The sequence below is a fragment of the Brassica rapa genome, chromosome A07 (assembly GCF_000309985.2).
Source record: "Brassica rapa cultivar Chiifu-401-42 chromosome A07, CAAS_Brap_v3.01, whole genome shotgun sequence".
NCBI lineage: Eukaryota > Viridiplantae > Streptophyta > Magnoliopsida > Brassicales > Brassicaceae > Brassica > Brassica rapa.
In genome coordinates, this window is record NC_024801.2 from 26,073,149 (window position 1) to 26,336,228 (window position 263,080).

At 36.4% G+C, this 263,080-nt stretch overlaps 63 protein-coding genes, 1 long non-coding RNA gene, 2 other non-coding genes and 1 pseudogene across 95 annotated transcripts in view; 35 read left to right on the forward strand and 32 right to left on the reverse strand.

Annotated features, from left to right (window-relative positions):
* Positions 1–3,702: 3,702 nt before the first annotated feature.
* Positions 3,703–5,708, reverse strand: LOC103831833 (probable inactive serine/threonine-protein kinase fnkC). The gene is made up of 5 exons (XM_009107768.3): positions 5,274–5,708; positions 4,728–4,897; positions 4,359–4,641; positions 4,127–4,275; positions 3,703–4,037 (listed from the first exon to the last, which is right to left on the reverse strand). The coding sequence occupies exons 1-5, from the start codon at positions 5,663–5,665 to the stop codon at positions 3,883–3,885; spliced, it is 1,149 nt and encodes a 382-aa protein (XP_009106016.1). The 5' UTR covers positions 5,666–5,708; the 3' UTR covers positions 3,703–3,882.
* A 251-nt stretch (positions 5,709–5,959) lies between these two features.
* On the forward strand, positions 5,960–13,121 carry LOC103831835 (GDSL esterase/lipase At1g73610). Its single transcript, XM_009107770.3, has 5 exons — positions 5,960–10,435; positions 10,619–10,749; positions 10,854–11,090; positions 11,177–11,432; positions 11,534–13,121. Exons 1-5 carry the CDS (start codon positions 10,204–10,206, stop codon positions 11,695–11,697), a joined length of 1,020 nt encoding a protein of 339 aa, XP_009106018.1. The 5' UTR covers positions 5,960–10,203; the 3' UTR covers positions 11,698–13,121.
* LOC103831836 (thaumatin-like protein) lies at positions 13,030–14,362 on the forward strand. Of its 2 annotated transcripts, none has more exons than XM_009107772.3 (3): positions 13,030–13,250; positions 13,370–13,694; positions 13,826–14,362. In XM_009107772.3, exons 1-3 carry the CDS (start codon positions 13,130–13,132, stop codon positions 14,172–14,174), a joined length of 795 nt encoding a protein of 264 aa, XP_009106020.1. In that variant the 5' UTR covers positions 13,030–13,129; the 3' UTR covers positions 14,175–14,362. The 2 variants fall into 2 exon arrangements, with proteins under 2 accessions (XP_009106020.1, NP_001288837.1); NM_001301908.1 differs by having other exon boundaries at positions 13,190–13,250; positions 13,367–13,694; positions 13,826–14,174.
* Positions 14,363–15,424: 1,062 nt separating this feature from the next.
* On the forward strand, positions 15,425–16,314 carry LOC103831838 (probable calcium-binding protein CML26). Its single transcript, XM_009107773.3, has one exon. It carries the CDS (start codon positions 15,516–15,518, stop codon positions 15,993–15,995), a length of 480 nt encoding a protein of 159 aa, XP_009106021.1. The 5' UTR covers positions 15,425–15,515; the 3' UTR covers positions 15,996–16,314.
* A 751-nt stretch (positions 16,315–17,065) lies between these two features.
* LOC103831839 lies at positions 17,066–22,881 on the reverse strand. Of its 2 annotated transcripts, XM_009107774.3 has the most exons (9): positions 22,623–22,881; positions 22,475–22,544; positions 22,271–22,338; positions 22,110–22,171; positions 21,945–22,026; positions 21,628–21,861; positions 21,424–21,552; positions 21,157–21,218; positions 20,745–21,069 (listed from the first exon to the last, which is right to left on the reverse strand). In XM_009107774.3, the coding sequence occupies exons 1-9, from the start codon at positions 22,671–22,673 to the stop codon at positions 20,952–20,954; spliced, it is 876 nt and encodes a 291-aa protein (XP_009106022.1). In that variant the 5' UTR covers positions 22,674–22,881; the 3' UTR covers positions 20,745–20,951. The 2 variants fall into 2 exon arrangements, with proteins under 2 accessions (XP_033131429.1, XP_009106022.1); XM_033275538.1 differs by lacking the exons at positions 20,745–21,069; positions 21,157–21,218 and adding an exon at positions 17,066–17,205 and having other exon boundaries at positions 21,347–21,552.
* On the forward strand, positions 17,328–20,798 carry LOC103831840 (ras-related protein RABA6a). Its single transcript, XM_009107775.3, has 2 exons — positions 17,328–18,402; positions 20,196–20,798. The coding sequence occupies exons 1-2, from the start codon at positions 18,182–18,184 to the stop codon at positions 20,671–20,673; spliced, it is 699 nt and encodes a 232-aa protein (XP_009106023.1). The 5' UTR covers positions 17,328–18,181; the 3' UTR covers positions 20,674–20,798.
* Positions 22,882–23,155: 274 nt separating the features above from the next.
* On the reverse strand, positions 23,156–28,166 carry LOC103831842 (probable serine/threonine-protein kinase SIS8). The gene is made up of 13 exons (XM_009107776.3): positions 27,723–28,166; positions 27,078–27,518; positions 26,894–26,997; positions 25,377–26,473; positions 25,245–25,285; positions 25,021–25,089; positions 24,825–24,925; positions 24,612–24,690; positions 24,426–24,524; positions 24,289–24,357; positions 24,143–24,192; positions 23,872–24,048; positions 23,156–23,706 (listed from the first exon to the last, which is right to left on the reverse strand). The coding sequence occupies exons 1-13, from the start codon at positions 28,164–28,166 to the stop codon at positions 23,568–23,570; spliced, it is 2,910 nt and encodes a 969-aa protein (XP_009106024.1). The 3' UTR covers positions 23,156–23,567.
* Positions 28,167–32,080: 3,914 nt separating this feature from the next.
* LOC103831843 (alpha-dioxygenase 2) lies at positions 32,081–35,549 on the reverse strand. The gene is made up of 9 exons (XM_009107777.3): positions 35,194–35,549; positions 34,808–35,068; positions 34,250–34,399; positions 33,985–34,115; positions 33,685–33,898; positions 33,227–33,600; positions 32,932–33,134; positions 32,608–32,851; positions 32,081–32,515 (listed from the first exon to the last, which is right to left on the reverse strand). Exons 1-9 carry the CDS (start codon positions 35,284–35,286, stop codon positions 32,290–32,292), a joined length of 1,896 nt encoding a protein of 631 aa, XP_009106025.1. The 5' UTR covers positions 35,287–35,549; the 3' UTR covers positions 32,081–32,289.
* A 399-nt stretch (positions 35,550–35,948) lies between these two features.
* LOC103831844 (cyclin-dependent kinase D-1) lies at positions 35,949–43,762 on the forward strand. Its single transcript, XM_009107778.3, has 6 exons — positions 35,949–41,889; positions 41,960–42,258; positions 42,538–42,772; positions 42,841–43,076; positions 43,143–43,400; positions 43,521–43,762. Exons 1-6 carry the CDS (start codon positions 41,773–41,775, stop codon positions 43,567–43,569), a joined length of 1,194 nt encoding a protein of 397 aa, XP_009106026.1. The 5' UTR covers positions 35,949–41,772; the 3' UTR covers positions 43,570–43,762.
* Positions 43,763–44,061: 299 nt separating this feature from the next.
* LOC103831846 (protein DETOXIFICATION 17) lies at positions 44,062–47,297 on the reverse strand. The gene is made up of 9 exons (XM_009107780.3): positions 46,895–47,297; positions 46,528–46,785; positions 45,638–46,182; positions 45,479–45,565; positions 45,264–45,320; positions 44,939–45,177; positions 44,739–44,857; positions 44,539–44,625; positions 44,062–44,424 (listed from the first exon to the last, which is right to left on the reverse strand). The coding sequence occupies exons 2-9, from the start codon at positions 46,762–46,764 to the stop codon at positions 44,374–44,376; spliced, it is 1,422 nt and encodes a 473-aa protein (XP_009106028.1). The 5' UTR covers positions 46,765–46,785; positions 46,895–47,297; the 3' UTR covers positions 44,062–44,373.
* A 445-nt stretch (positions 47,298–47,742) lies between these two features.
* LOC103831847 (pentatricopeptide repeat-containing protein At1g73710) lies at positions 47,743–51,155 on the forward strand. Its single transcript, XM_009107781.3, has one exon. It carries the CDS (start codon positions 47,992–47,994, stop codon positions 50,917–50,919), a length of 2,928 nt encoding a protein of 975 aa, XP_009106029.1. The 5' UTR covers positions 47,743–47,991; the 3' UTR covers positions 50,920–51,155.
* Positions 51,156–51,471: 316 nt separating this feature from the next.
* Positions 51,472–55,540, forward strand: LOC103831848 (suppressor of mec-8 and unc-52 protein homolog 1). Its single transcript, XM_009107783.3, has 16 exons — positions 51,472–51,608; positions 51,958–52,168; positions 52,283–52,435; positions 52,551–52,599; positions 52,846–52,929; positions 53,035–53,138; positions 53,247–53,333; positions 53,412–53,465; positions 53,602–53,697; positions 53,896–54,023; positions 54,247–54,373; positions 54,497–54,556; positions 54,663–54,770; positions 54,859–54,959; positions 55,046–55,097; positions 55,201–55,540. Exons 1-16 carry the CDS (start codon positions 51,583–51,585, stop codon positions 55,297–55,299), a joined length of 1,539 nt encoding a protein of 512 aa, XP_009106031.1. The 5' UTR covers positions 51,472–51,582; the 3' UTR covers positions 55,300–55,540.
* A 117-nt stretch (positions 55,541–55,657) lies between these two features.
* LOC103831849 (ETHYLENE INSENSITIVE 3-like 3 protein) lies at positions 55,658–58,771 on the reverse strand. The gene is made up of 3 exons (XM_009107784.3): positions 57,971–58,771; positions 55,969–57,724; positions 55,658–55,885 (listed from the first exon to the last, which is right to left on the reverse strand). The coding sequence occupies exons 1-2, from the start codon at positions 58,009–58,011 to the stop codon at positions 56,002–56,004; spliced, it is 1,764 nt and encodes a 587-aa protein (XP_009106032.1). The 5' UTR covers positions 58,012–58,771; the 3' UTR covers positions 55,658–55,885; positions 55,969–56,001.
* A 728-nt stretch (positions 58,772–59,499) lies between these two features.
* LOC103831850 (UDP-N-acetylglucosamine--N-acetylmuramyl-(pentapeptide) pyrophosphoryl-undecaprenol N-acetylglucosamine transferase) lies at positions 59,500–61,632 on the forward strand. The gene is made up of 4 exons (XM_009107785.3): positions 59,500–60,776; positions 60,894–61,002; positions 61,092–61,227; positions 61,317–61,632. The coding sequence occupies exons 1-4, from the start codon at positions 59,839–59,841 to the stop codon at positions 61,430–61,432; spliced, it is 1,299 nt and encodes a 432-aa protein (XP_009106033.1). The 5' UTR covers positions 59,500–59,838; the 3' UTR covers positions 61,433–61,632.
* A 626-nt stretch (positions 61,633–62,258) lies between these two features.
* Positions 62,259–65,019, forward strand: LOC103831851. 2 transcript variants are annotated; one of them, XM_009107786.3, is made up of 11 exons: positions 62,259–62,714; positions 62,785–62,862; positions 63,029–63,134; positions 63,263–63,352; positions 63,421–63,548; positions 63,645–63,747; positions 63,862–63,962; positions 64,059–64,233; positions 64,311–64,481; positions 64,572–64,672; positions 64,758–65,019. In XM_009107786.3, exons 1-11 carry the CDS (start codon positions 62,475–62,477, stop codon positions 64,815–64,817), a joined length of 1,353 nt encoding a protein of 450 aa, XP_009106034.1. In that variant the 5' UTR covers positions 62,259–62,474; the 3' UTR covers positions 64,818–65,019. The 2 variants fall into 2 exon arrangements, with proteins under 2 accessions (XP_009106034.1, XP_009106035.1); XM_009107787.3 differs by having other exon boundaries at positions 62,290–62,714; positions 63,029–63,122.
* Positions 65,020–70,851: 5,832 nt separating this feature from the next.
* On the reverse strand, positions 70,852–73,268 carry LOC103831852 (E3 ubiquitin-protein ligase MBR1). Its single transcript, XM_009107788.3, has 5 exons — positions 72,471–73,268; positions 71,622–71,774; positions 71,429–71,527; positions 71,222–71,359; positions 70,852–71,114 (listed from the first exon to the last, which is right to left on the reverse strand). The coding sequence occupies exons 1-5, from the start codon at positions 73,014–73,016 to the stop codon at positions 70,977–70,979; spliced, it is 1,074 nt and encodes a 357-aa protein (XP_009106036.1). The 5' UTR covers positions 73,017–73,268; the 3' UTR covers positions 70,852–70,976.
* A 366-nt stretch (positions 73,269–73,634) lies between these two features.
* Positions 73,635–76,935, forward strand: LOC103831853 (non-specific lipid-transfer protein 2). The gene is made up of 2 exons (XM_033275539.1): positions 73,635–76,453; positions 76,618–76,935. Exon 1 carries the CDS (start codon positions 75,120–75,122, stop codon positions 75,411–75,413), a length of 294 nt encoding a protein of 97 aa, XP_033131430.1. The 5' UTR covers positions 73,635–75,119; the 3' UTR covers positions 75,414–76,453; positions 76,618–76,935.
* A 60-nt stretch (positions 76,936–76,995) lies between these two features.
* LOC103831855 (protein SAR DEFICIENT 1) lies at positions 76,996–81,552 on the reverse strand. 2 transcript variants are annotated; one of them, XM_033275537.1, is made up of 6 exons: positions 80,631–81,552; positions 80,319–80,394; positions 78,980–79,526; positions 77,946–78,106; positions 77,553–77,832; positions 76,996–77,461 (listed from the first exon to the last, which is right to left on the reverse strand). In XM_033275537.1, the coding sequence occupies exons 1-6, from the start codon at positions 80,717–80,719 to the stop codon at positions 77,247–77,249; spliced, it is 1,368 nt and encodes a 455-aa protein (XP_033131428.1). In that variant the 5' UTR covers positions 80,720–81,552; the 3' UTR covers positions 76,996–77,246. The 2 variants fall into 2 exon arrangements, with proteins under 2 accessions (XP_033131428.1, XP_009106037.1); XM_009107789.2 differs by having other exon boundaries at positions 80,319–80,400; positions 80,631–81,549.
* Positions 81,553–84,186: 2,634 nt separating this feature from the next.
* LOC103831856 (glycosyltransferase BC10) lies at positions 84,187–89,493 on the reverse strand. Of its 2 annotated transcripts, XM_033275728.1 has the most exons (3): positions 88,693–89,493; positions 87,127–88,579; positions 84,187–86,087 (listed from the first exon to the last, which is right to left on the reverse strand). In XM_033275728.1, exons 2-3 carry the CDS (start codon positions 87,715–87,717, stop codon positions 85,449–85,451), a joined length of 1,230 nt encoding a protein of 409 aa, XP_033131619.1. In that variant the 5' UTR covers positions 87,718–88,579; positions 88,693–89,493; the 3' UTR covers positions 84,187–85,448. The 2 variants fall into 2 exon arrangements, with proteins under 2 accessions (XP_033131619.1, XP_009106038.1); XM_009107790.3 differs by having other exon boundaries at positions 87,127–89,493.
* On the reverse strand, positions 88,464–88,924 carry LOC103831857 (RNA polymerase II subunit A C-terminal domain phosphatase SSU72). Its single transcript, XM_033276046.1, has 3 exons — positions 88,693–88,924; positions 88,610–88,623; positions 88,464–88,514 (listed from the first exon to the last, which is right to left on the reverse strand). Exons 1-3 carry the CDS (start codon positions 88,922–88,924, stop codon positions 88,464–88,466), a joined length of 297 nt encoding a protein of 98 aa, XP_033131937.1.
* A 2,048-nt stretch (positions 89,494–91,541) lies between the features above and the next one.
* Positions 91,542–93,927, forward strand: LOC103831858 (putative receptor-like protein kinase At4g00960). The gene is made up of 5 exons (XM_009107791.3): positions 91,542–92,214; positions 92,301–92,511; positions 92,660–92,897; positions 92,994–93,144; positions 93,377–93,927. Exons 1-5 carry the CDS (start codon positions 92,014–92,016, stop codon positions 93,767–93,769), a joined length of 1,194 nt encoding a protein of 397 aa, XP_009106039.1. The 5' UTR covers positions 91,542–92,013; the 3' UTR covers positions 93,770–93,927.
* A 247-nt stretch (positions 93,928–94,174) lies between these two features.
* On the forward strand, positions 94,175–97,685 carry LOC103831859 (transcription factor BEE 3). 2 transcript variants are annotated; one of them, XM_033275454.1, is made up of 6 exons: positions 94,175–96,560; positions 96,656–96,772; positions 96,892–96,957; positions 97,055–97,123; positions 97,216–97,321; positions 97,414–97,685. In XM_033275454.1, exons 1-5 carry the CDS (start codon positions 96,186–96,188, stop codon positions 97,312–97,314), a joined length of 726 nt encoding a protein of 241 aa, XP_033131345.1. In that variant the 5' UTR covers positions 94,175–96,185; the 3' UTR covers positions 97,315–97,321; positions 97,414–97,685. The 2 variants fall into 2 exon arrangements, with proteins under 2 accessions (XP_033131345.1, XP_009106040.1); XM_009107792.3 differs by having other exon boundaries at positions 97,216–97,293.
* A 4,630-nt stretch (positions 97,686–102,315) lies between these two features.
* On the reverse strand, positions 102,316–104,593 carry LOC103831860 (cleavage stimulating factor 64). 3 transcript variants are annotated; one of them, XR_004449388.1, is made up of 8 exons: positions 104,418–104,593; positions 104,241–104,318; positions 104,104–104,142; positions 103,542–104,030; positions 103,361–103,441; positions 102,857–103,045; positions 102,472–102,752; positions 102,316–102,416 (listed from the first exon to the last, which is right to left on the reverse strand). XR_004449388.1 is itself a non-coding variant. In XM_009107793.3 (7 exons), the coding sequence occupies exons 1-7, from the start codon at positions 104,565–104,567 to the stop codon at positions 102,627–102,629; spliced, it is 1,152 nt and encodes a 383-aa protein (XP_009106041.2). In that variant the 5' UTR covers positions 104,568–104,593; the 3' UTR covers positions 102,327–102,626. The 3 variants fall into 3 exon arrangements, 2 of the variants coding, with proteins under 2 accessions (XP_009106041.2, XP_033131343.1); XM_009107793.3 differs by having other exon boundaries at positions 102,327–102,752; XM_033275452.1 differs by having other exon boundaries at positions 102,327–102,752; positions 104,104–104,136; positions 104,418–104,580.
* Positions 104,594–105,680: 1,087 nt separating this feature from the next.
* LOC103831862 lies at positions 105,681–109,886 on the forward strand. The gene is made up of 6 exons (XM_009107795.3): positions 105,681–106,477; positions 106,647–107,185; positions 107,674–108,000; positions 108,396–108,800; positions 108,902–109,131; positions 109,377–109,886. The coding sequence occupies exons 1-6, from the start codon at positions 106,329–106,331 to the stop codon at positions 109,626–109,628; spliced, it is 1,902 nt and encodes a 633-aa protein (XP_009106043.1). The 5' UTR covers positions 105,681–106,328; the 3' UTR covers positions 109,629–109,886.
* A 153-nt stretch (positions 109,887–110,039) lies between these two features.
* Positions 110,040–115,950, reverse strand: LOC103831861 (kinesin-like protein KIN-14P). 2 transcript variants are annotated; one of them, XM_033275449.1, is made up of 20 exons: positions 115,845–115,950; positions 114,858–115,155; positions 114,636–114,760; positions 114,462–114,545; positions 114,303–114,380; positions 114,128–114,220; positions 114,027–114,056; positions 113,778–113,948; positions 113,167–113,697; positions 113,002–113,083; positions 112,816–112,911; positions 112,538–112,717; positions 112,312–112,418; positions 112,043–112,221; positions 111,794–111,958; positions 111,466–111,719; positions 111,191–111,354; positions 110,626–110,927; positions 110,418–110,542; positions 110,040–110,320 (listed from the first exon to the last, which is right to left on the reverse strand). In XM_033275449.1, the coding sequence occupies exons 2-20, from the start codon at positions 115,096–115,098 to the stop codon at positions 110,262–110,264; spliced, it is 3,066 nt and encodes a 1,021-aa protein (XP_033131340.1). In that variant the 5' UTR covers positions 115,099–115,155; positions 115,845–115,950; the 3' UTR covers positions 110,040–110,261. The 2 variants fall into 2 exon arrangements, with proteins under 2 accessions (XP_033131340.1, XP_018508894.1); XM_018653378.2 differs by lacking the exon at positions 115,845–115,950 and having other exon boundaries at positions 114,858–115,322.
* Positions 115,951–116,472: 522 nt separating this feature from the next.
* On the forward strand, positions 116,473–120,118 carry LOC103831863 (carbon catabolite repressor protein 4 homolog 5). 2 transcript variants are annotated; one of them, XM_009107796.3, is made up of 14 exons: positions 116,473–116,969; positions 117,063–117,226; positions 117,543–117,608; positions 117,683–117,735; positions 117,931–118,012; positions 118,192–118,238; positions 118,341–118,428; positions 118,661–118,753; positions 118,845–118,877; positions 118,958–119,049; positions 119,192–119,306; positions 119,480–119,565; positions 119,681–119,765; positions 119,846–120,118. In XM_009107796.3, the coding sequence occupies exons 1-14, from the start codon at positions 116,726–116,728 to the stop codon at positions 119,900–119,902; spliced, it is 1,305 nt and encodes a 434-aa protein (XP_009106044.1). In that variant the 5' UTR covers positions 116,473–116,725; the 3' UTR covers positions 119,903–120,118. The 2 variants fall into 2 exon arrangements, with proteins under 2 accessions (XP_009106044.1, XP_018508247.2); XM_018652731.2 differs by lacking the exons at positions 116,473–116,969; positions 117,063–117,226 and adding an exon at positions 117,323–117,425.
* LOC117126678 lies at positions 117,010–117,578 on the reverse strand. The gene is made up of 2 exons (XR_004449389.1): positions 117,361–117,578; positions 117,010–117,310 (listed from the first exon to the last, which is right to left on the reverse strand). It is a non-coding gene; the product is annotated as an uncharacterized LOC117126678 (long non-coding RNA).
* A 151-nt stretch (positions 120,119–120,269) lies between the features above and the next one.
* On the reverse strand, positions 120,270–121,929 carry LOC103831864 (protein YLS3). Its single transcript, XM_009107797.3, has 3 exons — positions 120,824–121,929; positions 120,631–120,732; positions 120,270–120,555 (listed from the first exon to the last, which is right to left on the reverse strand). The coding sequence occupies exons 1-3, from the start codon at positions 121,164–121,166 to the stop codon at positions 120,413–120,415; spliced, it is 588 nt and encodes a 195-aa protein (XP_009106045.1). The 5' UTR covers positions 121,167–121,929; the 3' UTR covers positions 120,270–120,412.
* Positions 121,443–121,514, forward strand: TRNAD-GUC. Its single transcript has one exon. It is a non-coding gene; the product is annotated as a tRNA-Asp (tRNA).
* A 665-nt stretch (positions 121,930–122,594) lies between the features above and the next one.
* On the forward strand, positions 122,595–126,376 carry LOC103831866 (lipase 3). Of its 3 annotated transcripts, none has more exons than XM_009107799.3 (10): positions 122,595–122,810; positions 122,885–122,952; positions 123,334–123,507; positions 123,585–123,978; positions 124,197–124,483; positions 124,575–124,643; positions 124,724–124,780; positions 124,913–124,965; positions 125,052–125,127; positions 125,204–126,376. In XM_009107799.3, exons 2-10 carry the CDS (start codon positions 122,912–122,914, stop codon positions 126,153–126,155), a joined length of 2,103 nt encoding a protein of 700 aa, XP_009106047.1. In that variant the 5' UTR covers positions 122,595–122,810; positions 122,885–122,911; the 3' UTR covers positions 126,156–126,376. The 3 variants fall into 3 exon arrangements, with proteins under 3 accessions (XP_009106047.1, XP_009106046.1, XP_033131341.1); XM_033275450.1 differs by having other exon boundaries at positions 122,654–122,810; positions 123,329–123,507; XM_009107798.3 differs by having other exon boundaries at positions 122,651–122,952.
* A 261-nt stretch (positions 126,377–126,637) lies between these two features.
* On the reverse strand, positions 126,638–127,578 carry LOC103831867. The gene is made up of 2 exons (XM_009107800.3): positions 127,247–127,578; positions 126,638–127,091 (listed from the first exon to the last, which is right to left on the reverse strand). The coding sequence occupies exons 1-2, from the start codon at positions 127,490–127,492 to the stop codon at positions 126,858–126,860; spliced, it is 480 nt and encodes a 159-aa protein (XP_009106048.1). The 5' UTR covers positions 127,493–127,578; the 3' UTR covers positions 126,638–126,857.
* Positions 127,579–128,142: 564 nt separating this feature from the next.
* Positions 128,143–128,214, forward strand: TRNAD-GUC. The gene has a single exon. It is a non-coding gene; the product is annotated as a tRNA-Asp (tRNA).
* Positions 128,215–128,592: 378 nt separating this feature from the next.
* Positions 128,593–132,315, reverse strand: LOC103831868. Its single transcript, XM_009107801.3, has 14 exons — positions 131,961–132,315; positions 131,327–131,417; positions 131,122–131,206; positions 130,953–131,037; positions 130,745–130,814; positions 130,546–130,615; positions 130,381–130,426; positions 130,032–130,281; positions 129,760–129,965; positions 129,553–129,627; positions 129,399–129,468; positions 129,203–129,283; positions 129,017–129,096; positions 128,593–128,873 (listed from the first exon to the last, which is right to left on the reverse strand). The coding sequence occupies exons 1-14, from the start codon at positions 132,074–132,076 to the stop codon at positions 128,795–128,797; spliced, it is 1,404 nt and encodes a 467-aa protein (XP_009106049.1). The 5' UTR covers positions 132,077–132,315; the 3' UTR covers positions 128,593–128,794.
* A 1,485-nt stretch (positions 132,316–133,800) lies between these two features.
* On the reverse strand, positions 133,801–142,647 carry LOC103831869 (transcription initiation factor TFIID subunit 2). Of its 2 annotated transcripts, none has more exons than XM_009107804.3 (25): positions 142,464–142,647; positions 141,983–142,319; positions 141,532–141,677; positions 141,361–141,427; positions 140,906–141,105; positions 140,665–140,818; positions 140,253–140,337; positions 140,060–140,151; positions 139,825–139,950; positions 139,628–139,681; positions 139,463–139,531; positions 138,823–138,920; positions 138,376–138,717; positions 138,188–138,275; positions 137,860–137,985; positions 137,719–137,775; positions 137,311–137,390; positions 137,186–137,228; positions 136,824–136,910; positions 136,592–136,681; positions 136,249–136,307; positions 136,085–136,175; positions 135,834–135,999; positions 135,565–135,748; positions 133,801–135,209 (listed from the first exon to the last, which is right to left on the reverse strand). In XM_009107804.3, exons 1-25 carry the CDS (start codon positions 142,589–142,591, stop codon positions 134,045–134,047), a joined length of 4,134 nt encoding a protein of 1,377 aa, XP_009106052.1. In that variant the 5' UTR covers positions 142,592–142,647; the 3' UTR covers positions 133,801–134,044. The 2 variants fall into 2 exon arrangements, with proteins under 2 accessions (XP_009106052.1, XP_009106051.1); XM_009107803.3 differs by having other exon boundaries at positions 137,311–137,393.
* A 64-nt stretch (positions 142,648–142,711) lies between these two features.
* LOC103831870 (CLAVATA3/ESR (CLE)-related protein 13) lies at positions 142,712–144,914 on the forward strand. The gene has a single exon (XM_033275456.1). It carries the CDS (start codon positions 144,377–144,379, stop codon positions 144,692–144,694), a length of 318 nt encoding a protein of 105 aa, XP_033131347.1. The 5' UTR covers positions 142,712–144,376; the 3' UTR covers positions 144,695–144,914.
* Positions 144,915–145,144: 230 nt separating this feature from the next.
* On the forward strand, positions 145,145–149,685 carry LOC103831871. Of its 3 annotated transcripts, XR_001955468.2 has the most exons (7): positions 145,145–146,268; positions 146,354–148,024; positions 148,110–148,257; positions 148,330–148,477; positions 148,545–148,763; positions 148,857–149,282; positions 149,365–149,685. XR_001955468.2 is itself a non-coding variant. In XM_009107806.3 (5 exons), exons 1-5 carry the CDS (start codon positions 146,404–146,406, stop codon positions 149,094–149,096), a joined length of 2,376 nt encoding a protein of 791 aa, XP_009106054.1. In that variant the 5' UTR covers positions 145,145–146,403; the 3' UTR covers positions 149,097–149,332. The 3 variants fall into 3 exon arrangements, 1 of the variants encoding a protein (XP_009106054.1); XR_625918.3 differs by having other exon boundaries at positions 145,145–148,024; XM_009107806.3 differs by lacking the exon at positions 149,365–149,685 and having other exon boundaries at positions 145,145–148,024; positions 148,857–149,332.
* A 449-nt stretch (positions 149,686–150,134) lies between these two features.
* On the forward strand, positions 150,135–151,886 carry LOC103832264 (MATH domain and coiled-coil domain-containing protein At2g42470). Its single transcript, XM_033275455.1, has 3 exons — positions 150,135–150,330; positions 150,463–150,647; positions 150,792–151,886. The coding sequence occupies exons 1-3, from the start codon at positions 150,228–150,230 to the stop codon at positions 151,188–151,190; spliced, it is 687 nt and encodes a 228-aa protein (XP_033131346.1). The 5' UTR covers positions 150,135–150,227; the 3' UTR covers positions 151,191–151,886.
* A 1,152-nt stretch (positions 151,887–153,038) lies between these two features.
* LOC108869028 (MATH domain and coiled-coil domain-containing protein At2g42470) lies at positions 153,039–154,203 on the forward strand. Its single transcript, XM_018652957.1, has 4 exons — positions 153,039–153,136; positions 153,214–153,374; positions 153,512–153,684; positions 153,805–154,203. Exons 1-4 carry the CDS (start codon positions 153,039–153,041, stop codon positions 154,201–154,203), a joined length of 831 nt encoding a protein of 276 aa, XP_018508473.1.
* Positions 154,204–155,752: 1,549 nt separating this feature from the next.
* On the forward strand, positions 155,753–159,609 carry LOC103831872 (serine protease SPPA, chloroplastic). The gene is made up of 13 exons (XM_009107808.3): positions 155,753–156,212; positions 156,303–156,486; positions 156,586–156,723; positions 156,991–157,161; positions 157,246–157,349; positions 157,570–157,637; positions 157,839–158,005; positions 158,085–158,154; positions 158,348–158,502; positions 158,582–158,687; positions 158,836–158,923; positions 158,996–159,139; positions 159,231–159,609. Exons 1-13 carry the CDS (start codon positions 155,832–155,834, stop codon positions 159,462–159,464), a joined length of 2,010 nt encoding a protein of 669 aa, XP_009106056.1. The 5' UTR covers positions 155,753–155,831; the 3' UTR covers positions 159,465–159,609.
* A 1,007-nt stretch (positions 159,610–160,616) lies between these two features.
* LOC103831873 (protein STRICTOSIDINE SYNTHASE-LIKE 12-like) lies at positions 160,617–161,959 on the reverse strand. Its single transcript, XM_009107809.3, has 3 exons — positions 161,618–161,959; positions 161,253–161,522; positions 160,617–161,172 (listed from the first exon to the last, which is right to left on the reverse strand). The coding sequence occupies exons 1-3, from the start codon at positions 161,860–161,862 to the stop codon at positions 160,701–160,703; spliced, it is 987 nt and encodes a 328-aa protein (XP_009106057.1). The 5' UTR covers positions 161,863–161,959; the 3' UTR covers positions 160,617–160,700.
* A 242-nt stretch (positions 161,960–162,201) lies between these two features.
* On the reverse strand, positions 162,202–165,011 carry LOC103831875 (protein STRICTOSIDINE SYNTHASE-LIKE 11). Its single transcript, XM_009107810.3, has 3 exons — positions 164,064–165,011; positions 163,127–163,399; positions 162,202–162,843 (listed from the first exon to the last, which is right to left on the reverse strand). Exons 1-3 carry the CDS (start codon positions 164,426–164,428, stop codon positions 162,366–162,368), a joined length of 1,116 nt encoding a protein of 371 aa, XP_009106058.2. The 5' UTR covers positions 164,429–165,011; the 3' UTR covers positions 162,202–162,365.
* A 240-nt stretch (positions 165,012–165,251) lies between these two features.
* Positions 165,252–167,050, reverse strand: LOC103831876 (protein STRICTOSIDINE SYNTHASE-LIKE 12). Its single transcript, XM_009107811.3, has 3 exons — positions 166,505–167,050; positions 166,099–166,368; positions 165,252–165,835 (listed from the first exon to the last, which is right to left on the reverse strand). Exons 1-3 carry the CDS (start codon positions 166,735–166,737, stop codon positions 165,358–165,360), a joined length of 981 nt encoding a protein of 326 aa, XP_009106059.1. The 5' UTR covers positions 166,738–167,050; the 3' UTR covers positions 165,252–165,357.
* Positions 167,051–168,073: 1,023 nt separating this feature from the next.
* On the reverse strand, positions 168,074–170,790 carry LOC103831877 (enolase 1, chloroplastic). Its single transcript, XM_009107812.2, has 7 exons — positions 170,336–170,790; positions 169,435–169,742; positions 169,206–169,360; positions 168,803–169,120; positions 168,589–168,735; positions 168,467–168,517; positions 168,074–168,374 (listed from the first exon to the last, which is right to left on the reverse strand). Exons 1-7 carry the CDS (start codon positions 170,725–170,727, stop codon positions 168,309–168,311), a joined length of 1,437 nt encoding a protein of 478 aa, XP_009106060.1. The 5' UTR covers positions 170,728–170,790; the 3' UTR covers positions 168,074–168,308.
* A 246-nt stretch (positions 170,791–171,036) lies between these two features.
* On the forward strand, positions 171,037–173,061 carry LOC103831879. Its single transcript, XM_009107814.3, has one exon. It carries the CDS (start codon positions 172,514–172,516, stop codon positions 172,949–172,951), a length of 438 nt encoding a protein of 145 aa, XP_009106062.1. The 5' UTR covers positions 171,037–172,513; the 3' UTR covers positions 172,952–173,061.
* A 44-nt stretch (positions 173,062–173,105) lies between these two features.
* Positions 173,106–174,487, reverse strand: LOC103831880 (60S ribosomal protein L6-2). The gene is made up of 4 exons (XM_009107815.3): positions 174,157–174,487; positions 173,859–173,965; positions 173,576–173,757; positions 173,106–173,447 (listed from the first exon to the last, which is right to left on the reverse strand). Exons 1-4 carry the CDS (start codon positions 174,411–174,413, stop codon positions 173,292–173,294), a joined length of 702 nt encoding a protein of 233 aa, XP_009106063.1. The 5' UTR covers positions 174,414–174,487; the 3' UTR covers positions 173,106–173,291.
* A 244-nt stretch (positions 174,488–174,731) lies between these two features.
* LOC103831881 (transcription factor MYB122) lies at positions 174,732–179,299 on the forward strand. The gene is made up of 3 exons (XM_009107816.2): positions 174,732–176,615; positions 176,734–176,863; positions 177,221–179,299. Exons 1-3 carry the CDS (start codon positions 176,336–176,338, stop codon positions 177,936–177,938), a joined length of 1,128 nt encoding a protein of 375 aa, XP_009106064.1. The 5' UTR covers positions 174,732–176,335; the 3' UTR covers positions 177,939–179,299.
* A 4,842-nt stretch (positions 179,300–184,141) lies between these two features.
* LOC103831882 (cytosolic sulfotransferase 18) lies at positions 184,142–185,455 on the forward strand. The gene has a single exon (XM_009107817.2). It carries the CDS (start codon positions 184,218–184,220, stop codon positions 185,250–185,252), a length of 1,035 nt encoding a protein of 344 aa, XP_009106065.1. The 5' UTR covers positions 184,142–184,217; the 3' UTR covers positions 185,253–185,455.
* Positions 185,210–188,894, reverse strand: LOC103831883 (extensin-3). Its single transcript, XM_009107818.3, has 3 exons — positions 186,943–188,894; positions 186,333–186,866; positions 185,210–186,219 (listed from the first exon to the last, which is right to left on the reverse strand). Exons 1-2 carry the CDS (start codon positions 187,200–187,202, stop codon positions 186,347–186,349), a joined length of 780 nt encoding a protein of 259 aa, XP_009106066.1. The 5' UTR covers positions 187,203–188,894; the 3' UTR covers positions 185,210–186,219; positions 186,333–186,346.
* Positions 188,895–189,272: 378 nt separating this feature from the next.
* On the forward strand, positions 189,273–192,963 carry LOC103831885 (cytosolic sulfotransferase 18). Its single transcript, XM_009107820.3, has one exon. The coding sequence runs from the start codon at positions 191,637–191,639 to the stop codon at positions 192,801–192,803; it is 1,167 nt and encodes a 388-aa protein (XP_009106068.2). The 5' UTR covers positions 189,273–191,636; the 3' UTR covers positions 192,804–192,963.
* On the reverse strand, positions 192,851–194,305 carry LOC103831884 (cytosolic sulfotransferase 16). The gene has a single exon (XM_009107819.3). The coding sequence runs from the start codon at positions 194,091–194,093 to the stop codon at positions 193,077–193,079; it is 1,017 nt and encodes a 338-aa protein (XP_009106067.1). The 5' UTR covers positions 194,094–194,305; the 3' UTR covers positions 192,851–193,076.
* Positions 194,306–198,447: 4,142 nt separating this feature from the next.
* Positions 198,448–202,167, reverse strand: LOC103832266 (cytochrome P450 78A5). The gene is made up of 2 exons (XM_009108240.3): positions 200,453–202,167; positions 198,448–200,312 (listed from the first exon to the last, which is right to left on the reverse strand). Exons 1-2 carry the CDS (start codon positions 201,431–201,433, stop codon positions 199,701–199,703), a joined length of 1,593 nt encoding a protein of 530 aa, XP_009106488.1. The 5' UTR covers positions 201,434–202,167; the 3' UTR covers positions 198,448–199,700.
* Positions 202,168–213,455: 11,288 nt separating this feature from the next.
* LOC103831887 (transcription termination factor MTERF15, mitochondrial) lies at positions 213,456–215,495 on the reverse strand. The gene has a single exon (XM_009107821.3). The coding sequence runs from the start codon at positions 215,153–215,155 to the stop codon at positions 213,860–213,862; it is 1,296 nt and encodes a 431-aa protein (XP_009106069.1). The 5' UTR covers positions 215,156–215,495; the 3' UTR covers positions 213,456–213,859.
* On the forward strand, positions 214,771–219,935 carry LOC103831889 (annotated as a pseudogene).
* Positions 219,936–220,533: 598 nt separating this feature from the next.
* LOC103832268 (rhomboid-like protein 16, chloroplastic) lies at positions 220,534–222,703 on the forward strand. The gene is made up of 8 exons (XM_033276047.1): positions 220,534–220,553; positions 221,292–221,406; positions 221,495–221,614; positions 221,704–221,811; positions 221,928–221,981; positions 222,120–222,221; positions 222,305–222,346; positions 222,431–222,703. The coding sequence occupies exons 1-8, from the start codon at positions 220,534–220,536 to the stop codon at positions 222,533–222,535; spliced, it is 666 nt and encodes a 221-aa protein (XP_033131938.1). The 3' UTR covers positions 222,536–222,703.
* A 242-nt stretch (positions 222,704–222,945) lies between these two features.
* LOC103831888 (rhomboid-like protein 16, chloroplastic) lies at positions 222,946–228,048 on the forward strand. 8 transcript variants are annotated; one of them, XR_004449494.1, is made up of 9 exons: positions 222,946–224,124; positions 224,532–224,646; positions 224,754–224,873; positions 225,351–225,483; positions 225,600–225,647; positions 225,789–225,836; positions 225,961–226,062; positions 226,142–226,183; positions 226,268–226,447. XR_004449494.1 is itself a non-coding variant. In XM_033275593.1 (9 exons), exons 1-9 carry the CDS (start codon positions 223,793–223,795, stop codon positions 226,370–226,372), a joined length of 1,020 nt encoding a protein of 339 aa, XP_033131484.1. In that variant the 5' UTR covers positions 222,946–223,792; the 3' UTR covers positions 226,373–228,048. The 8 variants fall into 8 exon arrangements, 7 of the variants coding, with proteins under 7 accessions (XP_033131484.1, XP_033131481.1, XP_033131482.1 ...); XM_033275593.1 differs by having other exon boundaries at positions 225,376–225,483; positions 226,268–228,048; XM_033275590.1 differs by having other exon boundaries at positions 225,376–225,483; positions 225,600–225,836; positions 226,268–228,048.
* On the forward strand, positions 227,910–231,255 carry LOC103831890 (tip elongation aberrant protein 1). 4 transcript variants are annotated; one of them, XM_009107828.3, is made up of 12 exons: positions 227,910–228,354; positions 228,724–228,873; positions 228,985–229,152; positions 229,269–229,421; positions 229,504–229,656; positions 229,723–229,890; positions 229,961–230,077; positions 230,151–230,340; positions 230,413–230,545; positions 230,621–230,683; positions 230,758–230,893; positions 230,962–231,255. In XM_009107828.3, exons 1-12 carry the CDS (start codon positions 228,174–228,176, stop codon positions 231,018–231,020), a joined length of 1,671 nt encoding a protein of 556 aa, XP_009106076.1. In that variant the 5' UTR covers positions 227,910–228,173; the 3' UTR covers positions 231,021–231,255. The 4 variants fall into 4 exon arrangements, with proteins under 4 accessions (XP_009106076.1, XP_033131479.1, XP_009106075.1 ...); XM_033275588.1 differs by having other exon boundaries at positions 230,416–230,545; XM_033275587.1 differs by having other exon boundaries at positions 227,950–228,047; positions 228,167–228,354; positions 230,413–230,683.
* Positions 231,256–231,483: 228 nt separating this feature from the next.
* Positions 231,484–235,921, reverse strand: LOC103831891 (receptor-like protein 15). Its single transcript, XM_033275601.1, is given in 6 exon segments — positions 231,484–232,284; positions 232,334–233,786; positions 233,841–233,954; positions 234,055–234,129; positions 234,271–234,426; positions 234,776–235,921. Coding segments are annotated over 6 exon segments (2,829 nt in total). The 5' UTR covers positions 235,155–235,921; the 3' UTR covers positions 231,484–231,632.
* On the reverse strand, positions 235,807–239,838 carry LOC103831892 (receptor-like protein 14). Of its 2 annotated transcripts, none has more exons than XM_033275600.1 (5): positions 238,996–239,838; positions 238,709–238,864; positions 238,495–238,563; positions 238,270–238,349; positions 235,807–238,144 (listed from the first exon to the last, which is right to left on the reverse strand). In XM_033275600.1, exons 1-5 carry the CDS (start codon positions 239,450–239,452, stop codon positions 235,952–235,954), a joined length of 2,955 nt encoding a protein of 984 aa, XP_033131491.1. In that variant the 5' UTR covers positions 239,453–239,838; the 3' UTR covers positions 235,807–235,951. The 2 variants fall into 2 exon arrangements, with proteins under 2 accessions (XP_033131491.1, XP_033131489.1); XM_033275598.1 differs by having other exon boundaries at positions 235,807–238,113; positions 238,224–238,349.
* Positions 239,839–240,081: 243 nt separating this feature from the next.
* On the forward strand, positions 240,082–242,807 carry LOC103831895 (glycerophosphodiester phosphodiesterase GDPD5). Its single transcript, XM_009107834.3, has 8 exons — positions 240,082–240,278; positions 240,844–241,028; positions 241,115–241,298; positions 241,458–241,532; positions 241,603–241,712; positions 241,854–242,072; positions 242,154–242,309; positions 242,393–242,807. The coding sequence occupies exons 1-8, from the start codon at positions 240,266–240,268 to the stop codon at positions 242,630–242,632; spliced, it is 1,182 nt and encodes a 393-aa protein (XP_009106082.1). The 5' UTR covers positions 240,082–240,265; the 3' UTR covers positions 242,633–242,807.
* LOC103831893 (uncharacterized protein DDB_G0271670) lies at positions 242,700–244,094 on the reverse strand. Its single transcript, XM_009107833.3, has 3 exons — positions 243,973–244,094; positions 243,141–243,889; positions 242,700–243,049 (listed from the first exon to the last, which is right to left on the reverse strand). Exons 2-3 carry the CDS (start codon positions 243,851–243,853, stop codon positions 242,836–242,838), a joined length of 927 nt encoding a protein of 308 aa, XP_009106081.2. The 5' UTR covers positions 243,854–243,889; positions 243,973–244,094; the 3' UTR covers positions 242,700–242,835.
* A 220-nt stretch (positions 244,095–244,314) lies between these two features.
* LOC103831896 (glycine-rich RNA-binding protein 5, mitochondrial) lies at positions 244,315–246,582 on the forward strand. 3 transcript variants are annotated; one of them, XM_009107835.3, is made up of 5 exons: positions 244,315–244,456; positions 244,979–245,115; positions 245,208–245,276; positions 245,365–245,468; positions 245,797–246,582. In XM_009107835.3, exons 2-5 carry the CDS (start codon positions 244,998–245,000, stop codon positions 246,361–246,363), a joined length of 858 nt encoding a protein of 285 aa, XP_009106083.1. In that variant the 5' UTR covers positions 244,315–244,456; positions 244,979–244,997; the 3' UTR covers positions 246,364–246,582. The 3 variants fall into 3 exon arrangements, with proteins under 3 accessions (XP_009106083.1, XP_009106084.1, XP_033131488.1); XM_009107836.3 differs by having other exon boundaries at positions 244,371–244,452; XM_033275597.1 differs by having other exon boundaries at positions 244,374–244,456; positions 244,986–245,115.
* A 273-nt stretch (positions 246,583–246,855) lies between these two features.
* LOC103831897 (mitochondrial substrate carrier family protein E) lies at positions 246,856–249,351 on the forward strand. Its single transcript, XM_009107837.3, has 9 exons — positions 246,856–247,106; positions 247,290–247,405; positions 247,547–247,604; positions 247,761–247,910; positions 248,202–248,412; positions 248,504–248,549; positions 248,640–248,751; positions 248,837–248,909; positions 248,995–249,351. Exons 1-9 carry the CDS (start codon positions 247,028–247,030, stop codon positions 249,230–249,232), a joined length of 1,083 nt encoding a protein of 360 aa, XP_009106085.1. The 5' UTR covers positions 246,856–247,027; the 3' UTR covers positions 249,233–249,351.
* A 640-nt stretch (positions 249,352–249,991) lies between these two features.
* LOC103831898 (probable phosphoribosylformylglycinamidine synthase, chloroplastic/mitochondrial) lies at positions 249,992–254,956 on the reverse strand. The gene is made up of 5 exons (XM_009107838.3): positions 254,713–254,956; positions 254,160–254,559; positions 253,521–254,089; positions 251,070–253,440; positions 249,992–250,992 (listed from the first exon to the last, which is right to left on the reverse strand). The coding sequence occupies exons 1-5, from the start codon at positions 254,752–254,754 to the stop codon at positions 250,178–250,180; spliced, it is 4,197 nt and encodes a 1,398-aa protein (XP_009106086.2). The 5' UTR covers positions 254,755–254,956; the 3' UTR covers positions 249,992–250,177.
* Positions 254,957–255,531: 575 nt separating this feature from the next.
* On the reverse strand, positions 255,532–256,771 carry LOC103831899 (60S ribosomal protein L35a-1). The gene is made up of 4 exons (XM_009107839.3): positions 256,612–256,771; positions 256,414–256,449; positions 255,842–256,070; positions 255,532–255,751 (listed from the first exon to the last, which is right to left on the reverse strand). Exons 1-4 carry the CDS (start codon positions 256,641–256,643, stop codon positions 255,710–255,712), a joined length of 339 nt encoding a protein of 112 aa, XP_009106087.1. The 5' UTR covers positions 256,644–256,771; the 3' UTR covers positions 255,532–255,709.
* Positions 256,772–256,825: 54 nt separating this feature from the next.
* On the forward strand, positions 256,826–258,321 carry LOC103831901. The gene is made up of 2 exons (XM_009107841.3): positions 256,826–257,307; positions 257,395–258,321. The coding sequence occupies exons 1-2, from the start codon at positions 257,002–257,004 to the stop codon at positions 258,178–258,180; spliced, it is 1,092 nt and encodes a 363-aa protein (XP_009106089.1). The 5' UTR covers positions 256,826–257,001; the 3' UTR covers positions 258,181–258,321.
* On the reverse strand, positions 258,281–262,367 carry LOC103831900 (chaperone protein ClpB1). The gene is made up of 5 exons (XM_009107840.3): positions 262,147–262,367; positions 260,895–262,055; positions 259,688–260,492; positions 258,874–259,351; positions 258,281–258,793 (listed from the first exon to the last, which is right to left on the reverse strand). Exons 2-5 carry the CDS (start codon positions 262,042–262,044, stop codon positions 258,491–258,493), a joined length of 2,736 nt encoding a protein of 911 aa, XP_009106088.1. The 5' UTR covers positions 262,045–262,055; positions 262,147–262,367; the 3' UTR covers positions 258,281–258,490.
* Positions 262,368–262,617: 250 nt separating this feature from the next.
* LOC103831902 (probable choline kinase 2) overlaps positions 262,618–263,080 on the forward strand; it is a 2,072-nt gene continuing 1,609 nt past the window's right edge. The window contains exons 1-2 of one of the 2 annotated variants that reach the window (XM_009107842.3): positions 262,618–262,725; positions 262,918–263,080. The exon at positions 262,918–263,080 is cut by the window's right edge and continues 199 nt beyond it. In XM_009107842.3, coding sequence (XP_009106090.1) covers positions 262,926–263,080 — 155 coding nt within the window. In that variant the 5' untranslated portion in view covers positions 262,618–262,725; positions 262,918–262,925. Of the gene's footprint in view, positions 262,796–262,917 lie in introns of both variants that reach the window. The other variant, XM_009107843.3, reaches the window with a different exon arrangement.

The following is a 263,080-nucleotide window of genomic DNA, read 5'->3' on the forward strand; positions in this document are numbered from 1 at the left end:
GACGTATGCACTTGGTGCATGCGTACGTTCTTGGTCAAGATTCCTCTTCACTGCGTTTGTGGAATCTTACAAGATTCGTTTTGGTATTGTTCATTTCCTTTTTTGTTTCTTCTCAGAATCATTACGTACCACTTAGATGTGGATTGACGATTCTTTTGAAAGTACCTAACTAAAATTTGTTACTAATTGGTGAATGTCCTTTTAAAATTATGGTAAATGCGAGAAGGCGTAATAATTAAAAGAGAAGAAAGAGGCCCTCGATTCATGGCACACCTCACGTAAAAATCAAACATCTATAATCTACTCTGCATGAGACGGCTCTAGCTTCCGCTACAGTTCCTACAGATCTCCAATTAATATCGTTCTATTATTCTTCTTGCATTCAGTGGCGGAGGTAGCATGTTGTGAGGGGTGTCAAATGACCCATGTGGATTTTTGAAAAAAGAAAATTTTACATGTATTTTGAAGTTAATAACTAAGAAAAGATTACAAATTTTAGCTATTGACCCATATGTTATATGCTTATAATGTAATTGACCCCTCTAGAAAGTCTGGCTGGCTCCGCCACTGCTTGCATTAAATGTTTTAAACCTTATACTAAACCCTTTGTTTTTACATTTCTTTTGGGTTAAAAAGCAAACGAAATGGTTGAGAAAAAGAGATAATAAAGACAAAAGAGAAGAAGACTATGCCGTGTCACTTCACTTTTATTACAACTCAACAGAAACGTTTTCAGAAGCTTCCAAATCTGTGTTCATTCTCTGGTCTATATCTCACATTGTATTTACCTTTTGTACATACCAAATCCAATAATAGATAGATATTAGTTGCAATTTGCCTAAATTAAACAGCTGAGATTTATTTTTCAACAAGTGAGTGTGAATGTGAAACTATTACTATTACATGAGAGATTGAAACTTTGAAAGGACCGAGGTTGTCATAAATAAGTTAATCTCGGCACGGAAAAGATTTCTGTTTTTATTTTCAGATTTTAAAATCATTTAATACAGTATATATTTTCAAAAAAGCAAAGTATAAGATGATGACGTGGTAGTGCAAAAGGGTATTAATGTCATTTCGATTAATCATAGTTGCAGATTTTAGTGTGTGCCTGCCACTATGCGATGTTGGGTCGGCCGTCGGCCAGACAACGCTTTGAGAGCTTTTTGTCATTTGTCTTTCTCTCTCTCTTTTTCTGGCTTTTAGTAAACTATTTTAATTTTCTCAAACGCTTTGAGAGCTTTTTGTCATTTGTCTTTCTCTCTCTCTTTTTCTGGCTTTTAGTAAACTATTTTAATTTTCTCAAAAATAATATTAGTAGTTTTGTTTTTTGGTTACTTTCGAGAATTTGGTTTTATTTAATGGCAATTGTCAAAAATAGCACCTTTTGAAGTTTATGTCTCAAAAATAGCACTAGAAGGAGAAAATCACAAAAATGACATGCATTAAAGAGTAATATATCCCTAATACCCTTGGTTTAAAATTAAATAAATAAATAAAAATAAAAAAAAATAAAAATAAAAAAAATATTTTTTTTTATAGTTTCAGATTATATGTTTTCAGATTCGAAATTTTTATAATTTTTTTTTGAACTTTTTTTTTCGAAATTTTTTTTTTTATTTTTTTTCAAATTTTCTTTTTATAATTTAAAAATACTTTTTGAAACTGTTTTTTAAATTTTTATTTTTTATTTTAGTATTTTTTTTTTATAAAATTTTAAACTCTAATTCCAAAACCCCACCCCTTAACTCTAAACCCTAAGGTTTTGATTAATTAATCTAAAGGGTATAAATGTATATTTACCTCTTTAGTGAAACCTATTTTTATGACTTTGAGTCTTGAGTGCTACTTTGGGAACAAAAACTTGGTTTAGTACTATCTTAGTCTTTTTTTCTTTATTTAATGTTCTTTTCGTACGAGAAGATTAGATATGTTAATAGATACGATACGAAGATCAATTAGAAACCCCGACCTCTTTTTTCATGGGAAGCTTTTCAACACAAGATTTGCAAATGAAGTTTGGACCTGGAACTGTAGTCAAACATATTCGGGCTTTTTTTAGTAAGATAGGTATCATTTTTGGAGTAAGAAAAGATAATAAAAGGATTAAAACCTTTATGTGTGCATAGAAATTATCTGCTATATATGTAAACATGCACTAAATATACTGTATAAATATCACCACAATATCCAGATTTTGTATATATGAGTGACTGTCATTCTTTTTGTCGCGCTTAAGAATATAGTATTGTTTGTTGCACGTGAAAACTTACTTCGAGTTACTAACCCCTGTATATAGTTATCTTATCTGTCTCTAAACAATAGAGTAATTCTGATAACCCAACAAATAAAGACAAATGCGGCTTTGAAGTCGAGGAACAGTCACATGTCGCCTACATAGATACCCTACACACATTCCTATATCACTTATAAAAATATTCTAAATTTCTAATCAATATAACAGTAATACGAATTCTCAAGTGGATGTGTTCATGCGATGCTGTTGGTGGTACTTCGTGGATCTTTGTAACTTTTTTGAAGTTAGAAAGATGCTTCGAACATATTTGGGCCTGTTTTGCTTTAAAGTCCAGAGTAATACATCTCTTTATCCCATGCATTAATACATCAGATACGTCAGACGGCTGTTGAAGCCTGGATGGGTGGGCTTTAAACAGTCTGTTCGAAAGAGTTTTTTTTAACGGATAATAGGGATGGCTGGCATATAAAAGTCTATTAGTATTTTACGCTATGAGCGTGTCTTTGGACAAGGTTTTGTGAGCACAGGAGGAAGGGAGGGGGGGGGGGGGGGGGGGGAGACTCGGTTTTCTCTTTTGTATCAACTTTGTATACTCTTTCCTTCTTATATAACATCTATGTTCTTTTGTTGTGACCTTTGAAATAGAGACGACAAAGAAGTTTGTGGATATGCTGGATTTCAAACCGGGTCAAAAAGTACTAGACGTTGGATGTGGAATTGGTGGAGGGGACTTCTACATGGCTGAGAACTTTGACGTGGATGTTGTGGGCATTGATCTATCTGTAAACATCATCTCGTTTGCACTAGAACACTCGATAGGACTCAAATGCTCTGTGGAGTTCGAAGTAGCTGACTGCACCAAGAAAGAGTACTCTGATAACACCTTTGATGTTATTTACAGCAGGGACACCATTCTGAATATTTTAAGTACATAGGCTTCCCTCTCTTTAGTCTTCCCTTTGTGGCTTCATCGTGTAATCGCTGGTTTTGCTTTTCAGGACAAGTGGTTTTGCAAACTACATCAAGCAAAGAGGTTATGATCTTCATGATGTACAAACATACGGTCAGGTATAAATAGAGAGAAAAATTACATCATCTCTTCTAGTTAAATATCACCTAAACTTGGTTCTACAGATATAGCTTATAATTTTTGGTTATTATAAGCTATAATATAGTATCTACTCTACTGCAGAGACTTTGATGCATGTCACGAGGCATACGTTTCACAAACCAGTATAAGTTGTTCGTTGTACCGAACTATTAATTGTAGATATTTTCTCAGTTCCAAATTGACTAAACAAAATTTCAGGGCCTACATTTTGATCCCACATTAACTACGTTTACCTAAGAGAAATTGATTATGGTATTAAAAATAAAACAAAGTGGTATATAAATTTGGTTGTTTATGTTATCAAACCATGTTTACACCTATCATCTCTTCAAGGTTAACATAGGAAAGCTCGAACCCATTATTATTAGACAAACAGTAAACCAGAGTGATGTTAATTCACTAGGCCACCGTGAATTACATAGCGGCGGAGATTAGTCTGCTGGTTTTTCACCAACGTACTATCTCCGGTAAAAACAGGAAAAATCAACACATAAAGAGTGATTGTAGGATCATTTTAGAGAGTGTCGGTTTTAGAGAAGGACAAGATCTCGACTTCAAACTTGATGGCGTCATCAGCAAGGAAACCTTTGGTTGAGTCTTTGAGATCTGCGAAAGATATAAACTTCTCAAATCCCCATCCATTTTCTGTTGCGTTAGGCCATCCATCCACTACAGTAAACAAATCAAAAACTGATTAGAACCATGTTTTCTTCTTCTTACAAATGAGCTTAAGTAGTCTACACTAGTAGATATCAAACCTTGTTTCTCCAAATGGTTGGACCGAATCTGGTCAATAACTCGTAACTTGGCTTTCACGTAACCCTTTTCATTTGAGGCACTTAACAAAAAGAGTGACAACGAATTCCCCGTTGCATGCCCAACTCCATTTGGATACACTTTCAATACCCTACACAGTAGTATACACACCCATCACATATCTAGTCTCTAGAGATACACATAAAGTGCAAGAGAGAGTGAATCACCACTCACCAGTCTCTTCCTCCAGAAGAAAACGAACCAGAAGTGTAAGAGTCAAGATTACATGTAGAGAACTTAGTGAGCTTCCAGTTGAAAAGAGGGTCACGAATGTTTTCTTCGTAAGAGAAAACTTCCCACTTCTCAAAGGGGTTAGCGACGAGGATATCAACACCAAACACACTTTGTCCACCGTCGAAAATGAATCCATGGCCTGGATCTTTGTAGTAACCAATCTCAAGAAAGTTTAGCTGTCCATACTGTTGTTTAAACAAGTGAAATCTCTGCGCATCAGTCTCTGCAAAACCAAACAAAACTAGTTAGTCTGAAGCAACCACAAAAGATTAAGCAAATCTTTCACACTTTCTATAGATTAATTAGTACCCTGAAGAAAATGGTATCTGTCGATAGTGCTTTTATATGTGAGGAATGTGATCTCTGCATACACATCGTGTGGGTTGGCTATGAGGCTTGAGTTATCGATTCTCACGTACATCGAAACGTATCCACCCGAGCCCACTGGCTTGTTCTCGTTAGGGTAGATTAGTAACGTCCTTGTAACATTTCAATAACGTTATGAGACTCAGAGTAAAATATCACAATGATTAGTCAACGCTAATCAGTCAGTCATTTAGCATGTGTAAATGGAAATGTCAAACAAAACTCCTTTTATGAAAGAACATTTTAAAAAGAAATATATATAAATTAGATTTTAAAATTCTAATTATATTTAAAATTTAGAATTTAGAATTTTAAAATAAAAATTAAATGATGGAGCTATCAAATTATAAAATTATATCATTTTCAAAAATACGTTCTTAGTGAAATTTTTTTTTTAATATGGAGGTCCATAAACAATCTGAGTTAGCATTGACGCTAATATATATTAAAAATAAGATATGGGCTTGGCTTCTCAAGATATGTACGTACCAGTTGTATCCACCGACGGAGAAAGGACGTGACTCGTACTTGTCACCATTGTCTTTGACCAGTTTCGCCATAGTTGCAAAGTTCTGGAACTTCACGCAGTACGAAGATGGAGGACGAGCTCTATCCTCTCTTCTTATTAGTCCCGAGAGCTTCTCGTGACTCCTAGCAGAGGCAGAGCGAGATGTCTTGAAGGGACATGGGAGTTTCCCTGAGTTCATCACGTCCACGAATCCTTCTTCTACTACTAGTGCTTCTGTCTCCATTAGGTTCTGAAGGTTGCCGTAATAAGGTTTAGCGAATCTTGCAACTTCCACGATGAGTACGAAGCAGAGGACGCAGTAGGCAAAGATTGAGCCATAGTTTTTGTCTTTCTTCTTTTCCTCTGTATACATTTTTTTTTCCTTTTTTTGAGTATGTTTAACACATATTTTGGTTTTATGTTATATAGACAATGAATTGTACTGACCCAATGTTAAACATCACGAGGGTCACGTTCCATTTACAATTGTACTGGCTCAATTATACTGACCCAGTTGATACCAAACTCGAATGTGGACCGACCTTAGATTTCCTCTCAAAACGACCTTTCCTTATCTTATCTTTTTCTATATCCGAATCCGATCAGTCGCTTTTTATTACAATTTTTTATATCAGTTTCCTTCAGAGAGTGACACGTACGTTTTCTCGAATGTGTCCACACTTTTCAAATTAAATTATTTTGTTTAGCAGTTAATCGTATTTCAACAAATTACTTCAAAAAGAATATGCTGATTTTCTTGAATGTTTATCTCAACCAAAATACAAAATGATTCATGTTCTCATATAATGATTCAAAAGAGGATTACACGGTATAATTTCGTCAAACATAAATTTAAACTCCAATTTGAAGACAATGTTTTAATTAATATTACTATTATATTTTAGTGTAAGATTTTATTAATTAATATTACTATAATATTTTAATATATGTGCTAGTTATTTATAAAAGTTTTATATATTTCTATTTATTATGACAAATATAAAGATTATAGTGTAAATTACACCTAATTTTGAAAGTTAAATTTGAAGTTTTTGAAACTTCAAATATAGAATTTTGCAAAATCTAAAATAGAAAGTTTTTTTGGAGATGCTTTTAGAAAAGAATGAAACTCAACTCCAACAGAATCCAACTTAGAAATTTTAAATATTTATATTTATATTTTTTAAGAATTTTATTCAGGTACTATGGATAATATTGCTCTAACTGATATCTCTTACTGGACAATCTGTGGACATAACATATTAGGATTGATATTTTTACTGATATAAATAAATAAATAAAACAAAGATCTTCTACTCGACGAAGATTAGATCGCTGTGTCACAAGTCAATACTCTTTAAAGGAAAATAGTCAATCTTGTGTTGACCTACATTGAGGAGCAATATAACGTGTCCTGCTCTTTTTTTTGTTTTTTTTTTTTGACTAAATTTGATGCATTAAAATAAAAGTAACCAAGGTTTACAATTGTTCGATAATAACATCTTACAATTGAGAAAATATATATCTGAAACAGATATATGAGAAATTATAGAAGAAGTTACAAAGTAACTTAGTAGTTGGTTAAGATGAGAGTTTTCCAATGCATGCACGGAGCATGATGACAGAAACCTGAGATTTAGAGGCATTTAAAATGGAGGTCTATGATCTCTTTGACCGCCACGACCGCCACGACTGTCAATGGCAGAAGTGTGTATTTTGAGTCAAGGACGATGATAGGAAAATTTCCCAACTGTCAATGGCAGAAAATAACAAATACAGATCATTTGCTTGACTAGAGTCTAGAGAGAATATTATCTTTCTCATTTGTGACACATTCTATACAGAGAAGAGGAACACATACCAAAATCTTCTTCCGTGAGATAAATTTGTCAAAAAAGTTCATGGCTATATACGAGGCAGATACACCAATGGTGGTATTGTTCTGCAGAGAAAAGCCCAAATTGTAGGTAGATTTTTTGACCTAACTCAATAATCACAGACAATTCGCTTGAAAGAGAAGCCATTTTGACAAAAGAAAACTAATCGATACTACAAGTGAAACTCAAGAACACAACTTACTCCAAACATGGTGTGAATAGCTGCTTCCCAAATCCGTAAGTTCATTCAATCCTTGTAAAAGTTTGCCAATGCCATGTTCCACCTTCATATATTCCTCGAGCTTGAGCTTGCCAATTATTTCCATGGGAAAATAAGGATCATATCGAGACATTAACTCAAATTAACCCCAAAACTAAACATCAAGCTCAACATAAATAAAAAAACGTTCTTAAATCAAAATTTTGATGAAAACAGTAAAAAAAGTTCTAAAATAAACAAAGCAAGAACAATTTTTAGCTCCTTGGTTTGTTGTTTTATGCTATTAGTGAGCATATATTTTTAGCTCTTATATTTCAGATTACTAATACTCATCATTTACATTAGATTACTTTGTTCCACCTTATTTTTTCCATGATAAGTATGATCATCTTTTCTACATTTGTTTATCCTATTAAATTGAAATGCATAGATATTTTTTTGTTTTTATGATCCTTTTAAAAGATTTCATATGGACTCTAACGGTTCTAATAATCTGAATCTTTCTTGTTCTAGTGGAAAAATCCTAAAACTTAAAAAAATGACCAAATTTAATTTTAAAAAATAACAATAATCTTTAAAATTTCAAATAGAGACATTTTTAGTTTTCCTTACGAAATCAAATAGTTATTTTATACTTTTTAGTTATTTAACAATTATTCAAATACCATGATAGATGAAGAAGTATTCTCATGTGTCTAATTTAAGTTTTTTTCACTAGAACAAGAAAGATTCATATCATTAGAATCCATATGATATATTTTAAAAGGGTCATGATAAAACAAAAATATCTATTCATTTCAACTTAATAGGATAAAAAAATGTACAAAAGATGATCAGACTTATCATGGAAAAAATATGGTGGAACAATGTAATCTAATGTAAATGATGAGTATTGGTAATCTTAAATTTAAGAAGAAATAAATCATATGCTCACTATTAGCAGGTGGATTACAATTGGGCCTATAATATTCTAGAAAATCAATTAACATGTTAAGAAGTTTACAATATATACTCTCCCTTTTCTATATCGTTTAGTAAGAAGTTTTGGCAATAAATTATATTTTAAATAATATCTAATATATCATTAACTTTTTACACAACATTGGTTTCACTTTGAAATTTATAGATAGAACTTTACGTGTATTATATTTAACTTCAATGCTTGGGGATATTTGAATCTATACCAAAGAGAGCAGTTAAAGTAATAACACTTAGTCAGAGCATTTGCTTCTAACTCGGTGTTTAAGTCAAGAGTAAATCGGTGAATAACATCTGTCCGTCTTCTAGAAGAGTGATTGTTGAAGGATATCTGGTGAATAATCTCGTCATTTGTAATCACATCTACAATTCTATCTTCTTTCTCAAGCAGCAGCTTCGATTGTAATATCGCTTCCTCTTAAATAATATATTATTTAATAAAAATATTTAAATATTTAGTATGATCGTGTTATTTGTTTTCTCATCAGATTTTGTTAGAACTAAAAATAAATTTTATATTATAATTAAAATTGATTTATTATTAATATCTTTACTGATTATAAAAAATATATATATTTGACTTATTAATGTATATAATTAAATATTTCATATTATATAATTAGTTGGTCATGTTATGACTTGTCAACAATAGATAAAAAATATTTATCTAAATTAATAGAATATATAATGTTTCTATTTTAATATAATATGGAATATAATTATAAAATTTGTAAAAAAAGAATATAATTTTTGTGTTATAATAACATTTTATTTAACATTAATTTATAATAATATAATCTTACTAATTAACAAAATAATTAATATATTATTTAATAAAAAATGATCCTATTAGATATTTTCTCAATAGATTTGGTTAGAACTAAAAATAAAAATTTAAGTTATAGTTAAAATTTACTTATTATTAATATATTATTGATTACTAAAATTTTATAGAAATTTTATATATATGACTTATTAATGTAAATAATTAAATATTTCATATTATATAATTAGAAGGTCATATTATGACTTGTCAACAGTAGATAAAACATATGACTCTAAATTAATAGAATAGATATAGAGTGTAGCTATAAAATTTGAAAAAATAGAATATCATCTTTTTTATATAATAACATATTATTTAACATTAATTTATAATAATATAATATTACTAATTACCAAATTAATTAATATATTATTTAATAAAAATATGATCCTAATATATATATTTTCTCAATATATTTTGTTAGAACTAAAAATAAATTTTAAATTATTGTTAAACTTGATTTATTATTAACATCTTTATTTATTATTCAAATTTATAGAAATGTTATATATTTTACTTATTAATGTAAATAATTAAGTATTTTATATTGTAATTAGATGGTCCTATTATGACTAGTCAACAGTAAATAAAAAATAAGACTGTATGTTAATAGAATAGATGTTGTCGTTTTTTTGTTCTGAAGAAGAAATGTATATTTTGAGTTAAAGACGATGATAGATATTTAAATAGTTTATGAAAGTTTTGGAATTGTCAATGGCAAAAAAGAACAGATACAGATCATTTGCTTGACTAGAGATTGTATTATCTTTCTCATTTTGACACATTCTATATACTTTACGTTTATTGTTAGATGATACGCAGAATTCGTTGAATTTGATATTTCTTTCCAAATCTTAATACAGTGATAAAATCATAATTTGTTAAATTATGTGATATCTTTGAAGGAAATCGTGTATAAATATTGACGCTTTTCTCTGTCACTTAAGTTATCTTGTTTACATCTCATTTTCAGTGATTAACCAAACACTTTAAGCTATAATATTTTCGTTATGATGTCCAAAATGTTAGTGGCATTTGTGTTCACTTGTCAATTTTATGTTGGTTCTGCTCAACAATTAACAGTTTCAGCACTTTTCGCTTTTGGAGACTCAATATTAGATACTGGCAACAATAATCTTCTTGCAACTCTTACCAAGGTCAATTTTTTTCCATACGGCAGAGATTTAGGTGGACTACCTACCGGGAGATTTGGAAACGGGAGAGTTGTTTCAGATATGATTGGTATATAATATTGATCTATGCACTTGTTCATTGCTAATATAATTAGTTTGCAACATTAATTAAGGATTTTTTTTTTTGCACGTATGGATCGACATGATTTTAGAATGAAACTTTTGATGACAAAAAATTAAGGATTTTTTATATTTAAAACCTATCTTCTAACATCAATAGTGTCGTGTGCAGCCGAAGGGTTGGGATTGAAGAATCTCTTACCAGCATATCGCAATCCAGCCCTCTCGAGCAACGATCTAGTGACTGGTGTGTGTTTTGCATCTGGTGGATCTGGACTTGATTCTATCACTGCTATGATACAGGTAAATTTCATTATATATGCTGTTCAGAATCATTTATAATCACTTTTCATTTGTTTGAAATTGTAACATATTGTTTGATTTTTTGGTGTTGGTGAATGTATTAGGGGGTTATATCGGTGCAAGATCAAGTGAGAGATTTCCAAAACTACATCACTAGACTAAACGGTGTAGTAGGAAGTCAAGAGAAAACAAATGAAATTATATCAAATGCGGTTTATTTAATCTCAGCGGGGAATAATGATATTGCTATCACATATTTCACTACGGTAACTAGAAGGTTACAATACACTCTTCCAGCATACACTGATCTCCTAGTCACTTGGACTCGTGATCTAATAAAGGTACAAACTAAATAAATTCAAATATAACATCGTCAAAAATGTTATCTAAAATATCGGATTGTTAATTTTCTTTGTGTTATTTGAAGAGTCTATACGATATGGGTGCAAGAAAATTTGCGGTTATGGGAACACTACCGCTAGGTTGCTTACCGGGAGCAAGAAGCTCGATTGCGAACTTATTCAAAGTATGTGAAGTGTTTTCAAATCAAGCAGCTGCTATGTTTAACCAGAAATTATCTGCTGAACTTGACAATCTTGGCGCAGCATTTCCGGGTGCCAAATTCATGTACATAGATATGTACAATCCTCTTATGGGTCTCATCAACAACCCTCAAGCTTCAGGTAATGACGACACAATCTAACAACGCAATCTTATAAATGTTAGATTACAATATATATATTGATAACACGTAACATAAGCTATCATTCGTTGGAAAATGTAGGGTTCATTGATGCAGCTGATGGATGTTGTTGTACACCAATGTCTATAATGCCGTGCTTAGACGCGTCGAGTTATGTGTTTTGGGATATTGCCCATCCGACCCAGAAGTCATACCAAACGATCACACCAAATATTATTCAAGATATTAAAGCAAAGCTCGCATGATCAATTTCTCAAACTTTTTAGTTTGTTTTGAGTAATACTTCATGTTCTGTTATTCTGTTTAACGAAATAATATCTATCAGTTGTCTCAATCTCCATAATTATTTTTCAGCGTAATACACATTTTGAATGTTAATGTTGTGTGTAGTGTTTTATATTAGGGTTCAGATCTCATTTACGGGCCTTGGAGCTTTCTGATAATGCTTGCTAGTATCCTCCTGAAGATATATCAACTAACATAAAACGGTGGATTTAACAAATTTAAAAAAGTTACTTTTGTTATGACTTTTTGAAGTTTGAGCATAACTTTTCCAAAATATTTCATAATTATTAGTAAGATTTATGCTATTGTCATTTTCTCTTCGAGTTAATCGATATGCCTGCTTTGATCAGACGGCCTTCAAAGTTAAACCACCGTATTCAGGGAGCATCTTTCATGTCGATTTTTGATAATACTGACATTTTAGTTATCTTTTTCTTACAGCTTTTGTTATTTTGTAAAAACTCTAGATTTAATTCTCACTGGTCCGTAGCTGGATTCCTTTGCCTGTCACATGAATCCAAAACCTCACGTGAACCTTAGTTTTAAACTAGTCCTAATTTCAATAAATCTAGTGGCGATATTTAAATATTTTTTTTAGTTTTAACGTCTTCTTTTTGTAGATTTGAAGTTTTAACATACCCATAGGCACGCAAATTAAAATCGTAAACTAAATTAAAATTTGAAATTAGTAACTGCGTAAAAGTGTTTACTGTTTACCCTTAAACTTATTGTTCAACGGATAGAAATATGTTTCCTTTAAGGCACTAAGTCTTCTGACAGCCTCGTAAGATGAGAAAAGTTTTGTCATTATTACATTCCCCAAACACATATTCTCTGTTCTTTCGCAATGCAAATGGACCATTTTCTCGGAATTCATGAATCACATTATTGTTAATGAAATTGTAGACTGCATCTCTAAAATTATTTAGAATGTGTACAAAGGTAACAAAACTGTGATTGCAGTCAAATTCTTGAATAAATCCTTTTAAATGGCAATAATATACAATTTGATTTCTGTTTGTAAACTGTTCAGAATAAACTCAAATTAATGAGTACAAGTTTTCACATCGAAATGAGTAAACTAAATAATGTTTTTTTCTATATTATCTAGAATAAACTTTCATTAACAACTTTGTCTTAATAACAACTACGTATATATATGCATATTACTGTGATATAGGAGTAAGATATTGTATTGATCAAAAAAAAGGAGTAAGATATTATAAGCTTAAAAAAACTAATAACATCCATATAAAAGATTATAATCGCTTATTTGAAACTATTATTATATTTCATTTCATAAATTGCCCTCTCCATTTTTGATATTTTTATAAACTATTAAAAAGGACACCATATTTTTCTCTCTTTATAAAGAGAAAGTCCCCAAAGGCAATGAGAAATGAGAAGCTGGTTCACAGTCTTCTAGCCCACTTGAAATCAAAAGAACCACCAATGGCCTCTTCAATATCCCTCTTCCTCCTCCCTCTCATTCTTCTTCTCTCACACGCTTCAGGTATTCTTTCTCTTACTCTTTTTTAATCTCAGACTTTTAGATTAATCATATACCCATATTTAGCTAATCACATCATACTAAACTAGTGACATTTTGGTTTTACTTTATGTGACAAGAAGCTTCAACAGTAATATTCTACAACAAGTGCACATACACAGTCTGGCCTGGTATCCAAGCTAGCTCCGGTCAGCCGCTACTCGCCGGCGGCGGATTCAAACTATCTCCCAAAAGAGCCTACACTCTCCAACTTCCATCGCTTTGGTCTGGTCGGTTCTGGGGCCGCCACGGTTGCTCCTTCGATAGATCTGGTCGTGGTCGTTGCGCCACTGGAGACTGCGGTGGTTCTCTCCTCTGTAACGGAGCCGGCGGTGTACCTCCAGCTACTCTCGCAGAGATCACCCTCGGTCATGAGCAGGACTTTTATGACGTCAGCCTCGTTGATGGGTATGTGTCTAAATATATAAGTAAATACTAAATATATAGTTCATGTATCATTTAGAGTTTAAACTAAAGTTTTTTTTCAGTCTTTTGTTACACTTGCATACTAATATTCTTGTTAATCTATAACATTACAGATATAACTTAGCCATGTCGATAATGCCGGTGAAAGGTACAGGGAAGTGCACCTATGCAGGTTGCGTTAGCGACTTGAACAGAATGTGTCCGGTTGGTCTACAAGTCCGTTCACGTGACGGGAAGCAGGTAGTAGCCTGTAAAAGCGCATGCTCTGCCTTTAACTCACCTCGCTACTGTTGTACCGGCTCGTTCGGTAACCCACAGACGTGCAGGCCCACGGCTTACTCCAAGATCTTCAAAGTAGCTTGCCCCAAGGCCTACTCCTACGCTTACGATGACCCCACTAGCATTGCCACGTGTACCAAAGCTAACTACGTCGTCACTTTTTGCCCCCACCGTGGTCGTTGATTAAGATCTTAGCTTTAATTATAATTAAGAATAAATTTATAAATTTACTCTGTTATTTGGTACGATGTTGCGTTCTAGTTTTAGTTATTAAGACTTTTTTCAGCTTAATGACGTAATTTACTGCTTTGCAATAGTAATGTTCTATCTGTTCTTTTTCGTTGATCTAGAGCTAATCACTTCAGATTTCATCCATTTATTACAAAGAACATGCATTACACGTTTAATAATATTAGGGATGTCAAGTCCGCTGCAACCGCACATACTATCCCCACATAACTTTTATTACTATTTCTAGTAACACATGTATATAATATTGTCTTATATTGATTTTACGTTAACTAACAAACTTTATAGAAATATATTATGCATGAGAGAAGGAACCTTACACTGGTGGTCCATGTGGTTTAGTATTTTGTTTTTCCACATTATATGTTTGGTTTCAAGAAAATGTTCATAAAAATATCAGATGTCAGTCATGTTTCAATAAATATTGTAATATTCGGGACTATTTTCAATTATTAATGTATAATTGTCATATTGAATGGAAAATGTCTCTCTCACGCTTGGTTTCAGATCCTCCATGGAGCCACACATTTACATGTAGTGACGAACATATTCCTTATTTTGATATACTCGTAACCCACTACATATATATGCAGCCGAAGAGTACAGTATTACATTAACTAATACGAGGGTACACTAGAATCGAATAATCAACAAAGGAAACCGTTAGAAGATTGAATGTTATTAAAACATGTTTTTTTGATCAAAAAAAAAAAAACATGTTTTAATAACATTCAATCTTCTAACGGTTTCCTTTGTCGATTATTCGATTCTAGTATACTCTCGTATTAGTTAATGTAGTACTGTACTCTTCGGCTGCATATATATGTAGTGGGTTACGTGTATATCAAAATAAAGAATATGTTCGTCACTACATGTAAATGTGTGGCTCCATGGAGGATAGTCAAAACATGTAGAAACTATTTGGGAATAAAATGTCATTCTTAATCCTCTGTAACCTTTGTTGTTAAGTGTCAATTCATTTGCTTTCAAATTTATGTTTTGCACGAATTAAATCATAATTACTGTAACTCCAACATTGATTATAACCTGTTATTAGTCAAACACTTACGAACCTCTCGAATACACACAAGATTAGTTAAAAATAGATATAAATATATTTAGCTAATTAAAAACTTCGAAGGTAGAAATACAAAAGCATTGAGCATCGTTCATAAAGAAAGACAAAAGAGAGCATCAAGGGAAAGCGAAACTCTATATAAACGTCAAAACTCACAACTAAACGATTCACAAACAAACACAAAACTGCAACGAACAATGGCGAGCGAAAATCCTGAAACCACCAACAAACCATCGTCCACGGACATGGACCTTAAGAAAGTCTTCAACCAGTTCGACGCCAACGGCGATGGTAAGATCTCTGTCTCTGAGCTCGGCAACGTTTTCAAATCCATGGGAACGTCGTACACGGAGGCTGAGCTCAACCAAGTCTTGGACGACATCGACATCGACCGCGACGGTTTCATTAACATGGAGGAGTTCGCCGCCATCTGCCGCTCATCCTCCTCCGCCACAGAGGTCCGCGAAGCATTTGATCTCTACGACCAGAACAAGAACGGGTTGATCTCGTCCTCCGAGATCCACAAGGTTCTCAACCGTCTAGGTATGACGTGCTCCGTCGAAGACTGCGTGAGAATGATCGGGCGTGTTGACACTGACGGCGACGGAAACGTTAACTTCGAGGAGTTCAAGAAGATGATGTCGTCACCTGAGCTACTCAACAAGCAATCCGCCTAGGGTTCCGATTTGCCCTTCTTTTTATATATGGATATTGAGATACATGGTTACATATAATATTGTATGGTACTTGTTTACATTTCTAGGTTAACAAAGAAATAGTTCTCTTCCTATATATGGAATGATGAACGTCTTGCCTATGCAAGTATGATTACTTGCGATATAAGCAATCTATATACATATTAAAACTTCGGGTTTTAGTGTCTTTTCTTTGTGTTTTCTCGGCATTGCATCAGATTAAGTTGGATCTAATATGAAAGGACTGCATTAAATCGAATGCAATTCAAAAGACAAACTAATGGATAATGAAATTGTCATATTTTACAGAATCTTATTTGTTTTTTTGTATGAACGAATCAGATACCATTCGCTTTTTTTTCTGACTCCACTACGACTGTTTTCTACAAGAACTGGTCAATTATAGGTGCTATATGTGTGGACAGCCTTTCCAAAAAGTTTTTTTAAATAGTAAACTATTTATATTGATCGTCCTTGTGGTTGACAAAGTCTGATTCATTTTTGAGTGGCCTAGAAATTTTGGAATATGGATTTTTAAAAGAAAATATGAACACAATTAATAAATGAATGTCAAAACTGAATCAAAGGGCTCAAATCACGCCGAGGATTAGGCCCACACGATTTCTGTGTTGGAGATAGAATCCTTTGGTGGACCAAAGGAACTCATTGTGATTAAGTATTCGAGGCAGCTATCACTTCAACAAATATGGGCATTTAAGGGCTTTAGCGCAAGCAGTATTCCTTAACAGGCTGAGACTTTTTTGTGGTCAACTGAATATGTTCTATGGTGTATGTGTTACTATGTCAGCAAGAACCAGAGACCTTAACTTACTACTGTAAATATGTTGTATCTTCATTATCTACACTACCAAACTCTGCAGGTACGTGTGAGGTGCTAGCACTATTTTCTTATATATTTGCAAACTCTACGAACTAACTAGTTAAGTAATTATGAAGTGAAACCGACTCAAACTTGTATATCTGTACATGAGACGTAAGGCATGGTGTATGTCAATCTATCTTAGCATATACACATATACACAGATAAGATCTGGCAGTGAAACACGTGAAATATCACTTTCATAGTTCAAATAATGGTACAATCAGCTGATGTCTTCATCTCACCACTTAAAATCGGTTGAGAGATTTCATTTTTCCCTTAGTCATGTAACTTGCATTCAACTAAAGGATGCTGCGTATACGTACCATTTATTCACTATCACCATCTTAGCTAACAAATTGATTTCATTCATTGTTTTACTATACCACGTGATTTAGTTCATATTTGCAACTATATATTGGAAAATAAATGTTGTCAGAATGTAATAAATCAAATATTTTCTATCAATCTAAGCATCTAACCTTTGGAATATGCACTACAAAGAAAATTTTGCAGTGACAAAATAACACGCGTCAAGCAAAACTTGGTTTACAAGTTTACAACAACTTTAAAAGCGTGTGAACTTGAGTGAAAAATGTCAACATGCGATAGGAAATAGGTATGATTGATTATTATTGAACAATGAACATCGTGATATATAATCAAATTTTCTAATCAACAAATTAAGTTAAACATTTGTTTCTCAGAAAAGTAAAATAAAATAACGAAGCAAATGCAGTAATACTTTGATGAATGGCGATAGCATGAATTCGTAACTATTTGTTTTCTTTTCCTGTAATCCCAACAAAAAACAATCATAAAAGGAAGACAACATTATCATTATGTTGTAATCCATGATTTCACATGCCAACAGCTGCAGTTATGATTGTGATCCCTCTCTTATTAATTCTTAAAACCTAATCAACAAAACACTTAATTAATACTCGATTCAATTGATTCAATTGCATTATTACAATCTCTTTGACGCCATCCTTATCTGATCCTATATCTTTTTCTAAACCAAATATTTTTTCTCCTTTTTTTTTCTTTTATACAAGAGTACTCTACATAAGTCACTATTTCAAAATTTTGGTGTTCAGACTATAAAATATTATTAAGTCCTATTTTCAACTAAAAGCCATATTCAGCGGAGAAACTTTCCTTTCCTTTTCATTTCTTCCTTTTCTTCATAGTTTACAGATTGTATACTTCACCTTTCTCCTTCCTTGTGGCAACATTATAGTCATCATCAAACCCTAATCATAAGAGGATCTCTGTTATCAGACCAATGGCGGAGGATTCATACGAGGAAGAATGCGATTACCTATTCAAGTCGGTGCTGATCGGAGACTCAGCGGTCGGAAAATCAAACCTCTTATCAAGATTCTCCAAAGACGAGTTCCGGTTAGACTCTAAACCAACCATCGGAGTTGAGTTCGCTTACAGGAACGTTCACGTCGGAGATAAAATCATCAAAGCTCAGATTTGGGACACTGCAGGTCAAGAAAGGTACGTACTACTATAAAAGTATAAAGCCCTGGCTTCAATATTATCTTGCGTTTGCGTTTAAACGCACTAAACTCTAGTGCGCTTTCCGTGTTTAAAATTAAATCTTTGTGAGCAACCAAACTCACGGACCTAGTTTTGCGGTCTCGTGACTTTATCTACACTGTTCCTTGTTTTGTATGTTTCTTCAGATCTTTTATTTCGACTACTCTTTGTAATAAAGTAATAAAAATAAAATAAGAACGGTAAGATTCGTATTAAACAACAATAGCAGTTTGGTCAAAATTGTGGAAATATAATTCAAGGAATATTTAGGTCAAAACGTAAAAAGTCTAAATATATACTATAAATAAAGTTTACCCTACCAAACTCAAATGGTGGAATTATAATTCATAATTCTTTTATTTTAAACTAGGTTATAGGCTGCATGTATGTACGGTATACGGACATAAATTCAATTTGAAGAATACTCTAATTTAAAAGCCGTACTAGATTTTGATCCGCGCTTAGAAAGCGCGGGTTTGTTTGTTTTTCATTTATTAATCGAAAACTGATTTGCAAATTACAATTATTTTTGTTTCGAACCATAACAATTGAGTTTTTAGGGTTTTATCATTTTTTTCTCTTCAAAATATGGTATTTTTTCGAAATATGGTAGTTGTTCTATAATAATGTTTGAGTTTTAAGATTTGTTTTCATATCTGACCTAGATTCATGGTTGGACCTATAGACCCGATACATTGTATATAATCCGGTTCGGATTTAATGAAAAATTCGTTAATTAAAAATCTGATATAACCAGGTAAAAATCCAAAAACTCACTATTAACCTGCAATCTGATACCATTGATCCGATTACAAAATATCTAATAGTAATTTTTTTAAAAAATTGATTAAATTACTCATATATTTATTAATATTACATAAATTAGTGATTCCTTAGAATTTGATAAAATTTTATTATGTTATCCAAATAAAAAATGATAATACAAAAAACTTATTGATATGACAATATTAGTTTATTCGTCATTAATAACCTATTATAAGTTTGTGTTTTTATTTTAGATTTAAAAATTAATTTTAATATAGTTTTTAAAATTTTCTTGAACACTCGTAATTGTCATATCAATATTATGTATAAAATGACATTATAAATGGAAAAATAATATTCAAATATGTATATGATATATGGTGTAGGATATAGGATTTTGGTTTGTATTGAAAAATGTATAATATTCAAATGATCTGTTTTGAATATTGATATGTATATTTAAGAAAATGATATTTTCATGTTTGCTAATTTATTTATAGTTCGTAATATATTTATACATATATTATATTTAAAGTTAGTATATCTTTTAAATATATATAGGCCCATTATTTATAGATCTATTTAAATGTACATGTAGGCCCAAAACCAAAAGACTTAAATGCAATTAATGAATTTTATTCATCCTTTGTAAAAATAAGGGTATTTTTGAGAAACTATAATTTTCATTAAGTGAATGATCCTTTTTTAATGGTATTGATAGACTATTCCTAAAATTTTGTAGTATATAAATATTATATCTTCTGGTTTATGTACAACTACATAAAATAAAATAAATAGTTAATAATATGTGAAGTAAATATAAAAATAAACTTATTATAAAAACAAAAGAATAAAATATTATAAAATAACTAAAATGAATATTAGAAAGTGAAAAGTTGAACTTATCTAAGTTCCGTTTATAATTTGATAATTAGTAATGGTTGATGATGTTTTCTGTTTTCTTATTTCGTGTTTTATGGGTAAAGATTTAGAGCAATTACGAGTTCGTACTACCGTGGAGCATTAGGGGCATTACTTATCTACGACATAACAAGAAGAACAACTTTCGACAACATCAAGAAATGGCTTTTCGAGCTCAGAGAGTTCGCTAATCCAGATACCGTCGTGGTCCTCGTCGGCAACAAATCCGATCTCCGACAATCGAGAGAAGTTGAAGAGGAGGAAGGTAAGAGTCTAGCTGAGTCAGAAGGTCTTTGCTTCTTGGAGACTTCGGCTTTAGAAAACGTTAACGTCGAAGAAGCTTTCCTAGTGATGATCAAACGTATACATGAGGTTGTAACGCAGAGGATAGCTTCGGACAACAAATCTAACGGAGTTGCAACGTCTCATGTTAACGGTAATGGCAACGGTACGGTTGTTCCTGTTGGTAAAGAGATTGTGAATATCCATGAAGTTACTGCGACCCAACCAGTAAGCTCTTCTTCCAAATGTTGTTTCCAGTAAATAATTAATGTAATTTTTGTCTTTTTACTGGTTAACTTGTGAACCGGTTCGGTCACTGATGTTTCCATTTGTTTGCTTTGGATGCTTTATTTACACGCAATCAAGTTCAGTTTCTTACAATCAAATCTTTTCTTACACAATCTCATCTAGAGAGTGTTGTAATAACAGAAACTCGGAATTTAAAAAAAAATCACAAATTAGAGTAATCTTTCAGCTGAGATACTCTCTTGGAGGCTCTTCGTCACACAGACTATAACAAGATACAAAAGAGATGCTTACTAAATATCAGCATCGTCAGAGAGATTTCTGCTGTAAAACGGAAGCTCGAAGAGAAAGACTTCCTTGAACCATCCTGGTAAGTTCCCATACACTCCTCTTGGTAAAAGAATCAGAGGACTAAGCATCAATCAAAGATAGAAACAGATTAGGTATCTTCAAGGGGTTATTAAACGGTATCTACAGCAAATTTCATATAGTTAAAACCTTGTTGTCTTCTTATAGAATCGGTAAGCTCCCAAGTGACCATGCTTTTTGTCAGCCGATGCCTGTTTCAATGTTCAAGAAATCGTTGGGCGGTAACCGGCGCCTTATAGAGGACTATTGTTTAGATGGACGTCTAGACTGAGTTTTCCAACGTCTAAACTGACTTTTTTAAAATTCATTTCATTTAAATCTAATTTGCGCCTAGACCGATTCAACTCAGCCATATGAGATTCATAAAATGGTCTCAAGTAGTGAAAGAGAGAGAACCTCAAGTAATGGTATGCCGCTGACGAATAGAAGTAGCAAAGTGAGAAAGACTGGTCCCATTACGACAAGATACTCAGCACCTTCTAGAACAGGCGATGCAGCCACAAAGATTCCCCACCAAAGTAACATCTGATCACAATATCCCATTTATACATTTAACCCAAAAAAATCAAAATTTCTTTATTATATTATCGAAATACTAACCTCACCAAAGTAGTTTGGATGTCTTGAATACTTCCACAAACCAGCATCACACCATTTACCTCTGTTCTCTGGAGCGTTTTTAAAAGAGAGCTTCTGTTGATCAGCTGCAGCTTCAATCAAGAAACCGAAACCCCACATTGTCCACCCGATAACATCTGCGGGTTTAAGAGATCCTCCACCATCACTAGCGTTAACGACGGTTAGAGGTAAGCTCACGGTCCAAACCCACACGGCCTTTGCCATGGAATAAAACAAAGAATTAAAAGTTTAAACTGGCTGTTAAGTAGAGAGAGCAAAGGTTTTAATAAGGTTTTTACCTGAAAAGTCCAGAAAATTATTAATTTCACCAAGTTTTGACGCATTTCGTCAAAGCGTCGATCTTCTCCCCATTGCAAGATTCTAAACCGACAAAGAGTGTGTGTTTATGGTATAATGATGAGAGAAGTAAAGAAACAGTATATAAAGTGGTCTTGGTAGAGAACCTCATTAGAAGAAATGTTCCCAAGCGAAGACCCCATACCACAACTAGCAGTGTCAGGACTACCTGTTGTGAGGGGAGACAAAGAAATCAAATACTAGTAAACAGAAGAAACTCAAAACATGTAAGAAAAACAGATATCATAGGAGAAGTGATGAGACTCACCTGGCGAAAATGCCACGTGGCGTTAAGAACGAGAGTGAGTACAGCAAGTATAACGAAGTTTGTGCTACCTGAAAACATATAGAGTTAGAAATGAAAAAACTAAATCTTGACTCCCACGTAACAAAAATATTGGAGGAAGCCTCTCTCTATAGAATCAAACAGTGAACAGACGCAGACAGAGCAGTATGGGAATGAAGGTTGTACCTGCAAAGTCAGTGACTTGATCGATCTTGAAAAGAGCTGTGATTACGAAGAATATGAACTGGTAAACCACCTGCACATCATGAAATCAGACTAGAACACATCAGTAAAACACCAAATCGGATATGAATGAAGAGAACAGAGTAATTACGGTAACAATGGCAGTGAGAGCCAGGAAATGCGAATCTAGCACCGTTCCCATTCTATCCAACGAGAAAAAATGTAAAGAAAAAAAAAAGAAGAAAAATGGATAGAAGAGAAGCGATTCGTTATCCTCTTTTAAGAAAAGTCGCCGTTTTTTTTAACATTGTGTGGCTGCGAACAAAACAGCGTGCCGTTTTTTTTTTACTTATCAGCAGTACACCAGAAAAGACTAGCTTTCATTGACCTCTCAGAACATACACTCTGTCCCTTAACATCGCTAATGACTTCTTCTTCTTCTTCTTCTTGTCTTTGCTTCCAAATCTGTCGATAAACACTTGTTATGTTCCATGTATTTGTCTCTTTACTCCAAGCCTTGGAGTAGCTCCACTTCCAACTTGTAATCATAGTGTACGTGACACAGTCCAAAGTCCATACACAAAGAAGCTTAGGTTTGTGATGAATGTACATCAATCAAAATACGTTCGTATGCTTTCCTAAAGATTACATAACCAAAATGCATTGAGGCACATATGAACTATGAAAACTATAAGACAGAGGGAGTTCTCACTTCTCAAACTATTTTTTTTTGTCTACGAGTTTACAATGATATATCATATAATCAAATAACCATTCTTTTGGTTCTCTCCCTTTTTTACAGCTTCAATTTTTGTAAAAAAAAAAAAACAGAGGAAATTTACGCATGAACATAATTCACAGGCAAACACACACACACACCACGCGAGAATGATGTCCTTCACCCTCCCCCTCTTCAATCTTCCATGAATTTGATTTTAATAGCTCTACCCACAAGCTGTGTGAAAAACGCACTGAAGCTGAACCAAAAAACCAGAAAAAAAAAAAAGAAGCAGCAAAAATCTGTAGCTCTTCTCTTCATATTTCCTTTAAACAGTCAAAGAAAAGATTTGCCACTTTGGTCTTTCTTCTTCTGTTATCAATCTTTTTGTTCCTGTTCAGTTGATAATGAAGAAGAACTGGGGACTGGTCTTGGGATGTTGGAACCTGTTGCAGGTCTCTGTAGCTTCTTTAGAGTAACCATAATCTCTGCAAAACTTGGCCTCAACTTTGAATCCCTAATAAACAAAACAAAAAAAGCCACTAGATATATCAGCCAAATCATAAGAGGAAGAAACTATAAGAAGGCGTCAAAGATTCAAGACTATGTTAATTGAGACATGGTCTAGTGAAAGCATGTGTGTTTAAGCATTACTACTTTCAGAATATATATAAATACTCACGTTTGCCAGCATTTACTAATGAGTTCTGCAATTGCTGGATCCACAAAGTCTGGAATGTCAAGACGTCGATGCTGAAACCCAACTGCCCCAACAACTTGCATCGCGTTCATCCTCCCCCATGGTTGCTGTAACGTAAAGAGTTCCCACAGAATCACACCGTAGCTGTATACATCGCACCTGTTTCAGGTATAATTTTCCCCTGACGGTTAAGCCTACTTCTTAAAAAGGGAACTTAGAAGAATTTTGATGAGCAGAGGAAACAAAACCATACTTCTCATCAGCAGGTTCGTTTCTAAGCACTTCTGGAGCCATCCATTCAGCCTGAAAGACCATAGATTCAAGCCTAACTTCGATTAACAAACAGACAATTAAGATAACTGCAACATGGGAGAAGGTAACTTCCTTCTAGAAGCTTACAGTGCCTGCTGTTGACTTTGAAGAGAGGTATGTGCTGTTTTTCATTCTAGACAACCCGAAGTCGCACACCTGATATATAATAATACGTCAGATATAAGATTATCTAATAGATACAAATTTATGAGGACAATGCTAACCTTCACAACCCAGTTTTTGTCAACTAGAAGGTTGGGGGACTTGAGATCACGATGGACAATCATAGGACTACAGCTATGCAAATAGTTCATTCCACGAGCCTGAAAGATAATTGAAAGAATGGATTAGTTATATACATATGACAGAGATTTAAAAGTCTAAGAATGAAAGAGAAAAAGAGTAAATACAGCATCAAGGGCCATCCTCAGACGCCTCCTCTCGTCTAACTGGTTATTAGGCCGATGGATTAACCTATACAAGCTCCCTCTGCACAAGTATGAGACAAATAAGAAAAATCACAACCAGAACAGAAGCTTTAAAGGTGACAAAAAAATAGTTTCTATGAAGAGAATCATTTAGTATCAGATTATTATATACTCCAAAGATCATAGTAGTATTACCTAGGAAGAAACTCTGTGATAATTGAGAGATTCGGTGGACGGGTCACAGCTCCCATGAAGAGAACAATGTTGGGGTGTCTAAGCTTTTTCATGATTTGGACCTTTAATCACATTCAAATGATAAAATGTTCTTATAACATGGGTTTGACATAGAACTGTAAACAAGGAACAGCAGCTAGAAATAAAAGGCTCGTACCTCACTTCTGAACTCCTCCAATGCTTCTCCTGTAAGATCTTGATCAAGGAACTTCTTGGCAGCCACTTCCTACCAAGTCCAAGAGTTTCAACAACATGGAACTCAAACTACGGAATTGCTTTAAGTATTTCTTCATCCACTTCTATTCAGAAACCTTAATATTTATAGCATTCCATAAAATTTAATTCATAGTAATAAACTGAAAATCAAATAATACTACTCACAGTCCCGTGCCAATCTCCTCGATACACTTCTCCATAAGATCCTGTATCAATAGAGGTAAACGATTTAGTTTTTTATTGGTAAAGTTAATTACACCAAAGTAGATAACAACAGATGATAGATAAGTCAGGTACCGAGTCCAATACGTTCTCCCAAAGTAATCTCTTCCCACAAAATCTCACAGTCAGAGACATCATCAAGCGTCCCATCAGACTTTGAACTTTCCTCGCCAGTGGATCTGTCAGATACTCTGTCACCTCCTGAGTTTGGCTCATGAGGAGAGTCCCCACTTCCTTGAGGCTCATGTCCACCGGAACCAGCATCTCCATCGCTGTTCGACCCTAACTCAAGATGCCTGGACACGGCTGCAGCTGTTGCAACAACTGCTGCAGCAGTGGCCGTGGCGGCAGCTGCAGCAGGAAGCTCCAAGGTGGAGGACTCTGTGTTTGCAGTCTTGGCGGCAGCAGCAGCAACCATCGAAGATGCAACCACAGCCGCTGCAGCTACAGCAGCAGGTACGGTTCTGGCGTATTCTGTAGAAGATGCTTCGGAATGTGAAGAATCAGACTGACTAACAACTTTGCCATGATCATGTTGCTGATCATGTGTATCTGCTTTAGAGTGAAGTCTTGGTAATGGAGGCAAAAACCGCACTGGACCAAGATCGTTTTGGTGTCTTCCTTGCTGAGCTGTCTCTTTCTCTTTCTTGGCTTCAGTCAGGTTTTTTATTTCGACGGTTGCATCCAGTTGCTGGGGATAGACTTCGGAGAATAAATTGGGGGGAGCTACAACTCCGCTTTCAAGCAATACATCGTGAAGCTTCTGAGCCAACCGTGGATTCTCTTTGGCAGCGTCAATCATGTACTGTGAAACGTCTTTGACTTTCATCCTCCTCGCAGCTGGGGAGCTCACACCTTCAGTCCAAGAAGGTGATCTCATATGTGTGAAAGAATGAATAGGCCTGCTAGAGAGGTTTTGAACTGGAGGAGCCTTTTCAACTTTCGCCACATCTTCCTTGGAACTTTTGGTACTAGAACTATGTTCCCCTGGGGGAAACTCTATATTCTCTTGAAATGAACTTTCAATCCCATTGGTGGAAGAAGCATCATGAAATGAATCATTGTCCCCAGGACTAGTGGAGCAGACAGGTTCGTCATAGTCTATTTGTAGTCCAGCTGCATCAGCTGGAATAAGCGTACCGGGATCTCCCATAAGATCAACAATGTACTCCCTGAAATCACCAATAGTATTGCATAAACTCAAAATTTTCTTTCATAAAGCCTCAGTACATACCTATCTAATCTATTAAGAGGGGAGTACAAAATTAGATTACCCTTTAGTTTAACCATTTATTTACAATGGCATGCCATTGAAATATTTATTGAACTATGTTTGTTTTTTCCTAATTTAAATTATAGATATCCTTAATCAAATCTTAACAAAAATAGATTTCCATAAACGTTTGAAAATATGGTTAAGGTTAAGAATAATGTAGAAATTTTTTTTAGGTATATAAAAATGAAAGCAAACAATCGCGAGTGCCTATTTAAAACATAGCACATGTACTTGATACTTAATCTATACCACAGTACCAAACCTATACATAAGTGTTGAATCTATACATAATACCTGAAGTTAGTGTGATGATTACCTGCCATCATCGGTCTTAATATAGTTCATTGCGACATCTTCAGAACCTGTATATTGCTGTCCTTTGACTATCCGACAAGGAACACCAACGCTATCACACAAAACCTACAAAATTTCAAACAAAGAAAGAGTGAGATAATGGAATTGGATCACAATCTGAATAGTGATGAGTCTCTTGTTATTACTTTGAATAACAAGGCACGGTGACGAGCCAATCCAATAGTTAGAGAGCCAAGAGGCAACACCATGCTCCCAAGAGTTGCTTTCAAACTGTAACTAAGACTCCTCCAAGCTCTCAACATACTATCCGGATCAACAACAGGCCCACCCATGTAATCACCAACCAAAACAGCAAGCTTCCTCACCAGCTCGCTGTTCACAAAGCTAGACGAAGAAACAGACTCCGTCTTCGCCGCAATATCAATACCCATCTGCTCAACTCTCAACAGATTATAATCCCCACTCCTGTTCACAAGAACAGCTTCCCACGTCACACCGTCAGACACAGGCGTCCCTTGAAGATCAAGCAAAGGAGGAATCTTTTCCGCTGAGGAAGCATTCAACACTCCGTACAAGTCGTAAAAACCATCCAAGATCTTGTCATCATAGCCAAGACAATTGTAATTCTGTAAATGCAAAACAGAGAAAAGCAGAGAACTTTAAGTAGAAAACGAAGAAACAGAGCAAAGCAGAGAACTTTAAGTAGAAAAATGAAGAAACAGAGGAAAGCAGAGAACTTTAAGTAGAAAATGAAGAAACAGAGAGGAAAGTTTAAACCTTTAAGTAAAAAAACGAAGAAAAGGAGTTAAAGTTTTGATTTTGAGACTAACCCAGTAGCGATAAGCGACGAGTTCAGCTGGGGAGTTGTCAGGAGCGCAAGAGCCTAAGCTGAACTGCTTCATAGCTTCGATCTGAGCAGCTTCGGGATCCTCTCTAGCGCTTAGCTCTAAAGCCAACTGTATCTGATACTCTTCTTCAACCTCTGGATCCTCCTTGGAGTCTTGCTGCTGCTCATCATCGCCACCGTTAGTAGCATTGAGTGAGTTAGGTGGGCTTGGGCTTTTTCTGTGGCCAACGGAGCTTAGCCAGTTGGATAAACCGGAAAAGGGTTTGACTTCGGGGCTCTGGTGGTGAGGTGATGATGATACATCGCTTGACTTATTGGTTGGAATCGATGATCCGTCGGCGGCTTCGTCGGGTTGATTGGGAGTGATGTGGAGTTTTTTAAGAAAGCTCTTCATGTTCATCTTCATGCTCCGAACGCTATCGGGCATTTGAAACACCACCACCCGGGAGATCCCGAGTTCGATTCCCCCGATCAACGACTAGTCAAATCCCTATTTTTCTTGAACGAACGGCACAGCACAGAGGTTGGTGGAGAGGAGCTTGTGAGAACCTCAGAAACTCTAAACAAACCCACACACAAAGGAATTGAATTTTCGCAGCCACTCTTTTTCGATAAATCACGATTTTTTTTTTTGTTTTAAAGCACACCAAAACCCACTCAAAGGAATTAAAAGCAACAAAAAAAAAAGAGAAAAAATGAATAATAGTGACAAATTCTCCGTACAATGAACCTCTCTTATTCTCTCCTCTCCTTTCACCAACTTGTATATCTCCTTGTCAAAAGAAGGGAAAAATAACTTGTCTCTCTCGTTTTCACTCCACTTTCTTTTTCTCTCTGTCTATTGAGCTTCACGACAAATAAGTGGAGAGTGGCAAAAATTAATTTTTTTTTAAATGAAAGAGAGATATATACTTACTGTGACATGCAAAAAAAAAAAGAGAGAGAGAGAGAGAAAGAAGAGGCGTATCTTTTTCAAACAGCTGAGTGCGTGAACCTGAAAAGATGAGGAAGAAAAAGATAGAACGGGATGGTACTACTTAAATTGCACAAAGACAGGCTTCACATTAATTGTGGCATATAAAACGGTTGCCTTTTCTTTCTATATAAACACACTACTAGAGAATCTACACCAATTTTTTTTTTCTCATTTCAGTCATTCCTACACGGCTACACCTATATTTTTCATGAAGTTTTTTGAAGTACAAATTGTATGAAATAATAAGGATCCGTTAGACTATTTTGAAGGTATTTCAATGAGTTTTCATCATTACAAAAAGTAAAATAAAAATAAAAATGAAAGAGAAGGAAATGGGTTTCTAGAAAATTTTAAAATGTTTGTTTTGGATCTTCTAGTATTCTTTTGAGCATAAAGGAATAATAACCCATTAATGTCACAGCAAAATTAACGCATATAACTTTCCATATTGAGAATGACTAGAAATTGGCTTTATTGTTTAATAAGCTGTCAATTCCGAGGGAAAAAAAAAACAAAATGAAAAGAGAATTTAACTCTGAATATTCGCATGAAAAGATAACTATGTTATTATGCACGTGAGAAAATATACTATAAAGTCTATAAGGCACTGTCTTGCAGGATATTATTGAATTCGATTAATTAGTGAGTTAAGTATTCGTTGGTTTATTCTATAACAACGCTGCCGTTTGTAAAAGCCCTAACAACTTCTTTTTTTTGTTCAACAAGCCCTAACAACTATTAATTGATATTTAGCATATCGCTCGATCAAAATCTTTATCAGACAATATATATAGTATATTAGTATATATATATATATAGAGAGATAGTGTGTGTGTGTGCCAGCATAGTAGCTTTTCATAGATAATTTTCTTGCTCCATACTCACTTATTTTTGAAGTTGTATAGAATGAACTTTAGTAGTATACTTTAAAGTTTTATTTAAAGTTTAAAACATAAACTACATAAAACTCTGTGCCCGAGATATGCCCACGTCGTCCATTACTTATGTAGTGCTGACAAGTTAATGTATAGTGAACACATCAAATTTGATTAGTCTATTCTATCTAATGGTTACAAGTTACAACAAAAGTAGAGATCTCTGCCGCTATGTATCTGTTGATCATGTCAAAATATGGACGACCACACGTTTGCATGTGTGGTATAAGCAACTAGTCAATCATTGTATCCAACGTGAGCTGTGAGCCAGTAGTCGGCCACACATTTACTTCACATTTTATTATTTCCGGAATTTCTATACAGAATATTTCTAAATTATTTCGGCTCAGCTCATTGTATCCACACGATTGACGATTGTGAGGTTTCAGAAACCAACATTTAAGTCTATGTATAGAGAGTTTGCATTGTTTTGTTTCCACCATATACTCTCTGCTGAAAACTTTAAGATTGTAACTTTTATAACATCTACTTTGCCAAAAATTTAACAAGGATTATGACATACGGACAACATGAACTAGTACAACAACTAAATTACATATCCTGGTCTAAGTTTAGAGACATAAATAATTGAAGAATTTTTTACTAGAATAGATACGATAAAAACACTAGTTTGTAATACCGTGGTTTTATATATATTCATCTCATCCTCAAATGTAAAAATCACCTGATTATAAGTTATCTCCCTTTAAATTTATTTTACAGTTTACACTTTACATTTATTACTTTAATAGAAATTTGTATTTCAATAGAAAAAGGGGGAAATAATTGTATAGTTTAAATGTTGAAGGGTAGTTGGCCAACAATTAAATTTTGGGCGGCTTGAGTTTTGTTCAAAAACTTAAAAAAGTATTTTGATTGACAAAAGATTCGTTTTGCTCGAATAATTCGCCCACTCCTTATATTACACGTCACCACTCAACTCCCTGATTACAAATTCATTGTTTTATTTATTATACAGAAACGCAAGCCAACAACCAAAAGCTTATAAGTGTGAAAATTCGAGTATGTTGGCTTACGTACGTGAGATATGAACAGAGAGTATTACTGAGAAAAGCTACTGAAAGGGAAAATAATAATAAGTGGTTATTTACTAAAATACTAAACGTTGATGTTTAATTTTAGCGAATTAAGATACGTTTACATAGTAGTTAACCTTGCGTGTGATTGTTCAGACTAAAAACGAAGGTAAAACCGTAAAAGAACATTCGTTTTGGAACGGGTTTGACTAATTTTGACTGCAGTGAATAGTAGTGGTATAGTGGTGACTTAAGCCACGTCATAATTATCCAATCTAAAAAAGGCAATCTTTTTTGTTTGCCTAAATAAAGATACTAAAAAAAGTTGGTGCATTCTAATTGGTGATAGCCACACATTTTTTGGGTGCTGGGACCACTTCCTCACCTATCACTTCTCTCCTCTTCCGCTCTCTCTCTCTCTAAACTTTTCTTCCCCCTTGCTAAGAAAGTAGAAAACGTTAAATATCATTGACAACTTATAAACTATGTTTATAAGGTGGTGCCATGGTGGATTAGGAATTTATGATGTCACACCTTTTTTTGTCATCTGATTTTTTTATAGACTAGCTTAAACCATCAATCCAAAATGACAACGATCAGTGTGACATACATGATGTCATACTACATCTACATTCTTTCAAAAAAATGTAACAAAATGCATGAATTATGTAGACAAATTGATAATATTAAAAAGTTTATTAACGCTGTTTGTAGCCTTATTCATTAATAAGAAGTTTTAAGCAGGGTGCATACATGGCAATATAAGGAGCATTTGTCAATTAAGAGCATGATCAATACATTGTGCTGCTACTACTAGCTAGACGTAAACAAAGTCAGAGATAAACCCATTCTATGTCTGATAAACGTAAAAGATAAACATAAGAGCATCTAATACATAGTGCTGCTGCTATACTACTAATGTCATAGATCGTATCCATGATAAAATTAACAACATTATAACCACATAATATAGATCTTGAAAAATACTTCAATCCAATTGAATTTGTAAGCCAAGAAGTCAACTTTTAAACGAATGTGTCTGGGCAGCTCATGATTTTTCTAACAATCGTGTGGTGTGTGACATGCATAAAACTCGGATCACCATTGCCCTTAAATTCATCTAGAAGATCATATTGTTAGCTTATAAATAGCTTCATAAGCAGCGTTTGCTTTCTGTTTTATTTAATTTGTATAATCACCTTCTGTTGACGACCATAAAAAGATCACCGTCTTAAACTAAAGTTTAAGCAAAATACAAACTACGCATATAAATGCAGCAACTCGTTTTCTTGTAAATACGATTCTTCCAATTTATAAACTAGTCTTTTATCATTATATACTCAGCCATGTTCAAACATAGTTATATATGTGTTGTAATATCTGAGGGTGGAAATAAAAAGAGAAAAACTGTTGTAATTATATTAAAGTTCTAGAACCAGAAATTGGGGCGTTTGATTTATTTATGACTAAAACTCTTCTACTCATATGATTTTTATTCATATATACTAACTCCAAATTCCCCAGCAAAAAAATATATATATACCAAAGGAAAGAACCAACCACATGACACTTATACACATGTCTCACGCAGCATCTAACAGCTTATGGCGCGGACCGTAGGTACAAAGGAAGCCATTTGGTTGGGTCAGAATCTGAGCTCCAGACAGAGAAAGCGCTCGTACATCTCATCCACTGGTTGGTTAAGTTCGGGAAGTGTCGGTCTATTACATCCTTTAAAGTCTCTGTTGTATTAACCCATTGCAACCCTTCTTTAGTATACGTCTTCTCATTGAAATTCGTCGTGAAAAACCTATCTGCCTCCAACCTCCTAATTATCATTTACCAAAAGTGAAGTGAGTCTAGTTACTTGTTATGCACGAAAAGCCTTTGTTTTGATAAAAGTAGTATAATTCTATAAACCTGGAGGCTACGAGTAGGAAGATGAAGAAAGCTGTTTCACTAATGGCGAATCCTTTGATCTTCTTCTCAGCATGCAACCCCACGTTTAAGTCAAGCTTCTCTATATCGTCTCCGTACACTTCCCTTAAAGCCTCGATAGCTTCTTTGTCATCTGTCAGATCCTCCCATTTCTTTATCGGACTCATCAGCAGATTCTTTCTGAACTCGTTGTATCGAGGAACTCCTCTCTCTCGATCTCTATAAACTGAGGAAAAAATAAATCAATTGGTCAGAGAATTGGTGACAGAGAAGGAGAAGAAGAAGTTAGAATTTGGTTTAACTTACTCTCCAAGGCAGCCATATCTATTAGGTCAGGTCTATCTTCTCCATCGATGTCTTGCGCCACAAGGCTCCTCATCCAATTAGGGTAATTCCACAATGTCAATGCACCACAAGATTGGTGTCCCATTGAAACTAGTAACTGCTCAAACCCGATTTTCGAACCTTTTTTCCCGCTTTCTTTCCCAATCAGTTCAGTCATCGGTACCCTGTTGAAAACATTCTTTCTAGATTAACAAAAACTGCAGTTGGACCGGACTAAACAGTGTATCAAAACATTCGATGTGTGACTGTGTCTTACTCTCGTTCTATTTTAGGGTTTGCTTTATCTACTTTCTCAGGACTCATGTCTCGGAGGATAAGTGTGTCTGGTAGAAGACAATGCATCCTATAGACACTAACGAACTCTTCGGTCAGAGAATAAGGAACTCCATGCTCTTTCGGTTTCTTCAGACCAACTAATCCGCTAAGTATTGGACCAAATCTTGCACCAATCGTGTCTTTCACTTTCTTCCCTAAAAAGCCATACCAATTGATTCTCATTCCAGCAGTTAGTGTGTCTGTCTTCAAGAGTTCTATTGTCCAATCTATTGTGTGAACCTTAGCGATAACTGCTGATGTCACCAATCTCGCAGTCCGGTAGAGTTTTTCATCATCAAAATCTGGATACTTTTCCTGGAAAAGAGAGTTAAAAATTTAGTGTTGTTCTGTATAAAGAAAGGTTTCTTGCCAGACAAGAAAGACAAGAACCTAACTTACTTTGAGCATTTCACAAACAGAGTTGTGTTCTTTGACAAAGAGGGCTTGCAACAGAGAGAAACCTGACCAGCTGTTTCTTATATCACCGGAGATTGGAACACCTCTTTCATCTCGCTCCAACAAACCATCCCCGGAGATTCTTAGCTTCCCGTCCTTGAAAACTCTTACTCTTCTCATTCCAGCCTCATCATTTCCATATATTACACTCCCGTCCCTATTTCCAAAAGTTTTTCATAAAATTGAACTCATTAAACAACAATTAAGCAGTGATGAAGCATTGATTTGAAAGCAAATACGTACCACCATGGGGTTCTAGTGTTGACAGAACCAGATTTGTGATGATCACCGGATAGTTCTTTCTTGGTTCTGAAGAACTTAAATGACTTCAACGGACATCCACTTGCTACTTCTTCTGGAGCCTTAAGCTCAATCTAGTTGAGGTTTTCAAATGGTAATTAATATATTTAATTTAAGTTTTAGGAAAAAAAAAAAACTAAAGTTGAGGGGGGAGTGGGAGAAAAGTAATGTTGAGTAATCAAGGGATTAGGTTCAAAAGAATAAAAACCTGGTGGGTGTCTTCTAAATGATCAACCCAATCATGGATCATGAACTGAATCCACGAACAAGCTATCACGTTGAATTGGTCCCCGTTGTCTATAAATCTTTTTCTAGCTAGCAACTTTGTAGCCACCACACTTGGATGTGGATCCAAAATCTGTAATAGTCAACCATCATAAGTTACATAAAACAAATTAGTAATGATTAACAAAAAATAATGTAATAATTCATAAAAAAAATAAGAACAGATCAATTTCGTATATGAATTGCTAATCATGCAGGAAAAAAACACTTTCATAACAAACAAAAACTTTATCCCATAAAAAGATACATAAAGTTAAAGCAAAAGAAGATCAGACATCATGACTCTAACCACTAGTGAGTAGAGAGATAAGAAAGTGAAATGCGTCGCAAAGTTTGGTTCTACTGTTTCATCATTCATACAACTATTATCAATTCGATCGGCATATATATTTACAATTTGATCAAAACTACAAATACTTAACTACTGTTTCATTGCATGTTATGTAAATGTAATTGTGGATACGAGGAGAAAAAAACTTACGCCGTACTGAGAAGTACATGGAGGCATATTCCGGCCAATAAAGGTGCCTTGGCTACCGACAGAGTCATCGGAGGGATGGTTACACTTGCCATCAGCCGTGCGATAAGAGAACTCATCCGTGTCATAACGCTGACCGTTGATTCGACCAACATGTATCAGATTGTAACGTTGGTGTAGATGTCTCCGTATTCCCAAGTAAGCCACTCCCAGTAACACTGGAAACCTGTGCCATAATCCTAGCTTGTCCACTAAATGCACAATCTATATATATAAATAATTAAAAGAGCATCAAATTAATTATACAAATATAATTATTGATTTAATAGTTTTCCTAGAAGATGAATATGATTGCTCTTGTAACTAGACAGACAGATCGATGTACTTACATAGAACAAAAAGGAATCAAGGTAAGACATCTTGGAAACAACATGATGAAGCTCAGGATGAAGGAACCAGGAGGAAGGTGGATAGAAACCCATTTTCTGTTTTTTTTTTTTTAGCCTTTCAAATTATTATTATGTTTGTTTTTATGCTTTAGATGATAGTCACACAATTGTAATGCTTGTATTCACACGATTGCTCACAGTGTATTTATATAGACCCACACGCATATTCACATTTACATATATGTATATATGTAAATTGAAGAGTTTTTCTTGGGGTTTTTTTTCGTTAAAGATTTTTTTTTGATAATTTTCATTTTATTAAATAAGTCAAAACCGACTTGTCGTCGAGCATTGTGTTGACTAGGGAATGAATGGTTAAATATCAGATTAATTTATACAAAAACAGAATAGTATCTACAAATAAATGATTTATATTAATACTAATAGTGTAATCATGATCAATTGTTGATATGCATTCCCTATTTGATCAACCTTTCGTATCTTTCACTATTAGAATGGTTTCTACATATAGAAAAGGAGAATTTACTCGCTAATAAGTTAGGAATAAATTATTCATATCGTTATATAGGCTTATAGCACAGTGTGGCCATGGTCATTTCATGCATGCATTATTGTTTAACCACAAACACACACAAAAAGACATGGATTTGTATATTTCATTCTTTGTCAAACCTTCTTTATTTGGCATTATTATAATTGTTGTATAAAAAGCGAATATGATCAAAATTTAATTCGCATTGATATCAATAGTGTTGTGTCATATATTCGTAGTCAGTTCATGCACTATTGATACTAGATATCATCCGGCCATGGGATTTTAAAGATTTGAGAGAATTAATTTATATAAAAAGTTCTAAATATTGATTTGAAATATAGTTTTCCATATATATACGATTTGATATGCCTTTTTTTTTCTTACCACAACAATGATGTACTTATAAAGAATTTGATATATACATTACTAATTTATGAAAATGTAATTTGAAAAACACGTATGTATATATATGTAGATTTACTATGTTGAAACAATGCAATTAAAATTTGTAACGTTTTCTCATCTTTTTCAATAGCTAATATCAAGTTTCAGTGTCTATATGATAACCTTTCTATCACTTGTGTAAAGCTCTCCTAGTTTGACTTATCTTCTAAATCTCAAATATATTTAAATGTGTTTCTAAGTATATAAATATTGTAAATACTAAGATTAGGCAATAGTTAAGTATTAGTCTACTGTATGCATTCTGTAAAAAGCATATGAAAACATTCATAGTAGAAGAGGTCGACGATAAAATCAAAGTTTTGGATAGTTATACAAAGATGTCAACTGTTTTTTTTTCTCGTTTTCTTAATGTATTGAAAAAATTGTTTGCGTTGTAGTGCTGCTCAAAATTCGAGAAATGAATTTAAGTTGGTCGCGTAACGACCACCTGTATCATTAATAAATACTTGTATTTTTAGTCACACGTAACCATTTTATAAAAGATTTGTTTGGTTATTACAGACGAAAAAAAAGAGAAAAGGTCTATATATGATTTTGTTTTCTTTAGTATTAGTTCAATCCTTATCTTAAACTTTAGGGATCAGATGAATCCTGGTTTTGAAATTTCTACTCTGATATTGAAACCTAGATATTTTTGTAGATGGGTTTCCCAATTACACAAGTTTTGTTGTTGTGTTGATGTTTACCATTTCAAAATAATTTATTATGCCCTTGATATTTATAAGTTTGATTTCCAGTTTTTCTACATCTATTTCCCGACTGAAAACATTAAAATACGCTATTCTCTTTCTGGTCTTGTAGTTTCTATACGTATCAAACTATCAGGGTTGGGGACAAAAAAATATATTTTATTTTTATTATTTGAATCAGTTGTGCTGATAACGAAATAAAAGCGTAACATACTACAGAGATCCAAATAAGTGACAACTACTTGCTACCACGTGGCTCTTCTATCCATCTAGGTCGAGAAGCTTGCCACGTATGAATATGGGTAAAGCACCGTCCAATCTATAAGAGCTTTTTGAGCAATTAACCATCGACCAACCTCTTTCTAAGTTATGCAAATAAATACAAGGAATACAAATTTAAAGCAACAACAAATTTGAAATGTTATCGTCTTATCGAACCTTCCAAAACAGTTTACTTCGAGGGGTTGAAAATTTAGCTATATGTACGTTTTTTGTTGTTAAAACACAATTCGTCGAGTTTTTTTTTTTTTTTTTTTGAAATAGCTTTTTTTTTACTATCAGGTTATAATCAGTCATTAACCAAACGAGTTTCACGAAACCAAAGAAAGATATTGAACGCTAGCTGAGAAGTGATTATTTAGTGGTTACGGCCTTACCGGTTAGTATCTTATTCGTATAACATATGCAGTTATTTTCATTTGTGATTTGCCAAAAATCGGGAATTGAGATGCAAGTAGACGATGTTTTTTTGGTGTTATAGAAAATGGTTTTGTCCATGTATGATATATGGATACTTAAATGCCACTATAACACTTGATTAAACCAGCCTTGATTCTTGATACCAAGTTGAAATGATATCAAAACACGACGACAAGTGTACTGATGTGTGATACTGGTGTGTCGTTTCTCGTAAGGGTTGACTTAGAGGAGGAGTAAATGGAGTGAGAGAGAAAGGGTTCATGAACTAATAAATGTGTAGATAAGCTCTAAATAACAATTTGACAGTTATCCGTTTTGTGACTGAATCTTGCGTTTTATATAAAAGAAGTAGCTTTTGATAAAAAAACAAAATATAAAAGAAGTAGATTTGATATAAATATATATGCTACTCTGAATATTTAGCTGGTTTCAATTTTAAATACGTTATTAAATCTAAATACTGAATACTTTCTAATTCTAGGACTTTGTCGGTTTAGTACCACAATCAGACTTTTCAGATGATCGTGATATGACACCAGCACTAACTATTGCACTAATATTGATAACAAAAAGATGCAATTATGTTTACAAAATTACCACGCTAATACGAAACATCTTCACTTTTTCATAAACGGTTTGAACGTAACTTCACTTTTCTTTTTCGGTAAATTAGCTTACTCAACAAGTTAACAAATACGTTGACGACGAGTAATTTTCACCCGGTAGATGATAGATCCTTGGTGATAACTGATAAGTAAGGTATGCGGGAAAAGAAAAAGGTATGTCAGGCCTCAAAACAAGGATTAATTAACTTGACTTTCAGAAAAAAATATTAGAAACATCATATATATGATTAAAGTCTTGGAAGGGTCGCTTTCACTAATGCAAGGGCATGTACAATTATTATCTTTGAAGGAGACTGAAAAGTTCTTAACAATATCGTTAACCTAATCAACAAATAACTTTAGAAGTTCACAGTTAGATTCGATTGATTAAGATTGGAAAAGCAGATTCAATAATAGTGGGCCTTTATATGGGCATTTCGAATGGGTATTTAAACTTGCGTCAGTGGATACTCCGGTATACGAGAAGCTATCATGTCTCGGGAGAAACCATACCGTACATTGCAACAACAAAACTTACCTTATAAAACCTTGAAAAGTAAGATATACATGAGACAATAACAAATTACTTAAATCACCAGTATAACATCTCTTTAACAACGGGTATAATCCGTTTATTATTACTTTCTAGTATGAATGTACGATAAAACTTACAATTCTTAAATTTCAAATTCACTACTTTGTTGTCATCAACTATACTACTACAGTTTCAGATTTTTGTTGGTTCTCAAAATCTTGGAATCTGTGTGTTTTACATTTTATGCTTGAAGTATGTTCATTCAGTGATACAGATTCTACGCACTAAGTGTAATCCGCACTAAACTACATTGTTTCACTTGGTTATAATGGTAAGGACTCGAGTTTAAGATTTTCGGTATGGCTAAAGTTTAAAGAAGATCCGTTGAATATTATAGCTAGCCTGTCGAAATCTAATGCAAATAAGTAAATTTAAATCTTCAAAAAGTAACCATCATACATTTATATTACAGCTAAGAATTAACTTATATTCCTCAAATTTTATTTATTAAAACTTTTTATGATAGTTAAATAAATTTTGCTTTTCTTCTTTTCTATTCATTTAGCTTGTCAACAGTTATTTCTTATACCTGTTTTTTTCCAAAATATCTTTTTGTTACATTTTGATTTATTTTATGATTCTCAAATCTTACATTGTTAATGGTTACGAAACAATATGAGAAATGAATATTTTAAAATAAATTAAGGCCTACTTATGATACCAGATATCTAATCCGATCATTATAGTTGTTTAATACGAGAAGAGGTTTATTCTCGCAATAGTTAGGTACTAAGATTGATGATTAAATCATAAAGAAAGGCATATTGCATTTGTTAACAAAGAACCAAATTTTTAGAAAGTTACACATGGATGATCTTCGCACATATACATAAACCCTAGCTACTTAGGGGCAGACGTGTAATTTTAAACCACAAGACTTAAACAATCACCACAGAAAGACACTATCGGAAAATTAACCAGAGGAACATCCTCTAGAAGAATGCTTGTGAACACAGAAAAGCCTGGAAAACAAGCAATTCAATCATACAAACAATTCAATCATTCTTGTAGATAATTAAATTTAAATGAAGAGAAAGAAGTTGTAGAGCTCCCTTCAATCCAAAGAAGAGTAAAAGCAATTAAAGGGCAAGTTAAAGCTCCTAAGATATGCAAGCCATATAACCAAATCCTTTTTTTTCTCTCTATAAGGATTAGGGCTTATGGGATCCATAGCTTAGCAGCTTTTCTTTACCCTACTAAACTCTCGTTTGAACTTAAAGGAGCTCTACTTTCAATCTTCTTTTTTGTTCTCAAGAAAATTATTTGGAAGACCAAAGATCTATCCAGATAAACATGTTTGTCAAATCAAAAAATCCACCTATGTTGTGGATCTGACCTGAGTAACAACCATGGAGATTAAAGAAACACGAACTAATAAACTATAAAAGTTTTCTGTTCAAAACATAATCTATAGTCTACGTTAGAGATAATAGAAAGAGGCATAGAAATTAAGACCACAAAGTAAAGCGGAAGAGTAGAAAATTAAAGATCGACAACCTAATCAATAAAACCAGCTGAATAAAATGAAACAAACTTCGGTAATAAAGAAAAGCTTTGAAGAAGCTATCTGAAGAACCTAGTTAACCAGATCTAGAGAGAAGGAGAGAGCGAAATAAGAACAATCATGTTTTTGGGAGAAGTGAAATGATAGAGAGTTGTAGTTATAGTAGGTTTAGATATTCGTTACTGAAGGGGAAAGAATGATAATTATAGTCGTAAATAAAAATGAAAATAGGAGAAAATAAACAGGTGGGTGCATCTGTAAAGGCATGGGAATGGTCTGACATTGTTTAGTGTTAGATTCCCTACGCGTCACATGCGTCCTTCTTGGCTTTTGTGTTTTCACCAAACATTATTTTGTAATACTGATAATTATTTTTTTCAACTACTAGCCCACTGTCCACTACATTTTAAGGTCTAACTTTGAAAATGTAGGTGGCCTACCAAATTGTTTATATTATACAAATGTATTTTCGATGTCTAGAAGAAATAATTAACCGTAATAGTGCCAAACTGGATCACGAAATAGTTTGATGTGCGGTCAGGATTAAGTCAGATGATGTGGGCACGAAAATATGGAATTTGTATTTTTTTTTCTCTTTTTTTTTGTCGTCGACGATGGAATTTGTATTCTCTGAAAGAAAATCTATGGTTATATTTATTACAACTAACTTGTCGTATTTACCCCCACAACAAGTCTGGTCTCTTTCATAATTCGGACCGATGAAGAGAAATGATTTACAGACAAATACGTAACCTCGCATAATCCGGAAATTCCTATATTTTTTTCTGGTTCATGAGAACACTCACATGTTCAGCACATAAAAGTATGTTTTATATATATAACCTACTAGTGTTACAAAAAAAAAAATAAACGAATATTATTGAAATCACAATATTCTACTAATTTATAGAGTTGTTAATTTAACAAAATTTTAGATCAAAAACTTAATTTATGATTAGCTTTAAATTAATTTATAGATTAATTATTTATTTAGGTTATACTCTAGTTTAAAAAATATAAGCATATAATGATTTGATAGTGCAAACATTGTCCTATATGATTCTTGGGTCGTTCTAACAAAAGCGATGCTCGGCCGTATTGTCAATCATCAGTCCATTAGTAATGGGTCTTAAAATAGAGTAATATATGGGCCTTATTGTAAGAAAGGCCCATAAATGATCAAATCTCAAATCGAAATGAAACGTCGTCGTTATGTCGACTCTTCAAGCGTTTTATCTCCTTAGAAAAAGGGCGCAAATCCTTATCACAACTTTAGAGCGTCACCTTTCCTTTTTCATATACTTTTGAATATTTTGTTCCCTCAAATGTTGATTTCCTCTCTAAATCCTCCAACGGCTACTTTTTTTTCTTTCTAATATCAAGAGCCGGAGCCTCCAACATACACACAAACCTTCACAATTTCAAGAACAACAGATTAATTATCCGATCATTGTTTTGTAAAAAATATGGTGGATCAATACAGTGAGATGGATAAGCCAAAGAAAGTTGCTGATAGGTATCTGAGGCAAGAAGTTCTTGGCCAAGGCACTTATGGAGTCGTCTTCAAAGCTACTGATACTAAGGTTAGGGTTCATATTCTCTCGGTGGTTCTGAATCTTGGGTCACAAGAAACTGATTTGTTTACACTTGCAGAACGGACAAACTGTAGCGATCAAGAAGATAAGACTTGGTAAAGAGAAAGAAGGTGTGAACATAACAGCTCTAAGAGAAATCAAATTACTCAAAGAGCTTAAACATCCTCATATTATAGAGTTGGTTGATGCCTTTCCTCACAAAGAGAACTTGCACCTTGTGTTTGAGTTCATGGAGACTGACCTAGAAGCAGTTATCCGAGATCCTAATCTCTTTCTCTCCCCAGCTGACGTCAAATCTTACCTCCAAATGACATTGAAAGGTCTTGAGTATTGCCATGACAAATGTGTTTTGCACAGGTACTACCGATTATTACATCTATTACGTGGATTCTAAGATTCCGAGGTTGTAGACGATTTAGTAAAAATTTCAATAACTTTTTTTTTGTTTTTTTAGAAATTTGGAGGTATATGTCTATGTAATTTTTCCCCAAATTTTCTGGAAACCGTAGACCAATGTTTCACTTGTCTATGCTCATAACCGATCCTCCTACAAAAGTTTTATGCTTGGTTTTACACTGGTTTATTATTTTATTCTTTTGCTAAACTGATGGATTATCTTTTGCGTGTGTGTTTCAGAGATATGAAGCCGAACAACTTGTTGATAGGACCCAATGGACAACTAAAACTCGCAGACTTTGGGTTAGCACGTATATTTGGTAGTCCAGGTCGTAAGTTTACACACCAGGTCTTTACTAGATGGTATAGAGCACCTGAGCTTCTGTTTGGTTCCAAACACTATGGTTCTGCTGTTGATGTTTGGGCTGTTGGCTGTATCTTCGCCGAGCTTCTATTACGCAAACCTTTTCTTCAGGTGAGCTTGTGTTCATAAACCAGTTTGTATGTTTAGTCTTTTTGTGTAGCTGACTTATACCATTGCAGGGAAAAAGTGATATTGATCAGTTAAGTAAAATCTTTGCTGCCTTTGGGACTCCTAAAGAAGATCAGTGGCCAGATATGTTATCACTTCCTGATTATGTAGAGTATCAGTTTGTCCCTGGGGCGTCTCTACGTTCTTTATTCCCAATGGTTAGTGAGGATGGTCTAGATTTGTTGTCAAAGATGTTCACTTATGATCCCAAGTCTAGAATATCGATTCAACAGGCTTTAAACCACAGGTAGGTGAAGATTTTTATATGGAGAATGCATTAGAAAGTTGTTATTCTGACATTGCTTTTTTATAGGTACTTCACATCTGCACCTTCTCCTACTGACCCTTTAAAGCTACCAAGACCAGTTCGAAAGCAGGACGCTAAATCATCTGAGAGTAAACTCAAAACTATTACGGTGTTGTCACCAGCACATAAGCTTAGAAGAGTGATGCCTGACCGAGGAAAGAGTACGGATGTCATGAAACAAGCTAGCCATGATGGACAAGCACCTATGTCTTTAGATTTCACCATACTAGCCGAGCGGCCACCAAACCGACTAACCATTACCAGGTAATAAAAAACAATAGGATATAACGTAACAATTAGTTCAATTCTTTTTGCTGATAGTTCTTTTGTTCAGCTTTTAAGGATCAAGGTTTCTGATGATGTTCTTGATTTTTGATTTTGCAGTGCGGATAGATCTAATCTGAAGAGGAAACTCGATCTTGAGTTCATGTAGGATATAACGTAACATATGCTTCTTTCTTATTCATGTCATATTACTACTAGTGATGATGAACATGGAGAATCATTCTTTCTGTTTACTATAAACACACAAAGCAGAAAAACATTAATTGACAGATGATGATGATTAACTAATCATCATGTACACCCATCATTAATAAAAACTATATGCTTTTAGCTTCTGTTTAGATGTGACTTACAAAGAGAGTTTGATCCGAAACTTACATTTTCATCATAGTTTTTGCATTCTCAGTTGCTCATAATTTATAATTGAAACTGGAAATGATCTACTACTCGATGGATGAATTCTTTACAAAAAAACAACTAATACTCCATAAACATTTGCTCAAACCAAAAAAAAACTCTTGTTCATATTACTTTTTCTAAACTCTTGTTCTTTACAAGCTGTAGTTTTACGAGAGCCAGGCTCTCATTCACATACCCATATTCCAAAACAATATTCTAACTGACGCCAAAAGTACGCAGCTAGCACAAGCAACGACGCCAGTGGTATACTACAAGGCACAAGTTCACAAGTGAAAGATAATAGCATATATGGACTAATGTCTCAGAAACACTTGTTCTTTACCAGATGTAGCAGTTTAGGCAAGCTACCCAGCTTCCACAAGCAACGATGCGAGTGGTATATACCACAACTTCAATTCCCATGTGTAATAAGCATATGTGAACTAATGTCTCGGAAATAATTGTAGAAGAATCAACATACTCATTATTGCATTAACGTTTTAAGCTACGCTCATTTGTGCAAATCCAATGCTTTTCCTCATCTTGGAATTGATTATTCGACATAATCATCTTTGTCTCCAACTCTGTTTGTAGCTTTCTTTGCCTATTCGTATCAAAACAAGAAACATGCAGAATCTCATCAGGTTGCACTTTGAATCCCCTTATATACATAAACTTGGACTGATTGGTTAAAAGATTAAAAAAAAAAAAGAGTTACCTCTTTATCCCAGTTTGTGAATATAGTGACCAAGGACAGACACAACACTTGAACAGCTAGTGCTGTCACAATTCCAAGCCAAAGCCCCTATAAAAAGAACATGCAATAACACCACGTACCTTATAATAGTTAGTTTCTAAAAACTAGTCTTGACTTGTATAGAGAGACAAGTACGAGGATTTGAGTTTTCAGATTATTACCCGACCACCAATGTGGAAATGGAAACCAAGCACTAAGCCTAAGGGAACTCCGACAAGATAATATGATCCAAGATTTACACACGCTCCAATTTTCTGCCATCCACATCCTCTAGCAACCCCTACAAACATATATAAGTCAGGAACCTGAACCAATCATTTGTTATATTCCAAAAGCATTGTTGTGTCGAGTGTGCAAGAACCTGAGAGGACGCATTGGAGACCATCAAGGAAGTTTCCACATGCGACAATAGGTATCATCGATGCGGCATATGAGATGATCTTCGGGTCACTGCTAAAAGCTCGACCTAAAACCTTCCGAACCGACAGCAAAACAGTTACTACCAGAATACCCTCGGCGACTGCTATACCTACAATGACGTATACAGCCAGTTTTGCCACTTGTGGGTTCCCTGCTCCTAACTCGTTCGAGACTCTTATACTGCAAGTCAAAGAACAAGAACCAAAGTTTGGTATCATAAGATTCTTTAAATGTTTTATTATATTTATTGTTACCGATGTACTTACCTTGCAGCACCACCAAGACCAACTGAGACTTGCCAAATTGTTAGTGAAGTGTTTAGACTGAAAAATTAAAAGAACTTGTGTTGATCAGATTATAATAAAGAAGTAGGAACCATGAGAAACAAACAAGAAAATAACCGAAACTTTTTTTTTTTGGATAACCCTGGGGTGTCCGGCCGACTAATCCCCTGGGGTCTGACCAATTAACCGAAACTTACCAGATTGAAAGAACAGAAGTTTCTAAAACCGGGTTAGGAAGAAGCCCTGAAGCTAGAACCAAAAGCTCAAAGGACCATAGCTCCAAACTGTTACAAAGACAGAACAGGTTAACTCCAGTTCAGATACACTAGACATGAGCGTATGTTTCAACAGCTTACCAGACCATAACTGCTGAAGGAAAAGCAATTTTAGAAAAGTCATATATCTCATGAAAAGCCTCCTTTGAAAACCCTGTCCAGCTATGCGAGCAGGAAGCCGAGAACTTGACGTAGCAAGATAAGAGAATGACATTAAACCAGTAAGAGATGGAAATCGCGAGAGCAGCTCCTCTGTATCCTAAACTCGTCTTCAGCACAAACAACCAACAAAGCAGCAAGTGAAGACCAGTGGTGATCCCAGAGCAGACAAACACAGGGAACACATTGTTCTGCGCTTGCAAGAATCTGTTGATACACTGAAGAAGTCCGTACGCAAAGAGACTCGGGATCATGTACCTCGCGTACGAGCCAGCAACACTTGAAATGTCTTTGTTTTGGTGAACAAGCACGAGTATATGTTCTGTGTTGAACCAAATGACCGAGAGAGGAATAGAGAGTAGTAGAAGAACAAACATTGCTCTTTGCATCTGAATGCCTAGCTTCCCGTACAGCTTTGCTCCGTACGCTTGGCCACATAGTGTCTCCAAAGCACTCGCTGTACCCAACTGTTGAGACACAACAGATGAACACGACAATAAAGAAGCATATACATTTCTAATAATCATGGCTAATTAGTAAAGATTATATATATATATATATATATATATATATATATATATAATTTAAAAAATAAATTTGGAAGCTTATTTTATATATAGTATTTTCTATAAATTTGGGGTTGGTAGGCTGATGATTCACTTGCATAAACTCAGTACGAGGACATGCGCTAGTAATAATAAACAATCTTGATTCCGACACATGCATAAGTAAATTAAAAAAAACGATTTAAAGTACCCCACACAAAGACAAAACTACTAATTATGAAAGTAACCATGAAGAAAGGAACGTACGAGGAATGTGAAACCGGTGACGGAGGCGAAGGAGGTGGCAATGGAGGCGGCGGAGAGGGGAAGAGAACCGAGATGGCCAACGAACATGACGGAGATGACTTGGAGAGAGTACTGAAGGAGGCTTACACCAATGAGAGGAGCAGAAAGCCATAGCTGTTTCTTCACTTCTCCCTTAACACGCATCATCGTCGTGTTTGTCTCTGTTATCAAAAGCGGAGGAGTTACACCATCTCCCATCTTCTCTCCCTCTCTTTTTTTCTTTTTGAGTCCCGAAAGTAATAAGAAGAACCAAAGTTAAAGCAAAAAAAAAAAAAGTAATAAGAAGAAAATAATGTAACAGAACTTGAGAAACAGAATGTAAACAAACTCTCTCTGTCTTTCTCTCTGTGTTCCTGTTTTCTAGGGTTTCTTGTGGAGCCGTCGTTGATATCTATGCTTTCTCTACGGTTTTTTCTATTTATTTTTAGAGCTGTCCCTCTTTTTCCTAGGGTTTGTGGCTAATGTTGAAATACTTGAGAATATAAATATTAATTCCGTTTTTAAATGAAATTTTGGTATTTAATTCCTATAATTTCTCCGCCCGATTAGAGTATTTTTTAAAAAATAATTCATGTTTTCTACAAGATGTCAAAAAGTATTAATGTTATTTTTACTATATTGCACAATATGATCGGAAATATGCTCACAAATTCCTTACCCAATCTTTTTTTTTTTTTGGTTCCAGACAGTGACGTTAGTGGCTCCTAGTTCTCTTGTCAGTTTGTCACGTTATGCTTACCTCTTCAGTCCTATTGGTACGAAATGATGACAGAGACTAAGAGAAGCACAAATTCGCTCCTAATGAAATCTCCTAATCAAAGAATCCAACACACATACACACTTTAAATTATTCAAAGATGCTAACTAAAAAGAAGATCCATGTATCAAACTTTGTGATCACGTAAAGTCTCCTTACCACCACCAGTCCAATGTCTAACACGAACCCCCAACAAACAAAAAAAACACGAACCCCAACAAAATTGCTGTCCGAATTCCAATAAAATAGTAGGTGCAAAAGTGTCACATATGCTCCTATCTTCTGCCCCCTGACCGTCCAAGAACCACTCCTGAACAATATATACATACACAAACAGCCGCAAAATAAAACAGATTCATGTTAAACGAAATACATTGATTAAAGAGAAGATCAAGAATGGGCACAAGACCATCAAGGAGTTTGGAAATGATGAGGATAGCTATACATATTTGCTTCTACACAGTTTACAACTTCAGCCTCATTTTTTTGCAGCCCAGGCCCATTCCTTTTTTCGGCCCAGACCCAATCGTTTTACGTATTCTTACACAGTTGCCATCGCGTCCTCTGCACGCGCCGATATGTTCTGTAATGGAAGAAGCAGAGGAGGAGGATGGGAGAGAATCTGAATTAAAAACCCTAAGATTTTAGACTAATCTCTGAGCAGAGACATGCTTCACCCAAACTGTTATCGTCACTACACTTCCTCAAGAGACGTACCTTCCTCTTCCTTCTTCCTTACATCTCGCTCTAGGGTCTCACTTCCTTGGAACTTCTCTCCTAAGGTCTCCACTCGCTTCCAACTCCACTGCTCCTCCTCTTCTTCTTCCTCTCCACCAAGATGCTCTAAACCTAATTCTAACTCCCGCCACCACCACCGCCGCTACGGCGGCGTAATCCCATCCATCCTCCGCTCCCTCTCCTCCTCCGCCGACATCGAAACAACTCTAACCTCCCTCTGCCTCAACCTAACCCCCAAAGAACAAACCGTCCTCCTCAAGGAACAAACCCGCTGGGACCTAACCCTCCGCGTCTTCCGCTTCTTCCAACGCCACCACCAAGGAGGCTACTCCCCCAACGTCATCCACTACAACATCGTCCTCCGCGCCCTGGGGAGAGCCGCCAAATGGGACGAGCTCCGCCTCTGCTGGCTCGAGATGTCCCGCAGCGGCGTCCTCCCCACTAACAACACCTACGGGATGCTCGTCGACGTCTACGGCAAAGCGGGTCTCGTAAAGGAAGCTCTTTTATGGATCAAACACATGGAGCAGAGGTCGCACTTCCCTGACGAAGTCACCATGGCTACTGTTGTAAGAGTTTTGAAAAACTCTAACGAGTTTGATAGTGCTGATAGGTTCTTTAAAGGTTGGTGCGAGGGCCGTGTCGATCTTGATTTGGACTCCATTGATAACGATGATCCTATGAACTTGAAGCAGTTCTTGTCCATGGAGCTCTTTAAAGTCGGTGCGAGGGGGCCTGTTGAGAGAACCTCCAACTCTTCTTCTTCTTCTTCTCCGAGGAAGCCGAGGTTGACTTCTACTTTCAACGCGTTGATTGATTTATACGGGAAGGCGGGGAGGTTGGAGGATGCAGCTAGCCTCTTCTCTGAGATGTTAAAGTCTGGAGTTGCTGTTGATACGGTGACGTTTAACACGATGATTCATATATGCGGGACTCACGGGCGTTTGTTAGAGGCTGAAGCCTTGTTAAAGAAGATGGAGGAGAAAGGAGTGAACGCTGATACCAAGACTTACAACATTCTTTTAACTCTTCACGCTGAGGGTGGAGACATCGAGGCTGGGCTTAGATACTATAGGAAGATCAGGAGAGTGGGGCTGTTTCCTGATACCGTGACTCACCGAGCTGTTCTTCATGTATTATGTCAGAGGAAGATGGTTAAGGAGGTTGAAGATGTGTTGGCTGAGATGGAGAGGAATAACATTCGGATCGATGAGCATTCTGTTCCTGTAATTATGGAAATGTATGTTAACGAAGGGATGATAGGGAAAGCGAAAGCTTTGTTCGAGAGGTTTCAGCTGGACTGCGTGCTGTCATCGACCACGCTTGCCGCGGTTATCGATGTCTACGCTGAGAAGGGACTGTGGGTTGAAGCGGAGGGTGTGTTCTACGGGAAGAGGAGGAGCGTGATGAATGATGTTTTGGTGTATAACGTCATGATTAAAGCTTATGGTATGGCGAAGCTTCATGAGAAAGCGCTTTCTTTGTTCAAAGGGATGAAGAACCAAGGGACTTGGCCTGATGAGTGTACTTACAACTCCCTTGTACAGATGCTCTCCGGGTCTGACTTGGTTGATGAAGCTCAGAGGGTCTTGTCCGAGATGGTGGATTCGGGGTGTAAACCGGGGTGCAAGACCTTTTCTTCTTTGATCGCTAGCTACGTCCGGCTTGGACTGTTGTCTGAAGCTGTTGACGTCTACGAGGAGATGAGGAAAGCTGGTGTGAAGCCGAACGAGGTTGTTTACGGTTCGTTGATTAACGGATTTGCTGAGAGTGGGATGGTGGAAGAAGCGATTCAATACTTTAAAACGATGGAAGAGGACGGTGTTAAGTCTAATCAGATTGTTCTAACGTCACTTATCAAAGCTTATAGCAAAGTAGGGTGTCTTGAGGAAGCTAGGAGAGTTTATGACAGGATGAAAAAGGATACAGAAGGTGGTCCTGATGTTGCTGCGTCGAACAGCATGCTGAGCCTCTGCGCGGAGCTCGGCATGGTGTCAGAGGCGGAAACTATTTTCAACGATCTCAGAGAGAAAGGCACGTGCGACGTGATCACCTTTGCCACGATGATGTACTTGTACAAAGGCATGGGGATGCTTGATGAAGCTATAGAAGTGGCTGAGGAGATGAGGGAGTCTGGTTTACTAAACGACTGCGTTTCGTTTAACCAGGTGATGGCTTGCTACGCTGCGGACGGGCAGCTGCGCGAGTGCTGCGAGCTGTTCCGCGAGATGCTGGTCGAGAGAAAGCTCTCCCTGGACTGGGGAACGTTCAAGACGGTGTTCACACTGTTGAAGAAAGGCGGCGTGCCGAGGGAAGCTGTGGAGCAGCTGCAAGCAGCTTACAACGAAGGTAAACCGCTCGCCACGTCGGCGATTACCGCAACGTTGTTCTCAGCCATGGGGTTGTATGCGTACGCGATGGATTCGTGTAAAGAGATCACGAGAGATGAGATTCCTTTGGAGCATTACGCGTACAACGCGGTGATATACGCTTACGGTGCGTCGGGGGAGGTTGATATGGCTTTGAAGACGTATATGAGGATGCAGGAGAAGGGGTTGAAGCCGGATATCGTCACGCAGGCGTACCTTGTTGGGGTGTACGGGAAAGCAGGGATGGTGGAGGGCGTGAAGAGGGTGCATGGTTGGATAACGTTTGGGGAGCTTGAAGCGAACCAGTCGTTGTTTAGAGCGGTGAGGGATGCTTATGTGAGTGCGAATAGGCGGGATTTGGCTGATGTGGTGAAGAAAGAGATGAGCATTGCTTTTGAAGATGGTCAAGAGGAGGAGTTTAGTTCGATCTCTGGAGAAGAAGAAGAAGAAGATGATGATGATGAATCCGAAGAAGACGAGGCGTTTTGAAGTGTAGCCACCACACGTTGATGCGTAGTAAAGATTGTAGAATGTAGGATTTAGTGGGGAATGGATGTATACAGTGTTCTTAGAAGCCATGTGCATACTTTCAGTCTCGAGCTGATAGAAGTGTGAATCTTAAACTGTTGTAGAAAGAGAAAAACGTTTTCAAAATGGCAAATCTATAGAAGCGAGCACTTTGTAATTGAATGAAATAGAAGAATCCACTTTGTCGCTTTTGTTTTATTACAGGAACTGGATTAAGATCTTTCTCCAGTCACAGACTGATTTGCATCAACTGGTTGGTCTTCTCTCTGAAATTGAGAATCTTGTACTTGTTTGCTCCTAATTTTAACTTTACGAAGATTTATGTTAGACTACTACACTAATGGCTCCATACCTAAACTTTCTTGTGTAATAAAAGAATTAATGAAAATCACTTGACCAAATGAGCTTCAACAGCTCAAGAGTGTTTATGTAAGAACTTTAAAGAAGAAAAGGTTTAAGATATTTACAAAGTAGCCCTCAGTGTTTCTGAATATTTTGATTTTGACCCGTGAATTCTTTTTATCGTTAAAGTGGTATAGATTAAAACCCAAAACTCCTTCGCGTCCGTGTTGTCTCTGCTCAACTTCTTGGCGTCTCCGGCGAATACACACTACGACCGAGACTATGGCGCTCGAAATCGAAGCTCGAGAGTAAGCTTTCTCTTTTCTTTTTTATTTTCTTTTTTAGACGCAGTTACTGTGCTCCTAGAATCATCGTCTACGATTGCTCAGATGGATCTCTAGGTTAAACCGTTGGAGAAAACCTTAGTGAATATGCGTCTTCTTATACTAAAGTTATGATTTTGATACTACCCATAAGCATAAAGCTAATGCCTTTTGGTTCTTTCTTCTACATATCTTTGCTTCTCATCTGATTCTTGTGAAAAAGTCACTCTCTTTTCTAGTTAATGATAGTGGATTATTCAGTGACAGCATTGTGATGCGAGATGTTAAGCTGGGTTCCCTAACAGAGAGCTCTGTTGTGTGTTTTATGTCTCAGTGTGATAAAGATTGTGCTTCAGTTCTGCAAAGAGAACTCCTTGAACCAGACGTTCCAGACATTACAAAGCGAGTGTCAGGTTTCGTTGAATACAGTAGACAGCGTCGAGACGTTTGTTTCTGATATTAACAGTGGGAGGTGGGACTCTGTTCTTCCTCAAGTGTCTCAGCTTAAGCTTCCCAGGAATAAACTTGAAGACCTTTATGAACAGGTTTTGCTTTTTATTTCTCTTTGCGGAATTTATAACTAAGTGGTGTATAAAGTGATGAATTTCATTGTAAGTTTTGTCATTCTACCGCTAAATCTCATTGAAATTTGTTTTCAGATTGTATTGGAGATGATAGAACTTCGAGAGTTGGACACTGCTCGAGCTATTTTGAGGCAAACTCAGGTGATGGGTGTCATGAAACAGGAGGAACCAGAAAGATATTTGCGGATGGAGCATCTTCTTGTCAGAAGCTATTTTGATCCCCATGAGGTATGGAGGCTATGTTCATGTTGTATACAGAGAGCGGTTGCTGTCATGTAATGATTTCCTTGCATATTTGAAAATCATATTTTGCTGATATTACAATATGACAACTGTTTCTTAGGCTTATGGAGATTCAACTAAAGAAAGAAAACGTGCACAGATTGCTCAAGGTTGGCCCGTTCTTCTTTATTCTCTAAGAGAACAGTCTTTCTTTTTTTAGTAAGTTATTTTGGGATCTAATCACCTGAAGGAATGTTCTGGAATTTTCTCTCTAGGAAGGCTAAGAGTACTTTATGACATGAAAAACGTTTATGACGAGAATTTATGCTCTGTTTATTGGCTATGAAAATTTTATCTTTCTCTTGACTCAGTTTCTACTCAAGATTTACTAATTGTCTTTTTTTCTCCTCTGTCAGCTGTGGCTGCCGAGGTTACTGTGGTACCTCCTTCACGGTTAATGGCTTTGGTAGGCCAGGCTTTAAAGTGGCAACAGCATCAAGGTGAGCATTTATCAATGCATGCTAGAACGTCAAAGCGATTTAACAATGGGAAAAAGATATCTATACTCATTTCTTAAAAAATACCTATACTTGTGTATGTGTCAGGACTACTCCCTCCAGGAACTCAGTTTGACCTCTTCCGCGGGACGGCAGCTATGAAACAAGATGTGGAAGACACATATCCTACTACTCTTAACCATACAATAAAGGTTCAAATTGATCACATCAACTTTAATAGCCTGTTTACCTCAACGGCCTATTTCTCAGCAGTTACGTTCTTTTCTAATATGCATATCTCGTTCCATGTGATGGTGCAGTTTGGTACAAAGAGTCATGCGGAATGCGCTAGGTTCTCACCAGATGGACAGTTTCTTGTATCGTCTTCTGTTGATGGTTTTATCGAGGTGAGTTGATGTGGAATCTGTTTGTGTGATTATATGTCTTAGAAGTCTTAAGACTTAAGAGTTGAAAAAACATTACAGGTATGGGATTACATTAGTGGGAAGCTGAAGAAAGATTTGCAATATCAAGCTGAAGTAAGCTCTCTTGACCACTTTTCACTTTTAATTTTAATATAAAAATGATTTTCCAATGAAATTCCTATGGAACTAAGTATTTTCCCTTGTGCACAACCTACTGTCCTCGTTACTTATAATGATTAAATTCTGACAGGAAACTTTCATGATGCATGACGAGGCTGTCCTTTGTATAGACTTTAGCAAAGATTCAGAGATGCTTGCATCTGGCTCACAAGATGGAAAGATTAAGGTAAATTCCATCTGTATATATATTCTTACAGTTGAGTTTTGCTTTTTTTCACTATATGGTTTTCTCTCTAGAGAGAGAGAGAGAGAGACTGTTAGCAGCAGCTTGGTAGACATCCTTCTTCCACTTATTAGCCCGATATGAATTCTCATTGTATACAACAAGAGGAAACTAGACTTAGATGCATTTCACTTTTTACAGGTCTGGCGTATAAGGACTGGTCTATGCTTCCGTCGACTTGAGCGTGCACATTCCGAAGGAGTTACAAGTCTAACCTTCTCTCGGGATGGAACTCAATTACTAAGTACCTCCTTTGACCACACTGCAAGGTTTTATTACTTAATATCCTCTTCTTTTTGCATGCAACATAAAATCTCGCCCGAACAAAAGCTTGATTCTCTTTATACTTTTTTCTGTTGTTTCTTCATACATCTGGTTGATAGAGTGTCTGGCTGAGTTTAATATTAAACTCGCATTATATTTTTTTTTTCCTTTTTTGGAACACAACTCACATTATATATGTATATTTATTTTTTGCTTTATATTATGTAGAATCCATGGTTTGAAATCTGGGAAATTGTTGAAAGAGTTCCGCGGTCATACATCTTATGTAAACAATGCAATCTTTACAAGTGATGGAACCCGTGTAATCACTGCCTCCAGTGACTGCACAGTGAAGGTACATTTGTATATATATTAGTATGTTCTTGGGGTCTCTGGCTGCCTACTGTCGGCAGTATCAGTGTTTTCCATATGGACTCTGCCTTCTCCTGTGTAATAGCTGTTTTGTTTCCTTGCACAGGTCTGGGATTCAAAGACAACAGATTGTCTACAAACATTCAAGCCACCACCCTCACTAAGAGTATGTGTTGTCTTACAGATTCATTTACATCTTCTTATACTCTTTTTGATCTCCTGTGGGCTAAGTCAGCTCTTTTGTTTCCAAATCTGTATTTTCTGAAATTTAGGGAAGTGAAGCTTCAGTCAATTCTGTTCATCTGTTTCCCAAAAACACAGAACACATAGTTGTGTGCAACAAGACGTCATCTATATACATCATGACACTCCAAGGACAGGTGAATTTCGAGAAACTGTCTCCTGCTAATCTGTCCTGGCAAATATTAGTCAATTCACATGTTTGCTTACTCTATATCCTTTTTGCAGGTTGTGAAGAGTTTCTCATCCGGTAAGAGGGAAGGAGGAGATTTTGTGGCAGCATGTGTATCTACAAAAGGAGATTGGATATACTGCCTTGGTGAAGACAAGTATTACTACTCTGCCCTCTTATCATGGTTTTATGGTTCCTTTGTTTTGATGCTTGCACCTAACATTGGTCTGCACTAACCTGCAGGAAACTGTACTGCTTCAGCTATCAAACCAGTGGACTTGAGCATTTTATGATGGTAAGTGTATAAGTTGTAATATCACAAAGAAAAACTAATAACATTATTAAACTTCGTTATTATTTTGTCTTAGGTGTCTGAAAAGTTTTTATGGTAATGGCAGGTGCATGAGAAAGATGTGATAGGCTTATCACACCACCCACATAGAAACCTCATTGCTACCTATAGTGCAGATTGCACCATGAAGTTGTGGAAACCCTGAGCTGTGCCTCATCATCAAGCCTTACAAGACTCGTTACAGGATTTCTCCTTGAGTTTATGGATTTTAAGTTGAGTGTATTAAGTCCAATGGGATATATGTTAAACTAAAATTTTTCTTCAGAGTATTATTTCATTATCCTAATAACCAGAGAAACATAGGAATTGTCGTTCTTATTTAGGTACACTGTTATTTGATATTTTTCCTTAAAATGGTTACATCTCTGACTTTGTTTTACTGATGATTGAGAATCTTTGAATGCTACAAAGTGATAATCTCTTAAGATAGATTAAGTGATAGACAAGTCTCTATATGCCATGATTCTGATACTCTTTATTACAAGAAGTTGCAATTGAACAAGCAAAAATAATTATTCTCTTAACTTGATGAATTACTCACATTGTTAGTTTACAAAAGATACACTAACTGCTTTCCCTAGAGAACATTACAACGGGAAAAGCAGTGTCTGGCAAATTATTCAAAAGGAAAATAATTGTCTCATATGGATAAATCTAAGAAAAAAACCAAGAATATAGCAAAGAGAGAATGATAACTGTACTAGCCAGACTATAGCCATGTTCCTTTGAACCTGCGACAAGATAATACAGAAAAAATTATAAACTAATACAAAAAATGTATATATAGATGGAGAAGTGTGTAACACAAACTTACCATGTAACCTCCCAACAAAAAAATGTTAAGAAACTAAGCTCCAAACCATGAGTAGTCATCATCAAACGCACCAAAGGTATCAAACCCAGAGTAAAAGGTGCTACTATCAAACGGCAAGTCATTGAATGGAGATAGGATGTTACTGTCCAAGAGTTTATCTTGGTCACTCTGAAACTGAGGAGGCATATCTCTTCCTGCTACACCCACCTCTTCATTCCCATGGGGTTGAAGTACTCCTCCTTGGGCATCGAACCCGTTGCTGTGAGGCGGTGCTTGTGAGTTTATCTCTATCTGTGTATGGATAAGGTCTTCTTCCTGATTATGCACAAACACTGCAGAAGGATTATAGTAGTTATAACCTGACCCAAACTGCAACTCCTGGTTGGGGTTTGCTCCGTAAAGCATTGGCCTCTCGTCTACAGGCATCATAGCTTGTCCATCAACAGGAGGAAGATAAGTATAGTTGGTATCAAACTCAGGAACCACCAGTTCCAGACCGTTCTCCTCTGGTCCTAAGGAGATGTTTGGCTCTAAAACACCTTCCTCAAGGTGATGAGTAGCACCATTGATGTTATAATCTAGCATAGGAGCCTCAACATGATTCATATCAGGTATAACATTTCTCTCTTCAGCTTCTGGTTGTTGTTCATCTTGTACATTAACAGTTCCTGATCTGATTCTAGGTCTTTTCCTTCTCTTATGTTTCTCAGCTTTATCTTGATCTCTTACTGGTTGTTGTGAAGTTGCTGCTGGAACTTGATTTCTTCTACTGTCTTTAGACGAAACCGAACCTGAAGCCTCCTCAGTCCCATCAACATCATAGTCACTATCACTATTAACCACAGTCTTCCTCCTGTCAGCGTTATTCCCCCTCCGGTGCGTCTCGGTTACATTAGACGTCCCATTATCACTACTCGGCTGCTGAATAAGCGACTCCTCTTGGTTCAAAACCGCCAACCAAATCGCGCTCTCTTTCGCCGTCATCTTATCCTGCAAACACTTAGACTGACGAACATGCCTCTTGATCTTCGCAATATCAGGAGACATATGGTTAATTACAGCCGTCAACACCCCAACTTTCCACATCTTCTTGAGATCATGAGGCTTCCTGTAAGGAGGACTCTGGCTCTGCGGCAAACCGAGCTTCACCCACCACTCTTCCTTCCCCGTCGGCCACCAGGGAGGAGGCGTCCCTTTCTCCAAAGGATACTTCCTCTGCGGAGGATCACAATGCTGCATCAAAGAAGACAACAAAGACCCTAAAGTAGCATCCTGCAAGTCTTGAAGCACAAACTGAGAGTTTCTATTCCCATCTGACTTCCCAAACGCCAAACACTCCTCTTCGTACTTAGCAATCGCTGCAGGACCGTTTTTATCAAACTTCACCTTCTCTTTCCACCAAGCTCTTATATTGTCGGAGGAGCCGCTCACCGGCTTACCTTTTTCGGGTATGATGCCGTAGACAAAGCCGCGGACTTTGCAGACTTCCATGAGCTTCAGCATGTACTTGAGTATACCGTCTTGTGCTCTAGACATCTTCTTCCTCTGCGCTTGGTCAGAGATTTTCTTAGGCGGCCCCTCCTTCGTTGCCTGAGCTCCTTGAGAGTCTCCTTTTTGACGCTCTTTGATTCTTTTGAGCCTGACGCGGTCCTTCCACATACGTCTCTCTAAGTCTTCTGCATCAATCTCTTCATCACTCACATCAATCTCCGCGACGTTGTCGCTTGCCAAGTCATCAGGCTGCTCATTCTCCATCCTATCACAATCCCAATTACGATATTCAGCTAATCAATAAACATAAATAAAGGATCAAAGGCTCCACCTTTGCTGCCAAAAGGAACTCAATTTAGATTGAAAGTTGGAAACTTTTTGTGAATCAAGTCATGAGTTCGAATCCACGTCGATATAAGATATGAGCATAAACCATTAAACCCTAAATTCACAGCATGAGAAAGGAGAAACTCGAAAGCAAATCAATGAAACTGAATCTAATGTTCCTAACCTGATGTCAGCTACGGAGATAGCTAGATCGCCCCCACCCATGTTCGAAAAGGATCGAACTTTTCGGAATCTAAACCGATGAAATTGAAGGTCTTTGAAGAAATTTAGGGTTTTTTTTTGGTTCTTTCTTCTCTTGTTGTTCAAACCTGGCTGCGAATTGGGAAGAGGCAATTAGACGGCGGAGGACCAAACACCCAAAGACCACATTTGTGTTTTGTTTTTTTTCTCTTCGTTCGTGATTAATTTTTGTTTTACTTTTACCTTTTGTCCTTTTCTTTTGTTGCAAAAACCAACTTGTTCTCTCTTCTCTTTTGTTCTGTTTCTTTAATTATGTTTTAATGTAAAAAATTGCTTTTGTGTTATTTATCTGGCGCTTTTTTTAACTTTGATGATAACATTTTTATTTCCCTTTCTATTGCTGATGAATATTCTTTTGTTTTTTTTTCTACCAGAAAAATTTGGTGGTCTTGGCACCAATGAAGAGTAATGATTTTGACTGACAAACATGCGCTGATAAGAATCTGATGTATCTATTTTTCTTTGCTTTTTATTTCACAGTCGAAATGGAAATAAGTGGTGGAAGTGATGACACACCAATCAACCTTAGTTTTTGTAAATGCATTTAACGGAATTGGTGAGTTATTCGCAAACGTCATTCGATGGTCTTGGTATAATAATTGCCTTGTGTGCATTTTTTTTTTCTGAACCACGATTGTTGATTTGTATAAAGGAGAAGCAAAAAGCTTAGTGGGAAGTTGCAGCATCATTGGGACCAGTTTTGCATTTAAAGACCCACAAAAACCTACCCACAGACTCTGATTTTTTCTGTGCGGCGATTTTTCTTATATTTTGGTTTATTAATGGCTTAATACAGCTAATTTGATCATCTATAAATAAAAAAGAATATTTATCTTACCGAGTACTATTGGAGAAGCTGGGAGCGTACCATAAATAAAATGGACCCAAAGGCTATTATTAGTAGTAGAACCTGAGTTTTGGTCGGATTAGCATATGATAATGATATATGTTGACGAAAAAAAATGATAATGATATACCAAACTAAGAAAGGAAGATAATATTATGATTCTGAAACCTCTAAACTGGAAAACCAAACTAGAACTCCTAATAATTTTATACTTTTTCTTTTTTTTTTCATATTAATTGTAGTTGAAAATAATTTATGTTCTAAAATAAATGTCGTTTTAAAATTTTAATCCAAAATTACTAATTTTTTATTCGTATAATTCTTTATATTTTTTTATCTATTTTTATTGGTTGAAATATAGTTAGTTATATAAATAATAATGTTTTTATTTATAAAACATACAAAATAAAATATTTTTTAATTTGCGTTAAAAAAAATTAAAACAAAAATTAAAATGAAAAGTAAAGAGTATTAACTTATAGCTTTTCTAATATTAATTGTAGTTTTAGTCACTATCCATCCCTAGCTTGTTCTTCTGATATTTTCTCAGATCTTGGTTCTGAATATTCTAATCCAAATATAAGGAGAAGCTTCATATGAATACTACGTGGCTTAGAGTAACTAAAACAAACATAATTAAATTAGTACCAATATGTCCCTCGTGGCAAATAAAACAGAACAAAGAAAGTAGTACAAAGAAGTTGACCTTTCTTACTACAAGTCTCCAAACTTTTAATTATACCGACAAGGAGATGATCAAGGATCTCATCCCTCCCTCATTATTGTTCTTCTTTTGATCCGTAAGATCGCCGTCTCCGATCATCCCTCCCTCATTATTGTTCGCTACTGATAATATTCACATTGCGTCTCTCACCTATTCATATTAATTCATATGGTTTATAGTTCGAAGCTTCATCTTCATCTTCGTCTTGTCTTGATCTTCTATGGCGATCCCTTCCTTCCTCCCTCCAACTTTACAATTTTACCCTCCGAGTAGACTCGTTCCTACTCGACTCACTCTCTCCTCCTCCACCGTCTGCTGCCTCTCAGTAGACCGCCGGATCAACCACGCTTCCACCTTAAAGAACGACGAAGCCTCCGCCTTACGAGCTGTGATAACCGCCGGAGGCACCGCCGGACACATCTCCTCGGCGCTAGCCATCGGCGACGAGCTGAAATCCGCCGACCCGCAAGCTCAAATCCTCTTCATCGGGTTCCCAAACAGCATGGAGAGCACGACCGTCCCCTCCGCCGGATTCGACTTCTCGGCGATCCCCACCGTCGGATACTCGTCCTCTCGTCCCTTCCTCTGCTTCGCCTCCTTCCTCCGCTTCCCTCTCCTCCTCATCAAATCCACCTTCGAGTCCTACAAACTCCTCCGCGAGTTCAAACCCCAGATCGTCGTCGGCACCGGAGGCCACGCCTCCTTCCCCGTCTGCTTCGCCGCCGCCATCATGCGCCTCAAGCTCGTGATCCAGGAGCAAGACTCCATCCCCGGAACCACCAACTGGATCCTCTCTTTATTCGCCGACACGATCTGCACTCCTTTCAACTGCACCGTCTCCAACCTCCCCAAACGCGCCGCCGCGAAGTGCGTCGTCTACGGGAACCCGATAAGACAAGCTTTAAGACGGTACGTGTCGAAAAGAGCGGCGCGTGTGAGCTTCTTCGGACAGTGGGCGGGAGCGGTGTCGGACGCGAGAGTGGTGCTTGTGCTTAGCGGGTCTTTGGGAGCGAACGCTATCAACATAGCTTTGCTTAACTGTTACTTGCAGTTGTTGTCTGAACATGAGAACTGGTTCTTTGTCTGGCAAACTGGTGTCGAGGCTTTTGATGAAATGGATAGTCTCGTTAGAAGTCATCCTCGTCTCTTTCTATCTCCGTGAGTTAACAAACTTATAGAATAATTTTTTTTTACTAAAATTAACCTTAAAATGTTATTAGATCTTGTCCTTTAAGTAACTTAGAACTCAAGAATGTGTTTTTTTTTTGGTGTTAGGTTCTTGAGAAATATAAGTGTAGCTTACGCGGCAGCAGATTTGGTTATCTCGAGAGCTGGTGCTATGACTTGCTCAGAGATCATGGCGTTAGGGAAGCCTTCTGTTCTGGTATGTTAAAAAATTTGTAAAGCTGGTAGTTCACTGAGAGATTGGCTATGTGTGAATTTTTTTTCTTTTGGTTTTTCTTTTTGTGTTAGATACCATCACCACATACTGATGAAGGGGATCAAGAAAGGAGTGCTTCTTTGATGGCGGACATTGTTGGCTCAAAGGTAATAACAGAGGAAGAGCTAGATACGATCACACTTCGAGCTGCAATAGAAGAGATTTTAGGTAAGTGGGAACAATCTCTATTTTCAAATTTCATTTCTTTTTCTTCTTCTTCCTCGTCATTGTCTTATTGAGTTGGTTCCAAATGATAGGGAATGAAGAGCTGATGAGAGAGATGAGCGAGCGGGCGTTAAGAGCTGGGAAACCTGACGCTGCATTAGATGTTGCTAAACATATTATTTCTATTGTCAAACCAGAAGATAAGTAAGTTAGATTCTTGTATGAATAAACATTTGTGTGTAGACCACTTGGTCTTTGAGCATGAGTGATTTATCAGTTGTGGACTTGCAAAACTTTGTTTAGTAAGGAGTTTTGCTCAGTTATGAGATTGATCTACCGGTCCAAAATGTAGTAGTAAAAAAACGACTTACGAACATGTTATTCACGTGTAAGAGTTTTGATTCAGTTTCCCGCTGCTCAATCAATAACCTCAGTCCATCTTCTCGAGTAAGCCTAATAAGTATGTAAAATGTGCTGTGTAAAAAAATATCTATATATTGATGAGCACTTAAAGAAGTATTGTTGATTTCTATTGGACTAACTTGGACTTGTGAACCTTGCAATAGAGAAAAAGAGCCAGATGTCTCGTACTAAGTGAAATTGGACCGGACTTATATATTAGATTTTTTTCTTGTTCTCATATCGAATGTGAGATTTGAATTGCAACTTTATGATTATCCTTCTTGCAATGTGCATTTTATGGAGATTTAATCGATAGAAAGATCACCTGGATGATGAGTAATTTCTATCGACTCGGCGCAGACTTACCTAAAAATGATTGGCAAATATCATGCGTATACATGTTGTTTGTTAATGGTTAGATGAGTGAACACATCAAAAGATACATGTTACTCAAAATAGAAGAATGCATACGACTAGAACGTTCCTCTATTTTGTGAGTATTCCTAAACACAATCACACAGCCATGTAAACAGCTGTTTGCTCTTTTTTTCTACAGACAAAAAACTCATCGATTCAGAAAACACCATGTTTGGTTATTTGAAGCTCAACCACCAAACCAAGACAATTGCTTATATGCTTATTACACGCAACCGTTTTCGTGTACAATTAAAACACTAGTTTTGGTCCTTTTTTTTTCAATATTTGTGGCAAATGATTTAAATTAAAAATCCTAACCACAAAAAAATAAAAATCAAGAACAAGAAAGCAACTGAGTGTGAGATCTTTCACCGCTTATATAAACAAACAACCGTTGGTCTGCTCCGGCGACATCATCGGACTCTCTGGTCATGGATGCTCTCCGGGTCCAGCTAAGCTCAGGTTCTCTCACTTCCTCCGTTGCCGCCTCTTCTCTACTCAGTCAACCCCGTACTCCATTTTCCTCGTTGCAGCTCGGCCGTGTCGGCTCATCTCCGGCGGTCGGATCTGTTTCGGCGAATGAAACCTGCACGGCCGACGAGCTCCACTATGTTCCTGTTCCCAACTCTGATTGGCGCGCCGCTCTCTGGAGATATCTTCCTTCCCCAAAGGTACTTAAATATATACGCACAAATGTGTATTTGTATACGTATAGTATCATGTTTTATACACTTACTACAGGCACCGAAGAGGAAACATCCTTTGCTTCTATTGTCTGGGATTGCGTCCAATGCTTTCACCTACGATCTTTCCCCTGAGGTGATCTTGAATATCTTGAAACAACCGGTTTTGATTATAGTGTTAGTTTGACTTGTAGTTATGAAACTGTGTGGTGTAATGAATTCTTGTGACCCAAGTTTATATTTTGGAAGCTAAACAGTTTGTTGTTTTGTTCTGTTTTTCTGTGGATATTTTATGTATGCAGTGTTCCTTTGCAAGGTCCATGTCTGGTTCAGGGTTTGATACATGGATTCTTGAGCTCCGTGGAGCTGGGTTGAGTTCTTTAAATGTTGATACAGGTACTGGTAAAGGTATATGAGAATGTTTCTTATGACATGCTCATGTCTGTATATGTTTTTTTAGCAAAAAAAAATGTCTATATATATATATATATTAATTTACTTTCTGATAAATCATGCTTTGCTGATGAATAAGACAGAATCCAGAAAGGATGAGCAGCAGATAGTTTCAGGCCTATTGGAGAATGTTATAAACGTATCTGAGAGGATGGAAAAGGTTCTTGATGAAGGTTGATTCATTACCCCTCTCTCTGTCTCTATTTGACTTGCTCTGTTGTTACTGAGAAAGAATATGCAGGTTTCAAGTTCCTGGGGCTGCAAGATCGTCTATCCAAGAGAGTGGGAGATTTCAAGCAGAGGCTTGAAGTTTTCCCTCGTTACAATTGGGACTTTGATAACTATCTAGAAGAAGATATTCCTTCTGCGGTGAGGTGACATCTCTTGTTTTGTTATTCTTCTATATAGTTGAAACTTCTCTTTGTTACGGTCCTGCTCACACCATGTCTGATCACATGGTCTCAGATGGAGTATGTGAGGACTCAAACCAAGCCAGAAGATGGGAAATTGTTAGCCATTGGTCACTCAATGGGTGGTATGTTGTTATACGCCATGCTCTCAAGATGTGGTAAGCCTTCTCATATACATCATAAAAGACTAATATTCATTCTCTTATGTGTTGTAAATGTAATTCAAGATGTGTTAAGCCTTCTCATATACACCACTTTTTTTTCTTCACCAGGCTTAAAAGGAATGGATTCGGGGTTGGCTTCTGTCACCACCATCGCATCAACATTAGAGTACTCATCCTCAGGAACACTCCTCAAGTACCTATTACCCATGGCAAGTACTGAAAACCAATCACTGCATTGTTTACATTCTCCAAAGGGAAAAAAACATGAGTGAAAAAGTGATGTAAAATGTCTTTTTGTTATATAGAAAGAACCGGCTCAAGCACTTAACGTGTCTGCCTTACCGATTGATACAATGCTTGAGATGGCTCACCCTCTAATTTGTCGTCCTCCATATGCTTTGTCTTGGTTAACCGCTAATATCTCTGCTCCTCAAATGATGGAACCTGAAGTGATTGAGAAGCTTGTTTTGAACAGCTTATGTAAGCTCAGTGACTTGACATTTTCTCATATTTCTCAACAAATTTCACAATAAAATTTCTTGTGGAGAAAAAAACAGGCCCAGTACCAGCTAAGCTTCTGTATCAGCTAGCAACATCCGTGGACAAAGGTGGGCTGCGTGACAGAACCGGTAGTTTCTATTACAAGGATCATATCAGCACAACCAATGTCCCTATTTTGGCACTTGCAGGGGACTGGGACATAGTCTGCCCTCCTGATGCAGTATATGGTAGTTAACATATTTAAACCGTGAATATAAGATTTTTTTTATCTCTTAATTGATCTAATAAGTAATAATTAGTGTTGATCTGATGAGCAGAGACTGTAAAGCTGATACCAGAACATCTAGCTACTTACAAAGTGTTCGGTTCACCTGGAGGTCCACATTATGGCCACCAGGATATGATCTCTGGTCGAACGGTATGTATGATTAATTCCTCTTCTTAACAATTTATATTGGTTTTTAGTGTTTTGATTATATTCACTCTTTCTTTAATCATTACAGGCCCGGAGCGAAATATATCCATTGATTATTCAATTTCTTCAACGCCATGATCAGAGTTAAGATCAACGAATTTTCAAATGGATTTTGATTATTGTTTTTCTGTAAAAGAAGGTACATATAACATTCCATACATTTATGTATACATATCTTCACACATTTAGCAGGTTTATACTGGGATCTCAAAAGCAGTATTGTAAAAAAAACTATTAAAGTTTTATAAACACTAGAGATTTTTTTCGCGCTTCGCGCGGATTGTGTCTTATAAATTTATTTTATTTATAATATTATTTGTCGGTTTTTTCTTTTACATTAACTTCTTGTTTTTCCAATATTAGTTTTTCTTAATTTAAATTTATATGTTTATAATTTTTCTTGTTGTAGATGAAGAATTATATATTTTATTGATGATTTTTTTGTATGTGACATAAACTTTTTGAAATTTTAAAATAATGTTATATATAGTACGATTAACACATTAAAGAAGAGAAACATATTCAGGCACATTTTACACAGGTTTTATATGCATAATTTTAAACATTATATATGTATATATTATAAGTTTGAAACATGTAAATGCTTTCTAAAGCTAAATACTTGTTCTGAGTTTACATAACTTATCGAAAGTTTTATCTCTTTTTAAATTCAAATCACAGAAAAAAATATCAAAAAGTCAGTATAGATGAGTTTTTTGGGCTTTTAAATCAACACTGAAAAATTACATGAATCAGATAACAACAGTTTTATAAACAACTGGATAAAATTTGACCGAGCCAAAGATTTTCACACAATATGTTCTTTCTTCTTCAAATTGCGAAGAGCCTATAGGCACAAGAAAAAAAATCATAATTTTTGTTTTCACTTATATAACATTTTTTCTCCTTTACACACGGAGTTTATTACACTGTTATAAGCAATGGAGAACTCTATTCATATAAGATTCACATCTATGCATTTTGACAAAGAAGAATTTTAGCCATCTTTAGTTTCAGAATGGACCAACTTCAGTCATATACACTATATTTTCTCTATGATTCAAATCTTATGATTTTAATATATGTGCAGATTTTCATATGAAAAAGCACGCACGCCATCTATCATTCAACCTATTAGTTTTTCCAAAGTAAATACTATAATCCTCGTTTGGTTAGCTCCACAAATTAATTTCTTTGGATCAGTTTACTAAAAAATATAGATACTAATGTTAGAAAAGAATATAAACACTATCAACAACAAATATTGGCACAAGTTTGGATTTGCTGCTGAAGTTTGGATTTCTCCTCGGGCTGATCTACACTCTGTTGCAGCCTGGATCAATCAACCTCGCGTCAACGCAGATACGCATGCTACTCCAGTCATCAAGCTCTATTTTCAGTCAGCCATCTACCTGCTGTGGAAAGAGCGTAATGCTCGTGTGTTCACTGCTGTCTCCTCACCTTCATCAGTCATCCTTGCCTCTCTCGACCGTATGATGCGTGACCGTCTCCTCTCTTACCTGGAAAGTTCTTCTTTCTCCTCTTCTCTACTTCTTTTTATCTTTCTTGTATAACACTTCCTTAAGGCTTTTTTTACTTTGAGTTGTTGTTGATTGTTTTTGTTTCCTTGCTGTAATAAGTTGTTTAAAAACAATAGTGTAACCTTTCAAAAATTGATAATCTTAGCATCTTACCAAAAAAACAACAAATATTAACTTATTTATGTGAATATGTATTTTATTTTAAATCTTTATAGTGGACGAAGAAAGCACCATAATTTGTACAACAAATTTTCTTAGATTCACGTTATCATACTCACCATTTTACCATTTTAATTACATAATTTTAGATGAGCTTCTTCACCTTTCCCGATTATTTTCGCTTTATTTATAACTACAATATAAAGTTATAAACTATATATATTGTAAATTAATAATTTATTTATCCTTGAAGTCTAACGATTAAAAATAGAACATAATTCAATATAGATATATGATTCTATTAGTAAATTAGTAGTTACAAATTTGAAATTTTTAGAAATATCAAAAGTTGTATGTTAGTTAATTATCTTATAAATAACATTTATTTCTAATTTTTTTTGGATGAGAATATTTTGGCTGAGGTGGATAGTCTGAAAAGCTTTGAATTTAGTCCCTTTTATATAGTAGGATACTTCTTTTTATCTTTCTTGTATAAGACTTCCTTAAGGCTTTTTTTACTTTGAGTTGTTGTTGATTGTTTTTGTTTCCTTGCTGTAATAAGTTGTTTAAAAACAATAGTGTAACCTTTCAAAAATTGATAATCTTAGCATCTTACCAAAAAAACAACAAATATTAACTTATTTATGTGAATATTTATTTTATTTTAAATCTTTATAGTGGACGAAGAAAGCACCATAATTTGTACAACAAATTTTCTTAGATTCACGTTATCATACTCACCATTTTACCATTTTAATTACATAATTTTAGATGAGCTTCTTCACCTTTCCCGATTATTTTCGCTTTATTTATAACTACAATATAAAGTTATAAACTATATATATTGTAAATTAATAATTTATTTATCCTTGAAGTCTAACGATTAAAAATAGAACATAATTCAATATAGATATATGATTCTATTAGTAAATTAGTAGTTACAAATTTGAAATTTTTAGAAATATCAAAAGTTGTATGTTAGTTAATTATCTTATAAATAACATTTATTTCTAATTTTTTTTGGATGAGAATATTTTGGCTGAGGTGGATAGTCTGAAAAGCTTTGAATTTAGTCCCTTTTATATAGTAGGATACTTCTTTTTATCTTTCTTGTATAAGACTTCCTTAAGGCTTTTTTTACTTTGAGTTGTTGTTGATTGTTTTTGTTTCCTTGTTGTAATAAGTTGTTTAAAAACAATAGTGTAACCTTTCAAAAATTGATAATCTTAGCATCTTACCAAAAAAACAACAAATATTAACTTATTTATGTGAATATGTATTTTATTTTAAATCTTTATAGTGGACGAAGAAAGCACCATAATTTGTACAACAAATTTTCTTAGATTCACGTTATCATACTCACCATTTTACCATTTTAATTACATAATTTTAGATGAGCTTCTTCACATTTCCCGATTATTTTCGCTTTATTTATAACTACAATATAAAGTTATAAACTATATATATTGTAAATTAATAATTTATTTATCCTTGAAGTCTAACGATTAAAAATAGAACATAATTCAATATAGATATATGATTCTATTAGTAAATTAGTAGTTACAAATTTGAAATTTTTAGAAATATCAAAAGTTGTATGTTAGTTAATTATCTTATAAATAACATTTGTTTCTAATTTTTTTTGGATGAGAATATTTTGGCTGAGGTGGATAGTCTCAAAAGCTTTGAATTTAGTCCCTTTTATATAGTAGGACTAGAGATTTTTTCCGCGCTTCGCGCGGATTCTGTCTTATAAATTTATTTTATTTATAATATTATTTGTCGGTTTTTTTTTTACATTAATTTCTTGTTTTTTCAATGTTAGTTTTTTCTTAATTTAAACTTATATGTTTATAATTATTCATTTTTCTTGTTGTAGATTGAGAATTATATTTTTTATTGATTGTTTTTTGTATGTGACATAAACTTTTTGAAATTTTAAAATAATGTTATATATAGTATGATTAACACATTAAAGAAGGGGAACATATTCAGGCACATTTTACACAGGTTTTATATGCATAATTTTAAACATTATATAAGTATATATTATAAGTTTGAAACATGTAAATGCTTTCTAAAGCTAAATACTTGTTCTGAGTTTACATAACTTATCGAAAGTTTTATCTCTTTTTAAATTCAAATCACAGAAAAAATATCAAAAAGTCAGTATAGATGGGTTTTTTGGGCTTTTAAATCAACACTGAAAAATTACATGAATCAGATAACAATAGTTTTATAAACAACTGGATAAAATTTGACCAAGTCAAAGATTTTCACACAATATGTTCTTTCTTCTTCATATTGCGAGGAGCCTATAGGCACAAGGAAAAAAATCATAATTTTTTTTTCACTTATATAATATTTTTTCTCCTTTACACACGAAGTTTATTACACTGTTATAAGCAATAGAGAACTCTATTCATATAAGATTCACATCTATGCATTTTGACAAAGAAAAATTTTAGCCATCTTTAGTTTCGGAATGACCTAACTTCAGTCATATACACTATATTTTCTCTATGATTCAAATCTTACAATTTTAATTATGTGCAGATTTCCATGTGAAAAGCACGCACGCCATCTATCATTCAACCTATTACTTTTTTCAAAGTAAACACTATAATCCTCGTTTGGTTCGCTCCACAAACTAATCTCTTTGGATCAGTTTACTAAAAAATATGGATACTAATGTCATAAAAGAATATAAACACTATCAATAACAAATATTGGCACAAGACTATTTGGTTCAAGGAACATATTCAACCTAATGCGTTGATATCATGGCTGGCTTTACGGAGAAGACTGCCAACCAAGGATCGCTTGAGGCGTTGGGGGTTAAATGTCTCAGGAACGTGTGTCCTTTGTAATCTGGAATTAGAGACTCACCATCATCTTTTCTCTGAGTGCTCTTTTTCTCGTTTGATATAGGAGATTTTTGCTGCTGAAGTTTGGATTTCTCCTCCGGCTGATCTACACTCTGTTGCAGCATAGATTAATCAACCTCGCGTCAACGCAGATGCGCATGCTACTCCAGTCATCAAGCTCTACTTTCAGTCAGCCATCTACCTGATGTGGAAAGAGCGTAATGCTCGTGTGTTCACAGCTGTCTCCTCACCTTCATCAGTCATCCTTGCCTCTCTCGACCGTATGATGCGTGACCGTCTCTTCTCTTACCCATCAAGTTCTTCTTTCTTCTCTTCTCTACTTCTTTTTATCTTTCTTGTATAAGACTTTCTTAAGATTTTTTTTACCTTGAATTGTTGTTGGTTGTTTTTGTTTCCTTGCTATCAAAAGTTGTTTAAAAACAACTGTGTAACCTTTCAGAAAATGATAATCTTAACATCTTACCAAAAACAACAACAAATATTGACTTATTTATGTGAATATATATTTTATTTTAAATCATTATAGTGGACGAAGAAAACACCATAATTTGTACAACAAATTTTCTTAGATTCACCTCATCATACTCACAATTTTACCATTTTAATTACATAATTTTACATGAGCTTCTTCACCCTTCCCGGTTATTTTTTCTTTATTTATAACTACAATATAAAGTTATAAACTGTATATATTATAAATTAATAATTTATTTACCCTTGAAGTCTAACGATTAAAAATAGAACATAATTCAATATAGATATATGATTCTATTAATAAATTAGCAGTTACAAATTTGAAATTTCTAGAAATATCAAAAGTCGTATGTTAGTTAATTATCTTCTAGATGACATCTATTTCTAATTTTTTTTTGGATAAGAATATTTTGGCTGAGGTGGATAGTCCCAAAAACCTTGAATTTAGTCCCTTTTATATAGTATATATGATTCTTAGATTCACCTCATCATATTCACCATTTTACCATTTTAATTACATAATTTTACATGAGCTTCTTCACCCTTCCCGATTATTTTCTCTTTATTTATAACTACAATATAAAGTTATAAACTATATATATTATAAATTAATAATTTATTTACATTTGAAGTCTAACGATTAAAAATAGAACATAATTCAATATATATATATGATTCTATTAATAAATTAGCAGTTACAAATTTTAAATTTCTAGAAATATCAAAAGTCATATGTTAGTTAATTATCTTCTAAATAACATCTATTTCTAATTTTCTTTTGGATGAGAATATTTTGGCTGAGGTGGATAGTCTCATAAGCCTTAAATTTAGTCCCTTTTATATAGTAGGATCTTTCATTGATGAAGGTTTTGTTAGTACGTTAACATCATTGAATTGACCTCATTAATTGTGTAGGTAACTTTAGACGTCACTTGCAAGTAACAGTTTCATTATTGTCATGTGATAATTAAGTTAGATCTACCTAACATTTTATTGTAGCTGACGACCTAATAAACACCAACATTGATGTTTCTTACAATGTTTTCAACAACCAGTTTTGTTTTCAGAAATAAAATAGCAAATTATGAAATAAAATCAAGAGAAAATAAATAATCTAAAAGTAAAATAGTGATTGGGTTCAATCTCGAAATAAAGAATCATCAAAGCATGAGGAGATATAACTATCTAAGACTTTGAAACACATGGCATCGTTTTACAGACAGGACAACAATTCTTCCTCAGCAGCCATTGTTTCACACAGCTGATATGGTATCTGTGCCCACATCGTAACTTCCCCACCTCGTCCTTTGCCTCATAATCTTCCTGTCGGCAAACAAACACATGACCATTCTTTAAGGAACATGGCTGGTTAAATTTGTTTACAAAACAACTGAAAATATGTAAGCAATGAAACCACATCTGAAACTTACTTGACAAATGCTGCACTTTCTATCATCTAATGGTGTATCTTTATTGAATGGTTTGACTTTCCGGAGACAGGTTTTGATCTGTTTTTCATTGAGTCCAGTGTTCACATACCCAATTCTATCTCCAAGCTCCAAAAGTTGCTGTATTATTTTTACAAAACACAACACTCAAACAACCATAGAGACATCATTTATAAGACAGGAAGATACCTCGTATGACATGCCATCGACGTTGAGCCTCAAGTCACGGAAGTGATCGTAAGAACTAAGTACCCCTCCCATTACAAGACCATTATGTAGCAACATCATCTGCACGTATAACATATTAACATCCCGTTACAAAAAAATACTACACAAGCTCAGTGATCACTAAGACATGTGACTTGTTCAACAACACTCGTACCTCGGAGAGCCCATTAGGGTAAGGTTGTCGTAGATGACGATGATATCTATCAGAGAAAAGGGTCTGCGTCTGTTCACCACGCGAAGTCAAATCAGAGTCAAAGTAAGGATTTGATTCTTGATTATGAGATCGCCTAGGAGGAACAGAAGAACCCTGCAACGAATGTAACAGTTTAGTTAAATCAAACCTAATATGATCACTTAAGACAAAACCCTCAAGGTTTATATGTGTTATATCAATTAAGTTTTGAATCAGTTTAAACAAAATATTCTGAAGCTAAGCTCCGAACAAGAAACAGTGACCTTAATTTTCTCCACGGAATATGTTCTTACCAAAGTAGACCAATTAGAGTGATGAATAAATAAAGAGGAAGAAGATGTATCAAAGTGCAAAACCTAGTGTGTTATATAGAGATACGGCACGACGATAAACCTAAATCAAAACAAACAATAAAAACTATAATTCTACACCAGAACGAGTCAGCTCTGGTGGTAAAGGGGTTGCGGCTGTAACTTCCGCCACCCGGGTTCGATTCGCGCTGGGAGGGACTATTTACATTGCTTGGGTTCCCGGCAAAGAGGTGAAAACACCTTTTTATTTTACCAAAAAAAAACTATAATTCTACTATTTTACCAAAAAAAAACTATAATTCTACTAGATATATACAAATCATATATATTCTGACTATTTAAATTATTATAAACCAAAAAATCACTAAAATTCCATAAATAACCCAGCAAAAATATTCTTTTTAAATCACCACCGTATATTAAAAATCAAATTAAAACAGGCACGCAACGAATAATAATAAACAAACGAATTAATTAATTAATAATGTAAATGTGTAACCTCTGTCTGATTAGACTTGTGACTAGTACTACTAATGTTCTTGTCACCACCATCGATTTTGCGTCTCGCCGGAATATTCCTTCTCGGAGGATCCGCATCCACGGGGTCAACCACAGCATCCGTCGAAAACCCACCACCGGGTCCGCACCAAACGTCAGGAACCGCTCCACAAGCGTTTCCTCCATCTCCTGCCTCGGTCAAGATCTTAACCGAACCGCCACTATAGCGACCAGTACCCTTGTTCTTGTTCTTACTCTTGGTCTTAGTCGCACCCCAATCCGCGGAGGAGCGGATCACCGCCGGGACGGAAACCTGCTGAGACGCGGAGGAAGTGCAGCCAAGCCGGCGAAACGACGACGTTGTCTTCCTAGTCGTTTCGTTAGATGGTAAGAGGAAGAAGGAAGACATGGCGGATTTAGAGATACGGCTAGGTTTTGGAACTAAAGGCTCGTCGGCGGCGGCAGATGGTGGGAGATTTCTTGGTCGGAGTCTGATGTGCTGACCGATTGTTGTTGAAGAAGATGAAGGCTCTGAAGAAACAGGCATTGTCTTGTCTTTTTCTGATATAAGAAACACAAAAAAAATGAAAAAGAGGAAGAGATAATGGAGAGGTGGGGAACGTGACACACAACGCGGGGAAGAAGGGAAGTGTTGATAGAAACTTTTTTTGCTAACTTTGTTTTAGTGAAACTTGATTAACGTGTTAGTTAATCAAATCCACCTTTTAAGTAGTTTGTGTTTGAAGTCTACAAGTAACCGATGTATCTTTCTTTTATTTTCTCACATGCAAAAGTACTGTATTAATAGTAGTGTTTGGTATGGTCTAAATTTTGAGGTAAGTGAGGGTAAATTAGGTGTATGGGTTGTTCACTCAGTAGATTCCCACCAGCCTTTTGGAGAGTGCTTTTGTACTTATCACTTCCAATCAAAGTATCAATGTTTGACTTTATTTATAAATCACTTTTTATATGTTGGATTCACTTTGGTCCAGAACCAAGAACGAAGATCGAGGTGGAAAAGAATCTCTCTATGTCACTTTTACTTTCTTATTTGACAGGTGTATTCCAAATTGTTATATATTCGAGGCAAGAAAGTCAAGAAACATGAAGGACACAGCGTCACAGGTTTTCACACAACTCACAAATCAATTATACAATTTTATGTTTATACTGACAAAACTATAACGAATGTGTATGCATTTCTATATGCAAAAACTGCCACTTGCGTTAACACAATTACCCAGAGAATATTGGTCCGGATTTGCTGGAAAATATATTAGGTGTAGTGTAAAACACCTGGTGTGATTGAAATTTGAGAGAAAATAAAAATGATTAATCAGGTCCAAGAGTGTTATTGGTGGTGATTAGACCTAACTAGCGCTCGAAAAGTTTCAATCGTCGGAGCATGAGCCAAAAACTCTACGACAAAATTTGTGATTATTTTTGGTTTTGCTAAGTTCTGCCGGCTAGTTACTTTATCGTGATTCACAATAACAACCTAACACACACAAAATAAACTAAAATCATATCGTTTACTGGCCTTCTTAGCGAAAGTTAAGTTTGGGCTGGGCCGAAGTGGGCTAGTCCATCAGTTTTCTTGAAAGTGATTAAATTGGTAAGTTTTTTATTTCCCATGACTCCACCATATGAGAATGAAGTTTTTAGTTTCCAAGTTGGAGATCATTTGACATTTGTAGAGAGAAGAATTCGTTTGTTTTCTTTACTTGTATAGGATTAAAAGCATATGCATATTTTAAAGGACGTGAGAGATGTTATAGGAGAGTTCTTGTCTTCTGTCTTCCAGTTTCTTATTAGAGACTATTTGATCCTAAGCAAGTGATTCCTCCTGAATTGCATGTCTCAGGCTCTTCTTTCTTGGCCTAGGGGTCTTTTTGGTATCAATCCTGACCATATGTATAATTAATCCGGAATCAGACATGAGACATAGGTTAGACATCATATATGATTCTGTCACTCTTTTGTTTGATTCTCTCTCTTATACCACCACTCGCAGAATATGGACTCTATCACTGCCTCCAAAATAATTATCTGAGGCTAATCTTCATTTTATTCGTCTCGTGACCATTGAGACGAAACATTTTGGTTACAGACTCCGTTAAATCCGGTATGGAAGATTTTGAAAGGAAGCAATTGCATAGTGAATGGAACAGAACAGCTTTTGTTTGCAAGTTGGCTGTAAGTTCTGACTTTTGAATATAACTAGAAGTTAGAATCATGTTTTATACTTCCTCGGTAATACCTTATGTTATACTACTCTAGTGAATTGATGTATAATTTTGAAGGTGCTTTTTTTATTTGTTTAATTGTCCAACTAGCTTTCTATAACCTTCACGGGGTTATAGCCGAAAGCTGACTTCCATGTTGCATGCACATGGTTTCATAACACCTCCCAAATGGTATTTAGTCTTTATATGCTCTGTCTAAGCATTTTTATAAAGTTAATAACCTCTTTAAGCTTAGAAAGAGTTGGTATTGTACAAATCGAGATCTTATGTAATCACGAGCTTTCATTTGAGTAACGTGACTCACATTAAGCTATCTCCTTCTATATATAGAAGAAGAGAAACACACTTCAAACTCCACACCAGAAAATCATCTTCTCTCATAAAACTCACAACTTAGAGAGACAATGAAGGCCTCTTGCACAAAACCAGTCTTGATCACTTGTACAATCCTTCTCTTGCTCATTGTTGCTCAAGAAAACAGAGTCGCTGCAGCAGAGCAATGTAATCCCATGCAGCTCATGCCATGCGAGGACGCCATAATGAAAGGATCTACGCCCTCCAATGAGTGTTGCACCAGGTTGAAGCAGCAACAACACTGTATCTGCCAGTACATGAAGAACCCAAACTTCAAATCTTTCCTTAACTCACCAAATGCGAAAATGGTCGCCAGTCATTGTCAGTGTAAACCCAAGTGCTAGTCTCCATTCTCTCGTTTTCTCCTCTTAAACCTTATTCTTCTTGCTTTAAATTGATTTGCTTGTCACTATCGTTTCTCTATTGAGTTAAACCCATCATGTTCTTCTTCAAGTGTACTACTATTAGCTAATCAACTTCCTATGTTCAATGTAATCCCACGAGTGGGAACTTGCTTGCTTCTATGCCGTAAATCTCAGATTTAATAATCCTTTGATAAACCATGGACGATCATTCCATTAACATAGTCAGTTCAACATTTTGGGGAAGTCTTTCTGGTCTAGTGATTTTACTAAAATTTCGTTAATGTTTCTGCGCTAAAAACCTACATTTCGAGTAAAAAAAAGATTTATTATCAGTTATTCAGATTTAAAAATTTATAGTGGAATTTTCATAGAACCTATAAGTATGAATCTTTATAAAATAATTAAGTATTGTGAAAATAGAAAACGAGTAAATTTATTGGCTCTAAAATCGTCTTGTAATATTTTTCTTGTTTGTTTTAACATTTAGACCAAAATTTTTTTTTGTAATTTGTGATAGAATAAATTATACTCTCTCCGTCCCTCGGTTCATAATAATATGATTTTTAGAGTTATTTTTTTTCCAAAATAATAGATTTTTTACAATTTTACTTTTAGTAATTAATGATGATAAATTGTATATTTTTGAAAATACTTGAACTGATTAAATAGTATTGATTGATAGTTATTGAAAAATGTATAGTAAAATAAACAATAAATTTAATTGTAAAATTTTATTATATTTTTAATATGCGTGAATAATCTATAAAAAAAATTTCTTTCCGGAAAGGAAGAAAATATTCAACATTAATATTGTTCCAGACAAAAGAAATGTTCCAGAAAAAATATTCAACATTAATTAATTAGACGCCGGTTAAGATTCTAATTTGAACCGGTCAAATGGTAACCAATTTTGGTTTGCCTAGAAATCCATTTCAGTGCCTTTACTTTCTCACAACTTTCAAAAGCTCTGAGATCTCAGATTCGACGCCGTTGGTTATCTATCTCCGTCGCGTAATCTGGTATGTTCGTCTCTCTGTTTCGTTTGTTTCCTTATGACGGCTTACCACTCTATATGCACATCTATAGAGATCTGTTCAGTTACATGACATTGCAACTATTATAAAAATTGAATCTTTTCGTCAGTTTATGAAATAAAGATTTGATTTTTATTCTCTGGGGTCAGAGAGTAAATGGATAAGGAGGCAGCTGAAACTGCTAGGGACTCGCTGGAGCTTGCGTTTCGAATGTCCAACATCTTGGAAACTGGTCTCGATCGACATACCTTGTCCGTTTTGATAGCTCTTTGCGATCTTGGTCTTAACCCTGAGGCTTTAGCTGCTGTCGTCAAGGAGCTCCGACAAGAGTCCGGCAACAACCACGGAAACAGCAGCTTAACATAGATTAGTTTGTTTCACTATGCTTTGATGTTCTGTGATTTGATGTAATTTATTTAAGACATATAGCTTGAAGCATCCAAAAAAGTCGAAAAAGTGAGTTCCTCTGTGTTCAGCTAATAGGTTTACATCATATAGACTCGAGAGTTAGTTTTTGTAACATGAAAAAGAGTAAAATTTTGATTAATCTTGTGAATGGTAAAAAACAACAACACGTTTTCATTTAGAAAACGTAAAACAAGTAATACACCATTCAGCTAAATATTACTACTCTTTTCTCTAAATTTCACACACCTATGTACAATAATGATCTATAAGTATGTATATAATCCATGATTCTACCAAGTAGTAGACTAATCTCTCTTTTGGAAATAGTCTAATCATCGTGTGACAGCACAAGAGGCGTCCTAGATGAGGATTAACTGAAAGGGTTAAGATGACCTTGGGACGATGATTCGGTAGTATTGAAATATACACCGAGTTCCATTGGACTCGTCGTAGTATAGCCTTCGTTTATCATCTCCAAAGTGTTGGTAGATATCTCTGGAGCATATCCGTTTTGTTGATACGACCTATTGATTTCCATGTTGGTGTGGTAGTGGTTTGCACCATATTGCTGGTCAATAGTATTACCTGTGTGATCAAAATTATATCTTAACATTAGTAATTAATACCATGAAAATAAGATAGTGTTATATAACAACTGTATTGAACTCTAAAGTACCTTGTGTCAAAAGGGGAATCTCGTTCGTCTTTCTGTCAATCACTTCTAACAAATCCCATTGTGAGTTAGCATCTTGAACTAACTTCTTAATATAGAGCTGATTCTGCGCTTCACGACCGGAAAAAAACTGACCGTTGATCTTTGCTTCCATAACTTCGCAAATCGGATTCAAGGTCAAGAAAAAGTCAGATCCTCTGTGAATGTATAACGTGTTTCCCAAAATGCACTCTCTAGCATGTTTCAATGTGACATCCCAAATTTTATCAGACATTTGGCTAATCTGTAAATAAACAAACCCTTGTTAGTCAGACAATCAACTTACACAAAAAAAACATTATTATTTGTATATAGATGGTACTTCTCTATTAATAATAAAATCAATAATAGTTTTACCTGACGGAGTCTGCTAAGGTCAACGACTGATAACTTCAAAAAATCTTGAACATTGTTGATGTTTTCAGACGAGAGCTTCTTGTGTAAGGGCCCATCTTTGCGTATCTTCTCTAGCCGCCAGACTTCGTCTTCTAACATTGGTGGGTGATGTTTCTTGTACACTTCACCAACCACAAGTAGTAGAAAACAAATTTAATTATTAATACAAATTATTCAAATTGTATTTGATTGTCATTATGTATTTACTTATATAGTTAGATATCCGCATATGTATGTGTTTATTGAACCTATTATAGGCATGTTCTAAGATTCAAGAAAATGATCTCACGATGTATCAAGTATTAACTAATAGGATGTAAGCATTGGTTAAAATCAGAAAAAGATATATGCATTGACCAAGACTTGTTGCATTTATATAAAGTGGACACTTGTTTGCTTTTGGTCCACATCGATTGTTATTTTAATTGGTTTGCATAAATAAAATGTGTGTAAGCAGAACAAGTAAAGACTTCAATATATATTGACCAACTTTAGCAATTTTGATGTAAACGAACTTTTATTTTGTTATATAATTTTCTAATCATTAAACCTAAGATAAACATAAAATAAGATATGTAAACATATATAGTTAAGTTATAAATAGTATATATATATATATATATACACTTAATATTAGGTAAATAATAAGTTCGACAGACTAGTTTCAAAAATAGCATATATAATAAGTTCTGACAACAAAATATCAATTTACTGTATACTATTGCACATGTTTTTATAACAACATTATATTTTACATGTATATAATCTATAAATTATGAAAACCCTTTAACAAAAAAAAATATAATCTATAAATCGTACGTAGTTGATAGTGTAAATGCATAAGTTGTGAATATACATGCGAAATGTTGTCAGGTCAAAGATAATTGAAACAGAACAAAAAAAGAGCTAGTGATATGTTACTATTGCATGTCTAATAGAGTGTTTAATCAACGAATATAAGTTCACTAATCAGAAAGTCAAGAAAAGGAACTTACGTTCTCCACGGTGATCTTTAACAATGAATGCTTCAGTCATGGCTTCACAAACCGCAACGCCTAGACCGCTACTCCCTTTGGCAACTCTCACGCCAATTCTAAACTTACGGCTACGAACCCATCTCGAGTTATCGGTAAACACAATATCTCTGACCGTTCCTACTCCGTTCCTCACCGTCACAGTTAATTCTCCGGCAATTAACGGCCGTTTACCATCCCTTTCTTTGACGATATTACGCTCAAACTCATCGCTACTCCATTTATCACCCGAAGGAAAATCTCCGTGAAGAGCAACGATGTCTAGTCTGATCGGACGGTCGAGATTCACAGGAACGATCTGATGATCATTGTTTGAACCGTCGACGAGGATGACCTGGAGTGGTGCGTTGTCCACGTCAGTGATTTTACTTCCCGTGAATATTTGTTGCGTCTGTATATTCTTAGCGAACATTAGCTTTAATGTCGGAGCAATGTTCTCCGGAGCTTCAACTCGAAACGACGACGACCGAGAAAATGATCGAATTTTTTTACTTACTTCTTGTCTTACCTGTTCCCATCAACCAAACTAGTTATAAAATACTCTTATGATGATCTCTTATCTGTTTTATGTACATAAAATTTTCCGTTTGACATGTTATAACTTACTATTATTTACTCATTTCGGGTAACATTATTTATCGATAATCTAATGTATGGATACATGAAATGTTAAAAAGATGCAAAAGATAAAAAATATTATGTACTGGCAGTCTTAAACAAAAACAATATAATGAAAACAAAATCATATTTCTAAAAAGACATTGTTTGCAAAATGGAGTTTGTATTAAATTTGTAGGCCTGTATGTTGATCTCGTCAATAATTCCATATCATGAATGTGTATGTGTGTGGACCTCTCTTTTGTCTTTTCTATCTTGATTTAGTTGACCGAAATGTTGTTAGGTTAGCTAGAGGTCTTGTTATTAATACCAAAAAGATCTGTACCTTAGTAAGTATTTAATTCAGTCTTCATGAACTTAAGTATTAAAATGTATGCAACTATGTATATGTGTTGTACATAGAAGGTATATAGTATAAGCAACTGGAACGAATCTTTCTTATTTTACCAAGTTCTAACTGGCATATCAGAATTTGTCAATGCTAAACATGGTAAAATGTATCTCTAACTCTCAATTGGCTAATTCGACAATTTCTAAAGTTCGATACATCTATGAGTAATCAGTTTTAAACTATAGTATGCATATATGAATCTAACGCTACTTAACATACAATATTGGCATTGGCATATTGCTTAAGATAAGTATTTACAAATAACAGAAAGTGGAATTAAAGTGTACTTACAACTTTTCTAACAAGAGGCTCTAGGGCTAACGATAAGCTCGTCAACGTGGTTTCTGTATTCAATGCTCCAAACACACTGAAACTGGCCAGTAAAAAACAAAAACGTTTATCAGAAAGTTTATCAGAAGGCCATAAACAAAAAATAACAAAACTAGAGAGAGAAGAGAGGGAGAAAATATAAATAAGCACACACACAAATATATATGTATATATTGATTGCATAACGAACATGTTTTCTCACTAAAAATTGAGTTGTATATTCAGATACAATATTATATGAAAAAAAATCAAGAAAATACTGAGAAGACATACGAGGCAAATAGTGGTAGAGATTTGAATCGTTTCTCGGATTTGTTTTCTCGATCTGACTCCAAATCTTGAAATAGCCTCTTCCCCGCCATGGAATTGGTATGGTGAGTTGATAAAGCGAGAAAGATGGCGCTTCGATCAAATCTAGGTTTTTTTAATCTAAACTGTTGAGAGAAATGTTTTGATATGATCTAAAGGATGAGATATAAATGGTTGGTTTGTCTCTTGGCTTTTATAGTATTTCTATATTAATGCAATTTTTAAAAAGGAAAAAAAAGAAAGTTCGAGGCACGAGAAAGGAAACAACCTGGCAGCACACACCAAAAGTCTTCTTTTATGGCGTCATAAATAAGGAGACTTCTGATGTCAACCCCAACGGAGAGAGCGCCATTTGTCAACATATATGGACGATTGATCTTCCACTCTATTAGGTTTTAGAATCTAACGGTTGATGTCAAGCTTGATCCATAGGCCACCTGATTACTTTCTGTGGAGAGAGCCCCCCCGCACTATGATGGTACGTTAGATCCAGCCGTTCTTTAAAGAATCTTTTGTTCTTTCTTTCATCTTCAAAGAATTTAACATTATTGATGTCCATAGTAATTATCATAATCAGCTATCTATTAATTTCCATACCTAAAAAGAGGGATGACCCTAGGTTACGATAAGAGCATCTTCGAAAGAAATTCTATAATTTCAAATAAAAAGTTTTTTGCTTTAACAAAAGAACTTCAAAACTTCAAATTTGGAGTTTTAAAAAGCTAAAGTTTTACTACTTAAACTTTAAATTTGAAGTTGCATCTTTTTATTTGTATTTTGGTCCTTATAATTAATTTTAATCACATTTATGATTCTTAAGTATTTTCTCATTCATAATTTTAATTTTTAAAACTTTTGTATATTTTAAATATTTCAAATTTATTTTTATAAATTAAAATTTTGCACATAAAAGTTTTTTTTTAAAATCAAAATAAGATTTATAATATTTTTAAAGTTGAATTAGACAACAAGAATATTACAAAAGAAACTTAATAAAAAAATTAAGAAGATATATACATGAAAACATAATTATTATACATATTTAACTATTACACCAACACTAATAGTCTAGTAAATTTTCTCTAGAATTTTTAAAATATTTTCCAAACAAATTTTGTATAACCGAAATGGAGCATTAATAAAATGATTTTATGTAATAATGTGGTATTTTGCTTTTAGTTTAATATTTAATTATATATTTATATTTATAATTTTATATTTTAGTGTAAGATTTTATTAATTAATATTACTATAATATTTTTATATATGTTCTAGTTATCTACAAAAGTTTTATGAATTTATATTAATTATGAAAAATATAAGTAGCATAGTGTAAATTACAAATAATTTTGAAGTTAAATTTGAAGTTTTGCTTTTGGAGAAGAACACTTTGAAACTTCAAATATAGAGTTTGCAAAACTTTATAATAAAGAGTCTTTTTGGAGATGCTCTAAGTGAAACATTTGCAACATGTCTCTAAAATCTTTGAAAAAAACTATGTGGACATAAACCTTTTAAAAAAAAGTTTAGACCCCAAAATTTGTAAAAAAAAAAATTTACATAAACATTGCCAATTAAGGATTTATCTGGCTAATAAACATCATCCTTCAGTCCGTCCCGGCATTCCGGCCTTGCCTAAAAATATATCTATTTTCCTGTCTAACCTAATAAGAAAGTCAATAAAAATTAGAGAAAAAGACAGGTTCAGTTGTATTTGTTTCTTCTTCGTTTATGTCAGAAAAGGCAAAGTTTGCAATAATCCCATCTTGTTAATGGTTGGTGTCGTCCGGAAAATATGGATATAAACTACTTTCATTCCAACTGTATTGTTTAAAAAAAAAATAGACTTAACTATAAACTTAAGTAGTATTATTAAACCATAAAAATTGTAACATCGTTTTCAATGTAGAACTAGATTTTGACCCGCGCTTTCAAAGCGCGGGATTATTTTCGAAACATTCCAAATTTATTTGATATAAATTTGTATTTTAATTGTATATACACTTAGATATTACAAATAGAACATTATATTCAATGTTTTGAAATCCGACCCGACCCGCAGTAAAATTGGCAAATTCGGTGGCTCATATGTAATCCATTTTAGTTTTTAAAAAAAAACTGTTATTTAAAAATTCTATAAAACCTGTAACAACCGCTAAAACCCGAGATCTTGTTATCGGTTGATCTGGTAGATGAACCAATATGTAATTCGGTTTGATTTATTATTATATTTAGAGTATTGTAATATATATTCATGAATGTTCAGATGAATAGTGAATATATTATGAAAGTGATATTCCAATTTAAATACAATTTTAGTCCAACTAAAATTCCATCTTGTTAATGGATCAATATTTGAGAGGATGCATACTAAAAATAAAATAGATTTGAGCATCAATAATGTGTATACATCTATTACAAATTAATGATTTACGTTTGCAAAAAAAAAAATTGTTTATTTATTTAGATAGTTTACTTTTGTTATTCACATGTTATTAGATACTTTTTGATGTTTTGTCTATGGCTTATTTTAAATTTAAAAGTTAATTTTATTATTCGCATTAGAAATGTAAATATTTATTATTTTATTTTGATATATATATTTTTATTATATTTAATTCTTAATTTTTATATATATATATATATATATATATATATATATATATATATATAATTATATTTTTAAATAATTATAATATTAACCCCTACTCTCTGGCATCGATTCATGTTAATGTGATGTTTTATGATATATTTGTGTTAATATATTTGTTCAATTAGTTTATATTTGATATATATGTTACATGTCTTTTTGAGTAACCCGTAAAAAATATATTCATAAACCTATCAACAGTAACATGTTTCATCGTATAATTACTATTAATATTTATTTTATCATATATAAATAAATATATATATATATATATATATATATATATTTAATACTCTAACAATAATATTATTTTTTTATGTATTTGGTGAAGGTTTTGAACAATTTGTTTTTTTTTTGCATTTGGATTAATATATAGTTGTATATATACAAATCACAAATGAATAGATATATATATATATATATATATATAAGTATTTATTACATTAATAACTAAAATATAATTGATTAGTTATTTAAATTTTGAATTAATATAAGTTAAATTCATTAGTTTAAAAAATAACAGATTAGTTAGTTAGTTCCTTAATTTTAGGTATGATGTATATTTAATAATTAAATTAGATATGAATAGAAATAATAAGAAATATAATTAAATATAATGGTCCAACCTAGACTATTTGTAAGTAGATAAAAATTGCTTCTGTTTTAATAGTATTGATATCTTGCGTTAGTAAATCTTATCCGAGTTCTTATGTGTTCATCAATATTGAACTATACATAAAAGGGGATAAGTGAGTAATTTCCAAGAACGTTCGTTGAATTGATTTTGTCTTCTCGGGTAATTTCTTGTCGGGTTGGTTTCAAAACTCAATCTTCCTCATCAAAAATTTGTCGTTCGTTTAGCTTCAGTCGTCTCTGTTCAGTCTTTATCAAAAATCTTTTTTTTTTCTATTTAATATACTACTTCTCTTTTTCTTTTTCTCCTTTTTAGCATAATAAGAATGTTCTCAGAATGTTATTAGCATAATGTTATATGTTAGTGAATTTCCTCGGTGTTCAGCTTTATGGTATTGTTTCATAATTCCTAGTCTTTGTCACGAATCAAGATATTGTCAGTCACAGTCATAGGGTATTAAATAATAACTACCCAATCAATTTTGATATAACTTAAACTGAGAAGCCCATATCTTATTTGTTGCTATCCTTTTTTTGGCTGCTCAAAAACTATATATCTTGTTGTTATTGATTTTGTAATTTCATTCTAACTGAATATTTAAATAATTATTTCATCTGAGTGTGTTCCATTTGTAGTTTTGCAATGAAACTAAAATCAAATATTAAAATAATAAGTGGATGTGAAGGACACATATTTGAGAAGAGTTTTGAGTCTAGACAGAACAATAAGATTGTCTTTTTCGTAGAAGTTGTTTTTCTCTCTTGCATTTTGTTGTTCCTACTGACTAAGCTACAATTTTTATATATTGAACTAGGTATTTTCCGGCGTAGTACGCATAAAAAAAATTTAAGTAATATTATATTTAAAATTGAAATTTGTTAAATTTAGATTTTATTTGCTTAGCTTTATATTAATTTTTAATTAGATTATTCAATTTAAAAGTTTAAATAATTTTAAATAAATTTTAACCGTGTAAATACAGTTGAGCGATTTTTTGCTGCCTCCAAAAAATGATCGAATTTTAAAACATGAGTGTTTACTAGAAGGTAAGTTACATTCTTTATATATGTAATATGCATATTTCTTCCTCATATAATTGTACATATAATGTCTACGTAATGTTTTTTCATAAAAGTCAATCTTTGTATGTTGTATCTGTAAAATCTAAAATATGATGGTCATATAACCTTATAAGTTGTATGTACAATAGCATCTATACTACTAATTCAGAATCACCAATCAGCGAAATTTTAGATTGTTTAGAAAAGTAGAATGTCACTACAGAAAAATAAGCTTACAAATAATCAATACTTTTCACTTTATTATTTTCTGTAAAAACTTAAAACTCATATATATGTAGTTTCCTACTTTCCTTCCAACAAAATTAACGTGAACAAAGTTTTGTAATTAGAAATGGGCCTTATAAATTTGAATACAGAAATGGGCCATAGCATATATCAATGTCCTGAATGTGTGCTACGGGTTTAGAGACAAATAACTAAAACCCCATAATCCTACCAGCAAAATGAATCAACGTATCTATACAACTATCATCGAATTTTCTAGCGAACAAATAACAATTGTTACTCTCCTTCCCATTATACACACACCCTTCTCTATTCCTCAGCTTCGTTAGAAGCTCCGCCCTCACTGACCGCCGTGTATACTTCCTCGGATGTGGTCCTCTTCGTGACCAATCTGTCCACGTCAACGACCGGTTCGCGTTCTTCCCGGGAAACATGACGTGAACAAACGTCGGCAAGTAATGCTCGTCGGCGTAACAACCCCAACGGCAATGTTTCTTGAACAATGGGAAGTAAGTCTTGTCGGAGACAACGGCTACAGCTATTTCACGGTCGATTTCGAACCATTGAGAGCCTTTTCGCCACTTGCTGCGGGTAATAACTGGGGACATACGTCGATTGTAGCGGCCACGACCTGCTGGTCCAGGAAGATCGTAGAGGTCTACAAAAGAGTGTTGAGAGTTTATGAGGTAAGAGTAAATGGTGGAGAAGTTGAAGAGAGGTATGTCTGTTTCCGAGAGGAGGACGAAACGTTGGTTTGCTGCGTCGAGCAGAGCGTTAGCTATTAGCCGCCGCTCAGCCTCCACCATGCTCACCATACCCCATTTCACTTCCTACAAAACAATTTAGCAAAGGGGTTAGAGTAATATTGAGCAGTGCATTTTATTACATTAAACAATTTAATTAGTTGCCGACATAAAAAAACAATTTAATTAGTTAATTTAAAATGCGTATGTCGGCATATATGTGTAATAGACTACTCAACGGTTTTATACTTTATAGTATATGATGATGATATCTATTGAAAGGAAAAGTAAGAGGTTTATAGTGACATATTGGAAAGAAACTTAAGTATGACTTTTTATCATATTATTGACTAAGTTTTATTATCCATATGATCCCTATATATATAACTGGTTAGTGGTTATTAGGAGAAGCAATAAACAAGAATGTCACTATTAGTCGCATCACGTGATGTATATGTAATTTTGTTTTGATGCATATAAGTATTTTTATAACAAAAGATTTTTCTCAGATACTTTGTTTTGATGCTTATAAGTATATGATTCTTGTCCTAGAAACATCTATTTCTGTCTTCTCGACTTTTCTAAATTCTTTGACACACGCAACATTTTCTTCTTCTTGTTGTTGTAATTTAACTTTAATCTAATAAAAAAGTGTAAGATAGTTAATGAGTAGACCTACAGATTTACGTATTTTTATTTTCAATATGAGATAAAAACGTATAGATAGTAAAAATGATTACGTATTTTTATTTTAATTGATATGCCTTAAAACGTTACACCACATATTACTGTACTTTCGTTTTTTTTTTCTGCTATCATCATTCTCATAATTTCAATAATTAACAAACTATATAAGGCGTGACAAATTGAGAATATATATATATTAATTATGAAAATACAATTTGTTAATTTTGTCATTCCCTTCTAAGTTATGCTCTAAACACCACACTAATTTGATAAAGTAGCGTATATATACTTCTTAGGAAAAAATCCCCCCAAAAATGCAATTTTTTTTTCTAAAATGCAAATATCTATAGTCGACCTTATTTTCTCTGATTTAATTTAGACATATCAATTATGAAAAATAAATAATAAAAATCGTGAGATGACGACGAAATTGACTGACCTTGCTTGGAATCCTCCGACGATAAAACGGCGACCTTTCAGGAATACCATCGTCAACGTAAGAAAGGTTACTAGTATGAACGTAAACAGAGAAAAGGCCTTGATGGCCATTGAAAAATCTCTCCCACAGTTTAGCCAAAGGAAGCTTCCCTCTCGTCAAGAACATAAACGCCACTTTCTTCTTCACCGTCGACGGCCTTTCTTGAACCTTCGACGCACGCCACATGAGTTCTTCCTCCGTCGTGTTATGATGCATCACCTTCTCAAACTCCACCATAGAATGACCCTTTTGCCCTTCATCACTATCATAAGCAACCGTTTCATTTACTAAAACGAAGTTTTCTGGCTGTGGCTGTGGAGAGAGGGAAGGAGAAGATAGACGAAAGAGTTGGGGGCTGAAAGAAACGTTTCTCATGTGGAAGTTGAGTAGGAAGCCGAGACCGAACCCGAAACCAATAAGAAACGAATATAAGACGAGGTGATGGAAGAATCTGCGTGATTTGAACATCATTGAGATGAAGATTTGGCGAAGATGATGACGAGTCTCTTGTTGAAGAGAGTCTACTTGAGTTTCTTGGCTCTTCGTCTTCATTATTATTTTTGATGTATATGGGTCTAAAGAACGTTATATATATAGTGAAGAAGAATCTCTAAAAGGACTTTTCGTAATTGGCTTCTTTCTGACGTATCTTTTTAATCTCACGGGCTTGGGACTTGCTGGAAAGATTGAATTGTCTATACAGGGTTTTAGGGGTTGAGTTAATTTGATTGGTACACGAGTTTGGTTTTATGTAGACACGTTAACTTTGACTATGACAATAAAGCTGAAGTAATGCTTGGGTTAAGGACTAGTAGCGTCACCTATCTGTTATATATAATACAGTGTCTTAAAAAAAAACTTTTATATTACGTTCTTTGAAGTTTTAACAAATAGATAGAAAAATGAATTACATTTTTTTGTAATATCAGCTCGTTACAAACAGAGGAATGTGTGCTGGATGAGCAAGTTCTTGAGCTTTCTTCTAAAATCTAGACGAGAATATAAACTTAACATTATATCAAGACGATTCAATAATTAACATGTTTAACATCTCAAGTCTCCACCATGAACTGATGATGGTACAATATTCAGTAGAATGAGATGCTATAAACTTGTTTCCGCCTATGTTGTTTTTCAGTGATTGCAATCGTTCCTCAGCCAATGAATACATAATGACATATTACGACTTGATAGAGTATATTCAGACATGTAACCTAACTAGTTTGTGATGGAACATCAACGTAGATCTAGCAATTTATTTAGATTTACCTTCAAGAACAGAATCGAAAACCTTTTCTTCAAAAGTCATTAACATCAAACACACCATCACCAGCATTATCTTGCCATCTCTGTGGAGCAAGTTTCACAGATAAAAATTCCTCTTAAGCATCTGCAATATACCATCCGCTTGTAACTACAAAAAAAAAACGGTTAAGGTTATTACCAAACTCCACAAGCCTACAAGACTCATACAACTCAAAGAATAAAAACAAAAGCATCTTTAGGAATCTAATGAAGAATAGAGACTTGAGAGAATAGGATACAGCTCGGGATCCTTGCGCCTGAGTTCATCGAACATGTGCTTGTAAGGAGCTCCGAAACCATAGACGTTAGGCTCTGTGGCAGACGGTCCAAGTAGTTTAACATGAGACCCTGTCCCGTACGAAGCTACGTCGAGACCTTGCCTATTCAGGAGAACGTGAGCTTCCATGCTCCGGTTCTGATTCGATGAACACACCATGGCGTATCGGAACCTCATGGCTAAGCCACCACGACGAACAAATCTCTCGGCGACTGTAGTGTTAGCGGGTTTTTACGTGTTCTTGGTTTCAGAGATAGTATATGTTACTTAATTGGGTTGGGCCTGGGTCGGGCTTTTGATAATGATTTAAATTTTATTTCTTTTTGGTTAAAAATCTTTAAAAAAAAGAATTTGGGTCTAATACTCTAATCCGTGTAATTCAAGGATTTTATAGTTGATCAATAAAAAAAATAGTTTTTCTTTTATTTACAATTACACACATCACAATAATTCGATGTGGTCCAAGAGGAAAATTTCCCTTTTTCTTTTATAAAAGCATTTCCAGTAACAGAGATATTCATTTGAGTATTTTAATAATAAACTACAAATAATAAAATATTATTTATTTATATATTTAGTTTATTTTTTAAATTGACCTTTGATCAAAAAAGTTTTAACCATTCAGAAAATAATGTGTCTCGTTACAGTTTTTTCTTTTCGTAGCAAAAAAACATTTCTAACATTTATTTTTCCTTAATTTATCCTATTTTTAACTTTATTATTTTAATTGCTTGAATCCTACTATATAAAAGGGACTAAATTCAAGGCTTTTGAGACTATCCACCTCAGCCAAAATATTCTCATAAAAAAAAAATTAGTAATAGACATAATTTAGAAGATAATTAACTAACACAACTTTTGATATTTCTAGAAATTTCAAATTTGTAACTGCTAATTTATTAATAGAATCATATATCTATATTGAATTATGTTCTATTTTTAATCTTTAGATTTTAAGGGGTAAATAAATTATTAATTTATAATATATAGTTTATAACTTTATATTGTAGTTATAAATAAAGAAAAAATAACCGGGAAGGGTGAAGAAGCTCATGTAAAATTATGTAATTAAAATGGTAAAATGGTGAGTATGATGAAGTGAATCTAAGAAAATTTGTTGTACAAATTATGGTGATTTCTCCGTACACTAAAATGATTTAAAATAAAATATATATTCACATAAATAAGTCAATATTTGTTGTTGTTTTATTTGGTAAGATGTTAAAATTATCATTTTCTGAAAGGTTACACTGTTGCTTTTAAACAACTTATTACAGCAAGGAAACAAAAACAACCAACAACAACTCAAGGTAAAAAAAGCCTTAAGGAGGTTTTATACAAGAAAGATAAAAAAGAAGTAGAGAAGAGGAGAAAGAAGAACTTGCCGGGTAAGAGAGGAGACGGTCACGCATCATACGGTCGAGAGAGGCAAGGATGACTGATGAAGGTGCGAAGACAGCTGTGAACACACGAGCATTACGCTCTTTCCACAGCAGGTAGATGGCTGACTGAAAGTAGAGCTTGATGACTGGAGTAGCATGCACATCTGTGTTGACGCGAGGTTGATTGATCCAGGCTGCAATAGAGTGTAGATCAGCCGGAGGAAAAATCCAAACTTCAGCAGCAAAAGGCTTCCATATCAAGCGAGAGAAAGAGCACTCAAAGAAGAGATGATGGTGAGTCTCTATTTCCAGATTACAAAGGACACACGTTCCTGAGACATTTAACCCCTAACGCCTCAAGCGATCTTTGGTTGGCAGTCTTCTCCGCAAAGCCAGCCATGATATAAACGCATTACGTGGAATATGTTCCTTGAACCAAATAGTCTTGTGCCAATATTTGTTGTTGATAGTGTTTATATTCTTTTCTCACATTAGTATCCATATTTTTTAGTAAACTGATCCAAAGAGATTAGTTTGTGGAGCTAACCAAACGAGGATTATAGTGTTTATTTTAGAAAAAGTAATAGGTTGAATGATAAATGGTGTGCGTGCTTTTTCACATGGAAATCTGCACATATATTAAAATTGTAAGATTTGAATCATAGAGAAAATATAGTGTATATGACTGAAGATGGTCCATTCCAAAATTAAAGATGGTTAAAATTATTCTTTGTCAAAATGCATAGATGTGAATCTTATATGAATAGAGTTCTCTTGTGCCTATAGGCTCTTTGCAATTTGAAGAAGAAAGAACATATTGTGTGAAAATCTTTGGCTCGGTCAAATTTTATCCAATTGTTTAAAAGCCCAAAAAACCCATATGTACTGACTTTTTGATATTTTTTTCTGTGATTTGAATTTAAAAAGAGATAAAACTTTCGATAAGTTATGTAAACTCAGAACAAGTATTTAGCTTTAGAAAGCATTTACATGTTTCAAACTTATAATATATACATATATAATGTTTAAAATTATGCATATAAAATCTGTGTAAAATGTGCCTAAATATGTTTCTCTTTTTTAATGTGTTAATTATAATATATATAATATTATTTTAAAATTTCAAAAAGTTTATGTAACATACAAAAACTATCAATAAAACTACAACAAGAAAAATGAAAAATTATAAACATATAAATTTAAATTAAGAAAAACTAACATTGGAAAAACAAGAAGTTAATATAAAAAAACCGACAAATAATATTATAAATAAAATAAATTTATAAGACACAATCCGCGCGAAGCGCGGAAAAAATCTCTAGTATTTTATAAAGAGACCGCCGATGAGGTGACCACAAGCCAAGAGGAAAATTCTTACGAGAAAGATGTTTGCTTTTTTCCTTTCTGAGACTGTTATCTTCCAATCAATGAGGTCCCTTGCATTGACTTGACTTTTGGATTACTTGTTAGCTTTGACCCCTTGACTTTGTCTTAAACTCGGGTGTTGGATTTCAAATAATCTTTTCATATCAGTAGTCTCTTACGTTGTATTATTGCTAATTTTCCTTGTTTTTCATACATTTTTGTTTCTTAAGCCATCTATAATCAACACTTAAATAGCAGAGTCCTTCTTTTGGTCAAAAGCAAAAAATGCTTTCAACAAATATGAAAACGGAAACTTAATATAACGCGTATTTAGTAGTTATGTGTCCCATGCTGAGTAAACGATATTGACCCGGCCAACGACTTGTTTACGCTGGCATTAATACGACTTTGTACCAGTCACTCTTCTATACACCAAACAACTTGGTTTTGAGATAATATCTAATCCGACCAAGCCACACACAACCTCCCTGATCATCTTCACTACACGAACCAGCAGAGATGGTTCGCCGTCTTTGCGGTGGCTTCATGGCGTTACTGAAGATGTGTGGTGGTCATAACGCTTCTGAGGGAGATTTATCAGCCGAAGACGGTGGTGAAGACCGTGGCATCTTCTTTGATCTCCAAGAGCTTGAAATAGCGACTGACTCGTTCTCCGAGAAGAACCGACTCGGACATGGAGGGTTTGGTCCTGTCTACAAGGTAACTTATAAGACAATTCTGTTTTTGTTTCTTCTTTGACGAAAGTGATGTTTATTTGATACTAAGACATTGTGATATGTGAATAGGGATTGATGCCGAATGGTGAAGAAATAGCTGTGAAGAAGCTGTCGTTGAATTCGAGACAAGGGTCGAGAGAATTCATGAACGAGGTTAAGCTCTTACTTAGGATTCAACATAAGAACTTGGTTTCGTTGCTTGGTTGTTGCTTCCACGGTCCAGAAAAGATGCTGGTTTACGAGTATCTCCCTAACCGGAGTCTTGACTATTTTCTCTTTGGTACATCTCTTAATTTTCAATATTCTTCTTATGAAATGTCCGGAGAAACCAATATCAAGCCGTACTAAATCATTGGTTCTGTTCTGTTTGATTCATTCAGTTCAATCCGGTTTGGTTTAATCTTTAATTTCTCTGTAATTATTATCAGATAAAATCAATCCCGGTTTACTTGCCTGGTCCAACCGATGGCGAGTAATTATAGGCGTGGCAAGAGGACTGTTATATCTACACGAAGAAGCTCCGGTTCGAATAATCCACAGAGACATAAAAGCAAGCAACATTCTTCTAGACAATGACTTGAACCCGAAAATCTCTGATTTCGGTTTAGCCCGGTTATTCCCAGGCGATGGCACTCATACTAGTACCTTTAGAATCTCTGGTACCTAGTGAGTACACCACAATCTTTAGTACCTGAAATAAATGTGAATGTTGTTATATGTATGCATCATTAATTGAGCTTATAAGAGTGTGTTCATGTGCAGTGGTTACATGGCTCCTGAATATGCCTTGCACGGCCTATTATCGGTTAGATCAGATGTTTTCAGCTTTGGAGTCTTGGTTTTGGAGATAGTCAGTGGAAGAAAGAACCAAAATCCTCGTCTTGGACCGGAAATGGCCGATCTCTTGAGCTACGTAAGTCCTAATCATACCATGAACCGGTTTAGTTTTGCACAACCTAGACAACTTAACAAAGCTTGTCATAAAAGTTAGATTTTAATCTCATTATACTATACTAGAGGAAATAAGAACCGAACCTAATATCAATTTGTTATGTCCTTTTGGTTGGTAATCAGAACCGTGGACTGCTTAACCGGTCATTACTTCAAACTGGAGTTTATATATGTATGTATGACTGACTATACAGACGTGGAAGATGTACCAAGAAGGCAAAATTCTAGAATTGGTGGATCAATCTCTAGCAGGAGTATACAACCGCGACGAAGCAGCCACATGTTTCATTATAGGGTTACTCTGTTGCCAGCAAATCACATCAAACAGACCGGATATGAACACGGTTCATCAAATGTTGTCGAGCGATTCATTCGATATGCCTAAACCGGGTCGTCCTGGACTCCAAGGTCGTAGAGGAGGCGGCAATGCAAGTACCGGTACTGGTTCAAAAAGTTATGGATTAACCGGGAGCGAACCAAGCAGCTTCAAAAGTAGAAGTGGAGGACGAGCGTCTGGACCGAATAGCGTCGTTGAGGAGCACTCAAGGACGTCCATTTCCATGTCTTCCTTTGCCGAAGGCAGATGAATCTTAATTTTTTTTTAAGAATCTTTATTTTTGTAAATGCACCCTTGTTTACGTGTGGTGTATATATTTACATAAGAGGGTAATTATATATTATATATTATGTGTTTATGGATCTTATAGCGTTTTCATTAAAACAATTAATACTACTAGTTTAAGAATAATCAAGAGGATGATACACCGCTTTGGAGGCAAAGTGATGACAGATTCGCTAATCAGTTTTCCACAAAGAAGACATGGTTACATATGCGTCAGACACAACGAGATTGTTGTTGGAGCAAGGGTGTGTGGTTCTCTCAATTCACACTGAAATACTCGTTTCTAGTATAGGTAGCCATTAGAAATAGGTTGCAAACCTATGACAGGATGCAACTATGGAATGCTACAATAAAATACAGTGTGTGTTGTGTCAAGAAAATCAGGAGACTTGTCAGCACATGTTCTTTAGATGTAGATTCTCTGTAAAAATCTGGGAAACATTAGTTGGTGGAATCATGAAAGAAGCATTCACTCTTGACTGGAATGAGATTCTGGATATGATAGCTAATCCTAGAGGCACATTGACAGAAGCTTTCCTCATTCCGTATACGTTTCAAGCGCTGATTCATAGTATTTGAAGAGAGCGTAATGGTCGTAGACATGGTGAGCAACCAAAATATGAGAAGGTTCTGATCAAATGTGTGGATAGAACAATTCGACTTAAATTACTAGCAGTCAAGGGGAAGGGAAAAAAGTATCTTGAAGAAAGTCTGTGTGTATGGTTTGGTACAAGAACACAAAGCACCTTTCAGCCTGAAGTCTAAAGGGAATTATTTTCCTTTAAATTGTTCTTGTATTTGATTATTTGATTACAAATCAACATTAGAAGCACTTGATGTAAATATGTTTTTGATTGAATAAAATTTTACGTTCATTAAAAAAAAACTACATTATGGAGTCGTAGATTAATAGCGAGCTGTTTTAGACTAGCTAAGTAATAAATTTCTGTAAGTACCAGTAATTTCAACTTACCAAAGAGGAACAGTTTGGCACTAACCTACTGAAGGTCGTATGACTTTTATCATACTGTTTTGAGATGTTTGATAGTAAGTCAAGTTTCACAAGTAAACAAGTCTAGTAACCTATAAATTAAATGTGCTAAATCAATTTATTTATCCTATAACATGTAATTTTTTTTTTCATCAAAAACCTATAACAAGTATAATTTCTTTCATCCAAAACCAAAACTTATCAAGTCTTGTAGATGTGGTTTACCTTTTATTGGTTTCTAAATATTGGGTTTGTCATATGTATGTGTGTATATAGATGGCCCTAATAAAATTCAGATAACACACTAGCTTCCAATTCTGATGATCTTATATATATTTTAATTTATAGTTGGACTGCCATTACTAATTTACAAAACCGAACAGAAATAGAGTCGGATATTAATGATTCCTCCTCCAGCTCATCGTTAAGCATAAAGTATTAGTATATATTTTATGTAGATCTTATTGTGGTAGTATGCATCTTGCATTAATTTGGTTTTTGAAGTAGGTTGTTGCTTATGTGCCATCAGTTGCGTCTAAATTAAAGAATACTTTTACTTTTGTTTAGTCGAACCCTTTTAGGAATTAGGATATTTATCAATCAGAATACATTGAAGATCTTATAAAAGTAGGGTTCGTTGGCATTGGTCTTAGTTACCTTTAACTTCTTCTTTTTTTTGGGAAAGGACTCATTCTATTAATCTGGTACGTAAGTTAAAAAAGATTCAAGGGGTTACAAGGTTTGGCAAAACATGCATTCAAAACAATGACTGCTTTTTCCCTCACGTTATTGAATTTGCTATGTCAGTTTGTAGCTATACTAGCAAATAGCATTGCTCAAAATCAAAACTAGCTACAAGATAGGAACCTAACTCCAGAGTAAGAATCCTGAAGAAAAACGTTTTCAATCAGCCGTTAGAAGAAACTAATTAACATACGTAGCTAAACAGAAGACTTTGGAACCTAGATACACAATAACATAACTGCAGTTCAGTATCCATTACTAATTGAAATAAAAATATTTTGAGGTCTTAAGTTCTTCCCCCTTGAGAAGTTGCTTAAACAGAGCTCATAGGTCCCATTACCAAACAATGGCCCACTTTCTCTATTTGGATATATCCCCTGATAAATTTAAAGGACCCACTCCATTACAAAACATCCCCATAACTCACTTTCATTGGCCTTCCCTTTATTTTCTACTATTGTCTTTTTATCTTATTTTTTACATCCACTATTATAAGTCCAATTTGTTTATTATTTAAATTTTAAGAAAAAAAAACAAAAAATAAAAAAAACAGTGTCTATATATAAACATAATTACTCGAATGAAACAAGCAACTCCTCATTTTGAAAAAAAATAATATATCTTTAAAACATTGGAAACTCAAGTTATGGCAAATCTCTCTTCTGATCTTCAGACATACACAGTGGATGATCCCATAACTCAACTTGCAGAACTCAACAACACTCTTCATCAGTTCCAAACGATGTTTGCTCCTCCTTTCTCTTCTTCTCTGGATTCTCTCCTCTTTCATCATCATCAACATCAACCGTTACCAGATCATTTTCTCGGAAAATCTCCCGAGAATAACTTTCATCAAGGGGTTTTCATCCCTTCTAATATTCACAACAAAAATGACGACTCGTCTCTCGATTCCAAGAAGAGAAAAACACTAATGGCGTCCATGTCTACGTCGGAGAACAGTGTCTCTGATCAAACCTCTTCTGCTCAAGTTTCCATTAATGGAAATGTTCTGACCAAAAATGTATTTAACTAACCTCGAAACCCTAATTTCACATATCAACTATACTATCAATTTCATTTGTTCTAACCTTTTTTTTGTTCTTATTAAAATCTCAGAATTCGTCAAGGAGAGGGAAAAGGTTGAAGAATATAGAAGATAAGAAAGAGAGGGAAGTTGTTCATGTTAGAGCCAAAAGAGGTCAAGCCACTGATAGCCACAGCTTAGCAGAGCGGGTATAAGTTAATTACTATATTAAATGTATATTGATTAATTCGATACTGTTAACCGTAAATTGTATATTAGTGAAAAATTATGAGCTAATAGCTAGACTTTCATACTTATTGAATTTCAGGTTAGACGAGGGAAAATAAACGAGAGGTTGAAATGCTTGCAAGATATAGTCCCCGGATGTTACAAGGTAGTTATAAGAAATTTAAACCAAACTATTTTAATTTGTTTAGACTATAACAATTTATTGGTTTAACTATTTACTGATTATATGTTTGGTGATACAGGCAATGGGAATGGCCACGATGCTGGATGAGATAATTAATTACGTCCAGTCGTTACAAAATCAAGTCGAGGTATGAAGATTATGACAGTTTTTGTAATTATCTTAACTCCCTTCGTTTAACTACCTACTAATGCGTGTTCTTTTTTCTTAATGTGGAATCAGTTTTTATCTATGAAGCTTACAGCAGCGAGTTCTTACTATGACTTTAACTCAGAGGCTGATGCTGTTGATTCCATGCAGGTACAAAATCTCGAGTTTTAATTAATTCGTTTAGTAACTTCTTAATGTTTTATAGCATGTGGTTATTGTTAAACTATAGGGTTAAACTGAATTTTAATATTAAATAATTAATATTTGCAGAAGGCAAAGGCACGTGAGGCAGTAGAGATGGGGCAAGGGAGGGATGGGAATACTGTCTTCCATTCATCATCATGGACCCTTTGACTTTTGTTTTTTTCTCTCACTTTTTGTTGTCTTTCTAAGTTATCCTCTTTTGGATAAAAAATACTTAAAAGATTGATTTCAATAATTTGGATGCAAATGATATGTATACTGTGTAATGTCGACATTATGAATTTATTGCATAGAGAAGAGACTGCAATCAATTAGATTGGACAGTGACACATGTTCTATGGAGATCTTATTAAGTTTCTAACAGTACAAGTTTTCGGCATTAAATTGGTATTTTACTACTATATCTGAGCGTTCCATGTTTTGTAACTTTTTTTTTTTGAATTATCCATGTTTTGTAACTTGCACACTAACTTATAATACAAGTTTAAATTTAGTTGTCATGTTATATATGGCTTTTAAAATATAGATATCTGAAAAAATCTAAACCTTTAAAATGTTACATTGTGGTTTAAAGTACAAAAAATAAATATATTAAAAGGATTGTAACTGCCATAAAACTTAATCAGATCCAACCACTATTGTTTTGCAGTATGATTGGTCTATAAAAAAGTGTTTTGAAAATAGTATATACCTCAGCAATCACACTTTTAGAGAATGGGCATGGGTTATCACTTATATCGTTATGAGGAACGTTGTTTGTTTCGATATTGTTAGTTAATAATAAGATCAGACATATCTAAGTAGGGTTAGTTTAGTATACAATATTACATATGAACTGTTACTTTTTGAGTTGATTAAGTTAGTATAACATGAACGATGGATTATTTTTGAATTGTTATGTAGTATAAGCGTATGCCAAGCTATACTTCATATCATCAAATATAAATGTTTTTCCACTCCAACACATACTTTAAAACTTCAAAGTTTAGTACTTCAACTTTAAAAGTTTAAGTTTCATACTTATTACATCTAAATCCTTGTAATTATACATCACATAAACAATTTTAACAATTTTACTTTTATCACTTTAGTCCATAGAGTTTATATCTCATAAATATAAAATTTATTTTTCACAATAAAACTATACATACATTTTAAATATATATATATATATATATATATATTAGTATACGGAAATAGATTACATAGTCTTAACATCAAATTTACACATTACATTAATCAGATTTAATACAAATGATATCTTGTAATTTATGTCTAATTTGTTTTTATATTCTTTTATTATTCATATAATATTTTATTTTTTAATGTAGCATTTTATTAATTAATTTTATAGTTGTTTTAAAGTTTATAAATAAAATTAATTATGATTATATCTGAAATGTAAACCGTAATTTTTGAGGTTTCATGTAAAGTTTTACTACTAGAAATGAATAGCTTAAGACATTAACGAAATTCTGTAAAACTTCGAAAGTGAAACATGAATTGGAGATGTCATACGTTTACTGCTACCTCTATAAATCATTGTATATCTTCAAAAAAAAAGAAGTTGTAATCGATATCTTTTCTTTTAGTTGTTTCACGAAGATTAAAAAAAATTTAGCTTCTCTATGCATAAATATTAATTTTTATAGACTAGAATGAATATGTACCACACTATATATTAGATTATTTCTTTTGGCACCAACCACTATATACTTGCATGTAATATAATGACTTGTGTTAGTGTTAGTACATTTGTTATACTATTCTTGGCTATTTCCATATAACAGATTTCGTAATCTTATCTCAAATTCAGAACTGTATACAGGACTATCGAGTTATTAATTTATAAACCAAGACATGGAACATCATCAATAAAAACAAAAAAAATGAAATCATAATTTATAAAGTATATAGCCACCGCCTTGGCTAATTCTGTAACGTCTGGAACAAGAGTCATCAAAAGTATAGTGTTAGGACTTATGACAAATGAATAAGACAGAAATTTAGCAAATGCACAGTATAGATTTAGGGGAGCCCCTCCCCTTAAAATTAGTACTTGATTGACTCGGGGTCAAACAAAGACAAGCACAGATGATAAACTTGAACACCCACTGGATTTGGACCTGAGGGAGTTGACGAAACTACCCCTAAGTTGTTGCTATCTATAGAAAGATATGAATCATGTGATGCTGTGTGTCTCCAAAACGATACACAAAGACAAAGAGAGGTCTAATGCCGTCTGTGGAAGATTATGTGATTGTGGATTTCGAAGGAACGTGTTTAATCGTGGAGCAACCAAATATATTTTCTTCCTTTTAATTTGCGGAGTCTGTAATTATATAAACCTAGCTTTAATTTCATATTCACTGACTGACAAAAACAAAATTTCATATTCATTGAAATAAATAATTGCATGAGTGACGGTTCATACTTCATAGTTCATAGAATCTGATGGATGTTCCCTATTCATCATATGCATGATTGGGAAGAACAGAAAATTTAGATATTTATTTCAGTTAAAAAAAAATTGGATACTTATTACTACTTTTTAAGCATATCGAAAATTCTAAGCTACTACAGTTAGTGTTGTTGTTCTGTTAAAGTCCCAGTTCAAATATGAAAAAGTGTGAGTTGTAAATGAAGTTTTTCAATTACCTATAAAATAATATCCTTTTTGTATTTGACATTTTACAAATAATATTTCAAATTATATAATGTTTTAAATATTTTTGTAAAATATTTTAACTAATTATGTTATGATCTTATACAATTTTGTATTTTTATAATTTATTTTAGTTACATTTAGATAATAACTAATTATCATCCTAATTTTAACAGAAATACATAAAAATAAATTGTAAGACGATTGTGACATTAATAAAATTATAAAACTGAGTAAAATATAAAATTTTGCTGGTATATGTTCATTTATGTTTTACATATTTCACATCTCTTCTATATTACTTGAGAAACATTACAACTTATTTTTGTAGTTATGTGTCATCACTAGGATGATTCTTAAAATCATTAGAAAAATAGGTTGATCCATCTAATTATATAATAAATTTTTTATTAAACTAACCATAAATTCGTTATTAATGTTTTTTATTATTTCTTTAAATAAAAATTACGGAATTGCCTAATGTGGCTAAAATATATATATGACTAATATTGAATAATAAAAGTTTGATAAAAATTAATATATCTTCTATCATATTTGTTTAATTTTAAACTATTAAAATAAATTAAACAACCACATTAACTATATAATAAAATTTTTAATTTTTTTGTATACGTTATATTTTGAATTTTTAAAAACGACTACAAATTTCTAAAACTGTTAAAAGTCTTGCATTCAAATTTTGTGATCCATGGATTAATTTTTTTTGTTATGACAAGATACAAATTATTACAAAATAATATAAGTAAAATTCTAATTTAATTAATTATTAAAATTAAAAGATATATATATATATATATATATCATTTTAAATTAAAATATATATCATATAAAATACAGAAATATTTTAATTTCAAAATTTACTTTGAACAATTTTTTGATAAAAGCTTTGAACAAACATTGATAACTTAATTTTTTAAAATATATATATATATTAAAAATATACTATATATGTTAATATTATTTAAATTTAATTATATATCCTATCAAATAAAAAAGATTTATTGTTTGGATTAATAAAATTTATTTATATGTTCGTACCAATTTAATTATATATGTAATAGTTACAAAAATTTTAATTATTTAATATATATGTATTATTTTATAATATGTAAAATATATAATATATAAAATAATATATATATATATATATAATGTTTATTCTGCGCAAGGTGCGGATTTTAACCTAGTTACTTCTTATAATCTAGTACATGTGCTTCTAATACATTGTTTTGTTTATTATATTAGTATCAGTTTTCCTCTATTTCAATTGGATAAGTAAGTAGTCATATATAAATAGTGAAACATGTAAAGATAAAGCCTCAAAAAAGTGAGAGTGGAGTCCATTGCATGTGTTGCTCTCAAATTGGATGTGCCTTAGTTTAGGGCTTTAACGATGACTTTTGGTTAGTTTGAGGAGAAATTAATCGAAAGTACTAGATAAACTTGAACATAAAATAAGTAAAAAATCATTATTATATAACAATAATAACAAAAGAGAGAATAGATGCAATGCATGCATCCATGAAACTAGGGAGGAGGACAGCTTGAAATGGACCATTACTTGCCCTAAAAGAAAATGAAAATGTGTGGGTCTTCCTATTCATTTTCCATCTTATTGCAAATATTTTATATAAAACATTAAAATACCTAATTTTTAATAGTTCAATTGATTAGTTAGTGGATGATTGTTTCTTGTTCCACCAGGCTAATAGTCATGTTGAAAATGATACATATATATATATAGAAGAAAGAAACTTTCTTAATTATACAAAAATATAGTATGAGATCTTAGAGATTCTCTTTCATCATTTAAATACTAAACTAAAGTTTCATTATATTAAGCAACTATACAATTTATAATCCAATATATACTGTCCAAAAGGATGGTTTTGGGAAACAAATAAACATTTGGGACCAAAATAAATTCTATAAATAGAATTGGCGATCACATCATTTGGTGGCAGAAAACAAAGATGGGCAAGTTCAAGGATCCAAAAACATTGTGGGAACCACCAACCACCAACATTTTGGAAGTGGCCCAAGTTGAATGTGGAGGAGTTGTTGGCTCCTCAAATCTGTGAAGTCTATTCTAGTCTTAAGGCTTCACCCTTAAGACTTAACCCACAAAAATCTTCAAATCCCACTTTGTACATAATCTATACACTTTCTAATATTTTAACATATCTACTAGAGCAAGTGTGATTATAACAGTGTTTAACACCAGGACATGCTTCCACAATACATGTTTTATTTTTTAGTTATTTTTTTGGTGTCAATACAAGTTCACACTAAAGAGTTACTTTTCTTGTCAATAAGACTTGAAAGTCTGAATAAAACTGTAAACAGGACTTGGAAACTTTGAAAGTCGGAAGAAAGTTGTTACCAAACATAAAACATCAAAGTGAAAGAACACATAGTTTTCTCCAGGGGCTATTGACCAAAGCATTCAGTGATACATTGAAGAAAAAAATATTAGCTACTTCTTTTCCTTTTCTAAAAACGATCTTACACTTGACTCGGACCTTACATTCAAACCCCAAGCCTGTCTCTTCTAAGCTATAACACGGAGACCAAGCGACTGTGATGATGAACTTCACTGTCGGAGAACCTGTTGGAGCTGAAGGACTTGGTTTCTCTGTTCTGGTGGCAGTAAATTGATCTGCTCTGGGGTCAGGCTCATCACCTGTTGAAGCAATGCCTTCTCCATCTCCGCCGATATCTGAAAAAATAGAAAAAAAAAACAATCATCAACAAAAACAACACAAGCCTCTTAGAACTCTGCCCAAGGACATACAACTACAGCAATATGGAAATGTAAACTACCGGTGCAGGGCGAGGTGGTGGACCACCTCCAGGTCCAACTTGGCTTGGTGGAGGCACCGGTCCTAAGCCTGGGAGATGAGTAATGTTTGAGCTCTCTGATTGGCCAGCCATCCAAGAAGGACCTCTGTCTGCAGCCGTCGGCCCTCCTAATTGGTTATTATTGTAGTCTCCACGAAACTGACCTACACCCTGAAACAAAAGACAAGATACAAGCCGCAAAATTCAAAAGCATGACTATTACCTGCGCATTTTCCATTTAAGCTATTTATTGTTTAAAGCAAAAACGTTCAAACGCAATAGCGACTAGACACTAGATGACAATGAACAAAGATGAGAAGATAAAAATTTTCATATCTGATTAAGAACAGTGAATAATGTTGGAAAGAACCCTCATTAAAAGGTGATTAACGGAGCACAAAGACAAAGCAGCACGATTGCATAGTTAATCTGAAAAACAACCAAACATATCGCCTAATGGTACAAGACAGTAAAGAGTATAACTACCTGATATGGTGGCTGGCTAACGAGATGTGGCTGTCCCTGAGGGAATTGAGGTCCACCAGAAGCTGGGAGTCTATTGCCAGACTATGAATTGGTACAAATAACAAGCTTCCAGTCAGTCAAAAACATCAAATCACAATGATGGAAACAAGAGGGAAACGATAATAGCTCCTTAATGACTTACATGAAACATGGGTTGAGAATGATGCTGAGGAGGTGCGCCATGGTGCTGAAACCCAGCGTTGGGACCTGCCTGGGACGGCCCAAACTGATGATGATATGGTCTAGGCTGTTGTTGAGGACCCCCAACCGAGTGCATTGGTTGCTGTTGTTGCAACTGAGTGGAGGAGGCTGGTGTATCAAGATGATGAAAAGACTGTGGTTGGGATGTTGGATGATGAGGAACCGAGGGAGGCGCGGTTTGAACTTGAGAAGACTGTGGATGAGATAAAGAAGTGCCAGCAGGATTCAGACGCTGGGGATGCGAGAAACGAGGCTGCTGCGGTGGAGGAGGCATAGGCAGTGTGTGTTTTCTAATCGGGGCTTGTGGCTGCACCGTAGCAGCTGGCTCTTGTAAACCGACACCGGTTTGAAGAGAAGAGGTATGAGCTTGAACGGTTGGCTTTGGAGTGATAGATTGATGAGACTGTTGAGGAAGCTCAACTTTGGGAACCTAGATTGAACAGAGTTGTTAATGTAAAGTTTATGAAAAATGAAATTCTAAAAAAGGTTCATCAAGCAAATACCACTTGAGGAGGCTGAACCATTCCCAGCATGATTTGTGCCTAACATTCATCATCATCATCATCATCATTATAACAACAATGCTAAACCTAAATTATTCCAAACAAATCATTTAAGTATCGAAGCTGGGAATCAAAACCTGAAAAAGAGCCTTGGTTAAAAGAGGGTTCTGAATCAGAATCTCTCTCGCTTGTTCATGGTTTTGATCAATCAGCGCCTGCGTCATCAGATTCAATCAATCAAAAAAGATGTTAAAACTCGAGAGAGAGAGAGATGCAGCTGATTATCGGCGTGTAGAGAAAAGAGAGGAGAGAACCTTCATTTGGGACATGATACCGTAGAGCTGACTTTTCGTCATTCCGGCGAGATTCGCTGGTAAGACGCCGTCTCCGCCGATTTGCTTGCCCGCCATTGTCGTCGTCGGTAATCGCAACCGTGATAGTGTTCCCCGTCTGTTTTTTAACATAACAGTGCGTGAAAATAAGCCTGGGCCTCGCACAGTATGGGCTTTTAAACTGTTATCTCGACCTGATTCGCTTTACTTGTTTAGATTCGGCCCATTAATCATAATTTGTATTGTTTTTTTTAGTAAATAAAATACCAAAAAGATACCACTAACTTTTTTAAAAAAACTTGTTTAGTTACTTATATCTAAGGCTAACATTGGTGTTTTACTAAAAAAAAACACTGATTAAACTAAAAGTACTTGTAATAATTTTCAGATGTATATAAAAATATAACTTCAAACTAATCGATGATTCTATAAAACTAATTGATGATTTCTACAAACGGTACAGACCAAATCTAGTTCTGGATCAGTTTTATCTATCTGCATGCCTGAATCTATTTGAGTCTACTCTAGATTAGCTGATAACAAACATATTGGTTCGTGATACTTTTATACTAGATCGAGTCTTTGACTCTTTTCTAATTTTCACTCTACTTACATTTTAGAGGTTCTCAATGATTTTTAGCATTACAGATATAGTATATAGACATGCATTAGATGTGCATATTAAATATATGAAATTTATTCGACGAGCTTTATGTGTAGTGTACCATGTTAATTGAACACGTAACATGCACTTATCTATAGATCTGTAATATAAATATCTCTTTTCGAAAAGCAAAAGCCTTAACACAAGCTTACAATTACAAAGCGTGTGACACGGTTTTGGCCTCTTCACTTTCTTATTTCTGCACAAATCTTCTTTTTATTTTTGTTTCCATCCATAGTTTTCGTATAATTTATTTGTTTGATTATAATATAAATATACAATATTGATAGGATTCTTGCCTTTGTTAAGTAGGTACCCGTCATCGACTTTATTTTTAGAGAATTTGTACTCTCTACACACCACTTTTCTCCTATTTGCACTCCATACTCTATATCCCTCCAATTTTCTTCCCCCCAACATTACCATTTTCCCCCCATTCAATGATATCCCACCTTTGTTAGTATATTTAGCTAATTTACTCTTATTTTTATTCTTTCAGGTAAAAATCGAGTCTTCCACTACATTCACCCCACCATGTTCTGCCAGTTTAAGAATTTTTTTAATTAAAAACTATCAATTTCAACAAATTACCACATGACACCCAAGAAAGAGTGGTTTGATGAATTGATAGATATTTTTATCTAATCTTTTGATCTGATGATCATAGATTGATATTTATTTTTATATGTATATATGTGAAAAAATATATAAAGAAAAATAAATAAGTAATAGAACTATGCACATTTTAATATCTCAAATCTCGTAATGCAGAAAAATGGGATTGGTAAGAACTCAACAATCACATAATCATTTCACTTTTAGCAATTGCTAGATTTCCTATCAAAGCTATAATTCTAAACATTTTTGTTATCTAGTAATATATACGATACGAAGTGAGAGAGTTACCTTTAAACTTGGCATTTGGTATAATTTTAGCATGCTCGTTAAGAAATGAGTAGGCGTATAATTTTGTCCTTAAGGAAATTATAAGATTACAATATTATACATATATATATTTTTAAAATCATATTAATATGAAAAAGGTAGAGAAAAAAAGAAAGAGAGAAGCACTCAACTCAAACACTTTATAATATATTTTTTTTGGTAAAACCACAAACCTTGCTTTTGATTTTGTAGCTGAGGTCTCTCTCTCTCTCTCTCTCTCCATTTGATAGGAAGAAGAAGAAAGATAAAAAGATAAAGAAAGAGAGAAAAGAGATATAGTTAAAATGCAATGTTATACAAATGAAGAAGCACTAGCAAGCCTCTTCATCAATGTCTCAACCTCCTCCTTTCTCCTCCTCCTCCTTTTATACTCCGCCGTCTTGCTCCTCCTCAAGTTCTTCCACTTCATCGGTGGCTACCCTCTCCTCCAAAGGTCGCTATATATATTAACTTATACTTAACTTTAATCTATCATACACATACAAAAGTATGAATACTGAGAATATTTTAAAATATGCAAATATTATCTGGAGTAGATTCATATATTATTGTTTTCTGATTCTGGTAAAACAGTATTGATAGTAGCGCTCTTTATTATGCAGGAGTGAAGATGAATATGATTCGGCGGCGTGGCTTTCCGATGAAGAAGAAGAAGAGGAGGAGGAAGAAGGGGAAGAGTTCAAGATGTCTTGTAATACAAGTTACCACGTGGTAACTAGAGATCAAAAACAGAATCATTTGATAGCTGATATAGAAGATGATGGAGAGTCTTTAGTGTTTTACAATAATAACTACAAAAGTGTTACAAACAATCGGCACAAGGAGGAGTATATGAATGTTCATCAAACTCATGAACAAGAAGACGAAGATGATCAAGATTCCAACGTTTCTTCCGCAGATGAACACTTCTCCTCTGCTAATGTTTCTCCTTATCGCAGTGAATCATCAGTAGAAGAGGAAGACAACGGGGTTGAAGATCTTCATGACGTTCGTTATGATCATGATAATGATGAAGAAGAGATAGAAGGAGTGTCACAATACGACGTCGTTGAAGATTTGGTTCGTAAGCGACCAGATAGAAGTATTCGTGGTCCCTCTCCTCTCCAAAGTGGTTTGGTGTTCAATGACAAAAGCTACAATGGTATTATTTCTCTTCACATGTTTTCTTTATTAATTTTTCTTCACATGCAGATCGAAAGTTGTTTTCTTTACTTCTACAAGTAACCAGGATTAGCACAGTTTCATTGATTTTTACATAAAAATAAAATTACGGGAAAAGAGTTTTTATATTGGAATTTAGTTACTGGGTGATATTGGTATTTTTTTGTTAGAAGATAGTACTTATTAGTTCGTATTTGACTATATTCACGTAACGCCCCTTTTTGTAAAAACATTGTTTGTAATAAACAAAAAGTATACGAATGATATTCATCAAACAATTCAAAACGAACCGACGAAATATGAATTGGCCTATTACTTGTTATTTTAATTAGTTTATTATCTTTTTCACGTTTGAGTTCACCAATGACATTCGTCTATGTGTTTGTTTACAACCGTGAAATTATAATAGTACATGTATTGACGTTCTCTTTAACCCGTTGAGCTAATCTTGATTCGATTTGTTTGCAGGAGGGTATGTCTCTAATGGAGGAATCAAGAATGATGTCGTGGAGATACATCCATCAATGGGATTTGCCACGAGAGAGATCAAAACAGAGGAAGTGTTAGAGGAAGAAGAAGAAGAAGAGAGAGGAAAGATATTTGGAGAATCATGTACGAATGGGTCAACGTCAAAAAGTTCATCGGAATGGAGAAACTCTCTGAAGACCGACGATCCTTTTTCCTCCTCCTCTCGTCGGAGTTGCCCAAAATGGGAATCTTACACCGTCTTCCAAAAATACGATGAAGAAATGACTTTTCTCACTAGAATCTCTGCTCAAAAGCTTCAAGAATCAGGTGAAAGACCATAAATCTTATGCATACTAATAATAGAAATGATTATAGAACCATCATTAAACTTTTCTCACTAGGATCTTGCATGCAAAGTGATCAATACTGATTTTGTTCGAGTTTTTCTGTTTTTGGGTTGAAAAATAAAACAATAGGCAAATTATAAAACAAATTTTAAAGAAGTATTGAAAGTTAAAAAAAAAAAAAAACTTTAAAGAACTAAAAGTTTATGAGTCGGTTTATGAAAATCAGGTTTCAATCTTATAATATAGAAATAAATACTGAAGTTTCAGTTCGATGCTGTGACAAAAAAAAAACTGCAACATCACATATTAGCTAGAGTGCATGTAACTCAATCCTATAATTATAAAACGACTACAATTTTTTTTTTTTTTTGACAGAAACGTTGAAGTCAATCATGGTAGAGCCAAGATCGATCTCAGAGAGGATCGTTCACAAGTTATCATCAAACGTACACAAGAGAAAGCAACAAAACACAAGTAGTAACGCGCCAAGACCAAATCCATACGTGGAACTAGAATCAGCTTACGTTGCACAGATATGCATAACATGGGAAGCTCTAAGTTGGAACTACAAAAGCTTCGAGAGAAAAAGATCATCCACGCAGCGAATCAGCTTCAACGACATCGGATGTCCCGCAGCAATCGCGGACCAGTTCCGTACGTTTCATATTCTATTACAAAGATACGTCGAGAACGAGCCTTATGAAAATGGAAGGAGACCTGAGATATATGCTCGAATGCGAACTCTTGCTCCCAAGCTGCTTCTTGTTCCTGAATATCATGGTACGTTATTATTTAAGGGTAAAAAAAGAATTATTAAAGGGTATGTTTGTTAATACGGTAGTTACTCGAGGATAAAATCAGCAATGGCTTTAATTATTTAGATTACGAGGAGGAAGAAGAGAAAGAAGAGGAAGAGGAGGGTTTCAAGTCGAGGATAACGTCAGCTGCGTTCTTGATGATAATGGAGGAGTGCATAAGAACATTCATGAACTTTCTCAAAGCTGATAAAGAGAAGCCTTGTCAAAAGATCATCAAAGCCTTCTTTGGCAGAACTAAACGAGGCTCTGTTGATCCAACCCTTGTCCATCTAATGAAGAAAGTCAACACAAAGGTCAGTGTTTCAACCACTTTCAACTTATATTTTTACTACTACTTTAAAACCCACCATACATATTTAAAGTATATATTATTATTTGTCCAAAAAAAAAGTATATATTATTATTAGTGTTTAGTTTTATTTTATATATTATTACATAATGTGTTCTACTTTGTGTAAATGAGTCCAATATAAGCAGATTTATGCAAATTAGTCTTAATATTAACAACTTTATGCTATTTTGGGGGTATAATGAACAGAAAAAGACGAAGCTGAAAGAGATACGTAAAGGAGGAAAATACATGAAGAAGAAAAAGATGAGTATAGAGGAGGAAATGGAGATACTAATGGGACTAATAGACTTGAAAGTGGTGTCAAGAGTGTTGAGGATGAATGAAATGAATGAAGAGAAGTTGCATTGGTGTGAAGAGAAGATGAGCAAAGTTAAGATTATTCAAGATGGAAAGGCATTTCAAAGAGATTCGACTCCACTTTTCTTTCCTCCACATTGACCCCACTAGTTTAATCCATTCTCGTGAATATACCCTTTATTCTTTCCCCACTCACATCCTTTGGTTTTACACGTCATATTGGAGGAAATCTTTTAGACAAAACTACGAATAAAGAGCACCATAAAGTTTCAAATTTGAATAAATAGATAGGGGATATACTGTAGATTACTTTAGTTCCTTTTTACTTTCCTTTTTCTTTTCTTTGTTATGTATCTTTTTAACTTTTTGAAATAAAATTTCAGCCTTTATTAGGTATAAGGTGACTCATACACTCAAGGAATCACATAATTAGGTGTATATATATATATATACTTTGTGGAGATTATTAATTGTAGTTTTGGAGAATTCTGTGATTGGTAAAAACTATTGATATATATTACCCCACGCATGAGTTACCAATATATCTTGAAAAATGTAATCAGCTATTGCTTCATTGGTTGTGAAAAAAAAACCTGTGAAGTAATAAGGTTCATGTATTTACAAGGTTTTTACATAAATCACATAACATATTGGAAAAATTTGTAGTTCCAGTTGAAGCCATGTAATAGACGAAAATGAGAAAAAGGAATTATGAAAAAACGTACGCAAAGTTTTACGTACGAAACATATATGATATATGCAGTGTTACGTAGTTTACGCCCACCGTTTAGAAGACTTGGCCAAACTAGAAGAACTGCCTGTCTTCTTAATGCCTGGAAAATATATAGATTAAAGGAAAAATTAATTGTAATTAATCTAATCTTCAAATCGTAACCAAAAGAGTATGTATATGTTCTCATTTTTGCTTACTTGCTGATGATGACAAGCCCGATGCAACCTTAGCAACGGTCGACGTTGTTCTTGTAGCTACTTTCCGAAGTTTATCGAGTGGTCGTGTAACAGTGGTTGTTGTCCTTGAAGTCATTGACTTAGCTCTGCAATTTTATCCGTACCATAAAGTTTAAAAACAAAGATCTCTTAAAGAACCATAACAACAACAAAAGTTTGATTATTAAACCTGTCTGCGATTTTGGGTGGTCTTTTAGCAACATCAGTGGATCGTTGAGTTCCAATAGAAGAAGCGTCAGATGTAACCTCACTCAATCTCTCCTCGTACTCTGCCTCAACGGAAGAAGATAAACTCTCACCATCAGTAACCGAGTGTCTTGATTGTGATGAATATTCTCCAGTTTCTGAGTTCATGTCATCGGTTTGTCCAAAACTCTTTCTCCTCACCATTGGTTTCTGAAGTCTATTAGAATGATGAAGCCTCTCTATCTCTTCGTCTTTCCTTGCTATTGTGTCCTTAAGGGACGCTACCTGTTAACAAACAAATGATTCATGTCATTGCTAATGATAAGAAAGATCATAAGGGAAAACGCAAGGCCGGTCCACAAGACACCCGGATGAACCATTGACTTTGGCCCCTAAATTTTTATTGCTTAATATATATGGGATTATCCGGCTCCCAAATACTCAGAACATATATATATGTATCCATAATCCAACTTTTATACCATAATTGTTTCAGGCCCCTAAATCTCAGGTTCGGAAATGACGATAGAGAAAGTGTGTTTCCTTACCTGTTCCATTAAGTCTCGAGCATCTTTCCCTTCTTTACTGCTCTTTGCAGCACCAAGTTCAACTCCAGAGACACGTTCTGCAAATTTTAAGGTACTCATCGACTCTGAATATGAAGTAGCATCAGGATTTAGTTGCACGAACATTAAGGTCTTTGCTCGTCCTCCTATAATGCCAATATCACATAGAAACATAGTTATGTTTATGATTATATCGCTTAAAACTCATAAAGTATAACATTAATTTAACTAACTAACTAACTAACTAACTAACTAACCAAGAGAGCTTTGGAGTAGTTGTGTTAGCTTGCTGTTTCTGTATGGTATATGTGAACTCTTTGAAGCCAAAGAGAATATAACATCTCCAAGAGATGAAAGCGATTTGTTTATATGTTGTGCTTCTCTAAGCCTATCTCCTTTGACTTCAGAGCGATCTACTCTCTCACTTCCTGCTAGATCCACCAAATGAAGGTTTCCATATAAGACAGAACCGGTCTTCATATCTTTACCACGAACGTGAACAGTGACAATGCTGCATAAGAAGCCATATAGTTTAGTGTAAAGGACATGTTAAAACACACATGTTTTGTTTCATGAAGTAGGAACCTGTGAGAGCGACTACTTCGTTCATTCATGGCAGTAGCACCAACGGAACGATTTTGTAGTCCAATGTCCATCAAAGTAATCACATCCGAGGTCGATGTCACAGGATACATGCTTGCATCAGGCACAGCTAAACCATTTTCTGAAGTTGTAGACAGGATCCCTAGTGTGTGCAAGGTCAAGGTAAACAAAAAACAACAAGAAATGAAAAAAAAAAAGTATAATTAAGAACAAGAAGTTGAAAAAGGATATTTCTTTTGAGAAATGTCATCAGAGAGCAAATCAAGCACTTGTTCATTGTATATCTCTACCATTTGCACCCCAACTTCATAGTTTATGTTTCTCTTTCTGGATTGAGATATTTTAAAGAGATCATTGAGTGCACGATAGTTAACTCCCCAATCCTCTTCACTTGCTCCATCTGGACCAGTCTGAAAGAACAAGAATGTAAAGTAACAAAAAGCGCGTTATTCCATGAAATTCAAAAGATGATAAAAAAATAACATCGAAGAGTTACATACCATTGTATAAGTTTTTCCTGATCCTGTCTGACCATATGCGAATATACAAACATTGAACCCGTCAAGCACTGATCGAACCAGAGGTTTTATGTCTGAAAAGACCTCAGCTGCAAGAATCCAAGGTATCAAATGAACTTGGATGTTTAGAAATGTAACATATAAAACATAGATAATCATGAAATAAATGTTTTAGGAGAACAAAAACAAGCGGACAAGAGATGAACACCTTGAGTAGCATTAGGACTATAAACTTTGTTGAACCTAAACTGGCGAAGCCCGTCTTTTCCTGGTCTAGTGGGATTGGTAACTACCAACTCTCCATCCTCACCAACGTGCTCGACCACTGTGTTTGGTGCACCTTGTCCAGGAAGGAAAGGTCTAACTCGGCAAAACACTCTGATGTTTCCTGCAAGTCACAAGTACATAACTTATAGGCTGCCTAACATTTGAAAATTTACATATCCTTACAAATTAAATAGAAATATTTATCATAAGCCTCAGTACCTTTCAGCTCCTGAAGCTCGTTGAAAAGTTTCCGGTTTTCAGTTAGTACATCATGATAGTTTTCAGCAGCATTGCTTAGTTCAATCAGTTTCTTTCCTGTAGACACATATTTTGATTTATGATCACTACATGTCATGAAGTTTTTTGATAAAGATTACAGAAGCATTGGTTAGAACATTCTCTCACCTAACAGGCTGAACTGTTCTGTATAGTTCTTTTGAACCTTCAGAATCTCTTGCTTGATGGATCTTGAATAAAACTTCAATTCCTGCAAGTCACCATAATTAGTCAAATATAGATTGTAACTTGTTTGGTCTAGCAAATAGTTTGTATATAACCATATATATATACCTGTAGTGCTTGAGACTGGTGATCAATAAAGCTTCTATATGAAACTTCTTTCTGACTCCAACTTTGGTGTTTGGACTCAGATTTTTCCTCCATTTCTTTCACTCTATTCTTCCAGTTAACAAGGTTCTGTTCAAGCTCTTGAATTTTTCTTTCAAGGCTTGTATTCACAGTCTTTGTTTCTTTTTCCATTTGTTGAAGCTCTTTTATCTTTTCCTCGAGAACTTGTTTGGTAGTATGTGCTTCTTCTCCCATTTTCTCAAGCTCCTTGACCTTTACCTCAAGGGAAGTTTTTGCAGTGTGTGTCTCTTTTCTCTCTTGCTCAAGCTCCTTCAGCCTGCTCTCAAGTCCTGTTGTTGCCAGCACCGTTTGGCTTTCCATTTGAGAGCATTGATGTTCGTATGCTTTCTTAGTTTTCTCCAGTTCTTGTCTTAACGCTGAAACTTCAAGGTTGAATTGATCATTCTCTTTGGATAGCTTGGCCATATCCTCCTCTTCGTTTTTACATTGTTCCTCCCACTTTGCCTTTTGTGTCTATCATACAGAAAACATTACATCATGCCAGGCCAATGAAACAGAACATTTCTAAAAATGTCAGTTCTAAATGTACCGACCAGTGTTTGGCTTTCCATTTTTGAGCATTGTTGTTCACATTCTCTTTTAGTTGTCTCCAGTTCTTGCTTCAACACAGAGATTTCAACGTTGTATTGATCATTCTCTTTCAATAGCTTAAGCATATCCTCTTCTTCGTTTTTCTTCTTTTCTTCCCAGTTTGACTTCTCTGTCTATCATACAGAACAAACCCCATGAGGCCATGCTTACTAAACTCACTTCACAAAGCAACTTAGAAGTATAACGTTTACCTTCATTTGTCGAAGCTGCTGTGTAGCAATCTGCCAAAAAAAGAGAGTTTTATGTGACAAGATCCCAAGCAAATAAACTCGGTTAATAAATGATACATTACCTCATTTTCTTCACCACTTCCTGATGCTAAGGCTTCAAGGACATTGATCCTTGACTGGTACTTCTCCTCACGAGCTTTGAATATATTGTTTTGCTGCACATTAACACATATAGAGAAATTACTCAATAAAAAAAACTAGAAAATGAAAACATTTCTAAGGAAAACAAAACTATACCGTTCTTAGATGTTCAGCTTGAGTTGATATGCGTCGCTCAATCTCTTGCACGACTTTTCTCAACAAGCATGCCACACGCTGGTCATCATCATCAGCTTTTGTTAAGAGGCATCAATACATTATGATGATCAGAGTTGTTGTTAACATTCAAAATATTACCTGAGGGATTTCACCGTTCTTTCTTTCAATACTTTCATCAAGAATCCCATTCACAACGCTTAGAAGTGACTGTGTAGGAGCGTTCTGTATCAAACAAAAGCCAAGAACATTGTAAAGAGACGTTTCAAAACGAGTAAGTCAAAGGAAAGTTCATTGAAAAGGCAGCGGAGATACATCTAAGCTACTTGATTTCATCATTTCAGAGATCTTTGAGGCTTGAAGATCATAACGTCCCTGTTTCATCTGGAAAACCTCATGGAACTTGTGCCCTCCATGGTGTGATCCAGGTGATAATGGATCTGACGTGAAACACAAGACAAGATTATATACACACACACAGACAGACACTAATATATATGTTACACATGTTAGATTGAGAGAAAGAGTTATAAGTACCTAATATTACGCCAGAACTGGCAAGGGCTTGCTGGAACTTGGAGTCAGCGAGACTTTTGTCAACAGATAATGGAGAAAAAGGAGAGAAAGGACTACGAGGAGTAGTTGCATCTCTTTTGGAATCTGCAAGGTTTCTATGCCTTTCGTCTCCAATAGATAATGGAGAGAAGGGAGAGAAGGGACTACGAGGAGTTGTTGTATCTCCATAAGGGCTGCCTGATTGATCACGCACTGAATTCATTTATGCGTCTTCGACAAGCTAACTTATGGAGACTGTTTCATTCTTTAGCAACAAGCCCTGAAACATGATTTATTCAACAACAAAAAAAAGACCTGAGAGTTAGACCAAGTCCATACAAGATTAGAAGAAAACACACATAAAAGAGGAAGCTAGAATAAACCTAGATAGTCTAGTTTTCTTTTCTTGTTCCACAAACAAATGTTTTGTAATAAGAACATGATCAAATGGCACTAGATGTGTTCAATAATGATTTGAGACACAACTCTCTCAGAATCATCATTGTAATAAGCTTTTTACTGCTTGATCAACAACATGGTAATTATACTACCATCACACTTGCATTCATTTCATAATTTTCATTAACTTAATGGTTCTTTTTCTTCTAATTTCGAGTAAACTTTGCATTAAATTGACCGTTATTGGAACAACATCACGTAAGCCAAAAAAAAGATTTACACAACAATCTCCAGGCATAGGGATTGAAGATGATTAAGACAAAAACAGAAATAGGAGACGATCAAACAAACACATGCAAGTTCTGAGGATGCTTGCAAGAATAAAACATAAACCTCTTAGAGACGAACCTACCTACAAGGAGATGACTATAAAAGGTTATACGTTGGTGCAACAAGAGAAACGTTGAAAGAAAAGTCAAAAAATATATAGTTGATGATTGAGGTCGTGATCAGCAAAATATGATCATGGCGAATAACAGATATGATGAAAGCGATCATTTGTTTCCTTACCTAGAAAAATTCCAGAAGGAAATTTCCTCGGAAAAAAACTTGGAAGCGTGCGTGGAGGAAGTCCAACCTGATGAGAAAACAATGAGACAAGGAAAGGGAGACGTGATGGGAATGTTGGCTGATTTGATTAGTGATAAATAAAACTTAATTATTTTAATAATTAAACTTGGTAAGAAAAACAAATTAGAACAAAATTAAGTTGTTGTTGTTTTTATTTTGTTCTTTATTTGGTTAGTGTATGAAGGAAGGGAGCGCGAATTTAGGAAGAGAAAGTAACAAAATATCTTCCTTCCTCCAATCGTTTTATGACACGTGGTAAATCTAGGCTAAACTTGGAGGGAAATCAACTATAATATTTGGTTAACAACTGATTAAACTTATAGATATGATTTTTGGGGTGGACAAGAGAAACATTTTAATATGTGTGCAGTTTGGACACCACACCACGTCGGGGTCGTGGCTCTCTTGTGTTGAACTTCTATCGTTACAATATTAGAGAGGATAATCTATAGTTAAAACAATACATAGACAAACAAAACTGTAGTCATAAAGAAATAGATGTACCACATCGTGTATTAGTACATGAATGTTTTTTTTTTTGTGGTGAAACTACTATAATTTTTTTTTGTAACTTCTTTGTGTTAGCGACAATCAAATAAATACTTAAATTAATTTCTGTTGGTTATGAAAAGTTTCTTGACTCATCAAACAATAAACACTAGTATGATTTAAATCAATCAAATCAAAATAAATATCTAAACCAAAAAATCCAAACTGAACCGATGAAAACCGGTCCGGGTAAGAGAATACGTCCCAATTTAAACTCCGAGTGAATTTTTGGTTTAACTCCCTCCACCAACGAAAACCTCAAACGCCGCGCCATGAGCAGCGGCGGCGGATACAAGGCGGTGAACACAGCGCGGCGCACAGTAACCACCGTCTCCAAGCGAAAGCGATCTTCAATTTCCGAGCCAGTACACCGGCCCCACCCATCTCTCGCGCCGGGGCCCATCCATAAACCTAGCAAGTCCTCTCGCCGGCGTCGAAGGATACGTAAGGAGAGGGCCTCGAGCTCCGTCGAGCGTCAATGGGTGTTTTCCGCAAGCAATTCGAGAAACATTAAAGGTCACGGCTTTACATAACACTAGTTGTAAAATTGTTTTGCTTTAGGACAAGGTTTTGGTTGTGTCTGAATCATGTTTTTTGTTGATGTCTCAGATAAGTTAGTTTTGGTTTCGTACAATCTACTTGGTGTTGACAATGCGTCCAACCACATGGACTTGTATTACAACATCCCACCGCAACACTTGGAGTGGAGTAGACGGAAACATCTCATATGTAAGGAGATTAGTCGCTATAATGCAACCATCTTATGTCTTCAGGCAAGTTCCGACCTTTATTACAAACTTTATTGGCTAATTAACATTATTGATAAGGCACGCAATGTTTGTCTCTTGTTTAATGTTCTTCTTTGGTTAGATGTATTCTCCATATGAGTTGGTTACATTTTATAAACTATCGTATCTCCCTTTACGTTATGGTTCTTTAATCATTTGGAGGATTCGTATCATGTCAAAAATGGTTTTTTTTTTTAAATTAATATAGAAACATAGAGCTACACTTTGATGACGAGTTTATTTAGTTCCATTTGTATCCAACTACGTGTTGCATTATCATGTTTTGGCTTTTTTGTTGCAGGAGGTGGACCGCTTTGATGATCTAGATAGTCTTCTTAAACTTAGGGGATTTGAAGGTGTTCACAAGGTATATAAGAGTTAAAAAAACAGTCTTGTATCGATTTCTGTTGCTCCTTTTTTAATTTCTTATATATTCTCTAGCGTCGAACGGGAGAAGCGAGTGATGGTTGTTCTATATTCTGGAAAGAGAAACTGTAAGTTCATATTCTCGTAGGGTCATATTTTTTTGTGTGATTAGAAAGCTCGATATGCTGGAGTCAGGAATCTAGCCATTTTGAACTATTTACTATATATCGTCAAAGCTTTGCATTCTAATGGTTTTATTTCGTATTGAAATTTTACTCTTTTAGTTTTCACCATTCATGTCATATGTTTTTCTTTGAATGCAGATTTAAACTCCTACACCATCAAGAAATAGAGTTTGATAGATTTGGCTTGCGAAACAATGTTGCTCAACTTTGTGTTTTAGAGGTATGCACCACCATTTTAAGTAATTCTAGGACCACAGAGATAGAATAAATCAGCAAGATTCATCTTGATTGGGGGAACCGTTTCAAATTTTACACCTTCTGTTTTTTTTTTTTTGCAAGAATACTATTTACTTTGGAATATGTTCTAATTCATCTCTTTGATCCTGTGGTATGAAACAGATGAACTGTGAGGACCCAGAATCTAAATTACGTGTACAATCTTCAGAGTATGATTGGGTTCTTTTTCTGAGCCTTTACTGGAGATTGAAGATATGTTCAGATCTTTATTAAATTTCACGCTCACATGCGGTGATTTGGTTGATTTGTAGGCAAACATCTACAAGTCCTCGAAGGCTAGTGGTTGGGAATATACACGTCCTGTTTAATCCTAAGCGTGGTGATATTAAGCTAGGCCAGGTATGTATTGCTATACGCTTACAAAATTCGGATTAAGTTGACTTATCCATAGAATCCATAGAACATTTTTTCTCAGTACACGTCCTTAGTTTAAAAATATCAGTAGTGTCTTAATGAAGATGTTTTCATGATATTCATCAATACATCTAAGCCTGGCAGCATAGACTAAACTTATTGAAAATTCCAGTAGCTGGCTCGTTGTGTTGATATTTGAAATATAACAAACTTTTAGGTAAGACTGCTTCTCGAGAGAGCTTACAAGCTATCACAGGAATGGGGAAATATTCCAGTGGCAATTGCAGGTGATCTGAATAGCACTCCAAAGGTCATCTCTACCAACCTTTTCTTTTTTGGCTGTATCACTTATTGCTCTGGCTGAAAATTTTCTGACATTTTATACTCAATGTTCTGGACAGAGCGCAATCTATGACTTCGTAGCTTCAGCCGATGTGAGTTTCAGTTTTTTTTCCAGTGTCTTCAGAATATGGAGTAAACTCTATTTATTCTTTTTTTTTTTCATTTTGGACAGTTGGATACACAACTCCATGACCGCAGGCAAATTTCTGGTCAGTCTGACCTCGATACAAATCGGAGCCCATTTAGAAACCATTATGCAGTTAGGTAATTGGAATGTCGTCAAAACGCTTTTGTTGCTCTGAGTAGTGTTTCTGTTTATCTGATGAACTCATAGTTCGCTTATATCTCTCTTTTGGCTCGTGTTATATCAATTTAGCCTAAGTAAACAACTTGTCCATTTTTCCAGTGCATCACAAACCAATGAATGGAGCGAGGAAGAACTACAGCTTGCAACTGGTGGTCAAGCAACTACTCATGTCAGACATGAACTGAAGCTTAACAGCGCATATGCTGGCGTTCCTGTAAGTGCTTTTGTTTCTTGGTCTCTACTTCTTGAGACATTTGATATATGAATTAAGTATTCTCAGTCCGAAAGTATGGCCTGCTACCAGATTTAAACGAATGAAAATGAAGCAGCATGTTGTATGATGTTTTAGCTTTCCTTCAAGTATGATAAGTCTTTGAGATCTTTCAGGGTACACAAAGAACGAGAGATCAGTGCGGTGAACCATTGGCAACAACATGTCATTCAAGGTTCCAAGGAACTGTTGATTATATATGGTAATTTACTAATTCATACATGTTATAATTATGAAATCATTAATCAGAGTTTATAATGGTAAGTCTGTATGGACCTAACGACATGTTATATTATGAATTGGTAATTGTTAATCAGGCACACTAAGGAACTTGTTCCTGTGAGGGTTCTTGAAACTTTGCCAACTGATGTTTTGAGAAGAACAGGTGGACTACCAAGTGAGGTAATTCATTCATAAGTTTAGGTTTTAATTACGTGTTCTTTCTTCTTCTATGAACCCTTTGCTTTCTTTGAAATTTGCAGAAATGGGGAAGTGACCATCTCGCCATCGCATGTGAACTTGGCTTTGTGGGTGAGTGAGGTTTAACGTTAAAAGTCCCCAACGGAGCCACCTGATTTCGCCATCCCATGAAGTTTATGATCATGGAGGCTTGTGAACTGAAGTGTTGAAATAACTTCGGTTGAAACTGTAACAAACAAGCAGCCAAAATATACGTTTTACTACTAATAATACACAGATTTTGTTTTAAGATGATAAGTTTATGTTTCTAATACACATGTTTTAAGAACTTGATATATCTAGAAATCATTTCACTTTAAAATATGTTTCGAAATAAAATATCATTTTACCTTTTTAATGTATACGTTTCAGTTAAAGTGTTTAGACAAGAAGTAAGGAAGTTGTTCATGAGCTTCTTGTGTTCATAATCTTACAGAATCAAAGTGATTAACAAGAGTGTTGTTATTCAGTCTTCTGTTTTCTGATTTCATTTCAATAACTGCAAACGTTAAGTAACATACAGAAGAAAGATGATCTTGATTAATAGAGAAACCCCAAAACAGGTGAATGTAGCTAATATGCAGACAGATTCAGATGAAGAGAGTTCCAGGTAGGATCACTGCGAGTGCGAGGATGATTAGCTGAATCTTGGACTTGGAGCCAGAGGATCTCAGATCATAACCTAGCCCCATTAAGCTGGTGGGTCTTGGTGCAAGTTGAGCCACTGGGGTCCCTGATGAAAGTAAAACAGAATCAGTAACAATTCTTGCTGAGATGTTAAGTTTTGGTTTAGAGGCAGATGGCTTACCCGCGACACTAGAGTTGTTCTTTGCACTTGGAGATACTGGAGAACTGGTTGAGCTAGAAGGTGGAGGAGCAACCGAGGAAGAATCACTAGGCGCCTCTCCTCCTGTAACCAAAAAATGTTTCTCATAAATTTCAAGAAAACAATCGAATCTTGCAAACTTTTTTTTTAATTGTGTGAAGACATATTTATGTACCAGGTGAAGAGCAAGAGGACGCATTGGCTGGAACGTTGCAAAGCGGTGGCAGCTGTAGAGCAAGAGTTTGGTTGATTGGAAAAGCAGGGGACAAAGTAGAAGTATTGTTGAGGAAGAGACAGAGACAGGTTGGTTGTTGGCTATATATCTGGTTTAAGCCGTCACAACAAGGCTGAGCCGGAAGCTGGACAAAGCCTTGCACGAATGGACCACATGGAGCCAAAGAAAGAAGCATTGAGGAACATGTAGCTGTGGTGGTGCCTGGGACTTGAGCGAAAACCAGTTGTAGAGAGATAGAAGACAAGGAGATTAGGAGAGTGATAAAGAGAATAGAAGAAGCCATTTTGCTTGGAGAACAAGTTTCTTTCTTCTTTGTTTAAGAGAGTGGTGGTCTGAGTATTTAAGGTCCAAATCAATTGGTTTCGTGTGTGTGTGTGTGTGAGACTGTGGACCGATATTGTTATTGCACACAGGATGTGTGTTTAATTTGGTTGCAACACTTTGATTTCTTCATGTTTGTATTTTGGACTTCATTCATATAATATGATGGTTTGTGATGAGAACAAGTACTTTTAATAGATATGGTCATTATATGTGAATAACTGAAACGAACATCAAAGTCGTTGTAGTATAGTGGTAAGTATTCCCGCCTGTCACGCGGGTGACCCGGGTTCGATCCCCGGCAACGGCGTTAACTTTTTATTATCTACATTTTTTTGTTTTTAGTTTCTCAGGTACCTCAATTTTCACATTTTTAGATTTGAGGCCCTTTTTCCTTATATGTCACTTCAGAAGCCGATAATAGTAAATGCAGACAAATTGAACCACTTAAAAACAAAATTGCGAAGCATAGGATTGGAGGAGTAAATTGGCATTGCTAAGGTTCATTCCAGCAAATGTGGTTCTCAAAGTCTGAGTAAGCAACTCATTCGATTGTTCTGTAGTTTATTGACTCACACATCAACAGTTTTGTTCTCCCGTCTCTGGTTTGAGTTTTTTTTTTGTGCACTTGAAATTTATGAAGAATATGGAACTTCTTACATTCAGAGGAAATGGCCCTTAAAGGCTGTGCTACTTTGATAGTAGGCTACTGATTCCATAGTGTATTATTTGTAGTCGTCTGTTCTGGTGCTAAGATGATGAGACCTTTGGATATCATATACTTAGAGTGTTAGAGCTTATGTAATTCTTTTTTTTTGTAACACAAGTAATTATTTTTATTTATTTAGGTAAGTCTTTGCATATATGCAAGTTGGCAGAAAATTACGTTTCCGGCGAAGAAAAAAGGACATCTTTTGCCCAAAAATTTGCTTGGAACTATTAGATAGTTTTCCAAAATATTCATATGGTTGGTTACGTAAAGTTATTTTCATTAGTACTATATTTAGTTTCCTTTTTTAAAAGCAGTACGTTTCTTGCAGCATTCAAATTCACTAAAGTAAGTACATACAATTAGTTGCCACGACCAATTAAATTTGTGTTGCTGTTTCACAAATAATTCAACGCCCATGCGTTACGTAAAGGTCATCTCATTTCTAATTTTGTCTGAAAATCACCTAAAGTGTGTAAAATTACATATAATTAATATGAAAAGAATCATAATATAATTATAAAATTACATAATAAGCATTCTGTCATTTTAATCATTGCTCCTTTTGGGTGTGTGTTGTGTAGTGAAATTGACCTTTTCCCGCGTGTCGGTAACGTGTCACATCCGAAACTATCCAATAATACTTCTCCACGTGCACCCATCTTGTCTCTCTCCTCCTCTGGACGGCAATAATCGCCGACGTGTCACCCCCTAATAAATCGGATTCTCCTCAATTAATTGTTTATCTGCGATTATCTTTTTTTTTTTGTTTAATTTGGATTCTCGGGGGAAGTCTCGAGAGATTGGGTCTCTGTGTTTTCCTTTAATTCCTGATCCCGCAATAAATCTCAATCGCGATTTGCTCAAATCTCTCAAGCCAATATCGATTATATTCAGGTGGATATAATTTTCCTTGTTGTCGTTTTCCTGGAAAATTCGCCGAATCAGATTATTTTTCGTTGAATCTATAGATTCTGAGTGTGGGGGAGAGAAAAGTGATGCAACGGATCGTAGATAACGCTCTCGCTGTTTCAAAAGAGTAAAGTCCTTTCCTCTTTTAACGATTATTTTGCATTCATCATCGGCTCTACTCGCAATATGATAATCTGATTCTGTTGTTATAGTAATTATAGTTTAGTATCTTTTTTTTTCTTTTTTTTTTGATAAATTAGTTTAGTATCTTTGTAACTGGAGCTTCATCAATTTCTCAGAAATTATAGCTAGACTTTGCTATAATTTCATTTGTTGATAGATGGATTACATATTATATTGGTAGAAGATGGTGTTTGATGTCTTAACATAACTCTTTTTATTACTTGTTTTCCAGTTTGTCTTCTTCTTGTCTGCTTTTGTTTTTTTTTTTGTGTAACAAGCTTAAACTAACTATGGCTTTCGGTTCATGTTTTGTCTTTTAGTGCAGGTCTGTGAAAACTGTAACCTATGAGTCTTTAAACAACATTGCTAGTTGCATTAACGGAGTCTCGGCTCTTCTCTTAACACTCCTTCCCGGGAAGGCTAATATTCTCGAAGGTCTCCATGGCTGGGAGCTCAGACCCACTTTGCGTGGACCACGTTTACCACGCTGGATGCAAAAGTAAAAAAAAACAAACAATCCTGTAATGATTCTTGCCAGCCTCTAATATAACTCTGTTTTTCAATTCTTGATGGCAGTGGAGTCTCTTCTTTCAATCACTTCATTCACGAGCTCTCTGTGGATTCTGATACTTCGAGCTTGGACTATTCTTCTGGAGAAGAAGAGAGTGATGGTCCGCCGCCTGCTTCGCCGTCTTCTCAATGCTCACGCCTCTCTTGGGCCAGTGCTTCCGCAAAATCTGAAGGACACTGGTCTGACTGGATTACGTTTATTCTTTGGTGGTTGATACTTCCTTTACGGATCTTGCTATGGGTACCACAGTATTTTCTGCGTTTGTTCTTTAAACGAAGCTCGAGAGCTCCCGCGAGCCCAAGAAGGAACCAACATAGGCCACGTTTTAGCAAGACTAACTCCAGCAAATACCATGATGTTCCCAACCGTGCTACTGATAGAAGACGCGGCGTTGTTGAGGTTTGTCACTTCCAGGGTCGGTCCTAGGCAAAGCCGAATAAACATTACCCTTGGGCCCCGAAAATTTTTGAAAAAAAATTACATAAGACATAGGCTCCCAAAAGAAATGTTAAACCCCCAAATTTATTTAAATAAATTTAGTTAGAAATTTATTCAATGTTTGTGTTTTTAAAATCTTTTTAACACATTATTTCTACTTGATGTGTTTTGTTTTGCAGGATCTTCATCTTGCTATAGAGATCTGCATAGAAGCAATTTTTGACTTTTTCCACATGGCTACACATCTTATTCTATCTCCATCGGAAGCTTTTGGAATAATGTTTTCATGGTTCTCTCCTTCCAGTCACAGCAGTAAAGAAAAGCATGACCACGTTTCGGATGATGAAACTCTGCAGACTGCCACTTTAGGAGATGCTGATCCATCTCTTACAGAAAGGCCCACACGGTTATACAACACTATGAACACAGATACTCGAACGTGTCAAGATGTCATAACAGAGCTGGGGTAGGAGCAGCAGCATAGATGTCTTGTGCCTTTTCTTTCTCTCATTCTCAACTGTTTGATATTTATTTAATTTTTCTCCTACTTTTGATAGGTATCCTTATGAAGCTATTCGTGTTGTTACATCGGATGGATATGTTCTTCTCCTGGAAAGGATACCAAGGTATAACCTTCTTGTGACACTCACTGGTGCATCCTTTCCATTTCATGTATCATCATTGAGTGCTTTACTTGTCTTTGCAGACGTGATGCAAGGAAAGCTGTTTATCTGCAGCATGGGATTTTGGATTCTTCAATGGGGTGAGTTTCATAGTCCATTTTTCAGATGACTCGTTAAGCTGATAGGCTGATGAAGTATTGTTTTCTATATCCATTTTGCATTGTTTGTTCTCCTCATTCTTTTTTTTTTTTGTGTATCTGTGCGTTCTTTAGATGGGTATCTAATGGGGTTGTTGGATCTCCAGCTTTTGCTGCTTATGACCAAGGTTCAAGCTTCATAATTTTCATTCTCCAATCTTTTATTAATTCACATACCAGCTGCTGGGATTTTCACTGTCTTTATCTTTCACAGGCTATGATGTTTTCTTAGGGAACTTTCGTGGTTTAGTTTCAAGAGATCATGTAAACAAGAACATATCTTCAAAAGAGTGAGTTCTTGACTTCCTTATGATAGTGAAGACTGGAGAAAGAACTGTCTTACCTGAGATATTTGATCAAATGCAGGTACTGGCGATACTCCATTAACGAGCACGGCACTGAGGACATCCCAGCGATGATAGAAAAAATCCATGAAATCAAAACTTCAGAGTTAAAGCTCAGCCAACCTAATAACACCGATGAAGAAATCAACAAGGAGGAGCCTTACAAGCTCTGTGCCGTCTGTCATAGCTTAGGTGGTGCTGCAATTCTGATGTACGTCATCACTCGCAAAATCAAGGAGAAGCCACACCGTCTCTCCAGACTAATCCTACTCTCACCCGCTGGATTCCACGAGGACTCCAACTTAGGCTTCACGTTGGTCGAGTACATCTTCCTTTTCGTGAGTCCGGTACTGTCTCGCTTAGTGCCTGCCTTCTACATACCGACGAGATTCTTCAGGATGCTTCTCAACAAGCTAGCGCGTGACTTCCACAACTACCCTGCTCTCGGTGGGCTTGTCCAAACGCTGATGAGTTATGTGGTTGGTGGAGACAGCTCGAACTGGGTTGGAGTCTTGGGGCTGCCTCACTACAACATGAACGATATGCCAGCTGTTTCTTTTCGTGTAGCGCAGCATCTCGCTCAGATCAAGCACACTGGTAAGTTCAGGATGTTTGATTACGGGAGCAGGAGGGGGAACGTGGAGGTTTACGGCTCTCCTGAACCGCTTGATCTAGGGGAGTCTTACAGGTTCATCGACGTGCCTGTGGATTTAGTGGCGGGGAAGAAAGATAAGGTGATTCGGCCTTCTATGGTGAGGAAACATTATAAGGTGATGAGAGAAGGTGGTGTTGATGTGTCGTTTAATGAGTTTGAGTATGCTCACCTTGACTTCACGTTCTCTCACCGGGAAGAGCTTTTGGCATATGTGATGTCAAGGCTTCTGCTTGTGGAGCCGACATCTGTTGAGCAGAGGCAGACAAGTCAGAAAGGTATGAAGTTGAAGAAGAAGAAAAAGGAAGGTACGGTAGTGTAAGTAGCTTAAACCAACCCATGACAAGTGTGGTGAATGCTCTTAAGGGTTTGGTGTCTTTGTAATGTGTGATGTTTGTGTGTTTGAGGCTTTGAGAGTCATGTGGTTCTATGTTGATGATCTCCTATGGATTGGCTGTAATAGTGTACATAATGTCAAGTGTGATCTCATGATAGAATTGTTGTCAGGGATGCTTTTTCAGCAATATCATAGATGTTTCTATAGTGGTTTCCATGAGAATTGTGAGGTAGACAACTATTACATTTCTTTGGAACTCAGGACAGACCAATCAATCATTATACAGTGGCATGTCTAGTGGACCTATCAGGTATTTGGCTTCTTTGGGCTTAGAAGAACTAACTTGTCTACAGAACATAGTGCAATGATCAGTGAATCACAAGATTCTCATGTTTCATGAGTTAAAAGAATATCAAATACATTCAATAGAAGGCATCATCATCATCATCATCTTGAGTTTAAATGTATACCAGTGATCTTGTTGCATTGTAAATCGATGTTTCTTTTATTCAAAGGGAACGAAGCAAAAGGACAAAAAAACAAACCCTGACTTACTCAAAAATTTCTACACCAGTAACTAAAGTGTTCACTCTGGGAGATTGAAACACATTCATTTCCTCAGACACAGAAACAAATACCAAATGAAAACAAACACGCGATTGTCCACAGGGATCTTGTGGCAGATCCTTATTTGCTTCTTCTCTTTGAGAAGGCTTTTTTGTTCTTCTCAGTCGTGGCAGCAGCAGCAGCAGCAACTGGTGGTGTCTCTTGTTGAGGATCATCATCAGATAAAACGGTGTGAAAGAACTTCTTGGAGGAACCAACTTGGTTACAGATTAACTTGAGCATCTTCCTCCCTCTCATCCATTTCAACATCAGCTTCATATGAGTCTTGCTGTTCAATCCACTTACCCCAGCTTCCTATTGTTACATTAACACACAGTCAAAACACATTTCTCTATCTCTCCTATCAAAACACTATTCACATCCATTTCAATCCCTAAATCAAAAACCAATCCAATCAACACAATACTACCAGATACAACAAACACTAAGGATCTGAATCAATTTAAGACCTGGGCGCGGAGCCAAGTGTTGGGAACGGAGAGAGGTCCGTGTTTCTTGAAGACTTCGTAGAGAGAGCTGGAGATGACGTGAGCTTCTTGGATCGAGACCTTAGGGTTTATCTTCCTCACGTTTACAGCTCGCTCTCTCGACATGTATCTCACTAGCAGAGAGTTACAGCTCATCTCGTTCTCGATAACAGTTGCGGAGGCTCTACAGAGCTTCCTCAGTCCTCCTCCGCCGCCGGTGAACCACATTCTCTCTTCTTCTTCCTCGCCGTCACGTTCTCTCGCTTTTCTCTCGATTTCGTTCGGCCGGTACTGAGTTAGGTCTCTCTCTCTCTTGCGTTGCTTTGATAATTTTCAAAACAAAAAGCCCAATAGGCTAGGTTTGGCCCATTTTAAGTCCAACGCTCTGTTACAAAATCACCTGTTAGCTTATCCATAATTATCATTCTGTGTTCCGACAAATTATTCAGTGACAATCATTCAAACTAATAAACTTTTGGCTCATTTTGTTACAAACTCACCTGTTAACTTATTCATAATTACCATTTTGTATTCTGATAAATTATTCAGTGACAATCATTCAAATTAATAAAATTAAAAATTATCATTTCGTTGTTAAAAAAAAAATATATGTAATGACCCGCCAAAAAGTATCTTTTGAGTTATTAGTCCTAATTGCTCAGTTAAAGTTCATAATGACCCGCCAAAAATATCCATTGAACTTTATCTTGCAAACCAATATCTTTTTGAGTTTTTAGCCCCGATATAAACCATTCAATAACAAACCATCACCTCCATTTGAATGGGTAATTAGCCCCACTTATATCAATTCAATCCCTAAACCAAAACAAGTAGTCTTTTATGGTCATTATATGTGAATAACTGAAACAAACATCAAAGTCGTTGTAGTATAGTGGTAAGTATTCCCGCCTGTCACGCGGGTGACCCGGGTTCGATCCCCGGCAACGGCGTTTACTTTTTTATCTATACAATTTTTTTGTTTTTAGTTTCTCAGGTGCCTCAATTTTCACATTTTTAGATTTGAGCCCCTATTTTCCTCATATGTCACTTCAGAAGCCGATAATAGTAAATGCAGACAAATCGATCCACTTGAAAAAAAAATGCGAAGCGTAGGATAGGAGGGAGTAAATTGGCATTGTTAAGGTTCATTCCAGCAAATGTGGTTCTCAAAGTCCGATCAGTAAGCAACTCATTCGATTGTTCTGTAGTTGATTGACTCCCACATCAACAGTTTCTTGTCCTGTCTCTGGTTTGAGTCTTTTTCTTTTGTGTGTACTTGAAAGGTATGAATAACATGGAGCTTCTTATAAACACATCCTTCGGCAAAAAAAATGAATCTGCTTGACATTATTAGATAGTTTTCCAAAAAATATTCATATGGTAGTTACGTAAAGTTATTTTCATTAGTACTATATTTAGTTTCCTTCATTAAAAGCAGTACGTTTAAAAATACACTAAAGTAAGCACAATAAGAAAAACTCAGATTTATATATATATGTACACTTATCGAAGAGGTGGTTATGTTAGACGTTAAACATCATATACGGGGAGCCGCTCTTCGATGGTTACACGGCAGAAGGGACATTTTTTACACTTCTCTGAGCAGTTTCTGCAACAAAACATGGCGCACCAAAACCACACATGAGCGCTAAACTCAAGCAGATATGCTCTCATAAAAAATATGCAATCGCACTTGGTAGAATGCAAATGATGATACTTTTAAGCTCAGGGTTTTTTTTTCAGTATAAATACCTGCAGAGAACACGGTGTCTGCATGGAAGCAATACCACACTGATCTCTCTTTCGAAACAAATCCTACACAGAACTTTCTCCTGGAACACAGAAAAGAGTGAAACATGTCCCAAGGGATAAGCTAACACCAAAGTAGAACGATTGTGAAAGCTAAACCCCTTTAGAGTGAGAAGAAGAGAGCATTACATTTTGCAGTCTCTCATATTCCTGCTGACTGAACTTTGTGATTTCTGTTTGTTCACCAAGTGCTGCTTGAAGTCTCCACACCTGATCAGATGCAGTAAAGGTGAACAGCACTGAGAAATAAGGAATCCAGAGGACAAAGGACTTAACAAAAGAGGAAACAACAACATATTTGTAAGTAATTGAAAAAGTAGTATACCTCCTCAGCAAGATCTTTCTTAGGCATTTTCTTGACTATTTCAGGCGGATGACCACAGAAGGTACTGTAACTGCACACATTTATTCATGAAACCTTCAGCAGTTTAGATACAACCATTTTCATTAGAAGATGTAGAAGGTTGAATTGTACTAACCCGGACTCTTGATCAAAGTAGAGACGAGCTTGCTCCTCCTGACTTCCTTCATCAATTGACCACCAACCTAGCAGCCTGAGCACGTAGAGGATCAAACGTTAGTCATCAACTTGATATTTGTTAGAGTAACTCAGTGGCAGCAAATAGCCTCCATGAGTTTTGTGCATTAAAACTGATAAGGAAGCAAAAAAAAAACATGTTTATCACCTGGATCCATGGTGTAAGAAACCCAAGCAATCATGCGCTGTGGATGAAATTCTAAAATACAATCCTGTATCATCGTCGCCCCGCAGCAATAGAACAAACTTCTCTACTAATTTAGAAGCAGCAAATAGAATACCAACGCCTTGCAGTAAGAAGAGTGGAGAAAACAGGACAGGGACAGGTATATACTTAGCAGCTTCAGGAGTCCCCTGAAAGTTCAAACCATTGGTAATGTCTTAAACACAAGAATTTGTCGGGAGAAAAGTTGTGTGTACCTCGAGATGCATGCAAAGCACAACTTGAAATATAATGAGGGGGATTTTCATAATATGACCACCGATATCTTGCAGGCCACACGTTCCATCTTGGTGCATGTCGTCTTCTGAAAAATCTGAAAGGCCACTGTTTGAAACAACATATCTAGTAATGGTGGAAGATGATCCGGGTTCTCTGACAGGTGAGCCTCTATGGATAACTGGATTGGACCATTTTGTACAAACAAGAAAAGCAAAGCACTCTGCAATTCTGCAGGCAGTACATACACATTGGTTACATTCACGAGCAACTCAATTAAATGACATTAGGAGAAACATCTTTGACAGAGAAGGCAGAGACAGTGCATACCCGAAGTTAATGAATAAATCCCACCAGCCAAGAGCAGCTACATCACCTGATATGAATATAATATAAAAAAAAATACGACAGAAAGCTTAACAATCCATTGACCATAGTGGTCTTTAGAGTAAGTTACTTGAAACTCTAGCAAATATTCAGGTGGCAGATTATTACCGGACAGCTTTAGGAGGGTGAAGACTGTAGCAGCTAAAAAGAACACCATGGAAATTGCAACCCAGAAATGCTGCAGATAGAAAAGAAAAAAAGCATCAGAAAAGTTTATTTTGAATCTAGTCCTACTTAAGCTGCTGAATCAAATACTTTGAACAGAAGCTCAGGCCTTAACTAAATAAAAAAATGTAGCATGACTCACAGGAAGTGCTTCCCATATTGCTTCATCATTTATGCTCTCTTCATCTCCAGGCATCAGCGCTCGACACATTCTGAAGACAAAACGTGAGTTAATTAGGAACTTAGTAGATAATAGCAGATAAAAAGCTCTTCCCACTAAAGAAACAGTTCCAATAAAAGTCCACTTTCATTTTATCACGCACAATGTATAACAACTGATACAATCTTACCTGGCATTGTCCACAAGTATAGTTACTTCAAACGCCAATAAAGGGAGAAACACAATCTTCAAGCTCACAGCCGGTGGCCAACGAGCTGCATCTCAAATACAATAGCTCAAAATCAAATTAAATTAAACCAGGACGAAACTGTGAGTAAGCAAGCCGTGATCATATATACCATGTGCACTCTCGAGGTATACGCAGAGGAGTAATTCGAAAGCTATAAGCAAAGGCGTTGCAACAATAGCATGACATGGAGCCCACTGTACACCACACAGAAAAAAGGGAATCATCAGATGCCATCAAAAGGCTAACCTGATTAGATACCAATTTCACTTAAGTGTGGATAATAAATATTGATACAATAGGAAGAAGAGACATACACGACGGTTACGAGGAGCAATGGGAGCAGGAAGTGAGAATCTTCCCCTAGAAACAACAGCGTGGAAAGCCCACAGAGGTAGACACACAACCCTGCATAACCGAATCAGTGGAACAGATATGTTTGTAATGTTTCTTCTGTATGAATGTTACCAATACCAAGAAATGGATAAGGAAACAAAACACACAGAGAAGAAGACAAAACCATATGCTCTTAAAACCGAATATATAAACTCCCTACGACATAATCTTTCTAGATGACATCATTTCCACCGCCAATCTTCAATTACAGTCATCAAATAAACATAATACAGTACTTTGGTACAAGAACACGTGACACAATCTGTCAGGTTTCCTTGTCATAAAACCTTATAAGAATTGTACCTTTATGTCTCCTATGCAAAGAAAAAAAAAGTTCAAACAAGTTCCCAAAAGAAGTAAGATTCGTATTTAAGTAGAAACTATTCCATTTTTATTATTCAAATTTTGGATGATCTCATAAAGAATTCGTCTCCACAGCTAAGAAGATGCACATGTGAGTAAAATCTAAAAGACAATTAAAAAAAAAAATTAGGATTTATGAGCCAATCAGAGAGAAATGGACTTTCAAGGAGAGAGGGAGAGGGAGAGACTAACCACCAGGAGTAAGAGACGGTGTGGTCAAGTTTGAGGACCAAAACGAGGGTGAAACAGAAGAGGAAGCTGTGAGCCGACAAGGCTTGTACGGACTTTAACATTCTCCGACAGTTCATGGTCGTCTTCAAAATGTTTCTCTCTACCAAAACTGAACCTCCATTCTCTCCACTCTCTCTCTCTGTCTGTGTGATCTCAGTAATGACGATTGGTTAGAGAAGACGATTAGTTAAGAAAATGAATACAGCAACGTTTCTCAATTGCACAGTGCCCCTTCTACTTTCCTTCCCCTTTCTCTCTCTCTCTATTCTCACTGGTAAACAAAAATACAAATTAATATTAATTTGACCTTATTTTTTCCTAAAAAGTTAGGGTTTAGATTTGTTAGGAAAAGTCATTTTAGATTTAAGATTTGGTGTGTTCTAAAACGTTGCAAGGATTTCAATAAAATTAATGATATTTTAAAAATGTTTAGGATAAGGAACGCGTTAGCGAAAGAGTGGACGGTAAAGAGAAAGTGAGAGAGAGAAAGTGTCGTCGCCCCCGACGTCCGGTGGCGCGTCCGCGCGCGTGCCGGCGTCGGTGGCTCTTTTTTTTCCGGTCAAGTCAAGGATTTCCGATGTAGTTCTCGATCTACCGACCCCCCCGATATGCTGACGGCTCTGGGTTAGGGTATCGCGCCAAGAAGGGATCGGCTCGTATGGTCTTCCCGACGGCGGCGATGCTGTTTTCTCTGGAGTCGTGGTGAGGGGTGAAGAACGGTTAATCGAAGCGGCAGACGGCTCATGAGTTCAGGTTTAGATCCCGGGGAGTAGAGGCTCTCTCAGCTCTACGACCGCCGGCCTTTGTTTCTGGGAGACGGTGGCTCTGTTAGCACCGTCATCGCCGGTTCCTGCTTCCGGAAGGCGGTAACTCAGTTAGTACCGCTCTTCTCGGCTTTGTTTTTTTCTTGTCGTTTCAGTCTCTCTAGTTTGTCTCTGCTTTTCTTTCTCGGTGTAGTCGGATAATCAAAGCTTCATATTTCTTCCGCCTCTTGATCTCTCACCTGAAACGACTCGGTATGTCGGTGGTGGTTTGGTCAATGGTAGACGGTTCTGATGAGACTACGCTGATCGTGTTTGGTGAGTGTTTGGCCCGGTCGGCATGGGATACGGATGAGATCGCGATGGAATGATGCTCTCCGATGTTTGTCCCCATGCGACATGGCGTTTGTGCGGTGGCAAGTTGGGGCTTGGGTGGCGCTGTCGACGTTCGGTGAGGCGCGGTAATTAGGGTTCCCTACCCTTGGTTTGGGTATGGGCTTAAGGCCCAGGTTGTTTGGGCTAAGGGTTTTTCTTCTTGATTTTTGTTGGCCCGGTTTGTTTTGGGCCCGTTTGTAGTTCGGGTTTGTTTGGGCCTTGCCCTTTTTCAATGAAAATGAAAACATTATGACGGAAAAAAAAAAAAAAAAAGGAACGCGTTAGCATCAGAAATATACACGTCATCATATACAAGTTTGTAATTCAGCTCACAAATATTGTTAACTGTTTTTATTTTGGGTGGAGTTCGGTTGCTGCTCAATATTTTAATTTTGTCTTTTCACATAAAATATCTACAAATTGCCTAACAACAACCAAAATATCTACTTTTTGTATTTTTTTTGGATCAAATCTACTTTTTGTATTAATAATAAAATCTCACACTCAAAATAATGGATAATTCTTCAATAAGCGCTTTGGTCCAGAGTAGAGAGGCTCTGCACGTGAGTTTCATGAACTAACGTTATATTTGAGACAAGTGCCCATTTAATTTAATTACTAATGGGACCAAGTGGCTTTATTTGAGTGTATAGCGCAACAAAGTAAAAAATTCCAGATTGTTAAATCCAAAACCTCGTTAAAAATACTTGTAAACAACTCATCGACTACTCATGGAAGTTACTAGTTCACATTTTGACATATCACACTTTGCAACAACAAAGCTTATCACTTACAAGCTACACACATCGAAACTATGCATTAATCAGATAACAAAGACCCACCACAGTGACAAACGAGTGGCAGATTTGGATTTGAAAAAAAAAAGACCTGGCTCGAATCAGTGAACCCTTAGGGATTGTTGAACGCTTTGCTTTTCAGCTTGATTCGTATCTTGGTCGAGGGACGAGCTTCTGCTGGTGCTGCTGATGGCTCAGCCTTTGGTTTATCACTTAGTCCCTCTGGTTTAGCCTCCGGGATTGTCTCTATCTTTATTGTAGCTGGATCAGACGAGCTGGTCAAAAGCTTTGACATTTCCTTCTCCTTTTGTTTCTTCTCTTTCTTTAACCGTTTCTTTTCTAGATACCCCGGGTCTTCTCTTTTTCTCTTCTTCTCTTTTTTCTTTTCCTTGTCTTTCTTCTTTTCGCTTTCTTTACCAACAGAAAGTGTCTGAAGGCTACCGTATTTCTGCTGCGCCTCGTTTCCCACGTTATTGTCTTGTGGCAACAAGCTCGGTGCTGCGACTTCTTGGTTATCATTATCTGCTTTCTGGCTTGTGGAAGTTTTCCCAGATTCAGCAGTGCACTGCAGTTCTTTCCCAGAAGCATCACCTTCGGTTGGTAATTTTACACTGCCTATACTTGCGGTCATGCGAGATCCAACATCATGACACGAGTTTACTTCCTCCATGTGAGCATCAGCTGAGATTCTCTGTGGAGCGTCTACAGAAGCTGAACTAGTTTGTCTTCGTTCTATATCACGGCGTACCACAATCCCTTGCGATCTTTCCACCGTTCGTGCTGATCCTTCGGCTCTGCTGGTTGCACCAGATGGTCTGACCTTGATCCGTATAACAGTCTTCATCTCTTGAGCAACAGGCACTACATCAGGTTCTTTTTGTGGTTCATTTGTTGGAAGATTTGCTTCCGTTTTAGCTAATTCTTCCGTTGGAGCTTCACCATCAGATGGAATCTCGTGAACAATGGGATTTTCATGCAAAGGTTGGTTTTGATCTTCCATGTGAGGTTCAAGGTGCTCTGTTTCATGAAGTGATGCTGCAACAGGTTCTGAAAACTTCATCTCAGGAGCAGTAGGCATGAACATTTCCTCTGATCTTGCCGGAGCACCAAAAGGAGCAACATCCAGCGATTTTCCATTGGCATTTTCAAGTGCCAAAAGTGAAGGCTCCCCTGGTTCTGCTCCTGGAACTGAAAATACATTCTGCGGCTCAATGCAGGCCTCCACATCAACAAGTTGCAAAGGTTTTTCTTTGGGCACTCCAAACAACGTTGGGGGTCTGAAAATGAGATAATATATTATTTTCAGAATGTCAAATATGGTGATAAACAGAAGACAGAAAAATTCCAAACAAGGTTCACTTAAAGAAGCAAAAGTACCCAGAGAGGATGTATCGGATAAAAAAATTTCATAGCATGAGAGAATTTGTTAAATAATCTATATGACTCCGCACTAATTGTCATAAGTGGGAAAAACTACTCACTGGGCGCCTCTTCCGTAAATAAAACTCTTTAGCTCAAGAACGACCGAGCTATAAAAACTTAGACGCTACCGTAATGAATATGGAAACAAATGCACGACATGTAAACAAGTATTAAAATAATCTGGCAGGAATGAATGTAAAGGACACAGACCTTCCAGCGAGGATTTGAAAAATGCAGAACAAGTAGTGACGAAGAAATTCATTGTTGAATACTACATGGCTCTTGAAAAGATGCAGCAAATCCAGAAGACTAACAGTGTCAACACAATCATCTGAGTCACATCCAACTGCTATTTGACATAACCGCATTGTGTGTACGCACAATTTAACCTGACCTGTAACCAAGCAGCAAGTATATAAAACGGAAAACTCTACTGGAACCAGCACGCTGCTATGTTTGAGCAAGAGAATATAACCAACCTCTTAAAGATGACTCTTCTACCACGTATTTCATAAACAACGAGAGTGCAGAGCTTATGCCTTTGGATTCATACTCGATGTCAAGTAGTGCCCTACTTGCTTCTATGCGTACTTGCAATATAGTATCTGGTTTACGGAAAGGTTCCAAAAGTTTACAGATGTATTCCTGAAGTCAGTAAGCAACCTTTAACAACGATGGTATCTATGTTATATAAAGCACTTGGAGAAAAAAGTGTAAGGAAAAAACTTACGAAACTGATGGAGTCAGAAAGCTTAAGAGCAGTCTGTGCCAACGTTCGGATGCAGCTGATTGTCAAAACGCCACTGTAGCTTGGCATCAGCCTAGTACAAACATGCTCTAAGTAACTCAATCTGTTAAAATCTATCAAATCATAAACATTAAACGAGATGTTACCTGTCAAACTGCAAGAGTCTGTCAATGCGCTTCAGAAGAGGGGCCAAAAACGTTAGACTCTGCCAGAGAAACAAAGGAACAAGAAGTACTGAGCAAGCAAAACATGTATAACGATAACATATTAAAGTTCTGAATTGACATCTTTGCAGACGAACTCAATGAACTGGTGATTCAGTTTTTTTCATAACCTCTGTCATCCTCCAAGACCAAGTCTTTCCGGATAATAAAAGTATGAGACATCCATAAAGTTATATGAACCAATAAAGCTCCATAAACACTACAGTTAATATACTACTGCAGGTAAATTGTAGAGTAGCCTTTTCAAGATAACAATCACACACACCTGTTGACCGAATTCAAGATCACCAATTGACTGAACAAGCACAGCAAGCCAGAATACATCAGAATAAGGATTTCCACTGTTGTCATTGTACTACAAAAATGGAAAAGGAAAAAATGGCGAAATCAGAAGTATGATCAAATAGACTAGACTAGCACAGCTTTTACTTGAAGGCTCAAACTTTACCCTTAGTTATCGTACTCCATGTAGAATCAAACTATGAAGATGTATATACCTTTAGTAGCTGTAAGATAAATTCAACCGCTTCTCGTGGGCTTTTCCCATCAGCACCCCTAACCATTGCAATGGTATGTGGAATAGCCTAAGACGTAGCAATGAAAATAAGTTTAGATAAGTACATTTGAAGAGAGAATATGCTAATAATACTGCAACAAAATAATAAAAAGACTAAGGAGATCCTATCAAGACGTCCCAGGCCTAATACTAATATTTTTCAGGAAGTACCCAATTTCTATACTAAGCAAGAGCAGTAACAGTTTCTGTCATATCAAAATGTTATATAATAGCATATCCCGCTAACAGCCGAGTTCAACGAGTGACATCAAATCAAGCTCATACCCTACCTCAAATCATTACCTCAAGCACAAAATATTCTGGGAAATCACGAAAATCGTTCGGCCTGAAAGGAAATAATAAGTTTTATGAGAATTCTTCTACTGGTTAACAAAGAGAAGTCCAAATATTATAAAGCCCAATCTCACTTGGGGAGTCCGATCTCTGCATCAAATCTTCTACTTTTATAAAATTTTATCAGATGTTGCAAACCCGCCCAGTCATTCTCCTGCTAGAAATATAAATGAGCCTAAATCAATCATTGCAGCAAGACTTGTTTCAAAGGACACAGAAAGTAGCAGGTGACTAGAAGATGCAGTTCACAAAAATAGTTTGAAAGATGGCATGCTGTGCAGTTCAAACGGAGACATACAGACTCATGAGAATTTTAAAAGAGAAACAGATAAAACTGTAAACATAGAAATCGTGATAGCAATCTATTCTTCATGATATACACTTTTCACAATCTCAAAGTAGCTTTCTACATCAACAAGTTCAAAATTTGACTGTCATACCTCTAGACACTTGAAATCAGATAAAAACCATTTAGATCGTACCTCTGATGCCGTTTTAGCCAATGCAAAAGCTGCCCCAATCCGTATTCTCCAGAAGACCTACATGTCACAATACTTTCTTGGAGTAATGAACTTCATCTTCAAGCTGGTTTTAGAAACAAGTGCATAAGAAACGGACAAAACCTTGGAATCTGTGAGAATATTATTGAGTGCATTCACAACGGAAAATGAGTGCTGTTTTAAAGCTTCCAGTGACGCAATTGCTTGTGCCTGACCAACAACATCTCCATCCTTCTCTAATTGATTGACCTGATCCACAGTCACAGATGTTCAACAATAAGTGATGGACCTTCAGATGGCTACAATTTACAGTCACACACACAAAGACAGAAGGACCCAGTAATACAATATTGAGCTTTCTTTTCATGAATGAACCATGCAGAAAGTGGAGCCAAAGTCAACCGTGATGTACACAACAGATGTTCAAGAAATGTCCGAGCAGATCTCTTACCCACATTTGTAGCGGCTGGTGAAGGTGAACCTCAGCAATATATTCCATCTCAGGGTCAGCTTTAATCCAAGCCAAGGGAGATTCGATGCTACAGAGAAAGATTCAATCTCTCAGTTTATTTTCTTGTGTTGGTCAAAGGGATGTAAATACACCAGGAATGCAGATAATAGTGTATCATAGCAACCCACCTCGTTTTATTGTCTAAAGGTGCTACAGCATCAACATTCTCGTCAGTACCATCAGGTTTCCCTCCCTTCTTTGGTTTTTGATAGCGTTTAGCAGCAAGTTTAGAATGACATGGTAATTCCAGTAGCTGCCATCTGTCTCCAGCCATAGGCAACTTTGGATGATCGGACATTCCATCAAGTTCATAAACCCTTATGCTCATGATACCGGGCCAGCCAACATCCACATCTCGATTTTCGGAATCAGTAGCGCCAACTGATAGTCTTGCATCCAGCGAAGCCGTACATTCACGCAGGGCAGCCATTTCAACAATGTTTTTCCTTTTGTTGTAGGACAAACCAATCCTGGTATATTAAAGCACCAAGTAAAAAAGTTTGAGATAAGATTTAACGAAGATCCAGTTACCCAAAGAATTAAGTTGAGAAGAAACATAATACCAAAAAAAATACCTTAGCACGGGACAACCACAAGATGCAACCCATCGCTGAAAAAATTCTTTAAGAAATGGACGCTCAAGATTTCCAATCTTATTAGAAAATTGCCGGAACTGCAGCTCAAAAGTGGTAGAGAGACACACAAATTAGAAACTGAGTAAAGAGTATCCGTGCTGAAAGATAATCAGTGAACCGAGAAGAGAGATAAAGAAGAAATCGAGGAGATGTCGTCTATTAGCATACTTATTACTTATGAGTTGCTGAACCAAGTTATACAGTTAAAAGGACATATCAAGTTCTGGTTGAGTGCCATATATGCGACTTAATTGAGCAGGATACCAAGTCACAGCTGAGAGACAGATCCATTTCAATAAAAAAAGAAGAAGAAGAATATGTTCCAGGAGCAAGAAAATATATAGTTAAGCAAAGCTCCCGGAGAGGAAGTCTATGAATTCGTTCATCCCTTTTAGTGTGTTCTTAGATAGCACTAGATGATTAGCTTAGAACCGCACATAGCACGAGTATTTTTGCAGATTTACTTTACAGTGACAGTTCAAAATGCTTTATACTTCTATCTTTTTTTTACTAACTAAAAGTTTCCTAACCTAACTTGTAACATACAAACATAGCTTGTCTGGATAAATAGTCATGTTACCTCCTTCGTGCTAAGGGACCGTATAGCATTAGATGGATCTTTGGCTCGAGATATAATTTTCTGTAAAATCTGTAAATCATAGAGAAAAAGAAGATTTATTAATCACGTAGGCAAGTAACCCTAACAAAGGTATTTGCCTGAAAAAAGATTAAACCATGTCCATACTTTGCGAAAGGATTCCGAGCCCATTTGCTTCTCCAACATCTGAAGGACTGCTCCCTTCAAAATTAAGTCAGTGACGAATTATCCTCCATAGCATACAAACACATGCAAGATCATGAAAACTTATCCCACCAACTCATACACGCCCACACAAATTTTAGAGCAGGGAATAATAAACAAAAAAAGAAAAGATTACTTACTGATTTCCATGATCGTATCTTCCCATGCATCCCGATAGAATGAGTTCCAAATAGATCTTTGCAAGAAGAAGATGCGCTCAAGCACATCGCACCACTATCATCAGCTTTACAGACCGCAGAATTTGCCTGCATTTGCATAAAAAATTATGAGAGGTCCAGATAAGAGATTAGTGGTTTTGTTCAAAAGTGGCTACAGAGGCATCTAGGGAAGAATAGCTTGAGTAGTAAGCTAAACCTTGTATCTCCGGTATCGAGCTTCATTATTTCCCAAGAACTGCTTGATAAACATATCCGTCAAGAAACCAGCAAGGCCATCGAGGAGCCAATCTGTTATAACAACATGGATAATAATCAATCACAAGATTATGCTTTCAGAAGAAGCTGATATAACAACACAAAGAAAGTGTCGAAAAATGCCACAAGCCTACCATCATTTGGTGACTCAGGAACAATATAAAATCCAAACCACTGCTTTGCTAAGGCAGAAGCAAGTTTAATACGTGTATCTATTATCTGCAAAGACAATTGAAGCTCAATCAGATTCGTGCATAAAGGGACTAATAAGATGACAAAAGCTAAAGAAAAAACACTTCCAGTACAACAAATATAAGAGAAACCTTCTACACTAGAAGCTATGTTCTAATAAAATGCAAGTAACAGAGAAATTCAAATTGCACATTCAGAATGGATGATGCAGAAATATAAACTTGCTCAAATACGTGCTTTGTAACAAAAAAAGTACCATGCCAATTATATTCTGATGTGGCTTTTATTATAATATTGGCATATATACAGTAGAACGTACATCTAACCACAAGCTAAATTACGAGGATCCAATACCTGATCAATAACCCTCTCATCATATAGCACGTGCGAGCTAAATACACTCAAGGAAGCTCCCAAAGTCGAAGAGCAAACAACGATTTCAGGAGGTAAAAAGACTTGCTTGTAGAATCCAAATGGAAATTTCGCACTTAAATAATCTTCATAGTAGCTGCAGAAGTTGATCGTCCAGTAGAAAGAGAAAAACATTTAGATTCAGTTTCACTACAACAAGTCGCCAGGATACAAATCTACTGACCTGTAAGCTTCATGGAAAAACTCCATTGTGTTACGAAGCCTCGAGAGATCATGTGGCAAACACAAGTTGGATATGAGAAAGTTGGTTTGATCTGGAAGGACTTCCAGTGCTCCCGCCACTAAAGACACCCACCGCGGAGCAATAGGAATGGCTAGTTCGTAAACATACGTTTTTTGGGTAGTATCTTCTTTGCTCATAACCTGAAAATGTGAAGTTTTAAGCAAAACACCCTCACCAGCTTCTTGGAAAAGCAAATGATAAGATTGAGTATAGGCATGTAAGCCAAATTTGAGCACACATTTTTATGATAACGTATATAAGTCGTGCGAACACTGCTTTCTTCTAAGTTTTTTCATTCAATAAGTATATTCAGGAATCTATAATGGATTCTGTCTTGCACAGAGAATCTCGTAATTCCTCTACTCCCTTTACCTATTAAAGAAATAGCAGTTTACCTGGTAAAGTAATTTCCCAACACTGACAGCTACATAGTTGTGTGGAACAGTGAATTCCAAATTGAAACTGCATCCACCAAAATATAACACATGAAAAAAGGGTAAACAAGTAGATATACCCACTCGTATTCTCAAGAGACAAGGACAGTGTTAAGTCTTTAAAATGAATACCTGCAGCGATTATACTCATCGTCTTTGCAAGGAAACCAGCAGCGGGCACGTCTCATTTGGTTATCAGTATGTACGATGTTCTCATCAAAATGAATTCCAGACTCCGTTTTCTCTATCCAGTAATTAATCCGAATCAACTTAACATTCTGCATTAGATGAAGCATACATTGACAGTTAACCAAAATGAAAGAAACCTCTCACTTGTAACCCATAGCATAACTTATGAATCAGGAATTAAACCATTCATAGCTACAATGTCAATTGCATTAGTGTTTCCATGTCCCCTACCAATATGGTAAATCCTAATTTAGCAATGATCAAGTGCGATAAAGGATAGCACGGTATGTGTTATCTTTGGTCAACAAACACAATAAAGGTGAATACAATATCTAACTACCTAAAGTGTAGTAGTCAAACAACCATCGGTTTCAGATATGTAATTCATACGAACCTGTTTAGCCTCCCCGGACGACTGTGAACCATTTTCCAAAGCCACGTTATCCAGCTGCTCAGATAAATCCTTAGAGGAAGGCTTGCAACAGTTGATCAGCAAATTCGCTGTGTCTTCCTTCTTAAGAACCCCTACATAATCCATAGCCGCAGCATCAGCAGCTGAAGCAGGGTCTGAGACCGAGCTCCAGTTACTCTCAGGCTCAGCGTTCCCATGGTGAGGATAATACTCAAACACAGTAGGCTCCCCATCCACCAACACACTCTCAATCACCAAGTTCTCAGCGTGTAGCCCCACAATCCCAATATCAGGCACGCTCACTTCTAACTCCGTGTAGCTACAAGAAACGATGCGAAAAATCAAATTCGTCCTCTAATTAGGGTTTAATCATCGCGAATTGCATTAAGCAGCTACCGAATCGCATTCACGAGCTCGTTTCTATGGTGGAGAATTAGAAGGCGAGAGAGGGAGGGAAACTTACCCGTGGATTCGGCGTTTTTTGAAGTCGATGGTAAGGCAGAGCTTCTGGTGGAGAACTTTAGCTCCGCTGTTCTCCGACGGCTTCGCGCCGGGAGCTTCGTCGTTCTTCGGCTTACGAGCCTTGGCCATGTTTATTTTTTTTTTCCGTCGAGACGTTAGCCGGAGAGAGAGAGCAACCTTGTTGTTTCTTATATATGTACAGCGCTTATTGGTGGGTTAGTTTCTCTAATTTATCGAAAGCTCCTCTGAGTTTTAAAATTAATAAATATTCGCATCTAACTTTATAATTGACTAATCTTATTCCTGGATGTGAATATGATTTCATGGGCTTCAACATATATTTAAACTGAGCCTGAATATTCGTTTTCAGAAAGAGAAATAAAAGGTTTAGATTGGCGTTTTCAGTTTATAAGATAAAAGGTTTGATAAGTAGGTTTAAAGGCTTTTGATTTTCAAAATTGTAGCTACATAAGAATAAATTATCGGTTTTTGAAACCATTCTATCAGTTGAATTTGAATGGCTTCAGTTCAGTTGATATAGAGTAAAAATACCCTTTGAACTACGGTAGTCACCTTTTTATAGATGATAACCATTTTTAGTCATGGTATTTCATATAACTACAAAAAAAAAATTGGATATGCAATATGTTTATGCGAGTGTTTCAAAATGTAAAATATCTCTATGTATTAGTTCATTTCTTTAGTTTTTATTTTATTTTGGAAAACCTCCAGAGTACATGTATTTAACAGGTCAACTCCCAATTCATGAGGTCCTAGTGAAATGATTACTCTTTAATATTAGACATATGAAATGTCGGCCAATATGGTCTACTCTTCTAGCCAGTTCCTTTGGTCTTTCAGTTTTGTACGCTTAATCTAATCTTTTTTGTTAATCTAATACTTAAGATTCAAATAAATTAAAAAACCAATACAATGGCTCTTGCCTCCTACAAAAGTCTACCCACCCTTGTACAATTTTAAAATTTTCCAGATGTCAAAGATTAGTCTTCTGACGGTGTAAGTTACCTGGTGATGTCAACCCATGCTGAATAGAACTAGTATTGAACTAATCATTTTGGTACTTGTGTACCGCCTAATAATATGGAATATTAACTATTTTATGTACACATACGTCGATAGTCGAGTAGTGTATAGTGGTTTGTGTGTTAGCGATGTTGATATATTACCGTCCTAATTCAAATTTGATATAAATTAATTGTACGTTGTTGACTAAAATAGTTATCATTATAAACTCTCTTTCGTTGCTACCATACAAATTCGAGACTATAACATTATATAGCTGTTCTAAAAAAAACATTATATAGCTTGGAACATGTCACCCAAACATACAAACTAGTTTTACTCTTAGTACCATTATATCTTATATAATATTTCGAATTCAGATGTAGTAACATATTTTGTGAATTGTATACTTAAAAGTAAAACCTTTTAACAAAAAAAGAAAGAAAGTATACTTAAAAATAATGTTCAAAAAAAAAGTATACTTAAAAATATATAGTCAGTTCTATACAAAATTTCTATTAATTTATTGTATTTTTGACATACTGACCACCTTAAAATGATAAAACTGATGAGAGTACAAATACAAATATAAAATAGCGAATTTTCTATTATCTGATATTTATGCATATAATATATGTTAATTTTGTATATTTCCCATAGAAGAGGAAAGGAAAATTCCAATAAACTAATATTATGATGAGAGGTTTGACTTTATTAGGAACGTCAAATTTAATGAACCTCTCTTCTTCCTTGAACGCAAAGGAAGTTTCTGAGTTGGAAAACGCTGTCTCCAATTCATAGGTTCTCTATCTCTATACCTATATATATGTGTTAACACAATATTATTTCCTATATTATCTTTGATGGTCATATGATCGTTAATTAATCTCCATGGCCACGAGTAGAGTCTCCCACGTCATAGGGTTTCTTCTATGTATCTCTCTTCTTCTCCTGTTGGTCTCTGAAGGTTTCTTTGTTAGGCTCAACTCCATGTCCTCCATAAAGCCTTTTCCATCTCCGGTTATTAGCTCGCTGCGACCAGGAAGAAGAGCTTTTGTGGTAAGTAAGTTTGACTTCACACCGTTCATGAAAGACCTTCGCCGAAAAGATCATCAAGATGTTTCACGGCTGGGAGGATCCGAGATCGACCCAAGATATGGAGTTGAGAAACGGCTCGTCCCATCTGGTCCAAACCCCTTGCACCACTGATTGTCTTCTTATATATATTTTACTTAAATTTTCTTAATTAATTTGTTTCTTTCGAATTGATATAAACACTAAAAAGGATATACTGCACATAATTTAATTCATAAAAAGCTGCTAATATTTCTTTGGGGAGCATATGTATTGAATTATTTATTCTTCTTTGTCATGTGAAGTATTTGTTTTAACTTTCGTTGTAAAAGATGATATTTAGTTTTTTTACTCACTTTTTATTGCATTTGTGATTAGGTTGTACGAATAAAACATACTATCATTATCATAGTTTAGATCAAAACGAGCATGTACACGTTTGTATAAAATAAATGTCTATACTAGTATGTACACATTTATTAATACTAGTTAGTAGTTAGAACCAATAGACAACTATTATGCTTTCGATAAGAGGAGTGCCTGAATATCCAGTAAATTAATAAATGCAGTTAACTAACGGGGAAATAAATTAGCCTCGTTGAGAAGAATATGGAGATCGATACTTAAGACCACGTGAAGCATTGACTTCAATTGGTTACGGAATCACCGTTTCCAGATTTTCTGTAAAGTTGTCTCGTTCTAGTCCAAGGAAGGTAGACGAGGAGTAAATGAGCTCATTTACTACTCATTTGGCAAAATTAGTGTTGTGGTATTTGATCTGTATTTAGTTATTTGGTAAATTCTCTCAAATAATTATTTTTAAGTTTTTGTCACAAAAATAATTTTCAATGAAAAAATATCATAACAGTCCATTTTTATTTTCAAATTTTTGATATTTATTTTTTTATTTTTTTTAAATTTGAAATTCTATCTCCAAAACCATGCATTAACTCTAAACCTTAAGTCTAAATTAATTCAACTTAAAGTAAAAATACATATTTACCCTTTAATAAAACTTATTTTAAACATTTTCTTCATTAAATGTTATTTTGTACAAAAACTTAAAAAACACTATCATATGGAATTTCTTTAGTTTAATTTTGGGGGTTTGACCATTTTGAGTAATATAGATATATGAATCACTAAGATATTTACAACATTTGGCTAGTTTTTTTTTGTTGAGTAATTTTATTTTCTTTTTATTTTTTGAAAAGAAATTTTGTTTTTTTGGATAAAAAATTTCGAATAATTTCAATGTTTGATATATAAATATTTAATTATTTTACAATTTATATCATAAATCTTCTTAGTACTACATATTATATTCTAGATGTTCAAATTTTTGTTGGTTTTCGATATTTTAGTTTTGGTTTCCCATAGCTGGTTTACTTCGAACCATACGGGTCGGGTCGATCTCCGGTTTTCCAATTATTCGTTTTATCTCAAACCACAAACCAATGTTGAGGAACGATTAACTGGGTTTTTCGAATAGCTTCTTCCAAATTACAGAACAGAACAGATAGAGCGAGAAACCTTCAGCTAGAGAGAGATATATACATCGGCTTGAACCCGCTGCGTAGCAAAAGCCCCTTCAGTATCGTTATGTTTTGACTAAGCGCACTGATAATCAAGAGAATTTGCTTCATTTCGGATAATTGAAGCGCTTGTTCGACCCTATCGCTTATGTAAACGGGCTTGCTTGCGTATTGGTAACCACTTCATCTGATGCAATTTTGTTGAATTTGACTCGTCCCCGTTTCATCAAAGCAACGATTTTTCTTTCTGGGTTTTCAGTTCTGAATCAAACCCACATCATATATCTTAGTGAATTTAGCTGTATCAAGATGGCGAGAAACGCTAACAGTAACGTGTTTCTCGAAGAATGGTTGAGAGTTGTGAGTGGAAGCAGCGTCTCTAGTGGTTTAGTGAAGCAGGACTCTGCACCATCTGCTAGGTCTATTATTCAAGCATGGTCCGAGATTCGTGAGTCTCTTCAAAGCCAGAGGTTCGATACACGTTACCTTCAAGCTTTGAGAGCTTTGGTTAGCTCTGAGTCCACTATCCACGTCGCTGATCCCCAAGCAAAGCTTCTTATCGCTATACTATCTTTAAAAGATGTCTCTCTTCCGTATGAGTCTTGTACGCTTGTTATGAGATTACTCTATGTGTGGATTAGGAAAGCTTTTAGACCCTCTCAGGCTCTTGTTGGTTCGGCTGTTCAGGCTATTCGTGGCGTTGTTGTTGATGATGGTAGGAGTAATCTGCAGCCGGTGTTGTTAGCGCAGAGCGTTCTGGTGGCTGGTGCTTTTGCGAGTGTGCATTCTGTGTCGGGAGAGTTGAAAGTGTTGAGCTTGGAGTTGCTATGCAGGCTTTTGGAAGGAGAGGGATCACTGGTGGGATCTCGAGAAGAGCTTGTTCCTGTAGTGCTTGCGGGGATCGGGTATGGTTTATCCTCTTCGTCTGATGTTCATTACGTTAGGCTATTGGATTCCTTGTTTGGCTGCAGCATTTGGTTGAAAGATGGTAGTGTCACTCATGGGCTGATGATTCTTCATTTGGTCGAGTGGGTTGTGTCAGGTTACATGAGGTCTAACTATGTAAACAAGATGTCTCTCTTTGCAAACGAGGTACTAGAGACTTCTAAGGCAGACTACACTCCTTTTGCTGTCTTAATGGCAGCAGCGGGAGTACTCAGAGCTTCCGCGGCAGGATCACAGAATCTTGAGGTTGTTTCTAAACTTAGAAACTCAGCGGAAAAACGTTTAGACGCTGTAGCTCAACTTTTAGTTGCTAATGGTTCAATCACTCAGAGAGATGATCTTCTGTTGAAGTGCTTTGCTATAGCATTGGCTCGATGTGGGACTGTTTCTCCCTCTCCTCCTCTGCTTCTGTGCCTCGCTTCTGCATTGTTAACTCAGGTGTTTCCTCTGGGCAATATATATGAATCGTTTTGCAAAGATCCTATTGGACCAAGACTCATTTGGGTGAGGGAGCATCTTTCTGGTGTTCTCTTCAAGGAATCAGGGGCCATAACCGGAGCTTTCTGCAATCAATACGCAAAAGCAAATGAAGAGAACAAATACATTGTGGAGAATATGGTTTGGGACTTCTGTCAAAACCTCTACTTACAGCACCGTCAGATCGCTCTACTGCTTCGTGGTGTAGAAGATACATTGCTTGGAGACATAGAGAAGATCGCAGAATCATCTTTCCTCATGGTTGTGGTCTTTGCGCTAGCTGTCACAAAACAGTGGCTGAATCCAATAGTGTCTGAAGAAAGAAAGATGGAGACATCAGTCAAGATACTAGTTTCGTTCTCATGTGTAGAGTATTTTAGACATATTCGCTTACCTGAATACATGGAGACGATCAGAGAGGTGATCTCATGCGTCCAGGAGAATGATGCTACTTGTGTTTCATTTGTAGAGTCCATCCCTGCCTATGGTAGCTTGACGAATCCGAAAGGTTTGAGAAATCAATTTGTTTCTGCAGTTTCAATATCACATTAGTAAGATTTGAAATCTCTTTTTCTTTCTTTTTTTGTCTGCAGACTTGTTTACGCAGAGGATAGAGTATGAATGGTCAAGAGATGATGTGCAGACATCTCGAATACTGTTTTATCTTCGAGTGATCCCAACGTGCATTGGAAGGTTATCTGCTTCTGCCTTCAGGAGAGTTGTTGCATCAACCATGTTTTTGTATCCTTTACTCTGTTTTGTTTAAACCATGACTATGATCTTTAAGATTCCTTAACAGTCATGTGGTTATAGATATATTGGACATCCTAACAGGAAAGTGGCACGAGCATCTCATACTTTGTTTGTAGCATTCCTCTCTTCGGCAAAGGAGTCGGAAGAGGACGAAAGAAACCAACTCAAACAAGACCTTGTTTACTATTACATGGAAAGATCTTTGGAGGTACCTAACACTGGATGCAGTGTAGCTCTTTTTTTCTGTTGTTCATTACTAATTGTGTATGGTTCAGGGTTATCCTGAGATCACACCATTTGAAGGTTTGGCTTCAGGCGTTGCAGCCTTGACCCGGCATCTACCTGCAGGAAGTCCTGCTATATTTTACTCTGTCCACAGCCTTGTCGAGAAGGCTTCAACGTTTAAAACCGATGCGTTGCAAGGAAGTAAGTCTGATCCTGGTAATCAGATTCTTGACTTGCTTCTGAGACTCGTCTCTTTGGTTGATATACAAGTAAGTTTCGTTTCCATCATCTCCAGTTTAAATGGCTTATGTGTTAATGTTCTCTTTGTCTTTGTACATTAACTTGCTTTTGTTTTGGTTCAGGTGTTGCCGTATCTGATGAAGTCATTAGCACAGCTTATTATAGTGTTACCAAAAGAAAAGCAGAACATGGTGCTTGGTGAACTGTATGGTCAAGTGGCTGAATCAGACGATGTGATTCGCAAGCCTTCTTTAGTCTCTTGGCTACAGTCACTGAACTACTTGTGTTCTAATAACCGGACTCAAGGCTCAGGTTCTGGACCAACTATAGACACTTCGAACCAGTTGGCTGCTCGGCTCTAGGAGGAATCTCCTCATAGTTTAGCAAACATGTAATATAGAGAATAAAAATGTAGTTTTCCTATATGTTAGCTAAGTTTTCATGTAGTAAGCAGAGTCTGGAATATATCTCCTATTGATGTCATAACTCATGTTCCCATCTTGTGTGGGGAGTCGGGCATTCCTTATGTCGATGTTCCCTCAAAGGAGGTAAAAAGCTTCCCATTTGATTTCTGCATTGATTCTCAGAATTTTGAAGAGATTATAAATCTTTACATCATTTACCTTATAGGATCTTGCAACTGCTGGAGAGACGAAGCGGCCAACATGTTGCGTTCTTATTCTAACAAAGCCTGCCAAAGGAGAATTAAGCCAGAAAGTTCAAGAGAAACTTAAGACGGACTATGATCATGTTGTTGAAGATGTCAAAGAGCTTGCTTCTTCTACTGTGTATTAGGATTGCATAATGATTTGTATTGCTCTTTGCTGTCTCATGTCTCATGTCTCACTGTCTCCAGTTTCCTTATGAATAGTAGTGTAAACGAATCAGTCTCTTATGTGGTAATTTTTTCAAATATTGGGAATCTTATATGTTTCTACAATCTCTTAAAGATTTGGTATTTTCCTCAAATCTCCGCAATCTTTATCTTTCCTAAAATATCTTGGGAGTCTTTATCCTCTCTTTTTTGTTTCTATGATTTTCTTTTATTTTTCTCAAAATTAGGAAGAGAGGTGATTAGTTTGTAATTTTATAAGTTTCTTTTAAAGTGCTTCCTTATTTCTTTTGAATTAGGATCTCGAAAAAATCTGTATAAATATTATTTGTTGGGTGGTGACGAAGTATAAAAAAAAACAAGTTTTGTGATAGAAATTAGTCGTCAAGTTCCAAAACCCTAATAAGAAATAGAATAATGGAGGATCAAAATCAGACGAGTTTCACATTTATGATAGATAACTTGTCTGACAAGAGAATAGAATCACCAAAGTTCTTAAACGGCAGCTATGAATGGTAATTTTTTTTCTTCTTATTATTATTGACTCATCTTTTAGATTCAACGTCTTTTTTAGGGTTGAATATGTTTCTTCTTTTCCAACAGGGTTGTTGATGTTTATTCCAAAGAGGAAGACCACAAGTTAAATGTGTACCACTTCCTTATGGTTGCGAATCCTGAATCTTTGAGACCTGGATTCGTAATACGAGTTAGTTTCTTCTTCGTTATGCTGAATCAATCAGGCAAAGAGTTATACAGAACAAAAGGTAATTAACTCACTCCTGCTTTAGGCCTCGGCCCAAAACCTCTATTATTTTCATATAACTTCTTATTCTTTGTATCTAGATCTGGTCGTGAATTTTAAATCAGTCTTTTCTGTTTTTGTCCATAACATACAGAAATGTGCAAATTGTTCTGCGATAAGGTCTGCGATGAGGCCAAGGGATGGGGTTGCTACGAGTCCCTGCCTCTTGAATTCGAGACGAATAAAATCATCCTAAAACTCGAAATCGTAAAAGTAGTTGAAGTTGTTGATTGGAATGAGATGATAGAATTTAATGGTTTCCAGATTCATTATTCTCAGGTATTTTCTATTTTTTTTGTGTTTTGAGATTTATATGTTATCCTTTCTAGTTTGACTTAGGAATCAAACAATGTTCTGTCTATCTCGAGTGAGCATTTAGGATTCTATGAGACTTATATATATTTTTTTTTTTCTTGCTGGCAGATTGAACCAGTTAATTCGCTTTTCCTGGATCACCGGGGCTTTACACATAAATTCCGTCTAAAGAACGAATTATTGAAGACAACATACATGAACGTCCTCCTTGCTCTCGTAGAGACACTGAACAAGCCTCAACATAGTTTGACCGAGACTGAGCTAAGCAATGCTCGCAGCGACCTGGTCGAGCTAACAGAAGCAGGTTTCAAGCTAAACTGGTTAAAGACAATGCTTGATGAGGTTTCCTTTGATGGGAATAAAGGAAATTTTGCTGATCATGGGTCACAAGTCGAACAACACATCAAGGAGAAGGTCGAGGCTGCTAGAGACTGGCTCGAGGGTGCTATTCACTCTTGGAAAGGACATTTGGGATTTGTTCATCTTCGTAATGAGAAAATCGACTGAAGATTAATACATTTTAATTTATTTCTTTTTCCATATATATATATATAGTTTCATGGATCTCATATTAGTTGGAACGATCGAACCAAAGAGTTTTTTTAGTCAAGTCAGATTCATATTGCGTCTAATCCCAGTGTCCCATGCGTCAACCAACCTTATTTACATAATTAACATATATAACTCTCAAGTTGCAAAAAAAAAAAAAAAAACATATATAACTCTCCCATGTCTCTCTATAGACTCCAGTGTGTATCCCAAACTCTCAAGTAAGTTCCGTCTCCATCATCTTTAGCTACTAGAAAATGGCTTATGGTTTTAGTGTTCTCTTTCTCTTTGTATGCATAACCCTTTTTTTTGGGGTTCAGGTGTTACCGTATCTTTCTCAATTCACATGGTGCTTGGTGAATTGTATGGTCAAGTGGCTGAATCAGACGATGTGATTCGCAAGCCTTCTTTAGTCGCTTGGCTGCAGTCACTGACCTACTTGTGCTCTAATAAATGGACTCAAGGCTCAGCTTCTGGACCGACGATAGACACTTCTAACTAGTTGGCTGCTCGGCTCTAGGAGTCTCCTCATAGTTTTGCAAACATGTTGAAATAGAGAATAAAAATGTTTTCCTTGTATTTTGTTAAAGCTTGTATGACAAAAACAAACAGCAGTCAACCCGGTTAGATATATGATTTACGGTTTTAATTAATTTGGTTACAAAGAAGAACCGAACTAAAACTTAAACCGATAAAAAGGCCACCGGTTCACGGTTCTGTCTGAAGATTTACGGTTAGTTTTCTGTCTTAGAATGAGTTTGAATTGGGATGGCTATCTTTTTTTTTCTTGACTCTTTTTTTACTTACGCAGAGTTTGTGTCATAGCTGGAACGATATCTCCTATTGATGTCATAAATCATGTTCCCTGTCTTGTGTGAAGAGTCAGGCATTCCTTATGTCTATGTTCCCTCAAAGGAGGTAAAAAGCTTACCATTTGATTTCTGCATTGATTCTCAGAATTAAATATTTGAAACACAACTGGTATACATTATAACCTCTTTAAATCAATACTCTATAAATTAATATATACTAAAAATTTCTATAAAATAATAAAATTTTATAGTCCTAAATTACGTTTTTAATTCAATTAGTATATCGATAAATTAATATTTCTATAAATTAATAAAAACTTATACATTACTAATTTATAGAAGTTTCCTTGTATAATATGAGGATCATAATAATATAACTGTACTTATATATAGAAAACAATAAATCATTTTTGTGATATACGTAGCAAAGATGAATATTTACGTCTAATAGGAATTTAAAAATTAATATTTTATGAATTTTGTCAAATATTTCTCAAACTAATTATTAAAAAAAGTTTTCTTGATATTTGTACTTCTCAATAAATAGTATGGACATCTTTTTGTAACCCAAAATTTTATTATATAATAAATTCAAATAGATGATAAATATATATATATATATATTGATGAGATCAAGATGTGACGAAGTATTAAAAAAATTTATATATATATATATATATTGATGAGATCAAGATGTGATAATTACTTCAAATATTCGGAATCTTTATCTTCTTTTCTTTTTATTTTGTTTCTATAATTTTCTTTTATTTTTCTCAAAATTAGGAATTGAGGTGATTAGTTTGTAATTTTATAAGTTTCTTGTAAAGTGTTTCCTTATTTCTTTTGAGTTAGGATCTTGAAAAAAACTGTATAAATATTATTTGTTGTGGTAAAATAGGCTGTATACGGCGGGTAGTGACGAAGTATTAAAAAAAAAAGTTTTGTGATAGAAATTAGTCGTCAAAGTTCCAAAACCCTAATAAGAAATAGAATAATGGAGGATCAAAATCAGACGAGTTTCACATTTATGATAGATAACTTGTCGGACAAGATAACAGAATCACCAAAGTTCTTAAACGGCGGCTGGGAATGGTAATTTTTGTTATTGACTCATCTTTCAGACTCAACGATTTTTTTTAGGGTTTAATATGTTTCTTCTTTTCCAACAGGGTTGTTGATGTTTATTCCAAAGAGGAAGACCACAAGTTATATGTGTACCACTTCCTTATGGTTGCGAATCCTGAATCCTTGAGACCTGGATTGATAAGACGAGTTAGTTTCTTCTTCGTTATACTGAATCAATCCGGCAAAGAGTTATACAGAACAAATGGTAATTAACTAACTCCTGCTTCAGGCCTTGGCTAAAAACCTCTATTATTTTTCATATAACTTCTTAAGTCTTTGCTTCTTGATCTGGTTGTGAATTTTAAATCAGTCTTTTCTGTTTTTGTCTTAATTAACATACAGAAATATGCAAATTGTTCTGCGATAAGGTCAGTGGATGGGGTTGCTACGAGCCCCTGCCTCTTGAATTCGAGACGAATAAAATCACCCTAAAGCTCGAAGTCGTAAAAGTAGTTGAAGTTGTTGATTGGAATGAGATGATAGAATTTAATGGTTTCCAGATTCATTATTCTCAGGTATTTTCTACTTTTGTTTTTGAGATTTATATGTTATCCTTTCTAGGATGACTTAGGAATCAAACAATGTTCTGTCTATCTCGAGTTATGAGACATATATATATTTTTTATTGCTGGCAGGTTGAATCAGTTAATTCGCTTTTCCTGAATCACCGGGGCTTTGAAATAAATTTCCGTCTAAAGAACGAATTGTTGAAGACAACATACATGAACGTTCTCCTTGCTCTCGTCGACACACTGAACAAGCCTCCACATAGCTTGACCGAGACTGAGCTAAGCAACGCTCGCAGCGACCTGGTCGAGCTAACAGAAGCAGGTTTCAAGCTAAACTGGTTAAAGACAATGCTTGATGAGGTTTCCTTGGATAGGAATAAAGAAAATATTGCTGATCATGGGTCACAAGTCGAACAACACATCAAGGAGAAGGTCGAGGCTGCTAGAGATTGGCTCGAGGGTGCTATTCACTCTTGGAAAGGACGTTTGGGATTTGCTCCTCTTCGTAATGAGAAAATAGACTGAAGATTAATTTAGTTTTTTTTCCATATATATAGTTTCATGGATCTCATATTAACTGGAACGATCAAACCAAAGAGTTCTTTTTAGTCAAGTCAGATTCATATTGCTCTAATCCCAGTCTCATGCGTCCACCAACCTTATCTACATAATTAACATATATATAACTCTCTCATGTCTCTCTATAGACTCATGTGTCTCTATAGACTCGAGTGTGTATCCCAAACTCTCATGTATCAAAATTTTATTCTTAGTTCTTGATGTATTAGGATGATAATAATTATCACTTATAGATTGGCACATACCACTTGAAAGATAGTTCATCTTTTTATGCAAACATTGAATTTAGAAATCCTGTTTTGAATGCTATGTATCAAAATCTTTTCAGTTCATGATGTATTATGATGATGATGAGATTTTAGATAATTATCACGTTATAAATTGACACATATCCTTTGGAATATAGTTCATCTTCTTTATGTAAACATTGAATTTTGAAAATCCGATTTTGAATGCTATGTATCAAAATATTGTTCTCAATTCTTGATGTATTAGGATGATAATGAGATCTTAGATAATTATCACGTTATAGATTGACACATACACATTGAAATATAGTTCATCTTATTTATTCAAATATTGAAATCATGTATTGAATGCTATGTATCAAAATCGTATTCTCAGTTCTAGATGTATTAGGATAATGATGAGATCTTAGATAATTATCACATAATAGATTGGCACATATCCTTTGGAATATAGATCATCTTCTGTATGTAAATATTGAATTTTGAAATCCGGTTTTGAATCCTATGTATCAAATTTTTATTCTCAGTACCGGTATACTATGTGTCTATGCTCGTTTTCATTAGTGTTTTTGTTGCATACTACGCCATTGACAAACAACACTTTTTGAGGCGACTGATCTCGGATGAACTATCTGTCATCGTGGGATCAGTTGCTCTTATCAAGTATAATTCTCATCTATTAATATTTGTGACCAATTTGTGAACTTGACTTAAAGTCATATATTGGAATTTGAACTGATTTTCCATATTTTAGGCCATATATATTATCAAGAAGTGTATCATAATCTGTCAACCGTGGTTCTGCAACAAAAAACAATATAGTAAACATCTCATATACCTAACTAAGAAATGACTGAATCAAAGCCATAACAAGAAGGTGCGTAACATACCATCAAAGTTCCATCGATACGAGTACCATCATTATAGTTGTCCATGTTGATGATACTAATACTAGGGATGAAGTTGATGATTTTCTTAACGAAGACAGATTTGAAAATTGAATTAAGAAAAATGATGGAAATTTTGAAAGTATAATAATCAAACAGTAAACCAGCAATTTGAAAATTGAATTTAAAACGGGTTTTTTATTCACTTGGTTATCAACCATTTGACTGGAAACTGAAATTCTGTTTTTACTTCAGCTTTGATTGAATGAACCGGGATAAACCGGAAGTGGATTAGCGAATCATTGTGAGCCGTTACTCCACGTAACCACTTTGACCATCACATGGTGAAGCAAGGGACGACGTGGAAGAAACTAAACCTTCTTCAATTGTCCTTCGTTCTCTCTCTCTCTTTTCCTCTTCCACTGGAAAAATCGCGAAAATGGCGAAGCTTCTACTTGTTCACGCGCCTCAAGTAGTCTTCAGCAGTAGTAGGTCACTAGTCTCGGCGACGGCTCTATACAGAAGACCTCTCCCGGTGAACTCCAAATTCACCTCTTCGGATTCGCATTCACCCCACATCGTTCCTCGTCTTCGTTCTCGGAGATTCTCGGCTCGTGCCTTTGACGATTCACCTGCTGAGTTGGAGAAAGATGAGCCACGGGATGGAGTGGTAAGAGATGAGGAGTATCCTACAGGAGAGATGGTGTATGAGGATAGAAACGCGTGGGAGAGCATTGTAGTCAAGTTCCGGATGCTCTTTGCTTATCCTTGGCAGCGTGTTCGCAAAGGAAGCGTCTTGACTATGACTCTGCGTGGCCAGGTGATCTACATATAGTACAATGTTTGTTGTTGTATTATTTTGTGTCTACAGCTAAATTGAGTTTTGTTTACTCTCTATGTTATGTTTCAGATCTCTGATCAGCTGAAGAGCCGTTTCACTTCAGGCCTTTCCTTGCCCCAAATCTCTGAAAATTTAGTGAAAGCTGCATATGATCCTCGTATAGCTGGCGTCTACCTTCACATTGAGCCTTTGAGTTGTGGATGGGGAAAGGTTGAAGAAATTCGAAGGCATATTTTGGATTTTAAGAAATCAGGTAGCTAGCTCCTGAATTCTCTACTAAATATCAAAGCTCATATCTTTCCTACTGCAAGTCCATTTTTCTAAGAGCTGATCAAACATTTTTTTTTTTCAGGGAAATTCATTGTTGGGTATATCAACATATGTGGACTTAAGGAGTACTATCTTGGCTGTTCATGCAGCGAGCTCTATGCTCCGCCTAGTGCCTATTCCTTTCTTTATGGTTTGACTGTTCAAGCTTCTTTTCTTGGAGGTAATGATTGTTTCTTCTTTGGCTCTGTTTCTCGCATTTAAAATAGTAATTAGAAATTGTATGTTCTATATCATAGAGAATTTTATGCTGTCTTATATACAATCTGCGCACCATCCTTCCTTCATTGAGACAGCTTTTTCCAAACTGAACCTTTACTCGCCCTCTTCTGTTTTGTTTTTGGAGGTCCTAAAGCTGACTATGAAAGATACAAAGACTTACATATTCACATTTATCGTTTAACTAGTTTATTTTTTTTCAAAAGTGTAGGTGTCTTCGAGAAAGTGGGGATTGAACCTCAGGTTCAAAGAATTGGAAAGTACAAAAGTGCAGGAGATCAGCTTGCTCGCAAGAGTATATCCGAGGAGAATTACGAGATGCTGAGCGTGCTACTTGATAACATCTATGCAAATTGGCTGGATGGTGTTTCTGATTCAACAGGTTCGAGACCTTTTTTCACAATCTTGTTATGGGTTTTGACCGTTTAGTTCTCTCCTTGAGTGGCTTCTGCTTAGAACCATGCAGGGAAAAAGCGAGAAGATGTTGAAAGTTTCATCAATCAAGGAGTTTACGAAATTGAAAAGCTAAAGGAAGAGGGACTGATAAAGGATATTCGATATGATGATGAGGTAATACCATGTCTATCCTCATATTGTAAATGGGGAAGCTAGAAGTGATGATGCTTGTTATTTCGTCTTTTATTAGGAACTTTTTTAATGTTTTAGTATCCTCTCAAAATTATTGAAACATAGTTATAAAGTTTCCCTGAAAAAACTCTTTAAAAGAGATTTAGATAACGGCCCCATACCGTTTCTGATCTTTTTGAGTCAATTTGAATGCCCCCTGCAGGTTATATCAATGCTGAAAGAGAGGCTTGGAGTTGAAAAGGACAAAAAGCTTCCTACTGTTGATTACAAGTAACTATCTCTAAATTGAGTCTTACTGAATCTAGAGCTATTGTCTTTGCATGTTCAATTGGCTCAAACCTTATACTATTTGGTGTTGTATACATAATGGCTACTATCCCCTAATTGGTTCCTGCATTATTGCATAATCTTGATTTATAGTTACAGAGTGTAATAAGAACTGAACATTCTCAACTGAAATACTTTATGTAGGAAATACTCAGGTGTTAAGAAGTCGACTATTGGTCTAAGCGGTGGTAGAGACCAAATAGCTATTATTAGAGCAGGGGGAAGTATCTCTCGGGTTAAGGGTCCGCTGAGCACTCCTGGTTCATCTATTGTAGCAGAACAACTAATTGAGAAGATCCGCAGTGTAAGAGGTAGGTCTGTTAATTTTGCATCTACAAAGTATACCTGTATTCTTCAACAGCAGCCCAAAACTTTCTATTTCTTTTGAAGAGAACAAAAAATATAAGGCTGCGGTCATCCGAATTGACAGCCCAGGAGGCGATGCACTCGCTTCTGATTTGTAAGTAGTTTTAGTTAATCCTTAGTGCTGTGTAATTGTACCTTCGATATGCTCGTATGATTTAACATGTCATTGATGGTTTCACTTCACCTTTTAATATGATGAAGTCAGAATCATTTATTTATTTATGGAAGTTTGGATGGTTTTGCTGTACCTTTTGGTTGTATCAAAATACTAATGTATTTGTATACAGAATGTGGAGAGAGATCAAACTATTGGCTGAAGCAAAACCAGTGGTTGCATCAATGTCAGATGTCGCAGCAAGCGGGGGCTACTACATGGCAATGGCTGCCAATACCATTGTTGCTGAAAATTTGACATTAACTGGCTCAATTGGAGTTGTCACAGGTGATCTCACCTTTGTACAACTATCTCTCTTTCACCCTCCCCATTAGTTGATTGCTTTTGTCTGTTCTTGTTGTTGCAGCAAGATTTACCTTGGCCAAACTATATGAAAAGATTGGCTTCAACAAGGAAACTATATCTAGAGGCAAATATGCTGAGCTTCTCGGGGCTGAGGAAAGACCTTTTAAGTAAGTCACCGCACTCCATTTATCACACCTGTATAAGACTTCTTTTTTTCAACCAGTTGATGCCAATTTGGTTTCTGTTGTCATATTTGATCCTCGGGACTGCTCTGTAAGAACCTGTAAGTTCTTTAATTCACAATTATGTTTTCAGGCCAGAGGAAGCTGAACTATTTGGGAAGTCGGCACAGCATGCATATCAGCTTTTCCGGAATAAAGCAGCTTTGTCAAGATCGATGCCTGTATGTCCTTTCCTGTATTGCTGTTCTCCAATGCCTTTTCAAGACTAATATTTTGTTCTGTCACTTTCTTAGGTTGACAAGATGGAAGAAGTAGCACAAGGTAGAGTCTGGACCGGTAAGGATGCTCACTCTCGTGGTCTAGTTGATGCTCTCGGCGGACTCTCCCGAGCTATAGCCATCGCTAAGCAGAAAGCTAATATTCCTCTTGACAAGAAGGTTGGCCCATTAAAGATCTCTTTTGCTTAACTGAACTCATCTTTGTATAGCTTACAATTAGATACTTTGGTTATTCTTGTGGTAAATACAGGTAACTCTTGTCGAGGTTTCTCGGCCTTCTACATCACTACCAGATATCTTAAGCGGTATAGGAAGCTCGGTGATTGGAGTAGACAGAACATTGAAAGGACTACTCGATGAGTTAACAGTCAGCGAGGGTGTACAAGCTCGAATGGATGGGATCATGTTTCAGCAACTTGGCCGAGATTCTTTAGCAAGTCCTATCATTGATCTTCTTAAAGATTACCTCAGCTCTCTCCGATGATTCCAAACCTTCACTTGATCCGTTACAAAGAAACGTCTTCAAAGCCATACTTAATAATAAAGACTTCATCAATGAAATTAAACTGATATCAAGTTAAAACCGATTATACATGAAGTTAATGTGAAAGAAGTTTCAAACATATAAATATGTACCTGCAGTGTCTCTCTAATAACACCAAGCAAATAATGAAGACCTCAATGACCACCGTTTTCTTCCTCGCAGTCGCCCTCTCCATTTCTGCTATCTCCTTAGCCAAGGAGAGCCCTGTGGAAGATTGCCTAAGAAGAATCATCGCCCCAGCGCTCACTCCTTCTCCTTCAGACAAACCCACAACATCTAATCTCAAGCTTGAAGACGAGTTATGCAAAGACGAGACACGAACCGTCATGTTCTTCTTGAAACTGCACGGAAGGTTCCCACGTTACTACCTCAAGGCAATGTGCAATGTATTCGAAAACGATGAAAAGAAAGTGAAAGATTACGTTACCACAAAATGGTTAGATCATTCGGAGAAGCTCCTCAACAGCTTATCTTGCATAACAAGGACCACCTTGGTGATCAAGAAGAGTCCCCTGGAAACTTGCATTAAGAGAAACACTGATGAATATATCACTCTTCCTCTTTCAAAGGAAACAAAATATCATCTAGATGTCGTAGATATCATAGGAGACGATTACTGCAGAGACGCTGCACGAGACATCTTGTACTTCTTGGAACTCCACGGTACGTTCCCACCTTACTACGTCCAGGCATTGTGCAATGTATTCGAAGACGAGGAGAAGAAAGTGAAGGAATACATTATGAAGAATTGGTTATATCGTTCGGGCAAGCTCATCGATAGTTTATCTTGTTCTTCTCTATAAAAAAATCCGTAAACTTTTTGATGAATTAAAAGTATAAAAAAACTTTATAATATATTCCTTTCGTTTAAAAATGATGTATTTCTCTGGAGTTCTGATAATAAATTTTGATTATACTTGCATTGTTTTTTGTGATTAACTAATTTCATAATTTTAGCCAATCAAATTTAATAAACATAATTAATTTCTTGAAAATTTACAATTTACCATTACTGTCTAATAAAATACAAGTATAAGATACATATATATATATATATATCTATATATATTTTTTTTTTCTGAAACAATTTTACTTTTTATGTAAAATATATATCATTTTGAGATGGAACTTGGAAGCATTATTATTTCTGACATCTTTTGTTACAAACTTACAATATTACATGTTACCAACAAAGTTGGTCGTGAGTGTTCCGACATAAACAACACTTTTATATTCATTCACTTCACTAACTAACGTATCTCCATAATATTCTCCTAGAGACATACGCCGTATAATCTCACCGCCGGCGTTGACTTTCACCGCTGACGGCTCGGTAGGGACTACTATAAGCTTCACGGAGTTGGAAGCGATCCAGAAATCTCCACCGTCTGTTTTCCTTATGTTGTCAGGACCAGGGATCGAAGGTACGAAAATCTCCCACGTGTTGGCTTTTGGACCCTTGATCCAATACCTTAAGATTCTATTCCTCAAGAACTCTCCCACCAGAACAAACTCTCCGTCGGAGCTCACGGCGCATCCGGCGGAGCCACTTAGACCGCTTAACAAAACGGTTACGCTTTTAGTCTTTGGATCGTACCTAAAGAACCTCCCCGTTGCATCGTTAACAGCAACCGCCAAGACAAGTTGACTGTAATAACAAAAAGAAAAAAAGTTACGTTTGTTCGGTTTAGCTAAACCGAACCGTTACGAAATCGGATTATAAGTAACCTGGGGCCAAATCTTGTGCTGAAAGATGTGAAGTAAACCGAACCGGTGACTGGATCTACATCTAAACCGTCAAGGAATTTAAAAGGTGAACCACCTGCGCTATCGGCTAGGCGCTTGGCTTGGCCTCCGCGGCGTGAAACCAGGTACAAACCCAAGAATGCATCGGCTATGTACAAATCTCCGGTTATCTCATTGAAAGCTAAACCGACTGGTCTACCACATATGTTACCAAGAAAAGTCCCTACTGCTTTATCACACAGTGACTTGTTCCTATGAAATAAACATTGGAGTTGTTACAAAAAGATATGTGTAATGTACTTATGTACTAATGTATATATGTATAGGTATATCGAATTAAAACATACGCGATTGATGTAATATAAGCGAACTCTGTAAAGCCAAGTTTTGGTCCTTGGTATTTTAGGATCTTGCCGCCGGAGACTCCAGTATAAGGTCCTCCACCGTGAGAATCGAAAGCAAAAGCTTCTGGACCAGAGGCTCTTGGTGGCAGAGGAATCTTCTGGAAGGTTTGAAGAGCGGAGACAAAAGAATGAGATGTGAAGAGAATGAGCAAAAAACAAAGGATGAAGACTCTCTGTGTTTCCAACATTCTGACTCATCAATGGATCACAATGAAACAAAGCAATATCGTTTTTGTATGCATACACGCACAAAGTCTTTGGCTTAGTTGGATCGTAACCGATTGGTAAATGGTTATTAACCGGTTCATGATTAGCTTAGATGCTCTTCTTGAGATATGTCACAAGACTTTTGTCTTTTCTCTACAGTTTCCATTGTTTTAAACTTAACAATTTGTTTTGTCTTTTTCTGACTCTTTTTCACGTGAACATGGCCAACTTTCCAGCTAATCCGAATATAAATACTGGAATTTTCATTTTTCATTACTTTAATTTTTTCCTAAATCACGTACTATTATGTGTAACCTATCTTTAAACAAAAATCATATATATTTGACTATTTGAACAAGATCAACATTACATATCCGGTTTATTTAGAAACAATAATTTTACATGTCTAAAAAGGTTTATTATTCTGAAACAATCACTAAACTTCTTAATGCCTTATTCTCTTAATATTATACATATAATCACTTTAAAGCTTAAGGATTCCGGAAAAAGGACCAAATAAAGTTCCAATATAAAGCTTTCCTTGGGACTCATTAACCTCACTGACCAGAGTATCCCCAAACTCATCCTTAAGCGAAATTGTCTGAAGCACTTTGCCATCAGAATTAACTTTAACTGCCGACGGATTTGTTATTCCTGTGGCTGTGCTCACAACGGAAGCAACCCAAAAATTTCCAGTAGAACCGATTCTCTTGATATTGTCAGGGTTCGAGACAGCATTGGTGAAGTCTTCAGAAGAACCAGCTTTAGGTCCCTTGATCCAATACCTCTTGATGTTACTCTTGGTGAACTGACCAACCAGCACGAACGAACCATCTGAGCTGACGGCACAACCAGCTGAGCCGCTTAGACCTTCTAGCAATACAGTCACAACCTTTTTTGCTGGATCGTATTTGAAGAGTTTTCCAGTAGCGTCTTTTGATGCCACTGCTTTCAACACATCGCTATATATATGCATAACCATAGTAATTGAAAATATAGATCAGTGATAAATAGATTTCGAATGGATAATATACTAAAATAAATGAATATATATTATTCAAACAAAATGTATAGCATCGATCTGTTAACGTATAATCTTACAAATGTAATTTGATAAACGATATGTTTTGTCTTTATACTTGACATAATTTCTGTTACGGTTATTTTAAAATGAAGTGATATACTTATTTTGTTTTTAAATTGTATGCATGTATTTTTAAATAGAGAAGGAGAATGGAAGTTTACCCAGCGCTAAATTTTGAGCTGAAGGAAGTGAAATAGACGACGCCGGTAGTGTTATCAACGTCGAGACCATCGAGAAACACGAACGGTTTGCCGTCAACACTGTCGGCTATCTTCTTGGCCATACTGCCGAAGACAGCATGGACGACGTGAAGACCCAATACAGCATCGGCCACGTAGAGCTCTCTTGTAATGTCGTTGAATGCTAATCCCGCAGGCCGGCCGCATTTTCCGGCATTAGCAGTTCCAAGGGCTCCATCGCACCATTGCGACTTCCTAGAATAAATAAAACAAGATAGAATGTAAACAAGACTAGTAATTTGGCAGAAGATCCAGTTGTAAATAAAACATCACAAACAAATACTTATAAGGTTAATCTAAAAAGGGTTAGCACTTTCTTTCATTGGTTTTTTTCCAGCGTTAAAGAATGAAACTATTATTTAACGAATAGTTTACAAAAATATTTCTATTTGACAAAACATTTTTGATGAAGGGACCTGGACCATAAGAGGCAATAAAGGGCTTTCAATTGATGAACAAAAAGTAGATTGGTCTAGTTGCCGACCATTGTGATGAAACAAGTAGCTTACAATCATTTCTAATTGACAAAAACCATAACATGATATATTTCGACAACGAAGTATCGTCAATGTTAACTATCTCGTTTTAAATATAACCACTTCATTCGCTTTATGCATGTGAGACGAAAGTATTAACTTCTTCTTTTTGGTATGAACGAAATTATAACTTTCATAAGGATTTTCTGATCAGAACAATCTTATCATGTATCAATGAAAACATGTTTTGTACCACATTTTAGCAAAAATAAAAATAAAAATCAAAACATGTTTTAGAGTTGTGGCTAATGAACTTAAAAGCATAATTCTAATCAAAGTTGTGTGTCTGTGTGATTTTGGAGATCAAAAGAATAAAAACCTACGAGGATTTCGTCATATAGGCAAACTCGATATAACCTTTCCCTGGAGTATAGCTGAGGATTTTACCACCGGATACTCCGGTATAGAAACCTTTTCCGGTGGAATCAATGGCGAAAGCTTCAGTGCCTGACCTATTTCCCGGCACCGGAAGTTTTTGGAAAGATGCGTCATCGGAGAATACAACCGGCGAAAGAGAGAGAAGAGAAATCAAGAAGATAGATAACGTCATAACTTTTGTTGGTTTTGTTTTGTTGCTAGATTGTGGCTTGTGGTCTGTATTTTTATAGCTTTGATTTTTGGTATTTTTATTTCCTTTTATTGAACTTTCTTCTTTTGATTTCAAGTATTTATAGAGATTAATATTCATAGAGCAGCAGATCAGACTAAAATTAGCAATTATTTTATATAAGGAGAAAAAATATGCCTAGATTGTGTTATAATTTCAACATTGATTAGAAGTAGATTGCTGAAATATATGTGTATCTTAGAGACAATTGGTTGAAAAGTTAATATAGGTGATGGATGTGGTATACTGAACTGTGATTCTGATATTTTATACCATTCATAGTATTTGTCAAAGTTTTATGTACTTTTAACTATTTGTCATAGGATCGTGTGATATCTTTGTCTCGGTGTGCCCTGCTGGTTTTACTTAAAACATAAATGTCAGTTTTGAGGGAAGAGATAGAGGAGGGGACAGAAGAAACTATTGGCTGAACCTTATCGTCTTCCACGCCACGTACTCTGCATGCAGTTCTAACCGTATGAACAACATTCTCGTGACTTGTCATAAATCAACTTTTCTAGCATCCGTTTTGCTAGAATCGAACATCATTTTGTTTTTATTGTTAACCTATTCTTCTAGTCTCATTAGTAAAAAAATCTTAAATTTATTTGAAACTGTCACAAACACTTCTAACATTTTGATTACCAAAAAAACCCGGTTTACGATATACGTTTGTCACTACTAGCAAAAGATGCATGATTTTGTATGTACTTATATATGTAATAAAGAGGGAAACAACATTGGTCAGAAACCTTCAAAATTTCATGAAATTAATCTAAAACATATGACGTCCAACCAGTTTTCTTAAAAAAACTTATTAAGGAAAACTTCGTCCTCACTGAATATAACCAGGAAATAAGAAGAAACGGAATTTATAAGAACGTGTATAAAATGACAAAGAAGCTTGAAATCAATTGTGAGTTGATATATATAACTTTATTATAGACTGAATAATTGAAAAAACTTTTTCAACATGATCTCATTAACAATCATAATTTTGTAATACCAAATTAAAGTTTCATGATTCCAGCAAAAGGTCCAGTAAGTGTCCCAATATAAAGTTTGCCGTCTAACTCATTGGCTTCACTAAGCAAAGTGTCCCCAAACTCATTCTTGAGAGAAATGGTCTGAAGAACTTTTCCATTATAATCGATTTTCACAGCCGAAGGATCCGTTGGCACGACCACCTTGTTCTTGACCGAAGCAACCCAAAAGTTTCCAGTAGCACCGATCCTCTTAATGTTGTCAGGGTTCGAGACAGAACTTGTGACATCTTCCGTCGATCCAGCTTTGGGTCCTGTGATCCAGTATCTCTTGATGTTACTCTTTATGAACTCCGTAACCAGCACGAACGAACCATCTGAGCTCACGGCGCAACCAGCTCCACCACTTATACCTTCCATTAACACCGTCACTGCTTTAGTCGCTGGATCGTATTTGAAGAGCTTTCCGCTCGCGTCTTTTAGTCCAACTGCGATCAACACTTCGCTGCATTGCATAACCAACAAATATTAGTACGCAAGTTTAATAAGAAAATCATATATATATATATCAACTACACCAATTTAAAATTTATTTTTGAATACCCTAAATTTGCTAGAGTTTTGATTATTAATAATATAAAACTATGATAAAATAATAAAATAGTTTATATTGGTGCCGTTATAGCTCATAATCATGAAGTTACGTGCATGTCTAAGTTACACACGACAGGAAATATGTGCATAGAAGATCGAATATATATGCTCTACCTGGGGCTGAACTTTGAGCTGAAAGAAGTGAAGTAGACTACGCCTGTGGTGGGATCAACGTCAAGACCGTCCAAGAACTTGAAGGGCTTTCCATCGACACTATCGGCGATCTTTGTGGCCAACCCTCCGGCGGGAGGGATAACGTGAAGACCCAATGGAGCATCAGCGACGTAAAGGTCACCTGTTTTGGGGTTGAAGGCTATCCCCGCAGGTCGGCCACATTTCCCGGCCAGAGCGGTTCCAATTATTCCATTGCACCATGACGAATTCCTATAGAAACCAAACCAATTATAATATGTAAGACGTTAATATAAGAATATTATCTTGCAAACCATAATAGAAAGGCAAAATATGTAATCTTAGTGATCGTGCTGTAGCCTTGTAGGTCAAGTTTAATGATACTTACGAAGTCGTGGTGATCTCGGCAAAATCTTCGAAACCCTTGTCGGCTGTATACTTGAGGATTTTACCACCGGAGACTCCGGTGAAAAAAGCTTTTCCGATGGTATCGAAGGCAAAAGCTTCAGGGCCAGACCTCTTCCCTGGTATTGGGAGTTTCTGGAAAGATGCGTCATCGGAGAAAACGGCCGATGAAAGAGAAAGAAGAAGAAGAGAAATCAAGAAGACAGACGAAGTCATTGTATTCTTAGCTTTGTTCTTGATTTGATATCAACGAGATATAGAATTTACTCTGGTACAAGAACCTGTTTGTGTCTGTATATATAGTGAGACAATTGGTTTTAAAAGGAAAGTATCCCCAATATATATTTCCTTTGTTGATGAACAAAATAGAAAAGATTTATTTATTTCCATTTATAGATAGGGAATTATATACTTCTTATTCTGGCGGATTCAACAGATTTAATTACATTCAATCCAACATTAAATGCTAAAATTGGAAGTATTTATAAAGTATCAAATCAGACCAAAAAGCAAAATATCAGAATAAATAAAGAAACAAATATGCACAAGTTATACTAGTTTATGTGTATGTTACGTTTAGTAATCTTTTAGAAAATACGATTAGTATTCTTTCCATTAAATTTTCATTTGAAATTCTTATTAATTATAATTTTTTGAATTTTTTTTGTACACTATATTCATTATTATTAAATAAATCTTTGAAATCACTCAATATTCTTTTTTTAGTTATACAAAATTAAAAAAATTACTTGATTAATATGTAGTTAGTTACGAGTATTTTTTAATTTAAATTTTTTTATTAAAAAATATTTTTGGATAACAAGACAATATATATATATGAATTATCTTTTTATTTTAAAATATATATTTTAAATTTTGGATAATTGTTATTATTATTAATTTTAATAACTTATCTAATAAAAATGTTAAATTCGTTTTTATTTTAAGACTAATTTATATATTTATTCACTAAGGGTATAAACGATATTAACCACTCTAATTTTTTTTTTTTGCTAAAAGGTAAATATCATTCTTTTTTTGTGCTAGTTATTTTCAGTTCTTCAAATTTTCACAATGTAAATCTTGTGAAATTTTATACTGAAATTTGTTACAAATCTCACGTTCAAATTTGTTTTCAAGATGTAACACAAACTGTAAGACTCTATGATTGATTATACGGCAAAAAAGTTTTAAAAACATGTAATCAAAAGATAATCGAACTTGAAACTGTTCTACTTAGGAGCGGACAACGAGGATCGATACAACACTTGAAGAGTCGAGAGAAAGAGCACAAACAAGATAGGCATATAGAGAGACCCGATAACCAAAGATTGAGAGACACGACTCTAGCATGAAGTTGTTTCAAACACGAACTTATTTATGGGATCTCTTATATTATTTACTGTATATGATTTTCTCATAATATAAGCATAACTAAATATTAATGAAGAATTTTTTTTTGTCAACCAATATTAATGAAGAATAACTAAAATACTTTTGCGTTTTGTTTGGTAAAAAACTTTTGCATATTTGTTTCCCTTGGTGGAATGAATGACGCCAAATGGTACGCTCCGTTTGATTATCCAATGAATCCGAAAAATGAAAGTGTCAACATGAGCATCAATCACATTACAAACAAAAGACTCCGAGTGGAAAAGCTGTTCCGTTTTATTTGTTTTTTTTTTCATAAAGAAAACTTAAAGAGAAAGCTACAAAAGATGATACGAAGCAGGGCTCATTTGGTTGTTACATAAGCAAAAGCCAATGAATGCCTTTCTCAAATCTTCTCACGGTGATCTGAAAGCTTCCCCGGCGTAACGCACGTTGCCGAGTTCCTCTTCAATACGGAGAAGCTGCAACAGAAACAAACCAAACTTATTGTGTAAGTGGCTGTCTTAAGATTTATAAGATTTATTGTATAAGTTTAGATGTCAGTTAATATTACCTGGTTGTATTTTGACAAGCGTTCACTTCGGCAAGGAGCACCAGTTTTGATCTACATAACATATGTTGTTTGATTAGAGAATAAACACTCCATGATACAGACATGTTCAGAGAATATGTTACCTGTCCACTTGCCAAACCAACAGCAAGATCAGCGATAAAGTTATCCTCTGTCTCTCCACTCCTGTGACTAACCATCACACCCCAGCCTGCAGCTTTGGAGTCAAGTGCTGCTTGAATTGACTCAGTCACTGTCCCAATCTGGTTCACCTGTGATTACATGGTTTTAGAAAAAAAAGGTATATACAATTGGAGAAGGTAATGAATCATTACTGACCTTCAACAAAAGAGCATTGCAAGACTTTTTCTTGATAGCTTCAGCTATCCTCGTGGGGTTAGTGACCAACAAGTCATCACCAACGAGCTGGATATCAACAGAGGATTGCAACGAAGCCCACGAGCTCCAATCATCCTGGTCAAAAGGATCCTCGATAGATACAATAGGGAAATCTTTGATGAACTCTCTGTAGAGGTCAGCAAGACTCTCAGCTGACAAAACATGAGCTCCATCGTTGGGCTGCTTCTTGAAGTTCAAATCGTATCTACCATCTTTCGTGAAAAACTCTGACGCAGCTACATCCATTCCTATTTTGATCTGCAACAGTTAATCAAAATTATGTGAACGGTGTGTTACATTTGACACCAAAAGGATTTTGAAAATAGGAGAGAGCTTGGTTTACCTTTCCGGTGTAACCAGCTTTTTCAATAGCATCTATGAGCAGAACTAGTCCCTCCCTGTTATCTTGAACATTCGGAGCAAATCCTCCTTCATCTCCCACATTACAAGCATCTTGACCATACTTGCTTTTGATTATCCCTTTCAACGTATGGTAAACTGTAATCAACAAGATTACATTAAGTCCATTACTATAAATAAACAATGCTTAAACTCAAATATCACTGACGTACCTTCACTTCCCATCTGAAATGCCTCAGAGAAAGAAGTTGCTCCTACAGGTAGTATCATAAACTCTTGCATAGCCAAACTGTTCCCAGCGTGACTGCCTCCATTGATGACGTTGAAAGCAGGAACTGGCATAACAAGCTCCTTTGTTCCAGAGAGTTCCTGGATGTGTTTGTAGAGAGGCACTCCTTTGGCTCCAGCACCTGCCCTGCAAACGCTTAGTGATACTCCTAGTATAGCGTTAGCCCCGAGTTTCGCCTTGTTCGGGGTTCCATCCAGTTCCAGCATAAGAGCATCAACATCAGCTTGGTTCCTTCAAAAAAAAAAGATAATAAACACGGCTTGCCTATCACCAATCACCATTTCAAGATGATTCATAAGCAGATAACACAAAGCAAAATTGAAATAAAAGCCATTGTTATAAAGGATGCAAGAAAAACAATAACGACAGAGAGATTTAACGTGGTTCATCAATACGTGTAATACAGATAAAGAGAGATCTTACTATCGGAAGCGATGTTAGTACAACTAAGGTTATAAGAACACAATTTATATTTAAGAGTATCCCACATCTAAAAACCCTTTCGCTAACAGACTAACACTAATACTCAGTGTTCTAAAAATTGGTCTAATCGACACATAGGCCTCGGCCTAGTCGGCAGATTGGACATAAACAAAAGGTCTATATGTTCAAAAAATCAGTTTAGACGTCTGCCTAATCAATAATCTTGCTAATACCATATGGGCTCAAACAAGATTCAAGCCATATCAACAACCATAAACAAACTCAATAACCTTTACTACATTTAAAACCCAGACTAACCAAACAGCTGATTTGTAGATCTAAAAATAAGAACAGCAACACAAACTCAAGTCGTGTCTGAACGTAAGTTCTTTATTCTTTACCTAACATCAACTCCGATGAGTTTCGGCGCCACAAGTTCGTTGATGTTCTTAATAGCCTGTAAGACACCTTTACCACCGTATACACTCTTATCTCCATCTCTAAGCTCAAGCGCCTCGTAGATCCCGGTAGATGCACCACTCGGAACAGCCGAACGGTAAAGATCATCGGTGACCAGATCAACCTCCACCGTAGGATTGCCTCTGCTATCGATAATCTGCCTCGCTTTCAGTCCTTTCACTCTACACTCCTTAGACACCACCGAGCATTGCACACCGGTGCGGCGGAAACTCAGGCATGACGGCGCGGATTCAGAGTAGCGTTGAGGGGAGACACGGTGGTTGGAAGAGAGGAAAGATCTCTGGAGTTGGTGAGGTTTGGTGGTCAAAGCCATGAGTGAAACCTAGCGAGAAAGCAGAAACTAGAGAGAGGAAGAAAAGGAGAAGGTGGAGGAGGTTTTATATATTTGAAAAACGTCCTTACGAGGGTTGGTGTAGGCGATGAAAACTAAGAGAAGTCAAAGGTCAAGTGTAAAACCGGTTCAATCTCAATTTAATTCCGGTTTTAAGAGAAAACCGGTTTGTGTGTTAGGTAATTTTTCTTTTTAACACTTAGATAGCACATTCCATAATAATACAATTTCTAATTCTATTAATATAATGATGAACTACCTGTAACACGATATTGATGAACAAAAACATATAAGTATTCCATGATAAAAGCTCTCCCGGAACATTTGGATCGACGGATGGTTTTGCATGTACGATATACTCGATTGACATATTTGCTGAGACAACCACAACGAACGGCTTTGCATTGTACTCCAATAAACTTCACATCATATAATCTGCAAGAAATTGTATAGTCTGAAATCGAATCTCATTGGATATAAAAGAATCTATTTTTTAACGAGTAAGTTATGGTGTTTCCACGGTTTGTGTTTAGATAATATATACTGCATTTCTATCCCATTTTCATAATTTTATTTCCAAATCTATGTGTTAAAAAAAATTCCAAATCTATTTTTTTAGCTAGAAAATAACTCAATGCGATTACTTTTCTAATTTCTTTGTTTCAAAATGATATAAGTTTTATAATTTTCGCACATTAAAAATAAATATTAAATAGCTATTATTAATATTTTTTGTAACTAATTATTTTCCATAATTTTTAGTAACCAATAGAATTTTAATAAACATAATTATATTACTTCTTAAGTTTACAATATGTATCAGTAAATAACATATTGAAAAAATGTAAGAAAAACAAATTAAAACAATTAACAAATGAAGTATTAATTAACTATTGGCAAGTGCTTTACAAATTCGATCGTTTCATGGGTTGCGTTCTCTATCAAAAGTTGCGTTTACTATAAAAATCAATCACCGTTTTTTCTTGCTACTGAAATTAAGATTGTGTATAACTTACTGAAAACAGAAAATGTAGAATATATAAACCAAAAGTTTTACGTCTCTCTCGTAGGTGAACAAGAACAAAAAACAACCATTAACAGTGTAAAGACTTAAGTTCAAAAAAAAAAACAATGTAAAGACTTGAGGAGACAGATACTCTATAAAACTCATAAAAAGGTTGTTGAAGTCTAGAAAACAAGCTCATGTGGCTTCATTCCTTGTTTCAGTGAAAACCTTGCGCTGAGGTAATACATGTTAGTTGATAGATGTTTTTTATTTCGACAATATACTTTCATACGGTTAATAATAACATCACTATTCTTTGTATGATCATATCTGATGATTTATAGTTGATGTATAGGTTACCAATTCTTTTTCCTTTAGAAAACACTAGAATATATTAATATCACTTTACTAGTCAAACAAATACATTACGTGGCAGTTGCAGAAACTAAAGTCAAAAATCAGATCAAGGGTTAGCGTTTGCTTCACCTCTAAGAGAACAATGGATGATATGTATTTTGTTATAGTATTATAGTTTGAGAAGCTTTACATGAAGCTGATGAGGATTTCTCCACTTTATTCACTTTTCCATGTCATTCTTTAACAAACACTGGTCGCCTAAAAGCTTTTCAAAAGACTAACGTTCATGTGCACATGCGCTATATATAGATCTTCATCCGCAGATATGCAAATAACCAAAGATCCCATTGTTCTATTTCTATCGACAAATATTGATATTCAAGAACCAAAACATCATAAGCACCAATGGCAATGACTAGTACTAGTAGCAGCACTTCGTTGTATCCTCCGGCTCAACAACCGCAACAGCCATTAGTAAGCAATGAGATTGAACCTACGGCGACAAATGCTAATCTGGTGGCCGCACCAAACGGTCCAAACCACTACTCGTCCGGATCCATTGGACCCTTCTTTGCAGTCATCTCTGTTCTTGTCGTTCTTGCAGTTCTCTCCTGCTTCTTGGGCCGGATATGCGCACGGCGACGACGGCAGAGAAGTGGTGTAGTGGCTGAAGTAAATCCGTTGGAGATGATAAAGAGTCGTGGGCCTTTAGGGTGGCTGAGAAGGAAATGGACACGGTGCTTGACCGGAGACGTGGAGGCTGGAGCTAAAGTTACTGACTGCACCGGCAAAGAAACGCCTAAAGATGGTGATCATAATCGTCTAGAAGCTCCTCCAGCTTGAGCTTCGATTCAAGATATGTATTATTGAGAGAGAAAAGTAATAAACATTTTTAGAAGCGTTTCAACTAGTATGTAAGCAAATTTTATCATATGCGAAATGTTGTTTCAGTTCTTGAAAACCCATCTCGTAAATTTTAGTCTCATTCATCAGTTCATCACCATGTGATTTCTTGTGGCACTTTATACTCCATTGTTACAAAACACGTTCAAGAACACGATATATAAAATATAAATATGTAAAACAAGAAGCCAAAAATTTGTTTATGATCGGTGAACAAGAACAAGAGCAAGACCAACCGTTCAGAGGTTAAAAGCTAAAGGAGACAAACAAGCCTTGAAATCTAGAAAACAAGCTCATGGGGTTTCATCCCTTGTTTCAACGAGAACCTGGCGCCCAAGTAAGTCTTCAACTCTGGAACTGCTTCAATGGCTTTGATCAAAGCTGCATCCACAGCCTTCTGGTCATCTTTCTTCCCTTGTGGAATCTCCTTCTTCTCCTGTGGGATCAAAAACCCATAAAGTGGTCAAGAGTAGTTGTAGGTTAATGTACAAAGGAGAGAAGAACTTGTGAGTTTTAATACTCAAAGGGATCTGAGAGAGTAAGGCGAGAGTGGACTTGATATACCTCTTTCTCTGCTTGGAAGAACTCTCCTTCTCCCTTCTTGTTCTTCTTCTCAGCAACTTTTCCAAAATACTTATCATCAAATTTATCAAGGCTAACTCCAGAGATGTCAACCTTAGTGGACGTGCCGATCACATAAGACTGGTTAACACGTCTCAAAGGAACACCATTGATCTTGAACGGTCCTGAAAGCCCAATAACAAAAACAGGAACATGTCCATTAACAAAAGTAGTGAATGAGCCTTGATTCAAACGGATCATAGAAAGAGTCAAAAGAAGAACAAACCGGACACAAGAAGTAAACCAGAAGGAAGCTGCTTCAAGAAGACAACTCTCTTGCCCTTGAACCGACCAGCAAGAATAATCAACACTGTCCCTGGAGTGATGCTTGATCTGCAATGCAGGTCATAAGACCGATCAGATTACTACAGCACCATATGGAGATTAAACTGGTTACGATCAGACATCTTTTCAAAAAGATAACTTCGCAAACGAGATTGATCTAAACAAAATCAAACAAAACATAATGAAGACAGTCACATCGGTCTGAATAAAAGTGCAAGAGAGACTTTTTTATAAAGTACCTGAGCTTGGTGGGTTTTGGGTTGCGTCTGTTGGCAAGAGGTTTCTTAACGTCTTCAGCTGGATAGAACTTCGGAGGCTTCTCCACCGGAGCATCAGCCTTGGACTTGGCGTCGTGGCGAGGGAAAACGCCGCCGTTTTTGGCCTTGATAGCCCACAGACCTCTCTTGTGGTACATCTGAGACCTCGAGTATTTACCTATTCCCCTGATCAGATCAGGGTTTCGGCTGACCTTCGCCGTCCTCTCTTTCGCCGGCATCGTTGAAGGTGATGACAAGTCTTTTTTTTTTCCCCGGCTGCGAAAATGAGGGAGAAGGAGAGACTGTGATAACGAATTGGAAAATGACATTATAAACCCTATACTAATATGGGCCAGTTATGGGCTTTAGAGTTTTATTGGGCTTTTGATATGTGGACCATTCATTAAAGAGGAAGCCCAAATATAGAACAATGGTCAACCGAGTAAGCGAGCCTACTTCTCACGGTGGCGGCCAGTTGAGGACAAAGAGTTTGGTGGTTTTAGGACATTGCCAAGTCACATCACATGCATCATGCATCTATTGGAATAAGAATATTCCAATGATGCATTCATTTAAATGAGACTCCTTATGAAAACTTTATTCAACAAGTCTATATGATTGATTACTTAGTCTATATCGATCCATTTAAGTTATATATCATCTCTTTTTGTTTTCATCGCCTGATCGTTGATTTGGTTATATGTTGTCTAGGTCCGGTGTTTTTAGGGGCCAAGTTGTAGGTTAGTGGTTTCTTTAAAACTTTCCTTGAACTTTCAATATGTTGTATAACCAAGACCGCCAACTAGTTTCGTATTTCTTAGTTACTTATCAGAACTATTTTCTCGTCGTGTAATGTTTTTTAAACATTTTTTTTTTTGTTTTGTTACTACAATGTTACTATCGGTCTGTCTGTTGAAAAGTCTCGCACTCCATCTTTTACAGTTGATTTTATTCTAAACAAATAACACTGTACATGCATGTACTCTTTTGGCTTTTGTTGCTCTGCATATCTCGAGGTAAGTATTTTTTTTTCTCGCAACTCGTGTGGCACGAAGTCGTGAGCTATGACTTTAGACAAATTTTAACTACAATAACTAATGGATATTGATGACTGATGAGAAAATTCAACTAAAGGCATTATGATAGTAGAGTACTATACGTTCAACGTTCCGACTCTGTTCATTACATTTAACATATGGTTTGGTGCTCAAACCGGTAATTTAAGTTTAGTTTGGATTGGATTGGATCGGTTTTTGGTAAATCAGAACTGAACATCGTAACATTAAATTAAATATACGTTTCTCTCCACGTAGTTCTGACTATTCTAATGTTGAATCCATTAGCTGGAAAAAAAAAAGATCTAACGTTTTAAACAATGAATTTAGACTTCGGACAAGGTTTTAAAATTGAATTAGGAAAAGATAAAACACCACGTCTTGATGTGGACGGAGAATAAAAGATGGTACGGGTTTGTAGCAGCCACATGCGAAATAGTATCCGTCAATAATCTTATACTGAAATATTTCTTTCAAGCTACGTATTGGAAAAAAGTAGAAGTTATATAGGACTTGTAATGGTACAACATACTGGATTTTTTTTCCTTTGGTCCAGTGATGTTCCGAGCTTGGATCCAGAACTATATGCCATACAAGTTAGTATGGATACTGTAGTTCAGTATTAGTAACTGCAAAGGATGAAACTCCTACGAACGATAAGAAAGAAACTTTCAAAATAAAATAAATAATAATATTGGCTAGCTAGAAAATCAATAATACGTACAAGAACCTCCACCGCAATCTTTTCGCACTGACAAAGTCTACACATTTTTCAATAAGAGTAGAGATATTTTATAATCTATAAAAAGGTTGAAATCCACGTTTCCAAACAATTAAAAACGACGCCGTCGTCTGCACAGAAGCCACGCACGCATAAGATAAAAAGCTCACCGCTCCTCCTTGAAATTTCTCACTTGCCTTAGCCAGCAGCGAAGTGAAAGGAAACAAAGTTCTCTCTTCTCTCTTCTCTCTTCTCTCTTACTTTTCATCTCAAAATACGAAAATATATGTTTTTTAGAAGAAAATATCAAGTTTTATGTATATTACAAAAAGCGTAGTCTCGAGTAAGAACAATATGTCGATAAGACGTATCTATCCATGCCTTAATGTTCTCATCAAAAGATCATGTCCTTTCTTTCTTTGATCTATCACCAGACCACAACACAAAATCTTTCTTTTTTCTTTTTTCTTCTCTCTCTCTCTCTCTCTCTTTTTCTTTCTCTAGCTTCTATTGTAACGATCAAAAATCAAGAATGGTACGGACACCGTGTTGCAGAGCAGAAGGGTTGAAGAAAGGAGCATGGACTCAAGAAGAAGACCAAAAGCTCATTGCATACGTTCAACATCACGGTGAAGGAGGTTGGCGAACCCTTCCCGACAAAGCTGGTATATTATTTTCTCAAAATTAAATTATTAATTCCCCCAATTTGGCATATTCAGTCAGCTTTTCTTTGCATTATACAGTTTCATTATTATTTAATGCTTTTAAATCATAAAATTATAGGACTCAAAAGATGTGGAAAAAGCTGCAGATTGAGATGGGCCAATTACCTTAGACCTGACATTAAGCGTGGTGAGTTTAGCCAAGAGGAGGAAGATTCCATCATTAATCTCCATGCCATTCATGGCAACAAGTAAGTATTTAATTTTAGAATATCCCATTTGCTTAAGGAAATTAAACTATGCTAAATAATTTCAGTATTGATTTGCATTTGCTATACTTATATTTATAAAATTGTTTATATGGTTTGTGTATGATATCATATTATAATTTAATATTGTCAAATAAAAATATTTGTAAGATATAAACTGTAAAAGCCAATGCCAATACCAAACTCATTATATTATTGTTATAAGAAATTATTTTAAAATAAAAACAATTGAGCAGAATAATTTAGGTGTAAAAGTAGAATAAACTAAAAAAAACTACCCCCATTATACAATGTGATGCCAATATGCCATGTAGTAATAAATAATGTTTTGATGATCAGATGGTCAGCCATAGCTCGTCGATTACCAGGAAGAACAGACAACGAGATCAAGAACCACTGGAACACTCACATCAAGAAACGTCTTATAAAGAAAGGCATCGATCCCTTGACCCACAAATCACTTGACCAATCCGAGACATTACCGGATAAAAGCATCGGTCATCAGGAGGATGATGATCAGAAGTCAAACAATAAAAAGTCCTTAGGGCCATCATCAGCTCGGTTCCTGAACAGAGTAGCAAACAGATTTGGTAAGAGACTCGACCACAGTGCTCTGTCTGATATTATTGGAAGTGGTGGCCCATTTACTGGTCACACTACTCCAACTACTAGTGCTTCTGAATGTGAGAAGTCAATAAGTTCTCTCTCCACACCAAACTCTTCGAATCTCCACATGATCCACGATGCAACATCTTTGTCCTCGTCTACGTTCTCTAACGATACCTCCGCTCAGTTAGTGTACGACAATATATTTGATGACATAGAAGATATGACGGGATTTTCATCAAAAATTTTGAATGATATTGTTTCTCATGATGATGAAGATTTCTTGATGTTGGATGAATCTTCTTCAGACAATACTTTGTTCATGAAGGAACTTACAATGTTTCTTCAAGGGGATAAAACTGAGACGATGTCGCTTAATGATAGCCACCTGGCGCCCATCAATGTTGTTGATGACTACTCCTTTGAAGGGATTGACAACTGGTTTGGATAAAGTATATGTACATAAATATTCAGATGTTTAAAAAATGCTTGAGATATTAGTTTCCTGCGGGATTGACAGTCCACATTTTATGATGATGATGATGAAAATATGCAAGTATATCAATTAGAATTTGATTTTGCTGAGTTTAAAAAAAAATATTTTGAGTGAGTTTCTAAAATGATTGTGATGTTTGTTTTGTAAGAAATTTCAAATCAATAAAAAGTTATGTATGTTATAAACTCTATAAATTAATAGTCGATAAATTAATAAACACCATAAATTAATAAAATTTTCTGGTTCGAAGTTGGATCGGTTCAAATATGACACAAATCGATTAAATAATAAGATAATAATATTACAGAAAATCCTATGTAAATATATGGTTCCATTAAAATTATAAGTTAATAATTTATTTTATATAAGTACATACCAACCATAATATTATTTGTTTTATATTCACAATAAAATTATCTTTATATTTTCTTAACTTTTACTATATTTTGATGAGATTTAGTAAAATTATATCTAAAACCACATTTGACTTTTATGAAAAATATTTTATGCACACCAAATAATAATAAAACTAATAAAATGTCAAACTTCAAAAAATTAATATATATATATATATATTAAAATCAAATATATAATCATATAAATTAATAAATCCATAAATTAATAAAATATTATTAATTTATAGATTTTTTACTGTATATGGTATTGTGTTTTAATCGGAAGAAACAATCTCTGATATATATTAACAACTAACTAACAAACGAACAAATTATTTACAGATATTAGATTGTTAAGTTCATTTAACTCTCTGGGAGATATCGTTTAGTTCTTTTTAGGTTTAGTATGCATAATGTTCCATTCACTACTATTGCTGTGATGAATAGTGAGTGGACTATGAATAGTGGAGTGGACTAACTAGCTAACTGCTACAAGAAGCAGGTGAGATTCATGATAATTTATATATTATTCTTTCTGTTCCACTTATGTATTATTTTTCAACCGGTTTTCATTTAATTGACAATGAATATAATATTAATTATATTATATTATCGCAAGATGACAAAGTTTAAATATAAATTATGTTCATGTACATGTTTTAATTAAGCGGAAACGGTTGCAAAATAATAATTTTAAATTAAGCTAAATAATTAATGCAGCATATATATATATTTGCGGTTTGGATTTTCATATAATTGCGGTTGCACTTGCACCCAGACCCTATACTCGTGCAGGGGCGAATTTAGACTTTTTAAGTACTGGGTGTACTATTGCAAGTAAAAGATAAAAAAATGCATTTGGCAAGCATCGAACCTAAGAAAGCGGGGGTGCATATGCGCCCTTTTACCGTAGTGGCTACCCAAACTTAACTGTTTTTACATGCAAAAGTTTGAATTTTCATATAATTGCAGGTGTACTTGCACCCAGACCCTATAACGTGGCTTCGCCACTGATCTCGCGTACCTTATATATCAATATTGTCTTAGGTTCAATCTATTATCTATGTCTGACAGTATGATAACCTGATCCATACGTCCGAGTGATGTTATGATATAAAAACATGTCCATTTTGTACAACAAGAGAATTCGATTTTTGAAAAAAATTGAGTTTTCAAGTCTCATTTATTGATATTTGTTCAAATTTAACTATTTTATATGGTTGGATTAATATATTTGCTTCCTTTCCTAAGAACATTTTCAACTTATTGCTCTTTTTACATGTATAATAGTATTATAGTATCTAGATATAACTAAGTGATTATTTCATGCCCATGCACGGATAAATATTCATAACATAAAAAAACATTATAGTTAATTAGTATTTTACTTTCAGTATCGTAAGTTTATAACTAAAATTGGTTTATAATATATATGTATGGAATATAAGCAAAAAGTTATTTTAAATATTTTATATTATTATCTTAATTAAAAATATGACTATGGTATACAAAATTTGACCGGTTTATTTATTTAGGTAAACTGAGTTTTATCTATTCATTTTGAACTAAATCATAATTTCTTATAGTTATATTTAATCAATTTTAATTATTTAGTTGAATTTTTTGTCTTACATTTATAAATTTATATATATATATATATATAGATCTCTTACCGGTAATCTCTCATTCCCGCCGTCGAGAGACTTTAATAACTATAGCATGCCAGAAAAGGGGAGTTTAGGTGTTTAGACCAATAGCCCGAAATATTCTCTTATAAGCCGACATAACATATTCAACCACGGATTAAGTCGACATAACATCCTCACGTTCAGTCAGGGTTTTCCAATTGGATTACCTTGCCGAAATTGGATAGAAGTAGGGCTAGACGCGCCGGAGGAACCCCTTCTGCTCGAGCTCGCTTTACATAATTTAATATATGTAATTTTGATCAGTTTGATGATCTATGATAGTTTCTACTATTATTTTATATACTAATTAGATTTATGATTTTAATGATTGTTTTGTTGATTTATTTAATTTATTGCTTAAATCATAATGAAATTTTACATGTTTAGATCAATTGGAAATAAAGTAAAATGATGATCGGTACGGAATGACATAAACTACCATAATTAATATTGTTAAAAATCTCATGCATGTATATGAATATTTAAAAAATAATTAAAGCATAATACTAATTATTTAATTGTTTGCTTTCAATTTTTTATAAATTAAAACTTATTTGTTGGAAAATAAAAAATAATATTATTATGTTTTTGAGATGATTTTTCGAAAGTAATCTTTAGATATATATATATCCTTTTGTAAACTTTTCTTCTTAAATTCACCTAGTATGTTTTAAAATTTTAAAGATATTCCATTTTTTATATTTATATGTTTGTGATAAAATATTAAAACGAAATTAAAATAAAATGTTATTAAGAAGAAAGGAAATATAACATAAACTCTTAATAATGACATATATGTGTATTTTTAATTAACAAAATTTATGTATATAATTAACTATTTTTAGAATTAACGTGAGAGTGACACATAAGAAACTGATCTCTCAAATAATGTTATAGAGATTCACACCAACCTATTGTTATTTCTTCATTTAAAACATATCTTTGAAAAAAAAGATTAGGAGAAAATAATTTTTTGTATTTTTACTCTATATTTAGAGCAATGCTATTATAAGAAAATACATTGGTTCAGATTCCATCTAAAGATTTTCTATTTTGTTTTCTAAAAATAGTAAAATACATTGAAAATAGTATAACCATATTGTGATATGGATCAAGTTTGCTCAAAAACTTGCATCACACATTCATACCCATTATGTCCAGCAGATACTGAACTTGATTAAAAACCCTCTCACCAAAAACAATTCATTCCAAATTCGTTATAATTTCATACCATTTTGTCAACAGTTTCATAGCATTTATCTTCTAAAACTTTTAAAAGTAAATATACATATATATATTTGTATGTATATTCTGATACATTACATTGACAGGAAGCATTTGTTTAACAAAATATAAAAAACATGCCCATTCAAAAGGATCACATGATATATGCCTAACCTTTTCAATCATCTAAGGGGCGGTAAAGATTCCAAACTAATTATAATAAGTCATTTGCTTAAACCAAAAGTACGAAAGCAAAAATAATCCAACCCTACCAACCACGTGACTCCGTGAATGCTATCTAATTAAGTAATTACTAGTTACAATACTATTTCATTCTTTTTTTCCTTTTTTTTTGTCGGTCAATACTATTTCATTCTGTGAACACGAAATACTCGTTGCCTATTTTCACACCCTTAAAAATTTGCTGAAACTTCATAATCCCTTGGATTTACAGTACAAAAATATAACAAACGAAAACGTGCATGGAATATGTTAAAGGAAAAATTAACAAAGTTAAATCCATTGGAACTTTGCGTTAAATCATAAATGACTTATAGTGATTAGTTTACTCCAAGTATAATTTTTTTTTTGAAAGAACTTTAAGTACGAAAGTTACATACGCTTTGGCCTTTCAACGACAACCTAAGTTTATGCATTTTTCTCTTTCTCTCTAAGACCATTTCTAATAGTTCCTCTCATTTTTTCTTTTAAAATGAATTTAAATTTTACTCTAATAGTTTCACTCATTATATATTTATCATCTTATAAAACTTGCTTTGAAATGTTTATTAAGGTAACTTTTAAAAATCGGTGATACTTCATATTTATCGTTTAAAAAATTATATTATTATTTTGAATCGGACAATGAGTTGAACACGAGTAACGAATATTAAGACATCCACATTGGTGTAATTTCTCGCTAAGAGATTCAGTTGAGTTTATTTCTAATGCTGGTGGCTTTAACGTCTAGTTCTAGTCTAGTATGTAATAGCACGTGTTTCTGAATTGTGACTCTTGACTATTCAATGATCCATGACGTGAATTCCTACTTAAGATATGTGTAGATGGACACAAGATTTGCATAGTTATTTATGTCACAGATAACTTTCTAACATGCATACGGTAACCTATTGGTTAAGCTTTAAAAAAATTTACATCTAGAGGTTTGAATTCCAGATTATACATTTTTTTTCATATTGCATATTATAGTAAATCAATGTTTCAATTTCCAAAAAAATGATTAATTAAAAATTATACAGACTACGAAAAAATATTTAAAAGAGATCTTCAACATGATGCAAGTAAATTTTGCCAAACATGTGAATCTTCGTAAGTTAGTCCAAATGATACAGTTAAACATAAATTTTCGCAAGGTATATAATATTGTTTATTATTGAATCGTTTATGTAATGTATTTCATAATTATAATATCATAGTAAATCAGTTTTAAAAAAGAATAACTTTCAACATTGGCTCCTTTCCACTTGGCATTTGACGGGTTGTTCGCATGAGATCTGCTTGATTCCATTTTCCATCCAACTCGAACATAGTGATCACCATATAAAAACGTCTTTTTTGTTGCTATGATTGATGATACTATCTTTCTGCAGCACTTCATTACAATTTTTTTTTTGTAAAACGCACTTCGTTACAATTATAAACAAAATTTTACAATCAATTAAAAAAGTGTATAACGTGATTTGCTTTTTAGAAAGTGAAATCACCATCTGACGTTCTATGCTACTCCGAGCCTTCCTAGACAAGAGTGATTCATATTTCCTCTTTTTTTTTCTTGTTAGTTGCACATTACGAACGACTTGTCTACACTAAACTACAAGAGTTGGTAAAGTGGAGGTTTCTTTACGGATTTTAAACAACTATGTCCATAATACAATGTTGTAGAGTGTTTTCATTTTTATTTTTAGAGATTTATTATTTACAATGATGGATTTAGGTGTCGACCTTAATTTCGCATTTGGTCCAGGACCAACACTTGTTATTATTTTTAAAATTCATTAGCTCTGGATTAAGATTCATACATCTCTTCACATCTGAAACCATAATATGTTATATGATTTTCTCCTAAATATCATTAGATTCCACATTGTTTTTTAATATATTATGAAATACAGATATTCACATCATAAAAAAACTTATATTTCTTTTATGTAAAAATAAAATTTTAATTTGTTATATTTATGATTCAGTATCATCATCTCACTTGTTAATTCTTGTTGAAGCCTTATACAAAATTATTGTATGATTTATCTTTCCATATAGTTAATACCGTTAAAAAAAAGCGTTCTAAATTTATAAGACAAATTTGAAGTGATACGTGATTGCCATTTACTAACATTAAACTAACACAAAGTAAAACTTCTTTTAGCATGCTAGACTCAATCAGAGAACATGCAAGTTCTTTCGAGGTTAAATATATTTTCTGTAATTAACCATCAAACAACAAAGGGTGATTCTTTCTATGAACTCAGTCATCTCACAAAGTCTTATCTTCCTTCGGAGAACCAAGCAGATATTAGCCCAATCAAAATTCTAAATCTTGTTGAGTATATGCACTATGCATATATATTGGGTACGGACGAACAATAACTACCTGCAACTTCTAAGTTGGGCCTATACTTAGTAGATTGTAAATGTTACTAATCCATTAATCAAAATAAATGACAAAATAAAACTTGTTAAGTTGTACTACCTTTTAACTCTGTTCCTTGATCAGTCACATTAGACTGAGATTTATGCTACATATTTTACGCATGTGTGCCACCAAACCAACAACCTACGAATCACAAACTAACACGTGGGTGAAAAATAGAATCATTACTTAAAAACCCAATCCGATCTTTGTCCGAACACAGACCATCATCACTCATCTTCCCACAAAACACAAGTCCTCAAAATCCTATAGCTCAATGGAATCAGAGCCCTTAACCGTAACGACCGTACCGAACCAAGACAAGACCGAAACAGAGTCATCAGAGTTCGAGAAGAATCAAGAACGTTACCAAACACTAATCTCCACGTTCACACACGAGAAAGGGTGGAGACCTAAAGAGCCTTTCATCGAGTACGGTGGTCACTGGTGGGTACAGCCTCTCCTCGAAGGCTGCCTTCACGCGCAAGAGTTCTTCCAAGCTCGACCCGACGACATCTTCGTCTGTAGCTACCCAAAGACAGGCACCACTTGGCTCAAAGCCTTGACATTCGCCATCGTAAACCGATCTCGCTTCGACGATACCTCGAACCCTCTCCTCAAACGCAACCCTCACGAGTTCGTTCCTTACATCGAGATAGATTTCCCTTTCTTCCCTCAAGTCGATGTTCTTAAAGACAAAGGTAACACTCTGTTCTCAACTCACATCCCTTACGAGTCATTACCGGACTCAGTTGTGAAGTCACGTTGTAAGCTGGTTTACATCTGGAGAGACCCAAAGGACACTTTCATCTCCTTATGGACGTTTCTACACAAAGAGAGGTCAGAGCTTGGTCCTGTAAACAACCTCGAGGAGTCTTTTGATATGTTCTGTCGAGGTTTGTCTGGTTACGGTCCTTATCTTGATCATGTCTTGGGGTATTGGAAAGCTTACCAAGAGAATCCGGATAAGATTCTGTTTCTAAAGTACGAGTTCATGAGAGGTGATCCTTTGCCGTATGTGAAGAAGCTAGCTGAGTTTATGGGGTTTGGATTCACGGAAGAGGAAGAAGAGAAGGGTGTTGCTGAGAAAGTTGTGGATCTTTGCAGCTTCGAGACGTTGAAGAATCTTGAAGCTAACAAAGGGGAGAAAGAGAGGGAAGATCGTGCTGCTGTTTACGCGAATAGTGCTTATTTTAGGAAAGGTAAGGTTGGAGATTGGTCGAACTATCTGACTCCGGAGATGGCTGCTCGTATTGATGGGATCATGGAAGAGAAGTTCAAGGATACAGGTTTGCTTGAATATGGTCAATGACATGCTCTTGATCATTATGTGCTTGTTTGCAGCAGAGGTTTGCTCCTTTTGTCAGTTTGATTCTATTATGTAATAACAAGTTTTATATATTGGAAGAAATAATAATAATTCTTGATTCTGTTTCTATAAAAGGCAATGGCTTTGTAGCCATTCATCTTTGCTGGATATGTCTTTGATATTACTGAGTGAGCAACATTTAAATATTCTAGTGTTTCCTTTCTATAACTGAATTTTATTCAGGAGTGTATGCAAAGGAGAAATAGTGAATGATTCCATGTTCTTTGAAAATTATAGTAAAAGCTAATTCTAGTCGCACAAAAAAAAAAAAAAAGCTAATTCTGATACATTTTTTACTAAGAACTAATTTAATTACAACATTATATTGGGTTTGAACATGTTGAAAAACGTTAGAGAAAACACAAGCAACATCACTTTTGTTTATGAGCAAGCAACATCACAGGTTCAGGGCCATGCCTAATGAAACATTTGCCACATGCCCCCATTTCTATAGGTTCTTGTTTAGCAAAAGTTCAAATTCATTATACATATGAATTTACGAGAAAACACAAGTAACATCACTTCCTCCTATCCAATTATTTACGAGAAACAGTGTTTGTTTCATAAAACTAATAAAAGTAAAGTAGAAATTGTACTAATATATGACTGCGTGCATGAGAAATTGATTAAATACAAACTTATTATGTTTATTTATGGTATTCTTATTAATTCAAAGAAATCAGAGAGAAACAAGACGTAAAACTTACATACATTTATATGACTACAGACTGCGTGCATGAAGGACCATTAGTTGATCAACACACACATGTTTTAAATTTATTGCAAACAAAACGTAAAAATAAGTTGAAGAGGCTGAGAAAGCTTTATGTTTGGATAAGGATTCTCTCTTTCACTCTATATTTATTATGGATTCCATGTTGACTTGTCTTCTTGCGCACATCGTGTTCTCCTGCAAAGTATATACAATATACGATATAAATATCCTCATGCATGCATCCATGTAGGGTTTTTACTTGTTAACTTAATGAGGTGTGTAGATGTAAGTATAGGGAGAGTTATTACCGTGACAGAGAATTCTAATAGTGGTATGGAGGAGGAGGAGATTTGTAGAGGTAAAGATGGTGTGGGGGAAAGTAGTGGCGGACTGGAGGAGGAGGTGATTTATATACGTACTTTTTCTTTGGTGGTGGTGGGGAATGGTAAACTAGACGAGGAGAATAGTGCTTAACCGGAGGAGGAGGGGATTTGTATACGTAGTGCTTATTTGGTGGTGGTGGAGAGTGGTAAACCTGAGGAAGAGAGTAGTGCATAACCGGAGGAGGAGGAGATTTGTACATGTAGTGTTTCTTTGGTGGTGGTGGAGAGTGGTAAACCGGGGGAGTATAGTGTTTAACTGGTGGTGGTGGAGATTTGTAGACGTAGTGATTTTTAGGTGGGGGTGGAGAATGGTAAACTGAAGGGGGTGAGTAGTGCTTAACCGGAGGAGGAGGAGATTGGTATACGTAATATTTATTGGGTGGTGGTGAAGAGTAGTGCTTAACCGGTGGGGGTGGAGATTTGTACACGTAGTCTTTCCTGGGAGGTGGTGGAGAGCGGTAAACCAGAGGAGGAGAATAGTGTTTAAGCGGAGGAGGAGGAGATTTGTACACGTAGTGTTTCTGGAGAATGATAAACCAGTGGTGGAGAGTAGTGTTTAACTGGAGGAGGTGGAGATTTGTATTCGTAGTGTTTCTTAGGCGGTGGTGGAGAATGACAAACTGGAGGGGAAGAGTAGTGCTTAACCGGAGGAGGTGGAGATTTGTATTCGTAATGCTTAACAGGTGGTGGAGGAGAAGAATAGAAGTAGTTAGCAGTTGATTGATATACAGAGGTGAGAGGAGAGATTGTTAAAACAAGCAAACTTGCTGCAAAAGAGGCCACTGGAGACCCCATTGATTGTTTTGTTGCTCTAGTTTATGCTCTTAAGAGCATCCCCTTCACACCCTTTATATTACTGTTTCTGTTTTCACCTTTTTTCACTTTGGCACCTCATTGTAAATTAAGTAATGTAAAAAGGTACAAGCAGCTGTTTCAGCAAACAAATATAATATTATGGAGAAATAAAGTGATATTGATGATCTCTCCAACTCATTAGTATTATTGTTTAGCTGTCGATGATTGACATGTTCTCAATGTTGGAACAACGTATCGAATCTTATGATTTTCTTAATATAAAGTTAGATCTAATCTTTTTCGAAATCTCGAGACTTTTATTATGGTCCTTTACTCCTTTTGATCAATTCCTTTTGTGAAAATTTTACTTGAGAACAATTATACATTATCACAAAAAGCGTGTAAATAATGATGGTAGAACATTCAGAAAATTAGATGACCGGGTAGAGATTTGTGTTCCTATACATGTTTCACGTTTGTAGATCTTTGATCCAATATTAGTAGCCAAAACAAGCGAGACCACTTATTTCAAAACTATCGATCATGTATTCTACTTAACAAAGTTTTTTTTTTGAGAAAGTTTTTACTTAACAAAGTTATTAAATTGTCGCCTCCATTCTACTTTTACTTTTGGTTACATGCATCTTTTTTTGTTAAAGTACATTTGCATCTTTTCTGATATTTTCTATAGCTATTCCAACCATACTTCTGTTCATAGTTTCAGTTTCAACCCTTACAGCTACGCCTTTTTAGTTGAAGATGGTATTTTTAAATTCAGATCTTCAGAAGATCTATTGAATCTGAGGAATATCACGAGGATTCCTGTGGTATTATTGGATTGGTCTATTGGTAACCTTCATGTCAGCAAGTTGGAAGCCCAGCGCAAACATATGCGGTTGGAACAGTGTATGTTCCAACTCTGTCCGTACATCCGTAAATGTAAGAACGGGTTTGATGGGAATCCATCCATACCTTTCAAATGAGAACGGTTGCCAAGCTACTTCAGATTGTTTATTTTATTTTTTATGCTTTTGAGAGTTGATTTTTTTTTTCGGATACAGTTCTTGTTGGCACCTTGTGCTTTTTTTTCCAAAGAAGAGTTGAAAAATAAAATTATTCTGAGTATGAAATAACTGTTAAGAAACAGAGTCTTAATTCAAATGGTTGACCAAATGTCCACTAATTAATATTTTTTTTTTAAATTACCAAATGTTTCTCTATTCAATAATCATCTATAATATAATAAACTAGTTTAAAATCCTGTCTCGTGTGGAATGATCATTGTATCTATATTATTAAAACTGAAGTACCTTTTGGTACTGTTTGGAAACTTAGATAGTAGATTAAATGAAAGTAGTTTGGAAACAAGGATAACATATTAAATATATTTTTATTTACATATTTAGTCACTGTATTTCTTTCTCATTTACAGATTCTGTCGTTTGGAAACTTGGATAGCAGATTAAATGAAAATTGTTTGAAAACACAGATAACAGATTATATATTTCTTTTTATTTACAAATTTAGCCATTGCATTTCTTTCTTATTTAAAAATACGCCACTTCACTTAAAATCAAAAAATTAAATTAATTACAATGAATTGTTATTTCTTTTTGCCGAAAATAAAAACACAAATTGTAATATATAGTATATATTAATCTGCTACAATAAAATTTTCAAGAAAACCAAATATCATAAAATTAATAATAATTTATTAAAACCTATTGTCAAAAATTAAATAATTTTAAATAAAATAAACAAAAATAATCAATCGGTTAATATTTGAATATTACAATTACATCAAATTGCATCAAGTTATAAAATTATAAATATAATATTACGTGCAGATAAAAAATTATTATCAAACTTCTATATTATAATATAATATATTCTACTCTAAATATATTTTACAAAACATAAAAATATAAATGGACATTTTATAAAACAATGGTTTAATAAATTTACATTAAACGCAAGTTAAATCCAACATCCGCGCAGGAGCGCGGGTCAAGATCTAGTATAAAATTATTTTTATGTACTATTACTTATTTTATGTTTTTACATATTATAAACTAACTAAATAATAAATATATATTAAATAATTAAAAAATTGAAAAAAATAACTATAAATACTAATATACAACCCAAGTGTTTGTATACCGAATATTTGTCTCGCACAAGATGCGAATTTTAATATAGTAACTAATCCAAGCTTAATTTTTTAGGATAATAAAAATATAAAAAATATGTAGTATTGACAAATTTAAGATTTATATATTATCGTTATTTTTATATGTATTTATAATTTTGGATTGTCTATATAATCATCTATACATTTGGGCCATGAACAATTGTAATTGGAATTGTTGATCAAAACTTAAAATTTATTATGGGCCCCATTCTTAACCCTTTTCATTGTTTTAATGTTCGAGTGGAAAATGAGCCGTCAACACTTCTTGGTCTTGTTAAGTTGTAAACACTCGTTGATCTTGTTAAGTTGTATAACTAGCTTAAACACAAACACTGAAACACCTGTGTCAAGCTCAAAGTCTTCATTGATATTCTTGTAAAATTTTCACACTTGGAAAACCCTGAAAAAACACCTCAGCAATCCATCAACATGCTTGATAAACCTCAAACTTGTTAACCCAACAGAAGCTCCATAAGCGACACCGCTTATTAGCTGTCCTTTCACACAGTTTCAACATTAATTCTGTCAAAACCATAAGTCTGTTGCAGTGACTGAAACAACCACTTATCCCTCTGCAAAACCATATTCCCTTGCTAGTCATTGAGTTGCAAATCATGTCATGAAACACCACTCAAACCTGTAGCTTGAAACAACTGCAGAAAACAGAACACTATAATGTGTTATTGTGACAAATTACTGAGACGAAAGTTATACGTAACAAAAATATGACGTTTTAAATACGGTAATGTGACTAAATTTTCGTAAAAGCTAATTCTGGTACATTTGCACAATGAACTGCTTTAATCACAACACTATACTGAGTTTAAACAAGTTGAAAAAGGTCAGAGAAAACACAAGACCCAATTAACATAAACGCAATCCTCTACAGTAGTGAAAAAGTAACAATATCTTTCAATAAACTCAACAGATAATGGATTCCATACATCCAAGTGAACTAAACTAAAAGGAAATACAAACAATTGATTATCCGACACAAAAGGAAACCGCTTCCCTTTAGCTAAATGACATATGAAACAATGACATTCTAACAGACTCGGACGAGGTGATAGCCATATAACAAAAACATTAGTTATAAAAATATATAGTAATTATTTTTATTTTCACAGGATTAATAGAGCTTTTGTCATTAACTCATATATCTAGTTCTTACTACTTCTGTTTCATAATAATTGTTACTTTAGGTTTTTTTTATTTTGTTTCTAAATAAGTATCATTTTACAATTTCAATGTAATTTATACATTAAATCTATTTTTTACTCTTTTGAATAACAATAAACTTTTATTTAAATTATTCGCATTTAATTAATCATACATTAAATATGAATATATTATATAATTTTATTAATTTCTGTGAAATGTCAAAGTGACACTTATAATAAAACGGATGGAATACTTGTTAAATAAGATAATCAAACCACTCATCCAAAACTATAATGTCAATCTTTAAGCAAAAAAAAGAAAACTACAACTGTCAAATGTCAATCTTTAATAATTAACAATTGTCTACATTTTTGTTACTTAAGAAACCCTGTTTTCATGATTTCATCCTAAGTGAATGTTTTTCTTTATCCTAATTACCACAACGCTTTCATCATATGAAGTTATGAACTCGTATTTTTATAACTATATATACCCTTGATCTTTACCTAAGATTAGTAAAAGATGTCCTTGATATTTTCTTTTGCTATAAAAGGTCATTGATCTTTTCTTACAAAAATAGATGTGGCAGGCAAAAGTATTAATTTACATACATGCCATAGACCATGCCATGTCTTGAAATTAGGTTATGACATGAACATCGACAATAAGTGACCGAGAATGCGGCTGTGATTCACTACGATGCGAACATGAAACCGTGGCCAAAAAGTAAGTAAAAAAAACTTTACTCTCTGATAGATACTTGAACTGGAGCCGCTGTTATCTGCAAGATTGAATCACAGCTGAAAGTAGTTAGAGACTCTTTTCTTAATCAAGTAATTAGACGAAGATTTATGCTAGTGAAGACTGTAGAATGTAATTATACATAGAAAACAAAAGAAATAAAAGAGTTTAGCTACTTATTAAAGGCGTTGTGCCACTAAACCAACAACCTACGAATCAGAGACTAACACGTGGGTAGAAACAGCTTCATTAGTGGGCAACCACGTGACAGCTACGGATTCTAAACTGGCCTTTTTTTTCTTTTTGTATTACTGATAGCCTATGAGAAACTACCTATCAACATGTACTTATTTAACCCAACTCCTAGCTCTGTCCGAACACAAACTATATCACTCATCCCTCACAAAACACAACACAAGTCCTCAAAATCGTACAGCTCCTTTGCCTTTCTTTTTTTTCTGTCTCCAATGGAATCAGAACCCCTAACCGACACGACAGGAGGACCAAACCAGGACGAGACCAAGACCGAGTCATCAGAATTCGAGAAGAATCAAGAACGGTACAAAGCTCTAATCTCCACGTTTACTCACGAGAAAGGCTGGAGGCAGAAAGAAGCCTATATCGAGTACGGTGGTAGCTGGTGGACACAATTCGTTCTCGAAGGCTGCCTTCACGCGCAAGAATTCTTTAAAGCACGACCCAACCACTTCTTCGTCTGTAGCTACCCAAAGACAGGTACCACTTGGCTCAAAGCCTTAACTTTTGCAATCGTAAACCGATCTCGCTTCGACCATTCCTCGAGCCCTCTCCTCAGACGTACCCCTCACGAGCTTGTTCCTTACATTGAGTTCGACGTCTCTTCCTTCCCTCAAGTCGATGTTCTCAACGACAAAGGTAACAACAATCTGTTCTCAACTCACATCCCTCACGAGCTGTTACCGGTCTCGGTTGTGACGTCACGTTGTAAGCTGGTTTACATCTGGAGAGATCCAAAGGACACTTTCATCTCCCTATGGACATTCCTCAACAAAGCAAGGGCAGAACTCGGTCCTGTAAACAATCTCGAGGAGTCTTTTGATATGTTCTGTCGAGGTCTTTCTTGGTACGGTCCTTATCTTCATCATGTCTTGGGGTATTGGAAAGCTTACCAAGAGAATCCGGACAAGATCTTGTTCCTCAAGTACGAGTTTATGAGCGCTGATTCTTTGCCTTATGTGAAGAAGCTAGCTGAGTTTATGGGGTTTGGATTCACGGAAGAGGAAGAGGAGAAAGGTGTTGCTGAGAAAGTTGTGAAGCTTTGCAGCTTCGAGATGTTGAAGAATCTTGAAGTTAACAAAGGGGAGAAAGAGAGGGAAAATCGTGCTGCTCTTTATTCGAATAGCGCTTTTTTCAGGAAAGGTAAGGTTGGAGATTGGTCGAACTATCTGACTCCAGAGATGGCTGCTCGTATTGATGGTATAATGGATCAGAAATTCAAGGATACAGGTTTGCTTGAACATGGTCAATGACAGGTTCTTGATCTTTATGCTCCATTTGTCAGTTCGATTCTATAATGTAATAAATATTGATTCTGTTTTATTCAAATGGTGTTGTTTCTATAAAAGGAATTGTCTTTGTAACCAAAGATCTTTCTCTTGTTATAAATAAGATGATACAGAGTACATTCAATACATAACCAAATAGAGAAACAGAGTATCCTCTGTTCGTAACAGAGTATCCTCTGTTCCAAAAGCATCCTCTGTTTTGTACTTAATAACAAAAGAGATCAAAGACATGACACTTCACTGATCATGTTGAAGCAAGCCAGTATCTTTGAACGTCTCTTCCACTAACCCATCGATACGACCAGCCATCTCCGGAGTCAGATAATTCGCCCAATCTCCAACCTTTCCTTTCCTAAAATACGCGCTATTCGCATAAACCGCAGGACGGTCCTCCCTCTCCTTATCTCCTTTGTTAGCTTCAAGATTCTTCAACGTCTCAAAACTACAAAGCTTCACTACATTCTCAGCAACACCATTCTCCTCTTCCTCATCACTAAACCCATAACCCATGAACTCAGCCAACCTCTTCACAAAGGGCAAAGGATCAGCTCTCATCGTCTCGTACCTCAGGAAGAGAATCCTCTCCGGATTCTCTTTGTAAGCCTTCCAGTAACCCAACACATGATCCAGATAAGGACCGTACACAGACAAGCCTTTACAGAACATATCAAAAGCCTCTTCGAGACTCGCTAGCTGCTGACCCTCTTGAGACTTCTCCTTGTGGAGGAAAGTCCACATGGAGATGAATGTGTCCTTTGGGTCTCTCCAAATGTAAACCATCTTGCAACCGGAGTTCATTATAGACTCCGGTAACGACCCGTTGGGTATATGGGTGGAGTAAAGCTGGTTCTTGCCGTCTTGAAGGACGTCCACGGTCGGGTAGAACGCGAAGTCTATCTCGACGTAAGGCACGAACTCGTGAGGGTTACGTTTGAGGAGCGGGTTCGTTGCGTCGTCGAAACGTGAACGGTTTACGATGGCGTAAGTTAAGGCTTTGAGCCAGGTTGTGCCGGTTTTGGGGTAGCTGCAGACGAGGAAGTCGGTGGGTCGTGCTTGGAAATGGTCTTTGGCGTGGAGGAGGCCTTCGAGGAGACATTCTTGCCACCAGTGTCCGTTGTATTGGGTTAGGATCTCGTTTGGTCTCCATCCTTTGCTCTTTGGGAGGGCGGAGATGAAGTCTTGGTACTTCTTTTGGGTTTTCTCGAACTCTGAGAGCTTGAGTTGGGATCCGTTTTGGGTCGTGTTGGGTTCCATTGGGGATGATGTTGAGTGATGGAGTCAGAGGATGTTTCGGGAAGCTCTTGTGGAGTTGTGGAGGATGATGATGTAAGAAGAAGATGGACGGTTCTATAAATAGAAGGAAAGATTTGGGATTTTTGCAAAATTGACCTACAACTTAAAGTCAAACACAAAACTAACCTCCCTTTTTCTTGAAAATTGGTTTTGCCCTATTCACCCCACAAGTTCATATAATTTACGAAAATGCCATCAATTTTTTTTTTCTTTTTTTTTTCGAAAATGACATTTTTACTCTCTCACCCTCATCATCTTCAAGTAATTACAAGATTGCCATTGTCATCAATACCACAACCACCATGAACAACCAATTTGAAGCTCTTAATGCTCCCAAAATCGATTTACCCTTCTTCTTTTTCCATTCTTGTGAACTAAACACAACATATCTCTCAATTTCTCTCCACAATGAGCTAAAAAAACCCAAGATTTTGATTCTAAATTTTTTATGGTTCATAGAGTCATAGAAGCTAACAATTATGGGTGGGTGACTTTCGTTTGTGATTCTGTGTGCTTGGAGAAGCCTTATGTATGCTAAGGAACTTATCTCACCAATTTAAGGTATGACATCGAGTTTTTTTCCAGATCTGTTCGTCAGACGACTTACTTGGGAAGTCGTCTGGCTGTAGACGACTTACCTTTCAGTCGTCTGGCTGTAGACGACTTACCTGGAAGTCGTCTGGTCAACGCAGAGGTTATTTTTACAATTGACTTTGAAATCTGTAACCTGAGACGACTGAAAGTTAAGTCGTCTACTATTGTTTGGATTCAAAAAAAATTCCAAAGAACCTAGACGACTTACATTTCAGTCGTCATAGGTTAGTTTTGCATTTGACTGGATAATTTCAGAAGTTTGACTTCCCCAGACGACTTACATTTCAGTTGTCTGGCGAAAATTAAAATAATAATATTTTTTTAAAAGTAGACGACTTAAAGTTAAGTCGTCATAGGTTAGTTTTGCAATTGAAAAAAAAAACTTCAAGATTTAATTATACACAGACGACTTATAATTCAGTCGTCCACCAGACGACTTAATTGTAAGTCGTCCAGGACTTTTTTCCGAGATTCTGGTCAAACCTCGTAAATCCTAGACGACTTACATTTCAGTCGTCTCGTGGACGACTGAATTATAAGTCGTCTGTATATAATTAAATCTTGAAGTTTTTTTTTTCAATTGCAAAACTAACCTACGACGACTTAACTTTAAGTCGTCTACTTTTAAAAAAATATTATTATTTTAATTTTCACTAGACGACTGAAATGTAAGTCGTCCAAAAAGTCAAACTTCTGAAATAATCCAGTCAAATGCAAAACTAACCTCTGACGACTGAAATGTAAGTCGTCTAGCTTTTTTGGAGTTTTTTTTTTAACCAAACAATAGTAGACGACTTAACTTTCAGTCGTCCGAAATAACAGATTTCAAAGTCAATTGCAAAAATAACCTCTGCGTTGACCAGACGACATATAGTTTAGTCGTCTAGACAACTTAGATTGAAGTCGTCCGCGTCTTCTCCACTAGTTTTTAAGTCTTCTACGTTAGTTTTTGAATAACTTGTATTTTTAAGAATGATAAGTAACTTCAAGATATGTAAAACTCATATTTACAAAATATGTTCTCTCCCTTAGTTTTACTAAATTTGACTAAGTTTTTCAATGCAAACTTATAAAAAATATGATATGCTTTGACTAGTTACTATTGTTTGTTTCCATCTCTTACCAACATTCTTGTTTATTATGATGAGAAAAAGGCCATTGGAGTTTATTATTGCATATGAGAGATCCAAAGATAAGAAAAAGGCTACTGAAGTCTATTATTTCATTGATTTGTAAATGTGTAAACACATTGTTAGCACATTTAATACATCTTGGAAAATATTATTACTGATTTTACAAAAAATTCACAACTAAAAGAGTATACATGCAATTCACAACTTGAGTAGATGAGTAGACAAGACCAGACAACTTGAGTAGATGAGTAGACAAGACCAGACAACTTTTAAGAAGTCCAGATGACTTCTAAGAAGTCCAGACGACTTCCAGGAAGTTCAGACGACTTTTAGGAAGTCCAGACGACTTCCAGACGACTTTACAGGAAGTCCAGACGACTTTACAGGAAGTCCAGACGACTTTACAGGAAGTCCAGACGACTTCCAGACGACTTTACAGGAAGTCCAGACGACTTTACAGGAAGTCCAGACGACTTCCAGACGACTTCCAGATGACTTTACAGGAAGTCCAGACGACTTTTAGGAAGTCCAGACGACTTCCAGACGACTTCCAGACGACTAACAAGTAAGTCGTCCCAAAAGTCTTCCAGATCTGAAAAACCTGCATATTAAATCCAGATCTGAAAAACCTGCATATTCAAAAACGTTCAAATGGCTTAAAAACAGAAAAAATGAATGGAAGATTAGATAAATCTACCTTTATAGAACACACAAAAATACATATCTAAAAATAATAGATCTACCTTTAAATTAGTGGAAGATGAGTACCATCTAATTAAAAACCTGCAAAAAAAAATAGATTAGTAACAAAGACATGAGACAAAATTGAAAAATTCATATAAAGTTTGGTGTTTTCAAGTCAAAGAGATTAAAGTGGGTTTGGAGAGTTTTAGTTTGGGAAAAAAGTAAGAACTTTATACAACAAGAAGTTACCAAATGAAGAAAAATCAGACATAAGAACTTACCAAAACGCTCAGAAAAATCCAGACGACTTCCTAGAAGTCCAGACGACTTCCTGGAAGTCTAGACGACTTCCTGGAAGTCCAGACGACTTCCTGGAAGTCCAGACGACTTCCTGGAAGTCCAGACGACTTCCAAGAAGTCCAGACGACTTCCAGACGACTTCCAGACGACTTCCAGACGACTTCCAGACGACTAACACGTAAGTCGTCCCAGAAGTCTTCCAGATCTGAAAAACCTGCACATCAAATCCAGATCTGAAAAACCTGCATATCCAAAAACGTTCAAATGACTTAAAAATAGAAAAAATGAGTGGAAGATTAGATAAATCTACATTTATAGAACACACAAAAATACATATCTAAAATTAATAGATCTACCTCTAAATTAGTGGAAGATGAGTACCACTTGATTAAAAACCTGTAAAAGAGATAGATTAGTAAGAAATACATGAGACAAAACTGAAAAATTCATATAAAGTTTGGTGTTTTCAAGTCAAAGAGATTAGAGAGAGGTTGGAGAGTTTTAGAATGATGAACATTACATTTTTGTTGCAGCCATTTGAGAGGAGGAGAGAGAATGTGTAAATTTTTCTTTATATAGGGAGGCAAAAAATCTAATTAGGTTAAATATTTTTGACTCAGACGACTTCCTGGACGACTTACATTTCAGTCGTCTGGTGAAGAAATTAAAACAGACGACTTACATGTAAGTCGTCCAGAAGAGTTTAATATTTTTAGCGGGAAATTAAATATTTTTAGTGGGAAACTAAAATAGAAGACTTTCCAGACGACTTACAAGTAAATCGTCTGGACGACTTACAAGTAAGTCGTCTGGACGACTGAAATATACGTCGTCCGGGTAAATTATTCAACAGACGACTGAAATATAAGTCGTCCACACCCTAAACATAACCCCTAAACTTAATTATCTAATTAAACACTTCATAAAACCAAATCAAACTTGAAAAGTGTTTACTATACACAGAAATAAACACATATAAGTGAAAACTAATTTCTGAAAAAAACATTTTAGTTTTCCAAAATCTAACCCTAACAATCCATACAATACTACAACATATGTTTGCCAAACTCCTAAACCAAAGTATTTCATGATTCACTACTTCCACTCATCTATCTTCAAAACAAATCAATTTTATCATATCTTAATTTATATCACTTAAAACTGTTTATAATTACTTGATTTTTATTTTTCACGCATCAAAATATTTTTTACAAGATTTATAAATTATTTTTAAAATAAGCTGGTACCAGACGACTGAAACTTCAGTCGTCTAGACGACTTCCAACAATTCAGACGACTCAGACGATTTACTGGGGCTATATTCGTAAAAATGGCTTCTGTTTTTTTGTTTGGTCACAAGGGGCTGAGCTGTAATTTCACTAGGCTTTTAGGTTAGTTTTGCATTTGATTCAAGTTTGGGTATAGGTTTGGGATTAAAATCAAGTTGTGGGTTAGTTTTGGCAAAAACCCCGAAAGATTTTAGGTAGGTGATGATGTCTCGCATCATTTGAATAGAAACGATTAATAAACCAAATAATTATATTGAGGTTATAAAATTTAAAAATTCGTCTTGCGTCGGTAAAATTCAAAACTTTGATTTTGAATTTTTTTTTTTTTTGTATTTATAATTTTACATAATTAAGGTTCTCGCTTTGATAGGTTAGACTTAGATAAATAAATACAAATGTAAAGCACATTGAATACTAATTTTGTGAGGAGGAGGAGGAGGAGGAGGAGAAGTGGTTGTTGTTGAGACTAAAAAGTCACGTTTTAGAAATGTACGTTTGCAGGTAGAGGTTTAGTTGGTCTCATTCGTTAATTGAGTTCGGTCCACGTTTATCTCTAGGCTGGTGCTGAATTTTCTATGCAGCTTCCAAACAAACCCGTACACTTTATTTTCTGATGAAAGAACATTTTTTTCATTGAATTTTTGCAGTTCTATTAAGGCCATATTGCCTATATATCCATCATCAAATCCAACATATCATTTGTGAGTTCGACATTTTTCCTCTACAAAGAAGGTTTTCCTCCTATGTAGACTTCAATTTATCTTAATCAAGTAATAAATCATCCTTGTAATTTAATTTCTTTTTGTTTAGCAGGAGGTCTTTGAACTTGTCTACTCAGGCTAACCTAAAGGATAACATGATTAATTGGTCTTTTTCCTACTACCAATAGAACTTGAACCTGAAGCTATATACACTGTATTTGTTAACTCCTAGTTGTAACATAAGTACATGACTTGTTAGCAAACAAAAACCACAACAATAAGCCAAACTATCAAAAGACTGATGAAAAATAGATGCAACCTATATAGAGAATAGCATAAAACATTTCAAAATTAGTTTTTGTTCCAAACCTAGTAAACCAAATCTGAAACTCCAAACTAATGTAACTTTATGTGAAAAGTTCTTTTTTTTTACTAAATAAACTTCAAACAAAACTAACAAACCTTGATTAGGTTATCCTTTTCCAAATTATGGTTTAGATTTCCTCAACAAGACATTTTAATGTTGAATTTGATTCAAATACTAAAAATTGTAAAACTAAAGTATATATTTCCGAGTAAAATGTAACAAGTCTACGTAGATGAACATTTTGATATTAATTGCATGAGAAAATATTACAACATATTTGGTCAATAAAACTTGATAGAAGGAGAAAATATAATAATTTGAAACAAACTTTCTTATTGGAATTCTGATACTTAAACACGGTAGAAACTTTTTAGACTAATTTATTTAGATGTAGCTAGTGACAGAAAAAAGGACAGTAATTAGATATCTCCCACGGTAAATCAAACAAAACCGAGAGAGAGATAGAAAATGGCATAGTTTGATAGCCAACAAAACACATATTAAACCCTAGGGATTGCCTTACAAACAAGAGAGTTCTTCATCTCTAGTGAGAGCTTCAAAGTCTCACTCAAATCTACTTCACCACAGGGAACCCACTTGAAGCTACCTAGCAACTGAGCCAGCCATAACTCCACAGTAGCTATACCCATAGACTTACCAGGACAAACCCTACGCCCAGCACCAAAGGGAGCAAGCCTCAAATCAGATCCCATTATGGGAAAATTATCACCTTCTTGTGCACCAAGAAACCTCTCTGGCTTATACTCATGAGCCTCCGGCCAGACCTTTTCATCATGGGTTATAGCCCACATGTTAACCATGGCAGTGGTCCCAGCGGGGATAAAGTGGGTCCCAATTTGAGTGTCGTGAATAGAGAGACGAGCCCATGAGAGGAGAGGACCAGGTGGGTGCATCCTTAGGGTCTCCTTGACGATGGCACGGATGTATGGAAGCTTGGAGAGGTCTGAGTCTGAGACTTCACGTCCCGTTTCACCCTCAATAGCATCTATCTCGGCCTGCGCCTTTGCTTGAATGTCAGGGTGAAGAATCATCCTCGCAAGGATCCATTCCAGTAAAATTGTCACGGTGTCCGTTCCCCTAAAAATCATTTCCTATATCGAAAAACCAATGTTTAGGTTTTGCTACTTACTCGACCAATCCATATATTTATCTAAGAAAACTCTAAATATTATTATTTTATTAAACTAAAAGACTTAATTAATTTATATAGTTTACACACACTTGTTCTTACCCAAAGGACGGCAATCATGTCAGAGTCTGAAAGTTTGATGTTGCCTTGCATGCCAAGTAAGACATCAACAAAGTCATCATCATTAGTGCCCTCTTCTTCTTTATTATCACGAAGAGACCTCTTTGATTTGTGCTCCTCGATTATATTTCCGACAAACACATTCACCTTACCAACCAAGCTACGGCATCTTCTCCTTACGCCTTGTAAATCTAACCACCTCAGTCCCGGGAAATGATCACTCCAGTTGAATATTCCAAGAAGCTCATAGCCTTCGGACACCAAATGCTCCAACTTCGAGTTAACGATACTACCATCGTTGAAGTCATATGTTTTACCAAAAACGCTAGACATCACGTTGTTGAGTGATCCAAAATGCAAGATTCTTTTGATATGCACCTCTCCATAACTTGCCATCGCATTCTTGATCTCTTCCACCATAGTTTCCCCGATTTTTCGACGTGATTCTCCGAAAGAGGAGATCCTCTTAGGGCTAAAGAGATGAGTAGAAGAGATTCTCCTCAGCTCTCTCCAGTAATCACCAAAGGGAGCAAACCCCATAGCTCTATGAAAAAGCAGCTCGTAAGCCGACTCTTTCACAGGCCGGTCCGCAAATGCAGAGCTGTTTAAGATCTCTTTAGCCGTCCCCGGTTCGCTAGTTATCACAAACCGGGTAGACCCGACGGAGAACGCCATGAGGGCTTTGGCTTTGCAAGAGTTAGCGATATTGGCGAGGATTCTGTGTGTCAAGGCGTTGTTAACGAAGGCTAAGAGGAGGCCAATGATGGGGAGACCAGACGGGCCAGGAATGGCGGGTAGGGTTTTGGATTCTGGTCTGGTGTGGGAACGAGCTTTGTAGAGTGCCCAAGCAAAGCCACCTGGAGTCAACCAGAAAACGAAAAGGGAGATGAAGAGGAGAATGCTGAGACAAAGGTCGAGACTTAGAAATGGATAAGCGAAGGAAAGACTCGTATCAATAGCCATTTTGTAGAAGATATTAGGGTTTTTTAGATAGTGAGCTGAAGAGAAGAAACAGTGATGATGATGATAATGGGGATAGTGAGATGTTTCTTATATAGTGGAGGAATTTAACTACGGTTAGATGAGGTGATAAGTAGAATTTAATTAATTAACAATCAGTCCTAATGCAGTCTAACCATGGTTAATACTCTTTAGAAAGATATAACTCGCACCGCTTAAATTATTTTTCAAATCTGATGGATTTGCCCTTTTTGTATCATGCATGGTATGTTTATACATTCTTTTTGCTAAATTGTAAATATCATTGAGAATAATGAAGGTACGGTTACATTTTTTTGTATCATGCGTATGTTTTTTTTTTTTTTTTGGTCTAAATGTTAAATTTTATACCAAGTTTTTCTTTTTGACAGAAGTTACAAGGATAGACTAGTAGCAGATTAATTGAAAACAACAACTAAACACAGTAGAAAGGGAAGAAATAGCAACTCAATGACCCGGAAGACCATAAACAATTTACCCTAGCTAACTGGATAGAGAAGAGGCCAGAGCCGGACCATGAGACCAGCATTGCCAAATGGAGAGAGTATCTTTGATTTACCATGAGACCACGCTCGGTAATTTTGCCCTCCCCGAAAACGCTGCTCCAATTGATTGATACCGTCTACACACGCAGCTTTGCAAAACCTCAAGCCCGCTGTGAACCGTACCAACAACCACCACCGGTGGTATGAGTACATAATCCACAGAAACTACAGGCCCCATCCAGCACCCAAAAGCCATGACGCGCCTTCTGGATAGTCATCACACGATCACATAGTCACATTTATTTGATCGACTTCAGAAGTAATGCGATCCAAGCAGAAAGCGGGTTGTAATCACCACCAAACCCTCGACCTGAAGCCTCTAAACCTGCATAGAGAGGAAATGCCGCACCACTACACAAGAACAAATGAACCTCTGTAGAGCTGGGATGTGCGCATAACCAAGCGTGCCACTGTAGCGACCAATGACAGTAACCGAGGATCGCCACACACTTGAAGTCCTCGAGAACCGAAGAGCAACACTCTAGATTGTTCGAGTCCATCTCCGGTGCCAAACAGAGACAAACAATTTATGAAACACAAGGCAAGCTCCATTAAGAAAGCCGGAGCCTTCACTCGGAGACACAGACAAGAGCCGTGCAAAGGAGTTTCGAAATGAGGAAGCACCGTGAGCAGTCATCCAGGAGCCATAGACGACACCTTTCACAACTACTCACCGAACTTACACGAGCCATACCTGAGCCAAGTACCATCAACCGCCTGCATACATGACTGGAGACTCGCCACCGTGGTAGCAGAACACGCCGGCGCACACCAGACCACGACGAAGAAGAAACCGACTCGCGACGACACCGCCAGGAACCGAGAAACCACACAACAGAGTCACTTGATCTCCACTCAACGCCGGAAAGGATCCTCCGAGCAATCGACAGGAGCCACAAGCGAAAACAACCCCAACCGGGTAGCGAGAACCAGAGAGACCCTCTTGTTAAAAAGATCTACTCCTGAACCCAAAAACTGACCATCACCTCGCACCACCGCAAAACCATCTCACCACGAAGCCAGAAGAACGAATCGCCACCAGAACCGTCACACCTCTCGAGCGGAGAACTTTCCTGGTCTAAACCCGAAACCCAGATCCGTTAGTATATCGACGGAGACACGGATAAGAGGAAGCAACAGCGAAGGGGAAACAAAACAAACGCAAAAGGTAAGCCTCCGGCGCCGGTACGCGCGCTGACGCGCCGCCGGACGCCGGAGCGGACGTGAATGTTTTAATTAACCGAGGAGAGAGGAGAGAGCGTTATGGAGGAGAGAGAGGATCCTTCCACTAAATTTGTGTTCAAATGCGTATGTTTATACATGCTTTTGTTTACTTCCCATAAAAAAGAACAAGGCAATACACATTGCAATTAAAATAAATCAATCTTTGTGATAGCATATAGCGAGCCCTATCAATCTATCAATACATATCTCGTCAATTAATTTTCCATGGTATACATGCGAAAGAATGATTGGAATAAAGATGAATGGGCAAAGATGAACATAATATAAAAAAAGTTAGAAGAAATTAGTTTCATCAATTTTTCTTCAAAACTGTAGTGAAATATTTTTGTTTGTTTGGAATTCTGCTTACTTTTTGTGAAATTGATAGAATGTATCATTTTTTATAAAATTGATGGAATAAGTTTTTTTTATAGAATTGATGGAATTTTGCTTTCCCTTATTCTTTTCAAAGCAACTAGCTAGGTGGTACCCACCACTTACCAGCGACATGTTGGATTGGTTTTATTAGGACTTCCAACTGCACTGTTAGACAATACATTTGCGGACACTGATACGTTAGCAGTCAAGTGGAACTAGCAATGTCGGATCAGATTTTCGTTAATTATATCTTCCGAGGATTAATATAATATTTTTACAATTATATTTATTTCTTCCTTTTCGTATGGAAAGTCGGTCACCGATGAAAGTTGAAAAAGGTCAAAGATAAAAGTTTGTATGAACATAAATAATAATAATAATTAAATTGTAAATCCTATGATAATCGATACTCGATAAACATGGTCGGTTGGAGTCTTGGACACAATTTGACCGGAATGTGAATGAGTCATGTAGAGTTGGCTACCTGTCTGAACCTACAAAATGCTACTAGGTAGCTAGAGAAAGGCTAGAACTAAAACTATTTAGAACAATAAAATATATTTTTGTCATTTCTATCGTTATTGTTCTTTAAAGACTACAATTTTGAATTAGTTTTCGTGTATAAAATACTATTTTTTTTTTTTTTGGGCAACTGAGATTTCATTAAATAAAGGGTTCAAGAGTTACACAGAGCTTGGGCCAGAAAGCAAGCAAGCCTTAGCGTTTAAGTCCGCAAGCCCATTTGACTCTCGTTTAATGAAAGAAAAGTGACAAACAGTAAAAGACGATGAAGAGATCACGGCGATGTCCGAAAGTACTCCATAGAGCTCGGTCGGAAACCGTCCAGATGATATAGCTCCGATGAGCACTTGTGAATCTGATCTTAGCCAGATGAATTTGTAGTCGAGCTCCGCCGCGTGAAGAAGAGCACTCCTGATTGCCAAGGCTTCCGCCATGCATGCCGAAGAGACGTGTTTTTGGAACAGAGAACCTTGATTCAGTTCTCGCCCTTCGTTATCAGCGAAGATCCAAGCTAATCCCGCGTTTCCCGAGTCCGATCTCCATGCGGCATCTGTATTACAGCAGAGTGTGAGAGGATGGAGCGACGGTGGGGGAGAGAGATGAGCGATGGATGATGGGATCGCAGTAGGTGTTTCGATTTGCCCCTGTGCTTGTTCCCACTCCCTGATGGCTTTAAGGGACTTGAGGAAGATCTCACTTGGTAATGATGATCTGTTCTCAAAAATATATTGATTCCTCGATGTCCATAGGAACCAACAAATCCACGGTAGACAGTTGCTTGTGTGACCATATGGGGGAAGTGAAGTCCAGCCTTTGGAGAGGATGAGGGCCTCCTTTAGAGAAGTTATCTCAATGGCGTCGAAACGCTGCGCCCATGGGCCTATGCTCCATACAGCTTGCGCAAAGGAACAATGAAATAGGAGGTGGATCGTCGTCTCTGGTTCACCGCAGCGACAGCAGCTTGGGGGCACTTGAATACCTCGCCTTAGTAGATTTTCAGCCGTTGGTAATGCATTCTGACACGCTTTCCATAGAAACATTTTGATCTTTGGTAGTAGCTTGGGGGACCAAATGCATTTGTGCCAATTCCAGTCATCAGTCTCTCTGTCATTTCCATTATTCAAGAGTAATGCAGTCGATTGAACTTTTGATGCTTGCAGGGAGAGGTAACCTGATTTTGCAGTGTAATCACCAGACTTATGGAAGTTCCATTTGTAAGAGTCACGGGTTCCTCGTATGCTTGGTCGTATGCTGACGATGTGGGGAGCAAGATCAGGTAATAGATTAAGCACTTTCGCTGTATTCCATTCTTTAGTTTCTCTGGATAAGAGGTCTGCCACTAAAAGATCTTGGTCATTTTCCTGCAATGGTCCCAGCGGTTTCAGGGATGAGTTTGGGTCTATCCACGCGTCTTTCCACACACTCGTAGATTCACCGTCGCCTATGGCTTTCCCTAAGTGGTTGATGAGGAGGTCCCTTCCCTTAAGAATCCCCTTCCAGCCGTGGGAAGCAGAAGGGGCAGCTGCCACTGTGAGGAAAGAGCAAGAGGTGCAATACTTCCCAATCAAAATTCGCGCAAGAAGGCAGTCTGGTTTCGTGATTAGCCTCCACGCTAACTTTCCTAGGAGTGCCTGATTGAAAGCTTGAATATCACGGAAACCGAGACCTCCCAAGCCTTTAGGCAGGGTGAGTGTATCCCAAGCCACCCAGCAAATCTTTTTTACTCCATGTTCCGAGTCCCACCAGAATCTGGTTAACACAGAATGGATGCGTTTACATAAACTGACAGGTAGTTCGAAGCAAGTCATCGCGAATGTGGGAACTGAAGATAGAACCGCTTGCAACATAGTAGCTTTCCCTGCCATGGATAGGAACCGAGTGGAATAGTGTAGAGCTCGTTGTTGCATTCTGTCAACAATGGAGGAGAACAGGTCCTTCTTTTTGCGGCCAAAGTGTTCCGGGAGTCCAAGGTATTTGCCAACTCCTCCCTCTTTCTCGATCTTAAGATGTTGTTTCACTCTCAGTCTAACATCTTGTGAGGTCTTGGCAGAGAAAGAGATTGAAGATTTTGCCAAGTTTATCATCTGACCCGAAGCTGCTTCATAGCTCTGCAGAATAGTCATGAGCGTCAAGCAACTTTGAGGATCTGTTTTAGTAAAAAACATGGTATCATCCGCAAATAGCAGGTGATTTATTCTTGGACTGTTTCTAGAGACCCTCAATCCCGCCATTGTACCATTGACTTGAGCTTTCTTGCAGAGGCCAGAGAGGACTTCACCACATAAGATAAAAATATAGGGAGACAGGGGATCTCCCTGTCTAATCCCACGCTGAGGAGAAACACAGCCCGCGACTTCGTTGTTGATGAGGAAAGCATAGGATACTGTGGTTATGCACTGCATTACGAGATGAATCCATGTAAGATCAAACCCCAACTTTTCCATAACTGCTTGAATGAAGGTCCATTCAAGCCTATCGTACGCTTTACTAATGTCTGTTTTCACAGCCATAGAGCAGTGGACAGTAGCTTCAGAGGTCTTGAGATAGTGCAACATCTCGTGAGTGATGAGCACGTTGTCGGAGATAGCTCTGTCAGGTATGAACGCAGACTGGGTCTCTGAAATAATCTCTTGAAGAACCGGCTTTAGGCGCAGAGATAGGAGTTTAGATATTACTTTGTAGTAGACATTACAAAGGGCGATGGGCCTATAGTCCGAGACTTGTTTAGGGCTATGTATTTTGGGAATTAGTCGAATGTGTGTGCTGTTAATAGAACAGGGCAGACTTCCTGTAGAGAAGAAGCACTGAATCTCTCTTATTATTGCAGGACCTACTGCACACCAATTTGACTGGAAGAAGCTTGCAGAAAAGCCATCGGGGCCTGGGGCTTTGTCCGGGTGAATCCCAAATAAGGCTGCTTTCACCTCCGCAGCTGAGGGTATAGCCGTGAGCCTTTCATTTGTCGACGCGGAGATACACGGAGTTAAGGCTCTGTTTACTACTTCAGCGGCTGAAGGTGATGAGGAGGTAAAGATTCCCTGGAAATACTTTGATATAACATCTATGATCTGCTCTTCCTCAAAGACAGGAGTACCATCAGAATCTTCAATAGCTGTAAGCCTGTTGCGGGCTCGTCGACTCTTGGTGGAAGCGTGAAAAAACCCAGTGTTTTTGTCTCCAAGAGTCAACCAAAGTTGGCGGCTTCTCTGCTTCCAAAACTCCTCCTCCGCTTTGTAGGCTTTGAGGAGATTCTGGTTTATCATCGAAATAATAGAATCATCTGCTATAGTCAGCGACATTGCGGCATCAAGATCTCTGCGTAACTCTTCAATGGCTTTCTGACTGTTAACATAATTTGTTCTGCTCCATGAGGCTATGGCTTGTCTACAGTTTGATATCCTTTGAGCCACACTGAGGCGTGAGTTTTCTTTCCACACTCTATCAACTAGAGCTTTAATCTCATCATTGTCTCTGAGTCTCCTATCATACCGGAATAGTCGTTGAGGTTTTTTCCTTTTGCTGTCAAAGGTAGAGAGGATTGGCCTATGATCAGAGCCTTCGAAAGGGAGGTAGTGGGAGCGTCCATTTGGGAAGAGGTCCATCCAGGAACTATTAGCCATTGCTCTGTCAAGCCGGCAGTGCACCAGGTGTGTATGTCGCTTTCCTCTCCATGAAAGAAAATTACCAGTGTGCTTCAGATCAAAGAGATCACACACGGAGAGAAAGGAACGAAAGGCGCAAAAAGAGCTTTCAGGTCTCTCTCTACCCCCAGACTTTTCTGTGTTGTTGGTGATTTCATTGAAATCCCCCGTAATGAACCATGGTTGATCACGGGAAGCTGAGATGCTTGAGAGCTGATCCCACACTGCTTGTCTGTTTTGGGTTTCAGGGGCTCCATATATAAAGGTACCGTTGAAGGAGGAGTTTTTGAAAGTGATCTGAGTGTCAATGAAGTGAGGCGTCGACGTCAGGACCTGGATGTCGATCCCTTGCTTCCATAACAGCGCCAGGCCACCAGCGCTAGTGTCAGAAGGAGAGACAAGAAAATGGAATTCCATATGGAGAGGTTCCAGTTCTGAGAGGACATTAGCATCGACGTTCTTAGTTTCAGATAGAAAAATTATATCCGGAGAACACTTTGAGGACAAGTCTTTGAGCCTTTGGACTGTCTGGGGGTTCCCGATCCCACAACAGTTCCAGCTCAAAACTACTAAGGAAGAGGAGGACGGGGGATGTGAAAATCCTGCTGGTGATTTCCTGATCCCGATGGAGCTTGGCTTTGTCCGTTTCGTGAGCCAGGAAGGCTCCTAGGTGTTGCCCGTGCTTGAGATTGGATTGGAGAAGCAAACGGAAACCCATGTCTAGCAGGTGAGGCGTGGACCAAATTTCTTTTCCTAGAGTTAGCTCCAGGAAGATATCGCGGGCTTGGTCCAACTTTCTTTCTTCTCTTCTTTGCACCGAGTGTATCATGTGTTACACTTGCAGGACGGTCTTGTATCACCGGGGGAACTGCATTACTTTCACCCTCTGGTATTTCTAGTCTGTTAAAAACAGAGGTGGGTGGTGTATTTGAGGTGGGTGAGGCCAGTCTCTCAAAGACAGTAGGTGGTCGCTTGATAGTCTCCTCTCTAGAGAGTTTAGAGGTAGCTGCTGCTATAATTCCTGCTGCAGTTGTCGCCATAAGATTCTCCTCTTCTCCCAGTAAAACCCGCTGACGTCTCGCGGCGCTTTCAGCTTGATCTGCCACATTAGTATATTGATATGTAACTTCTCTTAGGTCTGCAAGCACTTCATCTGTGGTGGGAATTGTACGCGACTGCGGAAAATCACACAATGCCAAGTTTCTGCCTAGCGGCTGTCTACAAGCCTCATTGATTTCCGGTTCCTCGCGCGGAGGGGGTGAGCTATCAGTGTGGAGTCTTTGGTCCTCAGCAGGTGTTTTGGTGGGGGTCTTAGCTCTCCATTGTAGATGGGGTTCATGATCAAAATCCCTCACTGCACCCCGGGGAGCTCTGTTCTGAGCTCTTACTGGCTGACGGTAAGTGTATCCCTCCTTTGTTGGAATTAGTTTGTTTTTGAGTGGTTGTCCTCGCAGCTCTGGTGGGGGGATTCTACTCCCGAAAGGCCGTCCATGTCTGTCTATCCTCTGGTGGAAAGGTTCCTTAGCTGAGACCACGCGTGGTGGACGAGATGGGGAGTTGTAGTTCTGATACGCACGTCTTGACGTAGGAGATACCGCGGGTATAGCTGTCTCTTCATCCCTTTTTGAGTCTTCACATGATGACAGGTGGGGCTTTGAAAACCTTGGACAGTTTTTGTCTTCGTGTGTTAGCATGAAGCATTTGGAGCAGTGAGATTTGAGCTCTTCATATTCCAGTACGACAGTCAGATCTTCACCTGAGTCGAACTCAATCAGAGGGTCCATAATCAGAGGTTTGAGGCCATCAATCAAAACTCTAACCCTTGCAGACGTCTTCGAGATGTGATACCCTTCCAGATGACCTAGCTCATGACCTATTTTAGTTATGACCTTTTCATGCCAGAAGTGTAGAGGCAGTCCTTGGAGGCGGACCCAAAAAGGGATTTGGGAGGGGAAGGTTGGAGAAATGACCGGTTCCCAACGTTGGAGGATAACCATCCAATGATGGTAGTGGTATGGTCTGTTTGCTAGAACTTCCTTCAAATCTTCTTCTAGGTCAAATCTGAACTGAAAGCAGTTCAGACCAAGATCTGCTCCGGTGACTTTGCCTTTAAGGGACCAGTTTCTTGGGAGAGAGGTCATAAGGGATCCTATCGGTTGTTCTCTGGCATTTGTGACCCTTCCAATGAGAGTAAGGGCATTATCTTTTATCAACGCCGAAGTGTCGATCTCTGGTGCTCGGATACGTTTCCGCACTGGCTCTCCCGCTAGCGGTGCAAGACTTTTGCCTTTCTCAGATGCTGTGAATCTTCTGGAGTCCATGGCTGAGGGGAAGTTTCGGTCGTCGGGAGAAATGAGTGACTGTGAGGACCGAGGAAGAAGATGTAGGAGATCTGCTGTAGAAGCTGCTGTCGAAAGGACTGTCGAAGTTGCTGTCTGAGGAGTAACCGTCGACCCAGAGCAGCAGTGCCACAATCCGAGACTCTCTGGCTTTACACCAGAGGGAGGAGCTCTGGTGGTTAGATGCCGGAAGCCGGTGGTCTCTGAATCGGAGCTTCAAGGACCGGTGTGTAAAGACCAGTGAGGTCTATTACCCAGCGGAAACTTCCAGAAGAAGTAACAATTTGAAAAGATGCGTCCTAGGTGCAGAGAAACTTAACCAAAAGTGGAAAGTCAACTTTCGAAGCTTGTAGCGGACCGGGGGTTAAGGATTCTTCTTGGAGCTCGTGCCTGAGAGCAGTTTCAAATACGTTTCTTGAACAAACCTCATATAAAAATAGAACAATTTTGCTTTATATGTCCTTGTGGCTGAGATATAGAGGTCAGAAACACCATTCATGCTAGGAAAACTCGAAAGCTATTTGAAACTCTCATGTCCTTGTAGCTGAGATAAATATGTAACCTTTAGTTCTTGTAATTGATTCATTAATCTGATATTTACAATCTAGCAAAAAAATAAATAACAATCTGCAATAACTATCTTTCGAAAACACATTTTAATTATAACCACATTTTCCCCTAATTTCATACACATGGTAATATTCTTAATGCATATTGGTAAATAAGAGTATGATATTGTTGTCTTAAGAATTCGAACGTCGGACATCTCATAAACCCTTTGAAAACTTTAACTTAATTATACCAATGTCATTAGAGCAACCTTATTGATAAGGTTCTAATATTGAAGTTCTAATTTGGTTTATTATTTTAATAGAGTTGAATTATTAGATTAATTTTAAATATTTTTCTAAATATCAAACCACTTATAAATTGACATTTTTAAAGAGGAATTCTAAAAATATCTAATTTTAGATATTTTTCATCTTTTCTCTTATTTTTCTTTATTTATTTTGTTTAAATACTTATAGCCACAAGCAAGCTCAGAAGAATCGAATCATCGCCTAAAAGCAAGGGAATGAACTCACGAAATATCAATCAATGGACATGCTCCGGCACATATGTATAGTGCTTTGCTTAGTGAAATTTGAAATATTTAAAATGAAATATTAGAGAAGACTAGAAGAGTTATTAGTTACTGAATTAAATATGAATCATGGACGTGGTTTCTACCTAGATATTCCATTGGGACTGGAACCAATTTAATAATGAAATCGTTGATCAACAAGATAGATTTGCTTCCCTTGGACCCAACAAAAAAGTCACTGTTCTCTCAATGTCTCTAAGAAACGCCCATGAGTCGACAGTGTCGGTCCTTCATGCAAACTTATACTCTAATATATTGCAAAAGGAAAATCGGGGATGGGCATCAATCCTTGGTATAAATTTTAGTTTTGCTGGACGTTATAGACAACATCGTTAATTAATTCACCTAAAACAAAAAAAAAACGTCAATTATCCAATATAACATTTTATAGGTCCGTTATAATATATCAGCATGGTTTATTAGCTAATATTAACTAACTAATAGTTGATGGAAACTGTTCGAAACTGGGTTCCCTACCAATATGGTTTCAATCAGCGTATAGTTTGAATATGAATAAAAGTCAAAGTATGAAGTATCATAGTTACATTTATATACATATATACATAAAAATTACGTCACCAAACATAGTAATATGGTGGCCAACTGGCAATGTTTGATGCAGGGTGGGAACCAAACATAGCCTCGACCTCGTTTACCACAAAATTGTCTCCTTCAACATTGATACCACACAGGCACACACAGAGTAGTGATACATATATGATATATGCAATATAAAGTTGAGGCAACGGTATGTGCATTGTGCATATATATTTATGTATGGTCGTCATAGGTTGTCTAAACCAAGAGACATTATAAGCTGGAATGATACGTAAGAAGAAAGCAAATGTCACAAATCATGTGGGTCTTACAAAAGTAAATTCCATTTCTAACTGAAAACCGTTGTTTAAATACGTTGACCAGGTCAAAGATGTTATTTGACCAACTGTCGCTTCTTTGCGTCCACGTTAACCTCAGCCTCTCAGATTATTGTTTTCTGTTTTATTACTATCCACCTTAACCTCTTACAAATTTTGTATAGAAATATAATACTTGTCGGTACTGTTATTTTATCAATATTTCATTTTAGAGTACTCTTAATGGAAGAAATCCACCGAATATATATTTTTAATTATAGACTAGTTTTTATCATTCAAAATAATAATTGAATGCTATTTGTAAAATAAGTTTTAGATTTTCTTGAAGGTTTTCAAACAAACAACTTTCTCTATTTTCTTCTTTTTAGATTATTTTATTTACTTTTAATTATGAAAGACTTTTAGGAATCTCCATGATAATGCTCTTAGGACATATTCATCCATGGACTTTTATAGAGTCTGTCAATTTTTTTTAGAAATAAAAAGCTAATAATTAAAAGAAATTCTATAAAGCTTGCCAAAGACTAAATTATATAATTTTAGATATTTCATGAGATAATCATATAAATAATAATTCTCTTACAGTAGATTTATTGAGCTAATCTAGAGAGAGAATCAGCTATTTGAAAAAATAAAATAATAAAAAAGCATGTGAGATATTAAGAAAATTCTTATCGACAAAACTCTCAGATACATGTTATAACTACCGTCACCAAATTGTTGGGTTAATTATTTTTTAAAAAAGCGAAAAGTAATTTTATCATTTAAGAACTATTTTTTCTTTCTCCGAGAAATTTTAACCTTTCATTACCAATAAGACTCCTTTAGAGAACTATTATTAAGAACTCCAGTTTAGGGTTTTCAACCTAAAGGTATTCCCTCTGTTCCTTAATATTATATATTCTAAGAAAAACAATTGTTTTAAAAAGATCCATTTTTTATACTTTCAAGACATGTTTTATTAACTAATTGCAAATTTCAAAAAACTTAATTGCACTTCTTGAATTGTTATTGGCATAAAATTATGAAACAAAGATAAACACAAAAAATATGCAAATTTAATATGTTTTATTAAAATGTGTGAAAAATCTAGAATATATAACATTAAGAAACAGAGAGAGTATTATTTTATTGTAAATCAGTAACAAAATTCATCATTTTTATGAAGATTAAGTAGTTGATTAAGTAAGACATATGTTGAGTATCTAATTGATTTCTCAAAGTTCTTAATTGATTTCTCGCTCTTACCATTTTTGTATTAGTTTTGTTTACTTTTCAAAATCGTTGATCCTTCATACTTCTTTAACGTATACAGGCCTGGCCATGAATTGTTTTCTTTCTTTCTAATCATTGGCAAAACAGACCACTAGCCTGCCCGGCCCACGAAATATTTCTAACTACTATCTAAAGTTGAAACAGGCTCTTGTTTGTTTTAGAACCAAAGTCATTGCATTTGATCAGCAAATCCCTCAGCCATAGTCGCATAGACATTGAAACAAAAGGCAATGGGCCGTTGGTAGATGCATACGGTGACTACACATCGTGTTTTTCAAGGGTGATGCATTGTCCTCTGAGTAATCAAAGCCATTAACTCAAAAGGAGAGTTTCCAGAAAACACATATCGACTCAGAGCAGCTCGTCGTAAACAAAATCAGGGAGCGAGAATCCACCGTTATGTGTCAATCTAGTATCCGTTTTCAAGCAGTGCAAGATAGCATCTAACTAAGCAAGCGACTCTACAAAAGACTTCATGTTCACAACATCTTCCTCCGTTGTTACATGGCTAGGCGGCTTCATAAGCTTCCAAAGCCCAGCAGGATGTCGCTGCTTCCTCACCCTTGCATCCTCCCTCCTCTTCCCAAAGATTCTCTCACACTCCGGATACGGCTTCACATACAAGTTATAAAACCTCTTCATACTCGGTTTAACCAAACCTTTCAACCCAACATCACACCCAAGCCCGCCTCTAAGCTTCAAGTACTCAACCACATCGTACCTCGGCACAATCTGCTTCCGAAAATTCACCCCTAGATACGCGGGGACATCAGCTAAACACTTCACATGAAACCCCATCCTGTTAGTCAAAAACTCAACCTTCTTCTCGACCTCATCCACCTCGTACAAAACCACCCTCGGCTCTTTCCACACAACCTTGAAAGCCTCTCTCCGAATCAGCCCGTGTCTGCATAAACAATCAACTCTAACCTTCACTTCAAACCCAGCACGAAACAACCCTTTCTCAATAATCTCATCTTTGATCACTTCACGGCATTTCAAGGTCTTGATCAACTCCAAACATCTCGAAAGCTCTCCCAGCTCCAAACCAAGAACTCTGGGTTCTCTGAAAATCTCTTTCTTGATCTCCTCTTTGCTAAACCCAATCCTTATAAACTCATCAAGCAACGGCTTAAGCTTGGACTCAATACTAATCCCTAAGATCTCGGGGAAAACGTGAAAGAACCTCTCAACGTTAGGAACATCGATTCCAACTAAAAACTCAACCTTTCTGAGAATCTCAGCCTCGTTTAGTGCAAGAACGTTAGGGAAGGCTTCAAGAACTTTACTTACAGTACTATCGCAAAAGCCTAAACCTTTTAGTACCTTAGTGCATTGGTGAAACTTATCTGGGTTGATTCCGAATCTGCTAGAATGTTCGAGGACGCTTTTGATTGCGGAAGATGAGGAGAGACCAGAGAGAGGAGCTCTCCATTTTTTCAGGAAGTTTGGTCGGAGGACGTTGGGGCAGTCGTGGATCAAGGAGACGAGCTGTTTCTGAGGGAGTTTGAAGGATAGTAAGATGGAGAGAGAAGCTTCGGTTTGGGATAGATCGGAGTTTGAGAGGAAGGTGTTTTTAGAGAGGAAGTGTTGGAGAGAGGAGGGAGGGAACCCGTGACGTTGGAGGAGGTTCGCGAGTGAGATTTGCTTCCTGTAGTTTGATTGCGAAGAGGGGTTTGAGGATAGTGATCGATTTGGTGTGTAGCGAAGGAGATTGATGAAAGGTTTAAGCTTTGAGGCCATTCTGAAAATTTACAGAGGAAGGAGGAAGAAGAGAACACGATGGATGTCGTGTAAGAAAATTAAGGTTATGATAATTACATTTGTGTCCTCGAAGTTTTTATCTTGTTTTTGAGCAAGGCTCTTACTTTCAATTTTGACATTTTGCCCTTTTCTTCTTTAGGCTTTGTCGTTTTCTCTTGATTGTGTGACTGGCTAAGAAAGAATTGGTTAAGGATAATTTTTATTTGGTTGATTATATATCATAGTTACCACAAACTTCAAAGATAGTGTGATTGGAAAGTGTGTGTAAACATTCATATTGAGAGTATCGCTCACCAGGTCACCACTGTAACAGCCCGATCCCCCGGCGTCCGACCGGGGTTATCGAAGGGGCGTTATGGACACGTGTCTACTCATTTAGACAACCCTACGTGTCCCGTTACTGGTCCCGAGAGGCGAGCGCATAACCTTCTTTGAAATACCGTCACACCCACATCCATATACTTCTACTTACAGTCCTGCGCACAGGAAAAAAATGGAAATGGAGGAGGGTGAGCAACAAGTTACTCAGTGAAGTGACTCTAGACCAGCCTGCCCGCACGACACTCTATACTACTCTATGCGGGAACTAGGACTGACTAGCCACTACAATCAGTTAACGCATTTTATCATTTCCTATCACCATCTGTAATTTCTACACACACTTCCATTCATTTCTAACAACCTAGTAATCAGTCAATACAATGATCTCACTCATTGCCACACACGCCATCCCTAGACTTAACCGACTCATCTTACCAGTCCGACTCGATCCTATGACTTCCTTAACTTCCTGTATCCGACCATGAGCTAAAACCCTACAATGCATATCCTTTTCAGCTTTTCATCTTTTCCTCTTTTCCTCTTTTCCTCTTTTCCTCAGTGGGTAGCCCCCCACTAGGCTTCTACCCCTTATTCATGTGGATTCGCCACATCTCCTATGGGTGCTTCCATATTCATGTGGATTCGCCACATCTCCTATGGATACCTAGCGTGGACTACTACCCCACCTACAATCCTTAGACTCTCTATATGATTTCCCACCCATGCTTAACCTTAACAACATTCTTTCATACTTTTACTTATCCTTTCACTTCTTTATCGCTTTCACTTAACCCTTCCCATTCCCAATTACTTCCCCTTTTCATTTCTACTTGTACTTGGACTCAATCACTAGACGCCACCCGTTATCGGTGTCACACACAATACACATCGCATTCAAGTTCTACTTCAATAACTTTTATAATCATTGTTCATCTATCACCCTAGCATTTATTTCTCTCTAGCATCCTAACTTCAATCACAACCACACATGGGACAACACAACCAAACAAACAAGTATCAACTACCAATCAGCCATTACCACAACAATTCAATTCAATTCATCAAGTCCCATTTATCAATATGAGGGTTCTTATGCATCATGATCCATTCCTCTATCATCCTAGAAATACCATGTACTATCAACCTAACTCCCAAACAGGGTCTAATCAAACCTAACTCCAACATATAGGAGTATACAGGACCATGAAAGAAGGTTGGGTTCGAAACACTCCACCTTATCCTAGATCTGGATCTGGATCTGGAAACAAGAGACAAGGGAGAGGAGATCGAGATCTGGTCACCACCTCCACCACACGGCGCCGGCAAGGAGAGAGAGAGCGACGGCGAGGAGAGAAGAGAGAGATCACGGAGAGAGAGAGAGAGAGAGAAAGAGAGGCGTGAGAGAAGAAGAGAGAAAAGGAAAAGAGAAGCTTGACGGCTAGGGTTTCCTAGTCTCTCTAAATCTCTGCAGAGCTTCGCTCAAGTTTTAGAAATGAGGGAAAAGTGAGAGGCTGCGCCTCTTTTTATAGGGAAGGGTGAAGGGAACCCTAGATTTTTGTCAAATGGGCCGTAGAGAAGCCCATTCTTTTATGAAAATTTTTGGGCCAGAAACCGGGCCGTTACAACCACAATGATTAATCTCTTCCAGATAGTAAGATAATCAAGAAGGAACAACAGAATGTCCAAATTGCCTCAACAAGCATGTCAGTCTATTTGAAACCAATAATTCAAACAAACAGTCTCTATCAACTTAGCCTGAACATATACCATCCTGAACGAACTATATATTAGTCTATAATTCTCCTGTTTTATTCCAATAATTAATTGTAAAGAAACGGTAAAAAAAAAATAGTTTGATCTAATGTAGATTACATACTAACTATTCTGAATGGTGGTCAATACCTCGGGTTCCTCTAACCTTAAAAGATTCGTGGGCACGGATAATGGCTGGTGGTCTTTCTGATTTTGTAGCTTAATTATTTCACTTGAATGTATATATAATTTATATTGTTAATCTGATTGATAGATGTATGTTATGTTTCAATAAATATTTACAACTTCCCAACAATCTTGAGAAAATATTTATATTTTACCTTAGAATAAAAGTTGTAATCACTAAACTAGTGTGATATCATATTTTGTTTACAAATATTGCTGACGTTGGTAACTAACACACATACCTCATGATAATATAATATACGTACAGAAGTTACGTCCTTTTTGTCTTCTTCTTCTTCTATATCTAAAATGCTCAATTTGGTAAAATTTGAAATGAATTTGTTGGAAGAAAATGCATGCGCTTTTCTCTCGCAGGTTCGTCGTTGGCTCCTCTTCTTCTTCGCAGCTAACTAAATCTCTGATGAAGAAGAAGCTCGCTTTTTCTCACTCGAGCCAGAGCCGCCATATTCTGAGCCATCTTCCTTCTTCATCTTTTGTAACCCGCTTTGTTCCATCTCTTCTGTCGCTGTCGGAGAAATTAAGCTCATGGGTCCGGAAGTGTGTTGGAAGCTAGAGCTGGGTTCTTCTATACTCAGCTTCCTCCTCCTAAGCCTTGGGTCTTCACTGGCTTTCAAAAACGTGGATGGTATTGTTTCTTCCCCTATTTACTCTTAACATGTCTTACACAACTGAGCTTGGATATGATTTTTATATAGTAGCTTAATCTACATTTCTTTTGTTTTCTTGGAGAAACTTGTCTTTGAGTTTAGAAAAAAAAAAACTTGTCTTTGAGTTTGTAAAGTTTCTAGCTTTATTTTTAGGGTTTTAAGGCATGACTTATGTGGTTAATTTCACTACTTTTTTTGCCTTTCCAAAATCAAAAATGCTTTTGTGTATATGCGAGGAAACAGAAAAAGAACAATGAGAAATCAATAGGCTTTTTTTTTAACCATTTTCTGTGTAGTTCTTGATTTTGAGTAGCAGCAGAAAGCTCTTTTGATGCTTTTCCTTTTATAGAGCATAGACTAGAAGACTGGGAGCTGAGTAGGCTTTTCACTTGTGTTCCATGGTTTTCACTTTTTTTTATGCTGTCCCATTTTGATTTTTGTTAAAGGAGTAGGCTTTTCACTTGTGCTCCATGATATAAGCTCTTTTTTTTTTTTGGGTTTCCTCTGGCAGGAAGTCTTGGTTTAATGGAGCTAATGGCGTTGTCTTCGGATTGATAATAGCTAATGCTGCTGTATTTACTATGTGGAAGGTTTACGACCGGGAATGGATGATCAAAAATTTTGCGGTCAGATCAACAACGTCCAAAGCTCTAATCTTTTATCTTTTATTTGATGTTTAGCTCTCTTGTCTTTTGATCTTTGTGCAGCTATCATTGAAAAGCTTTATGACTGGACGTATACACACGCTGATAACTTCGGGTTTCACTAATGTTGGAACCAGTCAACTCATCATGAACATGATTGGACTCTACTACTTTGGGACCCGCGTATGACCTCCTCTTTCCTTAACGTTTAAATTTTCCAGAGTGAAACCTTTCCTTTAATGAATGAATATTTATAACCCCATTGTTGTTAGATCGCAAGAACACTGGGACCGGTCTACCTTTTGAAGCTGTACATTGCTGGATCACTTGCTGGCTCTCTTCTCTTCTTAAGTGCTCATGCTGTAATGGCAATACTCAAGGTATATAATATCAACCAGAATAGTTTCCTTGCTCTCACATCATGAAAGGTCCACAGATGAGTAGTTTTTTCACACTATTAGTATTTACGTTTCTATATTGGTTGTTCAATCATACAGAGCCAAGGAGTTTCCTACAAGGGTCAATCAAAACCTATTGGACTGCTGGTATGTTTCTTTTATTCATCCAGTTAAATGAACTTGTCAGAGCATCTTTTGGAGTGAGAGAGAGAGACGCAGAGGTTCTTGTTTAAAATCACCAAGATGAGGTAAAACTCTTTCTAACTTGTGTGGCAGGGTCCACAGGGATCTGTATATGCCATTGCACTGCTGGATATGTGCCTCTACCCCAAAGTTACTACATACTTTGCGTTTATTTGCCGAGTACCCGTAATGCTTGTAAGGAGGACTATTTACATACTCGTCATAATGAGAGTGAAACTCTTTGCTAATTACTCTCACTCTTTAATATTTCAGGTAATCTTATCCTTCGAAAACAAGGTTTTGAAGGTGTTAGATGTGAGTATCTGACAATCTAATCTAACATCTGTTTGGAAACAATCTGAATATCTCTCTTAAACTTGACTAACTCCTTTGAAATTTGCAGGGGGAACAGAAGAGAATCACCGTGGGTATGATTCACGCTGTAGGAGGAGCTATGGTTGCAGCCATTGCGTGGAGACGTATTAAGAAAGGTCTATTCAGCTATTGATTGGTTTCATTACTGGTCCATCTATGAGTCCTTGGATTTGCTGCAAAAGACTCAGTTGATATGATCATAATAGTGTTTTTTTTTTTACTTTGTGAGTCACAATGAGATTTTATTACTATTGACTTTTTTTGGACAACGAAATTAATAAGGGTAGTTTGTGTTTTGTCTTGTCTTTCTTTGGACAACGAACTTGGATTGCAATCATTTTTCTCTCTTCTGTTGATGTCAATCAAGAAGAACTTATGGAACAAACAATGAGTTATAGTTCGCACTTGGCCTCTTAAACTCTTCCTCTGTAGCTAGAGGCCAACTCTGGTTCTTAAGATTGAATGAAAGTTTGGTAATTTGCTCAAAATTTTTTTTGCACTAAACTGACCTAGACAAAGGATGATAAGAGCATAAATTAGAAAGAGAAATTGCTTCAAATACAATAAGCTGGATTCACTTTTAAAAATACATTTAATCAAAAAGATTATAATATTTGAGTTTAGGGTTTAGTGTTGTTTAGAGTTTAGTATTTAGTGGTTGAATTTTATTGAAATCATATAAAACTTTAAATTAATTAAAAGTAAAACAAAAAAGTAATATGTGTAAATATCATGGTAAATATCAATCGGGAGTATTTTCTAAATTGTATATATATTCACCACAAAGTTACTGACATTGTAGAGTAACAACATCTCGGGTTCCTATCACCATGGGCACGGATAGTGACTGGCAAATACTTGTGAACTTTCTGGTTTTGTAGCTTCTTTGACTTGAATGTATATACAATTTATATTTTAATCTGATAGATGCATGTTATGGTTTAATGAATATTTGCAAGTTAATTTACAATTCCCTAAACTCTTGAGGATTTTTTTTGTGTTTACCTTAAAAAATACAATTGCTACTTGTAAATTAAATTGTAAGTAAATCACTAAACTAGTTTGATATTAATGTTCAAAAAAAAACATTAATATCAATTAATTTGGTTTTCATCTAGAGATTAAATGGGATTAAATCATTGATTTTGTTCTAGTTCTATCACAGATTAGACTAAAGATGCATTAGTTTGTACAAAAGCATTTTTTTTATTTGAATAAATTTAACATCATTTTTTTAAAATGTTCAAAAAAAAACAACAACTAGTGTGATATTATTTTTCTGAAAAATAATATTTGCACTACTACTGTATATAAAAAAAGTTGAAATTGCTTAGCATTTCCAACCCGTAACACTATTTTAATGTCAAAACAAAATTATTTCAGTGTAGTTTCAACAGTAAAAACAAATTCATCTCCAACTACAATACTAAACTTTACACTAAAAGTAGCTTCACTTGCTTTTTTGCCATTTCTGTGTACTTCTTGATTTTTGTAACAAGCATGCTTTTCCTTTCATAGACCCATAGACTAGGACCTAGTCCCATTTTGATTTAAGGAGTAGGCTTTTCACTTGGGTTTCCTCTGGCAGGAAGTCTTGGTTTAATGGAGCTAATGGTGTTGTCTTCGGATTGATAATAGCTAATGCTGCTGTATTTGCTATGTGGAATGTTTACGACAAGCTATGGATGGTCAAAAATTTTGTGGTCAGACCAACAATGTCCAAAGCTCTAATCTTTTTTTATCTTTTATTTGATGTTCAGCTCTTTACTTAACCATATGATGTTTCGGCAGCTATCATTGAAAACCTTGATGACTGGACGTATACACACGCTGATAACTTCGGGTTTTAGTAATGTTGACACCAGTCAACTCATCGTTAACATGTTTGGAGTCTACTACTTTGGGTCCAGCGTATGACCTCTTTCTTTAACTTTTAAATTTTCCAGAGTGAAATGTTTCCTTGAATGAATAATACTAATTCTGAAACCCATTGTTGTTAGATCGCAAGAACATTGGGACCGGTTTACCTTTTGAAGCTGTACTTTGCTGGAACACTTGCTGGCTCTCTTCTCTTCGTAAGTGTGCATGGTGTAATGGCAATACTCAAGGTATATATATCAACCATAATAGTTTCCTTGCTCTCACATCATGCTAGGTCCACAGATAAGTAGTTTTTTCACATTATTAGTATTTATGTTTCTATATTGGTTGTTCAATCATACAGAGCGAAGGAGTAGGAGTTTCCGACGAGGATAAATCAACACTCATTGCACTGCTGGTATGTTTCTCTTATTCATCCAATTAAATGAATTTGTCAGAGCATCTTTTGGAGACAGAGAGAGAGAGAGAGAGAGATGCAGAGGTTCTTGTTTGGATTAATCACGAAAGGTAGAACTCTTTCTAACTTGTGTGGCAGGGTCCAGAGGGATCTGTCTATGCCATTGCACTGCTGGATATGTGCCTCTACCCCAAAGTTACTACATACTTTGCGTTTATTCTCCGAGTACCCGTAATGCTTGTAAGTGACTGTTGACAATACTCATCATAATGAGAGTGAAAATTACTCTTCTCTACTAATTATTCTCACTCTTTAATACTCAGGGAGTCTTAGGCCTAGGACAAGACTTGTTAAAGGTGCTAAAGGTATGTATCTGATAATCTAATCTACATTTGCTAGGAAACAATATGACTTTCTCTTAGTCTGGACCAACTTATTGGAAATTGCAGGGGGAGAAGAAGAGTATCACCATTGCTTCGATGCACACGGGAGGAGGAGCTTTGGTTGCAGCTATGGCATGGAGGCAGATTAGGAAATGTCGATTCTACTATTGACTGGTTTCATTACTGGTCTAGGAATCGTTGGATTTGCTGCAAAAGACTCAATTGATATGATCATGACAGTGGTTATGTTTAATTTTGTGAGTCACAATGAGATTATTATTGGTTTTTTTGGACAATGAAAATAATAATTAGGGTAGTTTGTGTTTTGTCTTTTACATTTATTAATCCAAGTTCCATGGCAATCATTTTTCTGTCTTCTTTTGATGTCAATCAAGAAGAGCTTATGGAACAAACAATGAATTATAGTTTGCACTAAACTGACATAGAAAACCCAAGGATGATAAGAGCATAAATTAAAAAAGGAGAAATTGCTTCAAATACAATAAGTTGGATACTACTTTTCAAAAACCCATTTTATCAAAAATACTCTTGATATGTGTGAATAACGGTAAATATCAATCGGGAGTATTACTTATTTCCTAAACTGTATAATAAGAGCATTTGGCCTCTTAAACTCTCCCTCTGTAGCTAGAGGCCAACTCTGTTTCTTAAGATTGAATGAAAGTTTGGTAGTTTGCTCAAATTTTTTTTTGCAGTAAACTGACATAGAAAAGACAAGGATGATAAGAGCATAAATTAGAAAGAGAAATTGCTTCAAATACAATAAGCTGGATATCACCTTTTAAAAATACATTTAATCAAAAAGATTCTAATATTTGAGTTTAGGATTTAATATTGTTTAGAGTTTAGTATTTAGTGGTTGAATTTTATTGAAATCATATAAAACTTTAAATTAATTAAAAGTAAAACAAAAAAGTAATATGTGTGAATAACAGTAAATATCAATCGGTAGTATTTTCTAAATTGTATATACATTCACGACAAAGTTACTGACATTGTAGAGTAAATACTTGTGACTGGCAAATACTTGTGAACTTTATGGTTTTGTAGCTTCTTTGACTTGAATGTATATACAATTTATATTTTAATCTGATAGATGCATGTTATGGTTTAGTGAATATTTGCAAGTTAATTTACAGTTTCCCTAAAGTCTTGAGGATTTTTTCTGTGTTTACCTTAAAAATACAATTGCTACTTGTAAATTAAGTTGTAAGAAAATCACTAAATTAACTAGTTTGATATTAATGTTAAAAAACAACAACAACTAGTGTGATATTATTTTTCTGAAAAATAATATTTGCACTACTACTGTATATAAAAAGCTGACGTTGGTAACACACATAGCTCATGATATAATAATAATATACAGAAGTTACATAGTTTTTGTCTTCTTTTTCTTCTATATCTATGAGCCATTTGGTAAAATTTGAAATGAATTTGTTGGAAGAAAAGAAAATGCATGCGCTTTTCTCTCGCAGGTTCGTCGTTGGCTCTTCTTCTTCTTGGCAGCTAACTAAATCTCACTGGAGCCAGAGCCGCCATATACTGAGCCATCCTCTTCCTTCTGGCCTCGCTTCTTCATTTTCATCATCTTCAGTAACCCGCTTTGTTCCATCTCTTCTGTCGCTGTCGGAGAAAGCTCAAGGGTCCGGAAGTCTGTTGGAAGCTAGAGCTGGGTTCTTCGATCCTCAGCTTCTTCCTAAGCCTTGGGTTTTCACTGGCTTTCAAAAACGTGGATGGTATATTGGTTCTTCCCCTATTTACTCTTTAACATTTCTTACACAACTGAGCTTGTAGTATAGAAAGTTCTTGAAAATTTCTTGTTTGATTTAGGGTTTTAGACATGATCTATGTGGTTAATCTACATTATTTAGCTTTTCTTATTCAGTTATGCTTTTGTAGATGTGAGGAATCAGAAAAAAGGACAATGAGAAAATCAGTAGGCTTCACTTGCTTTTTTTTACCATTTCTGTGTAGTTCTTGATTTGAGTAGCAGAAAGCTCTTTTGATGCTTTTCCTTTTTTAGAGAAGAGTTTAATACATTTTGATTTTTTTTGTTAAAGGAATAGGCTTTTCACATGTGTTCCATGGTGTTCACTTTTTTTATAATACATGTGTTTACTTGTGTGTTTCCTTCCTCTGGCAGGAAGTCTTGGTTTAATGGAGCTAATGGTGCTGTTTTCGGGTTGATAATAGCCAATGTTGCTGTATTAACTATGTGGAAGACTTCAGACCCGCAATGGATGTCAAAAAATTTTGTGGTCAGACCAATAATGTTCAAAACTTTCTTTGATCTTTTATTTAAAGTTGAATTCTTGTCTTGGATTTTGTTGATAATTTGGTATTTAACCATATGATGTTTCGTCAGCTATCATCGTACACCTTTATGTCAGGACGAATACACACGCTGATAACTTCGGGGTTCAGTAATGTTGGAACCAGTCAACTCATCGTTAACATGATTGGACTCTACTACTTTGGAACCAGCGTATGACTTCTTCCTTCCTTAACGCTTTAATATTTTAGAGTGAAATGTTTTCCTTAATGATGTTTGTGAGAAGTGAATTCATGTGTTTCCTATGAATTATCTGTCTGCAACCGTTGGAGACACACGGATTTTGTTTTTGAGTTTCTTCATGTGACTGTAACAGCTAGCTTTATTAGTGTATAGATAGATCATACTATATAGATGACTTGGTTCGTTTTTTGAAAAATTGGTTTCTTGTTATTGATCTTCCACTTAATTTTTTTTATATCTCCATTTCTTAACCTAATGTTGTTAGACCATGATTATCGGTAAGGATCCTTAAGATTTTTTTTTCTTTTTGTTTTCTAAAAAAAATTAAAAAATAAACCTCCAAAGACTGATTCTTAATTATTTGGTGATTTTGGGGACTAATTTTTCAAATTTTTTGTGGGACCCACGCGTCAGTGGTGCCCACATTTTGTCAAAAACCTCTTTTAGAAACCTGGGATAGTTATGCTCTTAGATCGCAAGAACCTTGGGACCGGTTTACCTTTTGAAGCTGTACTTTGCTGGAACACTTGCTGGCTCTCTTCTCTTCGTAAGTGTGCATGGTGTAATGGCAATACTCAAGGTATATATATCAACCATAATAGTTTCCTTGCTCTCACATCATGCTAGGTCCACAGATGAGTAGTTTTTTCACATTATTAGTATTTACGTTTCTATATTGGTTGTTCAATCATACAGAGCCAAGGTGTTTCCTACAAGGGTCAATCAAAACCCATTGGAATGCTGGTATGTTTCTTTTATTCATACAGAGCCAAGGAGTTTCCTTGCTCTCAAATCGTGCTAGGTCCACAGATAAGTAACATTTTAACATTGATATTTTTTTTCCGAATAATATTTACCTTCTATATTGGTTGTTCAATCATACAGAGCTACATGGTTTCATTCAAGGATCAATCAAAACTCACCCTTTTACTGGTAAGTTTACTATACATCCAGTTAAATGAATTTGTCAGAGCATATTTGGGAGAGAGAGACGCAGAGGTTGTTGTTTGGAATCAGCAAATGCCGATGAGGTGAACTCTTTCCAACTTGTCTGCAGGGTGCAGAGGGACCTTTATATGCCATTACACTACTTGATATCTTCCTCTACCCTAAAGTTACTACATACTTTGCGTTTATATTCCGAGTACCCATAATGATGGTAAGGAACTCTTTACATAGTCATCATAATGAGAATGAAAACTCTTCTCTACTAATTACTCTCACTCTTCAATACTCAGGGAATCTTAGCCCTAGGACAAGACTTGGTAAAGGTGCTAGAGGTGTGTATCTGATAATCTAATCTACGTTTGCTTGGAAACAATATGACTTTCTCTTAGTCTAGACCAACTTCTTGGAAATTGCAGGGGAAGAAGAAGAGTCTCACCATTGCCTCGATTCACATGGGAGGAGGAGCTATGGTTGCAGCCATTGCATGGAGGCAGATTAGGAAAGGTCGATTCTACTATTGATTGGTTTCATTACTGGTCCATGAAGGATTTGCTGTAAATGACTCAATTAATAAGAGCATCCCAAACCCATAACACTATTTTAGTGTCAAAATCACACTATTTTAATGTAATTTCAACATTAAAAAAAAGTTCTTCTCCAACCATAACACTAAACTTCACACTAAAAGTTATTTTATAATATTATATGTATTTATGTTTTTATTTATCATTTATTTAATTGTCTATTTTATTAATAAAATAAGTGAATAGTATTTTTTTTTGCATCAAGTGAATAGTGTTTAAGTGGGATGAATAGTGTTTTAGTGTGGTGAATAGTGTCACACCAAATTTGGTGTGAAATTATAGTATTGCACTACAATGGTGTGATTTTTAATGTTGGGTTAAAGAAAATTTTTGTGTCAAAATCACACTAAAATAATGTTTTGGAGTTGGGTTTGAGATGACCATTCACATTGGTTAAAATTAACATTGTGAGACAATTATTATTGCCATTGACATTTTGGACAATGACATTAATTTAGGCCAATAACCCAAGTCCAATCGATGTCAATAAAGAAGATTTTATTGAACAAACAAGTCCCATCATTGCAGTAAAGTTTATAAAAGAAACGAAAAACAGAAAATTTAATGTGCAGTTAATATGGTAGACACCGACATCGTCTTCTAGCGATAAAGAGAGAGAAGAGAGAGATCTGGTTTTCCGGCCGACGGAGGGGCTTCCACAGTCACCGTCGGTCCGGCGTTGTGTTTTCTCTACCGTGTTGATTTCTTTGCTCTGTTTGATGTGTTTGGTTTTGAGAGGTAGGGAGCGTTTTTTCTCCTTTTAGCTTGGTTTTCTGGGAGGTAGAGGCTTATATAGCTCTGCTGTCGTCGGATCTTGTTCCCGGGAGGTGGAGGCTCTCTTAGCTCTGCGTCGCCGGCATCTGTGGCCTTTGTCCATGAAGGCGTTTGGTGGGTTGGCTCTGCAGGAGTCGTTGTAGTCGGCTCGGGGTGTCCCGAAAGATGGAGACGGTGGTTCTAGAGATTTGGGTTTCATTTCACTTTTCTTGTGTGCTTGGTGGTCAGATGAGATCTCGATGTTTGATGAGCTCTCTGACAGTCTGAAGATGGTTCTAGTATGGCGGCTTCGTTTGGGTTAAGGATGAGATCTCGATCAAAATCGATTGATGCTCTCCGTTAGAAGAAGCGAGAATGATGAAGTGGTATGCGGCGGATAAGATTTCGATTCGGTCGGTGAAAGTTCTCCGTGGATCGGAAGGTTAAGAGTTCGCGATGTGGTTCTAGGTCCGGTGGGATCCGGTGAAGCTGCAGAGTTTGCGTGGCCGTGTCAGTGGCGGCACCCGTCTGCTAGGGTTTCTGTTTTGTTGGGCTTTAAGCCCGTAGTTTGTTAGCGGCCCGTTTGTTTTGGGCTTTTTCTTTTTTTGTTGTTGTTGATTTGGTGGGCTTTGTCCCTGGGCTTGGCCCGTTTATAATAATATCGTTGGGAAAAAAAAAAAATATGGTAGACACCATCAGAGTGTCGCTAATTACTCACTGGACAGAGTTAACGCTTGCGGAAAATAAAATTACTCATTGGATTTAACCGCAAACGCGAAAAAGCTCCGTTCGTCACGTTTGCGGTTGCCATCGTTAAGAACCCAAAACAGAGAAAGCACCTTTTATCCTCTGCATCGCCGTAAGAAGTAAAGAATCATTTGCATTTTGGGTTCCCCGTCTTTCAATTTTATAACCTCCTTTTAGAATTTTCCCGCACTTTCCCCACCCAAAAGGAAGAATCTTTCTTTCTTTTTCCAGGAAAAAAATGAGGTGGGAGAGGGTCCGACAACAAAACCAGCAAGTGGGTCACGGTGATTCTTCTTCCGGGCCCGGGAAGAGGTGGGGACACACTTGTAACGCCATTAAAGGAGGCAGATTTGTCTACGTTTTCGGTGGGTTTGGTAGAGACGATTGCTTAACCAATCAAGTTCATGTCTTTGACGCTGGTGAGTGTTCTTGAAGTTACATCACCTCAGTGGAAAAAGTTGTCGCCTTTTTACTAAATGCTGTTAGTGTGAGTCGATTCTTGTAGTGGGTTTTACAAAAGTCTCAGTCTTTGTTTGATCTGTGTAATCTTTTTGTTCGTTCGTGTGGTAGACCCCATTTACCTACCCATCTACTATACACCATTCTCAAAAAGTTATCTTCTTTTGTAGCTAATCTTGATCTTTGTCCTTTTGTACGTATCCATTGTTTCTTTCCTCTTTGCACTGCACTTGAATGATTTAGACTTTATAATTCTTGCTGAAGGTTGTTTGCAGGTGTTTTGTTGTTACTTACTTATAGCCTCCTTTTCAAAAACTTCATTGTTGCAGGAACGCAGATATGGACTAAACCGGTGATCAGAGGCGTGCCGCCTTCTCCGAGAGACAGTCACAGCTGTACAACTGTTGGGGATCACCTATTTGTGTTTGGTGGTACTGATGGGAAGAATCATCTCAATGATCTGCATGTGCTAGATACTTGTAAGCTCTTCCATCTTTTCTTATGGTTTCTAGTTATTCAAGAAACTGTTCCTGGTGCGAGGTTTTTGAATTTGAATCTATTGTGTGTGTGTGTGTGTGTGTATTTGATAGCTTCACATACTTGGAAATGCGTGGATGTTAGAGGTGAAGGACCCGAGGCTAGAGAGGCTCATAGTGCCACGCTCGTTGGCAAACGCATTTTCATATTCGGTGGCTGTGGGAAAGCTTCTGGTTCAGATGATGAAGTGTTCTATAATGACCTTTACACACTCAACACAGGTACACATCTTCAGGCTGTCTTTTCTTTGTGTTCATTGATATGGAATCTGAGAGAGATTCTGATTCTTGTTTTTTTTCTTGACGCATGTAATTGAACTGGCTTTAATCCTGTTTAGAGACTTTAACGTGGCAACGAGCTGTAACAGCTGGGAATCCACCCTCTGCACGAGACAGTCACACTTGCTCAACGTGGAAGAACAAAATCATTGTAGTAGGTGGTGAAGATTTGGATGATTATTATTACTCCGATGTTCATATCCTTGATACAGGTCCAAAAATCATTATTGAATACACATAATCGTTAATGCGTCTGTATGTCTTCTGATATTTTCTGGTTCTGTATTTTTTCAGAAACGTTTGTATGGAAGCAGATGAAAACTTCAGGGCAGGTGTTAACACCTCGAGCTGGTCATGTCACTGTTGCACTTGAGAGGAACTTGTTTGTATTTGGAGGGTTTACTGATTCTCAGAATCTTTACGATGATCTCTATGTGCTTGATGTGGGTATGTAACTTAGACCTCACGCCTTCAATTGCTTTATAACTGCTTGATGTTGGTTTGTCTCTGTAGAAACGGGTGTATGGTCCAAGTTAGTTCATGCCATGGAAGAAGGGCCATCTGCTAGATTCTCTGCTGGAGCTGTATCTTTAGGTCCTTACAAGGCTGGTTCTTTTTTCTTTGTTGGTGGCTGCAATAAGAATCTTGAGCCGTTGGATGATATCTACTACCTACACACAGGTTTTGTTTCTACCTTTCACTTGGAAGGTTGCTTATTATTCTCCTAATCATCTTTGCTTATTGCCAACAGATGGTGGATACAATGCACGGTTTGATCAAACTCCAGGGAGGTTTTCTCTAAGGAAACAAATGAAGCTAAAATGTCAAGCGCAGAAACTAGCTGTGGCTGGAACCAGCACTAATCAAGGTGTGTCTCTTAACTTGAAGCATTTGTTGTAAACAGGAACTCACTCAGGTTGCTGTATATGGTTTTGTTGCAGGAAGAGAGACTCTCCCTATGAGCATTGGCTCGATGTATCAAGGGAAAACGGTTTTTCACGCCAGAGTTACTGAAAACGTCCCTTTAGGTTACTCTATAGAGACGATCATTGATGGGAGGGTGCTTCGGGGTTTTTTGTTTTCGAACAGACACAGCTCTGCTCAAACGGCAGGTCCAAGCGTTAGCAGTGGGTAAGTGTTGAAGTTATAGTTTCTCTTTGAGCGCATTTGTTCTATAGCATGTTTGATTTTGTTGGTTGTTAGCAGGAAAAGGCCTGCTATGACGGATCTTGATTGTGATCATGGAGCAAAGTCACTGAGAACTTTGAGCGAAGATGCAGCAGGTAGTAGCCAACAAGCTGGTCCAGTGGATCCTTCTGATGATGCTAACAAGAAGGTTGCAGATTCAAATGATATGGACACGTCTATGATTGAGAAGGCTGATGCCAATGTAAACATTGTGAGACAACAGGAGGCAGAAACCGCTGCTGCTGCCTCTGATGTCAAAGATCAAGATCCTTCTCAACTCAATATGGTATGAATGATTAGCTCAAGCTATTTGGAATGATGATGTTTCTTACCAGAATGTGTACTGAATATACTCTGCAGGGCGCTGTGAACTCAGAAACATCACCGGTTACTCTTGATCAGGCGAATGTAGAGCCATTGAGAAATGAGACATCAACAGACTTTGCTGCTGCTACTGAAGCTGGTCCTGGAGGAGATTCATCGCCACAGAACCAAGGTGATTCATGAACAGACGTGACTCTACGATTGGGTATAAAGTCTTAACTTATTCATTCTGTTGAACAGATGCAGGAACCGTTGCTGCGGAAGATGAAGAGGCAGAACAGAATCCGCAACAGCATTAACTAGATGAATGATCTTTTGGGGGTGTATAGTAGGATCTTGAGATAGCATTTGGTGTGAAAAGGTGAAGTAGAAGAAAGTGGAGGATGAATAGAAGAAGCTGACTCTTGTGTTAAGGTCTTTTGTTTTTGTATTTTGAAGCTCTGCAATACAAACAAGATTTTCCTCTGTTGGTATTACATTTTAGTTTCAATTTGCAAGCAAAAGCTATGCCTTAATGAAGTTCTTTTTTCCTAACAAATCATAAACTCTGATATAGACAAGTAAACACACGCAAACAAACATAGTATTAGTAGTTACTTCTGAAAAGACTTTACAAGTGAAATCAAGGCATTTACTTCTTTTTTTGAAACACAAGGCATTTACTTTGGTAGACCAAAACACTTGACCAACTATAAAGATTACGTTTGATATTAGTCTTTGTAATGACTAATGACAGTAAATTTACTTATGCCACGATTAATCAACAAACCACCAAACAAGCTCTTAGACATATGTTTGGGCATTACATTTATTCAAAGTCTGAAACAGTACATATATTATGTGAAACAAAGCAGGAGGTTTTGAGAAGAAGAGGGGGCACAGTAATGGATTTGGCACCCCCAACGATAGTTTTACCACAACAAACTCTTCGCCTTGTGGATGAAAGCATCAACGAGGTAGAACCAGAATCTGCTCCAAGGAGAGTCAAAAGAGAGAGATGTGAATAATCCAATAAGTATAGTCACATAAGCTGCGGCTAAACTCCAGTAGAAAGATACCATGTCGATCGTGGACCCATCAGCTTCCACTCCATTATCTGGTTCTTGAAAGCTACTGTTGTTGCAGCTTGTGTTGGTTGGTTTTCCACAGAGAAGAGAATTTGCTAAGTAGCTTTGTGCACCAAAGGTATTAAACTGTTTTCCTTGGGGAATGACTCCAGATAAGTTGTTGTACGAGACACTGAAAACAGATAGGCTGCTCAGCTCCGTTAGTTGTGGTGGGATCCGGCCGTGTAACCTGTTGAAGGAGAGGTCAAGGCTTTCCACATTCTTCAAACCTGAAAAGCTTTCTGGTATCGATCCTGATAAGTTGTTGTGAGAGATATTAAGAGCTTGTAGTTCCAGAAGACCTCCAAGCTCTGTTGGGATATCACCACTCAACTCATTATCTGAGAGATCCATTCCATACAATAATCTAAGATTTCCAAGTAGGTAGTAGGTATCGTATCGGTGTTTTGTTGCAAATGCAATTTTAATCTGGCCGCTTGACTTGTCGCTTGTCTTCCTCATAACCTGCTCCATGGTCTTGTTTCTCTACACGCAAGTTTCTTTGCAGATACGACAAATAAATGAAACGTTGAAGCACGGAAGTACCATAATAGGTATCCTCTTTCCCCAACTCAAATGATGTATTGCTGAGGCATGAAGGTATGGATCCGCTCAGTCTGTTGTTGGCAAGATCAAGATGTTGGATGTTTTTTAGGCCACACAACTGGCGGGGAATATTGCCTGTTAAATTATTCCCCCGAAGAAGAAGAGTATGAGTGTTTCGGGTGTCAGTGAAAGCTGGAATATTCCCAGACAATCTGTTATATCTCAGATCAAGTATAGCTACATGCATTAGCAATGTGTCTGGAATAACCCCTGATAGATTATTATCTTGAAGGAGTAATACTACTGGCCTTTGTGAATTGACCTGAGGAGGTATGCCACCAGATAACGTATTTGAGGAAAGGTCCAACAGCTGAAGATAAGTTAAGCTGAACAACGAAAAAGGTATTTCACCTTCCAAGGAGGATTTTGAAAGTAGTAGTGTTTTCAAGTATGTAAATTCGCCAATCCAGCTCGGAATAACGCCCGTGAGTTTATTGTTCGAAATGTCAAGTAGGTTCAAGCTTTTCAAGTTCCGCAGACCTTGACCAATCTTTCCTGAAAACAGATTGTTATCCATAGATAGTTCCAGTACAGCAGTGAAGTTGACTGCTTCTGGAAACACTTCTCCACTTAGTTTGTTATGTGACAATGTCAAGATTCCAATAGAGTAACAACCCATTAAAAAACTTCTTGGCAGCTTCCCATGGAAGCTATTGTGAGATAGATCCAGATAAGAAAGCTCTTTCATGTTACCCAAAGAAGATGGAAGATATCCATGAAAACCGTTATTAGCTAGATTTATATACATCAAATGAGGAAGTACCCACCCAATATCCTCAGGAAGCAGATGATTGAAGTCATTGGCTGACACATCCAGGAAACCCAGATTATGTGCAGATTCCGGTAGCTGAAAGCTTGTAAGAGAATTATTTTGTAGAGACAAAACTTTGAGCTTCGTATTGTTTGCCAATAGCCAATAAGGAAAAACTCCAGAAATTCTATTGTCAGAAAGATCAATGATACTCAAATTCTTTTGGTGTAGGAGAAAATTAGGAACCTTAAACAAGTTGCAAGATTGTAGTTCAATAACACTCAGTTGAAAATTTGGCTTCCAATAACTTATAGAGTCTACTTGGAATGATTTGGATTTAGAACCAATTTTGAAAACCCTCAGCTCTGAAAGGTTTGCAAGCAAACCAAATGAGAATAAACCTTCAAAGTTGTTATCTAACAACGATAAGTGCTTGAGGGATCCAAGGTTACCGAGAGAAGATGGCACTCTCCCAGTCAATTGGTTTGCTGAGAGATCAAGATATTGAAGACCAGTCAAGACAGTTAAGCATAAAGGAAACTGACCTAACAATTTGTTTCCTCTAAGATTAAGCTCTTGCATATTCTTCATTTCACAAATCACTGCGATGATCAATTACAAAATTACATGCACATGAGTAAACGTTAATTCAATACCAGTTTTAATGCAACATCATATGATATGTTTAGACTTGCCTTGCAATCCAATTGATGCATAAAATTCATTAACACTTAGATTCAGAGCTTTCAGCTTCCTCAAGGCAGGTGAAACTGCCACAAGATAAAATCACGCAAAGGAAAGTAGCTTTGCCTAAGTACATGATGATCTCAAGAAAATATATATATTGTATCGAAAGTAGTTTTGAGCTACCTTGTACTGATAGAGAGCCATTAAATCTGTTTGCACTCAGGTCTAGCACTTGCAAGTTTGTCAAATCTTTAAGTTCTGGAAGGACATCCAACAAATATAAAACTTAAAAGTTATAAAATACTTATAACTATTAAGTCGAACTAATAACATAGACATCACTAATAACTAGGCCATCATGTGTGTATCCACTTAGTTACAAATGGATATAAAACATACCTTTATCAGGAAAATGTCCGTTGAAACTATTACCACTTAGAGAAAGAGTTGTAAGTGATGTAGCGGCATCAAGAAAGGGAAAGATGCTGTTGTTGAAACTATTAAAACTGAAATCCAGAATCTCCAGGTTTCTTAATCTCCCTAGGCTTTTATAACCTGCAGACACGAATCTTGTTAAGCATATAATAATGAAAACATATCTCAAAACATTTTATTATAATTTTCAAGTGAAGAGAATTCAGATGACGGTTGGATGTGATTGCAACAAGCAACATGGCACACAGATATGAGCAACTCAATTCAGAAACAGGGAAAATCCAAGCACCATAATATCAAAAAGGTAAGATTTACTACATATCCCTATACAATGGGTTTGTTACAGAAGTAGAACCCCAACACAGATATAAATATATGAAGTTCCAATGCCAAACCAGATGATCAAACAAACCACAAGATAACCGTTATGGTAGCTATAAGATGTTCCAATGGAAACCTGGTAAAATACCTTCAACGTCATCAAACAAGCCACTGAAGGAGTTAAAGGATAAGTCCAGGCTACGAACATCTTCAAAGGGATGCAGCAAAGAAAGATTAAAGAAACAACTCTCTTTGAGGTGCAAATCACTATAAGCAATCTTGGTCACCCGTCCGCTTGTACTATTGCACTTGACACCCTCCCACCAGCAGCAATGGCTCTTTGTGTCATTTGTCCAAGTAGGGAGAACATAGTCAGATTGTCCTTCTACAGAAACGGAGATCAGGTATTGCTTGAGATCCAACAAAGCCTTCCTTTCCTTTTCAACACAGCTTTTGTATCCATGTAGCTGCCCCAACAGTAATATCACCCATATCAAATATTTTCTCAAAAACACCTTCCCCTCCATTTTTTGTTATGAAGTTCAAAGAAAATGCCTTCACCGTTATAGATAAAAAGACTCTGTACAATTACGAAATTTCAAGTCTCTGTTAACGACAACCCTTTAAAACCATGCCATACGTTAAGTGAGTGATCGCTATCGTTTACTTATAACTGCATGATAAGAAAATTCAAGGTCTTTGCAGAGAACATTCATAATAAAGGTGTGATATATGTCTCTCTAAGACCCATTTACCAAAAGAAATACAAGTTAACAAAGACTTTGGTTTTGAACAAAAAAAACAAAGACTTTGGTTGAAAGATAATGAAATCAAGAAAAAATAATGTGTGGTATAATTTACCGTTATACATTTCTACTTAAACGGTCACGGAATTGCTGACTCGGCTCTCTGGTCTTTTTCTTGTTTTGCTAATTTCATATGCTCATTTTTGGTTCTCATGTAACGAGCATAATAATCATATTTGTGCGCTATGTAATAAATGAAGTTCTTGAGATTGTCAACTGGAAAAGAAAAAACTGTAAAGCGATATAGATTAGGAGAATTCATGAAAGGAGACAGCGAACTAACAGGGAATTCTCTGTATTCATGCAAGTTCTTGTATTTCTTATATTTGAGTATACTATTTATTGAACCAACCACACCAAGCCAGCTCTCAGCTATATATGTTTGAGGCATTTCATTTATTCAAAAGACAAACAGTACACAAGAACTAAACACAAGTTTGTGATATAAAGCAGGAGGGTTTGAGAAGAACAGCATCAGATGGGGGACCATCAACGAATTTGAACGGCCAGCACTAATTTTACCATAGAAAATTCCTCGCCTTGTGGATGAAAGCATCAATGATGTAGAACCAAAATCTACTCCAAGGAGAATCAAAAGAGAGAGATGAGGATATTCCAATAAGTATTGTCACATAAGCTGCAGCAAAACTCCAGTAGAAAGATACCATGTCGATCGTGGACTCCTCCTCTACTTCCATTTCATTATCTGGTTCTTGAAAGTTGTTTCTCTCACAGATCATGTTGGTTGGTTTTCCACAGAGAAGAGGATTGCCTATGTAGCTTTTCTCGTTGAATGTGTCGAATTGCCTCCCTTGGGGAATGATACCTGATAAATTGTTGTAGGAGACGTTGAAGACAGCAAGAGAAGTAAGATTTGTTAACTGACTAGGGATGTTTCCATGTAACATGTTAAAAGAAAGATCAAGGCTCTCAATGTCCTTCAGCTTTGAGAAGCTATCTGGTATAGAACTCGACAAGAAATTGCGAGATAGATTCATGGCTCGTAGTTTCGAGAGTTCTCCAAGCTCTGATGGGATAACACCACTTAACTTATTGCTAGACAGATCCAAACCATACATAAAATCAACTGTTCCTCTGCTGAACTCAGATTCTTCAGTGTAGGAATCATACCTTTGCTTTGCTGCAAACTGGATTTCAAAACTCATGTATGTTTCATAGTCTATCTTGAACTCATCTACCAAAAATGTGGTTCGGTAAAGTTCAAACTGAAGGCTCGGTACAAAGCCATATGCCTCAGAGGCTCCATTCCTCACCTGCTCGTACTCTCCTGATCCAAATGATAGATTATAGAGGCAAGAAGGTATGTTTCCACTAAGCTTGTTGTTCGAAAGATCAAGAAGTCCAATGTTTTTCAGACCACACAGTTCCCTTGGGATAGAACCTGTTAACTTATTACCCTTCAACAAAAATATTCTCATGTCCATGGTGTTGACAAACTTTGGGATACTCCCAGAGAGTTTATTGTTCCGCAGATCAAGTATCTCAGCATTTTCCAACAATGTTCTTGGTATCTCCCCTGTGAAGCTGTTGTTATGTAGGAACAACTTTATCCCGTAGGTAGAACTATCATATGACGGCAAGGCTCCGGATAATAAGTTCCCAGAGAGGTCAAGAAAGTTGAGGTGTTGATTAGCCAGCAGAGAAGACGGTAACGTACCTTCTAAGAGGTTGTTTGATAACAATAACATAAACATATCAGATGAGTTTGGTATCAAACTTGGAACATCACCTCTGAGAAGATTGTTTGACATGTCAAGTACTGACAAGTTAACCAAGGTAAGCAAACCATCTCCGATCTCCCCTGTGAATAAGTTGTTATCCATCCTTAACACGACCAATGATGTTAGGTTAGTCTGTCTTGGAAGAACATCACCACCAAACTGGTTGTGAGAGAGGTGCAGGATATGTAATGAATAACATCCTGTGAATAAGGGTCTAGGTAGAACTCCTGAGAGATTGTTATGAGACAGGTCCAGGAACGATATGTTCTTCATCTCACCTATAGACGATGGAAAGTTACCTTGGAAACCATTATGAGAGCCATTCATATGTTTCAGATTTGGAAGCACATGTCCAATATCATCAGGGAGCACTCTGTTGATATTATTAGCTGAAATATCCAAGAACTGCAAGCTATGGACTGTTGTAGGAATCTGGAAGACAGTGAATGAGTTATTCTGCAACTGTAGAACTTCAAGTTCTTGATTATTCGCCAAGAGCCAGGAAGGAATGTTTCCGGATATTCTGTTGCTGGATAGATCAAGTAGATGCAGCTTCTTCTGGTACATAAGAAAGTTTGGGATCTTCTCCAAGCCGCAGGACGGTAGAGAAGCAATACTTAGTTGAAATTTTGGCAGCCAAGTAGTTTCTGTATCTACTTGTAACATATCGGATGTTGATGAAAGTTTGAACACCTTGAGCCTTGTGAGGTTGGCGAGTAGATTGAGTGAGAATAAGCCTGTGAAGTTGTTATCTGATAATGACAGATATTCGAGGGACTCGAGTCTACTGAAACTTGATGGTAGATTTCCACTTAATTGGTTTAGTGAAAGGTCAAGAACACGTAGATTGTTCAAGCCACCTAAACACAGAGGAAGCCGGCCGGAAAAATAATTTCCACTGAGATACAGCTCCTGCAGATTCTTCATTCCACAGAAAACTGCAGAAACATAATTCATAGAAAGACAAAAAACGTTATGGTCGGTCCATAGAATTCTTTAGAACCAAGAACAAGACTTTCAAGTTAGTCATATACCTTAGTTCTGAAACAAAGTAGATAAAAGCAAAGAAAGTGAGATTTTAAAAAGCTAGCTAGCTTGCCTTGCAATTCCATTGAGCTAGAAAAATAGTTGGCACTTAGATCCAAAGCTTTCAACATTTTCAGGTGAGTAAACTCTGCCACGGGACAAAGAGACGCAAGTCAAGACACATCTTGTTATTATGGATAGGTTTATGATCTTTGAGATAGCATAAACCAATTATGCACAAGTTTAAAGGTACTCTCAAGACCAAAAAACAAAAAAACTGACATAGATGCTACCTGGCATGGAGTTGTTATATCCATTTCCACTCAAATCCAGCAGTTCCAATTTTGTCAAGTTTCTTAGTTCTGAAAGGGAGTCTAGGAGAATAGAAAAATAATGAGAAATGCTGCAATCAGAACAGAGAGACTGCAGTACAAAGCTTAAAAGATCTAACCAAAGATACATCAATCAGTAATAAGTAGACCTTTTGTTACTAACGGAGAAACACACCTTTAACAGGAAAAGGGCCATCCATCTTGTTGAACCCAAGAAACAGAGTTTTAAGTGATGTAGCAGCGTTAAGAAAGGGAAAGATGCTGTTGTTGAATTCATTTGAAGAGAGATCTAGAATCTCCAGTTTTCTCAATCTACTTAAGCTTTTATAACCTGCAAGTGAGAAAGAATCTTGTTAGCAAAGTATATGAACATAATAAGGTTGGTCACCCTAATCACTCCAATAGGAGTTTGACAAGAGATAAGCCCCTCTAGAAATAAGAGTTAATACTTCAAAGATATACCTTCTATATCATCAAACAAGGCACTGAAAGCGCACTCGGATAAGTCTAGACTTTGAACCTCTTCAAAAGGATGCAGCCAAGAAAGATTGAAGAAAGAACTCTCTTTGAGGAATAAATCACCAAAAGCAATCTTGGTCACCCGTCCGCTTGTACGACTGCACTTGACGCCCTCCCACCAGCAGCATTGGCTCTTTGTGTCATTAGTCCAAGTAGTGAGAACATAATCAGATTGTCCTTCTTCAGAAATGGAGATGAGGTATTGCTTCAGCTCCAGCAAAGCGTTCCTTTCTTTCTGAATACAGCTTTTATATCCGTGTAGCTGCCCCAACAGTACTATCACCCATATCAAGTATTGACCCAAGAACACCTTGCCTTTCATTGCAAATTTGATGCCAAAAAAAATAAAGAAACTCAAAAGTGATGTGAGATAGTGAGTTCGATACAAATACCTCAGCATCTATAAAAGTATACAACTTTAGAATATGAAAACCAAAGTTGTACAAAATAAACTTGTATGATTACAGTCCAAGTCTCTGTTAGTGAAAACTTCAAAGCCATGTGACATGCGAAAGAAACTCAAAAGCCATGTGACATGTGTAGCCTGAGAGGGATCACTATTTTTTAAAAACTTTTGACTCCGATAATAAAAACTCATTATGGCATGCAAAGTCAAAGCCTCTCTTGCCTAAACTTAAACTATGTTTCACCAGCTTGTCTGAAATTATTTCTACTATAATATGATTATTGATGAAACTTCAAACTTTGTTTAGGTAACAAAAGATCTAACTAACCTTCAAACTTTGTCAAACAAACGACCAGCCTCAACGGTAACTGAGCTGCTGATGTGGCTTTATCTCCCACGTAAGATACAGTTGATGTCACCGCCAAAACGCTAACGATGCCGTTTCTCCCACAATGGTGGAACCAGTTATAGTGAATACTTGAAACGTAGAGACAAAGATAAAGTAGGTCGCAATGAAAAAAAGGGTAATGAATCGGCATTTTTGGGGAAAATGCGAGACCAGAGGATTGTTCCGAAATTATTTGCAAGGGGAGGCACTTCTTCGCAAATAGTATATATTCTTTCGGTAACCAAAACGGGAATATTCGTTAGTATGAACTGAAGAGAATGATAGATCCACCAAAGCAGGTCAATGGACTGACTTTTGGATAACAATAGATCCTAAGTAAACGGGCAGGCACCAATTGTGTGTCTGAAGAGACAGAAAGAGAGTTAGACAAAACATTCCGATTGATCCAAGAAACCGTCATGATTCTTACAAGTAAGCTTCTCAATTTCAATCTTGTCTTCTTCTTTTTTTTTTTTCGTTTTCTGGGTTTCTCATTGTTCTGTTATCCTCCATCAGAGTATATGTTTGATTGATTGCTTATATTAAATTAGCTTGAGAATAGAATTTGCAAAATTTTGATCATTCCCCTTTGACTTTCTCCTGTTCATCCTAAAAATGAGTAACAAATTGAAAACAAAAAAAAAGCTTTTATAAGTTAACAAGAACGAATCTGGAAATGTTTCTTTTTTTAGTCTAAGCTAATAAAACAAAAAAAAAGATTGTGACTTGAGAGTATCCCTAAAGCTTTACACTTTTGCTTGATTAAGTGAAAGAAAAGTTTGGGTCTTTGGATCAGTTTTTGCCTTGTGTCTCTCTGCTAACACTTGCAGTAATAAAAGAAGAAGCATAAAAGAAAAGTCAAAGTTTGATACATAAAGAAAAGAAAAGAAAAGTTTGATTCTTTGAATCAGTTTTTGTCTTTTATGTCTACCAAAAGAAGAAGCCAAAAGAATAGTAAAAGTTTGATATTAAAAATGGTTATTGTTTATTTTTTCAGAGTGCTTGCCATTGATATGGCTATCTCTAGTCACTCTGTGTGCTGGGAGAACATTATACCAACGCCCTGGTAAAGGAGTCAAAGATGATGCTTCTAAGCAGCCGATTCAGACATCACGTCCTTATAACATCGCACACAGAGGTTCCAACGGAGAGATCCCAGAAGAAACTAAAGCTGCATACTTGGTAATTACCATTTGATCTTTCCTTGTATGTTTCATTTGATTATTTGGGACATTGTGCTTTAGTAATTTTATATCTTTTTTTCTTAGAAAGCAATTGAAGAAGGTACAGACTTCATAGAAACAGATATCTTATCATCCAAAGATGGTGTACTTATCTGTTTCCATGATGTTATCCTTGACTTAACAACCGATGTTGCGAGTCGCAAGGAGTTTGCTGGTCGTAATAGGACATATGATGTCCAAGGTTTCAAGATCCCTGGCTTTTTCACTTGTATGTTCCCAACGATTCTTCTTTTCTTTTCTTTTAATATATACATAAGTTGATGCATGCCAATGGACTCTTCTCAGCATAATCTTAGAAATGTTTCAAATGTGTTTATTTGAATTTGAGCTATTAGCTAACAACTGGTTTCTCTTTGATTGCTTGCAGTTGATTTTACTCTCAAAGAACTAAAGACACTACGGACAAAACAGAGATATGCTTTTCGAGACCAGCAATACAACGGTTAGCTACTCTTTGATTTAGATGTTGCATGAAAACATTTTAACCATACTGGTCCCTTTTCAAATTGCAGGAAAGTACCCCATCATCACATTTGAAGAGTTCCTTGCCATTGCTCAGGATGCTCCAAGAGTTGTGGGGATCTATCCTGAGATTAAGAATCCAGTTTTAATGAACCAACATGTAAGTTTACAATCACACAGTCTTGACCTGCACTTTTTATTGGTCCTAAAGACTAGCTTGAAAAGGCTCTTGCATCATCCCATTAAAGCAATCTCTCTAACTTTGATTATTTGTTACTAAGTCACTTTTGTATATCTGCAGGTCAAGTGGCCTGGTGGTAAGAGATTTGAGGATAAAGTTGTGGAGACGCTTAAGAAGCATGGGTACGGAGGCGCATATTTATCCAAGAATTGGTTGAACAAACCGTTGTTTATTCAGTCATTCGCCCCATCTTCACTCGTGTACATATCAAACTTGACAGACTCACCAAAAGTCTTATTAATAGATGATGTTATCAGGCCAACTCAAGATACTAACCAGGTCCATCCTCTGATTCCTCTTCTTGTTTCTTATCCTTCTACTATAAGTTACTCACCGTTCTTTCTGTCAAAATCTAACTAGACATACGCAGAGATCACATCAGATGCTTATTTCACCTACATCAAAGAGTATGTGGTTGGTATTGGACCATGGAAGGATACAATAGTTCCAGTAACAAACAACTACATGCTAACCCCCACAGATTTGGTCAAAAGAGCTCACGCGCATAAACTACAGGTAGGTTTTAAAGATTCTTTCCAGACTGAGATTATTAGTAAAACATTGCTAATAACTTTCTTGACCATGTGATGCAAACTCAGGTGCATCCATACACGTACAGGAATGAAAACCAGTTCTTACACTTTAACTTCAGCCAGGATCCATATAAGGAATACGAGTACTGGATCAAAGAGATTGGAGTTGATGGACTCTTTACTGATTTCACCGGTAGCCTCCATAACTATCAAGAGTGGGCATCCCCATTACCTGAAACCTCCAAGTCAACACGTCAGCTTTTGAGTCATATTGCTTCTTTGGTCCGCCCTTATGCAAAGGCTTGAAGCACCACACTAAGTCTTTAATCTAACGGAAGAGTCTTGAAGATTAAATAAAAGTGAAAGACACAGATTCATCAAATTGTATCTGTTTTACTTCACAAGATTTATACATTAAAAGTCAGTCAAACAACTTTGTAAAATCTTGGACAGAGTTCTATAATATTCTATCAAACTTTAACATACACAAATCAAACTCAATCTTTGAATTAGACACAGCAAGTTGTGCAGCAAGGGAAGCAAGATAACAACCACTTAGGGGTGCGGTTAGGGGCTGCTTCTGCTTTAGGAGCTTCCTCTTTCTTCAACCCTTCATCTCCTTCAGACTCAGAGGAACTCTTCGGTGTCTCTGGCTGTGACGGCTTCGTTTGTTTCTTTTGCGGCGTTGAGCTTTGTAGTCCACCTTTATCTGCATTCCCCAATCTATGACATGAACAAAAAAAAAAGAAGTTAGAAAAAAAAAAAAAAGACATATCTGTTTTTAAGACATGAAGACGAGAGATGTTTTGTTTACATTGGGAAAGCAAAAGACTTGACGCTTAAGTTTTCCGACCGACGAGAAATAGAACGATCTAGTTTATTGCTTTTGTTGTTGTTGCTGTTGTTGTCTTTATTAGCAGCTTCATTAGCCATGATAAACTCTCTTATACTTGATGCAGACTTTTGTTCTTCCTCTTTACTTGCGGGAGACGCTTTCTCTGTTTCAGCTGCTTTCTTGCCTACATCCACCGGAGTTTTCGCCTCCTCCACAACTCCGCCTCCTCCTCCTCCTCCTCCTCCTCCTCCTCCTCCTCCGCCTCCTTGGTTTGTATTTTGACGCGGAGAAGGTAACGGAGAAGGCAAATGAGGAGTTCTTGGTGAAGGAGGCTGAGGAAACGTGAGCTCTCCCGATTTAAAGTAATCGTTAGCGTTGAAGCTGTTGTTACCCATGCGGATGCTGAAGAGAGACTCGTTGGAGAGAGTGCTCCATTCAGCTGGAGCTGTAGAGGGCGTTCTTGCGAAAACGTGTGAAGGGATTCTGTAAGGAGGTGTAGTAGGTGTCGAGGTCGTTGTGGTTCTCTCCATTATTTGCGTTGGAGGAGATTGGTTATAGTTTATGTTCTCGTCAGGTCTTGGTTCAGCTTCTATTGAAGAACAAGAAGAAGAGGAAGAAGAAGAAGAAGACGAAGAGAGCCGTACGGTTTGATCGTTGGGTTGAAAGAAGTTGTGCTCTTGTGACGTTTCCATGGTTTCCAGAATTAAAACTCAGCTAAAAATATCAATCTGCAATGTGAAGATTATAAGGTTTAAAGATATGCAGAAGATGATGAGATCAATGATATGTTTGAATAGAGATTTTAGTTCACCTTCTGATGTTTTAGACGTCAACGATGAGAAGACGAAGAACACAAGGAAGAAGATTTCTATTTTTAGAAAGTTTCAATAACAAGTTTTTGGAAGGCCAAGAGACAGAAGAATGTTGTTTGTTTTTGGAATAAGGAGAGTTTAAAGGATACGCACGCGTATATTTCTGATTATAGTACATCTTAAACCCAATTTTAATCAAACTATTTTTGACATTGCTAAGTAAAGATCAGAAAGTGAGCATATGAATCCGGTTCGGTTTGGTTTGGTTTGGTTAAGCATTGGTTTAGTTTTACCGGGTTAAATATAACTCTGTGGCAGATGATCAGTGAGCGAATCTAACGGTCAAGATTATCTTATATCAATGAACGGACAGGATGCGTTCAGTATTTGACATAAGCCTTTCTCTTACAATGGTTTCACTACTGGCGAGAATTCAAAGACGCTTCCAGAGAGATTTGTCCCCCTAAAACCCTAGACAAGTTGGTACAGTCTCGTCGATTCCTTCTTTCAGTTATTCAGTTCTTTGATTCTATCGATTAGATTTTATGTTCTGATGTTTCATCTGGTCCGACAATAAAGTTTTGTCTTTTTATTAATGTTTCTGGTCTCATTCTTTGTTAACGATCCTCTTCTGTAACCTAGTACGTTGGTCTGGTTTAGATGTGTTCTCTTTCACTGTCTGATTGATGCGATATGTTGGTTTTGTGAGTTGACCTTATAAGCTTTGGTTCAATCTTTATGGATTCTTCTTTCAGAATGATTGTTATCGTTGTGTCTGATAATCCTTTGGTCAACCATATGTGTAGCTAACATGAATAAAGATGATAAAGTTTGTAACTTTCTTGTGCTTTGTATTAATTATTTTATAAAAGATTTCATTTTTCTTACTTCTGTTGACGATTCAAATGATGGGTCTTTCGTTGTATTCATGAGTTTTATCTTATGATTCTGCCTTTCTGGATCACTATCTAACCACTTAGTGGACACTCTTTGAATTGCTTGCAGTATACAGATACGGCACTAGATGGCTTTCTTAAGTAAAGTTGGAAAGATATTTAGGCAGACCAGCGCCCATGTCACTGCCTCTAACTCGATGCTACAGAGCATCCGTTGCATGTCTTCCTCTAAAATCTTTGTTGGAGGTGACAATAAATAACTCCAATACGGCTGTCTGAGAGAGTACTCTCTTTTTTCTTTGCTTCTGTTTGTCTCAGAACTGTCTATGTTGCTTCAGGTATCTCCTACAGCACTGACGAGTTTGGCTTAAGAGAAGCTTTTAGCAAATATGGAGAAGTCGTTGACGGTAGCTAGCTAACTCTCTCTCTCTAAGCTATTGCCAAAACGCTAGGCTTTGATGTTGTTAACTTCCCTTTTCCTTCTGTCATTTGCAGCGAAAATCATTGTGGACCGTGAAACTGGTAGGTCAAGGGGCTTTGCTTTCGTCACGTTTACTTCTACCGAAGAGGCTAGCAATGCCATGCAATTGGATGGACAGGTAAACACACAAATTTTCCAGCTTCTTTTGGTAATAAGATGTCATGTGACTTATTCGGTTATTCCTGTGTCATTTCTTTGTTCTTATCCGACTCTCATTGCCTTGAGGATGCATGTTTCTAGACCACAATATAGGTAGGCTATGTATCATCATCTAGCTTAGAATACTGTTCGTTCGTTAGGCAGCTACTTCCTCTTCTTGTTTTTGTAATCCTGAGATAAATGTTAGTTGTCAGACTGTATTTAATGATTCTGAAAATGGTTGAATTGATTATTCTTTGCTTCGCATTGTCTATCTACCATTGATTGAGGTCGTTTTTGGCATACAGGACCTTCATGGTCGAAGAATTAGGGTGAACTACGCAACTGAAAGAGGAAGTGGATTTGGAGGAAGAGGATTCGGTGGTCCTGGTGGTGGCAATGCCGGTGGTTACGGTGCTCCATCTGGTGGTTATGGAGGTGGTGGTGGCTACGGAGGAGGTGCTGGTGGTTACGGTGCTCCAGCTGGTGGTTATGGAGGCGGTGGTTACAATGCTCCAGGTGGTGGTTACGGAGGTGGCTCATCTTACGGTGGAAATGCTGCTGGTGGCGGTTATGGAGGTAACTCTCCTTATGGTGGCAATGCCGGTGGTGGTGGTGGATATGGCGTTGCTGGGGGTGTTGGTGGAAGTGACAACTTTGCTCAAGGCAGTTCCTCTAATGCTGGCTTTGATGACAAGTTTAGCAGCAGCGAAACACTAGGCAATGACACTGATCATCAGCTTGAAAGCGCAGGAGGTGAGCAGTTTGGTGGAAGTGACAATCAGTTTGGTGACTCAGAGAACGGTCAAACAGAGATTGGCGGCCCAGACGGGTTTGATCAGACTGACGATGGCGATGTTGCCAAGAAAGCTTAGTCTCTACTCATTTGTGTCCTGGAAACTTTTCTTTGCGGTGTCAGAATAAACTTGTGGGAGTTTATTAGTTTCTGTTTTTCAACGTTTGGTGTTGTTTTATCATGCAGAGAGACCTCTCGTTTTCTTATGTTTTGTGTCACTTGAGGCCCCCAAATAAAAATTGTAATAACTTCTAACAGACTCGTATTCGTTCTACTTAAGGTTCTATACTACAGACTACTAGTTCAATTAGTTCTACAAGATCTTTGAAACTGAAGACTACCCAATCTGCTTTGGTAACAAGCGTCACCTGGTTCATCATCAGTTTTTGTTTGCTTTGAGCTTCTTCACAAGCTCTTCAAACTTCAAAGCCACATGACAGTAGTGTACATATCAGAGAGAAAACAAAAAACAAATATTATCGTACTGAAAGCGATCTTACTGGACACAACAAACTAGGGAAGTAATCAGCCAATTACAGTTTTACCCTTCAATTTTTTTTCTTCTGAAAATTGGAATTAAAATGTTTTAAGTAAATCGCTGCGGTTCACAAAATATGTAATAGGTCGATGTGGCGAAAGAAGCGCGCAAAGTCCATTAATCTAATCACTGCTAAAACCTCATAAGCCCTAAAACACCTGGAACCTTCGATAGACACCAGTCGCTTCCTCTCTGCAGAGCGAATATGGCGAGCAAGGATTCGAATCGCGAGCAACCTCCTCCTCTGAGTATCGAAATCAAAGCCACTCAGGATCAATTCTTCGGTAAGCATCGATTCTCTTCTCTACGATGTGAATCGAATCGTCGTGGATTGGTTTGTTGCATATGATTACGCTTAGACGATGAGTTTATCCGCGAAAATGTCGAGATTGCGTTAGGCGATTGTGATGAGAACATTCCGATCATGCTCAAATAGTCTAAGTTGCAACGCATTGATGTTGATGTAGTGTGGAGAGAGTTCGTATGGGGAGGTATAGCTGGAGCTTTTGGCGAAGGGATGATGCATCCCGTAGATACTCTCAAAACCCGACTTCAGAGTCAGATTATCATGAATGCGTCTCAGGTATTGTATTGTCAAGCGTACTTCACTTTGCAGTGATTTTTTTCGCTTTGTAATTTCTGTTTATTATCTGATGAAAGACGGATTATTAAAGATTGTATGCGGATTGTGTGATCTCTAACCTTGTTCAGCTGTTGATTTCAGAGACAGAAGAGCATTCCACAAATGTTAAGGACTGTCTGGGTTGGTGATGGATTGAAAGGTATTATCCTCCATACTCTTTGCCCTCAGCTTCTTCAGCTTTCCAGTAATGGCAGGCTGTATTATATTCCCTATTCATCTGTGAATTTGGAACAGGAATTTTTTTTCCTGTGCTTTGAGTTTTTGGTTTTTGTTTCTGTGCTGACTTTAGTTTTAGGCTTTTATAGGGGAATTGCTCCTGGAGTCACTGGATCTCTTGCCACTGGTGCAACCTACTTTGGTGTTATTGAGTCTACAAAGAAATGGATTGAAGAGACTCATCCCAACTTAGGAGGCCACTGGGTACACTTTATTGCAGGAGCTATTGGTATGTTTTCTCTCTCCTCTCTCCTCTCTCGTTCATCTGATCAATAAGGTGGTGGTAAATATAGGAGGAAGAAACTAATTTTGATGCCAAGCACACAGCAGAAATGAAACTAAATATAACCTGGCTAAAAAAGCAGATATTATCAGACATTTTAAATGTTGTGTTACGATTATAGCTTTAGATATCGTGGGTCTTTAAAAGATAGATCAAGGTTCTCAGCAAAACCACACATGGCAAGGTTGCAAGAATTTCTGATTCCTTTGTGTTCTGTTGCTTCTCTCATTTTTTCAGGTGATACACTTGGTTCTTTCGTATATGTTCCCTGTGAAGTAATAAAGCAGCGGATGCAAATTCAAGGGACTAGTAGCTCCTGGAGCTCTTTTATTTCGAGGAACAGCGTTCCAGTGAAACCAAGAGGTGACATGTATGGTTATTATACTGGAATGTTCCAGGCTGGAAGCTCAATATTGAAAGAGCAAGGACCAAAAGGACTGTATGCTGGGTATGTAAATCTCCTTTAGATCATTATTGATGCCAATTGGATATCCTTTTTCAAGGGACTCATGTTGTTGTCTTTCCTTTTTCTTTGGCAGATATTGGTCTACACTAGCAAGGGATGTACCTTTTGCTGGCCTCATGGTATGTAATGTGTCATTTCAGTGAAACTGTTACCTCCATTCACCTAATGGGTCTTTGTCTCCTCATGTTGGTTCTGTATTTCCTTCTCAGGTGATGTTTTATGAAGCATTGAAGGATCTAACAGATCAAGGGAAGAAAAAGTTTCCACAATTTGGAGTCAACAGTTCAATCGAGGGGCTCGTTTTGGGAGGATTAGCTGGTGGTACGTTAGAATAAAGATCAGACTAAAGAAACTATTCCAAATAGCTCATCCGCAGTGACCTTTGTTTAATGTAATCTCTCTCCAGGACTAAGTGCTTATCTCACAACTCCACTGGATGTTGTTAAAACAAGATTGCAAGTACAAGGAACAACGATCAAGTATGTCTTATCTTCTTACAGATTCAAATGATCATATCTAAGATATCATCCCCAGTTTTGATTAAACCATTGATAATCTCGATAGGTACAAGGGTTGGCTGGATGCAGTTGGGCAGATATGGAGGAAGGAAGGTCCAGAGGGCTTTTTTAGGGGAAGCGTCCCGAGGGTCATGTGGTATATTCCGGCCTCGGCACTCACCTTCATGGCCGTTGAATTCCTAAGAGAGAGTTTCAGAGAGAAAAGTAAGAATAACAACAGTGTTGTCTCAAACTTGAGCATAGAGAGTAAAAGATCTTCAGTACATGAGGTTAGAGAGAACTAGTGAGATGATGATGATTCTTGTCTACTTCTCAGATACAGTTTAACAACAATCTGATTTATCTTCAATAAGAAACTTCTTTTAATTCCACAAAAGGAAAAGATATTTGGGCTTTATATATATCTCTCCAAAGTCAAACTCTTCCGACAACCTTTCGAACTGTGTTCTGTTTTCTTTTAACTGATAGCAAAAGAGGAAGTATTGTAAAACTTTTCGAATAAAACCAATAGTATGCGATAGATGCGGAGAGGAGTTTGAGTCGAGGTTGGTCCCATTAAATAACTTGTTCTTCTGTCATCTCCAGTTCTCCAGTAGTACACTTTGTATCATCATATGTTGTTGATCCACCATTTATATAACCTTGGCCAGGACAAAACTATTCAAGCATATAGCTGATAGCCTGATACCGGTCATGCCACTGTGAAATCCCGATGATTGCTCATTTAAAACCGCAATTAAGGATTATGCACAGAAAAAAGCATTCTTTGATTTAATTTATACATTGGAGACGGTAAAGGAGAAGGGGGTGAAAGAGAGCATATAAGCTACGTTTTTGACATTGTTGTAGTGCATTCGAATTGGTGATCAATCTACTATGTTTTTGACAATAGTAATGAAGATTGTTGGATCATATGATACCATTTTCTACTTTCTAGTTAATGTTGAGGGTCTCATTGTCGAAGTAGCATCAGGTGGCCTTCCGCTCATGTTTCAAGAACTTGTTGGAGCTTTTATTTTCCTCAACCACTTCAATATCTATTAGATAACATACTCGATTTACTATTTTCTTATTTCTTCATATGAAAATGTATAATCAAATTCAAAACGTAGACCCAAGTGTCAGAGCACTCTCACTAAACAGCAGATTCGAAAACTCGGCAAATACCAAACGCACAACAAAACACTCTAGAAAAAGATTCATAACGCCATATGCTTAAAAGATGACTCTTAAAGCTGAGAGCACCAGTCCCTAGCATTCTGGAACATCTTCAACCACGGACTCGGCCCAGCTTTCTCAACCTCCCACCCCTTCGGGTACCACGGATACTGCCACATCAAGAAACACCGTTCAGGATGAGGCATCATCGCCAAATGTCTCCCATCAGGCGAGCATATAGCCGCTATCCCCAACGGTGAACCATTAAGATTAAAAGGATAAGCTTCAGTCACGCTCCCATCATCATCACAGTATCTCAACGGAGCCAAATCTGAATGAAGCATACGGTCCAAGACTCCTTCGTCAGGGAAATAAGCTCGTCCTTCTCCATGAGCCGCCCAAACTCCTAAGGTGCTTCCCTCCATTCCCTTCAGCATTATCGACGGCGAGTCCTTAATGGTCACGCTTGTGAACCTGCACTCAAACCTTCCTGACTCGTTGTGGACAAACCTCGGCTGCGCCGTGTCGAGTGACCCGCCGACTTGAGGGCCTGGAACCCATCCTAACAATGCCATTAGCTGACAGCCGTTGCAGATTCCGAGGCTGAAGGTGTCTGGTCTTTTGTAAAACTCCTGGAACTGACTTAGAAGAGGCTCGTTGAATCTGATTGAAGCAGCCCATCCTTTGGCTGAGTCGAGTACATCAGCGTAACTAAACCCTCCAACAAAGACTATCCCACGGAACTCATCAAGAGTGATTGCTCCAGCTAAGAGGTCAGACACTGTCACATCCCACGGTTCAAAACCAGCAGCGTAGAATGCTGCTGACATCTCCCTGTCTCCGTTGCTGCCTTCCTCTCGGATTACAGCTACTCTCGGTTTAACATCTGACAACAAATAAAATAAATAAAAACTCTCTTTAATGAAGAAAAAAAAGAAGCTTCATAGAGATTATTGATCTTACCCTTAGACATATAACTATCATTGGTCCAGGAAGGAGTAAATGAGAGCTTCCAGTTAGGCTCATGCCTCAGCTTCAAACCTTCTTTCTCCATCTCCACACAAGACGCTAGTCTCTGAAGCTTCTCCAGCTGGAAACTCGTGTCCTCCCACATGTCTCTGAGGAAAGAAGTTTCCTCACTCAAATGAGTGATCCCATCCACTTTCACCTCAATCAAAGGAGACTCGGTGACTTTCCCAATGATCTCAGCCGCAACATTAAAACCACGGAGCTTCTCCAACACAGCGTCTAAGTTCTTGTTGCTAATCTCCATCACGAGACCGAGTTCTTCAGCAAACAAAGTCTCAAAGAGGCTTATCCCGTTTGAATCTAAGTTGAGGCTTACACCTTTGTTTCCAGCAAAGGCCATTTCCAAAGCTGCTACGATTAGTCCACCGTCGCTGATATCATGTCCAGCAGATACCAAGTCCTCTGAGATGAGAGCTTGAACTCCCTCGAAGACGTTTTTCAGATAAGGAACATCATCAACATCAGGACAGTCGTTCCCAATCTGACCAAAGACCTGAGCCAGTGCAGATCCACCTAACCTCCGCTTCCCCTTTGCCAAATCAACATGTAACAGAACACCACCATCAAGCTTCAGATCTGGAGTCACTGTCTTTGTGATGTCAGGACATGTAACATAAGCACTGATCACAAGGTTCCCTGGAGCCTTAACAACCTCACCATCCGCATGAGCTGCCATTGAGAGACTATCTTTCCCACCATCAATCGCAATCCCAAGCTCAATCATGGCATCAGCTAGAGCAATCGCAGCATCATACATCGCTGAACCTTCTCCTTCAAGCTTAGCAGCATACATCCAGTTACCACTAGCTTTAACATCAGACAACGCAGTAACCTTCGCCCAAACAAGATTCGTCAACGCCTCTCCAACGGCTAGTCTCGCCATGGCTTTTGGATCAAGCAGACCTTTAATAGGTTGCTCACCAATGGCACACGCACCGCCTGTAAGATCAGTGAACGTCTGTGCTATCACTGCAACGTCAGCAAGAGTGATCTGCAACGGTCCAACTGTTTGCTGCTGCGCAACTAGACCAGTCACGCATCTATCAACTTTGGTTGTCAAGAACCGCTTTGAAGACACCGAGGGTAACCTCAGAACTCTTTTCAAAGAGTCCATCAACGTAATCCCGGGAGCTATATCAAGCGGCTCCCGCGCGTAATCAACGCGCTTGAACTCAAACGTCTTCTTAGGCATGTCGCCAAGAACCTTCTCCAGCTCAAGATCAACAGCAGGAGGAGGTGGAGGTAAGCCTTCCTTCTCACACTTCGCTTTAGCTGTGCTGTCGATTAAAGTACAACGACCTTCTCCATTAATCGTCCCAAGCACAGCCATTGAAAGCCTCTCCCTCTTACAGATCGACTCCAAAACCTCTCTACTCTCAGCTCTCACTAAAATAGCATCTTGCTCTTGATACTCAGCTCCCCAAATCTCCAACACCGACATAGTGTGATCACCAACAACAACAGCTCTTATATCAATCTCAGCACCTTTGGGATAAATAATCTCTTTCACCACATTACAGTTCCCACCAGCGCCTTGATCATGAATACTAACAATAGGATTCTTCTCCCCCATCTCAATGCAAGCACGAACCACACGGTAGAGCTTCTGAGACATCTCAGCGTCTCCACGCTGCACAGCGTTGAAATCAAGGTCAGCATCGTTCGTACCACTGACCATACTCGAAGCAGCACCTCCTCCCATTCCAATACGGTACGCAGGTCCACCGATCTTGACTACAAGCATCCCAACTTCCGGCTCGCCTTTGGTTATATGAGAGTGGTCAATCTGTCCAATCCCAGCACTGAACATAATCGGTTTCAGCCACTCTCGTCTCTCCCCACTCGGCAGCCTCATCCCAAAGGTCCTGGTGTATCCCTGAATCATCGGCTCTCCAAATTTATTCCCATAGTCAGACGCACCGTTGCTAGCGTCTACAAGTATCTGCAACGGTGAGGCAAGGTTTGATGGGTATTGGAAAGAAGAGTCTTCCCATGGAGCGTAAGAGCCTTCCATGTTGAGGTTCCCAACACAGTAGCCAGAGGTGGATGCAACCACGAAAGAGCCTCTTCCAGTTGCGTGCGTGTCTCTGATTCTTCCTCCAGCGCCTGTCTCAGCGCCAGGGTAAGGAGCCACCGCGCAAGGGAAGTTATGTGTCTCAGCAGTGAAGAGTATGTCAAGATCACGTGCACTGAGATCAAGTAAGCAAGTGGAGCCAGGAAGGAGAGGACGTAGCTGGTTCACCATGAAGCCTCTTATAGCACTGGAGTTGTCCTTAAACCCAATGACTGAGTTGTTTCTATTTGCCTGCATATTTAAAAAACACAAGATTAAAGAGTTTTATCATTTAAAAAAAAAAATTAAAGTTGAACATTTATAGTTATTACCTCCCAAGTGCTCTTTACAATCTGCATAAGAGACCTATCCATTGGCTTCCCATCAATAACAATGTTCCCAGCGAAGAACCAGTGCCTACTATGCTCGCTGTTGGACTGAGCGATGTCAAACAGCTCCACATTGGTGGGGTTACGCTTGATGTCATCTCTGAAAAGTCTTGTGTAATACTGCAGATCTTGCTCATCAAATGCTAAACCCATCTTCTGGTTGATTTCTTCCAAAGCCTCTCTCCCTTTCTCCATCACAGGCACATACTTCACTTCCTCAGGAACCACGTTAGTCTCAAATGAAGTCAGCTTTTGAAGGTAGACACACTCGGTCATTCTATCGTGAACCATTGCAGCGAACTCGTTTGTTTGATTCTCTGAGAGTGGCTCGTTGCTAAACAGGAGGTACCTCCTAGACCTTTCTAAGCGAGTCACTTCGTTTAAACCACAAGCTCTGCATATCGAAACTGCGTTGGTGGACCATGCTGTTGTGAAAGAGAGCCTGGGACCTACTTCAATGATTGTAGCGTGAAGTCCTTCCCGCTTCTTCCTCTCAAGAAAACTATCAGTTCCTGAAAATTAACTCAACACATCAATAACAAAGAGGGCATAATAAACATAGCATATGACAGTGAAAGTTACCTAGATTCTCTGGCTCAAATGTTTCTTGAAGAATCCACTTCAGAACAGACACCTTTTCTTCTGCTAATTCAGTCTCAAGACCAATGTTGAAACACTGCTCAGTTGATAAACCGACAACCTGGTTGCTGATTTTGGTTTGAACCGCCTTGAGAAGCTCAGCGTTTGCGCTTTCTTGAATCAATGGCACTCGGTAGTAATGGATAACCTCTGAAGCAGGCTTCTCAACCAAGCTCGGTTGCTCAACAACGGAGAGAGACGCTCTAGGCGTAGAGCATCTCAAGCCAGCAGCTTTAGTTCGGTTCAAATTCAAAGACCGCGGCTTTGAGGTTTGGAATCTAACGGAACCCCATAATTGATTTGTTGAGCTTCTCTGCAGAAGCGTTGTTTGTCTATTGGAACCCTGCAAGAGTCATTAAGCTTTGTTAAAACGAATAAATATCATCGAAAAATTGAATCTTTTACCAAATGAAAACATCACAGTTGAGCTTTATCAGTCATAAGACATAGAACAAAGATTAATGGAGATAGCGAGTAATAATAAGAGAATATTTACGTTTAAAAACAGAGTCGCACGAGCTGCCTGGGAGGTAGTCATCGCCAGGATGATGTAGCAACGAAGAAAGCGAGATGGGGTTTTAGTCTCTCTCTCCCTCTGCTAATGGCTTCACGAGACCGAGAGAGCCTGTGACTGCGAGCACAACAAAACACAGTCCTTGTTTTGTCTGTCTCTCAACGCGAGTCTTTAGGTTTTTTCAAGTGGATTACTACTTTTGTATTGTCAGGGAGAAAAATAAAACAAAAGAAGATTACTTTTTTACAAGGATTCGCTAGCTAGGCCCAAAATGTCTAATGGGCCTCACATTACATATCACAAGAAAACCTGTTTCAGGTTTGCCAGACATGATGCATTTCGAGTAGCAAGCCAGGATATGATTGGTATCTGTAAATTTTTTGCTCTATGATTAAAGCTTTGAATATTTTGTTGTGGCTCTATAATTAAAGTTTTGGAAAGCACATAATATTTGTTGTAGGAATATTTCTTTCTACAGCACATACACTAACGTAAATATTTAAAAATGGCTGTGAACTAATAAAAATGAGTAAAGCACCATTGACGTAGATTTATAGCCGTAGACATGATTGTTGATGTGCTCAGCGTCTCCACCAGTACTGTACTACCAGTTTCTAAGTTCAAGAGAACATTTTTGCCTTCTGCATCAATGGAGTTTTTTTTTTAAATCCAAACATTTCAAGAATTAGAATTAGGACATGCATTCAGAATATTATAAGTTTAAGTTAAGACCCCAAATTCAGTTTGCATAACCAATAGCTAAAGAAAATGATATTTTTTCAGCTTTAACTTACTATGAGGTGAAAGAAAGATGGGAGAGATTTTAATTTGGGATCAAAAACCAGTTTCATGATTTTGAAGTCGTTCAGATAATCACCAAAACACTTAAAACAAAGAAAGGAAAATGCTTTCAGTATCAAAATACAAAACAACGAACTAGTGGACAAAACCACAGCTAACTCAAAGTTGATGCTGTTCTTCATATGTTGCTCGGATACATGAAGACTCTGACCCTCATTCCCTGAAAAGGAAAGAAAAAGACAGCAAAGATGTCAGCTTTAAAAACCCAAGCAAGCTAATGATCTGATGGTTATAGAATATGTTAAAGTACCATGGACTTAGGAGGCAAGTTCGATGTGAATTTGGCACGGACAACACCGCTGTTACCATGAGGCCTGGTAACCTTTCCCCAGATGCAGCGGTAGTGGCTACCGTTCTTCTTGGTCTTAGCCTTGTATATGTAAGCCATCCTCTTTCCCTTGTACCATGTTACCTCCTCTGTAGTGTTGACTCCTTCGATCTGGATAAGGGATGTGTTTGGGTACTGGTTGGACTTGGACCTGCACAACAAAAAAAATGACATAAAACTAACGGAAGTACCAAATGGTTTTAACAAACAGAAAACTCAGCTAACAACTTATCTGTTTAGATTGACGGTAAGCTAGTATAATATTCTAAGAAAATGCAGACAGCTAGTTACACAAACATGGACTACAAAGTACATGAGGAGATTCTATAACTAACATAAAGTTCTGAACTTTATAAGGCGTCTAATATCATAAGTTCAGAATGTGATCTTAGCAGCTTCATTACATAAACTACTCATCATGATTCATTACATTGAATATAACAAGTAAGCAGTATAAAATGAATTAACATAGATAATAAAAGTAAAGGTGTCACCTTTTGTATCCCAAGATGGTTCCCCTAACGTAGAGTCTGCAAACATTCACAAGATAAACAAAAGATTCAGTCTTAAATCAAAACATAGCTTTACAAAAGTTTCAACATTGAGCAAAAATGTTCCTTTGCAATCGACGAGACCATCACGATTCAAAAGCAGCTTTGTGAAACTCGGGTTAGGTGAAACAAGAAACGAACCTGACACGTTCTCCTTGGCGTCCCTTCACCATTTTCGTGTCGGCTGATAAAACGAACAAGACTGCTGCAAAATGAGGAAGACGGAGGAAGCAAAACCCTAAAACATAAGTAGGAGCTTATATAGTTGTTGCCCTAGTTCTCACCTTTAGATTTGATTAAGAATGGGCCTATGGATTTCGAATAGCGGCCCATTAATAGTTTAAAACGAACCTAAATGTGTTTCCCTAGATTTGATTAAGAATTGTCTTATGGGCTTTAAAAAGCAGCCCATTAAGAGATTTAGGAATTTAAAAACGAGTTCCCTACTTCCTTTTTTATGTTGTCGTTGTCGTTGACTTTTAGTTACTACTTCACTGTCTCTCCATCTCCGATCATCTCTCCGCTTCTGCAATGTCGACTAGATCACCGACCAACCCACCTCGGAACAGTCTTCTTCTTCCTTCAGTTCTGGTCATCCTTGTCGGAGTAATCGCTGCGTTGACTTATCAGTCAATCTTAAAACCTCCTCCGCCGAATCTATGTGGCTCCCCGGGAGGTCCACCGATCACAGCACCGCGGATTAAGCTCCGAGACGGAAGGCATTTAGCGTACAAAGAGCACGGAGTTCCAAGAGAGAGAGCTCGCCGCAAAGTCATCTTCATCCACGGATCCGATTCTTGTCGACACGACGCCGTTTACGCCACTCGCCTCTCTCCGGTACTTATCGAACATTACCAATTAGTATTTATATCAATTTCTAGAAAATTAGAGTTTATTATATCAAACTTCAATTTCATTTACTAGGGCTTAATGGAGGAACTTAGTATGTATTTGGTTTCGTTTGACCGACCCGGTTACGGAGAGAGCGACCCGGATCCGAACCGGACCCCAAAGAGCTTGGCTTTAGACGTTGAAGAGCTTGCTGATCAGTTGCATCTTGGAGAGAAGTTCTATGTGATAGGTTACTCAATGGGAGGACAAGCAACATGGGGATGTCTTAAGTACATCCCTCACCGGTTAGCCGGAGCGACGCTCGTCGCTCCGGTGGTTAACTACTGGTGGAAGAGCTTGCCTTTGAATGTTTCCACTCAAGGTTACAGCTTGCAGCCAAAGAGAGATCAGTGGGCGGTTCGTGTTGCTCACTATGCTCCTTGGCTTATCCACTGGTGGAACACACAAAGATGGTTCCCCGGTTCGAGTGTTGCGAACCGAGATGGTGCTAGCTTCTCGCAGCCGGATAGGGATATCGTTTTGAAGCTTGGTTCTTCGAGGAAACCTCATTTGGCGGAAGTGAGACCGCAAGGGTTGCATGAGAGTATTAACCGTGATATGATTGTTGGGTTTGGGAGTTGGGAGTTTGATCCTATTGAGCTTGAGAACCCGTTCTTGAACAACCAGCAAGGCTCTGTTCATCTGTGGCATGGGGATGATGACATGTTAGTGCCTGTGACGCCGCAACGTTACATTGCTGAGAAGCTTCCGTGGCTTCACTATCATGAGGTTCCGGGAAGTGGCCACTTCTTTCACTACAATGGAGGTGTGGTTGATGACATTGTAAAGACGCTCTTCAAAACCGATACTGAGAATTGATGAACTATCCCACTACCCCAATGGTCTAAAGATGAAATGTTTGTTATCAAGGCCACTATGGTTTTATGCATAAACTTATTTATCTCTTCAAAAGTACTGGTTTTATGCATAAACTTATTTCTCTTTAAAAGGTTGAAAACATATTACAAGTAGACTTTTTACATCTTCACACCATTTTGACTTTTTAAAGTCTAACCAAAAGCCAAACCAAAAACCAAAGCAGAATACGAGTCTCTTCCAATTCCACAGAGGATCAAGTTACAACAACTCAAAGAACAACATTGCAAACTCTTTAAAGGAACTTAAGGCTTTAGTCCTCAACCATCTCTTCATCATCATCTATTTCCTCAATCCTCATCTTCTTCACCGCCTGAGCTGCATCACTTTTCTTTGGCCCATTAGCAATGTGAATCAACACATCCGACTTCTTCCCTGTCGTGGCATTCACCAGCCCTCCATTCTTCTCAACACGGTACACAAGATCAGACCCACCGCTGCCTGCATCTATGTAAACAGTTGAGTTCTCATCAATCTCCTCACGCACAACCATCTTTGACAACTCTGTCACCACCTTCTTCTCCATCCATCTCCTTATTGGCCTAGCCCCATACACCTAAACACACAACACAATCAAGAGTCAGCGAACAAAGTAAACCAAACTAATATATTAGTACATGACAAGCATTTACTTACAGGATCATAACTCTCTGCTAGAATATAGTCCAAAGCAGCATCAGTAACTGCCAAAGCCACACCTCTCTCAGCAAGCCTGACCGCAACATCCTTCATCTGAAGCCTCGCCACTTTCCTCAGCTGCTCATGCGAAAGTGGATCGAACACCACAATCTCGTCAAGCCTGTTCAGCAGCTCCGGTCTGAAGTGCCTCCTCACCTCCTGCATCACACACTCCCTAGCCACTTGCATCGACACTTTCCCAGTCAGCCCCGAAAGAAGATGCTCAGCACCAAGATTCGACGTCATGATGATCACCGAGTTCCTGAAATCAACCGTCCTCCCTTGTCCGTCCGTCAATCTACCATCGTCCAACACTTGGAGCAATGTGTTGAAAACAGCAACGTGGGCTTTCTCCACTTCATCAAAGAGTATTACACAGTAAGGACGTCTCCTCACAGCTTCAGTTAGTTGTCCTCCTTCCTCATGACCAACATAGCTGATGAGAAAAACACAATCATGTAAGAAAACAGACAAAAGATAATTAAAAACGAATTTTATATTAATAATATCAGTTGTCCAGAAAAAATATCAGATTTAAAAAAAAAAAGATAATTCTTAGCTGATGAGAAGAACACAATCATGCAAGTAAACAGACAAAGCATATTAAAAACAAACTGTATATTAATAATATCAGTTGTCCAAAAAAAAAATATAATATCAGATTTTTTAAAAAAAAATATAATAATTCTTATATATTGTGTTTTTATCTTGTTCTTGAAGGGTAAAGAGTTTTTTTTTTTTTTTTTTTGAGGTAAAGAGTTAAGGTACTTACCCTGGTGGTGCACCGATTAAGCGTGAGACAGAGTGCTGTTCCATATACTCAGACATATCAATCCGAACCAAGAGGTTCTCATCATCAAACAGCTGTTCAGCAAGAGCCTTAGCAAGCTCAGTCTTACCCACACCGGTCGGACCAAGGAACAAGAACGAACCAGTCGGCTGCTGCGGCCTTCCAAGCCCCGCCCTCGACCTCAAAATAGCCTCAGCGACCGCACTCACCGCTTGGTCTTGCCCCACGACTCTCTTGTGCAACCTATCAGCAAGACCAATCAATCTCTCCTTCTCGTTCTGACCAAGCCTCGTCACAGGAATCCCAGTCCACCGGCTCACAACCTCAGCTATATGTTCAGGTCCCACGTTCTCGGTGAGCATCATGTTCTCATCAGAGGTTCCTTCGAGCTGAGCTATCGCGGACTCCACTTCTTGAATCGCTCCGTATCTCAAGTCAGCAGCTCTTGCAAGATCGTATCTACGCTCCGCCTCCTGTAAAGCAAACATGAGCTCTTCTCTCTTTTGCTTTAGCCTCCTGATCTCGTCTATCCTCTCTTTCTCCTTTCTGTACTTCATCGTCAGAGGCTGTAGCTTGTCCCTCAAGTCATCGAGCTCTTTCCTCACCTCCACAAGGCGAGCTTTGCTGGCCTTGTCTTTCTCCCTCTCCAAGGCGTGTAGTTCAATCTCCAGCTGCATCCTCTTCCTCTCAAGGTTGTCTATCTCCTCAGGTTGGCTATCGAGCTGGACTCTCACGTTGGCACAAGCCTCGTCCACCAAATCAATTGCTTTGTCCGGTAAATGCCGACCTAATCAAACCACAAAACATGTCAAGAACAAGAACAAGAACAAGACTATATCAAAACAACAACATCGTCTTAGTATTAATTGCGGTAATAACAAAAACAACAACAAAAACTTTATACCTATATGTTTTTGTTACTACCGCAATTTAAAAACTATATATGTTTTTGTTACTACCGCAATTAACAATAAAATAATCACTATATCTAAATAATTTTTAACACTCTATATCTATATGTATGTTTTTGTTATTACCGCAATTAAAAGTAAAAAAAATATTATATCTATATATTTTTGTTAGTGCTATTTTTGTTACTACCGCAATTAATAGTAAAAAAGATATTTTTTAATTTTTTTTTAAATTAGGAGTATTGAAAATCTTTAGCGTTAATAATCTTTTAACGTACCAGTGATGTAACGAGCAGAGAGCTGAGCAGCATTGATAAGAGCTCTGTCCTGGATCCGAACACCATGATGTCCCTCATACTTCTCCTTAAGCCCTCTCAGAATACTAATAGTATCAACCACACTCGGCTCAGCCACATACACTTGCTGAAACCTTCTCTCAAAGGCAGCGTCTTTCTCAACGTACTTCCTATACTCCTCAAGCGTCGTGGCGCCAATGCAACGCAGCTGACCTCTAGCCAACATAGGCTTAAACAGATTCGCAGCGTCCATCGACCCTTCGGTCTTCCCAGCTCCCAAAACCAAATGAATCTCGTCGATAAAGAGAATCACTTTCCCTTCAGCTTCCTCGACTTCTTTCAACACAGCTTTTAGTCTTTCTTCAAACTCTCCTCTGTACTTAGCACCAGCGACCAAAGCTCCCATGTCTAGAGATATTAATCTAACGTCGGTGAGACTGTTGGGGACGTCTCCTTTGACTATCCGTTGAGCTAAACCTTCGACAACAGCTGTTTTCCCGACACCTGGCTCTCCGATTAGGACAGGGTTGTTCTTGGTTCTCCTCGAGAGGATCCTAACCACTCTTCTAATCTCCTCGTCACGACCAATCACTGGATCAAGCTTCCCAGCTTCTTCGACCAAGTCTCTTCCGTAAGTCTTCAACGCTTGGAAGTTTGTATCCCCCGAAGCGCTCTCCACCTTCTTGCCTTCCTTCCCACGCAACTTCTCGACCTCTGACTTAACCTTCGCCGCCCCAACGCCAACTTCTTGCAACAGATCCTTGATCTGAGAGTCTTCGAGGAGGCCTATGACAAGCTGGTCCACGGCTAAGTGTGTGTCGCCGCGTGACTTCTGAGCGGCTTGAGCGCGGCGTATCGCTTTGATGAGGCTCGAGCTAGCGGGAACGTCGTCTGGTGGAGGAGACTGCGAGGGGAGCTTCTTTAAAGCTTGGTTGATCACTCTTTCCGCTGACTGAGCTGCGTTCTCGCCGCCGGCGCTGGAGATGGATTGAGGGAAGATACCTGAAGGGTCGGAGATCAACGCGCCGGCTAAGTGCAGGGGAGTGATCTGAGCGTGTCCTGCGTTTACTGCTAGCTCGTGAGCAGCTGCGATAGTCTCGTTTGTCTTGTGTGTGAACTTCTCAGGATTCATCTTGTTAGTTTCTGAACAGTAAGCAAAGAACCTCAGAATCTTGAATACTCTAACAAGAAAGAACAAGAATCAACAAGAAGTTAGTATTTTAGCTTATTTTACCTTAAAGATATGAAAAGTGTGGAGCTTTTCTTCAATGAATCAGTAACGTTCTTGTTCTTGTTTCTCTGTTTTAGAAAGCTTTGTGATTTTTTTTTGCGAGGAAGCAAGGAGGCAGGAGATGTATGTTTTAAAAGGAAAGGGGATTCATCTGGAAAGATAGAGACTTCTCTTACTTGAGAACTAGAAGTTACTAGAGAACTCGCGAGAAACAGAGAGAGTTATGCCAGATAGATGCCACGTGGAACTCCGTTATTATTGGACCTTCTAAAACTATTGGGCATAAAAAAGGAACCTTCCATAAGTACAAGGACTTAAATGATATTTTTCAGAAGTTAAAGAGACACAGAGAGTGTGACAGGTAGACGCCACGTGGAACTTCGTTATTATTGGACCTTCTAAAAAGTATGTGGGAAAATAGAAACCTTCCATAAGTATAAGGACTTAAATGAAAATTTTAGAAGCTTTGATAAAATTATACGTTATTTAATAAAACAGTCCTTTTATTTCCTTGGTTACACCGGATCTTGCCTTGATCCAGATTCTATCCTCTGCTCCTTCCTCGTACTGCGCACCGTTCACGTAAGCCTTTCCTTTCCTTCTCCATCACTTGTGTTGTGTAATGATAGATCTCCCTGCGCAGAAACTAAGTGTAACGAAATTTTTTGATTATTCGTACAGTTTTAGATTTAAAGTCACAAACTTTACGAAAACAGAGCATTTATAGTTGTTGCATGTGGCTAAAGATCGAGTCTTTTGTTTTGATCTTTGTAGATACTACGATGGGTGCTAACGAAACGAATGTGGAGAGCAAAGAGTACCGTCTCTCTCGAGAAGTGAAGGAAGCTCTACAAGCTATAGCCTCAGAGTGGGAAGACGTGATCGATTCCAAGGCGCTGCAAGTGATTCCTCTGAAAGGTGCGATGACCAACGAGGT

Bases quoted from the DNA above. Each gene is read 5' to 3' on its own strand.
- LOC103831883 (XM_009107818.3), bottom strand. From the start codon at position 187,202: ATGGGGTCTCCAGTGGCCTCTTTTGCAGCAAGTTTGCTTGTTTTAACA. The intron at 186,867-186,942 runs TTATCATTCTCC...TCCTCTGGTTTA, and splicing joins CACTACTCTCCACCACTGGT to CCGCTCTCCACCACCTCCCA.
- LOC103831900 (XM_009107840.3), bottom strand. From the start codon at position 262,044: ATGAATCCTGAGAAGTTCACACACAAGACAAACGAGACTATCGCAGCT. The intron at 260,493-260,894 runs GTACGTTAAAAG...TGGTTTGATTAG, and splicing joins CTCTGCTCGTTACATCACTG to GTCGGCATTTACCGGACAAA. The intron at 258,794-258,873 runs GTAAGTAAATGC...TTGTGTGTTTAG, and splicing joins TAGCAGAGAGTTATGATCCT to GTGTATGGGGCTAGGCCAAT.
- LOC103831836 (XM_009107772.3), top strand. From the start codon at position 13,130: ATGAGAAATGAGAAGCTGGTTCACAGTCTTCTAGCCCACTTGAAATCA. The intron at 13,251-13,369 runs GTATTCTTTCTC...TGTGACAAGAAG, and splicing joins TCTTCTCTCACACGCTTCAG to CTTCAACAGTAATATTCTAC. The intron at 13,695-13,825 runs GTATGTGTCTAA...ATAACATTACAG, and splicing joins GACGTCAGCCTCGTTGATGG to ATATAACTTAGCCATGTCGA.
- LOC103831875 (XM_009107810.3), bottom strand. From the start codon at position 164,428: ATGAATATTAATCTCTATAAATACTTGAAATCAAAAGAAGAAAGTTCA. The intron at 163,400-164,063 runs GTAGGTTTTTAT...TATTTATTCTAG, and splicing joins GCCTATATGACGAAATCCTC to GAAGTCGCAATGGTGCGATG. The intron at 162,844-163,126 runs GTAAACTTCCAT...GCATATATATAG, and splicing joins AGCTCAAAATTTAGCGCTGG to CGATGTGTTGAAAGCAGTGG.
- LOC103831851 (XM_009107786.3), top strand. From the start codon at position 62,475: ATGGATGCTCTCCGGGTCCAGCTAAGCTCAGGTTCTCTCACTTCCTCC. The intron at 63,748-63,861 runs GTAAGCCTTCTC...TTTCTTCACCAG, and splicing joins CGCCATGCTCTCAAGATGTG to GCTTAAAAGGAATGGATTCG. The intron at 63,963-64,058 runs GCAAGTACTGAA...TTTGTTATATAG, and splicing joins TCAAGTACCTATTACCCATG to AAAGAACCGGCTCAAGCACT.
- LOC103831857 (XM_033276046.1), bottom strand. From the start codon at position 88,924: ATGAGGTTCCGATACGCCATGGTGTGTTCATCGAATCAGAACCGGAGC.
- LOC103831844 (XM_009107778.3), top strand. From the start codon at position 41,773: ATGGTGGATCAATACAGTGAGATGGATAAGCCAAAGAAAGTTGCTGAT. The intron at 43,077-43,142 runs GTAGGTGAAGAT...GCTTTTTTATAG, and splicing joins CAACAGGCTTTAAACCACAG to GTACTTCACATCTGCACCTT. The intron at 43,401-43,520 runs GTAATAAAAAAC...TTGATTTTGCAG, and splicing joins AACCGACTAACCATTACCAG to TGCGGATAGATCTAATCTGA.
- LOC103831848 (XM_009107783.3), top strand. From the start codon at position 51,583: ATGGCGCTCGAAATCGAAGCTCGAGA. The intron at 52,436-52,550 runs GTATGGAGGCTA...ACTGTTTCTTAG, and splicing joins GCTATTTTGATCCCCATGAG to GCTTATGGAGATTCAACTAA. The intron at 52,600-52,845 runs GTTGGCCCGTTC...CTCCTCTGTCAG, and splicing joins ACGTGCACAGATTGCTCAAG to CTGTGGCTGCCGAGGTTACT.
- LOC103831868 (XM_009107801.3), bottom strand. From the start codon at position 132,076: ATGAACTGTCGGAGAATGTTAAAGTCCGTACAAGCCTTGTCGGCTCAC. The intron at 130,616-130,744 runs GTGAGTCATGCT...TTCTATCTGCAG, and splicing joins CAATATGGGAAGCACTTCCT to CATTTCTGGGTTGCAATTTC. The intron at 130,427-130,545 runs GTAATAATCTGC...TATTCATATCAG, and splicing joins CACCCTCCTAAAGCTGTCCG to GTGATGTAGCTGCTCTTGGC.
- LOC103831862 (XM_009107795.3), top strand. From the start codon at position 106,329: ATGCAATGTTATACAAATGAAGAAGCACTAGCAAGCCTCTTCATCAAT. The intron at 107,186-107,673 runs GTATTATTTCTC...ATTTGTTTGCAG, and splicing joins CAATGACAAAAGCTACAATG to GAGGGTATGTCTCTAATGGA. The intron at 108,801-108,901 runs GTACGTTATTAT...TTAATTATTTAG, and splicing joins TCTTGTTCCTGAATATCATG to ATTACGAGGAGGAAGAAGAG.
- LOC103831893 (XM_009107833.3), bottom strand. From the start codon at position 243,853: ATGGAAACGTCACAAGAGCACAACTTCTTTCAACCCAACGATCAAACC. The intron at 243,050-243,140 runs GTAAACAAAACA...TTCATGTCATAG, and splicing joins AAGTCTTTTGCTTTCCCAAT to ATTGGGGAATGCAGATAAAG.
- LOC103831880 (XM_009107815.3), bottom strand. From the start codon at position 174,413: ATGCCGGCGAAAGAGAGGACGGCGAAGGTCAGCCGAAACCCTGATCTG. The intron at 173,966-174,156 runs GTACTTTATAAA...CCTGCATTGCAG, and splicing joins CCAAAACCCACCAAGCTCAG to ATCAAGCATCACTCCAGGGA. The intron at 173,758-173,858 runs GTTTGTTCTTCT...TTGGGCTTTCAG, and splicing joins TGGTTTACTTCTTGTGTCCG to GACCGTTCAAGATCAATGGT.
- LOC103831850 (XM_009107785.3), top strand. From the start codon at position 59,839: ATGGCGATCCCTTCCTTCCTCCCTCCAACTTTACAATTTTACCCTCCG. The intron at 60,777-60,893 runs GTGAGTTAACAA...TTTTGGTGTTAG, and splicing joins CCTCGTCTCTTTCTATCTCC to GTTCTTGAGAAATATAAGTG. The intron at 61,003-61,091 runs GTATGTTAAAAA...TTTTTGTGTTAG, and splicing joins TAGGGAAGCCTTCTGTTCTG to ATACCATCACCACATACTGA.
- LOC103831861 (XM_033275449.1), bottom strand. From the start codon at position 115,098: ATGAATTCAGTGCGTGATCAATCAGGCAGCCCTTATGGAGATACAACA. The intron at 112,419-112,537 runs GTGTTCATCTCT...GGATTCTTGCAG, and splicing joins TAGTCCTAATGCTACTCAAG to CTGAGGTCTTTTCAGACATA. The intron at 112,222-112,311 runs GTATGTAACTCT...TTGTTCTTTCAG, and splicing joins CAGGAAAAACTTATACAATG to ACTGGTCCAGATGGAGCAAG.
- LOC103831853 (XM_033275539.1), top strand. From the start codon at position 75,120: ATGAAGGCCTCTTGCACAAAACCAGTCTTGATCACTTGTACAATCCTT.
- LOC103831846 (XM_009107780.3), bottom strand. From the start codon at position 46,764: ATGGGAGATGGTGTAACTCCTCCGCTTTTGATAACAGAGACAAACACG. The intron at 45,178-45,263 runs GTAAGTACATCG...TTTGACTTGCAG, and splicing joins GGTCTTGGTGGTGCTGCAAG to TATAAGAGTCTCGAACGAGT. The intron at 44,425-44,538 runs GTAACTCTTTTT...TGATACGAATAG, and splicing joins TCACAAACTGGGATAAAGAG to GCAAAGAAAGCTACAAACAG.
- LOC103831839 (XM_009107774.3), bottom strand. From the start codon at position 22,673: ATGGGAACGGTGCTAGATTCGCATTTCCTGGCTCTCACTGCCATTGTT. The intron at 22,172-22,270 runs GTGAGTCTCATC...CCCTCACAACAG, and splicing joins CCACGTGGCATTTTCGCCAG to GTAGTCCTGACACTGCTAGT. The intron at 21,070-21,156 runs GTTTTAACTATA...ATTGATGCTTAG, and splicing joins TTCTATAAGAAGACAACAAG to TCCTCTGATTCTTTTACCAA.
- LOC103831847 (XM_009107781.3), top strand. From the start codon at position 47,992: ATGCTTCACCCAAACTGTTATCGTCACTACACTTCCTCAAGAGACGTA.
- LOC103831852 (XM_009107788.3), bottom strand. From the start codon at position 73,016: ATGCCTGTTTCTTCAGAGCCTTCATCTTCTTCAACAACAATCGGTCAG. The intron at 71,360-71,428 runs GTATCTTCCTGT...AAAATAATACAG, and splicing joins TCGATGGCATGTCATACGAG to CAACTTTTGGAGCTTGGAGA. The intron at 71,115-71,221 runs GTAAGTTTCAGA...GTTTGCCGACAG, and splicing joins GAAAGTGCAGCATTTGTCAA to GAAGATTATGAGGCAAAGGA.
- LOC103831890 (XM_033275587.1), top strand. From the start codon at position 228,174: ATGAGGTGGGAGAGGGTCCGACAACAAAACCAGCAAGTGGGTCACGGT. The intron at 230,078-230,150 runs GTGTGTCTCTTA...GTTTTGTTGCAG, and splicing joins TGGAACCAGCACTAATCAAG to GAAGAGAGACTCTCCCTATG. The intron at 230,894-230,961 runs GTGATTCATGAA...TCTGTTGAACAG, and splicing joins TTCATCGCCACAGAACCAAG to ATGCAGGAACCGTTGCTGCG.
- LOC103831864 (XM_009107797.3), bottom strand. From the start codon at position 121,166: ATGGCTTCTTCTATTCTCTTTATCACTCTCCTAATCTCCTTGTCTTCT. The intron at 120,733-120,823 runs GTACATAAATAT...TTTTGGTTACAG, and splicing joins GTCCTCTTGCTCTTCACCTG to GAGGAGAGGCGCCTAGTGAT. The intron at 120,556-120,630 runs GTAAGCCATCTG...TACTTTCATCAG, and splicing joins GAACAACTCTAGTGTCGCGG to GGACCCCAGTGGCTCAACTT.
- LOC103831855 (XM_009107789.2), bottom strand. From the start codon at position 80,719: ATGGCGGGGAAGAGGCTATTTCAAGATTTGGAGTCAGATCGAGAAAAC. The intron at 80,401-80,630 runs GTATGTCTTCTC...TTTACTGGCCAG, and splicing joins TCTCTACCACTATTTGCCTC to TTTCAGTGTGTTTGGAGCAT. The intron at 79,527-80,318 runs GTAAGTACACTT...TGATGGGAACAG, and splicing joins AGCCTCTTGTTAGAAAAGTT to GTAAGACAAGAAGTAAGTAA.
- LOC103831896 (XM_009107835.3), top strand. From the start codon at position 244,998: ATGGCTTTCTTAAGTAAAGTTGGAAAGATATTTAGGCAGACCAGCGCC. The intron at 245,116-245,207 runs GTGACAATAAAT...ATGTTGCTTCAG, and splicing joins CTCTAAAATCTTTGTTGGAG to GTATCTCCTACAGCACTGAC. The intron at 245,277-245,364 runs GTAGCTAGCTAA...TGTCATTTGCAG, and splicing joins ATATGGAGAAGTCGTTGACG to CGAAAATCATTGTGGACCGT.
- LOC103831870 (XM_033275456.1), top strand. From the start codon at position 144,377: ATGGCCACGAGTAGAGTCTCCCACGTCATAGGGTTTCTTCTATGTATC.
- LOC103831833 (XM_009107768.3), bottom strand. From the start codon at position 5,665: ATGTATACAGAGGAAAAGAAGAAAGACAAAAACTATGGCTCAATCTTT. The intron at 4,898-5,273 runs GTACGTACATAT...AAATGTTACAAG, and splicing joins TCCGTCGGTGGATACAACTG to GACGTTACTAATCTACCCTA. The intron at 4,038-4,126 runs GTTTGATATCTA...TGTTTACTGTAG, and splicing joins CAACCATTTGGAGAAACAAG to TGGATGGATGGCCTAACGCA.
- LOC103831858 (XM_009107791.3), top strand. From the start codon at position 92,014: ATGGTTCGCCGTCTTTGCGGTGGCTTCATGGCGTTACTGAAGATGTGT. The intron at 92,215-92,300 runs GTAACTTATAAG...ATATGTGAATAG, and splicing joins GGTTTGGTCCTGTCTACAAG to GGATTGATGCCGAATGGTGA. The intron at 92,898-92,993 runs GTGAGTACACCA...GTTCATGTGCAG, and splicing joins TTTAGAATCTCTGGTACCTA to TGGTTACATGGCTCCTGAAT.
- LOC103831873 (XM_009107809.3), bottom strand. From the start codon at position 161,862: ATGTTGGAAACACAGAGAGTCTTCATCCTTTGTTTTTTGCTCATTCTC. The intron at 161,523-161,617 runs GTATGTTTTAAT...TTTATTTCATAG, and splicing joins GCTTATATTACATCAATCGC to GAACAAGTCACTGTGTGATA. The intron at 161,173-161,252 runs GTTACTTATAAT...TTGTTATTACAG, and splicing joins AGCACAAGATTTGGCCCCAG to TCAACTTGTCTTGGCGGTTG.
- LOC103831849 (XM_009107784.3), bottom strand. From the start codon at position 58,011: ATGGGTGGGGGCGATCTAGCTATCTCCGTAGCTGACATCAG. The intron at 57,725-57,970 runs GTTAGGAACATT...GGATTGTGATAG, and splicing joins ATCTCCGTAGCTGACATCAG to GATGGAGAATGAGCAGCCTG.
- LOC103831877 (XM_009107812.2), bottom strand. From the start codon at position 170,727: ATGGCTTTGACCACCAAACCTCACCAACTCCAGAGATCTTTCCTCTCT. The intron at 169,361-169,434 runs GTACGTCAGTGA...TGTTGATTACAG, and splicing joins ATTTCAGATGGGAAGTGAAG to TTTACCATACGTTGAAAGGG. The intron at 168,375-168,466 runs GTAATATTAACT...TTTCTGTTGCAG, and splicing joins GCTTGTCAAAATACAACCAG to CTTCTCCGTATTGAAGAGGA.
- LOC103832268 (XM_033276047.1), top strand. From the start codon at position 220,534: ATGGGCACGGATAGTGACTG. The intron at 221,407-221,494 runs GTCAGACCAACA...ATGTTTCGGCAG, and splicing joins GGATGGTCAAAAATTTTGTG to CTATCATTGAAAACCTTGAT. The intron at 221,615-221,703 runs GTATGACCTCTT...CATTGTTGTTAG, and splicing joins TCTACTACTTTGGGTCCAGC to ATCGCAAGAACATTGGGACC.
- LOC108869028 (XM_018652957.1), top strand. From the start codon at position 153,039: ATGGAGGATCAAAATCAGACGAGTTTCACATTTATGATAGATAACTTG. The intron at 153,375-153,511 runs GTAATTAACTAA...ATTAACATACAG, and splicing joins AGAGTTATACAGAACAAATG to AAATATGCAAATTGTTCTGC. The intron at 153,685-153,804 runs GTATTTTCTACT...TATTGCTGGCAG, and splicing joins TCCAGATTCATTATTCTCAG to GTTGAATCAGTTAATTCGCT.
- LOC103831892 (XM_033275598.1), bottom strand. From the start codon at position 239,452: ATGCTGAGGTATTTGTATCGAACTCACTATCTCACATCACTTTTGAGT. The intron at 238,865-238,995 runs GTATATCTTTGA...TCTCACTTGCAG, and splicing joins CTTGTTTGATGATATAGAAG to GTTATAAAAGCTTAAGTAGA. The intron at 238,350-238,494 runs GTAGCATCTATG...GTCCCGTGGCAG, and splicing joins ATATAACAACTCCATGCCAG to AGTTTACTCACCTGAAAATG.
- LOC103831840 (XM_009107775.3), top strand. From the start codon at position 18,182: ATGGCGGAGGATTCATACGAGGAAGAATGCGATTACCTATTCAAGTCG. The intron at 18,403-20,195 runs GTACGTACTACT...TTATGGGTAAAG, and splicing joins GACACTGCAGGTCAAGAAAG to ATTTAGAGCAATTACGAGTT.
- LOC103831843 (XM_009107777.3), bottom strand. From the start codon at position 35,286: ATGGGTTTCTATCCACCTTCCTCCTGGTTCCTTCATCCTGAGCTTCAT. The intron at 35,069-35,193 runs GTAAGTACATCG...TTATATATATAG, and splicing joins TTGATTCCTTTTTGTTCTAT to ATTGTGCATTTAGTGGACAA. The intron at 34,116-34,249 runs GTTTTTATTCTT...AACCTCAACTAG, and splicing joins ATTTAGAAGACACCCACCAG to ATTGAGCTTAAGGCTCCAGA.
- LOC103831881 (XM_009107816.2), top strand. From the start codon at position 176,336: ATGTTCTCATCAAAAGATCATGTCCTTTCTTTCTTTGATCTATCACCA. The intron at 176,616-176,733 runs GTATATTATTTT...ATAAAATTATAG, and splicing joins AACCCTTCCCGACAAAGCTG to GACTCAAAAGATGTGGAAAA. The intron at 176,864-177,220 runs GTAAGTATTTAA...TTTGATGATCAG, and splicing joins CATGCCATTCATGGCAACAA to ATGGTCAGCCATAGCTCGTC.
- LOC103831879 (XM_009107814.3), top strand. From the start codon at position 172,514: ATGGCAATGACTAGTACTAGTAGCAGCACTTCGTTGTATCCTCCGGCT.
- LOC103831882 (XM_009107817.2), top strand. From the start codon at position 184,218: ATGGAATCAGAGCCCTTAACCGTAACGACCGTACCGAACCAAGACAAG.
- LOC103832264 (XM_033275455.1), top strand. From the start codon at position 150,228: ATGGTTGCGAATCCTGAATCTTTGAGACCTGGATTCGTAATACGAGTT. The intron at 150,331-150,462 runs GTAATTAACTCA...CATAACATACAG, and splicing joins AGAGTTATACAGAACAAAAG to AAATGTGCAAATTGTTCTGC. The intron at 150,648-150,791 runs GTATTTTCTATT...TCTTGCTGGCAG, and splicing joins TCCAGATTCATTATTCTCAG to ATTGAACCAGTTAATTCGCT.
- LOC103831866 (XM_009107799.3), top strand. From the start codon at position 122,912: ATGCAACGGATCGTAGATAACGCTCTCGCTGTTTCAAAAGA. The intron at 124,781-124,912 runs GTGAGTTTCATA...TGCGTTCTTTAG, and splicing joins ATTTTGGATTCTTCAATGGG to ATGGGTATCTAATGGGGTTG. The intron at 124,966-125,051 runs GTTCAAGCTTCA...TATCTTTCACAG, and splicing joins TTTTGCTGCTTATGACCAAG to GCTATGATGTTTTCTTAGGG.
- LOC103831876 (XM_009107811.3), bottom strand. From the start codon at position 166,737: ATGACTTCGTCTGTCTTCTTGATTTCTCTTCTTCTTCTTTCTCTTTCA. The intron at 166,369-166,504 runs GTAAGTATCATT...TGGTTTCTATAG, and splicing joins GCCGAGATCACCACGACTTC to GAATTCGTCATGGTGCAATG. The intron at 165,836-166,098 runs GTAGAGCATATA...TATGCAATGCAG, and splicing joins AGCTCAAAGTTCAGCCCCAG to CGAAGTGTTGATCGCAGTTG.
- LOC103831871 (XM_009107806.3), top strand. From the start codon at position 146,404: ATGGCGAGAAACGCTAACAGTAACGTGTTTCTCGAAGAATGGTTGAGA. The intron at 148,258-148,329 runs GTATCCTTTACT...ATGTGGTTATAG, and splicing joins GTTGCATCAACCATGTTTTT to ATATATTGGACATCCTAACA. The intron at 148,764-148,856 runs GTAAGTTTCGTT...GTTTTGGTTCAG, and splicing joins TCTCTTTGGTTGATATACAA to GTGTTGCCGTATCTGATGAA.
- LOC103831884 (XM_009107819.3), bottom strand. From the start codon at position 194,093: ATGGAACCCAACACGACCCAAAACGGATCCCAACTCAAGCTCTCAGAG.
- LOC103831895 (XM_009107834.3), top strand. The intron at 241,029-241,114 runs GTAATTACCATT...TTTTTTTCTTAG, and splicing joins AAACTAAAGCTGCATACTTG to AAAGCAATTGAAGAAGGTAC. The intron at 241,533-241,602 runs GTTAGCTACTCT...TTCAAATTGCAG, and splicing joins TCGAGACCAGCAATACAACG to GAAAGTACCCCATCATCACA.
- LOC103831842 (XM_009107776.3), bottom strand. From the start codon at position 28,166: ATGCCCGATAGCGTTCGGAGCATGAAGATGAACATGAAGAGCTTTCTT. The intron at 24,926-25,020 runs GTACGAGCCTTT...ATGTGATTAAAG, and splicing joins TGGAGGAGTTCAGAAGTGAG to GTCCAAATCATGAAAAAGCT. The intron at 24,049-24,142 runs GTATGGTTTTGT...TACCTGAAACAG, and splicing joins AACGAACCTGCTGATGAGAA to GTGCGATGTATACAGCTACG.
- LOC103831856 (XM_033275728.1), bottom strand. From the start codon at position 87,717: ATGAAGACGAAGAGCCAAGAAACTCAAGTAGACTCTCTTCAACAAGAG. The intron at 86,088-87,126 runs GTCAGTCAATTT...ATTGTTTTGTAG, and splicing joins GTCGGAGGATTCCAAGCAAG to GAAGTGAAATGGGGTATGGT.
- LOC103831835 (XM_009107770.3), top strand. From the start codon at position 10,204: ATGATGTCCAAAATGTTAGTGGCATTTGTGTTCACTTGTCAATTTTAT. The intron at 10,750-10,853 runs GTAAATTTCATT...TGAATGTATTAG, and splicing joins CTATCACTGCTATGATACAG to GGGGTTATATCGGTGCAAGA. The intron at 11,433-11,533 runs GTAATGACGACA...TGGAAAATGTAG, and splicing joins CAACAACCCTCAAGCTTCAG to GGTTCATTGATGCAGCTGAT.
- LOC103831899 (XM_009107839.3), bottom strand. From the start codon at position 256,643: ATGGTGAAGGGACGCCAAGGAGAACGTGTCAG. The intron at 256,450-256,611 runs GTTCGTTTCTTG...GAATGTTTGCAG, and splicing joins CGCCAAGGAGAACGTGTCAG to ACTCTACGTTAGGGGAACCA. The intron at 255,752-255,841 runs GTACTTTAACAT...TTTCCTTTTCAG, and splicing joins ACTTGCCTCCTAAGTCCATG to GGAATGAGGGTCAGAGTCTT.
- LOC103831859 (XM_009107792.3), top strand. From the start codon at position 96,186: ATGGCAAATCTCTCTTCTGATCTTCAGACATACACAGTGGATGATCCC. The intron at 96,773-96,891 runs GTATAAGTTAAT...ATTGAATTTCAG, and splicing joins GCCACAGCTTAGCAGAGCGG to GTTAGACGAGGGAAAATAAA. The intron at 97,124-97,215 runs GTATGAAGATTA...ATGTGGAATCAG, and splicing joins CGTTACAAAATCAAGTCGAG to TTTTTATCTATGAAGCTTAC.
- LOC103831897 (XM_009107837.3), top strand. From the start codon at position 247,028: ATGGCGAGCAAGGATTCGAATCGCGAGCAACCTCCTCCTCTGAGTATC. The intron at 247,107-247,289 runs GTAAGCATCGAT...ATGTTGATGTAG, and splicing joins CACTCAGGATCAATTCTTCG to TGTGGAGAGAGTTCGTATGG. The intron at 248,413-248,503 runs GTATGTAAATCT...TTTCTTTGGCAG, and splicing joins CCAAAAGGACTGTATGCTGG to ATATTGGTCTACACTAGCAA.
- LOC103831869 (XM_009107803.3), bottom strand. From the start codon at position 142,591: ATGGCCAAGGCTCGTAAGCCGAAGAACGACGAAGCTCCCGGCGCGAAG. The intron at 141,678-141,982 runs GTTCGTATGAAT...CATCTAATGCAG, and splicing joins CGTCCGGGGAGGCTAAACAG to AATGTTAAGTTGATTCGGAT. The intron at 138,276-138,375 runs GTGGGTTGCTAT...CTTTCTCTGTAG, and splicing joins CCTTTAGACAATAAAACGAG to CATCGAATCTCCCTTGGCTT.
- LOC103831898 (XM_009107838.3), bottom strand. From the start codon at position 254,754: ATGACTACCTCCCAGGCAGCTCGTGCGACTCTGTTTTTAAAC. The intron at 254,560-254,712 runs GTAAATATTCTC...TGACTCTTGCAG, and splicing joins GTGCGACTCTGTTTTTAAAC to GGTTCCAATAGACAAACAAC. The intron at 253,441-253,520 runs GTAATAACTATA...TTAAATATGCAG, and splicing joins TTGTAAAGAGCACTTGGGAG to GCAAATAGAAACAACTCAGT.
- LOC103832266 (XM_009108240.3), bottom strand. From the start codon at position 201,433: ATGGCTATTGATACGAGTCTTTCCTTCGCTTATCCATTTCTAAGTCTC. The intron at 200,313-200,452 runs GTAAGAACAAGT...TTTTCGATATAG, and splicing joins ACATGATTGCCGTCCTTTGG to GAAATGATTTTTAGGGGAAC.
- LOC103831887 (XM_009107821.3), bottom strand. From the start codon at position 215,155: ATGGCCTCAAAGCTTAAACCTTTCATCAATCTCCTTCGCTACACACCA.
- LOC103831901 (XM_009107841.3), top strand. From the start codon at position 257,002: ATGTCGACTAGATCACCGACCAACCCACCTCGGAACAGTCTTCTTCTT. The intron at 257,308-257,394 runs GTACTTATCGAA...TTCATTTACTAG, and splicing joins ACGCCACTCGCCTCTCTCCG to GGCTTAATGGAGGAACTTAG.
- LOC103831860 (XM_009107793.3), bottom strand. From the start codon at position 104,567: ATGTTAAAAAACAGACGGGGAACACTATCACGGTTGCGATTACCGACG. The intron at 104,031-104,103 runs GTATTTGCTTGA...TGTTCAATCTAG, and splicing joins TGGTTCAGCCTCCTCAAGTG to GTTCCCAAAGTTGAGCTTCC. The intron at 102,753-102,856 runs GTAGTTTACATT...CTATTTTTTCAG, and splicing joins CACCACCTCGCCCTGCACCG to ATATCGGCGGAGATGGAGAA.
- LOC103831885 (XM_009107820.3), top strand. From the start codon at position 191,637: ATGTACTTATTTAACCCAACTCCTAGCTCTGTCCGAACACAAACTATA.
- LOC103831867 (XM_009107800.3), bottom strand. From the start codon at position 127,492: ATGTGGTTCACCGGCGGCGGAGGAGGACTGAGGAAGCTCTGTAGAGCC. The intron at 127,092-127,246 runs GTCTTAAATTGA...ATGTAACAATAG, and splicing joins ACACTTGGCTCCGCGCCCAG to GAAGCTGGGGTAAGTGGATT.
- LOC103831838 (XM_009107773.3), top strand. From the start codon at position 15,516: ATGGCGAGCGAAAATCCTGAAACCACCAACAAACCATCGTCCACGGAC.
- LOC103831863 (XM_009107796.3), top strand. From the start codon at position 116,726: ATGAGCAGCGGCGGCGGATACAAGGCGGTGAACACAGCGCGGCGCACA. The intron at 117,609-117,682 runs GTATATAAGAGT...TATATTCTCTAG, and splicing joins GATTTGAAGGTGTTCACAAG to CGTCGAACGGGAGAAGCGAG. The intron at 118,429-118,660 runs GTATGTATTGCT...ACAAACTTTTAG, and splicing joins GTGATATTAAGCTAGGCCAG to GTAAGACTGCTTCTCGAGAG.
- LOC103831888 (XM_033275589.1), top strand. From the start codon at position 223,793: ATGAGCCATTTGGTAAAATTTGAAATGAATTTGTTGGAAGAAAAGAAA. The intron at 225,837-225,960 runs GTAAGTTTACTA...ACTTGTCTGCAG, and splicing joins CAAAACTCACCCTTTTACTG to GGTGCAGAGGGACCTTTATA. The intron at 226,184-226,267 runs GTGTGTATCTGA...TGGAAATTGCAG, and splicing joins ACTTGGTAAAGGTGCTAGAG to GGGAAGAAGAAGAGTCTCAC.
- LOC103831872 (XM_009107808.3), top strand. From the start codon at position 155,832: ATGGCGAAGCTTCTACTTGTTCACGCGCCTCAAGTAGTCTTCAGCAGT. The intron at 157,350-157,569 runs GTAATACCATGT...TGCCCCCTGCAG, and splicing joins ATATTCGATATGATGATGAG to GTTATATCAATGCTGAAAGA. The intron at 158,503-158,581 runs GTGATCTCACCT...TTGTTGTTGCAG, and splicing joins CTCAATTGGAGTTGTCACAG to CAAGATTTACCTTGGCCAAA.